Source organism: Centrocercus urophasianus, unplaced genomic scaffold (assembly GCF_019232065.1).
Source record: "Centrocercus urophasianus isolate 14NV4802_14NV808 unplaced genomic scaffold, USGS_Curo_1.0 seq_10, whole genome shotgun sequence".
NCBI lineage: Eukaryota > Metazoa > Chordata > Aves > Galliformes > Phasianidae > Centrocercus > Centrocercus urophasianus.
Window position 1 is genome coordinate 7637794 of NW_024884142.1, and position 223180 is coordinate 7860973.

At 39.7% G+C, this 223180-nt stretch overlaps 4 protein-coding genes across 6 annotated transcripts; 2 read left to right on the forward strand and 2 right to left on the reverse strand.

Annotated features, from left to right (window-relative positions):
- The first annotated feature begins 18371 nt into the window (after window positions 1-18371).
- On the forward strand, window positions 18372-28366 carry E2F6 (E2F transcription factor 6). Of its 2 annotated transcripts, none has more exons than XM_042820306.1 (7): window positions 18372-18549; window positions 22172-22220; window positions 23620-23836; window positions 24183-24341; window positions 25519-25633; window positions 26825-26972; window positions 27709-28366. In XM_042820306.1, exons 1-7 carry the CDS (start codon window positions 18484-18486, stop codon window positions 27711-27713), a joined length of 759 nt encoding a protein of 252 aa, XP_042676240.1. In that variant the 5' UTR covers window positions 18372-18483; the 3' UTR covers window positions 27714-28366. The 2 variants fall into 2 exon arrangements, with proteins under 2 accessions (XP_042676240.1, XP_042676249.1); XM_042820315.1 differs by lacking the exon at window positions 18372-18549 and adding an exon at window positions 23182-23285 and having other exon boundaries at window positions 22206-22220.
- A 15332-nt stretch (window positions 28367-43698) lies between these two features.
- ROCK2 (Rho associated coiled-coil containing protein kinase 2) lies at window positions 43699-141273 on the forward strand. Of its 2 annotated transcripts, XR_006170295.1 has the most exons (33): window positions 43703-43862; window positions 80750-80831; window positions 90930-91030; window positions 96995-97132; window positions 99904-100164; window positions 105117-105261; window positions 108395-108533; window positions 110212-110303; window positions 111088-111247; window positions 111905-111968; window positions 113701-113780; window positions 114043-114091; window positions 114640-114775; window positions 114875-114966; window positions 115216-115462; window positions 115773-115879; window positions 116462-116621; window positions 117698-117858; window positions 119531-119715; window positions 120540-120609; window positions 121954-122057; window positions 122213-122399; window positions 122729-122822; window positions 122949-123043; window positions 123619-123798; window positions 124033-124201; window positions 126925-126995; window positions 127967-128055; window positions 128623-128701; window positions 128915-129176; window positions 129570-129783; window positions 134958-139554; window positions 140751-141273. XR_006170295.1 is itself a non-coding variant. In XM_042826919.1 (32 exons), the coding sequence occupies exons 1-32, from the start codon at window positions 43707-43709 to the stop codon at window positions 134049-134051; spliced, it is 4266 nt and encodes a 1421-aa protein (XP_042682853.1). In that variant the 5' UTR covers window positions 43699-43706; the 3' UTR covers window positions 134052-134951. The 2 variants fall into 2 exon arrangements, 1 of the variants encoding a protein (XP_042682853.1); XM_042826919.1 differs by lacking the exons at window positions 134958-139554; window positions 140751-141273 and adding an exon at window positions 133955-134951 and having other exon boundaries at window positions 43699-43862.
- A 200-nt stretch (window positions 141274-141473) lies between these two features.
- SLC66A3 (solute carrier family 66 member 3) lies at window positions 141474-151063 on the reverse strand. The gene is made up of 7 exons (XM_042826932.1): window positions 150921-151063; window positions 149055-149137; window positions 148510-148579; window positions 147876-147933; window positions 146544-146664; window positions 145403-145444; window positions 141474-143431 (listed from the first exon to the last, which is right to left on the reverse strand). The coding sequence occupies exons 1-7, from the start codon at window positions 151061-151063 to the stop codon at window positions 143343-143345; spliced, it is 606 nt and encodes a 201-aa protein (XP_042682866.1). The 3' UTR covers window positions 141474-143342.
- Window positions 151064-156660: 5597 nt separating this feature from the next.
- Window positions 156661-160452, reverse strand: CUNH2orf50 (chromosome unknown C2orf50 homolog). The gene is made up of 3 exons (XM_042823909.1): window positions 160033-160452; window positions 158055-158094; window positions 156661-157402 (listed from the first exon to the last, which is right to left on the reverse strand). Exons 1-3 carry the CDS (start codon window positions 160293-160295, stop codon window positions 157211-157213), a joined length of 495 nt encoding a protein of 164 aa, XP_042679843.1. The 5' UTR covers window positions 160296-160452; the 3' UTR covers window positions 156661-157210.
- Between the last annotated feature and the right edge of the window lie 62728 nt (window positions 160453-223180).

The following is a 223180-nucleotide window of genomic DNA, read 5'->3' on the forward strand; positions in this document are numbered from 1 at the left end:
AAAAAAAAAAAAAAAAAAAAAAAAAAAAAAAAAAATTAAATGTTAAATAATAGATCTCCATCATCTCCATTCATTTTAAGAGAAATAGATTAGGAACCACGTGTATGAGCAGCTCAGCTGGCAGCCAGCTGTGATAACCCCTGACAGCAGTGCCCGAACAAGGGACTGGGAGCAGTAACCTTTTAGTCAGCACAGTTACAGCCAGAACAGGACGTGAGAACAACTCCTTGATAAAACACATTAGATGTTCATGTGCATGTATTTATATGTGGCTTTGAGTGTAGGTAAATTCTACGCCTGCAGTTATCCTGAATTCTGTTGCAGGTAGAAAACATTCTATAATCCAATTCCAGTATTTGACAGAGATCATTCTTTCTCCTTTGTGTCAACTTTGTTAGGAGTTGCCAGACCTTTATCACATAACCCAACACACACAGCCAATTTCTAACCAGACATGTTCAAAAGCATGCCTGAAGAGAAAAATTTACTTCATTTTGATGAACAGAAGCACACAGTGAAAAATAATAAAAACAAAAAATAAACCCTCAGGCTACTTCTACCTGTAGATTAAGACCTCACTCAGAAACTTTAAGACTTACTAAGTGTTGGAGTGATCCATTTTACCTGAATTCAAGGCCATTTTTCCTTAGAAAGTGAAAACATTGCTAAAGAAACCGAATGATATGCAAATCAATGTAATCTAGCTATGAAAAACTAGGCGAAGCAGGACAGCTAATTTGAAATGAGAATAGTGTGACCCATAACGCCATGCTTTCTTGCTGCCATCCTACACAGCATTACTTCACATCCAGATCAGCCTCTTTACACCCATACCAATGCAAGCACCTGGGACAGAAGAGATACCTGTCCTTAAAGTCCATGGACGCAGAACCTCTTGTGTCTACACTGCTCAGTTCTAGTCCATCCTAGACCAAAAGGACCATGTCCACATCACTTGATGCACAGCCAAAGTGTCTTAGTTAAGTATCCTTGGCCTCAGCATATTTGTATAAGCTCTTTACCCACTCCACTTAATTATTACAAAAGCTATAGTGCAGTTTTCAGCTGAGAGATTCTTCATAGAACTGGAAGATGTGATACGTGAACCAGGATGATGTATTACCCAGAGGATACCAGGTCTTCTGAAAGGTTATTAGAAAACTGTGTAGGATTACGAAAGTAAAAAGTAATTGTGTCATCCAATTGGCACATTTTGACTGTGGTCATGGTGCAAAGTAACATTGCTTTCTGTATCGAAGCCTCACAGACTGAAGGCTATAGTCATGAGTAACTGTGGCAGATCAGCCAATCAGATCTTATGACTCATGCCTAACATAAGGAGATTGATTTTACTACCTTGCAATCTGGATATTTCCATTTTACTTTTTCAATCTAGGCAGTCATACTTAAAAATTAATTTTCAACTCATTCATAAAAATAACTTTTGAAACAATGTTTTAGAGATACAACATTAGACACAACACATTCTAGTCAACTCAGATTGTGTGAGACAGTAGAAGCACAATATTACAGCGACAGCATTATGACTACAGCCAGTACTCCTTGTGGAGCCACAACCTAATTCCACATTGCAGGGGCCTACTTGCCTCTGGAGAATAGATTGCAGTACTGGTGGAAGACCAGTGGTTACCAAGCACCATCTCTCTGATTCAGCACACAGATTTGCTTCACAGAATTCAAGGGATATTTTGCTGGTCCCTGTGAGCTCTTCCCAATATAAAATGTGTACGGTATGTCAATTTTTGCTCAGCCACCCTCACAGCAGAAGAGCTGGATGCTGTGTCAAATGCCTCATTCTAAGCACTTGGTTTATCTCTTTTCTGTTTAATGTTGTTTCATGGTTGGTTTAGATGATCTTAGTGATCTTTTCCAGACCTTCTAAGCAGCACAGACATAATTATCATCAATTTGAACACCTTGCTCTTCTATGCACAAAAGCTGAAATGACAAAAAAATTTGGAAGAATAGGAGAACAAAGGGGGAATCAGTGAAGGGTATAGTGAATATCTGTTGATAGATTTGAAACTGAATGCAATGATAAAACTGAAAACTACTTATTGAAGTAGTCTGAACTGACAGGTGATGAGATGCATTTCCTCCTCAAAAGGGAGTGACAAGTGACTTTTTCACGGATGGTTGGAAGGACTGAGCCTGATTTATATACTTACATCTGTGCTTACGTCCACGTGCATACTCATGCACGTGCTCTGAATAATTAAGGCACAAATCACTTACAGTTCCATCTATGGAAGAACACTGAGATCTGGCTCGCTCACTTAAGCAGAGTCACATTGCAGTCAAGCAAGTCACAAGTGTTTTCTTTGAAAACAAACACATAATAAATTAGCCATTTCATTACCTCCGGGGTGAAAATAATGAAAACAGCTGTCAGATGAGGATGAAATAATCTTTAGAACTTTTCATTAACTTCACAAACATTCTTGTGTCCAAAAGTATTTTCACTATTATTACAAGTAAGACTTTGAATTATCACAGCAGTGATATCAAAGGTCTTATCCACTGTTCTCTCTGCCCTGTTCGATTGCTTTGGGAGGTATTGCTTTGCTAATTAATCTTTCATTCATAGAGAAATTGGCAACACACAGATTTTGAAGACATGTAAATGTGGCTCCAAATCAGATAAAGACCATACAACACTTTCAATTGATAGAAGAAAACACTTTGATTTAAACCTGTCTGTAAAACCATTTGAACCCTTTTGGAGCTGATACATTTATCCCACAGATAATTACCTGCCCAATAAGATAGCAATAACAGCTTTGATATAATTCTTGGAAACTACTGAATTCAAAGCATTATATAATGACACTAAAATGTCACACAATGGGAACAGTTCATTGCCTTGATTTTAAATAAATGTTTAATCTCATTAAAAGAACAGATAAGAAAGTGATGGAGATAAAATCCTATGCATTTTCTCCTATTCACAAACAGCAGAAGACATAGATCCACATTTTCCTACCATAAAACTCAAAATGAAGACAGCTACGTATATAAGGACACATTTGGCAGGCAGTCACACAGCAATACAGAAAGGATTAATACCAAAAAAAAAAAAAAAAAAGACAATAAGCAAAGCATCAGGGTGAATTCCCAAACCTATAAAAATGTCTTTAATGATAATTCCTTGTCAGTACTGTTTATTTTTTTTTTATGACTGCAGTGTAAATACACTTCATTTCTATTTAAGGCAAATTTACTCAAGATATGCCTCCAACATTACAGATTTTACTACATTAAGCACTGTTATGCTGTTTAGCTAGGAAAAAAAAAAATGTTTTCTTCATATGACATTCAGTATTTGTCTTACAGCATTTTTTCTAAGCTATACCATGCAGAAACAGCAATTTTCCTTTTCTGTTTCCTCAGAAATATACCACTGGCTGTATAGATCTAAAATTTCCTTTATTCCTCATGTAAATATTTAAGCATGAAAGGCAACAGATGGATAATGGCAAGTTAAAGCAAACTGAAAATCAAGTCTTTGCAATCCTTACATGTAACTATGCTACAAATCTATGCAACATAAGCATAAATGACATATTTAAACCTACTTCACAAATAAGAATATCCTCTTCCAGAGTCTAAGAGAAATTTGGATGAGTTGCAGACTTGCAACTAGACTTGCAGATGACTGAATAACTAATCACAGTCTAAATGCAAAAAGGCAAAGTTTTTTCAGTTCAGGTAAAAGATGTGGTGCTTACCCTGTGTATGTGTGTAATATACGGATGCAATCATGTCTGTGTAAGTAGGGATGTTTGCATGCACGTGGTGGTGGCTGATAGTTACACCAGCCACCTTGTTTCCCCTTTGTGGTGCCTTTTATCCGCACAAAACAAACCCAAGGTTGTGCCTGATCCCAGCTGAGAGTAAATGCCTTATTTTGTATGAGGGTGAGGAAGGAGTGACAGACACATCACTTATCATTCACCACACAGACTTGGTATTCATTAGAAAAGCCACAATCAATAAGAACCAAAGGCAATTTTTCCCTGAAGATAATGATGTCCAGCATCACTAGAGTGTTTACAAGTCTGATAGGCTTTCATTTATGAACACAAATCAACTTCGAAAGTTTACAACTTCCTAGTCAAATTTGGCCTTAACAAAGAAGTGCTGTAAAATGCTTCCATTTTTATTAGTTCTACAAAACCGCATGGGCTTTCTAGTGGTTACTTTCAATATGTGTAAGATACATTAATTTCAAAATGCAAATCAACTGCACATGTTGAACTGACTGCAATTTTTCACAAATTACGGAGCAATCTCCTCTGTTTTTTTTTTGTGGGAGTGAATAGGTGATTTTTTTTTTTATTTTATTTTTAAAAGAGAAACTTTGGAAGCCATTAGTTTCTTGTACAGAACACATGAACAGGAAAAGCAGAATTCAAACAGTTGTTTTAACTTGCTGTTTGACACTAGAAAATACCTTAACTTTGTGTATATCATTCACAGCATTATTAAGATTAAAAACTCGCCTAAGAGATTTTGAACACTCATATCCAAAAAGAATCCTTTAACAGAAGCCAAGAAATAGAAACATAAATAGACTGTAGTTGTAAAACCTAAGTTAGAAGGCTATTTCTGTAAAACCATATATTCACAACACAAAAAGCAATACAGACATTTTTAATACAAAAATCAATGTAATATTGCTTCAAAAGATTGCGTCTAACACATTCACAAAGCAAAGATGATTAGGGCATAAGTGAAATTCCATCCCTAAATCATTCTGTTCTGCTCCTGTGCTCATAGCATCCTCTGTCAGGAGTTAATCTCACGTGACAGGCCTGATCCAAAGCCATTTGAAGTCACTGGAATGTCTCCTCCTGACTTCAGGGAGCTTTGCTTCCAGCCCCTATAAACTTCAAGAACAATACAATTCATAGGAGGTTGTTTTAAGAGAACAATATCCACTATCTAAGAGGAAAAGAACATTCACTTCAAACAAAACTTACCTGCTGTGGTAGATTTGTTGGGTTCTTACTGTTAGATGTTTTGCTACTGTTGTCTGTGTGCATACCACAAATAAACCTTTCCAAAGTGAGAACATTCCATTTCCTTAGAAGAAGCCACAGAAAATCAACAGTAGTCCAACACCACATAAACCCCAAACCCTAAACTAAAAAAAAAAGAAGTATTCTTGAATGTACACACATCAGCAAAGAAAAAAGTTTCAAAGGGTTATGTCACCACATAAAGGCCAAGCGCAGACAGCTATTTATTGTTTAAAAGTAGTAATAGAAATGCAAGTCTTGAAACAGCAATTAACAGCGTTGTAAAAGGGGTGAAAGAAAAGCCCTATTGATGTGAACTATGTAGCTCTTTTTTACTAGAAAAAAATGGGATGATAATGAAGTACGGAACTCAATACTGAACCCATGTAAACATATAGCAGAAAATTTACTCTGATGAATAAGCAAATCCCAATCAGGTCCATAATCACCAAGTTCCCCAAGGCAGCAGACAATGGTGGCTCTAACTTCCTCTCTCACACAACAAATCTACTCACTACAGCTATTTTAGCTGCTCAGCATGAAGATGAACAAACAGCAACTTGCAATTAGGCACAAATATTCCAGAATGTTCACCTCTGGAGACTGATCTCAGTGTTCCAGAGTGGGGAAAAAAAGAGACTTGAAATCCTTCAGGATCTTTGTCATAAGATATAAAAGACTTAAACTTTTTTGTAGTTGTCTCAATATATTTAATGAAATTGACATTATTGACATTACTAGTTAACTAGTTAATCTTTTTCAGAAAGGTCTATAAAGCATTAGATCAAAACCAAGACAATACCTCAAAAAATAAAGTAAATGAAACAAAACACAAGAGAAAAAGCAAGCAACATTTTCTCCAATGTGGAAATTATAGCATCTCTATCTCTTTCATCTAAACTTGTAGAACCAGAAACTGAAAGACTGTTCACTTCCTAAGCCTATTCAACCTGATTTTTAGGCTGAGTGGGCAAATCAAGCAATTATAAATTTTATTTCAGGCCAGTAAAAAGAATGTTTTTGTGTATGTGGTTTTTTTTTTCCCTAGATGAAATGGAAAAGAATTTCTCAGCTCAAACTGCATATATCATAAGTATTTTGTTACGATAATTGTCAAACAGCATATTCCATTTGACTCAATTAAAAATGCTTCATTTGGTTTCTTTGTTTCACCTTTTTGCTACTGAATTCATTTCCGAAATGAAATACAGCCCTAAACTGCAACTTTCACAGAATTCAATCAATATTAGACTTCAGCTTTGCATTTCATTTACATTTTTTTGCATGCATAAATTAATGAAGTGTTTTGTTCACTCCAGAAGTACACATTCAGAAATAAATTATCCATTCGTATATTTTGTTAAGCTTTATTCAGCCCTATATTTCAGGTACTGGAGCATTCACCCACATAGCTTTTCTACCATTTTTCTCCTCTTCCCACACAGACAGTTGGGACACAAACTGCCTGCTGCTGAGTACAACTAGCTGCTATTCTGATCCCCTCAAATCCGATCTGTCCCCCCCCCCTCCCCCCCCCCTTACTCTGTTCTTGCTGCTGCTACTGCTCACACTTCCTCAGCCTGCTGAGGACCTGAGATTCCAGCTACCCTCCCACCCCTTCTCAGCATTCCCAGGTGCTGATAATCTATACTCTTTTTCTTTTCATTGTTGCCGAATCTTTTCCTCCTTTTGGCAGATGCTACAGTTTTGCAAGTTTTAAGTATCTTACCTCTGAGACCCTCTTTGTTGCTCTGTCTGTGACCACGCTGGAAGCAGAGAGTGATGGATATTAGGGAAGCATGAGCCTCCCCTGGCTGTTTAGCAGCGTGGTCTGCAAAGAAAGATAGAGATGCTGCTCTCTCCTCCTCCCCCCTCGCTGTCCCAGCTTCCTCCTCCCTCCGCCCTCCTTCCCAGCCACAAACTCTAGTTCTGTCTGTGCTTCAACACAATACACTACCTCTCAGTACCAGCCACCTAAGGTCAAGAATACGAACCCTTCACCCTCCCCCCCTGCCTTTTCCTCTCCAGCCTCATGCATCCTCACCCCTGCTTCCCACAGAATATGGTATCTTCCCAACTATTTCCCCTTATTTGGCTCCAGGGTCTAAAGCACAGACAATTTCAGCAGCCCAAGGAGAGAGAAGAAAAAATAATAATTATAAAACAGAAAATATTTGACAAACATCTTTATATCATGTGAAGGGAAACAGGAGGTTTTTGGGAAAAACTGGAAACTTCAGGGTTGTATTTGTGTGTAGCCACAGCAGCCAAAGCCTGCCAGTTGGAGATTAGTTTTAAAAATCTATACAAACTAAAGAAGGGTGCCCTAAACTGCTAATTATCTCCCAAATCTACTTTACCTGTTGCTTGCACTCTTTGTTTCACTACCTTTATTATAAATATTATTTCAAAGGAGCTTCCAATTTTTTTTTTTCCCTGTTAAAGCCAGATTTCAGTAACATCTGATGATGCAACAGCTATTAGTGAAAACATAACCAGTGGCATTTTTTTCAAGATGAGGAACAATGCAATAACTGCCTTTGAAATCTCTGAAAGCACAGTAATAAGTCCTCTGATTTCTCAGCTTGGGTGATATGCACTTGAACAAGTCTTTTTTCACTTTCAGTGACTGCTGGCTGGCAACACATTCAGGTGACCAACACAAGGCTCTCAAGCAGTACATAAAATGACCACTAGCCAACATTTTCTTCTTCAAGACCTACTTTTAGACATCTAATAGGCCTCTCCTTCCAAAAGCATTTTTGTTACAGAGACTACAAAGAGAGGTAAGGTGATGCTGAAGGCTTCTAAAAGATCTTGTCTAATAAACTTTAAAAATTAAGTGGGCAGGGTCTCGCTCTGGAGGTCTCAAGCAGTACCTAACTCTCCTTAGAGATGTATGGGGATGCCTTAGGCACATCACAAGGTTGGTTTTAATTGGGTACAGTATGGCAAAAAAAAAAAAATGATAGCAGTATCTTCAAATAGGATACAGGCATTACTGAGTAATAACAGGTAATTAAGAAGGAAAATTATTTCACCCCTTCCAAACAACTGGCCCAAGAGAACAGTCTCTATCCACAAAGACGCTACTCCCTCAGCTGCTAACCCTTATTGAAGATGAGGAGAAGAGGCTCCAGGCTCAACCCCTTCTGGTTACTCTGGTGCACTGCTTGCACCTGAGCTCCCTGGGTCAGCCACACTTTCTCACTTCATGCTCAACCATTGGTTCAGGCTGTGACCTGGCAATTCCACTGCAGATACCTTAAAAATATAAGCAAAGATCCATGTTTTTTCATTGTGGGTGGTCTCATATGGTAAATAGCAGGCACAATCCATCTGTGGTTAAGAAGAAGGTGGTCTATGAGGCAGAAAAGCCACTGCTTGTAATCCATGGATCATCTCACAGGTAGGAGAAATGCTTTCTAAGGAGATTGTGCATAACAGCAACATCTATTACATCAAAACAAACTCCTGATCAAACTTACTAGAATTTCTGATAAACGTGAAAAGAATCAGAACGTATTTTTCACCTTTATTCTATGGTAGGATAAGCAAAGTAACTAGTATAACCAATACAGATTTGATTAAGCTTAAGAATTGTAACCTGAAAGATTGAAATGTAAGTAATTACAGAGTTAGTCTAGTTTTTGCCCAGAAAAGAATATTTAAGAAAAAAATTAATCCAGACTTGCTAAACCTCATACATGCATTATGTGATACACTTAAAGCAGTTTCTTCCACCTTTTCCTATGCAATAAGGCCCGTATCGTAACATAGTTATATCCCCTCTCTTTGTTAAAGCTCTTGGCATCTGGTTTAAACTGAATGCATAATCAATGGATATTAAGATATTATAATCACAAAATAAACAAGAGAGTTAGGCGAAGAAGACTATGATAACAAAAGAGAATAAATGCAATGCTTACCCTTATGCTGGGCTCACCCACAGAACACCAACAGAGGCAACCTCCAGAAGAGATCCTTCCCCACTGGTAGCCAGCTCTTAAATAGGTCTAGGAGAGGTGCAGCCAGGCTCCACCCCTTCCGGCAGCACAGGTGAATTGCCTCCACCTGTGCTCCTCTGGCTGACTCACGGCTCGCCTCAGGTGATCCATCAGAGGTTCAGGACTCAGCAGTACCCATACTCTGAACAAAATGCATCAGATACTAATATTTAGTGCTCAAAAATGGGCTATATGTGTGAGCTGCAGCAAAAGAGTGTGCTGCTTGTATTTGTGCTCAAAAGAGACTGGCACATCCACCTGTCTTCTCTAATTTCAAAAAACAAAATCATTCTAATTTCAGAAAAATGGTGCAGACAAACATTAAGGTAAAGAAATAACATGAATTTCTGGATAACTTTTGATAATTAAATGTACATCAAGACCTTTCTATCTGAGCTGTAAGCTACAATGTATATTTTTAAAAAACTAACGCCATCTTTAAATTCATGGGGAAATATTTCATACCACACTTTCAACCAACAGGATAAATACTGTTTTCAAGCAGACTTTACCACCCCAAAGAGACAAGAGTACCACTCTTAAGTTATAGCAGAAAGCTGCTCAGACCTTCTGGTTTTCAGACCAGGAACACTCCTTGCAAGCTTTACAGAAACAATCTCTGAATAAGTATCAGTGACAGTTTCAGACCGATCTGCTCAAGTTGCAGCTGTTACAGCTTGTAGGCACCTATTGGGACACCCTACTGACACAAAATGCAACCCTTTGCCCTCACAGTGGACAGCTCTCACTTTCAGCCAAACAACAGTAGTAGCCCCAGAACAAGGCAACCCAAGGCAACCCAAAAGCTATTTCCTCCTTGCTACCTGCTTCTCTCCCAGTTCAGGGAAGTAACTCAGAATAGAGAGAATGTGAAGATGTTGCCAAAACCACACTTCTCAATACCACTTTTTGATGCTCCTTCTGCTCTGCTCTTGCTACAGCTGCTGACTGTATGTGCATAATGATGGACTGTTACCCACTTAGTGGAAAGGTTTTTGAGCACTGCAGACAGCTCCTGAAAACAGCTAAATGCTCAGCAGTTGTCAAAAAGACACACACAGGACTAAGAGAAGAATGGAGAACAGAAAAGAAAGTATCAGTTTGACAGTGCATTTAGTCCTCACTTGCAGAATTCTCATATACTGCATATTCGTCTGATCATTGGAACAAAAGATGATTTATAGAATCATATGAGTTGGAAGGAACCTTTGAAGGTCATCTGGTCTAACTTCCCTGCAATGAACAGTGACACCTATAGCTAGAGCAGGTTGCTCAGAGCTCTGTCCAGCTGACCCTGAATGTTTCCAGGGATGGGACATCCACCACCTCCCTGGATAATCTGTTCCAGTGCCTCTCCACCCTTACTGTAAAAGACATTTTCTTTACATGCAGTCTAAATCTCCCCTCTTTTAGTTTCAAATGATTTCCTTTGCCAGTTCTACTCCACCCCCTTGTCCTTGAAGGCAGCTTCTCAGGGAGTTTTGTTGACTAATTCCCTGAAGAGCTGGAAGTTGGCTTTCCTAAAATTTAGCGTCCTGATTGCACTCTTCATCTATCCCATATTCCCCAGGAATGTGAACTCCACCATTGTCAGATCACTGCAGCCCAGGCAGCCTCTAGTCCTAATATCACCAATCAGTTCACTTGTGCTGGTGAGCAACAGGTCCAGCATCCATCCTGGTGGGGCTGTCTACTACTTGGCTCGAGAAGTTATCCTTGATGCATTCAAGGAGGCTTTTGGATTGCCTACAGCTTGCCATGCTATTTTTTCAGTAGATATCAGGGTAGTTAAAGTCTCTCAGAAGGATAAGAAAATCCATATTGGAAGAGACAATAGCAAGCCTCTAGACCAGTCAAAAAAGAGTCAGCTATGAGGTGAAGTTGCTCTGGGCTTTATCCAGTTGTCTCAGAAGCCTCCAATGATGGAGACTACACAAGTCCTCTCGACATCCTGTTCCACTGCTTTACTATCTTCACGTTAGGAAAAAAAATTAAACAAACAAACAAACAAACAAAAAAACCTTTCTAATTTTTTCCTTACAAATTGCAGTTCTCTTCCTTTCAAATGTCACAGTGAACAGGCTATGGCAGAACAGAAAAGCAGCATAGTAGAATGACTACAGACTTGAAATAACTTCCACACAAAAAAAGAATACATAGGGTAGAAGCCTTCTGATTGAAAAGCAGGTAACTATGCCAATAAATTACAAAAAGGCTGGAGTTGGAAGGGACCTTACAGCTCATGTAGCCCCTGCAGTGGGCTTGTTGCCACCCACTGTGTCAGGCTGCCCAGGGCCCATCCAACCCAACCCTAAATGCTTCCAGGAATGGAGAATCCACAGCTTCTCTGGGCAGCCTGTGACAGTGCCTCACCACCCTCCAAGTAAAGAACTCCCTCCTAACATCTAACCTGTATCTCCCCTCTTTTAACTAAAATCATTCCCCTTTAGCTTATCACTATCAGACTGTGTACATAATGGTCTCCTTACTGTTTATAAGCTCCTTTTTTAGGAAGGCTGCAATGAGGTCTTCCCAGAGTCTTCTCCAGGCTGAACAAGCCCAGCTCCTTCAATCTTTCTTCATAAGAGAGGTGCTCCCAGTCCTTTGATCATCTTTGTCACCTTCCACCACCATTAGCTATGCATTCTGGCAGTGATGAACAAGAGCCTGCGTGCTGTGCACATGAAAATATGCTCGAATCTGCAGAATAAAATAGGAGGCATGACTTTTGGAGCAGCCCTCATACATAGATACTCCATAGAGGTCCTTAAATGGGCAGTGCTGATGCAGTACATTCATTTTCCAGAACATCTGTTACAAGTGGACACTCCAGAGAGAGCACCACTTTACATCTCTGCTCTTGAACTCTTCCAGCAACTGGCTGTTCCCACTGATCATTACCATGGACAGAATATAAACAACATACTTCAGTACCTCATATTCGTAGAAAGCAAAGTTTTTTGCAGGCTTTCCTGAGTCCTTTTAGTAAAACGCAATTCTACCATTTTTATTATGGGTAAGAAAAGAACCTGCATACAACATCAATGGTATAACTGAGCAAAAGCATAAGTCTTCCACAAAGATGTTTTAAGACAATGCACTGCAACACAGTTAAAGATAAAATCAAGTAGTCATTTTTTATTTATTATATGTTGAAGTAGTCGCAACAGAAAAACTTTATTAGTGGATTTCTGTCAGCAATATTTAGCACAGATCTTGTACTAAGGACACACTTAACAATCTTCATTGCTTCTTCATAGGCTATTTTTAAATCGCATACCACTGCAAAGAGGTAATAAAAGGCACTAGCATGAAGTATTCAAGTTCTCAGTGGAGTCAAATTAGCAATGAATTGGTGTTTTACCTCAAATATGAGTTCCTGCCAAATTCTCATGACAGGACACCAAAACAGCTCCTTAACTTTACCAGAAAAACTACGCTATGAATTCCAGAAGCACAAGACCATGACTGCCTTTGCAGCTTACAAAGCAGAGTCGTACCTGTGGCAGAAGCCCAGGTTTCTGAGCAGAGCCCATAGATCTGTGGAACAGCCCAGGGGTTGTCATGGCAGCCATGAAATTCTGAGCTATTCCAGAAGACTGATTCTCTGTATGAACTGCAAGTGCCTAATTTACATGCTCAGCACCAGGAACCAGCTGTATCATTCCAGTTGAGGTATCAATATGAGCATAGAATTTTGATTCAGGTATAATCACTAGGCCACAATGTTCTCCTGCTTTATGGAAAATGTAGAAAAGTGTCTTCTAAAAGGTTACAGATGCGTTGCCACTGAAATGTTCAAATAAAAGGCAAGTCTGCCTTCAAGAATCCATCTTCTGATAGAGGTCAATATTTATTTTGCATTATTGATCTTAAGCAACCATTTTAGGTGCCTATCAGCTATTTTTTTTTTCTATTTGTATCTGACTGGACCTTCGATCTTCTTGAGCCTTTTAATAAAATAGCAGGAAAATTCTCTATCATTCATGTTGTAAGCATGACCTAAGGTAATAAATAAACTCCACTGCCCAAAAGGAAAAGTACTAACACCCATAATATCCTTCACAAAGAGAGGGTAAGTGGGGACATGTTTCTGTCAATAGATATTTAGGTGGCTGCAGGAATGGGGAAATAATCACATCACACATAATCTAAATGTTTGAGGATATTAACAAAAATTGCAGTAGCAGTTTTTTCCTCTGACAGTAGCAGAGGACATATTCAGAAACTATAAATATCATTAAACATCAGATTCTTAATAATCACTAATAATCAGTACTGAATCATAACCTCCTTAATTATCACAAAACCCAGCTGACACTGAAATATTACGAATCTTTGACCCCTCAGCAGAAAACACACAAGACACTTCACAGCTATCTATTTAAAACATTCCAGTCATAAAATAAATATAAATCGAAATATAAATTAAATATAAATAAATAAACCCTTTGGATTTGTGCATCTACATTTTGCATGAAATTCTCGTTTCTTCACAAGCTCTGCTTTTAACTGCATGAATCCTAAGTACTCAATATGTAGTCTACAGAATGAATCCACCCCACAGAACCATTGATTTGGCTTGTAGCCTTTTCCTCTTTTGCTAGGATACAGTTTTTTCTTTTACTCATATGCAAAAGAACTCATTATCAAGCAGCAGTTGCATTCAAATAGTGGCTGGATACACTAGGAAAATTAGTGTATCATAATGTATGGTATGCTTACTATATGGCCAAAATACAGGCATCTCCATGTATGTGACTGAAGGTGAGCAAAACTTAAAGCACACATTTGCATTTTAGTTATTTATTTAGCATGCTAGTCTGATTATTCCTGGAAAAATGTCATTGAAATCTTGAGAAATGAGAGGAATATAATTATGGTAACCACTCCAATTCTTTTCTGTTTTGTTTTTTTTTTTTTTTTGCTTTGCTGGAGTTTAGCTAAATATAATATTCACAATCACGATTCGTTATTTATTAGAATTTGCCTTTCAACCAAAAGCAACTCAGGATCCTGAGTATTACTGGCAAAGCTGAATTTTGCCATTCCATAGGTAGAAACTATTTTGTTTTTTTAGTGGGGAAATGAAGCTGCTTTCTCCTAGTGAGGGAATAAACTGAGAATTTTTAGCACTTTTTGGTAGTAACAAATAGTTTACCTAAGTTTCACAATAATTAATCCCCGTTTCATGTCCTATCCCACAATTTTAAGGTGCTCCTTCTTCACAGAATCACCAACTTGCAGTGTTTGGAAGGGACATCAAGAGATCATTGAATCCAACCCCTTACAATAGGTCACACAGGTGGGCATCAAGATGGATCTCGAATATCTCCAAAGAAGGAGACTCCACAACCTCTCTGCGCAGCCTGCTCCAGTGCTGTCACCCACTGTAAAGAAGTTCTTCTGCATACTTGTGTGGAACTTCATATGTTCCAGTTTTTGAACACTGCCCCTTGTCCTATTACTACACATCACTGAAAAGAGTCTGAGCTCATCCATTTGCCTCCTGCACTTCTTTTTATAAACTTTGATCAGATCCCCTCTCAGTCTTCTTTTCTCCAGGCCAAACAGACCCAGGTTACTCAGCCTTTCCTCATATGGGAGGTGATCCAGGCCCTTAACCATCTTTTTTTTTTCAGTCATATTAAGCTGAGCACAAGAAAGACAGTACTATTCCTAGAAACACATTTTAATTATTACATTTTACAGCGTAGAAAATTACTTGGTAGCACTAAAATTCTCTATATCAATATGTAGTGGTGAAAACCTTAACAGGATTTGAATGAGATCAGGAAGTTTAAACAAGCAGACATAAAAATATATACAGAGAATTGCACCTATATGATACGTACATCTATCATTTGTCTTTAATGATTTCATACCTTTTCAGGTACTTTTTCAGGATGCTGTTAGCTTTGCTTCATCTTTGCAATAGTACACATGCATCTCCTGGAAAATCCAGCTGCAAGATTTAATTAAAGAGAAGACAGCATTTGAGACCAGAAGTGTATGATTTTTTAGAGAACAAGGCCTTCATTTTAACTGCTGGAGATACGATACACATAAAGAAAAGAAATACATATCATATAGGGATATAAAGGTACCTGGCAGGTGATATAGTTTCTAAAGTTAGAATTACAAATACAGGCTAATAAACAATAATTTCACTATAGTGTAACAAAATAAGAAAAGTGGAATAAATGCCATTCACAATAAACCTTAATATGTTAGAATGATAAAGTCCTTTTTTGCATGAGATCTAAACCTTGCAGCATTACAGTCCTGCATGAGGATCGCCAGTGAGATTTTTTTTAAGTCTTATTTCAGCTGCTCAGCATGGAAGTACAACATACATGCCAAATTGTTATAGAGAAATATGTTAGATTTATTCTATTAACATAATAGGCATTAAATTATACAGCTGAAGTATTTTCTAAGAAAACGGCATTTTGAAATTCAAATACAGTTCCTCAAAAATTTTAATGAAATAATTGTTCTAGGGTACATTAATTATAAAAAATCCCATTTAGCAAATGGAATTATTGCCCTCTGGTGGTGGGTCGAAAATCAATCAAATTGAAGAAAATTAGATTTCAGATAAGTGTCTTTTATTTTAAGAAACACGTCCAGTGCAGTTAATGCCTGGAGATATTAAAAAAAAAAAAACTGCACAGACATTTTTGAATAGAAGAAGACAACAGTAAATAGGTAAACAGTAATTTACATTTTCATCTGCAAGAGGAATAAAGAATTAAAGTGGGAGAATATCACATTCAATAGAATGTGGTAGCCTAAATTCCTGATAATCAAGTCAATTTCTACCAAATCTCATTTTCCTTAAAAAAAAAAAAAAAAAAAAAAAAAAGTGAAGATTTAGACTTTCAGTGCAAACACAGGAAAAGCCTTTCTAAGTCCAAAGCCATGTGGGACTTTTCTTTGCTCCATCATTTCCACCAGCCAGGAATAGACAAGCACAGGAACAACTCAATTAGATCTTATGACTTGCTACAAAAACAGCATTGTTAAATGTTGATGCAATTTCTTCCACATGGGTTAATACAGAAACTCATACAGCCACACACCCTAATCCTCAAATTATGAGCAGCTAGCATTCCTGCTATTATCTGTCTACTCAACAATTATAAAAATCCTAGTTAATGATTTTTTATTATGCATAGCACATTCTTTCTTAACCCAAACCGAAGCAACCCAGGAGATTTTGCTGTTACAGAAAAAATAAACAAACAAACCAATACAACCTATAACAGTAGTTTTACAACGGGAAGATATGTCTCTAGTTGAGAGTATAACAGCAAGAGCACAATCTTCATTTTTTATTGGACTGTACTTACTGCCATTGAATACTTAAAGAGCATTATGTTGCTCATACAAAAATGTGTGTTTTTAGATTTCAGTGATTTCAGTTGCTCCCATGACAGGAAAACCCTCTGCACCCGTTCTGAGCTCCCCCTGGAATACTGACAAGCAGAGTTTGACACAATTTCTTTAACTGCACGATTCAAGGCTTCACATCTCCTGTTACAGAGACATGCCTTTGAGGAGCTCTAAGACACTTTTTCACCTTATTTTCTCACAAATTGATCAGAACATTAGGTCAGAGACCTAAAAGAACCTGACTGAAGAATGATCTCGGGAGAGAACAAAGTATTTTGACAGTTTTAAGGGAACCAGTTTGTGGCTGTAGCTTGCAAATACCTCGTTTTGTAGAGAGAGCTGACTTTGGGATCGTTTATGCTGTTTTTGCAAAGACTTGTTTTGCAAGCAGGTGTTCCTCCTGGGCTTTGTATCACGCGTTGGCTGCACGGGTACAGTGTGCAAGTGGAGAAAACCCTGCAGATCCTGGGGAGGATAAAAGGAGAGAGGCTGTGGTGGGAAAGAGAGGAAAAGCATGCTCTGAAGCAGCGGACTCCCTGCTGGCACTACCTATCAAATCCACCACCAGCACGTTTCTTTGCTCTCCTTTTCACAATTTGCTGTCTCTCAAGGGTCAGTAAATAATAGTGCACTTGCTTAGGCAGTTCCTGCTTCCCACGTACGAGCTAAAAATGGATGCCTGTGTTTGTGTAAGCATGTGTATACTGACCAAAACCTGCAACCCTCTGTGCTGCTCTGAGTGCATAGTTTGCTTGCTTCTTCTCCTGACACATTCCATCTCTCAGATCCAAACGTACCTGGAGAAAAGCATGAAAACTGCCCGAGTTCTACACATCTCTACAAAGATTATTAATGTGCAAGTGAGCAACTGAAAAATGAGTTACCAAGATGAAAATCCATCCTCCTTAGAGTCATTTGTTTTATCAGTGGTGACTCAAGCTTCTTCAGAGGAATAACTAATCTGAAGGGATATGAAAGAGCTAGTAAGCGAAAATAAATTCACTCTATTTTCAAGATAAGAGCGTGTTTCCTGACCTGCCCTGTCTGGCCATTAGAAGACAAATGAAATATTTCATGACTTTGATTTCCACATACCAGGACATGTTGTATTTTTACACAAAGTTCAGTGAAATTTACACCTATTTAGAGAACCCACAGGGGAGTGCTCTGAAACTTCATCTCCTGTGGCAGGGCAGGAAAGCAAGCTTTGGAATTTTTTGTGCAAAAGAATTCCATGACAGATTATTTGTATACAGTACAGCTAACTGACGTGAAGAGCAATCAATCTACAGACAAGCGGCGAACAAAAAATTTTGTCTGAGGCAGTAGTTAGCTGCTACGGCATGGAGCCGTCAGGGAGGGGCAGCTGGGGCTCAGGGACAGGCTGTGCACCAGAGGGCGGTGGGCACGGAACGGGCTGCCCAGGGCTGTGGGACTGCCGGAGTTTAAGCAAGCAGTGCTTGGACACCACTCTCGAACACGGGGTTTGGGTTTTGAGCGGTCCTGGGTGAAAACGGGTTTTGGACTCAGTGATCCTGCCAACTTGGGAGACAGTCTGTGATTCTGGGCTGCGCACTGAAAGAGCAACAGACGACGGCAACGGGACAATGAAGCACGAGGCACGCGGCGCTGGCGGCACAAATGAGGAACGCGCTTCCCGCCGTTCAGCCCACAGCAGCAGTTCCGGCGCGAGAGTGCGCGAAAGCTGCGCAGGGCAGGATGGGTGCCCGGCCTGAGCACCGCAGAGGCTTCTGGGTAGAGCAGCGCCGACGCACCGCCTTTGCGTGCCCTTCGCCAGGTGCGCGCATGCGCAAGCGCTCCATCCGCCGCCAAGCCGCCCGCAGGTGGGGGAGGGTAGGAGCGGCCGCAGCGCCTCGCGGCAAGCCCGGGCAACCGGGGCAGTCCGGAGGCGGGGTGGGGATGGAGGAGCCTTCTTCTAGCACGGGCCTGCAGCCTCATCGGGTAGGCCTCTGAGCGCTCCGTCGCTCCTCCGAAGGCCGCCGCCGGCGTGAGGAAGGAGGAGTGGCTGCGCGAACATGGCCGCCGCCTCCAAGTGGGAGCGCCTGAGGCCGTTGCGGCCGGACACGCTGCGTCTGAGCGCGGTACGCGGCGGGCGGGGGCGGAAGGGGCCGCCTGGGAACGGAGAGAGGGCGGGGCTGGGGCTGGCGCTCGGCTCCTGCCGCTGGGGGGCCGGAGGGAGGAGGGGTGCGTGGGGCGGGACGGCGCTGCGCTCGGGGCTGTCCTAGCGGTACGGCGCTATGGTTGAGTTGAATGGGCTGTGAGCGCACTGGAGAAAAGCAGCCAGGCTGCAGCTGAGCGTTTTGTTCCTCTCAACGGCTCAGAGGTTCAGAGGAAAACGAGGGTAACTAGCTGAAGGAAAAAAAAAACAGCTTCAGTTTGCTAAATATAGTAATGGAATGTGAGATGTATGTGACGTAATGCGATTGTCCAGAGGAGAGCCACGAAGATGATCAGGGGGCTGGAGCACTTCCACAAAGACGGGCTGAGGAAGCTGGGCTTGTTCAGTCTGGAGAAAAGAAGGCTGTGGGGTGACCTTATTGCAGCCTTCCAGTACCTATATAGGGAGCCTACAAACAGGAGGGGAATCAACTGTTTGAAAGGGTTGATAACAACAGGACAAGGGGAAATGGTTTTAAGTTGAGGGAGGAAAGATTTTGGTTGGATGTCAGGTGGAAGTTCTTTATAGAGAGTGGTGGGGTGCTGGAACAGGCTGCCCAGAGAGGTTGTGGATGCCCCGTCCTTGGAGGTGTTCAAAGCCAGGTTGGATGGGGCCCTGGGCAGCCTGGTCTGGTATTAAATGGGGAGGTTGGTGGCCCTGCCTGTGGCAGGGGCGTTGGAGCTTCATGATCCTTGAGGTCCCTTCCAATCTAAGCCATCCTATGATGAACAGATGGCAGCAGAGAATAATCTGTTTATTATGAGCAATGCACACAATTGTAAAGGACACAGAATCTGTGGCTCTGAGTTTGTGTGAGGTACCTGTGGGGATGGGGTGGCTCTGGTGGCCTCATAGCTTTGATGATGCTACAATATGCTTTCTTACTTTTAACCTGTCCTGAAGAATTTATAGACTGAAGTTGAATTTTTACTGTGAAGATTCCAACCGGTTTTAGTAGGTATGTTTAAAAAGGGAGAAAGATGTTCTTAAAAACTTGTAGCAGGGGATTTTACTTTTGGAAGAGGTACTTTTCCAACCCTAAGTTAGAGCAGGTACCAAAGAGAAATAGAACGACCACTGATTTCTCAACACATTCTCCAAAATGAGAAGATAGGCCTTTTCAATAGAGTCTTACACTATTGCTGCTGATCAGCATGCTGAAAACAAGGCACTCGTGATCCTGGCAGGCTTGCAAACTATGGGAAGACTCAGTGAGTACATTTGAGTCAGGTTTTCCTTGCAACGTGCTGAATCACTGGGATGTTACAGAGCAGTGGGATCTGCAAAAGCAGATCTTTCTGCCAGCAGTCGTACAGCAAGCAGAGACCTTCACTGTCTGAAGAGGCCAACCTCTGCTTCACTGTGACCTCTTTTCAGGCAGTTGTAGAGAGCAGTAAGGTCTCCCTTGAGCTTCCTCTTCTCCAGACTGAACAATGCCAGTTCCCTCAGCCGCTCCCTGTAAGACTTGTTCTCCAGACCCAAATGTAAACAAACCTTTACATTCTCTCAAACTTTTACTCACTTACTTTTACTTTGGCAGTCTTCAGGGCTCAGGTTATTCAAGCAACATGTCACTGAGATACTGAGAGAGGCAGCTTGGAAAGATGAAGGGTGGAGGCCTGTAAGGACATAATCAAGGATGACTGGATCTTTTAGTACTGTGTTAACAGTCAAGGAAGGGTGATTGGAGGAAAATGTGAATTTGCTGCTAAAGGGAAGAAGTAGTTTAATGAAAGCAGACGCAGATAAGGCTGAAGTGTTCAGCCCTCTTAGCTCTTCGGATGTCCCTTAGGCTTTGTGCCTAACAGGTAGGGTTTGAGCTGGAAAGGAACAGCCAGCAAGGAAACAGAGAAACCTCAACCTGAGTCTGTAGGACCTAATGGAGGGTAGTAACATCACTAATAAAGGGTCTGAGAGACCTGGCTGATGTCATTGTTAGGTTATACTCTGATCTATGAGAGGTTGTGGAATTGGAAGACGGTGATTGGAAATAGCCAGTGTGACTGTCCTTGCAAACTGAGTACCTTCAGTGACTGTAAATCCAAACTGCGGATGTCGTCTACAGTAACGTTAGCAGGACTTTTGAAGTGGTCTCCAGCAGCATCTTCATCCTTAAATGGGTATCCTGCAGATAGCAGGTGAATTCAAAACTGACTGGATCATTAAGCTTAAAGAGGAGTGCACAAAGGTTTATACTTAACGTGAAAGTGGGTTTCTTGGGGAATTCTTCAGGAGTCTACTGTGGGACCAATAATGTTAAATATGTTTATCAATGATGTAGAGGATGTGCCCTTCTGATGCTTACAGTTGTCAGCAGATGGGGAGGGGAAGATGTTAGGAACCTCTGCATAGGCTGGAGGGATGGATCATCAAGGAGCTGATCAACTTGAACAAGAAAGTTGAAAAATTGTGAATTTTACACCTGGAACTGTAACTTAACATGGTAAAGGCTAGCAAGTGAGATGCTGTGGAATCATTCTGCTGAAGAGTCCTGTTTTGACTGAAAGTCTGTATGGACAGTGGGCTAAATATGAGCTAACAGTATGTTCTGGCATTGAGGCATATCGGATTTGTTGGCTTGGCCAAAGGAAGTAGTTCTTTACTTGTCAAGTATTACATTGCTCCTGGAGTGCTGTGTTTTATTTGGGACTGACCAGTACAGGAAGGATGGTGATAAACTTGAGGGCAGCCATCAGACGTTTGTCAAAAGTGGTACACGTGTTTTAGAGCACATAACTGAAGGAACATTTTAAGCCACAGCGACCCATGACTATTTGCAAGGCAGTTGTCAAGAAGCTTCAGCCAGATACTTAAGGGCAGTGTATGATGACAGGCTAAAAGGAAATAGCCATAAATTGAAACATCAGGAGAGGTTGCACATTGGCAGAAAGGTAAATGTTTTCATCATAAAGATAGGCAGGTGGAATGGGATGCTTAGAGAGGTACAGCCATGAGCCTTGGAAGCTTTCCAGACCCAATAGGAAGGTGATCAGATGTAACAGCTGTTTCTGTTTTGAATGGGAGGTTGGTCCAGGAACTTTGAGATCTCTTCCAGTTAGAATGAGTCTGAATTTGAAATAATGCTTTTGTTAAATTGCAGTGGGAGAATAGAATAACGTACATAGCTACACTTACCATGTGAGTTTGAGAATTGAGCAGACTGCTACTAGTTTGGAAGTCTGCTGTCAACTGTATCAACTGTATGTGAGCTATTACATGGAATGGCCAAAACTGGTATTTATAGATTTTATGGAGATACTGGTTTGTGTTGTGACCACTGCCTAAGATTTATGGAGTTTATTGATGTTTCCTGCCTTCCAAAACAGCAGGAGATGTGCTCAACTTAAGAGCTGAAAAATCTGATGGGTATTAACGTGTGTGCCTTTGTTGAATGGGGTTCCTTCACAATATGCTCTGCTGAGCTGTCAGCACCCCTGTTACTGTAGCATCTAGAGTTGGGTCGTGGGTTTCTCTGTTAAAAGCTTCCTGTGCTTCCTTGAAACAGCAGGCATCTTGCATTAATTATACTCTATTTTTTTCCTCAGACACCAATGCTCGACTTGAATTTGGATGATGACGTACCAGTTGTAAAAAGTAAGTGGCTGCATTCCATGTGTTATCCTTGAAGTATTTAATGGTTTGGTTTTTTTTACAGTGGTGACACATGCTGTAAACAAATGAGAAATTGTTACAGACCTCATATAGACAGAACAGCTGCATGCTTAATTAACTAGCAGATATGGCAATGTATTTGTCATGGTTTTCCCTCTTCTCTTTCCATCTGCCAAGTATGTATCCCTACAGCTATCAAGAAAATGAGCTTACAGAGAAGTAACCTAGGGCGTCACGCTGCCTGGCATTATTTTTCAATTGGTACTAATAACTAGCATTATTTTTCAATCAGTACTGACAAATGTAAACACAGGGTTGAGCAAATTTAGGTTTTTGTTGTTGTTCTGATTTTGTTTCTCACTGACAGAATATTCTTACAAATCTCACAGTAACACCATTCAAAATGGAGTAGAAAGCTATTGAACCTGTCACTTCTGTTAAAAAGAGCACAGTCTTGTAGCCACAGAACGAGAGTGATACATTGCAAATAGAAGAGCATGTCTCGTTCATCCTGGGAAAAAATTGAAGCAGAGTGTTTCTAGGGAAGCTTCCTTACACGTGCATCCGTGTTCTCTGGAAGCATTAGACCATATTTAGTGGCAAAGTTTGATAAGATATGAAATACTTTGCAGTACAAGGCACAAGTAGCAATGGTATTTTACCACTTTAGTCTTTTATTGACTAGCATCAGAGATTTTAGATGAGAGCATATGTACCGTAACTACCTTTGTGCTTTAAAATGAAGGAGTGGTCAGGCATATGTAAATAACAATCTAACATTAACCAAGCTGTTGATGAGTCCTTTTCTGCTCTGAGACTGTACACTGGTGTCTCTTGATTTGTAGATCTTTGTTGTATAGTAAATTAAACAGTGACTGCAGCGATTTTTAGTCCCTAAGGCTAAACAGTGCAAGTTCAGTGTGTCCATACACTACATTCTTAGACTCTGGAACCAAGTGGACTGAAATAGCTCGTCTCCAGGGACTAACTCCTGAAGCATGCCTGAAAATTATTTGGGAGACCTACTAGGTGGTGTGAGCCAAGAAGGTACGAAGAACTGGGAGTAAGTGATAAAGCTGCAGTTCTCTGTCAGTGCCCTGACACTACCTGTAATTAACCTAAGTTTTTGTTGCTGTTGATTTAATAGTGAGAGCTCATGTCCTACAAATCATGTGGTGACACGACTGTTATTACACATGCTAGTTATAAATGTTGAAAGCACAAAGATAAAACCACTGCATCTTGTTAATGGACTTTTTGATGTAAATAACTGCATTCTTTCAAACTCTTACGTTAATTGCTACTTGATCACTTGTTTTCTAAGAGACGTTTCGTATTACCATGGTAACGTACCCTAAATGTTGTATCAAAAACATTACAGAAACTCTGAAGGTCAAAAGGCCTCGATTTGATGCATCCTTGGTTTATTTGACTCGAAAATTCATGGATCTTGTCAAAAGTGCTCCAGATGGTGTCCTTGATTTGAACGACGTAGCAACAGCTCTTGGAGTGCAAAAACGAAGAGTGTACGACATCACCAGCGTGTTGGATGGGATCGACTTAATTCAGAAAAGATCAAAGAATCACATCCAGTGGGTGTAAGTTGGCTTGAAAACTTGTAATTTCTGAAACAATAAAATGCAACGATGTTGAGTAGTATAGCTTTGAAAGTATTTTAAAGCACACTGGATTATTTTAACAGATAAAAAGAAGTTAAGTTTTTCTTTGTCTGGGGTCCAGACAAAGAGGATCCAAAGAGGACTCCAGGCTGTCTGCATGACATACTATATTAACAAGTGCCAAGTGAAAAAGCACATTGTGTCATGTTTCAGCTGAGTAAAGGATACCAGAATTCCTGGTTGTTTTCTATTAGTACACTTTCTGTGTTCAATAACCAGGCTCTTCTTTTCATCAGCATATTAGACAACTTTCATATTCTTTTAGAGGTTCTAATCTTGACCAAGTTGTTGAAATGGCAACACAACGGCAAAACCTTAAAGATGAACTTTCTGACTTGTCAGCCATGGAAGAAGCTCTGGATGAATTAATCAAGGATTGTGCTCATCAGTTATTTGATCTAACAGATGACAAAGAAAATGCAAAATATCCTTTTAACTCTTGCATGACTTTAGCATGTGGTTTTGGTTGCTAGTATTCAGGTGTTCTTGCAGAAGATTTAGACTCATACCCCAGGTATGCAGTAATATTGGGTAATGAGATCATCAGTTATTCTGTATTAGTATATAATAGGCACATGCTCTGTAGGATTGTGTACAGTTTGACTGATCCTTGGGAGAGTGCTGTCTGTGGGATGTTTCCACTGGAGAATACTGACAGAAAAAGAGTGGGAAGGACTGGAGTTGGACTGTTTGCTCTTCGTTCTTAGGGCACTTTGTCGTGGAAAGGAAAGCAGAGTATCCTGGTGCCAGTGAGGGTAAGGAATAGAGTATTACTGAGATAAGCAATTATTGGCAGTAGTAACAAGGAACAGGAATATGTAAGTGGGGCAGTGGTCTTAGAATCCTGACCATCACCTTGTTCTTTCCACTGTAGAGTAAAGTTGTCTCAGGGGCAGATCTTGACCTACCAGTGAGATTGAGTTGCTTACTGAGATGAGAAAGAGGACCCAAAACAGAGTGACAGTGGCCTTTTGCCATGAAGATACAATGGTACGTTGATCATGTCCTAATCTTTCAGGTGTGGTTTTATAAGGGTGGGACCTCTTTGGTAACTTTACTAGGACGTATACGTTGTATTTTGACTTCGGGTACAGTAAATTAAGGCTGAGCTCTGGTACCTGGTAAGATGTTAAAAGGTGTATGCTCAAATGAAGAGAAATGTGGCCGTTTCCTGTGTGATATCGGATGACCAACTTTTCAGTATGGTTTATCTATTCTGGTTAAGAAAGCAATTCCCCAGTTTTCCAGTTAATTATTTCTATATATTGTTAATATCAGATGAAAAAAGTGAATTCTTCAAGACTGTTTTCCCTCTGCTGTATAGACTTACGACAGTATTCACGAAAACTGTTTTATCAAATGCAGAGTTCATAATATTGAATGCCTTGATTTCCATGAAAGATGAAAGACAAAAAAAAAAAAAAAAAAAAATTCTACCTGTCAGCTGTTAATTAATTTTACAAAGCTAATATTAAAGTAATATCAGCTGAACTGTTGACCACTTTTCTGGAGTGGGTGTTCTGGTCAGCATATCTTAACATCATGCTCTTTGCTTCTGCCCATTAGCAAATAACTGTACAGAATCCTTGACCAATGTATACACTAGCTTATGTGACGTACCAAGATATCCGTAGCATTCAGGCATTTCAAAAACAGATTGTGATTGCAATCAAAGCTCCAGAAGAAACCAGACTGGAAATACCGATTCCTAAAGAAGTAAGTTTGACAGCTTTCTCTCTTCATGGTAGAGAAGTTCTTAAATCTTATTTCTTTTGCAGTAGCAATTTTAACTGACTCTGAGTTTCTCTGTTGTGTGTAGCAGATATTGGTACTTCGTTGTTTTTGTGTTTCACTAAATAGTGCTGTAGGTATAACAGTCTTAAGGAAATTATTTTTAGGATTTTTGTTTTGCTTAAATTATTAAACAATAAACGTGTGAACTTTACTTACTACATTAGTTTTGCTGGCAATAATGGAGCAGCTGTAATACGTGTTTCCCATTTCCAGTATCAGTGTGTTTGGTCATTATTAGGATAATGAAACCAACACTTGTTGAGCAAAATCTATAAAACAAACAAACAAAATAAGCTTGATTTGATAACTCTTAACAGCAAGTAAATGCTGTCTTACTGCCTAATGAGCAGGCAGCTATTGTTACTGTAGTACTGAAGTATGAAACATGCAATATGATCAACAAAAGAAGTAGTTCTGGTAGTCCACATGTATTCTTCGTGGAGGCAGGGGATGTGGCCTGTCCTTTCTTCATGGTACAGCATACCTATTCCTGTTCAGGTCATCCTAGGAAAAGAAGGTACAGATCAATAAAAACAGAAGACTTAAATCCACTATGCATATATCTGCTGCTTTCACAGGCAAAAGAAGCTGTGTCTCATCCCATGCTGGTGAGAAGGATAAGATTCCAGAGGCAGGCAGGATTTGAAAGGCAGTTCTTTAGAGAGAATGTTGTTCTAGCAATTTCCCACTGAGTTTGACTTAGTCTGTGCCTTGCAATGTGATGTCTGCTAAAGGAAAATAGTACTAGAGTGTGTTTTACATATTATTATAAAACCCCAGTGTGCTCTGAGTTGGTTTCTGATCCATGGCATCGACTGCCAAGTTCTTACTTTTGTTCTTACTTAGCATATGATAAATCTTGGTTGTTTATCAGTAAAGAGACTGAACAGATTCATTAGGTATGCTGCCCACCACAAGTGAAACCTTGTTAGCTTAGAGTTACCTAATAATTAGTCTGAAAATCAAGTTCTAACTTACACAGGACTAGTAGCACAACTTTAAATAGTTATGTCACTCTTGTGTTTGTTCTGTTGGGATTAAAATATGTACAGAAATACGTAACTGACACGTAAGGTTTGTCTTTTGTTTAATATGCAAGTCACTATTTTACAGGATTGCATCAAAGTACATGTAAAGAGCACAAAAGGACCCATTGATGTGTATCTGTGTGACGTGGAACAAGATAAACCAGGAGACAAAACTTCTGGAGATAAGGAAGCTGTCACTTCTGAAACTGAGCCATCAGTTCCTCCTGGTGAAGGTAACATCTCCCGTTTACATTTTTATCCTCATGTAATTTTTTTTTCATTTTTAAAAGACTGTCTTACAGTTTTCAACTTCAAGGTAACACTGTAAGTTTTCACCCCAGGAGATAGTTCAAGTGTGCTGAGATGTGCGGGAGCATAGGAAGTACCTGAAAGTTGTGTTTATGCTGTTGCATTCCTTCATGGCAACAGGAGGCAAAGGGCTGGGCACGTGAGACACAGCAAGCTGCTCTTGTTCTCTGACCCTGTCTCTTCCTTCCTCTGCTCATTACTGGCTTTCTGTCAGAGCTGACCGTTGGGCGGTGTGTGTGAGTTCTCAATCTGCAGCCCAGCGGCTCGGCTGGAAAACTGGTTGCCATGGGAGTTAAGATGTGTTTCAAACAAGACACTGTGCTGCTGTTTCTCATTATGCCCTATCTACAGGAGAGTGGACAGGAGATGAAACATAGTATTTTAATCTCCTAAAACAAGATCGGCTGGGATTCAGTCTGTCAAGATCTGCAGTGCTGCAGGATGTTGTGGTTGTTGTGGTTTAAAAATAAATGTGGCGAGAATTGCAGTAGCTTAGAAGATGAAAGGTACTTTATTTTTAGCAATTTTACTTCATTGACGAGAGGAAGAGCTGACTATTTAATCTTGTTTTCTTTTTTAACTATTTTGCTTGTGAAATGACTGTATAGTTTCCTACAGTGACAGGATTCTTCAGTAACTGGATCCTTCTTTCACTTTCAGGGTGAGAGGAACTACAACTCAATCTAACGCAACATGTAAATATCTGTGTTGTAGAGCTCTTCCAAAGCTGTTTGGAACTGCAAACTTGCCAACCTGAAATGCTCCAGAGTATTTTAAATTTAAAACAGCAGCGGATTGAGTGCTTGCACAGGAATGTTTAATCTTCCCAAGTCAGAAGACAATGGCTCCTAGATTTGAGATTAGGAGCTTTGATTTTATAATTGCATATGGGAAAACAGTGTTTTTAATTCATGAAATAATTTTAAATGAATCTGAAAAATGAAGGTTTGAGAACTGTTTTTGGAACAATCTGTAAACCTTCTGGAAATGTATATAATAAAGAAAATGCACTTTTCAGTTCTGAGGCTGCACTACTATGGAAAAGGATTATTAAATACGGATGAAGAAAGAACTGATGTATCAGAAGCCTTCGTTATGAGGAACGAAATGTAAATATTAATAGAATTATGCCTTCCACTGTGTAGATGCTGTTTGCATTACTTGCATCCAGTTCTGCATTAGATATGGTATCAACACTGAAGTTAAATAATGGCTTTTTGTGTACCTGTACCATGTCTGGGTAGCTACTGATGTAGGTTTATTGAGATGGTTTACATTTCTGCCTCTGTACAGCAAAGAAATAAACTTTATAAAAGCATTGAGTGGTCAGTCTAAATAAAAAGTATAATGATTTGTCTTTAAAATGTTAAAATTCTCTGGGTAACTACAAGCCCCGCTAGAGCTGCAGCCCATGGAATGGAGCAGCAGGGCTGAGGGAGCTGCTGCCTGCGGGGCCCTGTGCCCAAGCAGTGCCTGAAGGGTGGTGGGCCTTGTGATGCAGAGCTGTGTTGGAGCAGTGCTTGTAGAGCTGCAGCCTATAGGAAACCCACACAGGATCAGAGTGGGAAGGACAGTGTCCTGTCGAAGGGACCCACGTGGAGCAGGAGCAGCGTGTGCCTATGGAAAAGCAGCAGAGATGAGGCCATATAACTGCCCACAGCCCCTGCTCTGCTGCACTGCTTGGTGGAGGAGGTTTGAAGTTGACCCTGTAAAGAAAAGGGCTGAGGGAAGGTGGTTTTAGTATGCTTTCAGCTCTCACTGCTGTAGTTGATTATTAATTGGCAATAAACTTGATCAGCCTTCCCCAACCTGAGACTGTTTTGACCATGATGGTAACTGGTTGAGATCTCTCTGGTTGAGAGATCTCCCTGGCCCTATCCGTACCCATAAGCTTTTTTTCTAACTTTCTCTCCCTGTCTTGCTGAGGAGAGGGAGTGAGAGAGAGGCTTGGTGAGCACCTGGTGACCAGCCAAGGTCAATCCACCATTCTTCAACATGAATTAACTACAAAGGCCATGCTTATGCTCATTTCACTACAGGTTTGAAAAGCACATTCCATAATTTTTTAAGTGTAATACTTAAAAAATATCAGAACTCCAATGCACGGTTTTCCTGATTACATGCTATCAACACATCGAATCCTCCAAGTTTCAACCAACATCTCTACAGCTGTTGTGACAGGTGTCTAAATGTCTCCTATTCCACTAACAAATGCAAGTAGGTAGGGCAGTTGACACTGTAAAGCTTAAATATGCCTACATACAAGCTGATAGTTAAACCCGTCTTTCTACAAAGTTAGAATCATAGAACTGCTCATGTTAGAAATGGCAACCTAACCGTACTACCCCAACTCTGACAACCGCCTGCTAAATCATGTCCCTGAGCACCACATCCGAATGGTTTTTAAACACATCCAGGGATGGTGACTCAACCACCTCCCTGGGGAGCCTATTCCAGTGCTTAACAACTCTTTCTGTAAAGAAATGTTTCCTGATATCCAACCTAAACTTACCCTGGTGAAACTTGAGGCCATTTCCCCTTCTCCTGTCACCTGTGAGAAGAGACCAGGTTCTCTAGTTCTATGAAGTATTGTATCAAGCAGGCTGGGAAATACGGCACATGGAAGTTTGTATCGGTAATCCTGGCTTTTTGTGTATGTTCAATTACCATCCAGCTCTTTAAAACAGGACTTCTGTGGTGCACAGTAATTTTCTGTATGTCTGTCTTATGCAAACTACAGGCTGAGCGATTACAATAATAAAAGCAAACTGAAAAGATATTTTGTACATTGGTCAAAGTGAGGAAGATACTCTTCCAGTGAAGCAGGGGGTGGAGTTTTGTTAGCTGACAATACAGCACTTCCAACTGTGGAGTAACAAACTCTGCTTTTACAAGGTAACCACTTTACCGATGTTCAGAACGGCTGCTTTTGAAAGAACATGCTTTAATTAATTGGAATATTATGGACTTTTTGTTTTCAGCAACTCTAGTGATTCTATTTTTCCTCCTTCTTCTGTGAAGGTTTTCCAGCTGTAGAATTCATTTTTAAGGTCAGCTAAATCTGGGAAGATCAGACTTGGACTCAGAAAAACTGAGTGATGCTAACTTTAAATACAAGTCAGAAAGCTCACTTAAAAACGACATGTGATGGAACCTTACTATGAATACATATAATGTGTGATTTTTGTCCAAAAGGTTATGAAGATGAAAGTGTTTTTGTTGAGTCCGTGTGTCTATTTTCAGCATGTTTATGTGTAAGCATTTCCATGGGCTGCTTGAGGACTCCGTAATAAATGAGAAAGCTCCAACAACGCTTTTGTCTTTCCTTCTGTAGGAATGGCTGAGCACCCAAATGCATTAATCAGCAACAACAACAGTCCAGATCTGTAATTATAAAATGTCCTGCTTTGGCTGACACTGTAATTGGAACAAACTCCACAAGCTGCCAGTTCAGACCTTATTTGGTCTGAATCACTCCTTGGAGTTTTCAGATGTCAACTGCAATTTCTAAATAATGTGACTCGTAGAGAGAGGAATACTTTAAATTATTGGTGTATTCTGGAAAGTACTTAAAAGACAGCAAATTCCTTCATTTTTAATTAGTTCTTGTTGTGTTTGAGGAGCCTCATTTATAAACATAAATAAATTACACTGATTTCAAAAGTCAGTTTAGCTCTTGGAATTTTCAGTGGTGCTCACCACAGGCTTTAAGTTATTGTGGATTTCATCACCTTGGTACATGGGCTCAGTGCAGGGCCGGAACATAAGGAAAGGCCAAAGTGTTCACCCAGAGCAGCAATTCTGCTGTTGTTGGTTCCAGTTCTGGTCTGTTAACAGGAATTTGAGAAAAGTGCATCAGGCTAAATGACATACGAACCTCGCTGTGTATGGCTGATGTAAATCCACACAAGGCTTCTCTCACCCACGTTTTCTAGAGGATTGTGACGCTCGTTTATAACGAAACAAACTAAAATGTATGGCACGCGTGGCTCCTCCCTGCAGTCTGCCATGGGCTGTCTGAGCACACGGCTGTGCGCTAACTTCTCACTGCATGCTCCGTGAGTACGGCAGTGGCTGTAATCAGCCCTGAATTAAGTGACGAGGCTGTAGGAGACACTCATTAAATGCAAGAAGCTGTAGCAGCAAATCCAACAGATGAAAGCTCAGGACACCATTAACCTTTTATTGATGTTGTAGGCCTCTCATATTTTATGGCATCCTTCTTCAAAAGGAAGACTTAGCATTAGCACTTCAAATGAAATCTGTAGGAATCTAAAAATCTGCAAGAAACTCTTCAAATTGCTGGCACAGCTTTGCTTTCAATCTTGTATACAGATTCTAATGCAAATCCCGTGCAGAACTGATTTTAGATTACGCAGTATTCTTTCCCAGACAGAGAAGCAATTTGGAAGTACTGCTGCTGTTTTCTAAGGAACTCTTTTTTCATCTACAACCATCAGAATGTCACAGGCAGGTTACAGCAATCGTTGTTGCTTTTCCAACACGCAGCCAAAGTGAATGGAAAAAATGAAATAAAAATTGATGCAATTTTTCTTGCAAAATAGAAATGTGTCGGATCAGATATAAAGTTTCAGCAAGCTGGGAAAGCAAAAACCCTTTTTTGCATGTATTTTAATTACAAAGCACGCAAATTCTGAAGAGGCATCCTGGTTCCTAAATCTCAGATAATATTTCTCTGCACAAACAAGAACCTCAATATTAAAAGAGTTCATTTCCAAAAGTGAAAAGCTATCCTTCAGAATAAAGCTTCAAAGTTCAGTAAAAAACATTTCAGAATTTATAGGGATAATAAAGTTTTAAAGGTGATTGTGAATTAGAGATGGCCCTAACCCTTTAAGAGCAAGTTAAGCAGCAAATACCTGCCAACTCAGAGCAAAACAAGGCCAGCAGACCCCATGTTTATTATGCCAGCTGTTAACAGTAAAAGCTGGATACAGACTTCCTTAAAGATCAAGACACCTGGCTGAGACATAGCATGTCCAAAACAGCAGTGAGACAGCTGAGACACAAGCAGAAACATCAGCAAAGGCAGAATTTCCCTTCAGTGTTTGGAGCAGCAGCTGCTGCTCATGGGCAGTTAACCATCCCCTTGTTTTCTTTACCAGCATTAAGAAGCTCTTGAACTTGAACCTTGATAAAATGCATCCTATTAAGTATTGCTAATAAAGGAAGTGTAGAAAAATTCCAGTCCTGTGTCTGCAACCATGGGACAACGCAATTTTGAAAAGCACAACACAGCAAATGTCTCTACTGCTGTTACCTAAGATCAGCCTTTCTGCAAATTGCAATGAGGCTGTTTTCACCCTCCACTCTGTATTGTTCCCATGGTGTTTGGAAGGGTCTGAAAAATAATGGTATGCAGAATGAATGAACGAATGAATGAACGAATGAATGAACGAATGAACTCCAATTTTCCCCCAGCAGGAACCATGAATGTTCAGACCATTTCTTCCTGGTTGTGTAGAAGATACGAAGGTACGCTGTGTTACACCAGGCACTGTTGTTATCTGGGAACTCAAGGAGCAAAGCCAATCTCCCAGCAGGTACCTGTGGTTGTAGCACTTCCTTTTCCCAGTGCCTCAGGAAAAAGGGCACAATGTCCATGTGCCAGCTATCGCATTTATACTAAAGCAAGTTGCACACAATTTATGGCCCGGGACAGAGAACTGTGATTCACTTCACGATGCTGCTGTCCACAGATCATTTCACCATGCAGTGTACTCTTCAACCTTGCTAATGCTCTGTTCCACTTAGTCTAAGAAAAAAATTCTTGTGGCAAGTCCCCCTAGAGTTAGACTGCACCTCGCTGCCCAGCAGTGCAAGTGCTGTCCTCGCCCAGCTGAAATTAAAGCAAATGTCTGTGAAATGGCACAAACAGATCCCATCTGGAGCAAGTAGTCACAGGGAAAATGCAGAGATCTGCCTCAAGACCTGCAGGATCCATCCTCTGTGGTCATACGTTTGAAGTAAAAGAAGAATACTGTGAAAGCATTCGCATTGCCTCTCTTGAGCTCAAACATGCCCTAATTGTACCTTTTTTTTTAAGAGAACCTAATAAAGGAATAAATGCAGTGTTTCAATTGCTAAATCCGGCACGTATGTCAGCAGTAGCAATGCACAGATCAGTGGATTTGATGTGTTTGGAAACTGCTATAAGCAGTGGCAACCCTGGGCCGGTGAGTAGCAGAAAAGAGAACTGGAGATTACTGTACAGTATACTGCCTTTTCTGTATAGTATACTGCCTATACAGTATACTGCCTATTCTTTGTTTCTTCCATCTAAAAAATCTCCAGACTGCTCTAAAAATCTACAGCAGATTTAAGCTCTGCAATCATACTTCTTTTTGGTTAAGCTTGTGACATTACAAAACTACTTTGCAGAGTATTAAAAGCAAGTGTCTCCCAAATGAAAATACCTTTCACTTCCAAGCTGTAAAACAGTGTTCCTTTATACCCAGAGGAAAGGCGGGCTGTTGCAGCTGGGTCAGACTGCCTCAGACAGCTGTCCAGGCAGCCTGTGCATGTGTGCGTCTTGCTGACAGTCTGTCGCCTGGAAATGAAAACAAGACAACAACTGTTTACACAGAGGTTGCTCACAAACTTCCCATGGAGTTATGCTCCCTCAGCTGGCTCCGTGCCTACTATCACTGGGCTACTGCAAAAAGTGACAAGTGGGAGTTATTTTTTTCAGTGTAAGGAGGGAAGGCTGCAAAACTGCAGTGATGTTTTGGAGAGAAAATAGTATAGAGTACATGGAAAAAAAAAACCAAAAGCAAAAAACCCTAAATCTAAATAACATCTCAAAAACTTTCCATAGAATGGCTTGGGTTGAAGGAGAACTCAAAGATCATCTAATTCCAAGTTCACTATTGAAAGCAAAACCTGATCAAGATGATATCTGTTCACTCAATTTGTGGCTTCTGTTCAGAAATACTCATTCAGCACATTGCTTCACTGACAGCAAGTGGTGATGGCTTTAACTGGATACAAGTCAACTGTATACATGACACACAGAATTGAATTGTTATACTTGTGTATTTTGTGCAGGTAATTCTCAAATAATGGATCCACAGCAGTAGTAATGGTAGAAAAGAAGAATCACTGAGATTTACAGCTGTGATCATCAAAGTCAGGCTGGATGGGGCTCTGAGCAAGCTGATCCAGCTGTAGGTGTTCACTGCAGGGGAGTTGGACCAAATGGTGTTTGAAGGGCCCTTCCAACTCCAGTGATTCTAGTTGGATGACATTTGGGCATTTTGTTTCCACACAGAGGGAATCTCGGCGTTGGGCCCTCTAGAGACATTTTCACCAGTGCATACACCCACATATCTGACCACAGCCACAAATGCCGTCGTCACCACATCACCCCACCGCCGGGCAAATCGCCTTTCTGCTCTGCGCTCATTACAAGGGTGAGCACCTTCTGATTTCTTCTGCAAGTCCTTGTCAGCTGCTTCCTCAGGCTGCTGGCCCTAGGACCAGGGCTTCAGGCTGAGCTCCCTAACCGTAGCAGGCTCCAGGGCAGTATCCTGAAAGACAGTATCCTGTGAAGCAGACAGCTCTGCAAATCCTGCTGCTCTCTTCAGGGATCCTGCCCCAGGACTTACTGATGCTGTCAGGACATCCTCTGAAAAATGAAATTGCCAAACTATTCGATGTTCCTAGCACATGATCAAAATTAGTGTTTTACTGACAATTGACAATGAGAAACCAAAATGTACAACTGCACAAATAGATGTTTCCTATTTTAATTTTACATACAGATGTGTTTTTCTTTTTTTTTTTTCTTCTTTTTTTTTTTTTTTTTATTCTATCATTCCTTTTTTATGAGACAGGAAAATATGCAAAATCTGACAGATATTCAGTAAGCTGCACATTTTTCAATAGTGACAGATTTTTTTTTCAGTCTCTAGGTTAAATAACTGGATGCTTAAATAAACTTGGAGATAACCTTAGCCCTTTCCTCCTCTCTCTTTCATCTCTCAGTGCATCTTTACAGAGGCCTAACAGGAACTGAAATACATTCTCATGTCTGGTGTTGACATAAAACCAAGCTGCTGTAGAGTTCCAAGGAAAATCATGGTGAAAAAGGAAAGGATGAATTTTCCCTAATCCTCATCTCTGTCCCGGCCATCAGCCTTGTTCCCAGGCCACCAGAGGGCTGTCCAAGCCCACTGTGGCTTCACCGCCTTGTGCAAAATCCTCTCAGCATCAAGCCCTGCAATTGGAAAAGCCATAAAAAAGCTAAAAACTTCCCCCTGAAGCCCAGCTGCATCCTTCAGCACCTCAGACATCCCAGCCATTCGCTAGCACAGGTTCCAGGGTTTCCATGTTCCCAGCCACCTGCTCTGGACAGCAGCTTGGAAAACTGGAAATAAAAAATAAAAAATAAATTCCATAGAATCACTGAATGTCTTGGATTGGAAGGGACCTCAAAGACCATCTAAATCCAAATCCCTGATGTGGACAGGGTTGCCCTGGATCACCTGAGGTTGCCCACCCAACCCCAGCCTTGAGTGCCTCCAGGGATGGGGCACCCACAGCTCTCTGGGCAGCTGTGCCAGGTTCTCATCACCCTCTCATTTTCATTGTTTTCTAAGGGAATTTCATTGAATTCAATTTCATTTCATCCAATTTCTTTTGTTTTCTAAGTGAAATCTCACTGTATTTCCATTCCGCAGGCAGCATCACACAGTTTTAAGAGCTGGAACCCTGCTCTGCACTAAATCTCCCGTGTTGCCATCAGTTGCTGCTAAATACTTCCTTATTTATTTATTTATTTTTCCTATGTTTTCATTTGTGCCTTGCTGTATGGCACAAATTATTTAAACTACCAGAAAGGTAACAGCCTGCCCAGTGACAGAAATACTTCTTTGTATTAATTCTATATTAGTTGAAAAGATGTAATTTTAATGCTGGATTTAATCCCCTCCAGACGAAAGCAGATGTGAGGACAAAAATTGAAAGCTGAAGAAATAAGCATTAACTGTAAGTGACATAATAGGCCTCGTTCCCCTAGGACAGGCTGCTTGAAGTAGGTGCCCCTGATCTTCCCTGGTACCACTTGGATGCTACAGAATGACGCAGGCCCAATGAGTGTTGCTTTCAGGGTGAGAAGCACCAAAGTCACATTCCTCCTTGCTGACCTGTGAGCTTGGTGCCTCTGTGCAGGGGAGCAGCTCCAACATGAGGAAGATCTTCCCCTTTCTCCCATGCAGGGAATCCCCAGTGCTTTGGGCAGCTTCATAGAAAGTAGGATTCTGCTTCAAATTTCCTGGAGCAGAAGTAGGATTTCTTCATCCTTGGTATTACTGTGCTGAATGATTCTAAATTTAAAGAGGGTAGATTTAGATTAGATGTTAGGAAGAAATTATTCGCTGTGAGGGTGGTGAGGCACTGGAACAGCCTGCCCAGAGCTGATGGTAAGAACTGGATGGGCTGAACTAGATGACCCCTTCCAACCCAAGCCATTCTGTGATTCTAAAATCTCATGAGATAAAAAGAGATTGCCACTCTTCTTTCAAGAATCCAGAACAAATGTTCTACAATGGTGAAGCAAAATTTTTCATAGTCTGTGCAAAGCAATACCCACAAGGGATATTACTCAGCAAGGAAAACCAGCCAGTTTGGTTCCACCCAAGCCATGCAGGGTTTGCTATATTCAGTGTGGCTTTTGATCAAAAAATGCCATCTTCACAAAGTCTTCGGTATTTGGTCTCACTTCCACTTGGGTCACACTACACTGTTCATAAACCATTACAAGTGCAGCTACAGAGGTGAAGAGCTAACAGCAACGAGGGCTCCCAACTTCTGTCCATGCAATTCCATCCACTCTATCACACAGCCCTTTAAAGATTACTGCCCCTGTTGAACACGGTTATTTTCCGTGTTCTTTGCTCAGATACAGGCTGTACGAAACCCTCTCTGCTCATAAGAAGGAACTTTTAGTTCCAACCTAGGAAATTACTGTTCAGCCTCAACTCTCTATTGATGCCATCTTCCGACTTTGTGCAAACAGCCCACAAGAGTGCTGATTACACTCCTTAATTTTGAGCTGTTACACAAAAAGGTTAACTCAGAAATGTTTAACAAGACTGACCAAGACTGGTCCTTGTAACTTCCACCATCTCCATTCCTACCGTTAATTCCTATCATCGCCAGCCTTACCACATTGAATTACTGACTGAACACACATAAATGAGATTGGCCACACTATTTTATTTTTTCCCCCTAATTTTATATTTATGTTAGCCAGGCATGGTCTACATTTAAACAATTTCCTACTTTCTTCCACACTTTTGTTATCTGCATTTATGCCTTTTTAAACATTGTATGTTACCAGGGTTACACAGAATCACAGAATCACAGAATGGCCTGGGTTGAAAAGCACCACAATGATCATCACATAACAGTCATATTTGCCTTCCTTTTAAGATACAGACCTATACCTCCTATTTTCATTTGTATTAAACCATCCTGGGAACAGTAATTAGAAAATCACTTGTTGTTGATTTAATTTTTTAACAATTTCAGAATTCCAATGCTTACCTGACATCAAATTTGTTTAAACATTCAAAGTTTTCTTTTCCAATTCAGTTGTAACACTCACTTTTATGAACACTTTCATTTTTTGTACCTTGATCCTGTTTATCCACGCAGTGTTTTGCTTTAGTATCATCACACACGCCCAAATCCTAGATGAAGCACTCATTTGGATTGCAGCAAAACTAAGAGCAATCCTTATGCCATCCTCTTCACACAGTTGTCCCATTTACTACTGGACAGGCAAGCCTAATAATGAGTTGACAAACATGACTTTCTTTCCTGTTGGGTAAAATGAGGAGAAAATACAAAAATTGTATCCTCTTTTTCTAAGGAGGAATAAAATGCTAAGGTTTCTGGTCACTCTTTTTCTTCTTTCCCAGTGCTGTTGACTTCACTGTTTGACTCTGCTACTGTTCAAAAACAAAATGATGCAATTTCTCAAAGTGGGTAAACTCTCTTATCTGCAAAGCTATGTCTTCACAGGCACACTCACAACTGCTTTCATTTCTGTTCTACAGCCCAAGTTCCCCAAGGGCAGACACTACAACCACAGTTATTTACACCCTAGCATCAGCTACTCAGCTTCTTTCCTCCACAATTAACAGTAGCTAAGTCCTGATGAAAAACAGATCATAGGAAAGACAGTGCTAATATGGAGATACATAATGTGGGATTCAGAGATGCACACAGAACTGGAGAAATAATCATATTTTTTTAGCTTGGTCTATATGAATCATCTTCCACTGGCATTTCACTCTAGTTGCAAGTGTTGGGTGTCACTCTCCAAGCCAGTTCCTGCACATTCGTGGTTAAAGCCAGAGCAGAAGGAAGATTTAGGTGCCCACAATTGTTCTTATGCCAACAATCAATACTGCAGTTATTTAAAAGTTTGATCTGAAATCCAGAGATGTGCCAGAGATGATACGTGCAGAGAACTAAGATCAGCAGAAAACCGCCTGGGCTCTAAGTTACGGTGAGGTATAAGCAGCCTGCTTACAGCACGACAGGAAGGATTTTGTCAGAGCAGTGCCTTCATGCTGTAATTCATGCCTATGGGCTGCAGAGCTCCAGGCTTTAATCTAAGCATAGAGAGCAACAAAAGAAAACTGTAGGTCACACTGTCCTTACTCTCTGAGCTAGGCTTACTGCATGTTTCCTCCTGAGATACACAGCACGGAATCTGGCACATCAACATCACTTAAGCATTTCAATTAACCTAGATTCACTGTTTCACTTCTGGCTTCCCAATGCATCCAAGAGACTACAAACCTACCTTGCTAACATTAGCTGGGGTTATGAAATGTGTGAAACCAAAGACAGCAAAAGTGACATGGGGTGTGACTGGGATACAACCAGCCCTTACGCAGCCACTCTGCTCGTTTCACACCTCCTTTACCTGATTCTTTGGTATCTGTGATTTAGGTACTAACTTCTAGACAGCAGGCATTGCCAACTAATATTTCTGCATTGCTCAGCTAGCAGGCTGTGCTACTTGAAAGAGTGGGGAGCGGTAATAAGGCACACCTATCAGAGACAAAGATGCCATCCTTTCCAGTCAGAAATAGTAGATGTAGGCCCTTAACTCGTAAATTTACAATATGAAGATATTTTCTTGAACATTTGCTTGATTACTTTGGTTTGTATTTAATTATACATATGGCTGAGTGGTTTTGTAATTTTATAGCTGGCCTGTGCCCATGATTGATGTGGTAGTGTCGTTCTGACTGAGAGATGGTTTGCAAATGCAGGGTTTTGAAAAGCTGCTTGTACGGAAAGCCACTAGTTGCAATGCAACAAATGCTACATTGTGAATTAAATGAAAGAGTATTTAAAAATATGCTTTCTTGGTGTACTTTGTATAACTGTGATATTTGCATCACGACAACGGTAGAATAAGAAAATCAACAATGATTGCAGATGAATACTTAGTCTTACAATTCCTCGAAAATACATGCTTTGACATCCCCAAGACATAGAAAGTCAAGTACCTTTCTTACTGTCTATTTTCCTTAACCTGAAGAGAAGAAAAATGCTTAGTTTTTAATCCAAAAGAAATAATTTTTTAATCCTTAGACTGATCAAACACTGGCATTTGAGAAAAAAAAATTAAAAAACAGCCCAACAAAACAATCTAAATAAATCAAAATAAATCACTAAGCTTATATTCCTTTACTTTCCCATTTCATATTTATGAATCTAAAAATAAAGCTCTTGTTACACTAGTGAAGTAAATGTAGGCTACTCTCTGGAGGCAGGATGACGATCTTTAGCCATAACCTCCAAAGCTCTCAGACCTCATTACCAAGCCACAGCCTCTCGCCCTACTTCCTTCACAACAGAATGCGATGCCCAGGCTGTCAGAGCAGCGTCTGGGCTCCTCAGCATGCAGGGCTAATGCTCACACACCTTTCCTGTAGTGGTTTGACACAACTGAAGCTCGTGTGTTTGCTTGGACTATTTGTTTCACTGTCTTTCTTACACTGTTGTCACAACCCGTTTCTCACTCATTATGAGGTGGAGGGTAGATGTAGATTGGATGCACAAAATTCTTCATGGTTAGAGGGTAAGACAGTGGCATAGGCTGCCCAAAGAAGCAGATGCTCCATCCTTGGAGCCCAAAGAAGCAGAAGAAGTGGATGCTCCATCCTTGGAGATATTCAAATCTGCATTGGAGCTTTGTCCAGTGAGAGGTGTGCTTGCCCATGGCAAGGCAGTTGCACTAGATGATCTTTACAAGTCCCTTCCAACCCAAGCAATTCTGTGATGAGAGTCAAATTTATGTCCCTCCACAGAGTTAGTCCAGGAGATCACTGGTATCTCGTATGTAAAACCCAAGCATGGACTAGTGCTGCATGAATTGCAACAGCTAATTTCTGGGTGCCCTACCAATTAGTCAAATCTATTCCCTCCTCCACAGTGCTCTTATGCTCTCTTTGCATGGATTGTAGAGAATGGGAACCTAGGAAGAGGATTCACAAAAGTAGCCAGCAGCAAGTGCTAAGAACAGAGCAAACCCTTCTCCAAAGCAGATGCACGAATGAATGACTTATCCCCTTCTCCTTCTCTTGCAAATGCCAGTAGTTAAAGCATGTCTGAAACCCAGATCAAAATTCCTTGTCTTCCTGAGAAGGCCCAATGAGGAGATCAACGACCACTTTACTACTTTTTAACAACTTGCTTAGAAAAACAGACAGTTCTGAAAATGGTCAACAGCAAACTTGTGAGTGCTACAGGACACCTAAAATACAGATGAATTTAAACAGTAAAATAATTAAATGGCATTTCAGAGAGCAGAGGAGAAAGGTGAAGAACCCAGCTGTGGATTTGCATGCTTGCAGCTGCAGTCTGCTTTCAGAACACCCTGCGAGTCTTGGGCTTTGCCTTTCAAAACATGGCAAATAACAGTTGACAATTCACTGCATCAGACTTCAAAACTATGTATGTGGACAAAGCCAAAACAGCTCTTCCACAGATGGTTAGTGTTAGGGATAGGTGTTAACCTAAAAGATGCATGTTATTATAGGTAGAAAAGGTAGAACTGAAAAAAGGTCACACAGTGTTGTTTCTTCTTCAAGACATCCGTACTAATTTGTTCAACTAATGTGTTAAAACAGTGGTATTTTCCTAAATACCAATCCTGCAAGCCAAGGGTAGGATCTGACTTTCAAAGTGCTCTTTTTACCACTAAATCATTTATAATGAGTAATAATTATTCTGCTGGTAGAACCTGGCTGATGATTCTGTTGCAGATTTGTGTCACACACAGGAATTCACCTGACATTGCCATAGTGAATATGTCTTCTAACATTAACACAGTAAAACCTGTTTTGACAATAAACAGCCATGTCCTGAAGGCTGGAGGAATAGATCTATTGGGAAACAATTTCAAGAAGGTACTGTTTCCACACATTCACTTTTGAAATCACAATCACACTTTTTTCATTTGTTTGCAAAAAAAAGCTGTTATGCTTATTTAAGAAATTGTTATTGTGTTTAAGCATTTCCCCTGACAATGTCACTGAATCATACGGGTTAGATAAAGAATCAGATTTGTTTTTTACAAACCTTAGTCTAGAGATTAAAAAAAAAAAAAAAAGAGGAAAGAGATGCAGCTTACATCTTCAAATCGTCTGGTGCTTGACTAAAAGCTCACTGAAATCACCCCAAAGATTCCTGCTGCCAGTAACAAAACCAGGCCTGGGCTCTGTGGTCATCACTGGAGACATGTTTTTCATCTTTTGTCTTTTATCCAAACCCATTTAAAGCTATTCTTTAAAAAAATCAAAAAGAAAGTCCAGTGAAATACATTTCCACTGTACTACTTAGAAGAAATTAGCCTACTCAAAAATAGGCCATAAAGGAAGAAATTATTTAAGTAATCTACAGCTTCTAAGGGTTGAAGCGGTAGCTCGTGTAACTCTGCCATCCTACTAGCACCTACATCCTAATGCTAGTAAAAATACTATCAGTTGTTGCCCCTTTGCCTTTGTCATTTCAGCATAAGACCACTCGAGCAAATTACATGATTTCTTTTGTACAAATGTTATGCTGAAGTGAATCCCAAGCTGCTTTGGGGAAGGGGAAGCCCTTCAACATGGATAAAAGTGCACCTCCCAAATTTTCACCAGTTCCTCCAGGAAACCCGCCAACTCTCAAAGGCGTTTCAGTGAAGGATTCAATGCTTGGATCGTGATTTGATGGCTACAGCGCTCACACACACGTGTTTCTGTTAGATTCAGGTATTTTGATGCCTCTTTCTGTAAAGCACAGTCCAGTGGTGGGCGGGGCTGGGGTTAACATTCAGATTTGAATCCCTGGATCGGGGTAGGGGGTTGTTCAGCCCCAGGGTCCTGACTCAGAGCATTGCACAGGATGATCTCACTCAGAGCCATGCCAGTGACTCATGTATTTACTCCTCTTTGAATCCTTTTCCTTTCAAGTCAAACTATTTGCCCATTTCCTGACATCAGCTCATTGCCATTCAGCTATCAGCTGCAAGACGTGCCAAACCGAAAACGTTCATCTTTTCTCTATCAGGTCCTTGCCATCTCCACCAGCTGCCTGCAGCCAGTGCCCGCTGTCTTCACCATCAGGGACACGAGCTCCATCTCTGCGCCCTTTTTACCAGACCCGGTCCCCCACCTCACAGCACATCCATACCCACCACCCACCCTCCTCCTCTTCCTCCCGATGAGCGCAGCCTGGCCCTGCGTGCAGCCCCTCGTTTCCCAGACGCCGCGGCTCAGCCCGACCTTCCAACGACCACATCCTTAAGGAGCTTTCCCTCTTCACGGCTGGCTCTGCACGGCCCAGCTCCTTTCCGTGCCCCTAACGTGCTGTAAAAGCGCTTTTCGCCCCTCAGGCAGGCGCCGCGGCCCCAGTCGCACCGCAGCCGGGCGCCGGGCGGGAGGTCACCCGGCTGACCCCTTCCCCTCGCGGCCCTCCCGGCGCGGTTATAGCCGGGCGCTGAGTGAGCGCCGAGCTATGCGGCCGCTGTCTCGCAGCGGGGCCTTGTGGGTAAGGGAGGCCGCCTCCCGCCGCACGGGGCCGGGCCGGGGGCGGGCGCGGCGGCGGTGGGAGCAGCGCGCTGCGGGCGCGGCATGGACTGAGCGCGCCGGGGCGGCCCAGGAGGGAGAAAGGGGAACGGCCGGGCGAGGCCCGCGGAGCCTCCGCCGACGGGGATCTCAGCTGACGGAGGAAAGGGAGCCGGAACGCGGCGGCTGCTGCTCCTCTCCCACTTTCCCTCCCCGCCCGCGGGCGCGATGGTCCGGCGGGCGGCGGCCGGCGGGCGGTGAGCCGGGTCCCGCCGAGGGGACGCCCCGAGCGGGCAGGAGAGGCGGGGGCGCGGCGGGAAGCGCTGCCTTTCCCCTTCCCCACCGCCGGGAGGAACAGCGGCCGCTTCCCAGCGCCCTTCATGCCCGGGCGGCCGCGGTGCGGCCCCACTGCGGAGCGCTGCCCTCGGCTCCCGCCCGCACGCCCAGGCCCGGCCTCGCCGCCGCGTTAGGCCCCGGCCGCGGGGCGACCCCGCTCAGTCTCCTCCTCCTCCTCCTCCTCCTCCCCGGCGGCGAGGGGAGGCGGCCCTCCCCCGGAGGATGAGCCAGCAGCTGCAGGCGGGGAAGATGTCGGCGGCTCCCCTCGCGCCGCAGGCTCCGGACTCGGCGGCGGCGGGGATGCTCGAGGGCCGCCAGAGGAAGCTGGAGTCTATGATCCGCGATCCGCGCTCCCCCGTCAACGTGGAGAGCCTGCTGGTGAGGGGCGGCGGCGGGCGGCGAGCTAACAAAGGCGGCGCGGCCCCTCGGCTCGGCCGGGAGGAAGGAAGGGAAGCGCTTCGCATCCTGCAGGGGAGGGCGAAGGCTCCTTCCCGGGCGGGGGGCGGCCGCTCTTCGCGCCTTCGGCCGGCCGAAACCCCGGGCAGGGAGCGGCCGGGCCGAGGGCACAGTCCTGCCTCCGTCGTGGGGCCCCGCGGGGGGGAGCGGGGTTTGTTTGGGACCGGGGGAGAAACGCGTCTCGACGCCCGGTGAGGCGGGGAGGGCTCCGCTCCTCCGGCATCACCTCTGCCCCGCGGCTTCGCGCCTCCCGAACGCGCTGAGCGCGGCCGGGTGATTGCCGGCTTTGTGTGTGCGGTGCCCGGAGCTGGAGCCCGCCGGGAAACGGCCTGTGGTGGGAGCGAGGGCTCTGCGTGCTGCAGGGGTAACGCAGGAAGGGGACACGCCTCAGGGAGAAATGTAGCTCGGGGATGGATCCTACGGGGTCACGTTCGTTTTCCATTGGGACAAATTGATTTCGTCTGTCTCTTATTTCACGTAGCATTTTTCTGTGTGTGTGTGTATGAAATACAATTTCCTTTACCAAGAAATCCATGCCCTCAGGAAGGAGTGGGAAGGAGTTCTGTTTCCCCGTTTTAAACATCTGAACCGTGGAAAGGTGGTGAGAGGGAATGGTTATTATTATTTAAACTGAACTTCTGGGTCACCAGACCCAATATTTCCACTCTACTGAGAGATTTCCAGTGTGTCCCAGTGAGGAGGAACAGAAAAGGGAGGGCAGATCCCAGCCCTTCCAGGCAGGATTTGCTTAAGACACACACTGAGTCCTTTTCCTTCTTTTTTTTTTTTCTTTCTTTTTTTCTTTTTTTTTCCTTGTAAATGACTCAGTTCTGTTTGGCCAAGAATACAGGAACTGTCTGAACTGTATAGATGTCTGTGCTGTGTGAAGAGTATAGGAATTTCCTATAGAATCTGAAAAATGCTCTTCTCAAGGCTTTAGTGCTGTGCTATTTCTCTCGTAGACGTTCAGAGGCATAATGAGGCCCACAAACCGTAGCACTCAATGAAGGGGAGTGGGAAGCAGTGCTACCTATCTAATTGGAGTCAGATAAGTTTCAGCTTAGGCCAAAGCAAAGAGCTGCCTCTGGGCTTTGCTCCCAGCGTTTTCACTTTGGTATTTTGCTAGGAAAACTTTGACCTGTTGCCAAAAAAGAGCAGTTAAAAATAGTACAGTCTCTCTGAAAAATGCATCAGGTTAATTACTTAACCCCAGCAGACTTCTTCACACTCTGCTTTTATATTCAACAGAGCGTTTCTTTCATTCTCTTACCTCCCCTGCTGTAGATCAGACACACGAAAAGCTGCTAATGTTTCTGAAGAGAGATTCTAATTGTGAAATTGAGACTGGGCTGCTTAGCGCTTTTTTTTTGAGGTTTTGTAGGCTTATAGTGTAGACCAGTTCATGTAATACACTGGAGAAATCAGTAATCCATAGAAGAGCACTAACTGGATTGTACATATGCAATTTTTGTTGCAGAGTTAATCACTTTTTTTCCCTGCATTTCCCTCTGCGAGTATGGCTTAAATAATTAACTGTGGGGAAGATGTAACATTAGTGAATCGAGTTTTGTTGTTTTCTGTTTTTCATGCCTGTGTATGACATAAGGAATTACTTCAGCTTTTTTTTTTTTTTTTTTTAAATGATTTATGAAATTTGTAGTGGGTTTCCTGTAAAAGCCTCTGAGGCTTTGGTATTGTTGCTTTATGCTGTGTGACGTTAATTTTGTATGGGCATTTAGTTAGGCTGACTATTGCAATCCTAGTATAAAAACATCATTTGAATTGCAACACTTACTTGTTTGGTAAGCAGCTCGCTTCTCACTTTCAGTGTAAATTATCGTAAGAGGAAATGTGTTTTCATTTAAAAGTGGAAATACAGCTACAGAAACCAAGAGCCAGGGAAAAGGTCTCAAAAAGACTGACTGGAACGCTACTGTTTCATTCTCCAAAAATAACATAGCCAAAACTAAAAATGTGGAATGGAATTCAAAATGGAATTCATTTCCTTACACTGTAGAAAGTCATCAACAGCTGCTATTCTGTGTTTTGTGTGCGTGTTTTATTTTTGGGAAGCTGTAGGAAGCAAAGAAATAGCTGTTAAATTACCACACGTGAAGCAAATTTGAGGGAAGTGACAAAGGGGGAGGGGGTAATAAGCTGTCCTTCCCTAGATGTCAGCTTTACTGCCTATCCAGAGCTGATGTGTGTGGTGGCTGTGGGTGAGGACGTGCACCTTCCTCACCACATCTGTCTGTTTCTTAACAGGAGGAACTCGGAGGCCAAATACAGCAATCATTTCCCTTCAGCCCCGTGAGGCTCAGTTAGACATTTGTGCATGCCCATTGCTATATTGTATGCCTCAGCACTTCCTATTTCTGCCTTTATGAACATAACCATTTATTTGATTAAAATATACCTTTGGAAGAGTCACGTGGCCTCAATTCAGAGGCATTAAGAGGTGGATACTCTTGGCTGGGTTTGTTCAGGTAGTGAAGTGTGAAGGTAGAATTTATCAAATATGCACATTGAAATGCACTGCTTGCCTGTCGCAGTCTTTTTTACTGTGAAATGTAAAAGTAGCCATAGAGAACTTAATACTTGTTAGCATGGCTCGTATGCAAAGTCTGAGCTGCACTTGATGGGTTTTTCCTGGTTTTGGTCTGATGAGGGGTTGCAAATGAAAACGGCAGCGTGAGAGCTGCATACACCTTTCTATGCAGACTCGAGCAAAGGCAGCCGCAGAGGACAGTGTTTTCTGCAGCCTAGTTTTGACATCTGAACATTCTTCTTCTCATTATAACTTAATGAAAGCCTGAGTTCGGTGGCCTATGCTGAGATAGATGACTTCCTATATTGCACCTGTCAGTGGTACAGTCTTGCTCTTTCTGCTCTTGTAACATTGTGTCAGTCACTACTAAAACATGTTAGAATTAGGTTGAGCAGATCAGTTTTCAGAAATACTGTATTCTAATTTACTCCTCTGTCAGTTTGTGTCATCTGTTCATGTCACAAAGTGACATTTTTTACCTGCTGCATCTACAACTTGGTGGTTGGGCTAAATGGTATGTGACTTCGTGTGATCCATAAGAAACTCTTGTATAAATACATTCCTGCTGAATAATTCAGAGTTGACAGCTATGTTTAAGAAGAGCTTAGCAGCTCTCAAGTACATGTCCTGCTTTATTCTTTTGCATATATGTGCTATCTGCACTATTAACTGAGTTGATTTATGTAGTATCAAATGCATGTTTTATAAGGGTGCGGTTGGAAGCATTAGCTCAACTTTTACAGTGCTCTAAACCACGAGTAGACAGGTCAGTATAGGCCATGCAAAACTCATCCAGATTTCCCATTCCTTGCCTTGTATAACCATGCGGGTCCTGCACACATTGAACTCAGCTCTAGAATTTTTAGGGTGGTGCCAAACTGCTCTGATGAATCTCATTGTCCTCCTCCCTGCAGCTGGCTTTGTGCAGATGGAAGGCTTTTGGTTAGAGAAGGAAACATACAAGCCCCAGTGTTTCAGCCTTAGGCTTCTGCCTTGATGTTTCGCAGCAGAGGTAAAGTGTTGAATATCTTTGCCGCAGCTGAGGAGGTGTGAGCCTCTGGGAGAAGCAATTCTTAGGCTGCAAAGCAGGCAGTGCAGCGTTGCAGTGAGCACAGTGTGGTTGTGGAATGCTGAGATGTGGGGGGACCATCAGCAATAGTGTGCTCAAGCGACATGGAGTGTATGTGCCTTGAAACTGGGAGGAAAAAATAGAGGCTGTTTGTTACTCAGCTGGTGGGTAAACTGTGTATTTAGGCTAGTTTGGACATGAATTTCTATTCATGATCAGCAAAATTTATCCTTGCCATTACGACTGTTGAATTTTGCTCCTAATGAAAAATGCATTGCGGATGCAGCTGTGACTCCTGTTCTCTCTACAGATCCTCTGTAGAATCTCATCACCTGGATAGATACCAAGTGTGAACTTAGCAGATCACTCAGCTGAGCTCCCTTTATGCAGAGTCATCTGGAGTTGGTGGCTGACGCTCATTTGCAGTGTTTGAGCCTTATGAGCCTTCAGAGTGTTTCAGAGCTAATGTGAAAGTTGTCTCACTTTCCTAAGTTTATTGCCATGTGATTTTGAATGAGCAAGAACAATCTGCTGTGTTACTTTGAACCATGGAGCACAAGAAAGAGCTGAAAACATAGCAGGGTCTGGTCTGAAATGTATTGCCTAGAAACTGATGGAGAGACCAAATGATCCTTTGTTCTTGAAGAAATCTTTGCTTTCTTGTTTAGTTCTTATCCTTTTACTTCTTTCTTAGCTTTTGACTCTTAATGGAAATGTTCTATTTCTAATCTGTAATTTCAGAACATCAACTGTAAAATTAAAAACATGAGCTTTAAAATTGCCTTTTGTTAATTGTCCCTGTGTGATAGATTTATATTTAGCAATATAGTTAACTGGAGAAAGACAGTTCTATTTTCTCACACATCTAGGTGTTCTTATATCCTGTGTTATTCACGCCAGAATTAAAGCTTTTCACTTAATTTAAGAAACAGGAAAAAAAAATGGCTTTGCTCAGCTTCAGGGCTTTTAATGCCATACATAGGGTGCATAGATCCAGTGTGCATGAACTAAGAGCATTTGTGCTCCAGATATTTTACCTGTATTGATTGGATACACAGTCATTAGTATCCTTCAGATATTCAATTAGCACAGTTCTTTTCTGCCTTACATGTGATAGAAAAAAAAAAAAAAAAAAACCAAATCACTTTTCCCAGTAATGGTAGCCTCAGTGTCCATTGGGGATTGTGTGCCAATGCTGATTAAAAACTGTTTTGTTAAGTACAATTTCAGGTTTCAGCTAATGGCAAAGCGATACCAAAGCATTTATTTGTTTGGCAGCTTTTGATATGGATTGCATTACTAGATTATTATTTTTCAGTACTGCCACAGGACACAATCTCTATGGCCATCAATTGATGACTTCTTGCCAATGTTTGATCTACCAAAATTACCTAGTATTGTGTTTCTGCCACAAAAGAACTGTCCCTGGATTGTGAAGATGAAGAGGATTGAAACGTGGTAGTAGAGTTTTCTGTAATGGAAGAATAGAGGGAAGAACTTGTATGGGTCTTTTTATACATATGCTTATATACATGCTTTTTTTTTTTTTTTTTTTAACCTTGTTGTAGGTTTTATAGGAGGGTGCTGAATTTGCTCTCAGATTGTTTGAAACTGAAAAGCACCAAATGATTCCAGTTGCAGATTAATTTAAAATATTTATCTCTTGATACATCATGTTGGCTAAGAACAAGAATACTCTGTTTATTTTGGCAGCCTTTGTTAGCAATAAACTTACTTTAATGAGCCTTTTGCTATGTAAACAGAATGCAGTGAATGTAGTGCTTAGCTCCCAAGTCCAACCTTCTGCGTGTAATGCAGTAGTGAAACTCCATTGTCTCTCACCTACGGCCAGGAGCAATCCAGCCTCATGGTGCTGTCCCCTCTTTTTAGAGCAGATGAAGTGTCACTGTGTGTCCTTACATGAGCACAGTGTATGAATTACCTGCTACCAGAATCCTAAGGCGCTGTGCTTAAGATGATCACTTGAACCTCTACACATTCACTAGCGGTTTGGCAGTGTTTACAATATTGTGGTTATGTGAATTTTGTCCAGATTCCATTAAGTTAGATAGTTCCAATCAATAACAGCTGATTACCTGGTGTGGGCTTTGCTTTTTCTTCATTTTTCTCTTCCTCTGCTATGGTTACTGCTACTGAGAGAGTGGGCTTGTTTTTCTTACATGAAATATCATGGTGTTAAACTGTTCTCTTTTGCATCGAGGGATGGATGTAGGTTTTCTCATCTCCTTGCCCTTCTGTTCAGTCTTTGCCTCAGTTATGGTGGCATCAGGAAGGTGGTAGATGTGAGAAGAAAAACAATCTGGTTACCACCTACGAGTACTTCATTATTTCTATCTTTCATTAACTTTTTGTAGAACAGCCTGCTTAAGTCAAATCCTTCACAGATGGTCACCAATTGTGTATGTTATATCTCAGTGTCCAAACTAGGATGGTTGGGTTTTGATGTTGCTGTGCAGCCTCTGCTCTTTATTGCCACAGTCATATCATTAGTAGGGCAGCGTTGGTCAGATCAGGTGGTGCAGACAGATGTAAAAACAAGGGCAGAGTGCGGGAGGCTTTGTACTCTGGTGTTGGCACTGCATATCATCAGACAAATGTTTCTCTATTTCCAATTTTACGACAAGCTTTTTTTTAAAAAATATATATATTTTTTTTCTTTTAACCTGCACTGAAGAAGAATTGAATGGTTAGAATGGACTCAAGTGATCACAGAACTGCAGGGGTTGGAAGGTGCCGCAAAAGATCACTGAGTCCAACTCCCTGATTAAGCAAGTTCCCTACAGTAGGTTTCTCAAGGCTCCTTATCATCTTTATGGCCCTTCACTGGACTCCTAGGAGATCCCTGTCTCTTTTGAACTGGGGAGGCCAGAACTAGAACTGGTATTCTAAATGTAGCCTCAGCAGGGCAGAGTAGAAGGGAGGATCACCTCTCTCGACCTGCTGGCCACGCTCTTTTTAATGCACCCCAGGATACCATTGGCCTTCTTGACACTGGGGCACACTGCTGGCTCATGGCCAACCTGTTGTCTAGCAGGACACCCAGGTCCTTCTCTGCGGAGCTCCTCTCCAGCAGGTCAGCCCCTGACCTGTACTGATGTGTGTGATTATTCCCCCCGGGTACAGGATTCTTGGACACTTGCTCTCGTTAAACCTCATCAGTTTCCTTCCTGTCCCACTCTCTAGGCTGTGATGTAAAGAGGGTGGCGATGAGGACATTTTATGTCAGGCAGTTAAATCCTGAATCTTGAGAGCTCGAATAACAAAGCAGTTGCTTTATATTTCTTGACTGTTCTAAATCATCGGTACTGACTTCTACTCTGTATATAAAGTAGAGGATAACAAGGTCCTGCATTAAACAGGATAAAATTTGAGTGATTCATTCAAATGTAGAATTTTTTTAATGCCTTTCTTCAGGAGGAAATGAAGAGGTCACGTACAGACATGAAATAAGGTTTGCAACCGCAATGAAGACAAGCTAATCTTTACCAAATATGCTTTTTATTTCCTTTAATCTCTAAGCAAGTAGTGTTGACTGTGACAATTATCAAATAAATAAGTAATTAGAAGAAGAAAATGGTCAACTTCCACACTTCTTCTGAATGGTATTTAAAGTTTAACTAAAATCGCAGTTATCATATATGATAAATCTTATTTCCTTTGTCCTCATTTATCACTAATTCTATATATAGTCGTCCAAAGTCTATACTTAGTTGTTGACTGCAAATCGACTATTGCTGTCTCAACAACAGGGGTTTAACCTTGAGTGGGACCTTTTTCTTTCTAAGAAATACCTATGCATATTTCCTGGAAATTACTTTTTACTATGAGTTGTGAACTTGGGAAACTTAGTCTGCTTGTGTTTGCTGCTGTTGTACAACTCCATTGAGCCTGTTTTTCTTTTGTCCCAAGTGAAGAATACTTTATCAGTAAGTTCACTCCAGTATGTATGTACATATCTTCAAAGAGATCATTCTCTAAAAAAATTGAGGTGGCATAGCTTTTGGTTGAGGGGTACGCCATCAGTTTGGCTTGCCTATGCTATGAAAATGTTCCATTTCATGCAGAAACTAGTTTTAAACTGGTTTTCCCTGTGGTTACTGAAACTGGTTTGTTCTGATCTCCGTTTTCAGTTTAGTGCTGATTAAGATGAGTGCAAGATGAGGGTGAGGAGCACTGTCATTTCTTGCAGGTATAGAACACAAGTTTTTATTTTTAAATCTTTTAGCACTCTGGAACGCAGGGAGCTTACGTTGTAGTAGACTTCTAACTGTGCAGCTAAAGATACATGGAACAAGCAGTAGTAAGTAGATATAAGATACTGTTGAATTGCTTAACTTTGATTCTGCCCCTTTTTACACAATTGTATGGCTATGCTTGTCTTCTGAAGGTTATGTTGTTGTTGTTGTTGTTTTGCAGTTTTTTGATCTTTGTGAAAGAATAACTATTAAGTTCTCCCTAGGAAGAGTTATTCCCTCTAATAGTGCAAGAAAATGGAGAAGAGCAATAAAAAAGTACAAAAATACCATATTGGATTCTGGATACTGTACAGACCACATGGTCTGTTCCAATTAGTGAACATTTCAGCATCTCTTCATCCAGCAGTAGAAGTTGGCCCATTCAGTCATTAAGTTATAATGTTTAATTCTTGACCTATCTGACTAAATGAACACTTTAGGATGTGTATGTCTGGACTGTAAGTTATACTTCTTCTCTGCCTTTATTGTTTCAGTTTTGTTTTTTTTTTTTTAATTCTTTCATATGAAAGTAACTGAAGACAACTACTTGAATTACTCATGTGCCAAGGAGATACTGACAGTTTATTCTTATGTTGCAGCTACTGCTGCTAATTTAAACATTATTCCATGTTTAGTGTTTTCTGTGGGGGTACAGAGCAATTTTCTGTAGAGTTGCATCCATGCTGGTCTTGTAAGCAGCTGAACTAAGCTATGGATCTGATAGGGTAAGCTAAAAAAAGACCTGTGTTTATCAAGATAAAAATGCATTCCTATTACCAAACCAAGTTTTTGTTTTGTTTTGTCTTGTTCTTTTCATTGCTTCTGTTAAGTTCAGTATTTCTATAAATAAATTACTTCTGTTATGTGAAATATAAGTCTATTTAATTTAACTACATTTTTATTTTCCTTAATCTCCATCCCTATGGATGTTCATATCCTCAGAATTGAAGGCCTTGCCTCAACTCTGCAGGCATCACCGTGTGTCAGACAGGGCAGGGAGCAGCAGAGCTCCAGCTCTCAGAGCTGTGGTGCAAAAACCAAATGTAGTAGCAGGAAAACTGTTCTGCGTGCACAGTGTTTGTTCTGGTTCAGGATCAGTTTCACCTTGAAAGAGGAAAAGATAAATATATAAGTAGTAATAAATATACTAATATAAGCTGCCTTTCTGTAGAAGGATTTGCCACCGTTGTATTCATAGGTGTAGAAATCCAGCTCATTTTCTGCTTTGAGGATAATTTCTGTTAAGATTATGAAGAAAATATCTCAACAGGTGTAGTGTGGTGGGAAGCTGTTCAACTGTGGAAGACTGAAACGGTAGCAGTTTGAGGTGTGACTCATTTTATCAATTTTCAGGATTGCCTCCAAAGAAAGGCAGTTTAGGTGTCACAATAAACTATTTCATTGCTCTTCGTTTTCAGCATTACCAGTATTTTTTCACATGGCTGCCTTGCAGTGTATCTCAAGTGCCTGAGGCATCAACTGTCCTCTCTCTCTATCTGTCAGATAGCATCTTTACCAGAACTTAGTGTTAAAACCACAGAATGGAAATTTTGAAACAAATTCTGTAAAATATGACGTTATTTAAAAAAATAAAAATAAATAAATAAAAAATAAATAAAAAAAAAAAGCTACCTCAGATTTATACTGCAGTTCGTTTCACTGAATCATAGTGCCTCAGATATATATATATATATATATAATATTTTTATATTTTTATATATAAATATATTTTACCATCATAATGACTTGGTTTATTTTTTCACATGTGAAATCTTACCAGTATTGGGAAAGTTGTCCTCTAAAATTACAAAGAAGAGGGGAAAAGAGAAACAAACATGCTCGACATTGGAATATCCTAGGGTCAGTGATGCTGAAACTGTATACGGATCAGGAGAAGATGATTGCTTCTTTTTTTTCCTTTGAGTTTTGTTGCATCCAGAATAGTCATGGAAGTAAAATACTTCTAACGTCTGTAAGTCTGCATCTCTGGGAGTAAACCAGATGATGTGAAGTCCTGCCATGCTGTAGCTGGCGTGGTCTGGCTTTGTCCATAGTGAACTCTCAACTTGCATCTGCCCAGATACTGCTCTTGTTTTTCTGCTGCAGATGGAGTCTTGAAATACGTTACTCAGCATCAGTACTGTCAGGATTTATTTTAAGCATAAACTGATTATTTTGCTGGTTTTGACTTAATTACTGTATTGGATACAGTGTGACTGAACAGGCTAATTAGTGTTCTGGTGACATTTAGTGCTACTGCTCAGCAGGTAGTGAGGCAGGAGGCCTTTATATGTAAAGTAATGGAATTCTGACTATCTTGTCTTATTCACTTTCTGAAAATACTAGCCTTGGCCTTTTTCTGTAACCAATTAAGTTATTTAATGTTTGAATTTTTTTGGATGGTGGGATGCATACTTGCAGATTTTCCATGAAGGAATGAGCAGCAGTCAGAGGACACAGTTTTTTCTGGAATGGCCTAAAACGATCAGGTCAGACTCTTCCTTAAATGATGTGTGGTAAAGCTGACAAGCTGTTTTTGTTGATGGAAGGATTTTACTTTGCCAGATTTGAACACCACTTTAGTACTTCTCTGCATGATGTAGGATGGCTCCCCACTGAATGTGTCTGTGCTGCTTCTCATTAGGTTGTGGTTCTGTGCTCTATACAAGGTGTGTACCGTATCGGATCTGTGTCATAACACTCTTTCAAGAGATATGTAAATGTTCTTCTCCTGCTCAAAGATTAGTCAGAGCATATACCTCTTCTCACCCTTGGGCCCCTGATGCACAGGAGTTTCTCCTGTAAAAGTTTAAAAAAAAAAAAAAAAAAAATTGATTCTGTGAGGAAGCAACTGATTCAGCTTGCTTTTATGGGAATGAATCTGGCCAGGTCTATGAGAAAGGAGAAATATATTTGCTTATCAAAAATTACAGGGTCGTAGACTGAGTGAGATTGGCAGGGAACTCTGGAGGCTGTGTGGTCCAACTCCCTGCAAAAGCAGGGATACCCAGAGCACATTGCCTTGGCTTTTGAAGATCTCCAGGGATAACTCCATTTTGCAGGTTGTGTCCATTACCTGTCTTGGCACTGGACAGCTCTCAATGGAGTGTGGCTCCATCATTTTGTGCCTTCCCTTCAGATATTTATGGACATTAATGGGATAGCTTTGAGCTTCCTCTTCTCCAAGCTGGGTAGTCCAAGCTCTCTTGACTTCTGTTCATTGGTTGAAATGTTTACTGCCAAGTCTTGAGGAAATTTTGGGAAACACTGGGTTATCTGTGGGGAAAAGTATTTTCCTCTTATGGACCCACAGTAAAATTGAAATGGATTTTTTTTGCTTGACTTTGTTTTTCCAAGAACTTTAGGATATTCACATAGCCCTGGATTTGGTGCCATGTTTTTGTTTCATACTTATGCTTTCTTGATTTTTTTGTGTTCAGACAAATTTGCACAGGTGGCAACTGATGTCATTGCAGTAAACACAAGCTAGGCAAACTAAAAAGTATTCTTTCGTTTTGGAATTCCTTTTAGTTACCATATTCTCTGCTGATATTCTTTAATAGCAGTAAGTAAATAAATCCTGGTAGAATTGTAATTTAACTGTCTCATTAAACCTAGACATGCATATCTTTTGTTGAATGACATGATGATTAAGACAACATTTTGTTGCCCAAATGTATGGAGATGGTACCACTTGAAACTTGAAAGCCATTGTGTTGCAGAAGAAGGAACTTGTACCTGGCTTAAGATTTATAGTACCTAGGAGTCTTTTATCTCTACAAGGCTGAGAAATACACCTACATTGTGAAGCTACAGCTCACTTCATTGTTCAACTGAGACCAAAGCTCCTGAGGATGTCAGTTCCTTTGTGGAGGTCTCGATCAGCCATGAACAAAGTCCTTCTGAATGCCTTCCTGTCTTTTCAGATATGTTCTGTAGTCAACCCTTTAAGATCCATGAGTACTTGGGAAAGTACTTAAAATGCTGTAGGATACTTTATCTGTTTTTGAATGACTTCCAGAAGCAGAAAGAGGTGACGCTTCAGACACGATCTTATTAAATAGGACAGTGCAGTCCTTGGGTCAGATGACTGGTCTGCAGTATGAAGGTAAACAAGGTAGTTATGAGTAACCAGCCTAGTTACTTTTAGGTAGTCTGTAATAAGAATCTCATACTCTGAAGAAAGATATGACAACATGACTTATTATTTTGAAAATGGTGAGCACAAGAGTCCTTGGTGTGATCTAAGGCAGAACCTGTGACTGTGCTAAATGCACTGTACATCTTTCAAAAAGCTGGCTGGCTGTGTGGCATCAAAAAATCCCTTGGGAAGTAGGTCACACATCCACAGCAGAGTGCAGACACGTGTTCTCAATGGTGTGTATATGCAGAAATTGTTAATGGAACCAGCTTGTCTTTTCTGCCTTACTAGTATTATGTTTAGAAGAGGAATAGATATTATGATCTCTATAAATTGAAATAATTAAGGTTTTCTGGGGGGCTGATTTTGTAATAATCTGGATCTTAAACATTCTTTAAAAAAGAATAATAATTTATTTAAGGGCTTCAATTGTTAGTGATAAAATCAAGATTTTATATCTTATACTTAACAAAAATATATTTGAAAATGTTTCTAAATGAATGGATGAAATTGTTGAGAAGCGAAGCAGGCTTTGGTATTAGAAAATGTTAAAGTCTGAAGAGGTAGAATGTTAAGTATGGGAATGCAGAGCTATCTCAAACTTTTTGATCTTTGTCTTTTTCCCTTTTTTGTATGGATATATTAAAAAAAGAAAAGAAAAGAAAAGAAACTTGATGCTTAATGGAGTCCCACAGACACTTTTATTATGAGTAGAAGTAGCTCCACCTGCCGCTGTGGGCACCACGTTTATAGTGATATAAATGCTCGTGTTAGTGTGTTGTGAATCAAGCTTAATAACTAATCTTGATTAAAACCAACCTGAGTCATTTTCCCATTTAGTCCTGGCAGAATTGACTGTAACTAAAACTGTAATGTCTAAAAAAACAGTCCTGATTTTTTTTTATTTTTTTATTTTTTTTTGTCAAAAGCAAACAAAAAATGTCTACTACTACCTTTCCTCAAACAGTTAAGTTACAGATACTGTTCTTTTTATTAAGCAAAGTATGCAGCCTAGTTTTTTGGGTTGTAAGCCATTATCTTGGTGTCTTTTCCCAGTATAGGTAATGAATCACAGAGTGGTTAGGGTTGATAGGGCCCTCCGGGTGCAGTGAGCCCAGCCTTGCTCCAGCAGGCACACCCAGAGCAGAGCGCCCAGCACCACGTCTGGGGGCTTCCAGACAGCTCCAAGGAGGAGACCCTACAGCTTTGGGCTGCTTGTGCTCCATCACCTCACTGCACAGAAGAGCTTCTGGTGCTCAGAGGGATCCTCCTATGCTCCAGGTTGTGCCCGGTACCTCTTGTCCTGACCCTGGGCACCAGTGGAATTCAGGATCCTTAGAGCAGCAGCCAGTGTGCAGCCAGCTCCCTGGACTTCAGAAGAGCAGACTTTGGCCTCTTCAGGGGTTTGCTTGGCAGAGTCCTGGAGGATAATGCCCTGGGGGGAAAAGGGCCCCAAAAAAGCTGGAGCAAGGAAGATGCATCTTTTGTGGAAAAAGAGCAGGTCAGGGAATATTTGAGTAACCTGGATATTTAGAAGCCTACAGGCCCTGATGGAAAGCACCTACAAATGCTGAGGAAGCATAGTGATAAGAAGAAAGCTATCTGTATTGCTGTGTAAATAGTCAAGTTTCTTTCAGAGTTACAGAAAATGTTTACAACTCGGAATCTGCTTTTTAGCTATGTGACTGTTGAGGCCCAGGAAAAAACAGCGTTTCAAAATATTTCCTTCTAAAAGAAATTTATTTAGGAGTTAACCATGATGACACAAATGTGGAACATAAGTGAGTTAGTATAAACGAGAAATGAGCTCTTGCATTTGGCGTAGAAGTACACTGCCTTACTAGTCTTCATGCAGAGAAAATAGTTGAAAATTGAAAGGTGTATATTTAAGGAACTTATAAAGCAAGTCTTGCGTGGAAGAAAAAGGCTAATTCCTATCAGTACTTGCCCGTGCTTAAGCTCAAGTAACTTTACTTTGCTTTCTGTATTATAGACCATTGCTTAATCTATTGTTTCGTCCTGTTTTGGAAAACAGGAAAATTGAGTGTGTAAGCAAGCTTGTTTTAACGATTCATGTTGGCTCTCCTTTTCTTCTGAAAATGACTGTAAATAGTAGAATCTGTCAACATACGAAATGCCAGTGTGATTAATTTGAAGTCCTATCTGCCAGTGCTTATTTGGAAGTTGTTCCTAGTGCTGTGTTACCATTGCTCCACCAGTGTAAACCTCGGCTACATGCATCATGTTCCAGTGGCACGAAGCAGTCTCTGCAGCTGTTTGGTGCCTGCGCAGATTAAATGGTACAAATACTAATTAGGCAGCATTTTCTGATCAAATAATGTTCTACCAGGGCAACAGCATGAGGTACATAATATATTTTACCACTTATTTTATAAGTAGTTGTGGTAACTGCTAACCTTAGTGTGGGGGAGGGTTTTGGCAATGAAATTCAAATATTGTTGGATGAATGCACTTAATCAAGGCTGAGCTCCTGAGAAGTGAACGGGTGCAGTTGGTTTCAGACAGGCAAGGCTGACTGCCTTCATTGCTGCTGTCAGCCCCCTTCATCTCTAGAATTTGGGGAACTCTATTCTCTTTTCTCTTGTGCTGCTATGCTTCTTCACTGTGATGCTTAAAGGCCTTGTAGAAAATAAGCAGCTGACAAGGAAATGCATCTTGCGCTTGAGAAGTTGGTGAGCTTTTCTGTCATCCTTCATTTGGGTGGAATTTCATTCCCTAGTTTTGGACAAGTTGCAGAGAGCCTCTTCGCTGAGGAGGAATGCAGTTATAAACCATGATCTTAAGGTGGAAGATTCCATTGGTTTGATATTGGAAGGTGCAGTTCCTGCACACGTTGTTTCTTAAGGAATGCTGAGGTTAGAGCCTTCGAAGTTGAAGCCAGGAGCCAAAGGCAAGCCTGAGACAGCTTGTCTAGCTGCCAAGGAGTGCTGCCCTACTTTGTACAGCAGAACTGGGCTCTGGGAAGTCTTAATGTCCACAAAATTGGATGGCAGTACTACATCCAATTACATCCAAGTACTACAGCCAAGATGTAAAATGAGTGAATAACCTGGGCTTATCTGCAGGATGGCATAGGAAGTTGAGGAAGGAAAGTGTTCAGGTTTTTGTAAGGTGTATGTACATGAAAACCTGGATAAATAGCTCAATCTACTCAATATGAATCCAGACAGCACTTTTATTTGGGAGGTCATGAGCATTGTCTTAAATAAGTTGGGAAAGAAAGTGTATTTAAAGAGGTGAAGTGATCTTACCTTTTCTAAATAGAGAATGGATCAATTTAAAATGAAGCATTTAAATCACAGCAGTTTGTGATGACACTTTTCCCAAAATATGTGTTTATTGATAGAGCTGTGTGTGGTTACAGCAGAGTGACCCTTGCACATATGATTTTCTTAAGAATTACCTTTCTCTTTTTTGTTCTCTAACCTTTCTGCCCCCTAAGCAAAAGGAAGTACTGCGTTCATGTTTAAACAGCTTTATGTTTAATTACAGAAATATTCACTTTTTTTTTTGAGTTGGGAAATAGAGTGTACGTATTGGAGAACATTTTTATTTGTTTATTTGTAGAACAGAATATGTTTTGTTCTAAATACATGTATCAGTCCACTCAGATGTGAACTGTAGCCAACAAGATGCAAAACATTTTTGTAGGTAAAATAACAGCCATTGATAGTATGCTTTCAGCATGTTTTTCTAACATAGCTACAGAAGTATTTACTTAAAACAGACTGATTAGTATAAGCAGAAACAAGCACTTCTAGAGACGTCTATTTTTTCAATAGAAATCCTATTGACAAAATAAAAGAAACAAGTTAACAAGGTTGTTTTTTTGTGTGTGTTTGCCCTCCTCCCCCTCCCCCAACCTGTTGTTGCTGTTCTTTCTGCTGTTTTTGTTTCCTACACTGAGCAGCTTTAAGGAGCTACATGGCCAAAAATGAAGACTTAAGACCTGTCCAGTTGAGCTTCCTAAACTGGCTTGCTCAGGATGAGAAAGGCATCGCTACCGAGTCAAAGGAGGGGTGGGGATTTTTGTGCTGGGGGACAGAGACTGGTTTAGACTGTCCTGGAACCTCATCCTGAAACCTGGAATAGGTTATCGCTGTATGGAAACATATGCTGCTTAACTGGTTAATCTGCAGCCCTGAAAATTACTGCCAGTTGCTGTAATTGATTTGTTCGTTGTTAGATGCGTGCAACATAACAGCTTTGGAAGGATATGATGATGTTAACCTGCCTTGGTAGTTTCTTTTGAGGAGTCGGGCGTAGTAAGTGCCGGAAACATCCATCTGGACTGCTGTGGATATCGTGTATCACTTAACCACAACACAGACTTCAGCTTCCAATGTCTGCACTTCTTACTGAAATGTTGCTTGACAGCACCGAGATTACAGTAGCTGTTCTCTGTGGGATGGGGCAAATGAGGAAATAGGCTTCAAAAGGATCTTCTGTAGTTGTCCTTGGTGCAGCATAAATATTAGAATGGCAGATACTGATGAATACTTTCTGTGAAAATTACCAGAACTGATTGGTTCTAAGGAAAAGCAGAAGTTGCTTGCTAAAATTCCATCTCAGAACAACTCCCCCAAACCATTAATTTTATCTTTTTTTTTTTTTTTTTTTTTTTCCAGTGAGCCAAAATAAAGCAATTGCCAACATATTTTATGATTTCAGCAGTTTCACATTTTGTTATTCGTGGAAGACCTTCAGGCTCTGTTAAAAGATGTAGCAAATAACTGCATGTGTTTACAAGAGCTAGGTTTATTTACTACAACTTTGGGACTTTTTTGCATTTTTGAATGCTAGCAGAATTCCATTTGAACAGTTTTAATAAGCTATCGTATGTTTGATCACGTTGCAAGTTTATTTTTTAAACCTTGTGTTTTGAAATGATTTCCGTATATTCTGTCCCATCTGCTCACATTAACTGCGTGATTTATTTGTGTAAGCCAAGTATTTTGAGGTGTGGAAGAAGGTGATGTAGGGGTAGAATGTATAGATTGATATTTATAGTTCTCTTAGGTTGTTCCTAATGGGACACTATTATGTTCAGGAAGGCATGCATAACAGTGGAGAGCTTGTATTAATGTTCTCATTTACATAATGTTTTTAATGAAATGGCTTAATTGGCCAAAGACTGTATCTGGTTAAAGAGATGGAATGACATCATGCAGATAAAACATGAAGGTTGGAAAGACTTCTGTTTCAAAACATGAGCTGCATTCCAAGAAATTATGGAACATATATACGAAGAATGTAAAGCTGCAACATTATATGGCCACCCAGGCACTCTGTCAATGTTGGTGTTCTAAAACCTGAATGGTTTATTCAGGGATGTCCTCTCTTTGGGAGTTGGTGCCAGACAGAACCTCTTTTGCTCCCTGGTCACATTTTTGAAGTGCTCTTAAATAACATTTCTATCAAACATTTGCTAATTGGCTGACAGAATTTTTCAGTGAAGTTGGGTACTTCTGGTGAATTTCACTGTGCAGTGTGTTTCATTCAGGAGTTCTTTGAGGTGCATGGAAGTGAAATGCTTGCAGTAAAGCTGCTGCTCAACAAGAACTGCGTGGTAGCTGTAATACTTTCAAAGAAAATGCTGAGACAGCAGTATCATTCAGTGTGACAGACCCTCTGGGCCTCTTTCTAAATGGGGATTAATAGTAATATTTCAGAATTTCTTTGCTTTTGCCAAGTTGTTGGAGTGCTGCTGTCTCACCACAAAATCGGTTTGACTGTTGTATTCTGCTGGGTAGATTGCAAAGAGGAAAGTTTTCAGTGAGTAATCTGGACTCTAAATAAGGTACTAACTTTAGTGGCAAACACCTGGCGTTCTCTGTGGGTCTGTATGAGCATCTATGGCGAGGAAAAAAACACCAAAGTGTTGTAATGTAAAGAGATTTCCTAAAATTGTTTCTTGAAAGCTTTACTTCCTTTCCTTGGGATAGTCTCCAGTTTAGGTTTAGGAAAAAATATGGCAATCTGGACTGTAAATAAGATGGAGTATAAAAACCTGACAATTTGCTGTCGGCGTAAATGCATGGTAACTTTGAAGAAGACATATGGCTATGGTCTGGTGTCTCATATTAAGATCACTTAATGGCAAATTATAGAAACAATGCAAAGTTAGCTTTGAGAGAATGAATTTTCTCTGGAAATCAAGCTGAGATAGAGCCACAGCAAGGGAGAATGTTGGAGATGAGGTATACAATAGCGTGTCTTTGTTAAATAATTTGCCTGTTTTCACACTTATTCCTGTAGCTTAAGCACTTGGTGCAGCTCAGTTTGCAAGGGGAAGCTGCAGAAGCACTCATCTGGCTTTGAAGCTCCTGGACAACAGAGCTTACCTCTGGGTTTGTGGGGACAGTGATCCTCCAATCTGCCCAGAGAATCTCAGCATTACAGATCGGTTGCTCTTCATGCTTGTCCTACTTGAACATTTGCATTCAATCCCTCTTTGTCCAGGGAAGGATGTAGGAACGTGGGGTGCCAGTGGGCAGTGTTCAGAAGGGGGGGATTCTTTTACTGAGTTGGTGGCTAGTTAGAACAATACACTAAATTACTGTGTGGCATAATTACATAGTCAGGAAGTGATTTTGTGTAGTGTCCTCATTTCCTTTGTCACAGTGTAACTTCATTTTTTCCATTGAAAACTCTGATCTGTCAGAGTTCAGCACATATGAAATCATGCTCTGAATATAAAGTTTATGTGTGCGAATTCACTGTAATGGTAAAAATTCCTGTTTTTCACACAATCTGTAAAACTGCTAGTAAGAAGTTACATAATTAAAATATTTCTCCATCTGAAGTGGGTGAGTCTGTATCTTTATTAACATTCCTGTTAACAGTAAATGTCAAGTTGATATATAAAGCAGCATGTCCTTGCAAACAACCCTGATTTCTGGTAAACTGCATTTTTGCGAAGAAGGTTATTTATTTATTCAACTAGGATGGAATTCTGTATGAGGAAGAAAAGTAAGGCTCATGCTCTGGAGGCAGCATTTGCTTTAAGATGTAAGCAAAAGATGGTCTCCAAATTTGGGAAACTGTTGTCTATCAGCGTGGGGATTTTTGTTTTCTTCTCCTTTGCAGTTTTCTGACAGGCATGTTGCATGTTGCTCTGACATGAAAAGGAGAAGCTGGCGAATACTGGAAGGGAAGGCTTTTTGGTATGGGCAGGGAACTGTAGATCCTAGCAGCTCAGCGCCCAGCCAATCCCAGCTCTGGCAGATTCAGCATTGAGCTTGGCTGAGGGAAGGGATGGAAAGCCGTGCTCCTGCCTGGAGCTGCAAGCCTGGAGGAGCAGGACCAGGGCAGGACAGCTGTGGCTGCTGATGGTAACACACCTTGCCTGGGACTGACACAGCTCCCTCTGCTTATGCTTCCTTGCTGGTGTCATGGAATGCACTCCTGTGTACCCTTGGCTGGTGAATGTGTGAGTGACCATTGGCTTTACCGAGAGGTTTTACCAGAAGCAATAGAGCACTTTTAAGGGTGTGTTTGGGCATTGGATGCTTGGCGTATTAGTTTTGAATCGTGTGTTTGAATGCCAGCTAAGATTATGTAGAATTTCATCAACAGATGTACTGCATAGCAAGGGGATTAGCTTTTTTACTTGTGAAATTTCTGAATGATCACAGAATGAGGTGGGCTGGAAGGAACCTTAAGAATCACCCCTGCCAGGGGCGAGGACGTCTCTCACTAGATCAGATTGGAGAGGGAACAGTTTTAAAATAAAAGAAAGAGGGGAGATTTAGGTTTAGATGTTAAGAAGAAATTCTTCACTCAGAGGGTGATAAAGCACTGCTGTGGGCTGCCTAGAGAACCCGTGAGTGCTCTATCCCCACAAGCACTCAGTGCTAGGTTGGATGGGCCCTGGGCAGCCTGAGCTGCTGGGAGCAGCCAGCCCATGGCAGGGGTTGGGTGGGTGGGCTGTGAGGTCCTTTCCAACCCAACCATGCTATGATCCTGTGATCATAAAAATGTGCTATGCTATGATGTTTTACTTAATGTACTCTTACTCTATACAGCACTTTATACTTTTAACGAATGTTTTTATAATAATACAGACATAGGACAGTTCAAATAAGGACAGTGTTTCTAAATGTTTCTAAGGGCATGGGTGTTTTCTTTTTTCTCATACCTGAATTGCAGAAACTCTTCTAAAAATGGGAATAAGGAGGTGACATAACAGAAAATGATGCTACTCAACTACTTGTGCTTTAATGGCATAGGTAGATGCTTTTCTGCTAGTGGATGACCACTGGTACGTATTTGGCTATTTTGATTTATGGTACCTGGCAAACTGTTTCTTGTTCTTGAGGTCATTTGCCCATCATGTTCACAGTGTATACTGTCCTCCTGTTTTGTTTTGTTTCGTTTTTCTGATCTTATACAGATTATGCAGATTGGGCCATTGAAGGGGAATAACTTGTGACGTGGGTGGACTGAAGATTAGTAAGGGGGAGGAGAAATAATTTGTGCTGTGAACTTTGCATGGTTGTGCACATGATCTAAGCAGGCGGAGGTCTGTCTGTGTTTTGGTTTATAATGGAAAGTGCAAATAAGAGCTGTTGAGATCATCCACATTTTCATTTGCAGTGCAGTAAGAAGGCAGGACTGGATTCTTTGGGGTGTGATTCTGTAGTTGGTATTGATCTGAAACGGAGGTGTGGGCATCAAATACAGCTGTGCACTGTGGCCAGCATTGAAGTCTCTGCTTTGGGTGTTTTCACTGGGGAAGATTCCACGGGCTTGTTTGTTGTAGATCATGCATCATTCATAAACCAGGGCTGTCCTCGCAGCAGAAGATGCCTTCAGTTTCTTCCCTAGTATGGGTCAGTGGTAAAGAGGTGAATATCCACTTAATTCATTTGCTGACATTTAAAGAAAACAGAACTAAAATCTAACTACATCTCGTCACAAACTTCAGTAGATAGCAGAATTTAAAATCAGTGCAGAAACATTAGTCTGTAATTTGAATTAAGCAGTTCAGGTTGAAGAAACCACAGTAATTTTATCTGGTCCATTCTTCTTTTTGCCCAAGTCTAAGTAATAACAGTGTTTAAAATCCCTTTGAAAATGTCTTTGAAACGATCTTCGATATTTTGCAATGTAATCCTTTTCCATTTTTTTCAACTTCTTAACAGTTGACCCCCTTTCTTGCCCATATTGCATCACCTAAAACTGACCTGTTTTGTTTTTCTCCACATTTTAGCTTAAACCTTCATTATCAGTACCATGATGCACTGTAGAAACTTGTCTTTGGATTTTTGTTCTCCCTGCTCCTTTGTCTGAAAAAATGATACACAGTTTTCAAGCCAAATTTGCATCAGTATTTGTGAATATTAATGTTTTGAGTCTGAAATATCTCCAAATCTGATGATTGCAGTATTTTTAGCTCCCTGAAATTTTCTTTGTTTATCCTTCAGGGAAAGAGTTTCACTTTGCTGATGTTATACAAATGCAGTTGGTTCATGCTCAGTTTTTGAACAGGCACTTCACGGTCAGTTTATTATTCAGGATGATTTAAAATCATGGTAGGTTCAGACAAAATGGCAGGGCATGTTTATATACAAGCAGTTTCATAAATAGCTGTTACTGTGATGAAAGCAGTATCTATAATAAGTGTTTCTGAAAGGTATAGATTAACATCAGTGTTTTGAGCTCATAATGAATTTAGCTATGTACTTTCGAAGAACTGAAGTTATATTTTTAGGTAAATGAGTCAGCATAAGGGATTAATGCTTCTAGGAGTTCTAATTTGGTATCTAACTGAGAGTAATGGCGTTCTGAATGAAGAGATGGCTTAAATATAGAACCGCATAGTACTGAGTACAAGGTGATATCAAAATCTAGAAATAAGTATTAGAAAGTAAGTTACGTGGTGGGGTATTGCACCTTTTTAAAAATAGTTGAAATCAACACAGCAAATTTCCATAATGCTGGATTTATATGTTAGCACTGAAGTGTTTTCTTGTGAGTTGCAACTAAAAAAGGCATGCTATTTATGTATCACTTCATACCCTTCCTCATTAATTCCTCATTAGTGTAGAGGAAGTCAGAGTTCAAGACTTCACTTAAAGAGGGAAAGAAGATAAGGTGAATGCTGACTTGAAAATACAGTATTACTGGGAGTGATCAAATATGAAGGCTTGTATGGCTATCTGAGAACCACACTGCAGTTCTCATGGCTAGGAGGATGAATGTGCTTATGTACAGCAAACATTTTGTTGCACTTCATCCGTAATGAATGGAAGAGAGATTGTACAATAACTCGAGCATGGCTACTGCAGAGAAACTGTATTTACTGCAGTATGGCTAATTTCTGAACAATTTCACAATACTGCTTTTGTTAGCAGAGATCACTGTATTTTGAGTTGGACTTGAAAAGAGTGATTTTCAAGGTTGCTGACATTGTGCAGCTAAACTGAAATGCAACTAGTAATTTTTTTTCTTAAAAAAGAGAAAGAGGACGTTATTGTTCTTTTGAAGTTGAATAATACATTTAACATTGTTACAACTTGCAGCTGTTCTCATTCTTAGCAGTAGAGCTGCACTATGATTTTTAATCTTTTTAGAATGCTGTTTCCTTTGCTAATTTGATACAATTCCTTTTCAGAGATGCAAACAAAAAGATCTGATGTATACATGAGCACACCCAGCTGTTCGATTTGCACCTACGGTTGGGATACTGGGGAAGAAAAATATTCTGGGAAGTTGTTATGCAAATGCCAGACTAAGCGTCCCACTTTATTTCACAATTACCATCTAGAGTATTGCCACAACAAATAGCCTTTTCTAACGAGAATGAGGTTTAACCAGCTGTAAAATTGATAATCAGTCATGCTATTTCAGAAACTGCAGTGTGAGTGGTTTTTGCATTGTAAAGAAAGTTAACTCCTGAGAGCATTGAATGTACCTGGAATGTTGTTTTTAAATAACCAAAGAGAAATTTTATACACTCAGTTCTGTTTTGTTTCCACTGAATGAGAGATGAAGTTTCTTCTAGGGAGGGAGATGCAAAGCATTACTATGTGTCTACCCCTGTCTACTGGAAGGATTGTCAGCAGTCGGAAGAAGTGAAGTAACTTCGGATGCTCAGCCTACATTGTATTATATCTTTATTTTTGAAAGCTTTTAATGTAGCTGTATATGTATATTTTGCCATTTCCCAGATGCAAGTTAGCTTAAAATAGTATCAATTTTTCTTAAAATATCGCTAAATGATGAAAAGCTGTCTAATTCTTAAGATTGCTAAGATTAGAAAAACTGTAGAAGAACTGTAAAAACTGTAGAAGAACTACATTATTCCATGCAGGGCTGATTTTAAGTCCTTTCTTTAAACTTATAACCTGTGTTATAGCAAGAGCACTTGATCTGGCTGATGTTTGAACCTCCATTTTCTCTTATTTGAGATAAACTGCAGGTAAACTGCCCTGCTGTTTGTAATCTGGTTTCTCTCAGTCCCTTGTTGAAACTCTTCTCCTTTTCCTTGGGTATTTTTGAGTTTGACACCAAATGTCCTCTTTTGTCCAGAGCGTGTAACACTGGTGCTGAAGGACAGTTTCTGTCTTATTTCCTTGTAATTACTTGTCAGAAGTGAAGCAGCTTCTGTAGGAATTATGAAACAGTTGCCCAAAGTAATAACATGACAGTGAATGACTAGGCTGGAAACCAGATTGAATCAAGAGCCTGTCTAGCTTAATACCCTGTGTCAGGCAGTAGCCAATTGCTAGAAATGCCTAGGGAAGAGTGTTACAAAAAGAAACAAACCTATTCCGTTCTCATCTCTCAGCCTCTGGAGGTAGCACACAGCTCGGAACTCCCCAGGGAGAATGGGATGTTTTTCTGTCTGGTAGTTCTTGCACCTCTATCTCCTTTGGATCAAATAGCCCTCAGACTGATATGAACTTCTTGACACATCCCATGACAGTGTTCCACCTTTACTCCATAAGATGTGAAAAAAAAAATAAAAAAAAATCTTCCTTCTGTGTTGAATCTCTTGTATGCTAGGTTAGTTTGCCTTCCATCTTCCTGTTAACTGGGATCCAAACAGCAAATGGTTTTAATATGAGTCACCACATATGTAAGAGACCAGATTTAAGGTGACTGCCTTTGATCCTGCCTGCTATTGCCAATTTGTGCTTATCCATCTCTTATCTTAGATCTGGCAGCTGTACAAAACAAAACCAAGCCAAGATTTTCCACAGACAGGCCCTCATCCCTGATCAGTAACACTGTGACAGTGCAACTCCTGATGTAGCACTGTTTCACAAAATTTCTTTTCAGCTTTTCTAACAGAAGCATCTAGCCAAATAATCTGTGGTGTTTCTGAAGACATACAGGCACCTTGCTAGTAGTTGAGCTCTGATTGAAACTTCTGTGCAAAATGGAATGGAAGTATCCAACCCAGAATAGACTAGGAAGCCAGAGGCCTGTGCAAGGCTGCTGGTCCAGGCTGCTGACTTGCTTTTAAGCAGGTTCAATTAAGTGATGATGTTTAGGAGTGAAGTTTTGAAGATCTCCAAGTACAGACTCTCCATGATCTCTGTGCAATGCATTTCAACGTTTGGCTACTCCTGGTGGTGGAAAAAGTGTTTCTGTGTAGCTGAGTGCTGTTTGCTATGTGGCAGCTTGCATCTGCTGCCTTTTGTGATAGAATGCAGTCAGATTGATGGGACACAATTTGATTGTGGTCTGTTTTTTCAGCTGTCTTTTTCTTTGTGTGTCTGGAAGTTGCTCTCAGGGAGATTACCTTCATAACTGTTCTGGGGCCTGAAGTTAGTGGAAATTCAGGCCTGTCGTTCTGCAGACTGTGTTTCATGCCCTTCTTGAAGATGGGCCTAACACTTGCTGTTTTGCTCAATGGCTGTGAGTGTTTAAAGGTGGTAGAGCAGCCTGGAAATGATTCCAATGTGCTCCTTCTACTCCCTCAGATGCATCTCTTCAGTATCCCTGGAATAAAGCTGTCTCAGGAGACTGCAGCAAAGAAGTCATCAGGTGGCCTGGGCTTTTCTATGACTTCTATTGCTATGTCATCAATTGCACTGAGAAAGCATGTCTTTATTGACTTACTTCTGCTGCTGATTTACTCACAGAAGTCTTCCATACTACCCTTCATATCCTTTCATTGCCAAGACGTAAATGTCTCTGATCATGGATATGCTTTTGTGCGTGTATATTGCGGTTTTCCAGTGGCAGCATGACTAAATACTTCCAGGTTTAAGAGAAATAGGTTTAATAGGAGACATTCCAGTATTTAGCTGCAGGCATAGGAATCTGCAAATTGATTCATAATACGGAGTATATAGCAAGATCCACTGAAAGGGGGGATTATGGCTAGATAAACTGGTCAGAAGTCAAGAGCCAGTATTTCCTCCGTTTGTGGTTGACTGGGGTAGAAACGTCAATTTTATACTGTATTCTTTTGGTAGCAGCTTCTAAAACAAGGCTCAACACTCACTCAGAAGTTACAGTCTTTTAAAACTTACCTTAAAAATCTTAGGATTTTAGTGACTAAACAAGCAATCATTCTTCCATTACTACATTAGTTCATTGATAAAGCAGTTGGAAAAATCCCTCAAATGAAATTACCTGACCTTTTCCGTGTCCCTTTGGACCTCCTCTTCCAGCTAAGGTCAAAAGCTTTACCAGATCTTACTCACAGCTTTGGGGCTTAACTGATTGCAGTGTGAAAGTCCTAAATGATCCCCTAGGTGAAATATGTGATTAATACTGATTTATATGCAGAAGAAACTTTCTGCTTCGGGACATGAAAAATGAGTAATTACAGTAGTAAATAACACTAGATTCTCACTTCATCAAGCTTTCTGAAGTTAATTCCTTGCAATCTGTAGAGAGGAAGTCACTGTCAACCACCCTTCTATGCTACTGTTATGCTTTTTTTTTTTTATTGTTATTTATTGTTATTTTCCCCAGTAAATGATTTCTTTATTTAACAACTATCATTTGCTAAATGAGAAATTTTTTTGAACCCATTGTATAACAACTGATCTTAATGGTGCCATTCTGCATGTATTCAAGTCAAACAGAACTGTAGAATCAGGGATTAATTCAGATTTGATTTCATGAGGTACTCTGGGTTTATCCTTTGCTCAAAGCCAGTTATGTGGTTTTTTTTCCCTTTTTTTCTTCTCATTTTATTTTTGTTAGTATTTCAGGAATGGGAAGATTCTTCAAATGATTTGAGATGACAAAGGAAGAGGTATTCTTCCAGTTCTAGGGAAAAAAACACAGAAGGTCAAACAATTCTGGTGGTACTTAGTGTGCAATTCCGTATGTTCCTTTCTGTTGCTAGAGGTGGGAGCTAGCAGCCTCCTAAATATCTTCTTATTATGGAAGTTGGTAAGCAACTTCTTCAAATTTCAAATCAAGATAAAACCTGGTCATCATGGATATTACAAAGGATGGAAGATGGTCTTGTCAAACCCTAAAGGTGTTTGAGTTTCAGCAGAAGCAATCTCCAAAAGTTCCTGTTCCGCTTTAAAACATACAATGTTTCATTGGTAGTTCCAACGCAGGAACTGAAATTTGAATGATTTTTTTAAAAAATGCATTTAAATGTATTTTAATACTTATGTGTAAGCTTATTTTATGGAAAAATGTGTTATCTTTTTGAGAGACAATTAATAATAAATTTTATTGCAATCTAGAGTCATCGGTGAAGTTTGCTTCTGGAGTAGGGCACATGTTGAACTGTGGAGCAGGATGCTGCAGTGTGCTTGTTTGACACTCCACAAATGAAGCTGATTGTATGTATGAAAGGGGAGTTATGCTACGTGAAGATGCAGTTTCACTAAAGAAAGCTGCAAGTCTTTTTTATAAGGATTGCATAAGAATGGTTTTTTGAGTTTGATACCTTTTCAAAAGCCTGGGGAAAAAAAACCAACAAGGTTTATATTAGCTATCATTGTGAACAGATATAAATACTTCTAAGAATGTCAGTTTGTTTTAAAAACTAGGTATTCATGTAATATTTTATTGAAATATAATTAAATGAAAGGATTTGTAAATCATTTCATCTACTTCTAGTCTATTTCTGTGAAAGACATTTTTTAGAAGTGCTTAACTTTTTTGGATTAAGATAATGATCTCCTTACCAATCTGTAATGCTTGTACATTATTGGGAAAAAAGATTGGTTTTCCATGTGTTGGTAATCTTTCATAGAATGACAGAATCATAGAATGGGCTGGGTTGAAAAGGACCACAGTGATCACCTAGTTTCAACCCCCTGCTATGTGAATGATCTCCAACACCAGACCGGGCTGCCCAGAGCCACATCCAGCCTGGCCTCGTATGCCTCCTATGCCTTTAGCTTCAGTTGTTTGAGATCTTGATGATTGGTATAATTAAATTATATGCTTATTTTGTTTAAATTCCATACATTTTCTTCCAGTGTCATTAGGTAGCTACTTACTCAAAGTCAGCCTTTAGCCAAGTGTGTTACTGTGCATTCTACTAGATGATAGAACAAGCATAATTTAAGGTTGAACAAGGTCTTTTGACTCATCAATGTTTAAAATTATTTTTCTCCCTTTTTTCCCCTGTGTCTGTTTACACAATATTACATTTTTCATGCTGTCTCTTACCTTTCTCCCAGCTGTCATTTTTACACTTATTTCCTTTCTAGTTTTCCTTTACAAAACGCATCCATGTGTTGTTGTATGAGTACCTAAATGGTAGAACTTTGTTTTGTCTCTTTCTGTTTGACTTGAATTGTTTCTTTCCTGTTTTTTTTTGCTAGCAAATGGGTCAGAGTATCCTGGTGCCTGATGGATTGGTCTTGACACCTTGAGCTTTTTGAAAATATAAGTAAATAATCTGTGGCAATAAGTTTTCTGCCTTTTTCCATACTGCTGTAGAATTCTTTACTCCAATGTTAGATGCAATTTTGATTGCTTCACTTCTCTATATCACTTTAAGTGGAATTCTGGGTTCGTGGAATTGTATTTTAAGATATAAGTAGAGCTGCTTAGAATGCACTGCTGGCATCAAATTCGAGGTTAGGCAGGAGGTAACGTGAGAGGTGCACTTATTGGGTTGGAAATGTTCTAAATACTTGCTGATATTTTTAGTACAGAGAGATTTTGTAACTGTTCTGTATCGTTGATTGGGGGAAAAAAGTCCTTTTATTTCTTCCAGTTAATTGTACTTTCAGAGGAGGAGGCTGCCAGATGCTGTCTAGATTTTTTACTTTCAGATCTCATTTTTTGTGATTCCAATCACTGTGGGACTTTAACAGTTTTCATTATGGACTCTTAAGTATACATCTTAGTTGTCAGATTGGTTCCTACATCTTCTTTATCCACAACTACTAAGCAGATTAGTGAAAAATATAATATATGGTGTAATACGTATAAAATATATTTATCCAAAAATAAGCCCACAGTGAAATTGAGGGATAGATGGCTGTGGTTGTATAAGGTGCAGTGGCTTGTTGCTGAAACTGACTTCGCAGACGGGGCTGCCTGAGGGTAAGGAAAGAGAAACATTTTCATGATGGAGAAGCAGAGCCCTTATTTAGTATGAAACAAGGATGGCCTTGTGGTCAAAACAGGTTTTTAAGAATATGCTGTACATCTGTCTCCTGCCTCCACAGCAGATGAGCTCTGACCTTTTGTCTGTATTCCTGATATTACCTCTGACTCCCGCAGCTGTAGCCTGTGAAAGTTCTGCTTCCTGGGGGGAAGAAATGAATAAGAAGCTGTGCTTTCTGTTGGAATTTCATGGGCAGTAGGTAATTCCAGTTCTTTAGGGGGGCAGAGGAGCAGTTCCAGGCACAGGTTTGTTTTCTGTGCATTGGTAGTTTACTTGCAAATCTAATATTCATGCTATTTTCCCCAATTGCTTGAAAAATCTCCTGAAGTGATGCATAAGTGGTTTGCAGCAGGAGTTAACAAGCAAAATCACCATGCTGCCTTTATTCTCTTGTTAAGAAGCTAAGCTTGCTATTAAAGGCTTTAGAGAATTCAAATTAATACGAAATTATCTCTGGTGTTATTTTAAGAGGTTTGCAGTTCTTGGCTTCAGTGCACTTTTCACTTTTTTTTTTTTTTTTTTTTTTTTTTTTTTTTGGAGGCAATAAGGATTGTAAAATCAAAGTGAACTAAAGAACCTGGAAATGTACAGTGACTTCTGATAAAGGAGATTGTGCTGAACTGTTGAATTTTCCACGGCTACAGAGCTAACTAGCAAGGCATGCAGGACCTGTTTCGTTTTGCAAAGGTTTATGGAGAAAATGGAAAATAGCTGATTTGGCAGAGAAACAAGTAATGAATTTTACAGTTGCATTTGGGAGGAAAGTAAACTGTTAATGCATTGTTTAATTAAAATGGATGATGGAAAGATTAAATTGCTGTACATTTAGTGACAGCTGTCAGTTTACTATGCTTTCTCAGTCCTCTGGCCTAAGTTCCCACTTCTGGGCATTTCTTCAGTTCTGCTCTGAAGAGTTCCCAGGCAGGCTTAGAAGGGCTGTTAGCAGTCTCCAATAGAGTTCTTATCACAGAGGCAGACTCAGTGGTGGAACTACTGCAACAAATGCTGGGCTAACCTGCTCGTCTTCCGTGAAGCAAATTTCTCAGCTTCATTGGTTCTGTATATGATGTCAGTTCGTCGCTGCGGCTGTTCAGAGGTTTTGTTGTAGTCTGTAACCTGAATTTCAAGCAAAGATTCAGCCGATTTCTTATGCTGTTTCTGGAGATGTGGGAAAACATCCATCATTATTGTTCACAACGGCTTTTAATGTTTTGAACAGAATTGTCATGTCTTTTTTAAAGCAGATCTTTTTTAAGACTAAAAACTTTGGTTTCCACAGTGTTCCCATGTGTGCATTGCCTGTCACTTTCCTGCTGTTGTTATCCTCTTCTTGGTTCTCCTCCAACTTGTCTTCTGCTGTTTTTATAGGGATTCACGGAGTTGGATGCAATACACTGGCTTAGGCTGTACTACTACATACAGAACATGAGTCCTCTGTGAGGTTTTGCACAGTGAGCCTCCTGTTTATGCAGCCTGGATTGGAATTCTGATCCCCTATAACTCCGTCTTTTCCTGTTATCTTCCTGTTTAATTATTCCTGTTTTCACATTGTATACATTCAATTCATTTCAAAAACATCTGATGGCGTAGTTTTTTGTGCTCATCCCTTGAGTTGATTCCTTTATTGTTACTTTTTTCTTCATTTTAAGATAATTTAAAATACAGTACAAAGCACATGCTTGGAATTCTGAGCTGGGTGTCATGTGTTGATTTTATTTGCTTTTAACAGATAAGTTACTCATTCTAATGCTTTATAATGATAATGAAAAGATTCCCTAGAGTTTTAACGGGGCAAACCCAGATGAATTTGACACATTTTTCCAAATCTTATACCACACTCCTAATAATTACGTTTCAGATATTTTCTCTATGATTTCCTGTACCATATAGTTTTGCTAATGAGAGTGGTGAATCTTCTCTCTTACTCCTGTGTTAAGATGCTTTGCTTTATCGTGTATTCTGCCAGAACTTGATTATATTACACTGTTTTATTTTTATGAGAAACAGGAAAAAAAGCTTGCAACCTTAATCTCGCATATTAATCTTCTGGGTTCAATGCAGGTTTGTAGTTTGGGAAGTTCCCCCATCGCCTGCCTTTTAAGGATAATTGTTTTGATTGCCTTTTTGCTTCGTGTTTTTTCTTTCATTGGTCTGTAAGGATGCAGCCATTTTTGGTCTGTTGTCATCCTGTCTTTATAATTAAACAGTTTGACATCACAGCATAAAACCATTACAGTGTGCATGTAGGAGGTAGCACATGGTGGCAACCAGTGAGAGGTTCACTGTACAATGAAGAAAGATCTACATCTATTCAATTACAGACAGTGTTTATTTTGTGCTTTAGTACTTATTCCATACTGTAAGGAAATTGCACGTTAAAACCTGCTGTTAAATATTTATGTATTTATTTGTGGGCAACTGCATTCAGGTTTCTGAAGTGCATGTACTCAGTACTGTCCAAACTGAAATCTGTTATTTAATGTAGAACTGTTGAAGAACTTGGAGAAATGCAAACTTCTGCGCATAAAACACTGGCTTTATTATCATGACATGAAGTGTTCCTTCACACACTGATTAATCTTAAATAATATAACAATGAATTACAGTGTATTCTAATGATCACTAGAGTAGAATAAGCTGGGGAAAAATAGTATGCTTGCCTTGCATATGAGCTGTCAGTTCTTTTTCCTATTGTATGCTGTTACTGAGTATCCAAAGGTGCCATCTATGATATGGAAAGAAATAATTGCTTAGGAAAGACAAGAATTATTTAAGGGTCCATTTGTCATATAGAAGAATATAGCAGGTATTTAATCCTGGTGAAGAGTCATTAGATGGTCAGTTCATGTGTGCAGAGATTAAGGAAGCAGTGCTTTAAAAAGCACATAGGTCAAATTAGAAAAATGTGGTCTGAAGTTGCATACTTTTCTGTCCTTTCTTCCTACTGCAGCATAGTTTATTAAAATTTATTTGAGGACTCGGGCAGCTGACAAAAAGGAAAGAAATAGAATTTCTTACATGTAATGGTTTAGTGAACTTTGCTGGTTTTCCAGAGTTATGAGTTGCTGCCTGTGGGTGCTAAGGAAGAGTTTTGTGCTTATTTTTTGGCCTTGAGTTGTTTCTACTTTTTTTTCCTCAGCATAAAGTTAAGGAGTAAATGGAAGTAGCTTCAGCTGTTCTGGCATCCTGTGGAATGTACATGTGTGCATCACCTTTAGACAGGCTCAAATAAGTATTTTAGTTTTGAAAATGAGAATCAGCATGAAATGGTTTAATTCTGCGAGGGCTTTGGTGGGTTTGCTGAGAATTAACATCGAGCTGGTTATTTAGAAGCCAGCATTAATTCTCCCTGCTATAACCTTGTTTGTCATAAAGAAAAAAACTTAAACATCTAATAGTTTTAATATCTCCTAAGATTTTTTGTTTTTATTATTATTATTTTTTTTTTTTAAGAAAAAAAGGTTAATTCAGGCGTTGTCACAGTAGGAGTTGCACTGTTTGGCTTCCTCAGTCACTGTTGTCCCCAGAGATTTCTGGTGCCAGAGTGGTTGGGACCCCGTCTCTCTTGATGTAGGATGGTGGTGCAAAAATATCTAATGTGGACTTTTCTCTTGGAAAACAGTCCTGAGAGAATGTCTCAGCCTGTTTGCCAAGAGCAAAAGCCTTTTAATGGAATGGTGTGGGCAGAGCTGTCTTTGCCAACAGTGTGTTTGTTTGGAAATTGCTATTTTGGGCCTGTTTAGCTTCTGAACCTTTTGTAATAACAGAAAGAGGAAGTGAACAGTGAAATCACTTTAATAACATATTTCCTGGTTCAAGTGACTTATCTGTGAGGCCTAGACAGAGGAGATGTCATTTCCTGGATTGTTTATCTTCAGTTTGAGGGGTCCATTTGACTATGTAGTCTTTGGATTCCATCTTTTTAATTTGTAGGGCAATCTTAGAGTCAAGTAATGTAAACTGGGCCTTTTAATGAAAATCTAAAGCTTTAAGGAATCACTTTCTGACAAAATGCTATTGTACAAGGCACTTTCATAAAGCATATGGTGATGAGAATTTGAGATCTACCTTAAAAACATGTTTAAGAGCTTAGAAAGCTGTCTTTGAAAGATGCTAATAATGTTTGCTCACAGGCATAAAAATAAACTGATGCTTTTTCTGATCATAATGGTGCTGATACTAATGGCCTCTCTAATGCCAGATGTAGCTGACAAGAATTAGGAGGTTTTCAAATAGTTAGCAAGCAGCTGTGCTCTTCTCAAATTCCTGTTTGTTAAGAGCTTCTTATGAAAACTGTTACCAGAAGTTCATGAAAAGGAGACAGAACTAATAAAAAAAAAAAAAATAGCTACAAATACAGTTCTCAGTTTTTATAGCCCTCAAAAAAAAACAAAAAACAACTTTGGAATTGGAGCGACTTAGGGAATAAACAGTGACATCTGAAATGATTAAGTACAGCTCAGTTTAACTTGGAAGTTATGGTTGCTTTGGACCTTGTAATCCAGTTTCACTAAAACGTCTGTTGCGGTTGATAACTTAATTCTTTTCCCTTACTTTGTGCATAAGATATAAATAGAACACACTTAGCAGTGTTTTGTTTAAGCAACCTTTAAAACAGCTTTGCACAAAAAGCATTAAAATATCAGTTGATCTCCCCTTCTCCTTCCCCCTCTTCCTCCTCCCCCACCCCCCCCAAAAAAAATATGCCTCATTAGTTTGTGATAAAATTGAGTGCTTTTACATCTTTTCCCTTAAAATGCATGCCTAATTGTGACTATTAAAATTCTGTTTCAATAGCAACGAAAAGAGAATGGCAAAAGACTGACAAATAATGTAGTTGACTGTGGAGGACAAAATAGAGTAAGAATGTGCTCGGAGCTCTAGAGAACTAGTTTTTCCTATGGAATTTGTGCAGATGAGACCTGTAATTCACCATCAAAGTATACTCTAGACCTACTGTGAAACTTTTAATTACTTTAAGGGGTTCTAGAGAGTAACAAAGGCCCTCATTTTGATACTGTAAGTTGCTACTGTAAGCTACAGTCTCATTAATGCTGTTACATTGCAAATATATTAATGGAAATATGAATTTAAGACATATGTATTTAGAGCCATGTGTTGCTGGTTAGAATCGGGACTTCGCTGTGCTAGGTAAAATTGTAAAACATGGCCTGCGTGTATTCCATTGTGTCATTCAATGCTGTCCTTTCCTACATGCTGCGAGGCGAAGAGGTGTGTTTCTGCTGACATGCTCTGCTACATCTGCTAGAATGACAAGTCCTTTTTTGGAAGCCGGTGCTTGCTAAATAGAGTTTGGAATTACGTATTCTATTATGTGATTTTTGCAGGAAGTCTTAACTCAGAGTACTTTCCGTTGGGAATGTCCAGGTCATTGGACAACCCAAGCATTGACTAATCCACAAGTACTTAACAACTTCAGTACTTTGTTTTAGATTTATTGTATCGTCCATGAAAACTTCATCAAATTTAATAGTAGGTGCTGAGTTTTCAGTCTGTCTGAAAGGAGAGTATGATATCCTAGGCCGTCACTCCTTTCTCCTTGATAGGTCTTTCAGGTTTAAAATCAAGACTCAAGTAATGGCTTTAATTAAAGTAATTCACAATTGATACTGTGTATTATTCATTGCCTTCTCTTTGGGCTTAGTAACACTATATTTCTTTTCGAAAGGAAGTTCTGAAAAGTGACGTAAAACAATACAAAACAGTTTAAAAGGTGAATCCTTTGCCTGGGGTTATTCCTCCTTGGATGCGTTTCCTCACATGTCCTCTCTGTCCAGTTCTGCAGCCTTTTGTGGCCCCTCTGAATGAGGCCAGCACAGCCCTGTGGTGTGTCAGACACTCCCCCTAATTTGGTTTGTTTGTTTGTTTTGTTTGCAGGGTGCAGCAGGTGGTTAATGAAGTTGTTAAAAGTTGCTGGCCCCAGTATCGAGCCCCAGGGTATACCGCTAGTGACTGGCCTCCAGCTGGACTTTGGCCATTGATCAGAATCTTCCAGGCCTGGTCTCTCAGCCAGTTTTCAGTCCTCTCACCACCCATTTGTGTAACCTGTGCTTCATCAGCTTGTTTATGAGAACATTGTGGAAGACAATGACAAATGTCTTATTGAAGTTGAGGTAAACAACAACTGTTCTTCTCCCATCCACCAAGCTAGTTGCCTCATTGTAGTGGGCTGTCACCTTCGCCAACATGATTGCCCCTTCATAAATCCATGCTGACTAATCCTAATCACCTTCTTGTCCTTCACGTGTTTGGAAATGGTTTTCAGGAGGACTCCCATTTCCTGGGAATTAAGGTGAGGTTATCCAGCCTTTAGATCCCAAAATCTTCCTCCTTGCCCTAATTGAAGACAAATATCTTCCATCGTTCAGTAGCCTCTCTTCATTGCCATTACCTTTTCAAAGGCCCCTGCATGGCATTGGCCAGCTCTTTCAGCACTTGCAGGTGCATCCCATCACAGATGTACCTGCGTGAGTCCAGTTTGTTCAGGCATTCCTGTCATGGAGGACTGGGTCTTGGCACTTGGTCCTCACCAAGGGAAAGTCTTCCTGACTTCAGTCTTCCCAATTCCTCTGGTACAAGGTACCTAAGATTCCTGAAGGCTGATCTTACTAGCAAAGATTGAAGCAAAGAATGCCTTGAGTGCCTTTGTCTTTTGTTTACCTTTTGTTACCAGCTTGCCCTGCTCTTTTCAGCAGCAGGCCCACGTCTTCCGAGTCTTCTGCTGCTTATGTACTTGTGGAACCCTTTCTTGTTGCCTTTTTCAAACTTTTCCAACTCATCTGCACATCAGCCTTGAGTTTCCTAATGTGGTCTTACACCTTGGGATGTCAGCTTCATCCTCCCAGTATCCTGCCCTTGTTCCTGCCTCATGCACACTTCTATTTGATGTCTGAGTGTAGTTGGGAGTTCCTTACTCATCTGTACAGGCCTCCTGCTTCCTTTGGTTGATTTCCTAATTGTTAAGATGGACCTTTTGTGAGCTTTTGCCTTCAAAGCAACTTGAAGCCTTGAAGTTTTATGTTTCATGCAATATTTTAGTACATCTGCAAGTCTGATTTTCTAGATTTATGTCAAATACAATAAATGAAATTCTCTTGGGAACCTCAAAGGTGATTCTAGTGAGATGCTAATGATATTTTCGTACCAATTTAAGCAGAGGAAAGGCAAGCTTGTTGTCTCTGACCTTTAGTCGTCTGTATAGGAAATCACACAAATATATCTGTCCTGTAATTTCTTGAGCAAGCCTTGTTTTCCATGCATGGTCTGGTGTCTGCTACTGATATTTTCCAAAATACTTCCTTTGCTGGAGGCAGAAATAACTAATTAAAAAAAAAAAAAAAAAAAGTACTGCAATTCCATCTCTCAATATTGAAAATGTGCTTAAATATGAATGTTTTTTTGTGGTGAAACTGAGAAGCGACATTTCAACAAATGAGGTCATCTTATTTGTATATGTAACATATTTTGTACTGCCCGGCATTCAGAACGTGTTTTATAATCTCAGGCCCTGTCTTTAAGTCTATCCCAGTAGATATATTATTAGAATAACTGTATTAATGAGATTTGAACCAGAAGTGATCACTTGCCAGGCATATTTAGAAAACAAAAAAGAGGATTGTTAGCTGTGGCCTTATTTACATGCGTGAGGTACTAAGAAGGCTGAAAGGCTGTTGGCTGCTTATTAATTAATAAACACGATGTCGTCTCTAACTAAAATCTCTGTGCCCTGCTGAGGTTCAAAAACCTTAAAAAACGAGCTCTTTTCTTAGAGCAGTGAACAAGTAATAATGTGGGTAATGCAAATGTCAAGTTTCCAAATGCACAGGAAAAATGTAAAGTGTAGAAAAAAAATGAGACAGTACGATTGAACAGAGAATATTAAGTCTGTGTTTAAGCAGAAAGAGTACTACTGGTTAAGATTAAAAGTGTTACTCCAGCTTAAGTCTCAGTGCCACTAAGGGATGGTGATGTATCTGTAATGTTTCTAAGCCAACTTGGTCCAATACCAAATGGTATTTTAACTGCTTTGGGGTGAATGAGGTATAAGTATACTTGAGATCTTGTTTTATCTGCCTACTAGGAATGTAATACCTGTTTGAATAATATATAACCTGTCTCAGCCTGCGACTCTTAAAAAAAGTGATGTAGTAACTACATTAGATTTTAGAACTCAACTTATTTTTATTTGTTTTCAGGATGGCTTGAATTCTTTGGTCCTTGATCTGGATTATCCGGCGCTGAGGAAGAACAAGAACATTGATAATTTCCTAAATAGATGTAAGTTGAAAGTGGCCCTTAAACAATGACAAGGTGGTGGTTGCAGTCTTAGGAGCTGAGTGGTTAGAAATGCATCACTGGTGTTCATTTTACTATTTTTCACACCTCTGACTTCGTGTATTCAGAAAGCTTTGAAGGACCACTTATTGCAGATTATTGCCTTAAGGGTCCCTTCCAACCCAAAACATTCTATGATTTGATGTATATGTACTTTGAAGTATTTGCAAAACATTTTTCAGTTACTGTGAAGTAAGAATTAATTACACAAAATGTATGAAGTCTTATTTATTCTAAGAGGCATCTTCTGTTGATTTTTAGAACTTAATTATTGTACCTTAAAATCTCTAGTTGCATTTTTGAACCTTTGTGAAAATGCTTGACTTTCTGCAAATTATTTGTAGACAGAATCCTAGTGTTCATTAACCTTGTGCAAATGTAGGACTGTTGCATCAGAGTGACTATATTTTACTCTTCTTAAAGTGTTGTCCATCTTTGTACATAAAATACTGTAGAAATAGTGGATCATTTGCTTTAAAATATAAGTTGCAGCAAGTAAGACATCTTAGGACAACTGTTGTTCAGACTTATTCAGCTGCATATATAAATTACTGTGAATGCCACTTCCCATTTCATTTTTTCCTGTTAAGAATTATAAGCCTGCTCTTCATTGCTCCAGGACTACTTTGAATATCCTCTTACATTTCTCAAATAAGTGGTCACTGGTATAAAGCCTTGTCATGGTTTTTTTCATGTGGAGTTGATTGCTTCTCTGTGAAGTTTTGGCTTGACCATTGCCCATCCATTTGTTGAAATCACTCAAGATAGAGCAAATAAGAAACAGTGGGTTGGGAAGTGGAAGCATACCTTGAAGTATTTCTTGGTCCTGAATTCATTTGACCTCAAACAGATATATTTGAATGGAAAAGTTGGGAACTGCTTTTTAAAAAATTTTGTTACTTGCATGTATTGTAAGTGTAATGCGAAGGGAGAAGACCAATTTGCAGCAAATACGAAAATGAAATAAATTACAGAAACTTTTATGGACCACTCAGATCTGCATACTATTTTTGCAGTAGGAGACAATTAGAAACAATTTCTAACTAGAAGGTCAGTACTTGTGAAGTATTCAGACAAGCAATTGTGGGAAAACAATTAAACCTTGGATTCTTTTTCCTGCAACCCCTGAGTATTCTTGCTGTCTGCCTTCCCTTTCTGATGCCTGCTGCTCCTTCTCCTACCCTAGCTTCTCTCTCATTGCTGTGTTAAATATTACTAAGCATCTGATGTGGCATGCAGGCTACCAGCTATGGCAGGAACGCAAAAATCTTCTTTGGTTCAGTTTTATTACTGCCTTTGTTTTCTAAATCAGCTGATGGTTTATAGTTGAAATAGCCAAATACTAGCTAAAGAGACTTCTGGGCTCTTTTGAAAAAGAATAAAATCTGACAATAGCAGATAGATGAATCCTTTAAAGTCTCAGTAGTTAATTATGTGTTTTAAGAGTTACCCTTTATCCTTACCTATTGTACTTGGGGGAGGGGAAAAAAAAAAAGAAAAACGTATAACAGCAAAGTACTTTGGTCCACACATTGTGAAGCTGTTCATCTCTTCAGAATTTAGCAATGTAACTTCTGTTTCAGTACTGCCTGTGAGGAAATGAAAAGTAGTACTGCATACCATCTGTGATGTACTTCTTGAAAAGTATTTCTGAAGTGAGAATTTTGTAGACTCTTGAAGCTAATAATACGTTGCCAAATTGCAACTGAGTCAGAAGAGTCAGAAACCAGCGCTTTGGTTCAGAGTTCTTTCAGGTGTTTTCTTTAGGTGTGTGTGGTTTATTTGAACCAGACTGGGGAACTGATTAGTATTAATGCAGGCTTGGTTGGTTTGTTGGTTGATTTTTGTTAAAACTAGTCTGGCAAAAGAAGAAGTGACTGGTTTCTGGTCATTCTTTCAGTGTTTGTGCCAGCACAAAGGGTTCAAACAGATTCTTACTATTGTTGTCATTTTACGCAGCTTTGAGTTGAACCCATACCTTATGTCTTTGGAGACAACTAAGAGTAGCCAGTATCAGTGGAAGAGTATACATAGTGGAAGAGAAGAGAAGAGTATACATGTGCTTTCTGAAGCTTCTTGCTATTGTGGGCCTGGTAGAGGAGCTGGAAATCACATTAATTGATGGAACAGTAAGTTGGCACTGTCTTAGGTTATGGAACAAAGAGTTCTTGTCTCTTCTAATTTTTCTAAGCATCTGAAGAGCTGTAGGAAACCCATAGATGAGCATTCGTGTCAAAAAGATTCTGACAGGTCTCTGGTGAGTGGGCTGTTCTGGGAGTTTGCATCTCTCCTCCAGGCAGAAATGTGTCCCAAGGAATGCAGAGGGGTACCATGGCCATTTTGTGAGTTTAGAATTTATAGATAAGTATTTTAATCCATGTTACATGAATCTTGAAAAGCTGTGGAAAATGCTAACTAAAATTCTTCCACAATAACTGTCTCTTTGTAAAGGGCACTTTTTAAAAAAACATTTTCCCAGGGATTAGAAAACACCCTAATTCACACCTACTGCAAGTCATTAGTGGTTGGTTTAATGTTTTATTAATTGATTATATTAATTTAGAAATTAAATAATTTATTTTTCAGCTGAGACATTAATATTCATCTCAACTCATGAAACTCAAGTGTTAACTCTCTTAACAAAGTTAACATTTATTAACTGCATGTACTGTGTGAGTTTAGTATATGCTGTTTTGTGAGCACTTCATGAAAGAAACCTCTTCACATGCCTAGTACACAAGGAACTTTTTTGTCACCTGCTTTCCCTTATTACTCTGATTTCTTGCCACGTTTTCCAAGATATGGAACCAAAGTAGGACACATACTTATCACATGAGGCACATAAGTACTACCAGTCCCTTTCAGTGTTTCAAATTACTTTAGTTTACTGTTAGGATTCTGGTTGAAGTTTTGTGGGCTTTTTTTTGTTTGTTTTTTTTTTCCCCTCAGTTTTCATGGGACAGGAAAGAACAGCGTAATATCTAATTGCCAAAACAATGAGAGGAATCTCATAGTCCTCTGAGAGCAAGAATTAACTTGCTAATTTTAGAAAGGAAAGTTGAGTTTTCCAGCACAGTCTTGGTATAGTAAATCTTTCATGATCTTTTCTTTTCCTCTTCTGTCATCTGCTCTGTGGCAAAAGATTGAATAAATTCCTCCAAGTCCCTTCTCCTGCAATCTGAGATTTGTCAAGTGTTGAATCATGTCTTAGTGGCTTATCCTTTTTTCAGATTGTTTCCCCCGCAGGTACTGTGCAGCCCATTAGCTGCTTTAACTTTTGTTATAAGGAAAATTTAAGTAATTAAGCAACCGTTTTAAGCACCAACAAAAACTATTTAGTCGTTGATAATCTACTGTCAAGAATAGAAGTGAATGAAGAACTGTTTTCAAGGAAGACCAAGCTACACAGGGAACGACTCCATCAGTAGGCCTGATACAGTCCAGAAGCCTTGGCTACATAAACTGATCACTGACTTCCTGTGCATTCTCCAGCATTGCTCAAAAATTGAAGACCTCCATCATCTCAGTGACTTGCTAATATTTGGGAGAATGGTGAACTTCCAAGCTGTAATGGCAAAAGCATCTTTACAATAGAAGGAACATCTGCTGCAGACGTGTCACTTGTCTGCTTGTTCAGCAGGAGCTGAACACCTGAAGAGACTTCCTGGAAAGTTGCTATTACCATTTTCCTTTCCAAGCAAACAGTGCTTACATAGTAGTTGTATTCATTAAGATGAACTTCTTGCGAAATTAACATTTCTAGTTCCTTCCCTTACATTCTGTAATGTCACTTGAGAGTACTACATGGTTACAAACGAAAACACATCAGGGTATTACTGCCTTTGATTGTAATTTTCTGTCTTCCATACTTCCTGCCAGTGACACAGGTGGAATGTTCCATACCAAGAGGCATCTTAGAAATTTAGATCTTACTTTGAGTTAATGAGCTAATTTGCTCTTTTATTTTCCTTTGGCTTCTTTAAGGCCAATCCTTGACAGGTCATTGCAGTCATCAGAGCAGGTTTGGCTTCAGTTTGATTTTTAATGCTGTCATTCTGTTAAGCAGGGGCAGCTTCCACTAATGTGCCATGTCTACCCTGATTTTGAACACTGCCATTGATGGGGGCACCCACAAGTTCTCTGGACCTATTTTGGTGTCACCACCCTCATCATAAGTTTCTTCCTTACGGCTAATCTAAATTTATTGTTGTTCAGTTTTAAGCCCTTACCCTTTGTCCTTTCACTACAGGCCTTGGTAAAAAGTCTTTATCCATGTTTCTTATGTTTTCCCTTTATGTATTGAAAGGCTGCTATAAGATCTCCACAGTCGTCTTTTTTCCAGGCTGTACAACCCCAGGTCTCTTAGCCTGTTTTCAAAGGAGAGGAGCTTCTTCCCTTTAATTGTTTTTGTTGCCCTCCTCTGGGCTGTGAAATATGTATGTTAGCAGTACTAAACACTTTTCCAGTTGGGTATTCAGTGTATATACAGAGCAACTCAGTTGTATTTTCAAGGTTTCATTAGGTTGGGGGTATCTCCTCAGCAAGTTGGAGGACAGCAAGTCAGACTGCTGTTTTCTCTATCTGTATGTCTTGCTCACTTTGTCTTTGGTAGACGAAATCTTGCATCTCCCTTCATTTACTCTGAAGGAGATGTTTGCCCGTCTGAAGCCATGAGTCCTAATTTATACTGCTGCCCCACACCTTGCCTTCTCCACACACATCAGTGCATAGCTATCTTAGTTTTTCTTTGTGCTTTTTTTGTGTCTTTGGGAGGATGTGAGATTGAAGCATTTCCTGGCTGTGCTTCAGTTTAACTTCCAGACAGACTTTTGCCCAGGGCAGCAACTTCTGACTTAATGTGCTCCATAGCACTCGCTGAATTATTCTTACAGATCAGACATAGTCAAATTTCACGCCATTGCATTCTTTCCTCTTTCTCCTATATACATGCTCTAGAACTCTCTGATACATATTATACCTGGATATAGTACTTTTTTTTTTTTTTTTTTTTTAAGGTAGGGAAAGCTTGCCCTGCCACCCCACTTTGTGCTTCTAGTTAGGAATTTATTCCATTTTCACTAGTAACCTTCAGCTGCATTCTTGCAGCCAGCTGTCAGTGACTGATCCAGGCGCTCTGCCCTTTCAGAAAGTTAAGCTTCATTTGTTTAAAGGTTATAGTGCCATTTTAAAGTAGTAAATCAAAAGCTGTCTTAAAACACTTCTGCTATCTAGCATTCCTTTCTTTGTTAAAAAAGAATAGGTGGTGATGTTTTCATATTTTAGGAATTTTATCTCAAATGTCACAAGAATTTATATGATTCAGTTATATTCTGAGGCTAGGCAGTCAGTCCATCTTAGTGTCTTCATTTTAACTTGGTATTTTTCTTCTGCTGGGTTTCTGTTGTTGCAAATTCATGAAAGTGTAGCATACACTCTCTGGTATCTGTGTGCGCAAACTGAGATTCATGTAACCTGAAAATTCAATCCAACAGCAAAAGTATAGTGTTGGAAAGGTCTCCCACACCTTGAGTTGGGTCATGTTATGTGATACCTGAACAAAATCATGATTCAGCGTGCTGCAAACATGACATTGCTTCAGGATTTTTTCTGAACTTGCCTTCTTGCAGCCTGTTTTTTGCTTCAAATTAGTTAGTTCCAATGCTTTATTTGTTCCCTATCTGTTAAACTTTATGAGAAAATAGAAAGTTCACCTCTGTAACTACCCTACAATATCTTTGTAGATTTTTGTTATTTTTTTTTTTTTTTTTAAGATCATTAAATCTTAGTGGACTATCTTTACAGTAGACAGCAATGATAAAAATATTAATTTCTAGTTGCCATCTCATTTGTTTACATATACATACGTTATATATACTTATAGATAGTGTATATTTAATATGCATAATACATGCTTGGCTACAGTATCTGATGTTTCAAGAATTTCTCTGGGACTGTATTAGAATTGTTCATGTTTGCATTATATTTTGAGTGCAATTTCCTGAGGTTCTGACCATTAATGGAGCTATGTAGGACTGCACCTTACCCTTATGTATTTAAATCTGTGCCATTTCACACATCTCAAAACACTTGAAACATCACAAACATCTGAAAATAAATTCATGTGGTTTCTTTCCCTTATGAGATGTGACATTCTGTGTTCAAAGATATCAGAGAACAGCACATTCACTTTGAATTGAAATAGGCAGATACTCCTCTACTGCTGCTTCCTGTAAATTTGCATTGATCCTCCTTATCATGTGCCAAAGCTTTTGATTTGTATTTAAGCAAGTTTCTAAGCACAGTCTTCATAAATTGCAAAATTTGTTCACATTATGAACAAAATAATAAACTGGGTATGAGAGAACCACTGTTGCTGTCCCATGCTTCCTGTCTAAGCTTTTGTGATCTGCTGTAGAAAACATTCTCTCAACTTCTTTTCCTGTTCACCGTCTGGATTTCTTCACAGTCTTAATGGTACACAAAATGTAGCACATTTCTCAAGTTCTACATTTTTAATTGCCTTTACCCTTACAGCTCTACAGACAGATTCTTTTCCTGATTATTCTGAAGGTTTTTTTAATATTATTTATCTTCTCTATCCCCTGGTACCTACTCTTTTTCCCAGAAGAAGAATTTTTCAGTTGCTGATGTATGTTCCACAATACTAGTGGCAATGAAAGCTGGCAGAATCCTGGGATCTTATAGCAGTTTATATTGGGAAGGACCTCTTGAGGTCGACTGGTCCAACTCTTTTCTCAAAGGCACTCCAGGTGTTAAATCAGGTTGTTCAGGGCCTTGTGCTGTTGAATAATTTTACAATTTCCAAGGATGGAGTTTCTGCAGCTCCACTGGACAGTCTGTGCCTGTGGTGACCATTCTCTTTCTGGGGATTCTTTCCCTACTCTCTCATCATCTCGGAGTACGTTGTGTGGTTCCACCTGCCAGCATCTTGGTGGCCTTCCATCAGCCAAGGAGTATTTTAGGATTTTTGTTGCATTGAGGAACCCAAAACTAGATACAACATTCCAGATGTGGTTTCATAAGTAACAAAGAGGAGAATAGTCATAGCACTTGACCTACTGGCTATGTGTTTACCAAAACAGCCTGGGATGCAGTCATTGCAGAGGTTTAATGCTTGTTTATGTGTTCATCTTGTTGTCCATTAGAGCTCTCAGGTCCTCTTTCTTAAGGTATTTTCTGGTTGGTGGCTTTGAGCACATACTACTTACTGTATGGTTCTATCCCAGATGCAAGGCCCTGAATTTGGCTTTGTTGATCTTTGTGTGGTTTCAGCCTTTCCAGTTCCCTCTTATGAACAGCTCTGCCCTCCCATATTTCAAGTGCTCCCTACCATCTTATCGATGAATGTGCAAAGAGAAAACTGATAATATCTTCTGAGCCATTAGTAAAACCATAGTCATTGATAGCAATCCTGAAATTGTGCCATTTGTAACTGGCAACCGGTTGGATTGGTGAACAACTGACCTGTGTTGTATTTCCACCCATCTTGATATTTCTCCACGCATTCTCATGTCACCCCAGTTTGGCTACAAAGGTTCACTGAGATGTTGTGTTGAAAGCCATGCCAAATCAAGAGAAGGAAATGTGTACTGCTCTTCCTCCTTATCATGGAAAGCAATAATACTGATCAAACATGGTTAATTCTTAGTAGATCCATCTTGACCATTCCTATTCTTTCTTATCCATCGTGTTCTTGGAAAGTGACTTCCAAGAACACGATGGCTAACCTAAGAGGTTAGACTGTGATTCCAGCCTGTAGTTTTCTGGATTGTCCTTATTGCTCTGATTTCAAGACAGACGTGATGCTTGACCTTTACCCAGTCATCAGGAGTCTTCCCCAGTTACAGTGACCTTTCAGAGAAGGCAAGCAGCTGGCTAACAGTGTTGATTGGCTCCTTCAGCACCCTCAAATGTATCCTCTCTTGTCCCAGCACAGAGGATGTGTCAAGTTCGCTGCTTGCTTTGCTGTCCCACATTCTGCTTCAGGGAGCTGGGTGGCCTACAAGCCTTATCAATAAAGTCAGAAGTAAAAAAGACATGGTTACCTTGATCTCTGTAATCTTTACCGTTAAATCCACTGTGCTCTTGAGAGCAGTGGGCCCATGTTTGCCTTGCTCTTTGTTTTATTACTGTATCAAAGCTTATTCCCCTTCATGACTGGTTAATTTCAACTCACCTCTTTCCTTTCTCAGTTCTGCCCTTGCATGTGTGGGACATTCTTGCTGGATACTGGGTAGCCTAGTCCTGTTTGTGCATTTCAAACCTTTGCTTTTTGTGCTTGAGTTGAGGCAGGGGTTACCCATTCAGCCTGTCTGGCTCTCTGCCATGCCTGCTTGATTTCTAGCTAACTAGAACAGACTGTTCTTATGCTCTGAACACGTCATCTTCAAAGATCAACCCACTCTTCTACCCTCCACGGCAACTTCCCACAGGATCCTGCCTGTAAACCCCCTGAACAAACTGCAGTCTGTTCTCCTGAAGTATAGGGTCTGCTCCTTGCCCTCCTCAGTTTTCTCAGGATCTTAAATTCCACCGACTTGCACTTGCTTCAGCCAAGGCTGACATTGATTTTTGTCATCCCTCACCAATTCTTCATTGTTCATGAGCAACATATTTGAGTGTCTCCCCAGCTGGATTAGTTGCTTGTTTGGATTAAAATAAATCATCTTGATGGTCGGGAGTCTCCTGGATTGCTTGTATACTTCCAGGATGCCCTTTGAGAGTATGTAGAAATGGTTAAGCTATTTACCAGATATTCATTATCATTAACTTCCCACTGACAATCTCATCTTAAAGTCATACAGAATTAATTGTTTCTCTCATGCCTTCTTCCCCCATTAAGTCTGAAGTCCCTTTTAATTCCTTTCTTAGGATCAAATTCCATAGTTATTGACCCTAAGCAGGAATCTCACAATATGTGCATCTAAACTGCTCTCTGAATGTAAGCGTCTGCAGCTCTTCATACAATGTAATGTTTTCTGCTGGTAGGGGTCTTGATCAAGCCAACCTTCTTTCTCTTATGTTCTTGCTATAAATATTTGGGGGGGGAAGCATCAAGACTTGGCACTCCAAGACAGATTGCCTCTAGTATTGTGGATTCCATTCACTGCTTCCATCATTGTTTGTTCTTGCAATAAGAATGGATTTTTTAAATGTGTTTAGCCAGGAATGCATTCACTAGCATGCTGCATTTACGAAATTAAAGTCTTGGACCTTGCACGTTCTTGGAATTTGTCAGGGGTCAGAATTTCACTGGCTTTCTTTGCAGATTCCTTTAACTGCCACCCTCCCTCAAAAAAAAAAAAAAAAAGAAAAAAAAAAAAAGGGGAGAGCTCATCTGAAGAAAATTGCACCATAGGATCCTTGAATATAATACTGTAGATCTAATTTTAAAAGTATAAAACTACTCCAGCAGTGAACACTACAGAAAGCACTTCAAGATGGCCAGAAGGTGCATCACCACACTGAAAGTGAATTTTAATGTCGTATGGAATAATACAGAGATCTGAAATCCGTGCGTGATGCAGCCTGGAGTTGAATGTGAAGGTTGAGTTGTGTTCCTCATGATTTGACTGTTGTTGAACCCTCTAGCTGTGCAGGAGCAGGTTGCACCTGCAGTGCTTATGAATGCAGCTGACACTTCACTCCCCTGTGTTGTTGATCGAGTGTCAATTGATTGTGGCAGCACAGTGAATGTCAATGAATGAATGTCTGAAAATTCACGTTATCTCTGGTTCTTGTCATTACCAGGGTCTTTCTGGAAGCTGTTCCTGATAATAGGGGGTGTAGAATGAGAACTGGCAAAATCTGAAAGAAATTTCAATTGTTACCGTTTATTGTTTGCCAAATGATATTGAAAGGGACTTTTTTTTGTGGTGACTACAGATTTCAAAGGTTGCCAGGAAGGCTATAAACATTAGATAAAAATGCCTTTTTTGACTCTGGGTGGCAGGTATTACAGACAATGAGTGTATTTTGTTAATACATGCATTATCACATCTTTTGTTTCTTTTGTTTTAGATGAGAAGATTGTGGAAAAAATACGAGCTTTACAAATGAAAGCTGAAGACTATGATGTTGTTAAGGTGATTGGAAGAGGGGCTTTTGGAGAAGTGCAGCTGGTAAGAAAGGGATGATTTGTTGATTAACAGATTTATGGCTGTAGTAAAACTCTTTTCACTCTTACATGCTTTAGATCTAAAAATGCATTCTTACAGAGAATGTTAAAGTTGAAAACATTTTTATTGTATCCTGAGTCATTTTTGTGCATAGTAAGCAATAAGCAAGTTTAAAACATAATAGATTGGATGGAAAGGATTTGGAAAATATTTTACCATGCTTTCAGCAAAATGGGACAGGTAGTTCAAAACAACTTTTCTTTTTTTTTTTTTTCGTGGGCACAAGCATTAAAATATAAGAATGTCTGAAATCATTCAATTAAAGAACAAGCTAATCGTGCAGAAAAAACTGTTGTTTTACTCTTCCTGCTAATTTGCAGGAATTGAAGCTGGTTAACTTGCTGCCACAAGGTAACTAAAATGTTCATTTGCAGAGGTTTTTTGGCATGTCTCTGACATTTTACTGCTGAGTGCTGGCTTTGTGCTAGGAAGCAGGGAAAATCATACCACCAAATCATACAATGTTTGTGGAGAGCAGTGCTTTGTTGGGGAATGTTGCAAGTTCTTGTATCTGAAGAGCTTGTACAATGTGCACCATGTATAATTGCCATAAATTTATTACTCATCTATAAAATTATTTGTATGTTCTCTACTAGCATTGGTGAGAATGGATGGAAATGGGGGGGAGAAAAAAGCAGGCTTTTAAGATTTTTTGTGTAGTTATTATTTATTTCTTGTGTACCTTGCAGCAGTGACTTGATGAAAGTTGCTGCCATAGACAGACGTAGTTTTGATTGTTCTGTACCAGTAAGGCTTTTTTGTACAAGACCTGAGCAAAGGAAACAGTAAGTAGTTTCAGTTTCAAACCAAGAGGACCAGGAAGGCTTTTTTAAGCAGTTTTGTCTCAAAATAGTTGCAAAAGTCTTGATGTATTAGATGAATTAAGTAGTGGATCCCTGGTTGCCACTTAATACAATGTAAAAAGGTAAAACTTTTCTTTGCTTACTCTTCCTGGCTGTGTTTTTCAAGGTAAAATGAAAATTGGAGTAAGGGAAGGCTGTGGTTAGCCTAACACTATTTCTGCGCCTCATGGATAAATGCAAGTTTAGATTTGATTCATATGTGACAGTTAACAAAATTCAATCAGAGGTTTTATAAATGTATTTTGGTTTTTAATCTGTCTTTATCCCAGTGTGGTAACATGGGAATGTATCTCCCTCTTCCCTATTTCTTCCTGGGTCAGCTGCTCTTTGTTTCTATCCAGAAGAATTCATGGGAGATAAAGAGGGATATTTCCAGAGATGATGTTTTCAATCAAGACTTTAAAGAATTAATGGGTGTATTGCTTTTATATCTTTGCTGGCAAGAGATTAAAAAGAAAAACAAAACTGTCAGCAGAACCCTGTGTACTGGAGAAAAAGTGGCTGCAGGGAGCTTTGTAACAAAGCAGTCTGCTCTTAGGCTTCTCTGTCTTTACAGCAATTATCAAATGTTTCATTTAAGCTATTTTATTAGACCTTTTTCATTATATTTTTCCACGTCTAGCATCTACTAGAGAGAGCATCTATTAGAGATGCTTTTGAGATGTTCCTTTACCATGTGCTTGAGCAGAAATCAGAAAAAAAAGAATCATATTGTAAGGACTGGAGTTCCTCTCCCATCTACTGGGGAGGGAGGGAAATGAGAAATGGAAAATACCAATAACAGAAGTTAGCTTTTTCTTTTTGGATTTCTTATATATATTCGTGACTTTGTGAGCACTTACGGGTTTGGGGGGATTTTTTTTGTTTTTTTTTTTTTGTTTTGTTTTGTTTTGTTTTTTCAAATTATTGATATATTTTTTTTTAATTTGCTTGATAACATTTAGTTTTAAATAGAAATTCTTAATTTGTTATGGTTTGGAATGAAAACTGTATATTTTTTTGTGTTACTGCACCGTGTCACGCATACCTTTGTCAAGTTGTAAGGCAGAGGTGATTGTTCACAGCAGTGAGTCCTGCAGCGTTACCTGGCGCAATCTGAAGACAATCTCCAGCTCTCATGTGGTTAATCATTACAATGGAATGTTGAAATGCACAGCAACTTGGTCAGAGGGATTTGCTTTTAATTCTGTTTACTTTAAGTTGGCCCCTAGAATAAAAAAGCTAAAAATGAGTAACACTGGACCAAAATTTCTGTTCATACAGAGCTCTTCTGTGCTTTATGCCAGCTTGAGAGCACGTTCTCTTTCTGGAATGTAACAAGTATAAGTAGAAACAATGGTGCTGTAATGTCTTACAGCTAAAAACCAATGGGTTAATAAATACCACTGTTGATCTGAACTAATATTAGCTGGTGATGAGAGCATACATACCTAGATTTTTTGCCTCACAAGGTATGATACAAGTTCAAGCTATTGAGTTAAGCTATATCTATTTCTACTCCATTTGTAATGTTAACACCACAGTTGCAGATGATAGATTTGCAGTAATCAAAATATTTTTCAACACGTTCTGTGATCAGAATAGAAATCTGCTTCACTGGGGGCTAAACACAGAAAGGGCCATAAATAAAATATGTTTGACTACGTGAGTAAAATTCATGAATATCATGTTATCAGCATGTGCCATTGTGAATAGATTCATGCAGCACAATCCTTTATTAAGTATTTGTAATATTTAAACACAACAAGACAAAAGAATGAGCATGCTAATATATAGTGTAGAATACTCAGTTATGACTTCCTTCTTGTTTTTTTTCCCCTAGTTTTTAGCTCCAGTATGGCATTTTGAAAACTCAGAAGCATTAAATTCTATGCTTGCCTTCTCCTTTGCTAAGAATTTCCTGTCTGCAGCCAGATCCCTTCTCTTACGTAGTGGCATGAATAAAAGGTCTTGGTGTCTAGAGCAGACTTAAAAATTGAATTATGGTGCTATATATGTTGCTTCTGGTTTATGCAGAAGCATTAATTAATGAAAGCACATCCCGAGTGCCTCTTCTGCTTTTACTTTAGGAAAAATCCTCTTGGTTTGAAACTGAAACTACTTACTGTTTCCTTTGCTCAGGTCTTGTTACACAGCCCTGTAACAGCAGTGACAGCAGACTGACATGGTTGAATGCTGGAACTGAAGGCTAGCCAGCACCTTCTATTTGGGTAGTTAAAGTTGGGCTGGGTGACAGTCTGTATACAGTGGGTTTTCTCGGCGTTGGAAACCAGTGACTGTCATAGCACACACAGCCAGGTGCTGCTTTGGTTTTTTTCCAGGAAATGCTTTGTATGTGAGGTTTTGTTCCCCAGCCGCTGCTGATGTAGTAGTGCAGTTAAGGCAGTCGTGCTCTGCTACCCGCAGGTTTTTCGTACCTTATCTGTCGCTTCCTATGGCTCTAATAAGTGATTTAGGAAATCTGTGCTTATTTCAGAGCCTGAGAGTTCATTCCACAACTCTATCCTAGGATTTTCATTTCCTTCCATGATAAAAATTTGGTACCATTGTCAGTACTGTGTATGTGATCTGATGGTTGTTTTGTGTAGGTTTTTTTTTAGCCTGCAGATTATCATCCGATGTGAATGCAGTAGAAATTATGAATGTATTTTCTGCACACTGGTTTTCTGAAAGTCTTAGATAGAAATGGTTTTGTCTGTCCGTAGTGAAACAAAGCAGAAGGAAATTCTTATTTCTTAATGCATTTTCATAAGTTAAACAAGGCCATGTTACTTTATGCTGATGGCATGAAGGGATTTTCCTACCTATTTTAAGAGTTACTCTGGTGAGCTACAGTTTAAATTTGGCAGTTCATTTAACCACTTGGAAGAAACTAAAGCATCGTGACAGTTTAATACATGAATAATCTGTTATTTGAGCCAATATGTGTATGTACAAATATAGCTTTTGGAGAAAGAACCAGTGGCCAGCATCTTCAGGGGCTATGCTGATGATACAAGAACTCCTGTCACTGGTGGGGCTGTTCACCTTCCAGGCATGCCCAGGGCACAGTCAGCCAGAACAACCCATGGTAAAATTTTCAAGAAACAATTCAGGCAAAGAATAACCTGATGGTACTTCCTTGGAGAGGTGTACACAAGGGGTACGAGGACAGAGAAGACCAGTTTCTTTTGTTCCTCCTATGCACGTGCTTTCTTGAGGCTGTGCTGAATTTTGGAGATTTTTTTCTGAGCAATTGGAGATAATTATTCTTGTAAATGAAGGCAGCTTTACTAACCACACCCAGGCAAGACTGCACAATGGTTAGGAACCATAAACTACTAAAAGGCAGTAGAGAAGTGTGTGCAGATTCACAGAAAATGCTTTTGCAATTAAAGAATATTTTCGTTGAGGTTGCTTGTCTTTGTGTTTCTTCTGTTTTTGAACAGGATTACCAAAGCCCTGTGATACGGAGCACAGTTTGTGGTGTACTACCAATTCTTTGTAAATAAATTTTCCAGGATTAGAAAATGGCAGGGAGGTCATTTTCAAAATCTTCTTTCAAGACACCTTTACTGTCAAGGTGTTAATGTGCTTGGAGCACATAGGTAGTGTGCTGCTGTTTTGAGGTTTGGTTGGAAGCTTTTTGATCTAGTTATACAGAAAAAGCTGTTGGCCAGTGTTAAACTATACAGGGTGCTAAGAGTAAAATTTTGAAGTCTTAACCTGTATCTTGAGAGGAAAAAGCTCCAAATTTGGAAGCAGTAGATTGGGAACAGCCTGATGGATAATCTTATTTCTATCCATGTCTTCACTCCTTCTGAGACTTTTTTTTTAACCTTTGTTTCTTTTGTTTGTACAAATCACCCCTGTTGACTCAAGCAGCAGCATGAATGTTTACAGCTCCCCAGGAGCAGGAGGCTATTGCTCCCATGGTGTTAAACCACATAGGTGCTTCTGTGAAGGTCTGTGCTGCAGATATAATGAATTGAAATGCTTGGATCTATGCAGGAAAAAAAGAGCCTAATAAACACTGTCACATGTAACACAGTTAAGTTGGACATTGTGCCGAAGTAACAGTTTGGAGGATACGATTTATCTCACTGAACCTTAGGTTGGAAAATGCAGCAGAAGATCTTAACCTTTTGATTTTGATGTCAAAAACATTAATTGATTTTTCAGAAGTTGAAAACATGCAAAAACTTAAGGAGGAGTTAATGTCTTTTTTTTCCTGCAAACTCAGACACCTCATAGATGAGTGGTCCTCACCTTGATTTATGCCAGGAACGCTCAACAATGTTAAAATAGTAATTGCTTTGTATGTAGTATTAATTTAGGGCTTTGTTGACATTACTGCCTGTGTTTTAAGATTCCATTTCATGTCCATATTCAGATGCAATTTTCCAAAAGAGTTATTTCTTCTTACATGATGAAACTTCTGAATGGAGCACCGAAAAACATTTTCGTTTTCTACTATAAACGTAATTATTATTATTATTATGTTGGTTTTCTAGTATTGAGTGACTTGAAGTTGGTATATTCACTCAGAAAATGCAAAGAGCAGACCTGCTCTTAATAGGAAGGTGTATGTTTCTGATTCTGAAGATTTTTTGTATCAGTTTCAATTTGAGTAAGCAGGCTACTAAAGACAGCCCTTGTTTTTATGGTTGTAGCCATAATGACAAAAAACATACAGTCATACATTGGTTCACCTTCAGTGAAACATCTGCCTACGAAAGTGTCTGTGGCTCTGTGGCGTGTCCTTCCTGTGTCCTCCATAAAGTGCTCCTCTGAGGGTAAGCAGCAGCTGCAGCAGTTGGCTGAGCTGTGGCATATCTTCACTTGGTATCCATATCCCACCACTGCTATGTGTTTTGGAGCAGCTCTCAGGTTTTTCTTCTCAGGTTTGGAAAATCTCGAGTTCTTAATATGAATGTGTGAAGATGTGAAGACCTTGCATCCCAGCAAGTAGTTCGCAGATAGGAGAAATGTGATATGTTGGTACACGTTATTACTGGTTTTTTGTAAGACATCTTAAAGTTTGTTGCTTCTTTTCAACCACTAGGTTCGCCATAAAATGACACAGAAGGTTTATGCAATGAAGCTGCTTAGTAAATTTGAAATGATCAAGAGATCAGATTCAGCCTTTTTCTGGGAAGAAAGAGATATCATGGCCTTTGCCAATAGTCCATGGGTGGTTCAGGTAAGGAAGATGCGTGACAGTAAAATAATGATAGTAATAAAGGCATAAACCTTTCCTAGACTTGAATTTACAACTAACCTCAAATAATGGGTTTAAATTCAGATCATAATTTCTTTAAGATGTATGTTTACAGAAATTTCAAAGAGTTTTCTGTGTTTGGTTATGTTAGAAGGTAGATTAACTTGCATTTTGGTCACTACAAATACATCATACCATGGAATTACAATTCTGAAGTACAGAAGTAACCATAAGGGTGCTGAAGCACAGGCACTAATTGCCCAGAGATGTGGTGGATGCTCCAACCTGGAAACATTCAAGGTCAGGCTGGAAGGGGCTCTGAGAAACATGATCCAGCGTAGATGTCCCTGCTGATTACAGGGGAGTTGGACTGGATGACCTTTAAGGGTCCCTTCCAAATCCAATGATTCGGTGATTCTGTTTGGAATAATAGGGAGGTAAGATAACTTTCCAGCTAGGAAGAATTCTGCATATGAATGTAGAAACAAATGTCAGCTTTATTTCCAGTCTTTCCTGATGATATGGTCACTTGATCACTAGAATTCAGTATTATGAATGCTTTAAGTTGTTAGTGGCTTTCTGTCTGCAGTATTGTAGATGAAGGAGTGCACAGTCCAGGTCTCCTACAAGACAAAGCACTGTTATCAGTGCTTTGCTTGAAACCATCTTCTATTCAGTGGTCTGTTACTGCATCTCAGCTCACAAGTAATATCCCTCAGCTGATGGAGAGTTGACTTTCTCAACTGTTCTTAAAAATCATTGCTTGCATCCATCTCATGGTATTTGTTATCACGTTTGTAAATTGGATTATCCCTTTGGGAAGGATTAGTGCTAAATCCTGCAATTTGTTATATTTGGTAAATTACACCAATTAATAAAGTTACACCAATTAAGTAAATAGTGAAAGCATATATTTAGTGAAAAAATGTTACCATTTTAGTTTGTTAAATAATTAAAACATTTAAACCCTCTCTGATACATTGCTGTGCTCCTGTAGTTTTGGAAAGTAAAGTTATGCTTTAGGCTTTCCATTTTTTTTCCATAATATTCCTTATATATACAAGAAGTGTTTCGTAACTTTTTTCATGTAGATGTTCTGTTCTTGTGAGCACATTCTGTGTTCTTACTTGTATTCAGTAGAAATACTTAACAAAATAGACTAATTTACTGCTGCAGTTTTTTGACAAACATCTGGAGGTATTTGTAGTTTTTACAATTCAACTAAACGTGCAACTGAAAATAGATGTATGACAGTTATCAAGGGATAGTGTAGCAGGCATGATATAAATATATATGTGTATATAGAAGGTGATAGAATCATAGAATCAGAATGGCTTGGGTTGGAAGGGACTGCACAGATCATCTAGTTTCAGTCCCCCTGCCATGGGCAGTTGCCACACACTAAACCAGGCACTAGATCAGGCTGTCCATGTTAAATGAATCAAAATGTGGTTGCAATTTGTGCCTTCTGCGGTGAAGAGTGTGGGTGTGATGTATATAAATACTTTGGTCCAGGGGGATTGGAGCTGGTTTTATGAAAACGTCAGTCCTGTTCTGAGTAGAAACTGGGACAAATGGCACAGCTTCCCTACTCCTATTTCATGTGAAAGAAGAGGTGAAAGCAGAGCCCTAGATAACGTTGATTTTATAAAATCCCTGAGGACTGATACTGAAAGTGCTGTCTAAAGGCATTATAAGGCTGTATAAAGGATTGCTATTTATCACTGTGTTAAATAAACACCTTTATGTGTGGGAATACAGAGACTATTTTGGATTTTAGTTCAGCCTTTAATGATTAAATAGATGTTTATGTTCTATGTTTTATATACTGTCCATTTGCAAAATAAATACAATGTTATATGTATGTGTATGCAGTAATGTGTGTTTGTAACACAAGTCTTCTTTCACCAATGAGCAGTAAATTTTACTCTGAAGGTCCTATCTCTGTAATAATTTTCCTGCCTTCAGTGGTCTCCCATATTTCATTGCTGAGTGAAATTCTTTGAAATTTCTCTCCTCAAAGTCTAAAGTACATTTTAAAGATGCTGAACTTACTGTCATCCCTGTAAGAAGATATCAGCTGCAATATCAATCAAACTGTAATTTCATTGTTAAGTCCTTTAGATTTTGCAACCATATTTAATTTTTTTCTCATTTCAATATGTGTGTGAGTTTAGGACAAAGTCAGCATTAACATATGTTTTTATAAATCTATATGGAGATGTTATATCTAAATTTATAGTATGTGAAACTCAAAAGCAGACTAAGATACTATTCACTATTGAATTATGTTAAGATTGTTGCAAGACAGTCCCTACACCTGCTGTAGGGAACCTGCTTTGGCAGGGGGGTTGGACTCAATGATCTCTGGAGGTCCCTTCCAACCCCTGCAGTTCTGTGATTCTGTGATTCTGTGAAGACGCCTGCTTTCTCAGATTTAATATTTTGCATTTTCAGTTGTAGAGATATCTTTTATGTCAAGAAACACAGCAATGTAGATAGTCATGCTACTGATGTAACCAGGAAATCTTTTTCATTTCCTGTAAAAGTAGGGATTTCTGAAGTTTCAAGTAAAATTCAGGTTTATGCCATAATTAGAAACGTAGATTATTTGAATATAAAAAATAAAGTTATTTTACATCAGTAAAAATTGTACACTCAGGTTTAATGAAACCTCAGGTACTTTATTATTTCTCCTAAATGTCTCTGAAAAGTAGCTGCTCTTTTTCCTAATTAATTTTTCCATTTCACAGCTTTTTTGTGCCTTTCAAGATGACAAATACTTGTACATGGTAATGGAATACATGCCAGGAGGAGATCTTGTAAACCTTATGAGCAATTATGATGTGCCTGAGAAATGGGCCAAGTTCTATACAGCCGAAGTTGTTCTTGCTCTTGATGCGATTCACTCCATGGGCTTGATACACAGAGATGTGAAGCCTGACAATATGCTATTAGATAAACATGGGCACCTGAAGCTGGCAGATTTTGGCACTTGCATGAAAATGGATGAAGTAAGTATGCAACTGAATAATTTATCATCTATGAGACTGTAATTCTAAGGATACTTTCACTTGAGTTACAATACCCAAAGGAATGCTTATCAAATGGTCCACTTGGTTGGAAAGCTGTTTCTTGTCTCCTATCTTTAAATACAGGAGTACTTTAAATAGTTGAACATTGTCTGTAATAAATTGTTCTGGCACATGGAAGGGGGAAATAAATTTATTTTTTGTCACTTTTGAAAGCATGCGTTTGTGAATTTCTGGGGTTCATTTCTTTGCCAAGTGTCTGAAAAGTTTATTAGACAACTCCTAGTTTCAATATTAGCAACCTTGGAACAGTTCATAAGCTGACAGTTTTCTATAAAAGATATTATTTTATAGCAAGATACAGGCCCTATTTTTTTTTTTCTGATTGTTCTCATAGCATCCTCTAGTGGTCATTAAACTGAGGTCACAATAAGGCAGCAGTGGTATGTGATCTAAAGATTAAAATTTGTTAGCTATTAGTCAAAATGTCATATTTTAACTGTCTAGATTTTATCATCTGCAGCCAAATGCAGTTTTCTAATGAGGTTGCATAAGTGTAACTACTGTATGTTTAACAGATGTACTACATGTATTCCTGTAGGAGACTATCTTTGTAATTTGTACTTTTAAATCTTCCATGACAAACAGTATTGTGCAATTTACACAGTATATTCTTCTTCTCATAAACTGTGTATGATTGTATGTTATCATCAGGCCTTTGGAGAGTTTCTTTGTTTATCCTTTTTAAGCTTATTTGCTTCAGTGTGTTAAATTCTTTCTGTGTTATTTAGGCTGCATTTAGTATAATCTCTGCAATCTATTAGTTTGCATTTGCATTAAGTTAATATATATATTTCTATCTAGAAATGCTTTTTCTTTCCTTTTTTTTTCTTTTCTTTCAAATGTCAATATATTACTGCTGAACAAATGCAGCTATTTATTGAGACCTCTGTTGTGCTGATATAGTTATTCTAAGGACATGCACATTTACTTCCACTTCCATTATTCAGTTGCCTGTATTTTACTGGGCAGTATTTACTTTAACTAGAGAAGTGAAAAGTTGTATTTGATCTCTTAATTTAATCTTTAAATTATTATTGTGAATAATTTCACCAATTAGACTGTTGAGTCTCAGGGGAATCTAATGTTCATCAGAAGAGGTAATAAAAAAGTTTCAAAAATTCATAATGTTGATCTACTATAAAAAGTGCTTGTGGTACTTTAGGGAGCCTAGAAGTGGTGAACTTAAGCTGCTTTGTTTGTTTGTTTAGTTCTAAAAAAATGAAATTTTAAAATGTGGTTGATCTTGTTGTAAATGTGAGATTGCTTGCATATCTCTTGCTGTAGCAAGCTCCAGTTTAGATGAGGCATCATCAACAAATGGGTGATCTCCTAATGAAGTTAAATTTTAATTGGCTAAATTTTAAGTTCTAAATGTTTCTCAGACTCTGTGGAATGGCGAAAATATTTTCTACAGGAAGCTTTAGAAGTTGAGAGGCGCTGGACTGTCTCCAAATCTCATGCTACTTCTTACAAAACATGAACACATCCCAGCTGTGTAAACATAATATTGATGTTGGCAAGATGATTTCTAGAAAATGTATGCTTACCCAACACTTATTTATTTTTTTCTGACTCGGAGTTCTTTTAGTAGTTGTGCATATCTTCCTCATGCTGTCGAGACTGAGGAGAACTCTGCTTCAGTTTGGTGAGAGACACAGTTTGGAAGACGAACTTTTTTAGTACTTGCTGGGGGATTGAAATGAGTGTTCTCTTAAGTTGTTGTCCAAGCCAGCCCAGACACTTGCAGCAGAATTCCTCCTTAGTATGTGGAAAGAATTGTTTAGTCTTTCAGTGATGTTTTCCAACATAAAAGGAATTGGCCCATTTATTTACCTTGACTGTGATGGTTTGTTGTTGTTTTTTTGTTTTTTTTTTTAATCCATTACAAGGTGAATATCTGTAATTGAGTAAAGGATGGGGCTGGCCTCAAAGGTTTAATAAAAAGAATCCCAATGCAGGTTTCACCAGACTCTATTTGTTAGGTTTTCTTTAAGTAATAAGCTAGACAGTATCATGACTGAGTACTGAGAGTGTTGTAGGGGCATCAACTGCTGGATGCAGTCAGGTCTGTATGTAACTGTGGCTTCTGCTGACTGAACTTACAGGAAAGCACAGGCTTAAAGGATATCTGTTGCAAAGAAATAGGAGCAAAAGGAAGCCATTTACCACTTGGGATCATTTCCTCAGATAGCTGAGCTGAAAGATTAAACACGTTCGTCTTCTTACTCAGTTTATTTCACAGAGTCTCAGAATGGTTGAGGTTGGAGGCCATCTGGTCTGATCCTCTGCTCAGCAGGATGCCTGTTTCTCCTTGATGCTCCTCCAGGACTGCACTGAATCCTTCTTACTTCAGTTCGTTGTTGGTAGTGTGGTAGTCAAACCTGAGAGTAGCATTAACACCTGATCTGTACTATCCTGGCATGTCTGCACCAGCACTCTCCAGTTCTTGTTTGCTGATAAGATATTAATGAGGGAATTAAAGCCTCATTTTTAGCCTTGTTCCAAGACAGTGAGTCATTCAAGTGTACCTGAGGTCTTCCAGAGAATGAAACCAGAACTGCTTTGCCTTCAGAGATGTTACAGTTCTGTAAGGTGCTGAGAAATGCAGTAGCCTCACAGCCAAATTCTCCTAAGCCATGAATGCATATTGTCTCTTTGACAACCTTTTTCTTTTGCAGTTGTTCAAATCTCCCAGGTATCTGCAGGAACTTCCATCAGATGGAGTTCCAAGATACACCTTGGTGTATCATCTGAGGTGATGAGAAAAGCCTCAGGTAAAAGAGTAGCCTGAGACTACTGAGAAAAGAACTGCTGTACTGTGTGCTGTTCAGGCATCAGAGGCTGACAGGACTGACACTTTGTCCAGAGAAAACAGCACCCTTCAGATCTCTTCAGCTGATGAAGTGCAGAATGCAAAAGTCATCTCACAGAATGTTCAGTATGCCAAGATGTCATATAGCACACAAGGGACTTCCCTGTTTACTTGGCTTTGATGCCAGATCACAGAAGCTTGTAGGATTATTGTAGTAAGAATATCCAGTACTTAAAAATGTACACAGGGCAACACCTAGGTTTTGTTTTTTGTTTTTTACAGTATGATTGCATAAATGAGAATGACAGGAATGTTGGAATGTTCAGTAAGGCAGTAATGTATTTTCAGATCTACTTCTGGGACAGAAGGTAGGGAGTTCTGTGGGGAGAACTGCGCATGCTTAAGAGAAATATTGCCCATTGAAAACTGACATTAGCACATAAAGCCCTTTTGCCTGTAAAAATATTTTTGTTTAATTGTGTTCTCCTTCGACATCTTGCCTGAAAAGTTAGGGTTATTACCTGGAATTCCTCAGCATCCATAAGATAATTGACAAGGTTTCTTGTCACTGTGTAGCAGCTGTCTGACTTGGGTAGGGCTGGCTTTTCTTTAGCACAACCTTTGCTTTGTTTGCATAAGACTTCATAAAACATTAACATGTATGAAATATTAAAAGGTGATCTTGTTTTGCTGCATTAATTACAGAGGAGTGGGAAATTGGATGTTATTAAGTGCTTGGGTGAGGAGATGAGGCTGGTCTAAGTACACAGCTCTTGTGACTAAAGCCGTGGTCTTCAGAGAAATCTTTCAGGGCTCTTCTGCTGACGTCTGTTTAATGAAAACAGAAAACAGAAGTTCAACTGCTGTAACTGAGAAGTTAAACTCCCCTTATGTTTCAGCTTCATCTTTAGCTTCTTCTTTATTTTACAAGAAAATAAGCATTTGCAATGAAGAGATTTTCAGTACTGCTTAAGTCTTTGCAGTATTTAATCATCACTTTAGTTTTAGCGTACCGGTTCATGACCTTCCAATATTCTCTTTGAATAAATAAATGTTTTTGGCAGTTCATATTCTATGTGAAAAGAATAATGTAATTGGTTGTCTAATTTTTACATGTAAATGCAGTTCCAAAAGCAAAATGATCCTTTTTATTTCCTTAAATATGAATTTCCATTTCAGTTGTTCCTACCAATATTCTGTACTAATATTCAGCCAAAGGTGATGGAAAATGCATGGAGAACTTTCAAAGGTAACTTGGACATTGCTTTAGGCTGAGTGGCAGAGTCACAGATGAGTGTATTTTTGGTACTTCTTTGGCTTTATCCGGGATTTAATTTCGTTCATCCATCTGGTCTCTCTGGAATGAATGCAGTGAGTTTCATTAAAAGCAACAAGGCTCTAAGTTTGAAGCAGCGTGCTGCCATATCTGACAATGTTTCTACATCATTTAGCTCCTGCAGAGTGTGAAGCAAAGAGGATAAATAATCACACCATTAATAAATGATTAATAAAAAAATCATTACATTAATAAAAATCAGTTATATTTTACTTTATTTTTCTTAAGCCCTGTTCTTTAAAAATAGCTTTTACTTTCAACTTAAGGTGTGACTATAAGAATTTACCTATAATTTGGTGTATTGTTTGAATTACACATATTATGTGTGTGCTACGCAGGACTTAAATAATCAAAGTTATTCAGAAGCTCTTCTATGAATTCAATGAGATAAGCAACTATCCAGTACAGCACATGTTTATTCATATTGAAACCAAGGGTAATACTACAAAACGTGCACATTTTTGAAATGCTGTTATAAAGAGAAATGGCTTAGTGTAGCCAAAGGGGAGAGTGGGTTAACAGGATTTGTCATTTCAGTTCAGACTGTTTCTGGAATAAAAGTCAGAGCTTTCAAACATGTACCTCAAACCAAATATTTTGGATTATTATTTTTCTTTCTTTTTTTTTTTTTTTTTCCTGGTCTACTAATAGGCTTTCTGAAGTTTTGTGTAAGGACTGAGCAGCAGTTTTAACGGAGCTGTTTGAATTGTTGCTGTTGCACAGACAGGTATGGTGCGCTGTGACACGGCTGTTGGAACCCCCGACTACATATCCCCTGAAGTTCTGAAATCACAAGGGGGTGATGGTTATTATGGACGGGAGTGTGACTGGTGGTCTGTAGGAGTTTTCCTTTTTGAGATGCTGGTTGGTAAGTAGAATTTCTTCTGCTAAAAAGGTTGTGGTTTTAGCCTGTGCTGAGCCTCGCTTTGCTTTGCTATTAGGGGCTGGTTGTACGTCATTATCTAACAGCTTCTGGCTCTTGGTTGATGCAGTTGTTTCATCCCTGTTCCCTTGGCTTTGTCTCTCTTATGCTGTCTGTGTGTTTGCACAGCGAGGAGTTCTCTGACTTGGTTCAGCTTAAAACTAATTTTTAGAATATTTTTTATCTCTGATTGCCTACCTCACAATCTAAGTAAATGCTTATGCCATCTTCAGGTCTGTATTGAGCTGTTAGGGACGCAGAGATGGGAAATGAGTGGGAAGGACAGAACTGCTTTTGTTTTGTTTGTTTTTGTGTTTTCTTTTTCTTCCTCTCCCAGTACTAGCAATTTGTTACTGATGGGTCAAAATGTCTCTGGAAGTATGGTTTGATTCTTTCTTTTGTGTTTGTGTCAGGATTTTCCAATAAAATACACTGGATTGCTATGGCAACTAACATAGAATATAATCAGTTAAGGACATGAGTCATATGCAACTTAAAATACTCAGAAGATCAGTATTACAGCCCAATTACAGAAAGAGGGAACTGTGCATGTAATTATTCAAAGTACAAATCAGAATCTTTTGGGGATATTGCAGATGTGATGTTTCTGGCATTGTGAGCCCTGAACGATGCTTTCATAGAATCACAGAATGGCTTGGGTTGGAAAGGGGCTCCAGAGATCATCAAGTTCCAACATCATTGCCACAGGCAGGACCACCAACCTCAAGATCTGGTACTAGAACAGGTTGCCCAGGGCTGCATCCAACTTGGTCTTGAACACCTCCAGGGATGGAGCATCCACAGCCTCTGTGGTGCTTTGATATATGCTGCTATTGAAATCTCCTGGTCTTTGGGAATTAAAGCATTTTGATGTATAAAATATATATTTTGTAATTAATAGTCTCATAAACGATTTTAGCAATAAATGAATTTCTTCAGTAATTCAAATATTAGACATTTACTCAGGGGCATGATTTAGCACAGGGTTGTTAGAGTTAGGGTAATATGGTTGGGTTGCGGTTGGCCTTGATGATCTTTAAGGTCTTTTCCAATCTGAGCAATTTTATGATTCTATGACATAGATGCCCACAAATGTTTTCTCAGGGCTTGTTGGTTTTTTTGTTTGTTTGTTTTGTTTTGTTTTTGTTTTTTTAAACCGCATCTGAGAGAATGGTCCCTTTGTTATTACTGTAACCAAAACATCTTTTGAAGTGAAAGTAGAGAGGTACAGTTTTTGCAGGAGCTGAATTATATAAAGGAGCCTCTACTTGTTTGGAACAAAAATCCTTCTGCATTTCTCTGCGTCATCTTGATGTTATTCCAGGCTTTCAGTATGAGTGGCTAAGCTGAGGGGGCTTATATTTGGTATAGTTTTTCCTAAAATTTGGAGTTGTGTGTTGAAAAATTTCTGACATTTCATAAATTTCATGCATTTTTCCTACCACAGGCTATCTATCTTGTTACAATATTTGAATCTATGCTATTTTTACAACTTTTTTTCCTGCAGTACTAATGTCATTTTTTTTCTCTACATTATAGACTGGAATCTTTGCTTTCATTAGCTCTGTGATTTTCACACTTTCAGAAGGGTGTGAAATAACAGTTTTGTTTCTGTTGCAGTTCTGGACTTGTCAGAATCCTACATGTGATTAACACTGTACTCCTCCTGCTGAATTCCATCTATTGGCTTTTTGTGAAGTCTTCATGTGTTATTACTTTTTTCTTTTTTTTTTTTTAATCCAAGCTTCTTTCTGCCTCTGAGAAGAGAATATGATTTTCTACCTGCGCCGTCTTTTTTAAATGCTTTTGAAATCTGCTTCACCTTTATACTGAAAATTACAGGGCTTACTTGTGCCCTGTAATTTTTTTGGTTATTTGTTATTCATCATCATATTCCAATCTGCATTGTATTTCCCGTCTAACAGCGCCAACGTGGTTCCCTTCAGCGACTTTGTTTGCAAACACAGTATTTGAGGCTTATGTCAGATTCATTTGACAGTGTTTGAAGAAACATGCAGCTTCTCTTAGATAACTGTATAGCTTTTCTGGTTCTTGTAACTGAACTAGAAATAATTAGGCTATTCAAGACAGATCTACTCCCACATACATTGCTATTATGAAACAGACACCAATGAGATTGCCTAGGGAGGTGGTTGAATCACTTTCCCTGGAGGTATTTGTGGAAAAATGGTGGTGGCAGGTGGGCATTTGGAGGTCTTTTCCAACCTTTTTGACTCTGTGATTCTATGAGATGGTTTGGAATATTTGAGACTGCCCAACTCTGGAGGTGAGGAGGTGCTGGAGGTGAGGCCGCATAGCACAGAGCAAAGCAGGGCAACACTTCTCCTCTCCCAGTGGTGGTGCTGGGCCCAGTGCAGCCCAGGCTATGGCTGGACCTTCTGTCTGTAAACACACTTTTGGCTCATATTCAATTTGCTGCCAAGTTTATGTCAGTAAATAAACTAAAATTAATTGAATTTTGTGCTTCAGAACTTTGGATGAAAAAGGTGGCTTTTTAAATCTCAGCCCTGGCTGTACTAATATGGACACCCAAGGTGATACAATTTGACAGTCAGCAAGATTAGTGAGTGCAGGTTTAGCTGTGCCTGACGTGCTCTGAAGGCTCCCCAGGCATCTCCAGAGGCAGAGCTGGCCTGCCTGCCTCTGAAATGCTCCTGGGAGAGCAGTGGTGGAGGCTTTCCAAGGAATGTGCATCTGCAAGTTGTTAATGAGGTTCAGTCTCTTACACCCATGACAGAGCATGAAGAGATGGTTACATGTCAGTGTCATCACTGTGTAAATTAGAGAATGGTGACACCAGTCAGGTAAAATGTACAAATCACTGGGCAAAAGTTTTGGTAGTAATGTGTAATTCAGTGTGTAATGAAGGTGTTTTGTCACAGGAACATTTTTAGTAGTATATATTATTCTGTACCCTGCATATTCTCTGTTTCCTTCATTAGAAAACAGCCTTAGGCAAAATTGCTTGTAGAGTTTGTACCTCTTCACTTTTTGTTCTTCGTCTTACACTACTTCAACATTATTCAAAATCACAATCAGTTTACCATTTTATTTCCAGGTGATACTCCTTTTTATGCAGACTCCTTAGTAGGGACATACAGTAAAATTATGGATCACAAGAACTCATTACATTTCCCGGATGATGTAGAAATCTCTAAGCATGCAAAGAACCTCATCTGTGCCTTCTTAACTGACAGGTATGTGCATGTGTTGTTTTGGTTCTATTTCTGTTTCAGATAGTACTAACACATGTTCATTGTAAAAATCAATTTCCATTACACCAACTAATTTCAATTCTCCTCTGCAAAATCATCCACACATGGGTTTTTCTTATGGGGTATTTTTCTAGGCGTTGTATTTTATTTTTTGGAGGGGTTCTGGCAGCTCTTGATACAATGTGCTCTGTATTGAAGAAATCCTCCCATCTGTGGCTCGGTGTGAAATAGAGCGGCAAACCTGTAAGGCTGGAAGTAGTTTTTGAGCTTTGAAAGGCAGGGAACAAACTGTGATGAAGTGGACGCTGCTTATAAAAAATAAAAACATACTTTCATGAAAACAAGCCTATATTTGCCTACTTTGTTTGAAATTTCATAGAATGTTCAAACTTTTCTCTTTTAGCTAGTGTTACTAACTGACAAGTATAGCTAATAGAGAAAAAAGATGTTGTCCTGGATATAATTAAATCATCGAGTTCTCCCTTCATGGAGCTGAGCGTTTTTTTATTTTTTATTGATATTAATCTGTGTAAGTTCATTCTTGACCTGAATTCTTAAATTTTTCTTTAGTGCCAGAAAGCAGAGGTTATCTTAGATTTCTCTGATTAAAGAAAATGACACTTAGGTTCAAATTTAACTCCGGATTGATGATGTGTCACCACCTCAGTTTGACTGCAGCTGAATGTTCAGCTTCTAGGGATTGAGGGATCAGTAGGAAAAAAGCCAACAACAATCATAAATGAATAAATTGCCTTATAATGGTTTTTATACTCACAGAGAGGATTGTTCTGCTCAGTTAAAATATATTTTAAGTGTTTCTAACCCTCAGTAGCTGCAGGGCAGACAGAAAACAGGAGCAGAATTGAATAACGTGAGTGCAGCGAGGTTTATTTCCCCTACGTGTGTTTGTCTTCCTGTTTATATTTAACGCAGCGCTCAAGCAATTTATTTGAAACAGATGCCTTCTTTCTGTGTGCGTGATCAGTGATGAGGCACTTAGAGGGACAAGAAGGAATAAGCATCCACCCTATGATTTATTAGTTCTGTTGCACGCATTGGTTTTATGTTCTCTTCTCACAGATAGTTTTAAGAGAGACTTCATTTGGTCGAACTAGAAGTTTCTTTTTGAACTTGAGATTTACTTCATTGTAAATATCAGCAAAAGACGTGTCAGGGTTACTTATGGGGCAGAGGATGGAATTCTTAAAATATTTATTTCAGTTCAGCCTTGAATAACTGTTCTGTGCAGTAAGTTAGACCTTCCTTCACTTGAGCCTTAAGGTTTGTCATGTGGTTTGGCAGACACCGGCCCTTGGCAGTTTCTTCTTCCCCTACGGTGCTGGCGTTTTGTTTTTCTTTTGAGTTTCTTCTGAGCTTTTGCCTTAGTGCTCTCTTTCTTGCTTTTCTCCTCACGTGGCAGACTCCAACTTCTGGACATTTAAGCAGTAACAGGGAGAGTGGATATTATATATTTTTATATAAATACATTTTCATATGAGAAACTAAGGATCATTGGTTGGTGTGCTTTTCCTTTCTTTTTTTCTTTTATTTGACCACTAATGTGTTTTACACAGAAAATCTTTACTGACAGCAAGTTATAGTAAAAACAAAACAAGTGCTGTTTTTCCTAACGTGAATTTGGCTTAATTGCTATGTTCAGGGACGTGCGACTTGGGAGGAATGGGGTAGAAGAAATAAAGCATCACCCTTTCTTTAAGAGTGACCAGTGGAACTGGGACAACATCCGAGAGAGTAAGTAGATTAGCTTGAAAGTTGTATATTTGTTCAATATTTGCATAAGGCTACTTAACAGTAATAATACAAATGAGAAACACTGTAAGGCTGTATAAACTAAGTAAATATTTTCTGGCTATCAAGAATTTTGCCTGAACTTTTTTATTTATCATTTATATTCTTAAACCTGTATCAGTAGGAGTGAGTAAGAGAAATGTCTTCTTTCCAAAAGTATTCTCATATTTACTATTTTAATTTATAGTTTTCTGTTTTGAATAGCAAAACTGAATGTTTTAGAAATCTAAGCAGAAAGGCTGCTTGTTGCGTTCTATTTCTGTCTGACTTGTTATTGTTGTTTTGATGGCTGTCTTTTTTTTCTTTGTTTCAATTTTTTTCTTAATCTGTGGCTAAGGCTACATTGAGAGTGGGCTTGTTGGTTTCATTGCCTTTTGTTTAAGAAATTGTGAGTTTGATTGCTGTAAGAAAAAAAACCAACCACTTTGATTCATGAGCTTGATCATAACTTCTAAAGATGTATTTACTGAAGTTTCTTAATATGGTGATTATATTTAGTGTTCCATTCTAAAACGTGATGACCTTTGCAAATACATTGTGTGCATAAGATATGCCATGTATTAAGCAACTCATGTAAATGTGAAAATACTTCAATTTAAGAAAAAAAAAATATTCACAGTAATATTTAGAGATCTGCTGCATGATTAATACACATTTAACTAGCAGGACAACCTACATCATAGGCTGAATCTTGGAATTAAGTTGATCTTTTCTTTCCTTTCTGTAGCTGCTGCTCCTGTTGTTCCTGAGCTTAGTAGTGATATAGACAGCAGTAATTTTGATGACATTGAGGATGACAAAGGAGATGTGGAAACCTTTCCAATCCCCAAAGCCTTTGTGGGAAACCAGCTGCCTTTTATAGGATTTACCTACTATAGAGATAATTTGTATGTGAGACTTTAATGTGTATTTTTAGAAATATACTTGCAAGTTTCTCATATAGCCTATCCTTTCTTTTTCACTCTAGATACTTAATTTATTCATTGCCTTATATTCATTTCTGTTCAATTGTAAAGATAGAAGATGCAGAGTTTAAGTAGAATATATCAGTTGTGGTTACCTTGATAATTCTTATGAAATAAATAGTATTTTTATATGCATAAAAATATATAGTGTCTTTAAAAATCTGTTGTAGGTTTAAAAAACTGCTAGGTTTGTAATTTAGCTCTAAAATTGCTTCTTGTTGGGTTGGGTGTTCAGAAAAATGTTTATGCAATGTAATAGCTTGCTAGGACATCAATTGCTATCTACTTGCCTTTGCTTTGTTTGATTAATCATATTCAGTGTGTCTGAATAGCTGTGAATGAATTGGGTATTAAGTAAAAATGATAAGCTGATATGGACTTGAAAATGTCTTAAACGTTAGTCTTAGTTTTAAAAAGGCTCAAATCATTCTGATTCACTGGAATAAAACCTGCTTCATTCTGAGAATCAGGACAAAATAAGGCTTGAGAGAAACGATTGAAATGTGTTTCTTGGCGAGGTTGCCAGAGTTGTTGAAAACTTGAATAAGGGCAGGAGGGATTTGTTTTTGTTTTTGACAGGTTGCTAAGTGACTCCTCTCAGTCTTGCAGAGAAAATGAATCGGTGCAATCTAGTAAAAATGAGGTTAGTGCCTTTTTTTTTCCTGTAAGTGTTAAGGAATGATTAACTAATTTTGTTAAATCTGTTAGGAGGAGGCAGAGTTTTAAGCAAGGAATCAGATATTCTGGGGAGCACTCTTTTAATGCTCCTCAATAAAAATGATGAATTCTATCTAGAGGACAGCAAGGAGGTGAATGTATTTGAATTATGAAAGGAATCAAATAGTTCCCACTGAATTTGTGTGAACATGATATATCATTAAATACTGTCGATGTTTATGCACCAAACCGTTAACAGTGAAGTGTCTGTAGCAGCTTGTGAATGAACTGTTGTACTCGAATGTACAGGTACCGCGCTGTGACGATGAATGAGAACACATTTCTCTCTGATTCTTCTGGCATTTACAATTTGGTTTGAAAACAAATGTGTAGGGCTCTGTTTGCCCCAGACAGCATCGCCCTTGGAAAGGCTGTAGTTCTTGGCTGCGCGCTGCGATTTGTGGCACGTTTATCCAGAGTTTGGAAAATTAAGTTGTCAACTATAGTGACAAAGGAATGTTTTTGAGCATAAATCTTTCTCTCAGTTGAAGTCAGTGTGTGAAGCTCGTTTATTGAGCTTTTCAAGATTGCCAACTAAATTTAAATATGCAGATGAGAGGAGAATGCTACTAATTTTTCATATATTTAGCTTACTTCATTACCCCACTTTACCATTTGTAATATTCAAGCGTAGATCGTTAACGTTTGTTAAAACTTAGTTGTTAAACTTTGTAAAGGAAAGGCATAGTGTAATGAACAACATAAATTTAAACGTGGATGTTTATTGGGCTCCACGTCTTTCCTTCCTGTCATTGGTGAATAGAATAAAAGTCTTGGTTTCCCTTTAAATAAAAAAAAGCAATCGTTCTTTCAAATACAGTTTCATGTTTCTCACATTTGCTTTCTATTGTGACAGTTGTTAAAATTTTGCATTTCACTTCTGACAGGTTTTTTCATTCTCATTTTCTCAAGCAGTGAGTCTCTAGGTTTTGATGTCCTTTTCAGTGTCCCTGTTTTGGGGATGTTATGATTTTGCATGTTGTATGTGCGGAGTAGAATAGGGATGAAAGAGGAAAAGAAATGCTTGAAGGCCTGAAGATGTGAAGCAATTCCAAAATTCATGTTTTATAATCTAGTTTTTTGAATTTTGGGGTATTTGATTCATATCTTTTTTATGTTAAGCACAACAAAACATTCCCAAACTTTAAAACTGTTTCTAATTTTCTGCTTGTGAAAGAATTCCTCTCTCTGTGAGATCATGGTGCACGTTTCGAAATGTTCTCTGAATATTGTCCAGTTTGGTTATATGCCATTTTAATTTTTAAATCATGTATAGAAGAGACTGTCCCAAAAATTGTGCTCCAGACTCTAGGCAGGGAAAGAATACAGCAAATGACCAGAAGCAACATTATTTGCCTAAAGAAATTTTATGACTGTCACTTTGTGGTATGTAATTGTGTGATGTTTTGCTGTAATGCAGCATGCAGCAAATGTTATATCATAAAAATCAAGATTAATAACTTGTAATGGTGAGAAATAGAGATGAAATAACCTTCTGCTTAGAAATTACCATCTGTTGATGAATTAAAAAAATCACAATTAATGGTTAAATTAATTTTCCATGCTTTTCCTTTTTTTGTTATTAAGCTGCTTTATACTTTTTTCATGTGATAACAGTCTTACTTAAAGACCATGCTTTTTTTGACTTTTTAACTCAGTTTCAGAAAAAACTAAGCAAGTTAGAAGAACAACTCAGTAATGAATTGCAAGCCAAAGATGAACTAGAACAGAAATACAGGTGAGATTGTTTCAATGTGTTTGGTATGTTTGTAAAGAAATATTATTACACAACGGTTTGGCCTCTCCCCCCACTGCCTGCTTATCTCTGTACTTCCATAAGAATGTCTCTATTGTTTGAGAGACTTTCCCAGCCCTAGACGTTTAATGTGATTGCTGAAAATAGAATATCTTGCAAAAAAATTAATTGAACACATCCAAACACCCTATTTTTGTGTGTGTGTGGTCAATAGGGTTTAAAAATATTTTTCTTATTCCTTCAGATCTGCTAATACTCGTTTAGAGAAGATAGTGAAAGAGCTAGATGAAGAGGTAAGTCAGTAGTTACTAATTACTGGAATTAAAACTTCAGCATTTGTATCTGAGTTTTTTCTTTAGGAACCAGCAGATTATTTTTGGTAGCTGTGTACTTATGGCAAGTTGGCAACACCAGCTGATTTGTTGGTATTCCAAGTGTGTTCTAACTGTGTCAGTAAAAGGACTGTATTTTGCACAGCTTTGCACCTTAATGCCTACTGCACATGTATCATATCTACAGAGGGCATGTGGAATGTGATGTGTTGTTCATACAGGTGCATGCTGAGATTTTACACTACATGGATGTTTCATGGCTGCTAGGCAGGTTACAGCATTTGTTGAATGCAACCCATCATACAGTCGTAGAGTGATAAAAGCTCCTGGCTCTAGTTGGTCTAGGATGGATGAACTTGTTCAGATGTTCTGATGCACTGTGTTTGCAGGAAGCAGATGGCACGTGTCTTTTTTCCACTTTGAAGTAAACTGTCTTTTAATTGCTTTAAGATTGCCAAGATTCTTCACGTAACAAATGCGATTTGTTTTGCTCTTTTAAATATATCCAGATAACTTCAAGGAAAAATGTAGAGTCTGCAGTCAGACAACTAGAAAGGGAGAAGGCTCTTCTTCAGCATAAGAATACAGAATACCAGAGAAAAGCAGAACATGAAGCAGATAAGAAACGCAATTTGGAAAACGAGGGTATGTTGAACCTTGCTTGAAGGGCTCTGTTTTGATGTAGGCTTTTAAAAGAGAAAAACTTTTTCACTACAGTGATTAACTGAATTGTTTTTGTTTTAGTTAACAGTTTGAAAGATCAGCTTGAAGATTTAAAAAAGAGGAATCAGAACTCTCAAATATCCAATGAGAAAATCAATCAACTACAAAGACAGGCAGGCCAACTTTATATATGTACATTTTAAAGTAATCGCTTTCTGAAGTTCAGATTTTGTTGGTAATGATGGGAGTTTGAAAGTGTAATGGAATTCTATAAGCTTTCTTTCTTGTCATGTATTCATATTCAAAAGTCATCTTGAAATACCCCCTTATTTCTTTAATCTGTTAAATCTAATATTTTATTAAGGCGGTGGTAGATGTTACATTTTAATTGTTAGTCTAAAGTATCTTTTTATCAATCCTAGTTGGATGAGGCCAATTCTTTGCTGCGGTCGGAGTCTGAAACTGCAGCCAGGCTAAGGAAGAACCAGACTGAAAGTACAAAGCAAATCCAGCAGTTGGAAGCTAATAATCGAGAACTACAGGATAAGAACTGCCTGCTAGAGAATGCTAAACTCAAACTGGAGAAGGACTTTCTCAATCTTCAGTCTGCTCTAGAATCAGAAAGGAGAGATCGAAGTCATGGATCAGAGATTATCAGTGATTTACAAGGTATTGCAACAAGTGTTCTGAAGTTAAGCTTATTTCTGGTTTCAGAAATAAAAACACATTCTGGTAATGTTATTTGAGTTTCAGACAGAAACTAAATTAGAGAGCTGTTTTATTCAATGCTGTTTAAGTTAGAACATGCATTACAGAGAAAACAAGTGGGGAGATACTTAAGATGAAAGTGTGTTACTGATTTCTAAAACCACTGTGAAGATCTTAACAATTAGAACCAGAGCTTTTTATCAGTAAGTAGATACAGTACATGTTTTTTCACAGACTACCCAGCCTCATTAATATTTCATTCATTTTTTAGGTCGAATATCGAGCCTGGAAGAAGAAGTGAAAAATGGAAAGAGTGCATTAGCCAAACTAGAAATGGAGAAAAGGCAATTGCAGGAAAAACTTACAGATTTAGAAAAGGTAACAGCAGTTCCTAGTGAACATTTGTGGTACATTCCTGTGAGATTCTTACGGTTGGGATTTTCTTAATTGAGACATGGAGACAAAGTTTGAGAAATTAAGCCTTGTTTTCAGCATCAGTTCTTTTTCTGTGGATTTTTCTCATTGTTTTGGAAGTTTGAAAAGTGGGGAAAGAAAACCTCATTTCCCTTATGATTTCAATTCACTATATTTGTAAAGTTTACAGTAATGTACACCAATGTATAGCTTAATCATGAAGCTGTAGCACTTCATTTTTGCTATGAAATCTGACCTTTTTAAACTCTCAGTATTGCCAGAAATTATTAGGAAAAAAAAAAAAAAGCTTTGCTAATATTTTTTAGAATAAATTCTATAATATTTTGCAACTGGGAATTTCACTGCATACTTCTAGAGCATTTTATCAGTGCTTTTCCATGGGTAGTAGAAGTGAATTCCAATGACCTTAGGATCTGTGCTGTGTCTTCTTCATACTTCCAAGCAGTATGTTACTGTTGTCTGGAATTTCGTATCTAACCTGATGTATTTAATATTTTATTTTAATGCCCTTTTCTTGGTTAACAGGAAAAGAGCAACATGGAAATAGATATGACATACAAATTCAAAGTTATGCAGCAGAACCTTGAGCAAGAGGAAGCTGAACATAAAGCCACAAAAGCACGACTGGCAGACAAAAATAAGATTTATGAATCTATAGAGGAGGCAAAATCTGAAGCCATGAAAGGTCTGTATTTGACATCACAGTTAGACTTAAGCATAAATTATTGAGGGTAGATAATAGAATTTTTTAATGATAGTAGAAGTTTAAACGTAGTTATGTTTTCTCCATTCCCCTGTTCTTTTTTAAAAATAATTAGCTTTGTAAATCAGTTGTAATCCTCCTGTTTATGATCTTCTAGGTTAAAGGCAGGCAGTTTTAGTCTCTTTGAGTACAACAGAATTTCTGTTGCCAACATCACTAATCCATTCTCTGTGTTACGGTATTCTGAGCTAGGGTATTATTAAATTTATATTATTAAAACTGTTGGAAAGATTTTCAGAAGATTATGTGTGTCCTTTGTCAGTGTTGTTAAATCTCTTTCTAAATAAAATATATGTCAACAGCTTAAAAATTTAAATAGATTACTAGATATTGTTAGACATAGTGAAGCCTTTGCTAGGCTTCCATAGTCACCGTGCATATTCTGGTGTATCTCCTAACAATTAAAATGTCCTAGAGAGAGGGATAATTAGTAGATGATTCCAGAAGATGGTTCTTATTTTTGAATTAAATTGCTTATGTTTACTCCAAGTGCTTAAAAAATAACCTACGGATCTTATCCTTCCAAATGCAGAACATTAACAAAAATGTTGAGCTTGCAGATGTTCCAAAAAAGCAGAAAGATTCAGATGTACCATATGAGTCACTTGGTCCATCAGTTTTCTCAACAGCTTCAACTCTCTAATTGATTTCAGATTATCACAGTCAAAGCAATACTTGATCTATAGGTAGAAAATATTTTTTAAGAGGAAAGCCACTCTTTTATCCTCTCAAATATATTGAAAATAAACTGGAATTTATATTGAAACTCAAGAGTAAGTAATAGTTCTCAGGTAGAAATGTGTGCAAAGAATCCTCTGGGATGCTTTTCCACAGTTTACCGTGAAAAATTTAATGAACCACTTTTCAGCAGTCTCTGTCATAACTGACAACCATTAGTTAGTGTGGGTAGATATTCTTCCTCACCTCCCTCACCCCTTTAAACTCCCTGTTATACAGTGATTCATTTGCAGGCTGACCTTAAATCTCTTTCTTCACAGAAATGGAGAAGAAACTTTTGGAAGAGAGAGCTTTGAAGCAAAAAGTGGAAAATCGGTTGTTAGAGGCTGAAAAGCAGCGCTCCATGTTGGATTGTGATCTCAAACAATCACAGCAGAAAATAAATGAACTCCTTAGGCAAAAGGATAAACTAAATGAAGATGTATGTAACGGGGGCAAAAGAAGTCTTAAGTGGAAGCTAGCTTTAAATGTCTTTGTATTTTCCTTTTGTTACAGCCATATTTAGGGTATTTGTGAATATAAATGGCAGTAATTCTTACTTCTTTGCATTTGGAGCTTTAAAAAGTCAACTTTACAGAGTGGTTTCATTTTCCAGCATTATTGATATCAAAGTTTTTATTCTGGAATGTAAAATGCTAAGAAATTGACACGTGGAAAGACTAGGTTTTTATTGTGAACTAATAACTTTATTCAGGAAATGGATTTATCTATTAAAAAATGTGTGCATGTTATACAATAATGTATGAAGATTGCTCCAAAAGTAATACCTCCTATTTTATTGTATTGACCCACAATGTCATAGGTGGATGTTGGTGGTATAGCAGTAGAGGTGGAACATTTCTGCCATGTGACAGGTGGCAGAACAGGTGCAGTCTGACAAAATGCCATTTGTCATGGGAGTGCTTATGAAGCAAAGGCTCATGGAATTCCTCCATGCAGAAAAAAATGCACCCATTGACATTCACTGACACTTGCTGAATGTTTCTGGAGGTCAAACAGCAGATGTGAGCTCGTAAGGTGGTGGTTGGTGTCTTTCCGCGGTGGCAACAGTGATGTTGAAGCTAAGCTACATTCAAGATGGCCATGCACTGCTGTTGTACCACAGAATGAATCTTGATCTGAGGATTACAATTAGGGAATTGTGTCTGGAGCTGGATATTGGCTTCACTGCATTTGAAACATTAGCGGCAGCATTGTAATATTGCATAGTTTACACTGGGTGAGTCCCACGAATGCTCACACAGGAGGAGAAGGAACAACTGTGTGCAACTTTGTCAAGACCTATTAAACCAATACAAGGCCAAAGGTGAGAGCTTCCTGGATCACATCATTACCAGTGATGAGATGTGGTGTCACGCTACAAGTGAGAGGCAAAACAGCAGTCCATGGTGAGGCAACATGTGAATTCCTCATAGAAAAAAAAGTTCAAGATGCAGCCCTCAGTGGGTAAACTGATGTGCCCTGTCTTTTGGGTTAGGAAAGCAGTGATACTTCTGGACTTCCTGGAACACAGACAAACCATCACCTCTGGCCTTAACATTGCAACACTGACTAAGCTGACAGCTCGAACTTACAGAGTCAGGTCAGAGAAGACAATCTTTCTCCTGCAACAAGATAACTCCAGGCTCCATACCAGTCTGAAGACTATGGAACACATTGCCAGTCTTAGCTGGACCGTCCTACCACACACACACTGTATATAGTCCAGATTTGACATGTTCTGACTTACATCTGTTTGGGCCGATGAAAGATGGACAGCGTGGGTAGCATTTTCCTAGCAACAATCCTGTCGTAGCAGCAGAGAAACAGTCACCTCCACTAGTGCAGATTTTTGTGAATGTAGTATGAACTCTTGTTCATCACTTGCAAAAATTCACAGCTAGTGGTGGTGGTGGTGATGTTGAAAAGTAGTAGATGAGAATTTCCTCTGTTGTACAGTGTGATTTTCCTCTCACTTTCTGTACTTTCCATGGAAATAAATAGGAGGCATTAGATTTGGAGCAAATTATATAGGAAGTGTCAATAAGAAACACTGTTTGCATGTTACTTCCCTGTGTAGATTATTAACCCTCAGGTTTCTGCTTATTTTGTAGGTTAAAAACCTGACTTTAAAAATAGAGCAAGAAACACAAAAGCGTTGTCTCACTCAAAATGACCTCAAGATGCAAACACAACAGGTCAACACCTTAAAAATGTCAGAGAAGCAGCTAAAACAGGAGAATAACCATCTTCAGGAAATCAAATTAAGTCTGGAGAAACAAAATAATGAACTCCGCAAGTGAGCAGAGTTGCTCTATTTTACTTTTTTTGAAATATTGTTGATTTGTAGTTTTCGTAAAAGCCATTGATCTTCAAGATTTGTGCTGAAAACCTAAAATAAGAGAAGAAAGTGTAAAAGAAAATGGGGGGTGGGGAGAACAGAATAATTGGAGGAGTTCAGAATAATTGGAGGAGTTAAGACAGGAATTGTGTTGTCCTAGCAATTCTTCAGGTTCTTACAGTGAATAATTTGACTATTTAAATAATAACTATTTAAAAAATTACACCAGCAACATTCCTGTGACAGAAAAAAAAAAAAAAAAAAAAAAAACAAATTGAGTGTGTAGATCATGTGTAACTTAGGCTTTGGTCTTCTATGACTTCTGAAAGCTTATGTTTTGATTCATCTTTTCTTCAAGCAAGATGCAGTTAATCACACAGAAAGCTGAATGTGGCAACTGCCATAACAAAATAATGGTGGAAATCTTTTCTGCTACCTTGCTGATCTTTTTTTTTATGTGACTGAGTGACTTTCTGAGTTATTTTAATAGGTGAATTCAAGAAGTGATTCCTGACAAAGAAGTTCTCAGAGACTCTTCTCTAGCAAAACCCAAAACAATCTGTCAGATCAGTGGTGTTTTACATGGAAATAACATTCTATCAGTGGCTGTTTGCTTTATCAGTGACACTGTTGTAGCTAGTATGCTAACTGTATTAAACTGACAAAGACTCAGGTTGAACTGCAGAATATAAAGAATGTGAATGCAGCCATTTCTTGCATCCAAACATTTTCTTGTTTGGAATCTTCATATCTTTTCTTTAATGTATTTTATTACTTTCTAGGGAACGTCAAGATGCAGATGGACAAATGAAAGAGCTTCAAGACCAACTTGAAGCTGAGCAGTATTTCTCAGTATGTATTACGCTTCATTACTTTTATACCAGTCTGTTCATTAGATATAACGTTACCTTTTCTCTTTCTCTCAGCCATGAAGCACTTCATCCTTCTAATTCAAAGTTAATTCTTTTTCCTGGGTCTGCCTTCATTCTTGACTGCAGCCCTGTTACCACTCCTTGCTCTTGATCTCTAAGCGGAACGAAAGAGTTCATATTAAGAAATGGACCAGCTTTGGAAGGGCATCCCAAGCACAGGTTAAGGGAAGGAAGAAGTTGAGCAGCTCATTCCATAATGCAAATAATTTTCTGGACGTTTCAAGACTTTTGCATTCAGCATCTGGTCCAGGCAGCATTGAAGCTGTATTGAAACAATCATATGGCATTACCAAACACATGCATTTAAGGCTTAGAAGAAAGTTATTGGATAATAACCAAACTTTGCAAAGATCCATTGAGAGATTTTGCTTCAGTGTAATAGGCACAACAACTAGGGATTGTTAGAAATAATCACTAACATATAAAGGTTAACTTAAATTAATAGTGCACAGCCAGTCATACTAAAAGAAAAGGCCAAGGGTCTTGCTTGAGAATTGAAGGAAACTCACGCTTTTACTGTGGTCTTTATATCAGTAAGGAGGATGAGTAGCTGGTCAAAAACTGCACATGTCAAAGGAGAGGAAAAAAAGGAAGGTTCAGGTCAGCTGACTGCTCTGGATGGACCAGAGAGAGAATCCTGAGAGACTTTGTCATGAAAGCCTTGCACTAAATCCACTGGCAGTTATCTGTCAATCAGCCATTCTTAGCATACAGAGCAGTGTAATTTTTCTTTAATTTCCTGTATAGCTCGAGGTTTGTATTCCCTGACCTATTTTTCTCTTCCTCTTTTGTCTTTTTCCTCTTGGGCTCTCATGTTGTTACAGTGCAATTGTATGGTTAAAATCCAAGCTCTACCTAATCTATTTCTGTTTCTATTTTAAAATAGAGAAAAGAAAATTCAGTTTGCCAGTTTTATACAGTATGCTTACAAATGTATAAATTAGATTTCATTCATCTACCTGATCCAAATACACAGGAATTTTTTTTGGGGGGGGGAGGAGAGTGAGTTTATTTTGTTGTTGTTTGAAAAAACAAGGGAACACCAAGAAAATAGCAACAACAAAAAAATAAAGCAAATAATATTTGGGAATCATTATTACATTCAATGACCTTCACTTAAATGTAGAGGAAGCTTTGGATAGTTATGCTTGAACTGAGCATATGGTTAAAGAACAGCATACCATGTCCTCTTGTATCAATTTTTGTGTGCCTTCGAGCTAGGTTATGTAAGTCACATCCTTTTCTTTCCTACTTCAAATTCTAGACCCTGTATAAGACACAAGTTCGAGAACTTAAAGAAGAATGTGAGGAAAAGACCAAACTTTGTAAAGAGATGCAGCAAAAGATACAAGAGTTACAGGATGAGAGGTACTGCTTGTACTGTTAACATATAGATCAGGGTAGCTTTCTCTTATTTTTGTTCAGGTGGGGTTTGGTGGTTTATTTTATTTTGCTTTGTTGTTTGTTTTGTTTTAAGTAACCTCCCATTTTTTGAGTTAACAGTACGTATCAATAATTTGCAGAGATTCCTTGGCAGCACAGCTAGAAATCACTTTGACAAAAGCAGATTCAGAACAACTTGCACGTTCCATTGCTGAAGAACAGTACTCTGATTTGGAAAAAGAGAAGATTATGAAAGAACTGGAGATTAAAGAAATGATGGCTCGGCATAAACAGGAGCTTACTGAGAAGGATGCCACCATAGCCTCTGTGAGTAATATACATCATTATTTTGGTAGGGGTGTACGTGAGCATGAGTTTCATTTGCAGTTTGAGTTATCCATTGTAGTTTAGCATACTTAAATATGTTACACACTTAACTATTTATTTTCTTTGAATTAACTAGTTAAATATAAATATATATATATATATATATATGTATCTTGTACCCTGTTTCTTCCCTGTATCTCTTCTGTGCCCCTGTGCTAGTCATCTTACACTTGTTCTGGTTTCTGTCTGAAGCATCTCCTTCTGTGCTGTAGTGTTTTCATATGTCATTGATTTTTAGATATATGGTCACATGTACTTTTTGTTTGTAGTTGGAGGAAGCAAATAGAACACTTACAAGCGACGTGGCTAATCTTGCTAATGAGAAAGAAGAACTAAACAATAAACTGAAGGAGGAACAAGAACGTATGTATTCTCAGAACCAAATACAATTCGTTATGCCTATAGTTTGGTTCTAAAAATTCTATTTTATTTTGTAATGTGCTTTCATTTATATCTTTGTGTTTGTTTGTTTAAATTACCGTGTTACAGAAATTGCGAAGTTAAAAGAAGAAGAAGCAAATATAGGAAATATTAAAGCACAGTTTGAAAAACAACTGTTGAATGAAAGAACACTGAAAACCCAGGTAAGCAAATATATCCAAAGAAATGTGTCGATGATTTAATAATGAAGTGTTCATATTTTTACTAAAAAACGTAGCACTTCATTCTTTTCCTGATAAAGTAAAATATGTCAAATTTTTCTTTTTTTGCCTCTGCTAAGTAGTGAAATTGCATCCTCTTCTATTATTGCAGAGAAAGTCCTAATCTTCATGCAGTCCAAAAACATAAGTCTTGATTTCAGTCAAATGAATTTTTCACTTGATTTAGGTTCTTCTGTAATTACCATAAAATGTTAATTCTGATTTTCATATCAGATGTTTTTAACAGTAAGTGGCATTTTCATCCACTAGCTAATTGAAACTGAAGAGCATTTAAATGAGTAGAAGTCTTCTAAAGAAACATTTGTTTAAAGTGAAAATGGCAGCATTACCTTTATTCAGTTTTGATTAATGCAAGTAACTTTCTACTACCAGATATGCAGAGATCTTAGTTCACAGATTAAAAATGCTTGATCACAGGTAGTGGAGAAGACTATTTCTCTGCAGCATAGCTCTGTATTTATTTGTTTGTTTTTTGCTTCTGTTTCCCTCATGGGAAGGCTGTGAATAAATTGGCTGAGATCATGAATCGGAAGGGTCCAGTCAAACGTGGAGCTGACACCGATGTACGGCGGAAGGAGAAGGAAAATAGGAAACTGCATATGGAACTGAAATCTGAACGAGAGAAGTTAACACAAATGATGATCAAGTATCAGAAAGAAATCAATGAAATGCAGGCAGTAAGATCCTCTTAACAAGTGTAAACATTGATACCATTTTCTGTAATGCTTAGTGAAATCGTTCGGTCTTGTAAGGTAGTGTATACAGTCTCTATTCCTGAATTTCCTCAATCGAAAGAAAGATGCAGCACATGTATTGAGACTGACTGCAAAACCTCCATAATTTTAAGTTCAAATTTTCTTTGAGAAGCAGAGTATCATGACAATAGGAAACCTTTATTTTTATCCTTACAGCAAATAGCAGAAGAGAGTCAGATACGAATTGAGCTCCAGATGACTCTGGACAGCAAAGACAGTGACATTGAACAGCTTCGGTCACAACTACAGTCATTACACATTGGTCTAGACAACAGCAGCATAGGCAGCGGGCCTGGAGATGCTGAGGCAGACGATGGATTCCCTGGTATGTTATTCATATTAATATTCCTATTTGAATTGGGTTTTTTATCTGTTTTACCATGGAAACTGAAGTATTTGATATATCTGGGCTTTTTATCTTAATGTGTTTCTATCACTGACCAATGCTTTGATAGAGTTCACTATCCATGCACTAACTACTTCTATCAGTCATCATACTTCATTCTTAAATTTATTTAAAGATGTTTCTTTAAAAAACAGTATTGTCTGACATTGAAACTAATCCTTTTTTCATCTTATTATACTGGTCTATTTGCAATTATTATGTGATTAAATGTAAAACTAACACTCTTTTTAGGGACACTGTTTTGACTTCTTTTCTACCTTTTTCCTCCTTTATTCTTTATGTTCAGTCCATATCACTCAGTCCCACACTATGGAATCCATGTCTTTTACCTACAAGCACTCTTCCACCTCTGTCAGTATTGCCACTAAGCCTTCCAGTTCTCGCATGCTTCTCGATTCTGATTCTGACTCAGAAGAAGAACCTTTGTCTTGTTCTCACAGCCCTACAGAAGTTGATAGCACAGGTGACATCCCTGAGACATGCTCGGTGTTGTCTTTATTGCTCCTTTTTTTCTATTTCAAAACTAACATTTACTAATACATGACTTTCAAAAAAATGGCAGTAAGCAAAGTAATTACATGAAAAATTTACATGAAGTAATTGGCTTGTTTTATCTAAATGTTTATAGATGCTCATTGCCATTTATAAACCCCTATTCTTATTAAAGCATTGTATAAATCCTTATTGTCTTGATCTTGAGGAAGACTATGCCCACTATCTTCAGCTATCTGCATGACCCTAGGATACCAGAAAGTCAAATCTTTGTGTTTCACTGAAGTGTTGAGATATGTCAGCCCTCACACTCTAAATGTACATTGCTTGGTCATAGAAATTCAATCTTCTGAATGTTAACTTTTTTTGTTCCTTGCATTGAATCTTACATTCAATTTTTTTTTTGTAAGGAAAATAAAATTTATTTAAATTTGTTTTTCCTGATGCATAAAGAATATAATGAAATTATACAGCTCTGGTAAAACAGAACTTTGTTTCATTAGTTCTGTGCCCTTTCCATATGACTGCACTGTCTTGAGTAACATTTCTGCCTAGTGTTAATGTCAGAGATGGGATTTTCTAATTACATTCATATTTCTGTATTTTACATGGGGCACTTCTAAGTTGTGAATGTCTTTCAATCAAAGGCAAAACTTGTTTTGGAGTACTGACATTATTTCCTCAAACTGGAGTAAAGCATAATGCCTGTCTTCTGCTTATTTCATTCTCTGCTAAAAGAATCACTAAGTATTTATATAATATTTCCTTGTTAGCTGTTGCTGTGGTATGTGCATGGTTTTATTTTGTTCTAAAGTACAATCATGTCTAAACTAGGGCTATTTTCTAACAGCAGACTGGAGATAGGATGTTGTGGGGTTTTATTTCTTCCTGATGCTTACAAACATACTGGGAAAATGTTGGAATATTCTTCAAGTCTCTGTAGGCATAACAGAAATTCTACGAATACCTTAATCTTTGTTTGTTAACCTACATTAAATGTGGGCACAAGTCTGCCAGTGCCCTCTCTTGAGAAAGAAAATAGCTTTTGCAGTTGCAGGGCATGTCCTTTAACGGTATAATGGTTGTCAATGTTAATGGCTTCAGAATTTTTAACTCAGAGAGGGAAGGGGAAAATTCCTTCCCACACTGGATAGAAACTGCTATATGTAGGGGTACTGTGAAAAATAGTGTCTAAGACTACAAGATACTGCGTGTCACTGAGCGCATGGGAAGTTTGATCCTGGCAGGCTTTGGGTTACTACTGAAATGTGTACATCAAACAACAGTTGAGGAGTTAATGCTGTAGATAGATGTCATAGAATCATATCGTATCATAGAATATAGAATCACAGAATGGCCTGGATTGAAAAGTTCCACAGTGATCATCTAGTTTCAACTAGATGCTATGTGCAGGGTCACCAGGCACCACACAAGGCTGCCCAGAGCCACATCCAGCCTGGCCTTGAATGCCTCCAGGGATGGGGCATTTGACTGGTGCAATGGTGTAGCATTAAATATCACAAGAAAGGGCAGTTGAATTTAGGCAAGGACTAGGGCTTAGCCAAAAATTACTTACTCTGGAATAGAAATTCTAGGAGATTTAGGCACAATTAGAAATATGGAGAAATTCATAGTGCAAAAAAAAAGATATGAATTAGAATATAAAACTTCTGAAATTTTACCCCGAGTAGAGAGGTTTATTTATAGGCTTATTGGTGGTGGTACTTTGCTCTGTTTTGTCTTTTATATATAATTGGATGTTGCGTGGTCTACTAATATCTTTAGAAACATTCTTCTAAGTCTTAAAGGTTGATAGACTTTTTTAAAAGTCTTTAGAAATAACAGTAATAATGATTAAGGGAATGTGTGTGGTATCACTGCAAGTTTGCTCTTCCCCTTCTTCCTCTTACCTACTAGTTTATTGTAATCACAGTGTTTGTTGTTGCTGTATGGGGGAATACACTAATTGATTTCTGAAAATTTACTGTGATAAACTCTGCCAGATGTTATATGTTCTCAGCTTTGCTCTGTTACTTTTTTATTGATCTTCAGTGCATATTTTTAAATGCACAGTAGGCTCAAAAAGAATGTTTTGCAAATACTTATGTTCTTCACTGTATGTTTTGTTTTGTTTTGTTTTGTTCTTCCAGAATCAAGATTGGAAGGCTGGTTATCGCTACCTGTTCGAAATAACACTAAAAAATTTGGTTGGGTTAAAAAGGTAAACAATAATAATACAACAATTTTCTTTTTGCAATCTCTTATTGTTTCATGTGTAGTTTGGATTTTATTTTCGCTGCAGATTTTCAGCACTTTCTTCAATACGTATTCTTGTAATTACTTAAGTGTATAGTATAAAAGTATAAAAAGTATAGTAGCTTATATGTAGCTATGTCTGAGGGTTACAGAAGTTGGACCAGATGAACTTCAGAAGTCCTTTCCAACCTAAGCCATTCTCTGAACATATAATTCTGTTAAGGCTTTTTTTTTTTGTCCTACCAGAGCTGAAAACAGCTGCTTACAGACTTCAGACATTTGTATGTTCTCAACAGCATCATGTAGCTAGAACTCATTATAGACTGGAAACATGCTTTTCACAAATTCCTTGTTTAAGAGAGAAAACTAATGGCTGTGCATCTGCTCTGTGCAACCCTCACTTGCTGATTGCTTTTCAGTAGCCTCTTTGGTGGTCTTTGCCCAAAGAGAAACTGATGCCCTTTATATCAGTTTGCTCAGTCAAACTGTTCATTCTGGATAAAGTTCTAGAAATTTGAGTTCTTAGGGGTACCTGATTTTCTGAACTTTGTGAGTGTGATGCCTATTAGTTGTGAGCTGCACATGTAAAATAGGCATCCTAAGATGATAATTGCTGCTGCTCTGAGAGAAAATTAAATCTGTAAATTAGAAACTAAAAATTTTTGAGTTAATCTCTCTCTTACTTTCATTTTGATCTCCTCACAGATGCTTACATTTGTTTAAGTACCAACTAATATGACAATGTAAACTAATGCATCAGGTAGTAAAATTTCAAAGTGCAGTTAATTTACTGACAAAGTATGGAGTCAAGATACAGTACTACTATGATGCTTTTAGCTACCATTCAATGAAACTGTAGAAAAATATTTCTGTCACATCTTTGATGTGATCAGTTGGATTATAATGTATGTTTTATTCTTTTCTGCCTCCTAACAGTATGTAATTGTAAGCAGTAAGAAGATCCTGTTCTACGACAGCGAACAAGATAAAGAGCAATCCAATCCCTATATGGTATTAGACATAGAGTGAGTATTAGCACACAAGATTGCTTCCTCTGGTTTGCAGGTGGACTTTGTCAGAAAGGCCTTTTAGAAAGATGTGGTCTGGTATCACAGTGCCAGTTGGAGTGTACTTTTGCACTTAGCTCTGTTTAGATGTTTGTTAGCCAACACAGAGCGCTCAACTGGCATAAGGGAAGTGTTTTCACTAGCTCAGCTAGACATATCTCACACACACTGTAGCAAGAAATGTTAAGAAATCTGTAGCTGAGAGGCTATAGTTTTCAGTGTTTGTACATTTTCACTACAATGCATGCTTATAGGTGGGTTATATAATTAATTTATTTCCTTAACAAATACAGATTTTGGCTATTTGAAGGCTGGAGTCTGAACAGAGGATTGTGTTAGAAAGCTCCCAGCAATCACTGAAGTCAGCTTTTCATTGCTATCATTTTTTTTTCATAAATACAGCTGTATATTTGTGACTTGTGTTTATTTAGGGCTTGGAAATCCGTGTGCAGGACTGAAAGACAGGATTATTGCTTGTATATTGATGACATTAATTTTTGTCTTTATTGAAACAATTTCTTACAGCAAACTATTCCATGTCCGACCAGTCACCCAAACTGATGTGTACAGAGCAGATGCCAAGGAAATTCCAAGGATATTCCAGGTATTCAATAATAAATTAATGTTTATAGTGTAACATACATCACATACCATATTTTGAAACATATTCCCCTAACTTTGTCTAAGTGAAGCTTTTACTTCAAAGTTGTTGAAAATATTTATTCCAGTGTTATTCTTTGGTTTTTCTAATTCAGGAATTATTCTGAATATGTTTTTGTAATAAAGGAGTTCTGAGATTATTATGCTTTAATTCTAGATTCTATATGCTAACGAAGGAGAGAGCAAAAAGGAGCAGGAATTTCCTGTGGAGCCTATGGGAGAGAAGTCAAATTATATTTGTCACAAAGGACATGAGTTTATACCTACTCTTTATCACTTTCCAACCAATTGTGAAGCTTGTATGAAGCCTCTTTGGCATATGTTTAAACCTCCTCCTGCTCTGGAATGTCGCCGTTGCCATATCAAATGTCACAAAGATCATATGGATAAAAAAGAAGAGATTATAGCACCTTGCAAAGGTAATTAGCAGATATTTGAGTATGTGTATAGTTGCTGGAGTCACAAGGCATGCTAATGAATCACAGGGTCCTATCTGTGACACCAACTAAACTTCAAGAGGTAGGTTTTTCTTCAGTGGGTATGTAAAATTTTCTGAAGGTGTCTACAAGAGGATCAGCTCACTGTTATGCGTGAATGCCATGTGGGTGGATGGCTTCATACCTGCTGTGTTGTCAGCATCACACAGGTAGAGCATAGTTGTAAGACTGCTCACACTGTTGTGCAGCATTGCTGAGTGAAGCAATAGTGAGTTTTAGGAAATGGATGATATTTAGTGAAATTTTTTATGTAGGGGACATGTTAAGAAAAATAACAATTATTATTAATTTTTATTTGAAAAACTCTTACTACAGTGTATTATGATATTTCAACGGCGAAGAATCTACTACTGTTAGCTAATTCTACAGAAGAACAGCAAAAATGGGTGAGCCGACTGGTGAAAAAAATACCCAAGAAACCTCCAGCACCAGACCCCTTTGCTAGATCTTCTCCCAGAACTTCTATGAAGGTACAGCCAAACCAGTCCATCAGACGACCAAGTCGACAGCTTCCTCCAAACAAACCAAGGTAACACGAGAGCTGCTATGTATTTTATTGTTCAAAACATTTTACTGCAATTAATGTGATATATGTTGATATCAGTAGTTGACAACAATGTTGGCAACCACTGATATGTAATCTAGTATGTCATCTTCTGTAAACCTCATGTAAGTAATAAGAACCATCATTATGTTTGTTTACTCGTTCAAAGGACATTGCACTATCTGTTATTTAACCTACCATTACTGATAACATATGTTACTACTGTTTCTGTGAACTAGAAGCTGGTAGGGAATATGAAGCTTAGATATGTCAAGAGTCATTAAGAGGGTTGTGAGGTTTTTAAGGAAACAAAACTGTACCTGATTAAAAGTTAAGCTATGACATTAAGTACTTGTCATTCTAATGAACCTTGGAGAGAACTGGGTGCCTTCAAAAGGCAATCTAGAAGAGCTTACGCATAGCAAAAGAATGCATGTCTTTTCTTTCTTGCTGGGTGGTTTGGAGGAATGTGTTTGAATTCCTGCCCCACTCTAATGTTAGAAACATCACTGAGGATTTTTGTGTTAGAGTGTGATTCATCTGACCAAATGTATCTATGTCTAACTCTGCTTACAGAGTCATATATAGGAAGAGTTGTTTGTAAGATTGAATTTGTGTTATCCCAATAAAAAGGAGAAAGTAGAAAGGGAGCATAGAGTGCTCTTCAACACATACAGCACAAGGTTATTCAGATGAATCTCTCTTTTGCATCTATGCCCATGCAGGTTTCACAGTGTGGTGCCATATTCTGCACTGGTAGACATCCATCTGAGTGTCAATCATTCTTTTTGAAAGAGAGCAAGTAGACATGAAGTGATGGTCACCATTTGGTCAAATAGCTAAAACACTTGCCAAAGGGTGGGAGAGTTGGTTTCAGCTCTTTACCCAGCCCAGAAATACTCATGCTCCCGTCTCATGTTTCCTAAAAGAGCAGTCTTACTGTCACGTTGCTCTCATGTGGGAAATAAATGTCTATAAAAAACAGAGTTCTATTATTGGATTAGTTTTAAGGAGCAAAATCCTATGCTGTAGCCATAGAAGTGATAACATTTAGCAGGTAGCATTTAAGTGATTGCACAGTATTCTGCACAGTATTCTGGATTTTTCAGTGTGCTGTTTTCATCGCCTAGAATACTGCTGGGTTTATTAAAGAGGAAAGAACAGTAAAGGTTATGAAGTTATTACTTGGTTGTATTAATCTCCAGTTTTTGACACCCTGTGTAAATTTCTATCTATCCGCCTTTCTTTTCTTTGTTGCCATATAACAGCAGCAATGGCCAGTTCAACAAAGGCTTATTTTTTATTGTTGTTATTGTTTTTCACCTTTGCACCTTTGAGAGATAACTTGGGAGTGACGTTTTGGTCTTGTTTCTGTGATCAGACTATCACCAGTATCTCAGCTGGCTGCTTGAAAACAGGGTTGGGTGAATCAACAGAATTACAATAGGGAATGCAGTGTAATCATGCTCCACTGTATTGTGATGCTACTGAAATCACAAAACAGCTCTATGTAGGAAGATTTGGATATTAAAAAAAAAGTGCAGTAAAATTTAATGTGTGGTAATGCATAGTGAAAGGACTCAAAGCAATATAACTTTCCTCCTAATTTCCATGTTATCAAATCTTTGATTGTTTACTTCACATACTTTAAAAGAAAGTCTGACCTTATAATTTGAATTTTAAATGATTACTTTTTTTTTAATTCTATCCATGAAAGTGAAGAATTTAATTGTTCCATTTTAGGGAATGATTACCGAAGGGATTCTTGGTGTAAAACTAGCCAAAATAGCAGTAATTGGATTGAAGCACAAATCAATGAAACATTATTCATGGCAAACTGGAGGACAAGTAAAACTATGCTTCTGTATTTCCATATTCTGGTTGGTTAGCATTATTTTGTTTCTTATTATTGACATATAAAAGGTATTTAATAAATTCTGATTCTTTTTCCATAGCTATCCTTAATTGCTCAGAAAGAAAATTTTCTTGTTACACCATTCTTATTTCAATCTTCATGATGTTTTTTTTACTAAATGCCTTCATAACAGTACCTACTCTTCCCATTCTTTTTATTGTGATCCTCCTCCATTCAGCTGGTGATTCTTTTTTTCCTCATTTCATTCTATCCATATATTCTCTGTCTGTATATTTCATATTTCATGATGGTGGGAGAAGGAGGAGGATGGATACATTGGTGTGTAAACGATTTTATGGATGTAGTTAAAATTTTCAAGTTGCCTTTTCAAATGTACCTGGCAGCTTAGAAGTTACAAGTGGAAAACTGTAATTCTATGAGGTCATTTAGCCTTAATGCAGGTTTGTCAAACCTGTGGAAATCTGTATGGATGTAAATACTTTTAATTAGAAACCACATACCTAAAAATCATTGTTGGTGCTATAACCAATTAGCATCTGACTGTTGCTTCCATGAGGTTTCCATTTTCCATTATGAAGATTACTGAGAATGAAAACCTAGTTGCCAGCTTAATGAGTAGCTGGGGACAAGCTGGAGGTGAGCAACAAATTGAGGGAAGAGATTTCACTCCTCTGTTCTCCACTAGTATGTGGTGAGATACTGCTGCAGATACTTCAAAGAGGACTTTTGCCAGCTGTGGAAAGTCCAGCAGAGACCACCAGGATGGTCAAGGCTGGAGTACTTGTAGTGTGAAGAGAAGGCTGGTAAGCTGGGCTCGCTCAGCCTGGATGAGGGCTGGCTCTGGGAAGCCTACTAGGCCTGTGGAGAGATTCCAGCTGAAGACAAACAAAAGCTTTTTCCCAGAGAGGACAGTCAGGGAGAGAGAGAGGGCTATTGGGGCTGGGTGGGCTCCAGCCTTATGATAGAATGGCTTGGGTTGGAAGGGACCACACTGCCTGCCCACCCAACCCCTGCCATGGGTTGGCCCCCCACCAGCTCAGGCTGCCCAGGACCCACCCGACTTGGCCTTGAGTGCCTGTGGGCACCCACAGCTCCCTGGGCAGCTGTGCCAGGGCCCCACCGCCCTCTGAGCAAAGAATTTTCTCCTGACATCTAACCTAAATCTCCCGTTCCCCCTAGTCCTACCACAGTCACACCATGTAAAAAGTCATTCTCCCTCCTGTTTATGACTTCCCTTGAAGTACTGGAAGTGAGGTGCTGGAGTTTTTCAAGACCTAACTGCAAAAAAACCCAGAGGTCCTGGGCTGATGTTTGGAAGTTTAATTTAAGTGTAATAACTTTAAAAGCTGAAAAGCCATTGAAAACTGAAATCTGCTTTGTTTAAAGGATGCAATTAACTGAACTAAACACTGTAGCATGTTATATTTAAAACATCCTAAAGCTTTTCTTTAGTGTATGGTTTCTATCTCTGCCTCATATAGGTGGCATGTAATCCTGAATTCAATCCTGAGTTCACTGGAAAAATGACCAGATTGAGTTTCATTTCCTGTACATTAAGGAGTTAGTACTTCAGATGTTCATCTGAAATCCTTCTATAGTAGCAGAAAGATGAATGCCTCTAGACAATGATTCATCCCATCCCAGCATAAGTGCCTAAAATAAGTGAAATGACTCATTTGCTGAAATAATATGCTCTCCATTCTGTAGGAGCATGGGCAGTGATGCATAGAGAACAAGTTGATACATCCTCTTTTTTGGCATAGCCTAAGTTAAAAATAATGAGGCTACAGTACATCTGTCTAGGGTGATCTCACTGTATTCAGGATAAATGGCAAAATCCCACTGTATTTGTGAGCTCAGGTGACGCTTTTATTCAGTGTTCTATTCAACAACCAGATTACTCAGTTTTATTAAAAAGACATAGATCTGAAAGGGATGGTAGGTGAGCATGAAGCTGCGTGTTGGTCAACAGAACTGCAGCAAAACAGGAAGCTAATTTTATGAAATGTGTGCGTTGGTCTTTTCTACTGAAATTTTGGGGGAGAACAAGCAATACGGTAAGTGTTCTGTAGAATTTAATTACTTGTGATGAATCTCCTTTGAATACAATATTTGTGGCTCCCCGAACAGCAATTGAATGTTCATTCTCCGTAGCAGGCAGAGGAAGGAGCCCATCTATGTTAAGACAGTTATTTTAAAAGCTATAGTGATAATAAATGGAATTTTGAAGCTTCTTGTAGGAGTGTGACACACATTAAACATCAAACCCTCCTGTTGCAGATTACTTGATCTGGCATTTAAAGACTGGGATTGGTCATTTGATGATGTTGATGATATTGATGATGATGATGATGATGACGATGTTTTTGATTTCTGAAGAAGTATAAGGGGTAAATCTAAATAGTGAGGAATGGATTTGTTTGCCTTTGAATACAGCATGCTATGTTGGATTTTGATTCTCAAAGCAGAGAAAAGTACAAGATCTCATTTTGAGATTTTACACAGTAAAAATGAGATTCTGTTTTGTGGTGTCAAATTCTTTTAGAGGAGCCATTAAAATGGTGTTTTTGCCTTTTCGGTGTTCTTATTTTTCTAATTTTAGATCTTTGTTCAAAATTCATGTCTGCCTGCCCCAAAAGAAAGCATCTCTTGTTGTCAGAGTAGTAGTTCATCTGTAGTGCTAATGCTGCTAACCTCTGCAAACAATTACTGAAGGCTAAAAAGGGAGGTTGTAACAGTTGGAATTTACCTAAAATACAATTGCTATTTACAAATAATTTTTTTCTTAAGCTTTTAACCTGAATTGATGTGTCCATGGCTAGCAGACATGAAATCACAGTTCTGCATTTTGCTTTTTCTACCTGTGTTATGAAGTGAATTTGACTTGGCTTTCCTTTGCAGTGCTGTGCTTTTTGGGTACCTAACAATGTGTTATAAAACTATGTAAACAAACAGGCTTTGCAGCTTCTGTGGTGCGGTTTCTTTGACTGCTTTAGAACAGATGCAGCTGTGTTCTTGATCTAATTTGCCCTATGGCTTACCTTAAAAACACAGTGTGAATGTACTTGGACTTTACCCTCGTATGTTACAAGGGGGATTAATTGTTTTGGGCTCATAATGCGTAAGGTTGTACTAAAGTACTATGATGCTGTTGAATGCAGAGGAATGACTTTTTCCCAAGCTTACTGATAAGGTCATCTCAAAGAAGGATTCTGAGGAAGTATGTTCTTGTCACACATTCATTCACTGCCTGTACTGACCAAACTTTCTGCTTCTTTTCCAGCTAACTGCTTTCCATGAACGCAGGCGCAACTCAAGGTGATAATTTTCTTCCTGTTACAGCAAGACTGAAACATATCCCAAAATATATTAAAAATATATATTTTCCTGAGAGATTGTGCTATATATATCAGAGGTTTACATTTTTGCTGCAATATAAATTACTAATCTCTGAGGGTTTTCCTGTATTCCCCCGAGTGACTGATCAAACGAGGAATGGCTGGTAAATAGCAAAAGGATATGTTAGGTCACCTTTCAAATTCTGTTCCACAAAAGCTTTCTCGGCAAGACACATACACTACATTTCATAAAAGGATTGAGAGGAATGAGTATTTAAACTGAAGAAAGTGACTTCTCAGCTTTCATGAAGATGCCACCAGCATGCCTGCGAGAACAGGAGGACGATCCATCGTAGTGATATAGACTGCATCTGTAAGAAGTGACCATTATACTGTGTATATATATTGTACTGTAATACTGCAAGAGGGTTTTAAAAATCTTTCCACTTTATTTTTTTATGCTTATTAATCAGATACCGTTACTTATTGCAGTTGCAACTATGCACTTGTATAAAGCCATAATGTTGAAGTTTATATCATTCATACATGTCTATCAAAAGCTGCATGTCAGTGTTCAGCAGCTAGTTCAAAGTATATGCTAGTTTCAGCTGCGTCATCATGGGCAGTCCTGTTTTACCTGTCTAATTGCCTTAATTTAATTTTTTTTTCGAGTTTTTTTTGGCCCATTCTCTGTATTTAAGGAAAAAAAGGTTTACCAGCTCTTAGGATGCAATTTTGCTTTGTGGCAGAAAAAATAGTGCACTATTTTTACACCTAGTAGGTATATCAATGTCAACTTACTTTGAATGTATATCGACTGGTTTTGAGGGTGGAGAAGTGTTGGTTACAAAAACAATGTCTGATAAGAATGGACTTACTAGACCACGTGTTTATACATGTAACTGCTCATCCAGCCCTTCTTACAAACCTCAATATAGTTATTGACTTATATTAACCCTCATTAAGTGCTATGAAAACTTCATTTTGCCTTGTTTTTGCATACTCTCCTAGATGTGTGTTTATTTCTGGAAGAAAAAAAAAAAAGAGAATCTGTGATTATTTTTTACATTTCACAACACAACACCCAAGAAGTGTCACAGACTTTAAAGAAAACTAATACATACTGTAGATGTATTTTAAAGTTTTAAATCTGGTTCTCTAGCACATAGCTGTAGGCATAGATAAATATTCCAGTAGTGTGTTTTGAGAACTGATAGCTGGGAATAAAGGGCCTCAGAGGCACTTAATTGGATTTTTTTTTTTTTTTTTTTACTTGGGAGTTGTACAAAAAATAGAGTTTATGTGGACTCATTCATGATGCGTTCATCATTATCCCAGAAAATGCATGTTTTATACAACTGCAGTATGCTATGTTCAACATATTGACAGTAAAAAATGTAGTCTCCTATTTGGTCTCTTTATATATATAAATATATATATATATTTAAAATATATATATATATATAAACTATTGTGTGGGAGTGCAGTAATTTAAAATATGATCTAACACTTCAATGAAGGAGGACATTTCACTTTAAAATTTTGTTTGTTTGTTTTTGTTTTTTTAAAGAGTGTTGAAATGTTTGGAAGGATAGGACCATGATTTATTTAACACTATCATGAATGGTGGACTTGGAAACACTGAAATACTGAAAATGAATAAATATATTTGCATTTTGTAACTGCAGTTCAGCTTAACAGAGCCAGAATGTATTCAGTCTTCTATTTATGCACTCGCAAAGTAAAACATTGTTTGTGAGTTCTTAAATCCAGACCTAAATCTTTCGTATCATTTCTCTTTAGGTATTTTAACCCAACGCACAGCTACGGTGTTTGTTCCCTGCTTGTTTGGATTTACAGAAGTACGGTATATTTTTAGGTCAAGCAGATTTGCGTAGAGTACAACATTAAAAATGTATACAGTAAAACTGTTTCCATTCACTGAATGCATAAATATTTTATATATATAAAAAAATGTTACATTGTGGGAAGTTCTATCCTTTTCTGAATTGGAGAATATTATATATATATTTTTAAATAAACTATTTGAGTAAGGTAAAATAGTTCCTGAACTTGACAAGCTGGTAATTAATTGAAGTATTGAAACATACAGGCAACTACTGCAGCAGATATGGGGAAGGCAAAGCCAAGCAGAGGCTGTGTGGAGAAGAAGGGCATGCTCTGTGGAGTTGGTTTGCAGCCCATCATGTACCAGGTTGGATCTGTTGCACTTCCTCTGCATGTCTTGCCCTCATCTATTGTGAATCCCTACAGCCCTGTCATGTCTGGTATTTTAGGAACTGTATGTCATACAGTATTTACTAGCTGCAGTTTATACAGTCTGTACTTACAGAAATAGTTACTAGCTACACATACAGCAGGCTGTATTGAGAAGGTATTGTAGAATGATAGGGGCTGAAAAGGAGCACAGTTTGCTGGTTGGACCTCTCCCATAAAGCAATTCCTCCTTAGAAGGGGGACCTCGAGACCTGGTCTCTTTGGGTTTCCAGTGCCTCTAGGGATGAAAGTACTGTAGCATTCCTCAGCTCTCCTACATGCAGTTGTGTCCCAAAAGAAACAAACATGTGGGTAATGTTGAGCTGTAACGTGGAGGTCATTTGGCCAATAGTATGATGTGAACAGCCTTTGTTTTGTACCCAGGACAGAAAAGCCAGAGCAGTTCTTCTGTCCCTCTTGCGTGTCAGAGCTTTCATGTGCTGATCTGTGGATTGAAAGGACCCCATTAATATTAGTTCCTGGGGGTTGCAGTGTCTCCCTATTGTCTGGTATTTAAAACTGAGAGAAGAATATCAGGGACTGGATGTTTCATATGCTTTATTTTTGTAACAGGGCTGTTGCAGCAAACAGAACGTTTTTATGGCCTGGCTGATTTTATCTAAAAAAATTATCTTATTGCAAGTCCTGTTGTTTCACAAGAGTATACAGACACAGCCAAGTATACAGCCAAGCTGCAGATTAACCTTCTGCAAAAATCAGGGCTCAAACTGGGAGCCAGAAGCTCAAGACATGTACAGACAAGTTGCTGTTGGTTTCCATCCAGGAGTTCATCAGCACAGAAGCTGGACGAGAAGCCCCCATCTGAGCAGCATGTCAGCTGACACAACGGCCTTCCTGAAAGTAGATTTCCATGACTGTGCTGGTTGTGTGCTGCACTTCCATAGTTCCAGTGGCTCCTGCCAAAGCTCAGCCCCTTACAGCGATGCTGGATGGAGCACCAAGCATGCGTGCAAAAGAACTCAGAACTTCCTGCACTTCTTAGCGTGGCTGATGCTGAATCTAAAACATGATACAGACCGCACTTCTTCCAAGGATTTGGAAGCGCAGAAGCTGAAGTACTTTGACAGTCAGCAAATGTAAAGAGTCACTGATGTTTCACTGCAAGTGTCTGGATCTTTTAGCACCTCTTGAAGATGCTGGATGCTTGGCAGGCACTCAGCAGCTCTCTTGGGTCACTGTGGCCAGCAAGCTTTCTGCTGGACACAGCGTGCTTTCTGTGTTCAGTTTCTCAGGAAGTTCTGGATGTTCATTAGGAGCGTGAGCATTTGTAATATAATCTTGCAGTGACACTGTAAGCTGCTTCAGGGATCATCAGTGTCCCGTGGACCATGGGGGTTTGCATACTGCTTTGAAATATCTCTCACAAGAGTGGGAAGGAGTTTTCATTTGAATCTGTTTAAAAGATGTTGACAGAGCAGTTCTGAAACTAATTCATGCTCTTAGTTACAGTTGCCTGTGAAGCAGGTGATATACTCAGACATGCTCACATGAGCCTACTGAGATGTATGTGGCAGAACACTGTCTGAACACTGCTGGTGTAGTTTGTTCCAGAACTGTTGCAATGAATGAGAGAGCTCCCTGTAGCTCCAAGATGCCTGTGAGGACTAAGCCTTACTACAAAGTTTGGGATTTAGAATCTTTACCCCTTTGTAGGCAGGAAGTAGTGTTCAATCAGGGTAAGAAAGGCATGTTACTTCCTGATACTTGCTATTGCAACCACGCTGCAAGATTTGATCAGTAGTGCTCTTGCTCCACTGATCTTACAGAAACCATGAGATTAAAGTGATCTTTCAAAATGAAAGACACGTTGAATGCACTGCTGCATGAGGGAGCAAAATTATGAAGTCTTGAGTGTATGCAATCCTGCATACCTAAAGAACACTGGAAGGATGTATCTTCACCCTGAAAAGAAAGGGCAGAGAGCAGCAATTCTGTGTCCCTGTGGCCTTTTTTAGGTTGCTGGGAGGAACGACAGAATTGCCTTCTCACACCTTGGTAGAATCTGTAGTCACTCAAAAGTGAAAGAGGGTAACAAAAAATGTTTTGCATAAGCTCAGTTTATGCTTCAATACAGTCTTGACACAGGGCACTGAGGCATAGAACGCATGCTCTTCTATTTACACCTCCAGTATGGTGTGAGACAGGTCAGCACTTTGGTACTGCTGACTGAAGCCTCCAAAAGCAGAAATAGTCAACGTCCCAAAGAGAGCACGTGCACTGAAGATTTCCAGTTACAACAAGGTGGTAAGTAAAATTGTTTTTTTAGCATGGAGCCATGTTATTATTCAATTTTAATCATTATTAGCTGGCTTTTCTTGCCACACTGAGATAGTGCAGGTTCTGCCCTTTCATTTCCAGAATGCTTGACGGATAAAACGAGATTTCAGCCCTGTTCAAGTGCTCTTCCTGTGAATAAATAATACCACATAATATAAGGAAGCACTTGTTTAGTCTACGCACAGTCTAAGCTAGCTCTGCTGAGCTGGATAAATTCCAGCCTCAACAACAGAAAAACAGGACATGAATTAAATCATGACAAATATTTAAATTGTATTTAGGATATCCCCTTAAATTTCATCGGGAGTATTACATAGGATCATTATGTCTGTATTTTACCTCCAAACCAAAGCTTGGAACATCTCCAAGAAGGATTATTGCCCCCAACCACTACCAAGGAAGGAAGGATGGACTGGTTGATGTCCTGGAGGTGTCTCTCTGTCTGCTATCAGGCAGCAAAGGCTGAGCTATATCAAGGCCTCAAGCAATAGCATCCAGCACGTGGTGAACTGGCAGGTCCTCATGGTACTGTTTGTCGTGGCTCTTGGGAGCCTATCTGACCTCACCAGCCCTTACCTCTGAGAAATAAAGCTCAAAAGAGTTGCAGCCTGTTCTCTGCAGTCACATCCTTGTTCTGCCTTTGGGCAGCGGGTCTCAAGAGAAATGCCTTCTCTGACATACTGCTAAAGAGAGCTTTGTTGCTGAACGCCTGCTGTAGCTTAACCACTTTACATAGTTAACACAGAACCATAAAGTCACAGCTGGAGAGACTTGGGGCTGCATTCAAATTTCACTGGCCTGTACTAGATTGAAATTTAGTATTGTTTGGGCAAGACAACTCATACTTCTTGTAAGCCCTGGTAGGTCCCACGCTTTCCAACCCAGGGAAAGCAATTTTACCCTGTGAACGTGTTGTCACCTGATGCAAGCAGAGGCTGTGTGGGTGATTCAGCACTTCAACACGATCTGCATGTGGAGAATTACCTTCACCTCTGTGGACAGAAGTTGCTTACTGCCTTTCAAACAATAAACAGACCTGAGCTGCTTTCCCTGTTTGCTCTGGGCCACCTGCTGCACCGTGCAGTGAACAACTTGCTTGCACCCACCCCAATAACCACTGAGTGACAGGTTTAACAAGATTTATCCTTCTCTTTTGTCTAAAGCTACTGCCTTTAATCCAGCTACTTGAGAAGATTATGGTTTACAGATAGAAGGCCGCAGGATCTATGCTTGTATGGGGCTTGCCCAAGACTTGAACACAATTCTCTACTTTACAAAAAGAAATGAAATTATTCTTTGGGAGCAAAAAAAAGAGAGAGAAAAGTACATACAACTACCACCACCACCTTCTGACTTGTTCATATCCCACACGGCTTGAGAATTCATGCTCCAGCTTTCCAAGTCCATAGAATTACTCTACTTAAGCTCATCATTTACCCAACTGTTTCTTTCCTTTGTTTCCCACAAGTTTCCAAGATTTATCCTCCATACATCAACTATCTTTTGAAGAACTTACCTTAAATGCATTTCCAAGATGTTATGATGGAAAAACAAGTGAAGTGCTGATGATCAAACCAGAAGTGGTCTCAATTTTCCTACAGAGTCACTGAGGAGGTTGAAAGACACCAATAACAGAGTTCTGAGTCCAAAAAGAGCACTGTCTATTAAAACAGATTAAAAAACAGATAAGAGGTGTGTGTTTTGTTCCTGTAAGGTGCTGGACCTCTGTGCATTGTACAGGTTGACTGATGTACAGCCTGATGCTTTGAGTGTTAAAGTGAAGGCTGCCCATTTATGGCCTGTAATGAACCTTTTTTTCTCTTTTCGTAAAAGGACACAGAATAAAAACATTGAACACAATGAAAACTCCCAAGAATGACATTAAGCAATCATGAAGAATAGCATTTATTCATAAGACCTGGAAAAAGTATTACATGCCACTTGCCAGCAAATTAGACAGTTCAGATAGCTTCAGTAAAATCAGTAGAATATTTACAATTACTCTCTCAACCAACAGAGAAACTTCTGAGCATTCTTTACTGAAGCAGTAAAAAAGCCTCATGTTTTAATTTTCTCTCAATAATGTGAGATACCCAAAAGCATAATGTCCACAGACATACCCCTTTCCACCCCTTCCCTCCCCAGAATCAGAGCTGACAAAGCAGCTTTGTTTCAGACAGTGAAGGTCTCTGCTTGCTGTACGACTGCTGGCAGAAAGATCTGCTTTTGCAGATCCCACTGCTCTGTAACATCCCAGTGATTCAGCACGTTGCAAGGAAAACCTGACTCAAATGTACTCACTGAGTCTTCCCATAGTTTGCAAGCCTGCCAGGATCACGAGCGCCTTGTTTTCAGCATGCTGATCAGCAGCAATAGTGTAAGACTCTATTGAAAAGGCCTATCTTCTCATCTTGGAGAATGTGTTGAGAAATCAGTGGTCGTTCTATTTCTCTTTGGTACCTGCTCTAACTTAGGGTTGGAAAAGTACCTCTTCCAAAAGTAAAATCCCCTGCTACAAGTTTTTAAGAACATCTTTCTCCCTTTTTAAACATACCTACTAAAACCGGTTGGAATCTTCACAGTAAAAATTCAACTTCAGTCTATAAATTCTTCAGGACAGGTTAAAAGTAAGAAAGCATACTGTAGCATCATCAAAGCCTGATAACCACTGCAGACGGGTTTGCTTCAGTGCATCACAGTGCATAGATGGGCTACAGTCAGAGCAGACTGCATACGGAGACTGGGCATCACTGCAGGAGCCTCTCTTGGAACAGAATTAACTCTCAGAGTCTCACTAATCTCCGTACCTTCCAGTTACTGCTGTTCCCAAAACAATTCAGTGATGGAGAGCGCATGCTGAGAAAGAAGAACACGGTTGTTTTTGTTCTTATCGAAATAAAAACTGCCTGTATGGAAGTGACTACAGATACCCTGTATCAGGGGTGTGAATGTACTGCTCAAGTGCTGCAATCTCAGCTGGATCCCTGACTTTGTTAAACTCATTTAGAAATATATTCTGAATTGGGCCTTTACCCAGATTTTCTCTATACTAAAATACAGGTACTTACCATCTGACTATTTGAGTTGCTTGCAAGAAAAAGAAGCACCTGGCACTGGCAGCAGATGTAGACAGAAGAGCAGATATGCTGCCACAAAGTTCTCTTGTATAATTTGTAGAGTTGAAGAAAATAATTGCTAATATGTAACCAGAAAGTACTGAAGTGACATGAGAACATATACATGTCTAAATACAAATACCTTGTTCATTTACTAAAAAAGATCCAGAGAAAAAGTGGGATCAGGGAAACTCGTCACAAATAACTAATAAAAGTGTGCTGCCTAAATTAAGTATCTTAACAGAATTATTTCTATGAGAAAATAAGCGGAACTGCACTAAATCTTTCTAGAGACAAATACGAGGCTTAAGAGAGAGTGCTTCACAGAATCAGAATCATCTGAGTTGGAAAGAAGCCTTGAAAGCCATCTGGTTCCACTCCCTGCAATGCACAGGGACACCCACAGCTCCACCAGGTGCTCAGAGCCACCCACCTTGGGTGTCTCCAGGGATGGGGCATCCACCACCTTTCTGAGCAACCTGTGCCAGTGCCTCACCACCCTGATGGTAAAACACCTTTTCCCCTACATCCAGATTTAATCTCCCCTTTCAACTTCTCCTCAGCTTTTTTCTGTTGTTTAACCATACCAGTTTCCTTTTCCCTTTTTTTCTTTTCATACTGCATGCTGATGAGCATCTTCTAATCAGTCTTTTTAGTTCTCCTGTAGCGCAGGATTGTGGCCGTGACCCAGAGATTGAGAACGAGCATGGTTATGAAACGGATGAGAACTAGAAAGGAAAAACAAACAACTCTCATTAAGCGTCATTCCAAAAAATCATCTGCAGTCATTTTCAGCAGATGTGTTTTTTGTCAACCTCTCCTGGTGTACAAATTGCTGCTTTCCTTTCAATGAGTTCCATGAGCACTTTTAGGAACCCAAATTCTCAAAGTAAATGCAGCGGAGAAGGGCACTGAAAGCACTCAGCGCTTGTGAGGGCTGTCTGAAAATAGCACACCTTTCTCCTGTGACAAGGCCAGCAGAGCCGCCCCATCCACACAAGTATTTGCACCTCACACAAACTCAGAGCCACAGATTCTGTGTCCTTTACAGTTGTGTGCATTGCTCATAATAAACAGATTATTCTCTGCTGCCATCTGTTCATTATATGATGGCTTGGGTTGGAAGGGACCTCAAGGATCATGAAGCTCCAACGCCCCTGCCACAGGCAGGGCCACCAACCTCCCCATTTAATACCAGACCAGGCTGCCCAGGGCCCCATCCAACCTGGCCTTGAACACTCCAGGCACGGGGCATCCACAACCTCTCTGGGCAGCCTGTTCCAGCACCTCACCACTCTCTGTAAAGAACTTCCACCTGACATCCAACCTAAACCTTTCCTCCCTCAACTTAAAACCATTTCCCCTTGTCCTGCAGTCATCAACCCTTTCAAAGAGTTGATTCCCCTCCTGTTTGTAGGCTCCCTTTAGGTATTGAAAGGCTGCAATGAGGTCACCCCGCAGCCTTCTTTTCTCCAGGCTGAACAAGCCCAGCTCCCTCAGCCTGTCTTCGTAGTGGAAGTGCTCCAGCCCCCTGATCATCTTTGTGGCTCTCCTCTGGACCATCTCCAGCAGCTCCCTGTCTTTCATGTACCAGGCGGTGGCTCAGACCTGGGCACAGTACCAGTACAGACAGGGCCTCACAAGGGCAGAATAGAGAGGGACGATCACCTCCCTGACCCTCTGTAAGGCTGAGACTTTGGGGATACAGGAAATACAGCTGTCATATTTAATGATGGGGAATCTGACAACTTAGGAAAAGGCTCTGTTCTTCAGAACCATGATTAGATTGCCCCATTTTTTTAAATGAAAATGATCACAGTGTCTCCACGTGTGGCACAATCACAGGCAAATGTAGCTTTGGTTCAGAAGTGTTCCTTAAAAGTTCCCTGAGCACGGATCAGGATCCCTGAGTATGGATCAGGATAAACATCCCAACCTATTTAAGAGCTAGACATGAACTCAAATCACTTTCTGTTATGGCTGCACAGTGTGTTTGCTGCCATCTCTTTCACATTCCCAAGCTCACTGTGCTGCATTTTAAAACACAGCCTTAACCAGAGGCAGTTTACATTTGAAGGATTCAGTTTTATGGCTATTTCATAAAATAGCCATTTCACCGTGCTTTTCTCCCTTCCCTCCTCCCCTCATTACACCTCTCTGGCTTCTAAGCAGCTGTGGGTGAGCTGGGCTTGATAGCTGACCTAGGTTATACTTCTACACCTGCACTTGGCCATTCTTTTGGTGATCCTGCATGGCCCCACCAACTCCTACCCAGGCAGTAAGCAAGTGGGGTGAGAAGGAATAAGGAACTGAAGAGGGCATTTCCTTTTCCAGTGGAAGAGCCACTTTAACTGCTTGTAAAACTAGGCTGTCAAGGGCTGCTTAAAAAATCCACTAAGCTCTTGTTTCTGCTGGAGCATTAGCTCTGAACTGGAACAAAGATTCACCACATAAAGTACCACGTGATTTTGTTGTTGCCACCAGCTCTTGATTTTGAACCAGATATTGATAATACGTGCTGTACCTTTTTGATCTTTCAGTTTTGTCAGCATCAATCTTTTTCAAGGACAGTAAGAAGCTGTTAAACAAATTTTCTTCATAATTAAATTTGATGCAAATTCTATTTTAAGCTTTTAGGATACAGTTAAAATCTACCAAAGCAGCTGTTCCCTGGAAAGGTAAGCCACTCCCATACTCACCTATCAGATCATTTGTAGTCATTACAGTCGTAAATATTCTTGCTGTAAATTGAAGGGATTGTTATTAGTGGATGAGACAGAACACGCTTACAACTTCCAAACACTGCTGAAGTCTGTGTTTTGCAACAGAGCATATCCTGGCATGAGAACACACATGGTATAAACACTTCCACTTTCAGTGCATCCACTCCTCACTGTTTTACCCTCAGCAATCAAGCTCTCACAGCTGAACGGCGCTGTACCAGAGGCCTTGCTTTAATTGGAAAGTCACTGATTGTGGTACAAAAATTCTGATTATCTCTACTTCCATGAACTGCAGGTTCAAAGGTCAGTGCTTCTTCCTCCTGCTGCAGTTGATAGTGGGTTACACCCACAATCTTGTTGGTATGACTAAGCCATTGTAAGTGTTCACATGCATGCTTTCAGGTCTCTGCAAACACGAGCAATTAAGCTTCCCTCCCCATTACAAATCTAAACATTAAATACTTCGCATTTGCAGGAGGCTAAAACCATTTATAAAGACTACTGCCACTGCTCAGCTGACAGACCACAACTTCTACTGACTGACTTAAAACAACATTGGTTTCACAGGTAATCAGATCCAGGAGCAGTATGTTTTATAGCTTGGATATACAAGTTTTGTGAGGGCACTTCTAACATAGAACTGTTCATGGTGGCTGCTCAGCATTCTTGATACATTTTTTGTTTTTCTTTACTGAATGAAGCATTTACATTTAGACTTGGAGTTAAAGGTGTTCAGCATTAAAGCATGTACTTGTAAATGGCTCTTCAGAATTAGCACTCTTTGTCTACGTAATAGCAAAGCGTAGCACCTTTTCATGCTGGATCACTGCTGATCAATTCCTAAGTGCCAGAACACTGAAATCTTTTCCTCATAAAGGCTCTCCCTTCAATCTCTTTATCTGCATCAGGTTCCATTAATTATTCTTGCACGTTTCCTAAATCAAAGTGGCACGGTGACCGAGCTGGTGTCAGCGACGGCACTTGACTGACGGTGTGCCTCAGCAGGCAGCACTAAGTGAAACTGCAAGGGGCAAGATTTTTATCTATGGTTGGCCAAAGACCTACTGAAGGGATTAGGAGCAGACACGGCTTCATACCATGAGCCCCCATGGCTTACTTGCACAGGTGTACGCAGACATGCTCCAGGTCAAGGCGCTCACTTGTCCAGAATCTTTGCTCTGCCACAGGCACCGCAGCTGAGCGAATTTACTCGCTGCACTGATGAGCGTGCACAGGTTCTGTAAAGCACAGAGAAAGAGAAGGAAGCTCTGCTGCTGCCATGTTGTTAGCCAAGTGTTTAGCATATGGCTGTTAGCACGTACCTTACTGGAAGCACGAGCAGATTCTTCATTTAGGAGAAAAAAGTAATTTGCAACCTAAGAGTTACATCTCCTTAGCAAGGAACCACGAAGCACAACATTAAAGTTGTCAGAAACAAGGCTCTGGTTTCTAAGGTACTGCTCAGGAAGAAGTTCAGGAAGCACAGATGCTATTGCTATTGGCAAATACTTGGCAGAGGACGATATAATAGGAGCTAAAGAAATAACAAAGCTCCTCAACCTGCTCCATAAAACTGTTTATGGATGTTAGCTAAAATGAGACTGATCCAGTCTAAACAGTAAGGTTGATTCATGCCATCTGTTACCATTCTGTCTGGCAAACAAAACCATAAAGAATGAGAAAACTGAGAAGAATGTGTGGAAACTGAGTCCAATAGCTGGGAGAAAAGTAATGAAGGGGAAGGACTATTCAACCTGATGTCCTTCTAAGAGGGACTTTGCAAAAACCCTCCCTGTGGACTCCTGGGCCTTGCTTGGATTTCCCTTGCAAGGAAGCATTGCTAATTGGGCTTAGAAGCTTTATCCCTGTCTGTAGTACTTTTTACATCAGCAATTCCAGTTCACCTGGAATCAACTCTTAACTTTTTCTGCTCCAATATAAAAAAGTCAAGGGCCATCTTTAATCTACAATGAGAACTTTTCTTTGAAAACTCTAGGACTAAATAAAAACTATATATTGTGAAATACATAGCACCACACTACAAAAGCTTTGACTGATGCTCTGTTCTTTCCTTCTCGCATTAAAGATCTACTAACAGGGATGATGCCATGTGGACTGAAGAGACCAGCTCCATTCAACCTTCCTTGCTAGTTTTAATGTGACTCAGTGACAAGGTCACACCAGCAGATCTAACACTCATCCCAACACAGTCAACATAATTCTACCTCAGAACATAATTCTTCTCCTACAGTATTTTAAGTGTTATGTTTTGAAGCCACTCATGGAAGTGAAAGAAATAACTGTACTTGAAAACTGTTTTTTCTGAAAGTGAGACTAAGTGAGGAATTCTTCCAAGAACAAATATAAGTAGAGATTTCAATGATAAAGATTTCCAGAACAAGACAATTTCCTACATGGACATAATATCAAATAATCATGCAGCTCTTACCATGGCCAGGTCTATGATCCACCTCCGCAGCGTTAGCATGTACCAGCCCCCCCAGAACCTTACAGCACGTTAAGTTTCATAGCAATGAATGTTCTAGGATACCAAAGCTCTCTCTAGGGAATTAGATTTAGCATCCAGAAATAAGTTTTACAAGACTATGCAATCTGGATAAAACATAAGAAGCACTAGTTGAAGCACTAAGTGCTCCTGTATTGCAGTCTTTGGTTGAAGAGCACCCGAGTTTCTGAAGATCTGCTCCAATGCACAAGATGAGATTTAAGCCTAAATCTTATGCATTATTTAAAACAAGCACTCCTCGGCACAAGTACAATCAACATGGGTAGGAATTGAAGAAGGTTCACCATTTGCACCCTGCATCTCTAGCTAAGATGTATATTAAGAAGAGGTCGTACTCCTTATCAGCTGTGGGCCATAGCTATATGCATGGCTGCCTTCACACACAGATGTTACTGCACCCCAAGAAATAACATGTGAATGTGGAATGCGTGCTGAGAGGCAGCTGGCTTAATATGAGTTGCAAAACAAATATGAGCACAAAACAAAGGATGACATAACTGTGCAAACAACTACCAAACAAGCAACGTAAACCAAACTGCTGGATTGCAAAGGATACGTGACTGCATAAAGCAAAGCTTGTTTCATGTTTCCACTGAAATGCAGAATAAGCAAAAGGAGAATGACATCTGAAATAAATAAAAGATTGCTTGTCAGCCAAAGGAAGGAAAGGGCCCAAATGCAATTCTAGAAAAAGAGCTCCACTGGGCACCATGTCTACGGCCTCATTTCTTACAGGTTTGTCTCTCAAATTCAATCAATGTCCAAAACGCTGCAAGCTCCAAAAGGATGCTTTTCTCAGAGTCTGGAGCATTTATAAGGTTCCTCTCCAATATGGAGTAACCGTAATAAAGGATAAGCTTACACTGTAACTCCACTGCGTGTCTATTAATCAGATCACTCTGCTCTACCTGATCATCTACTTTCATCAAACATACAAGAATTCAACTACATTTGAGCAATTCATTCCCGTTTCTTCCCAACTCCAGCTAGAACTGGTCAATGGATTCATGTTACTGCAGTGGAGTATTCTACCTCCAGCAGAGCTCTGGCCTGCTGGGAGAGCCCCATCTCATTTCCAAACCCCTGCTCCAAACAGATTACCTTGAGCGATGATGATGGGATATTCCAGGTATGACTGCAGAGGGTAATCATAATAAATCTGGTACCTCAGAAACACAACGAAGCTGGACAGAAAGACATAAAACAACATGACTGCATAAGGGGACACCACAGCTCCTTCACAACTTATTTTTTGTACTGTTTTTAATTGTCTTTTGGTTGTGCCAAAAGGATCTGGATAGGCATAATGCTTTCAAACTGGTCTAACAGACATGCACACCAAGTGCAAGCCTGATTATTCCATAGCCTATTGTTGTTATCCACAAGTAGAGTAAGAGACAGAGAGCTTCTTGACGTACTTTTGTGTCACGGTGTGAAAGGCATAATTGCAGCTAGTGAGAAAAAACTATGGGCTTGAAGACCTTGAAGCTATCTTCTCTTTTCAGTTACCTTGGCACCTTGTGATAACTCTGATTTATTTATGTCCGTAGATCCATCTGTAAATCAAACATGTCTTACAGGAGTAAAAAATGCCTTCGAAGCCATCCAGACTACACCAGTATAAGATTGCCCCATGTAGCTGAATAGTCAGCTGAGAGCCTGCCCTCAAGTGCACCAAGCAATGGCAAATGTTCCTGCTGCTCCACAACAAAATATCTAAAAGGATGCTGTAATCACACATTCCTTGCTTTCTTCAATCATCATGCAAGTCCACAGAGTCCAACAGACATTTCCAAGCTGTAGAGTCTGCAGAAAAAGACTAGTGGAGAAAAAATGGTGGTTTGCAGCACACAAACATGGTTCAAGGAACTTCCTGCCTGGTGGAATCAGAATCCGTAGAGTTGGAAAAGACCTCTGAGGGCCACCTAATCCAACTCCCTTGCGATGAACAGAGGCACCACAGCTAAATCCAGTTGTCCAAGGCCTGATTCAACCTCACCTTGAAAGTCTCCATGGACAGGGCATCAACCACATCTCTGGACAAACTGTTTCAGTGCTTCACCACCCTCACTGCAGAAGACGCTTTTCTTACATGTAACCTAACCTATTCTCTCTGAGGTTGAAGCCATTTCCTTACATACAACCTAAATCTATGCTCTCTGAGCATGAAGCCATTTCCCCTTGCTCTATCACCACAGATCCTGCTGAAGAGTCTGCCCCATTCTTTCCTGTAGTTCCTGTTTAGATGAAAGTAGGTAACAGTCTTTTGCAATATTCAGGATTAAAACAGCTAAATTCTGTTAAGAACTTCCTCTAAGCCATATTTGTTCTAAACTCAGATACACCCCTTTCCACCACCATCATTCTTCACATTGCTCCTCAGTCCACTCTGAGTGCATTCTGGCTCTGCAGAACCATCCCAGAACCTGAGGACAGAAAGCACTCTGTGGCTGGAGCCACTATGGGTTGCAGAATGAAGAGTGCTACTAAATAAACAATCCCAATAAATCTTTCAAAACAGCATCACTGAAACCCCTTCAATATACTTTTGTCCTCAACACGGTTCGAAAAAGCCTGTAATCTTCTGAAGGACTGATTACATTCTGTCTGTATGGGTGAGAGAATCCTGTCTGACTGGCACAGGCACCTGCACAACCAGCACACGCACCACAGAGAACCCAAGTACCACAGGACGGTTGGATTGGAAGGGACCTCACAGCCCACCTGCCCAACCCCTGCCGTGGGCTGGCTGCCTCGCACCAGCTCAGGCTGCCCAGCGCCCACCCAACCCGGCATGGAGCAGCTGCAGGGATGGAGCACCCACAGCTCTCCGGGCAGCTGGGCCAGGAGCTCACCGCCCTATGAGCAAAGCATTTCTCCTCATCGGCCAACCCAAATCTGCCCTCTGTTAGCTTAAAGCACTTCCCCCTCGTGCTGTCACTCCCAGATCCCGGCACACCGCCTTACCCCACCAGCTCCAGCACGAGGCTGCCCAGGCTGAGCCCCCGCGCCGACCCTGCCGCCAGCACGGCCGCCAGCTGCGGCAGCTTGATGACGGCGCACACCGCCCAGGTGCTCCAGTGCGCCACATCCAGCAGGGCCGCCGCCATGATGCCCCGACCCGCAGCGCGGAAGGCGGCGTGGCGGGAGGGGCGGGAGTCTGCCAGGCCCGGCCCCGGCCCGGCCTCTGTGGAGCGCTCGCGGCCGCCCTGTCACGGCGGAATGCGGAAGGGCTTTACATCGCAGTTCAGCTGTAATTCATCGCGTTTGAGTCTCTGTTCATCTCATAGCGAATTGGTATTCTAATCTCCAGGTTAACATAAAAGAAGTCCCGTGACTGGAAGGAGGGTGTGGATGCCCCGTCCCTGGAGGCATTCAAGATAGGGATGTGGCTTTGGGCAGCTTGGTCTGCTGGTTGGTGACCCTGCACACAGCAGGGGGTTGGAACTCGATGGTCGTTGTGGTCCTTTTCAACCCAGGCCGTTCTGTGATTCTATGATTCTATGAAAAAGCCAAGCCTGCTACCTATGACTGTCTAACTCCATGCATCTGTGCAGGCTGGGGCCAACAGTCCAATAGATTCCTGTATTCTTGACATCTGAGGTTGTGTTGTACAAGCGTGCAGATCATGAATATAAAAGAAACGCTGGATGCTGCATGTAGGTCATAAGTTAGATGTGCAGTACATTATATACATTTGTGGCAAACTGAAAACATGGCAGTGTTTATGTAAGGTTTACTTGATGTTAGGAAGAACACGCATTGCAAGATGAATGAGAGCACTGTAAGCCAAAAAAAAAAAAGAAAATACCACCCTGTTAACTCAGTGTGCACTCTGTGAAATGGCTCATTGAGCTAATTGAAGGTCTGAAGGCTGCTCTGGGTAATGGCATGTTATGTAAAATAATACGGTTAGCCAAAAAGAAGTACCAGAAGAGCCTAACATACCAGAACTGCCCCCCTTACACACCCACCTAGAAGCTTAATGCAAAAGCTGTCTTTTCAGTTCCTTTGGCTTTTAAGAGAGAAAATCATGCAGCTATTACAAAGCATTGGGATAGTTACCATTGGTTCTACCCTGCACTGTTTAGTTCGTTTCTCATTTGCAGCAATACCTGTAGCTAAGAGTTGCTGCATATGTGCATTTGTTAATTCACACACAGTATATCCAGTAAAGATGGGTAATCATTACTAACTGGGGAAAGCAGGCAGTTTGAAGTGATCTATCAAAATCATAGAGTGAAACCAAATCTCATAACGTTTACAGCTTCTGTATTTGGAGATTATTTTTTATTGCAATTTATTGATGCCAAATGAGAGGTTCTTGCCGGCATTCCCTGGGAAGCCAATGAAAAGACATTTGCAGCAGTTTTGCTCCACCAACCTGGCATAAAGGTGATAGGCTGAGGTGAGGCTTTAATCCCAGATTCTTGGAAATTCCATTTCTAAGTAATGGTGGTTTTGTGGGTACATGCAACTTCTGAAAGAGGCTTTGAAAAGGTTACAGGATGACATCAGTCTGTGGCATCTGTCCTTCCTGAGACAGAGGAGGGCTGTGGGCAGGGCTGTAATGTACAGAACCAAGTGCCTCTTCAGTGCTTGGCAGCGGTTCTGAGTTTCTTGGAAAAGCATCTGGTTTCAAAGAATTAATCCAACCAAATGTGGAGGTTTCTGAACAGGACAAAGCAAGAGCTCACTTGGAATCAGAGTAGCAAGTATAGCTTTTAAGACAGATACTCTACTTCAGGAAGGTCGTCAAGGTTTTGCTGGTTTCTATCTGAGCAGGGCTTAGAAAAAGCAGTTTGAGGCCCTAACAAATTATTATTCGTTTCAAAACCCAGCAGTCAAAGAAAATAAGCAAATAAACGAAAGACAAACAAACAAATACAAATCCATATAAAACAAAACAAAACAAAACCTACCCCACTTCTTGTGAAGAAGAAAATTACCTGCATTAAGATGAACATATACTCTGGAAATGTTGTTCTACAGGGTGTTCTTGAAGGCAAAAGGCAAAAAAAAAAAAAAAAGGGAAAAATGTGAATGTGCATGTATGTATGCAATATGTCGTTTATGTATTGTATGTATTATATGTATGTATTATACATTGTATTAGAAATCTATCGGTGCCTGGACCTGGACTCTTGTCCATCTGTCTGTACATAATTGCTTTTTTCTTTTTGTGTTGTAGAAATCTTACTGTTCTTGTAATTTGCACCATGTTGCCATTTTTTTTGTAGGAAAACCCACTTAACTGCTGGTGTAGAATAATGCAAAGGTCAGGAAGCATTTTTAAATACAGTTTCAAAAAAAACGTGGTTGGAATCACCAGTCTTCTAGAATAAAAAGCTTTATAGTTAAGATGCCATATGGGAGCTGTGTACAAAGACTACTCTAAGAGTGTAAGAAAGACAGGTTCATATGAACTTACATATGTTTTGTTATAAAATATAATCCATTTCACACATTTTTATTATGAGAAGAGCTTGAAATGAGAACATGCAAGACTTGGAGGCACTGGGAACAATCCTTAAAAGAGAAAGCCATCTATCTAACTACAGAATTAAATTCAAATTCCTACCCACTTGTGCTCTTTAGCTGAAAGAAATACAGAGAATGAATTCTCTAAACACAGATAATCTCTTCTTTGAGATCTGGCAGCAAAAGGAAAAAAAAAAACTCTTGTAAAACCATGAAGCACGAGTGATACATCATAAAAACTCTTCACAAGAAGCTTACAGCACAGTTTAGTATCTGTACAATCTCTTTAATAAATGGAGTTTCCACTGGTCATTTACAGATTTAAGTGCTGCTGTCATCCATTCTTTCTGAGACTTTGCTTATGTAAATAAAGATTTGTTGGTGAAATTAATTCCGGTAAGAGAAGAATGATGGCTAAACTTGGGAAGAAAATTAATTCTGGAGAATACCTGTTTATTGCTTTCTGCTTACAGGTTCTGTGGCAGTTTTGGTTGGCTCTTCAGCTGCTTCCAGCTGTGTTTTCTGAAGGTTGCTGTACGCAGTAGGGAGAGGCAGAGTAACTTCAGAATGATCCAGCTGGTGCCAGAGGAGAGCTAACAGCAGCAGCATAAAGGAATTTTAATTTCAAAGGAACAGGTAGTAATTGAACAAAATACGTGTTCATGTTGGGAAACTTTTGTTCTATGAACAGTTGTTTTCTTGTTGGAGATATTACAGTGTCAACTGCTTAGATTTCAGCAGGAAATGCGAGTGAGTTCTGAGGGTGGGAGGAGCTGCCGCTATGCAGGTTGTTGCCCGCCAGTATTCCAGCAGCATTTCAATTAGCTTTATCACCAAGTCAAGGTGTGAACTTACTTTCACTACAGACTAGGCAGTAAGGATGGATTTTAGAAGAGCTCTGATTAAAAAAGGCACCTCTGGATGCAGTGAAAAGCGTTACCTGTGGCAGCCAGTAGAAGATGTGTACTCATCAAAACGTGAGGTGCTTCATCTGGATTTTTGAGATGTGGTCCATTCCAATCTGACCCAACTGATGTGAATTTTAATTCTTTTTGAATATGTTTTAAAAAGATGTTTTTTGTGATTCCAGCAACTCCAGTGTCGATCAGATAACAGATGAAAAATGCTTCAGTTACACAGTTTATACACTAACAGGCAAGCCATGTTAAATATGTCATTCCTGTTGGCTGTTTGTGTTTAACATTCAAAGGTACAGCATTAATTCTGTAGTTAGATAGATGGCTTTCTCTTTTAAGGATTGTTCCCAGCCTCTCTCAGTGCAGCATTAGCCTTACCACTACCTTCTGTTATAGCAAACACGGTTCTTCCTTCCGCAAGTTTAGACTGTTATTTTGAATATTGTCTGCCATGCACATGAAATACAAACGGCTGCTTTTCTCACTCCCTGAGTTATGTGTGTATCTGAAGACTGCTATCCTGTTCCCGTTCTCTTTTTATTTTTTCAGGTTAAGCTGTTTAAATTAGTTTCCTCATGGCCGAACTTCCGAGTACTCCATTTACAGTCTTTGCTTCTCAAGGCTCCTTAGTGGCCCACGTCTTCAGAGCAGGGCCTTCCATGTTTTGCCCAAAACTGGAAGAAACACTTCAGCTGAAGCAGTGCCAGTGCTGAGAGGAAGGGTGAAGTTGTGCAGTGCTGTGACCATCCTCCGTCCTGTGCAATCCATTGTGCAGGGCCTCTCTGGGAGAAGGATTCTCCGGATTCATACAGAGCAAAGAGTTGAGAACCTGGAACTATTTAATGCCCTTTGAAATTAGAAATGAATTGTGCACTACTGTTGCTGCAACGGTGTCCTTTGCAGCGGATTACTTGGTGGGAAGTGAGTGCCATCTGCAGGTTAGAAAACGTGGAGCTTACTATGTTCCCACTAGATGTATCTGAAATCAAAACAGTTCCTGCTACAGCTTTCTTCTCTTAGAAGAAATCAGAAGGCATTTTAGCTCAGCAAGATTTTTTTTTTTTTTTTTAAAGTGTAGGTTTCCTTTTTCTGTGTCTGCACATAAAATGGCATCAGTCCTTGCGTGGATTGCTTTTGTGATGCCATTTTATTTCTTCTCTAGATACCTCAGTTGTTATCCTGAAAGCCGTAATCCTCTGGTTCTCAGCTACTCAGGAAGCCATGAGGTGAACTTCTCACTGCTATGGTTTCAGTGAGCAGGATATTCTTTAATTGTTTGGTTGGGTTTTTTTTTTTGTTGTTTTTTTTTCTAGAGATCACTTGGATGTTGACAGTGATCACACTGTTCCAGTCCACCTCTTCTGCTTTTGAACTGCCTTTAGCTGCTGGTTCAACCTCAAAAATAGACTCAGTTGTGAAGCATGAGGAAACACCACTCCATGTTACTCAGCACTGGTGAGGCCATACTTTGAGTAGTGAGGTGTGGGTCATTGGCCTCTTCTCCCAGGTAACCATTGATAGGACAAGAGGTAATGGCTTTAAGTTCCACCAGGAGAAGTTCAGGTTGGATATCAGGAAAAATTTATTCTCAGAAAGAGTGTGAGGCAGGGGCACAGGCTGCCCAGGGAGGTGGTGGAATCACCAACCCTGAAGTGTTCAAGGAATGTGGAGATGTGGCACTGAGGGACGCGGTCAGTGGGCACGGTGGGGATGGGTTGGTGGCTGCATGAGATGATCTTAGTGGTCTTTTCCAGCCTTAATGATGCCATGAATCTATGATTTCTCCTCAGTCCACTGAGTTCCTGTTGTACCAAGGTTAATGGCTTCTGTGCTGGTCTTCAGCAAGGGCTGAGCATGATTCTACAGATACTACCTACAGCCTATGGAGGCAGGTATTGTGTGTACATTTCCCATGCTCTGCTGATTAATGTTGTTTTCCTACAAAACAACAGATCACAAACAAGCTTTGCATTGAGATGCATTAGTAACAGGCTGTAAGTACTGTGTCCATTTAGCCTTATGATGGTTTCCCTGGGCAACCACAGATTCTAGGAGCTACAGGCCTGTTAAATTCAAGAATGGTGATAATTAGAATATAACCAAGCTGAGCGTGGCTCAGGTTTCTGAGCTGGCATGCATTCAGAGCAAAATGTAAAAAGCCTGCTTTCTGATCATGGTTTTCCATCAGCTAAAAAAAAAAAAAAAAAAAAAGAAAAAGAAAAAAAGGGAATTTGAAAGCAAAGGGAGAAACAGCAAGTCCAAAGAAATAAAAATGAAAACCAGTCTGAAAAAAAATTGGCTTCTTTCCCTCAGCAGGGAGGCTTGAAAATGCGCATAACACATCTTGCTTGCCTTCAATTTCACTCTTGGAACAAGCTTAAACATGCAAGTGACAAGCTGGTGAATCCTTGGCTAAATAGATGAAATGCAACAACCTACTGCATTTTATTGCATTGACTTTCAGTCAGTGTAATTTGTGGTGCAGCTCATCTGAGCTGATCTCCAGTAATTGTTTCTTTTCAGGAGGTAAAAATTCAGGAAGAAATTGCCCTTTGGCTCTAAACTTACTCTTTCTGATGTTAGTAGCAATGTTACAGTGGCCTTGCATAGGAAAATGGATGGGATCTGTGGTCCTGACTCACTGTATATGACCCAGTTACCTCAAATCTGAAGAGGATTGTCTCCTTAGGCATTGCTTGGTGGCATACGTCTTTGCTCTTGAAAAAGTTCCATGCTGGACAGCATTATTGATCTCTGATGGAAGATGAGGAATTTGTTACCTGCTATTTTCAATCTGAAAGAAGTCTGTTGGCTAGATCTCTTTCACTTGCTTTGTTACTGGTATTTTTACTTGAAGCATTAGGAAAGCTGGAGGTCATCTTCAAGTTTCCTCTTTTGTGCTCCCCTGCTGAAGAGATAATCCATGTTTATCAGCATCTTGCCAAGTTCAGTATTCATCCTGCTGCCAATGTTCTGGTTGGTGGAATTGGGAACTGTGTTTGAAAACACAGAGATGTAGTCTGGTAGAGGCTTCTGTTCCTTTTTGTTACCCTGGATGAAACAAAGACCATTAATGCTGAAGTTTTTGGGGTTGCATCCTTTGCTTCTGAAAATTCAGGTTACTGAGATTATTAGTGACATCAGCTCTTTTGCTTTTTGAAAATTAAGTTGTAAGCATGTCATACTGAATGCACATGAAAGTGTTGCAGAAGTACAGTTTTCCTATTAAGAAGAAAAGTTTTCCTACTATTTTTCATGGGAATAAGATAGCACAGGGAAATGAATAATTTTTAAATATGTTGCTTAAAATGTCAGGAGAGAAAGAATTTAGCCTGCTCTGGAGTGCTTGTGATGTGGGAGGTTTTTCATTTTGTTTTCAGTAGTGACTTGGATTTTAGTATGACATTATCTTACACTTTTTTTTTTCTTTTTCTTTTTTTTTTTTTTCCCCTAAGCTGGTTCTTCTAGCACTTTTCTCTGCATGAAGTTATTAACACTGAAGTAGATTGAAGGTATGCACAACCTCTATTTCTTTATGGAAGATGAATGGCACCTCAGCTCCCTTTTGTTTTCCTAAAGATTTAAGTCTTAAAACATTTGCCAGTTATGCCTAAATATGCTCCATTTAAAATATTAGTGTCTTTCAAAGTGATGCAAGCTAAAAAGAACCTGGATTAGAGTTAAGTATTTGTTTGAAACTTACCATTTGGTCGTAGTCCTTTAGGAAACTCCAGTTCTGGTACCTTGGAATAGAAGTAAAAATTGCAGTTTAAAATCTTTTGTCTTTGTTGCTCCCTATTTTATTCATCTTGCTATGTTGAGCACTGTATGAGTATGCCAGGTTTGGATGTCCCTATAACTTCTGGTTACTGAGAAATGTTTGGGTCTCTGCCATTTGCCTGTACCCACTTTAGGTCAGACAACAAATTCATAGCAAGCTTTCCCCATCATTGTTTTTGTGATGGGGATGAGGAGCTAAAGGACTGCAGCCCTGCAGGCTGTAGCCTGTGTAGCCTGCCGTAGGCAGCTGTGCTGGCTTTAGACATCTGAGTTCGTCTATGTAGCCAAGGATGGAGAGCAGGGCATGCATTAGCTGTGTAATGTATTACCCTCAGTACACATGACACTTTGCACTGACATCCATGACTGTGAACCCTAATAGACACGTGCAGATGTAGCATCCCTCCTGTTGCCTTTGCTGCAGAATGGGCATGGAAGATCTGGGCCCACTGGAAAAGGGCCTGAGTATACAACTGAGGGAGAGCAGCATTGCAACCATAGCTCAGGCTTTGTGTGAGCCAGAGTCCAGGCTTCAGCGCTGCCCTTGGGCAGTAAGAGCCAGACAACAAAGCAGGCATTGGAGAAACCCAAACTATTATCTCTATTTCCTCCAGAGGACTGGGGAGGACAGGAGTTTTCAGATGGTTTCTTTTCCCTTCTTAAAATCATCCTAAAAGTGGTGTGCTTCATTCTCTGCCTTCTCCTTTTGTCTGCTTGGCTAGTGCATAGCCAGTGCATAGGCAGAACTGGAGCTGTTTTTACTTTTACCAAAAATATCCTTCTAAGAAGCATGTCTGTGTTGTGTACTGAAGTACGAACAGAAGCACTTCACAAGTTATGTGGCAGAGACAGAGAGGATCCTAATTTCTGGCTCTTTCAGGTAACTGGTGAATACATATATCCATACTGTTCTTTCTGCTGAAGCACTGAAATAATGGGATTTTCCTGTCTTCATGTGGCTTGTGGGGTATGTTCAGGAGATTTACAGATTGGGACTCCAGAATCATGTTTTGGCAGAACACTCTGTTCAACTTCCATTTCCAAGAATATGAGAAGTGGCGATAATATCAGTGTGTCTGCAATAAATTATAAAGGTTGGCACATTCATATCGTCGTTGTGGAGATCCCTATAAAGCTAAAACACATGAAGTATGCATTTCTTTGCATCTCTTTTTCAGCTTCCTCAGTGTGTCAGGAGTTATTGGCATATATTTTGCCCAGTAAAGAAGAACAGAGTTAATATAGCATTAGAATCTTTCTGATGCTAAGGTGGTAGGTTCTGATCCAAGGACCCTGCAGAAGAAAACTTTGCTTGATAGTATAGACTTCAGATGAAGCCCTAGGATATCAGGGAACATCAGTTATACTGCCAGGATGAGCAGAGGACAGGTGAATTATCACAGAATGACAGAATGGCCTGAGTTGGAAGGGATCTCAAGGATCTCCAACGCCCCTGCCACAGGCAGGGCCACCAACCTCCCCATTTAATACCAGACCAGGCTGCCCAGGGCCCATCCAACCTGGCCTTGAACACCTCCAGGGATGGGGCATCCACAACCTATCTGCACAGCCTGTTCCAGCACCTCACCACTCTTACAGTCACAAATTTTCCCCTGATATCCAACCTAAATCTTTCCTCCCTCAACTTCAAACCATTTCCCATTTCCCGGCTGTTGTCAACCCTTTCAAAGAGTTGATTCCCCTCCTGTTTGTAGGCTCCCTTTAGGTACTGAAAGGCTGCAATGAGGTCACCCCGCAGCCTTCTTTTCTCCAGGCTGAACAAGCCCAGCTCCCTCAGCCTGTCTTCATAGTGGAAGTGCTCCAGCCCCCCGATAATCTTTGTGGCCCTCCTCTGGGCCATCTCCAACAGCTATTTGACAGAATTGGAACAAATAACTTACCAGATTTTTCTTCCTCTTCGTTCAGCCTCCACAGACTCCCTCCAGACCTTATCCTGCTGTACTTGGTCCTGCTGCAGAGCTGCCTGCTCCTCTGTTCTGGACCTAGCAGCCAGATGTGCTCTTCCAAGCCGAATGCTGCCACGAGACAGAGGTGGAGCTGAGGCTGATTGCCCCAGAGCTGTGTTTGCTGGATGCCAAGAACCAGTCAAGGTGTTCCTGCCGAATCCAGTACCTTTTTCCAGCATGTCCATTTTGACACTCATAACAGATCTACTGAAACTTTAGGAAGGTTAAACCTGCTCTTGTTTCTGCTTTCAGAGCTCCTCCTCTCCCAACATTTCTTTCAGCTGCAGATTTGGACTGCTTTAAGAAAATGAGTGTGCACACCAGCACTGACAGGCAGTGCTCAGCGCTGTTTTGCTTCCATGTTATTTAATGATCATTTCCTACTGCTTCGTGTTGCTTCAGTGCACAAAGGCTGAACAAGTTTCTGTGGTAACAACAATTTTGTAAGAAACACTTGTTACATCAGCCTCCAGCTGTAAGCAGCAAGCACAGGAAGATGATGTGTGCTGCTTGCAGCTGAGACCACCGTATGTTCAAAATCGGCAAACAGCAAAGCCTGGTTTAATGCAAAGCATGCACTGGGACTGCTGCTGACTTTGTCAGGAGTTTTGTTGGAGCTGTGTGGCAGAAGCAAAACCTCCAGAAAGCTTCTGCTTTCCCTGATGTGTTTACTGTCTCCATTGGAAACCAGGCTGGCTTGTGAATATTCACCAGAAAGGGAGCAGAAACCCACTGCAGGCAGCTGCTGAGGCCTTGGACTCTGTTTGGGGCAGAGCTCTTTTGTTTGAAAGAAGATATTTCAATGCAACTGCGCTCTTAAAGCTCCTTATTCTCAGATTTAAAAAATTGCATCCAAAGATCGTAAGAAGTCCTTTTAAAGTACTCAGAGATTTCTCCAGAAGGTATTAAGCAACTATGGGAAGTACTTTTTAATTAACTTTCAGGAACTATTAGCATAAAATAGTTAAATAAAAGTGAGAATTTTCTAAGCAGTGTTCGAAATATCAGTTTGTCAGCCTTACAGTCAGCCTGCTGCCGTTTGTGGTATTAAGTCACTTCCTCAAGTATTGGTGACTTGCAGGAAAATGAGGCATTTTAAGTATAAATTTCCTCTTCAATTCTTGACTGACTTGTTTCTAAGTCATGGGAAGCAGCTCCAGATGAATTCTAGCCTTGTGCTCCATCTTTCTAGTAAATGCTAATCTGTTTTTTTAGGGATTTAGTTGTCTTTTTTATTTTTCTTTTTTGGAAATGTGCTTACTTGGGGCTATTGGGAAATACATGCTGAATTTGGCAAAGAAGTAATATATTTTTAAATAGTTGTAACTGTGTAACAATCCAAACATTTCATGTAGACATTTTTGAGCAAAAGCTATTTCTGTATTTGGAAGAATTACCACGACTTCGAAAATTGCAATAACATAAATTAAGAAGAATTTAAAAATCGATGTCAAAACAAAATGTTTGCTTTGGATTTGAATGAAATTTTAGTAGGCTTTTTGTCTGCGTTGTTGTCTTTTCTGAGAGAATTGAAGCCTAAACTTTTTTCTGTCTCCTTCAGCCAAGAAGAACAAAAAATGTCACATATCCACACAGCCCTATAACTGAAGAAATGAGCTGTTTGCAGCCAGGCCTTATAGTTGACTCTGTTCCTCTTCTAGAATCCAAGATCCTCTCCTGGATTGTATGCAGATAGATAGTTTTAGTGCAGTCTATGCAGATAGAGTGGGGTTTTAGTGGCATCTAACTGCTGTGAAAGGAACATGGGGCATGCTTGGAAGACCCAATTAATTTATCAATGCATGTGGGAATTCAGCCTCTGATCAGGTCTGGAAAAGATCCTGATGGAAAGGCTATACCTGTGAATGGAATACTTTTTTTCATGAATGTTTACGAAGTTCTTCTGTTATTTTTATTGTAATCTTTCATAGAATCATAGAATCATTTGAGTTGGAAGGGACCCTTAAAGGCCATCCAGTCCAACTCCCCTGCAATGCGCCAACACAGCCACAGCTCCATCGGGTGCTCAGAGCCTCATCCAGTCTGACCTTGGGTGTCTCCATGGACAGGGCATCCACCACTTCTCTAGGCAACCTGTGCCAGTGCCTCACCATCCTTTTTGTAAAAAATATGTCTTCCCTATTTCCAGTCTAAATCTCCCCTCCTTTAGTTTGAGACCATTCTCCTTGTCCTGTCACAACAGACCCTGCTAAAGAGTCTGTCCCCTTCTATCTTATACCCCCTCCCCCCTCTCCCCCCTTCCAAGTCACTTTCTGCAAATTTCATATGAAAATAAGCTAAAAATGATTATCAGCTGAGTACATAGTTTCCAAATGACTTGTAACTGAATAAATTGCATGGAAACATTGCTGGGCAGTGCATGGAGTCTATTCTATTGAATGTTGTCTGCAAAGATGCAGGAGATGTAGCTGACTTGGTTTTGATGCAGTTGGAGACCAGGAATGCCTTCCTGAAAGTGAGCTAGTAAGTTAAAGTCAGATATTTATGTCCATGACTGCAACCTCAGAAAAGAAGGGAGTCTTTACCAGTTAGCATTTCTGCCATTACATGAATATAGTCTATAAGTCTACATATACAGTGGTTGGACATTTTATCCTGTGCCAGTTGTTCCTCTGGAAATTGCAGATGGGAGTGGGATAATGGCTGTTTAAATAAGTTTTGTGGTTGTTGTGACTTTTATATGAATTAAAAAAAAATAGCTGCTGTTCCCAAAACAGATGACTAAGAGCAAATACTTTTAAACTATCCTGTGTTCTCATGACTGCTCTCCACTAAGGGTGTGGTTGTGCACCATTAAAGCACATCAAGGTTAGTGTAAGGGTGATGTTTCTGGGGACTGCTCTAGATTCCTAAGTGGACAAACCTGTAGCCCATTCAGGCCACTGGGTATACTACCAGCTCAATAGTTCTGCAGGTATTGAGCTGTTTCCCCCACTATTATCATCTGCTTTCAGATTAAAAAAAGCTAATCATTTAGCTTTTGTTTTGTTTTAAAATCATTTAGCTTTTGTTTTGTTTTGGTTTTTCCCCTAACAACGTTGGGATTTTAAGAGTGGAAGAGTGGAACTCGTTTGGGTTAACACAACGGATTCACTGCATACTTCTCTCCATCTTGCAGTAGATTAATGTTAATTGTGGCTTCATGTTGTATTTGTCCGTGAAAATTAATATAGTGTCTTTATTTCCTCTGCTTGGGGACATAAGAATTGGAAATGTTGTTATGGGTATCGCTGTAGGAGATGATGCCTTTGCTTAAGGGTTAATTTTGGTATTAGTTTCTCTGATAAGCAGTGTCAGGGCCCATTGTGCAGAAGAAGAACATAACTGGGGTTCTTCCTTTGTTGCTACCAGACAAGTGATGCTGATACAGATTTGTCTGTAACAAATATGTGAGCTAGTTCTTTCCAAAAGGGAAAAAAATAGGGTTTTTTTTGTTTGTTTGTTTGTTTTTTTGTTTTTTTGGGTTTTTTTTTATGGGAGAAGAAAGCTTCAGGTATTTAGATAAACTATTTGTGTATGGCCACAAGAGGGTATTGCAGTATAAGTTATACAAGATTTGTCTGACTTTGCCACGCAGCACCTTATTTTTAAAACCTACATTTTTCACAGTTGAGCATTTAAATTAAACAGTAAAGAAAATCAAATTATATATGCCAGTATTTGATTTCCTGACCCAGATGCAATTTCTGAGGTGGGTTTTGCAAAAAGTGGTTTTGTTTTTTATAGTGAAGCTGTGTCTCTAAATTTGAAGGACAATGTTGCCAACTGCTCTCCATGTTTTGAATAGTTCAGGCCATGTAAAAGGAAGCTGGAAGGATTTCTAGATTTTCCTATCCCTGAGTCTTACTGAATTTAAGAGAAATAACTTGGAATGCTTGCCTGTCTTTCGGCAATCTTGCCTGAAAGAGAAGAAACATCACAGCCATGTTGCATTATCTGTGAAGATTGGATCACGATTTAATGGACAGAAAAGTGTTTTTCATTTAATACAGTTTGTGTTTGGTGGGAGCTATCTGCAGAATTCTAAGAAACATAAATGTAGAAGCAGAGGAACAGCATGAATGTCACATCTGAATAAGAGGCAGAAGCAAGCTCATCAGCTAGAGGAGAGTGCTTCACCATTTGCAAAGACTGAAAGACTGACAGGATGGAAGCCCCCATGGCCATCTTTCTACATGGGCAGTGCTGCCAGCATCTGAATAGTGCCATCTTCACTGTAGTCAGACAAAACTGTCATGTGGAAATTGGGTGATGGTGAATTTGGCAGAGTAGGATGCTAGTTGTTCAGTGTCAGGATGCCGGGCACCTGACAGAGAAGGAATGGGCATTAACCAGCAAGGGCTCTGGGAAGCCTGGAGGTGGGAGACCCTACCAGCCGTGTACGGCTTGGTCTCTCAACAACAAATGACTGCATTGCTCTGTGCAGACAAAATGAAAAGTTTTTCAAACAACAGGCTTGGAGTAAAACCCTTTTTAAGTGCAGGCTACGTAGCCACTCGGTTAAAGGCCTCATTTGTTGTTAAATTTTACCGTAGCTTTGATACGAAAGTATAAACTTCTTTCTTGTCTTAATGGGATTTCAGCTGAGCGAGCCTGGAAAGTTGAGTGTCTGTTTTGCTGCAGCTTACAAGTGCTGCAGAGGGAATGTCTGCTTCCAGTGACACAGAGTCTGACACTTCAAAATGAAATCGAAGCTGTAAGAAGTCTGTTGGGGACTTTTTTTTCTCTTGCTTTGAGTGTTACAAAATATGCTAGCTACTGATAGGCAGTTACTTGAAACAAAAGTTATCTATTTGAAAATATTGTTCAATTGAGAAAACACTCAACTGTGTCTATTCCATGCAATATGCACACATTTTCCTTTCAGTTTTAGTTACATCAAAAGCAAATTGTAGTTAAAATTGCAACTGGAAGCAGTATAATTTGACAATATGGGCAATCCATATTTTGGTACATTCTCACCAGTACTCTGCAAAGTAGGCTGGTAGTCTTATAAAACTGGAAGGCACTGTTAGAGTGTTCTTCTTAAACCTGCCTCATGGGCACAGTAGTGGGATTTTGGGCAGGGATGCTGAAGGGTTGTGTGGGACTAGGAACATTTAGAAATATTGGTTTCAGGAGAAAGAAACAAAAAAGGAAGGAATGTTCTTCACTGGCTGAGTCTTACGGATATTCTCAGTTAGTATTTCACATGCTTGGATAGAGGCTAGATCTTGTGAAGAAATGCAAAATTGCCCAAACAGCCAAAATTATCTTTAGAATTCAATTAGAGATGTTCATGTCATGTCCTTTCCAGGGCAGGGAGCTCTTGTAATTGTGTTGCAGAGCTTGGCTTTATTCTGTTTATCCTCTCTTTTCTGGCACAGTTCACTAATAGTTCTAATATGTATGTAAATCAAATATACATACACTCATATATATATATACATATATATACATAGTATATATGCTATAAAAAGTGGTTAAGAAAAAACTATTCTTCATATTGCTTTAGTACCTAAGGCGGCAGTCTTGACCTCAGAAATCTCACATAGCCTTACTCTTTTCTGATTCTGTGTTCTGAATATTAACTGTTCTGCTTCTATGAACAGTTAACACTGGCTGCAGGTCAGCTTATAACAATGCTGCTTCACATATGCTATAGAGACTGAATGTTCTCTGTTGCCTGGCACACCGTTGTTCTCACACAGATATTTTATTGTGAGCTGCAGTATTTCTGATGTGTATCACATTATTTTAGTGTTCAAGATGCTTTTCAGATCTTTTTTTTTGGATTGTTCTCTGGTCCTTATCTATATCCTTCAGTAGCTAAGGGTGTTTTTACTGGTCTGTACTTTAAGACACTACATAATTCATTCATACCTGCTCACCATATTAGGGTACATGAGGTACATTAACTTTCTGTTTTGATGTGACATACCAAAATTTCTCTACAAAATAGAGAAATTCTCTTCGAGTTAGATGGGTTTTGAATCTGGTGCCTAAAACTTGTTCAGTTTTTTTTTTCTCTAGATATTAAATGAAGGGGTAATGTTCTTAACATTTGCAAGTTTAAATGTGGAGGTTGGTGGCCCTGCCTGTGGCAGGAGGTTGGAGATTTATGATCCTTGAGGTCCCTTCCAACCCGGGCCATTCTGTGATTCTGTGAAGTTCTGCTGACTGACAAATGAGCCCCTTCCCTTTAGTATTTTAAAGGTAAGTGTGAAAGTCTAAAATTGGGAAGCCTTGTCTGAATACATCAATCATACTCTTTATCTGTTTTTTGATAAAGCTTTTACCATCTTCTCTGCAGGTCTCTATTAATGTAGGTTTCCTTTGTACAAATAGGAGCTAGTGTTAAACCACACTTCAGGCTTATGTTTGGCCAACACTGCCTGTTAGGCTTTAGAAGGAGGTTCTTCCTAGAGGCAGGATATTTTCATAACTGGGTGTAGGTTTTTCTGTCTATAGCTTTTTCTTCTCCGGGACCCGGTGGTGCATTCCTTGAGACCACAGGAGGATTCAGGTGACCTAGGGATGTGTCTAGCCCAACATACTGCTCAGAACAGAGTCAGCTATAAGATGAAACCAGTCCAGGGCTTTTTGCAGTTGGTCTTGAAAACATCCAAGGATGGAGACTGCACAGCCACACTGGGTAACGTGCTTCACTGCTTAACTGTTCTCATGAAGATGAAATTTTGCCTTATACGTAGTCAGAAACATTTTGTTTTCATCTTGTGCCTGTTGTCTGTCATCCTCCCACTGTGCACTGCAGTAAGCAGCCTGGCTCTGTCCTTTCAGTAACCTACTTGCAGGTACTGGAAGACTGCTCTTGGGTCTCCCTGGAGCATTCTCTGCACCAGACTGAACAAGATCTGATGACCGGTTTCATTGCCTGTGTTGCGTGGGTCTGTCTGAGCTTTACCTAACTCATGCAATTTTCTGTCCCTGTCCATGTGATCTGACCCCATCTTGTTGCTCAATCACAGTGAGATAGAAGGTTCAGAAGACCTGGGATGACAAGTAGCAGAGCAAATGGGCGAAGTGTAGTCAACTGAACCGTGTTTGTCTTGGATCACCTGTGCTGTTTTATTGTTTTGTTCTTCAGTTCAGACTCACTCCTTCTAGGGTTTCAGTGAGCTTTTTTTTTTTCTTTTCCTATGGAGCTGGAAACTTTTGTTCCCTAAAGAAATGGACAGCCAAAACAATGTGAAATCTTCCTGGATGTTTGAAGCTTTGTATTTTTAGCTCAGTTGTGCAACAGTTTGTGTGCCAATACCCAAACAGTAAGGAAAAAAACAAAAGAACACAGCTGTGTTCTGCAGCCAGAGCAGCCAAACAGAAATGGAACAGCTTTCAGATGGGACTTTTATTGCAACAGATGCTTCACAGAAGACCATCTTATGGTTTTATTGAAAAGAATGCAAGCCTGGCTGTAAATATGGTTTTCAAGGCAGGTCTCTGTTTTTAGGAAACCTTATCCTTGTATTACTGAAATGGTACGAATGAACTGGTCTTTTGAACACTGAAAATTTGAATACTTCCAAAGCAGAAGCAGACAGCTAGGCAACTGAAAACGAAGTTGCAGAATTAGAATAAAATCCTCCTTTCTTAAACTGATTAGTTAATGGGAAAAGGGCAAGGCCTTATCAGACTTTTTGTGTGAGTTTTCAACGTAATCTACACGTGTGCAGTATGAGGATTATGTGCCTCTCTAAAAATCCAGCTTTGATCACAGCACTGATCTAAGTGCATCTCACAACCTTTTCCAAGCAGACATTCTAAGGAACTTTTCAGCAAAACAGTGATTTTTCGAAGACTGCTGACCTGCTCAACGGGAAATATTTCATCTGAGATATAATGAGATCAGTGAATCTTGGATGAATGAGAAGCAGGGTTTCCAAAATGCTTCTTGGATCTGGAGAGCTAAGACAGAGAGCAAAGTAAAACCAGCTCAAATTATATTGTACTGCATGTTTTTTTTCTGTCATTGATTTGTCTAGTAAGGAGGAAATTACTCACGAATAAAGGGAGTAACTGGATGGCACTTTGTAGAAGGAATAATTTAAACTTCCAGTCCTATGTTGGAGGAAATTGTGTCGGGTTTTTTTTGTTTTTTTTTTTTTCTCTCCTCTTTGTTATGGTTTATATTCCTGATCTCAGCCATTCTTCTTTCGTAAGAGTTTTGTTTATATTCTTGAATCTGTTCAATTGGAGGATAGATGTTTTTGGGCTGCCTTCTTGTAAGTCTATTCATAAAAATATCTCTGCCATTAGCATCAAATGAGAAGCAGAAGTGTTTATTACACTTACAGCAGGAGAGCAGCTCATGTGAGCTGAGTTTTGCTAGTTAATGAGAATCAGTTCTAGAAATAATCTGCTCTAGCTCTGTGGTTAAAATGGCACCGTGCTCTTGCCAAAGGCCAATTCAGGGACATCCCTGCAAGCATTTCTGCCAGTTGTTCAATTCTGGGGCCTTCCTGGGACCACTTGGGCTGTAGCTCTCCTGTGCTGTGATCGCACATTCAGGCTCAGGAGAGCTGAGCTGCTGATCATGAGCTCGGTGCAGCCATGCATCCTGATCCAGGTTATAGACTGGGGATGGTGCACATTACCAAAGCTGTGCTCTATCTCTTTGTCTTTTGCTCTTCACCAGTTGCTGTTCCTCCGGGGCCTCCTTAATGTGACAAAGTGTGGATGTTCACCTAGGCTGCATATCCTAACTTGCGCAGACTTAATTTTGCAAGAATACTAGAAAACAACAATCACATTTTCCAAAGTCTTTCTTCTTTCTAAAGCATTTCTTACAGAAGACATATTCAAATGCCATTTTATCTTAAAAAAATAAATAAGAGATCAACTCACTTTTCTACATACCTTTGTTTATGGTAAGTATTCATTTCCTTTGAATAAGGACTTCTCAACACCATGGTGAATAGCAGCAGCTTGGTTTTATACTTTATTTTATGGACTCTACTATTGGTATTGTTGTTAGCTCACAGAAGTAAACAGACTTTGAGCAAAAGATCACACCATGGCAACCCCCTCAGCTTCTGTTTACAATTCAAATAAATGTCTGTGCCATAGAAATGTATGTTCTGAGGAATTTTCTAAGTGGTTACACTAACTGGTTTAATAACAAAATGATTAATGCAGTAAATAGAAGACAAAGTTACCCTCAGTATTTAAATGGTGAAGCGTTTTATTTTTGAAAGCTGTTAGTAAATCACAGCCACTCACAGTAAGAAAAGGGTATTTTTTGACTTACTGATCACAGTAGATAGTGCATAACATTCTAAGGGAGATTCATGTAAGCACTCAGTAGAATATGAGTTCTTCATTAAAAATGATATAAAACCCCATTTGCTTAATGCATGTGTGTTTTGAAAACTAGCTTGTCAGTTATAATATTTTTCTCATCTTTTGGTTGAAAAAAATAGCTCTTATCTAAGTTAAACTTCCATTGACAAATACTGGAGAAAAGCTGTTGGAATAAGTGATGCACTACTCTGAAAGTCCCATCTGCAGGGGATATCAGCCTTCAATGGGAGTGGACATTTTTTCTGTTCTGCAACCAATACTAAGACACTGTTGCAAGCAGTGCTTTGTTTTTAATTTTTTGATATGCAAATAGCCAGGCTTTATCATCCTAAATGTAATAATTCCTTACAGATTACACCCATGCACTTTGGTCTTTCAGCTCGTTTCTCATTGCACTTGGCCAATGGAGCGTGGTCAGGGTCAGTATGGGACAGAGTCATTGTTTTGGAAGATGCTTGTATCTGGTGAGGCCCTCACTGGTTTTGGCATGGAGAAGATGAACAGAAGGCAGGAGAATGTTAGGTGTGCGATGATGTCCCCATGATTTGGGTGTGTAGCAACATGGCATTACGTGGTTGGAATTTTAAAATATCATTGAAGAAGCAAATCTGAAATCAATGATCCTGAAATGAATCAGATGAAATGTACCTTGTAGAACATTACTTGTGCAGATTTGCAGATCGGTGATCACCCATGAACTCATTTTAGAGAGCATGTACAGCAGAGGTCTGTGTCTGTAGTAATCAGGGGCTATCAGATACAGAATAATACTGCTCACTCTGATGAGCTCAGCAGTGGGGGATCACTCTTCAGGCAGTTTTGCTGGACATGGTCCATTTCTCCACAGGCTGGGACTGTTTGATAACTGGTGCTGGGGAGATGGGAAGCCAGTGAGGCAGAATATGTGGCACTGGAAGAGGGCTACAGAGCCTATGGGAGCTGTGCAGTGTGGTGTAATGCAAGTAGAGGTGTTAGGGTAGCACTGCAGCTGTGGGCATTGTGGGCAGCGCTGATTAATGTGGGGGATATTGTTTGAGGCACCATGGAAAAGCTGTTCTTGTGAGTGTGAGCAACAGTAATGATCCCTATGAGCACAGGAAGCTGAGGAGCAAGGATGATTTGAATACAGAGCTTCTGGATATCTCTACCCAGCCTTCAAGGAGGAAATCCCTTGTGGCCAGGATGGCCTGAGGTGCATTAAAAAGAGTGTAATAAGCACATTGAGGGAGATGATTCTCCCCCTCTGCTCTGCTCTGGTGAGGCCAAATTTAGAATATTGTGTCCATGTCTGGGCTCCCCAGTGCAAAAAGGACAGGAATCTCCTAGAATGAGTCCAGTGGAGGACCACAAAGATGATGAAGGGCTTGGAGCATCTCCTATATGAGGAAAGGCTGAGTAACCTGGGTCTGTTCAACCTGAGGAAAAGAAGACCAACAGGGGATCTGATCAGTTTTTCTAAATACCTAAAGGAAAGTGGGAGTCAAATGAATGGGGCCAGGCTCTTCTCAGTGGTGAACAAGGAGAAATGGCCTAAAACTAGTGCGTAAGAAGTTCCATACAAACCTGCAGAAGAACTTTATGGTAAAGGTGATGGAGCACTGGGGCAGGCTGCCCAGAGAGGTTGTGGAGCCTCCTTCTATGGAGATGTTCAAGACCGGTCTGGATGCCTACCTGTGTGATCTATTGTAGCACAGCAGGGGAGTTGTACTTAATCTCTTGTGGTCCCTTCCAACCCCTGTGATTCTGTATTCCTTCCCTTATTAAAAATAATAATATATATATATATATATACATAAATTTAAAGAATTAGCTACAATCACTGGAAAATGAGTCTTGAAATCCAGGGATAGCAGATCCTCACAGATTTCAGTGCGATACTTGCATAGTGCACATCTGCAAAATGTACAGATCCAAGTTTGTGCCTCTTCTCCCCCCTAACTTCCTTAGATCATGTAAATATTACCTGGATGAGGAAAAAGTCAGGTTTTTAAATAGCACTTGCTGCTACAGAAACCACTGGCTGAGTGACAGTGTGCCCTGTGGTGGAGGCATTGCCAACAGCAGCTCCAGACTCGAGCTACCATAACCAGAGCTGTCAGTCTTCAGCATGTTAGATCACAAAAGATTCAGAAAACCTCAGGCTTAGTGAGGAGTTGTTTACAGTGCAAAGAAATCCATAGCTTAGTAGTATAAAAAATTATTTGCTGTTTTAAGCCTGTCACAACTTGCAGACCATGTTAAGCCTCTGCTAGTTTGAATTATGGCTGTAACTTTCCCCAGAAGGTCACTCTCAGCTTCTCTGTTTCTCTTCAACTGGAAACAAAAGCCAGCAGTAGAGGAGATATATGAAAAGTATTATGTTTACTAAGCCAATCATGATAATGTTAGAATAAGAAGCTATAAAATGACTGTAACTCTGATTAATATTTCTGAAGTCATAGGAGAATGGAGCTGTCTGCTATGAGTAGAGAAAAGCAATCTAGTATTGATCCTAAGAATCAATGGAGCAATCCTGTTAATGCTCATAATTCCAATTTGTGTCACAAGAAAACAAACAGAACAAGAGAGAAGAAACAAATATAGAACATCCCAAAGACATCAGAAGTGCTCTCTGATTAAAGTAAAAAGGAGATTGGATTCATGGTATGGATTAAACCAATAAATGTGATTGCTTTTTTGGAGGCTACACAATCTCTAGATGAAGAAAAAAGCTGCTTTATTAAATTCCAAGTTCTGGACATTGCACTTGAGACAATTATCTCATAAAGATTTATCCGAGGAACTGGTTTGTAAATAAGTACTCTGATGAGATCAGAAAATGGTGTGAAAGAGTAAGTACAAAATAAAGCACTCTTGTCAGTGGCTTGGGTCAATGAACACAAACATGAAGTGTGCATCAAGTGTTCCCTTACTGACAGCAGATGCGCAGGAAATTTGGACAGGACCTTTGAAAAGGAGGAGATGAGGCTGGGCACCAAGGACAGGAAATAAAAACGGCTGTTCCATCACTAACACTGCCTCCAATCCTGCAGAGCATGTAAGGCAAGGTGGAGGCCAACTATTTTTTTTTTCTTTAGGTAATTTTTCCTTGGACTGCCATGTATTTAACTCATGCAAGACATCATCTCAGGAATGGGCAGAAACATCATAGGCATGCAGAACCAGCTAGACATCTTACAGACTAGCAGAGCAGGTCCCACCTTAGCAGAGCCCCTCCTGTGCTTTAGCCAATGCACTAACCCAACCATGTCCCATCTCTGCTGGCCTGGAGATGTCTTGCAGAGACAGCCCTGTGCTCACCTCACACCAGGACCGTACACAGAAACACACACGGATGCTTGTGCAGTTTTAGGCTCTCAGTGTTAAGTAATTAACTGACCACACTTTGGCACTGAGGGAAAAATATCCTTGTCTCTACAAGAATTTTGTGGTAACCAAAGCTGTTAATTGCCCTTCCTCTCAATGTTCCACAGAGGCATGCACACTTCTAGAGTGCCCTTATTTTATTTTCAACGCTATTCCACTTAGGATGAGTTTATCTTTATTTTACTGTTACTTACCCTTTGCTTCAACAGATATCCTAAACACAGAGCTACATACCTGGAGTTCAGCTCTTGAGGCCGTGCCATAAGAAATGAGGGTTTGCAGTTGACTTCTGTAGCATCAAAGTTTCGTTAGTTTGACTTGTTTGATGTTTGATGTGTAAAAAGTTGACAAAATTTGGCTATGAGTTAGACAGTGACTTTTTGTAGGTTTAGGAGCCAGGATGATTTTGGGTTCCAAATCTGATGTCCTCAAGGAACCCCTTATCCCATGGCCAGATCCTACATGAGGCTGAAGTGAAGCAGGGCTGTGGTGGGCAACAGCCACGGGAGAGCAGGCGGAACTCAGGGCCTCCACCTCCCCTTTGGCAGCTATGAAGCTACTTCTGCCCATTTTCCATTCCTTTCTTCCAGAATACCAAGGGGTGACAGCATTACATATGAAAGTCACCTTTGGGGTGGGAACAGAGTGTTTATTTTGTCCTTTCTGAGCTGGGTCACCAGATGCTTTCTGAGGCGAGTGCTTGTGGCCCAGACCTGGTGCTACCCAGTGGGAAGTGCAGAAGCACTGCATCCTGGTAGGATTTGGGTTCTGGCAAACCATGAGATGAAATCTCTCATATTTCTCGCACTCCAGAAAGTCAACATGGTGCACACACCCACTTTTGCTTAGTCTTAAATAATCTAGGATTATTGCTGCCAGACAAGCTAAATTAGTCTTCTCATGTACTCACAAAGCCAGGCAGTAGCAAAGCCAATTCAAGGGGGTTTGTTTTCTTCAAATTTTTAGGGCTTTGCAAGCTGCAGAACTGATAGAACACCTGAAACAGTGTGAGATAAAGGATTGTATAGGATTATACTAAGTAAGCTTTCGGTTGGGAAGCCTGCAATTATATATTATGTACTGTCAGCACATGGAGCATGATGGGACTATAATTTTACCTATGTTATTTGTTCTTGTTGCCAGAGAAACCATACAAAAAAAGTCAAAGTGCTTCTGCCCTTGTCGATCTCCTTAACCAACTCTTGCAAACAGCATCAGATGTTGCAGTTATTTTCTCACTGAATTGATGTCTCATGTCACATATGCTCTGTCGGAATCAACCTGCTTACCAGTGCAAAAATCTTGGTGTAATATGTAAAAAAAAAAAGGTTTATAATAAATCTATACTGAAGGAGATGGAGCAAACACATTAAATAGAAATAGTCATGCATACAAATGCTTTACTTCATCTTTTCTTTAAAAACCTTACTTACACAGATAGAAATGAGAAAAGTGGGTTGCAAAGTTCAGAAAATTATCAAAGTTAAGGTGAATGAGATGGTGATAATGGTCTTGTTGATGGCCAGCAGTGTGTGCACTTCAGGGAGCTGTGTGCAGGGAAAAACAGCTGCTCTTTGGATACCTTTGTCTCCAACCACGAGCCAGAGTGGGTTTGCTGGCAGCCTTTGGAAATAACTTATTTGAGTCCTCCTTCTCCTCCTCTTCCTCTTCTTCCATCTCCTTCTCTCATCCCTCTCACAGTCCCACATGGCTCTGCAGAGGAACAAGGAAATGAGACCACACCAGGGGAATGGGTGAGTATTGCCCACCTGGCAGAGCCTGGAGTTAACATCTTGATGTGACTTCTTTTTTTTCTTTTTTCTGTGCTTTGAGAAAGGGGGCTCAGACTGCGGCATCCATGTCTTCATGATCAAAGCAATTGTTCTTCTCATCCAGAAAACTGAGGGTTGGCATGAAACAAGAAGTGATGACTAAAATGAGCCTAAGCTGCTATAGCTGCAATTTGTCCCATGCAATCTCTGCTGTCTCTTGTGCCAGTGACCTGAGCCCTGCACCTGAGAACCTCTGCAGAGCTGTAGATCTGGAGAAGAAAAAGCTTTATGGGTCATATGATGATTGTATGAATAAATGCACTGGAAGGCCAGAGATAAAGCAGTTATTTTGCAGGTGAAACAGCAAAAAAAAAAACAACCCTTTCTTAACTCTAGTGAAAAAATCATGCTTTTTTTAATCAGTTTTGGAAGAATTTCCTCAGGTGGATTTAGTAGGATGTGAAGAAGAAAGGATAACACCTCTATGCCTGATTGGCAGCCCATAGCTAAATTGTAATGAGTTTTTCCTAATAACATTTAAATTATTCTTCTTCCTACCAAGGATGTGTGCAAGATATAGCTTCAGTAAAACTATTCCAGCTCTATTTTAAAATGTCCCTGTGCAGATCAACAGCTGGATGTCGAGTGATTTGGGTACTGGCAAATTCAGGCTGGTGGCCTCTGGCAAGCAGAGAGAGATGTCATCTCATAGCCATGTGAATTTTTGGATTTTTTGGATTTCAAGTTATTTCAGCATCTCCCTTCCCCATGTTGTTTTAGGTGTCTCCTTAAGGCAGCCCCATTTGGAGAGCTGGTGTGGGGAGAAGCATGACCTGCTTATTGCAAATGGGCTTTAGCATAATGTAACACATTAAGTAAATCACCAGCCCTGAGACTGCAGTCACTGCTGGTGAAATTGGATCCTAAATTATTGCGAGACCTGTCGTTACAAGAAGCCATTAAGGGACATACAATATTCTCTGTGTATACCATTTTTCCATTTTCTGTTTGGTATGCAAAGTGTCTCAGTGTCGAAACATAACATATGATTGACCAACAGAGCTGTTTGCTATGGCTGTGCATTTTGCCTGTAATTGGTAACAGTATTGTAATTCTGTGAGTGACATGGAGAGCAAAATGGCTGGCTTCTTATCATCGCATTTCGCTGCGCTTTTGTGTCAGTGCTTGGTTTCTACCTTAGTTATGCATTCATATAAACATGATCATTTCAATGAAAATTTTATTCAAACAACCTCACAGTGTTTTGTATTGCTTTTATTTCCTTTCATTTTTTCCTTGTATATTACAATAGTCTAATTTTGTGTGAGAACAAAATTAAAGCTCTTTCCAATTCTGACATATTAAATCCCCTTGGCTTTTCAGAACCTTAAGGTTTTTTTCAATATCGTGTTTACCCAATATGTGTTATTGAACATACACATGTTCTGGACACCTCTGGGCACAGGCATTATTCACAAATGCTCCCAAACTGCACAAAAAATGTTGAAACCACCCAAATCTAAGGAGACTTCAGCATCATTTTTGGGACCCCACTAAGTAATGTAGAAAATAAGTGAGATGTAAAAACAAAACAGCTAAAGATCAGTGCTCCAGTGAAGGCCAGTGATGAGCAGTGATGCGCATGGAAGTTTGAGGAACACAGGGATGTGGTAGCACCTCTTCTAGTCAGGGGCACACAGTGCCCCAGGCCTATGATGGGCTTTGCAGATTCTGCCCAAAGTCTTTGGGGAGAGTGAGTGCATGTGCCCAGATCTGCCATGGGAGCCAGAAGGGATCTAGGGCTTTCTGCTTCCATCCAGCCATTGCGGAAGGGGCACCTCTCATGGAAAGGGACTGACACTGTCATAGAGTGGCTTGGGTTGGAAGGGACCTTAAAGATCACCTAATTTCAACCCCCTGCTGTGGGTGGGGTCATCTGTAGGCTGTGCACAGAGAAGAAATGGTAGAAGAACAATGAGGGAGGACGCTTTGAAGGAAGGCTGTATGCTTCCCTGTGAATACAAGAAGCTCAGGACCAGCTGAAAAGCATTTCAGTTGGAATGTCAAATTGATGTATGCAGGAAAGCTTAGGACCAGATGCAGTGTCATTATGTGTGAGTTAACAAGAGATCTATCTCAAAGCCCTTACATGAGTATTCAGCTCATGTAGAAGAGCAGGTTAATGAACCAACAGTGCAGACAAGATTTTGAGAGACCATGTCTGATAATCACATTCCAGCTGATTTTATTTTTCTGGAATATTCCAGGCTTCTCTTTTTGTTGTCAGCCCCAAATGACTTGGTGTAAATGGAATGGAAAACATTGTTTAGTGGGCTGTTTCTGTCCCTTGCTTTCGTGATGGCTTTTGCTGTTTCTTCTGCTGGATGTCAGAGTTTCTGGATTGTGTCAGCAGAAGATTTAGCTGGCATGGAGGCTGAAATCACCTGCTAGGTTTGAGGACAGCAGAACATCCCTGCTCCGCTCACAAACTCCTTTTTCCAGCTTGAGTGGAGGACAACAGAAGGAAAATCTCCATCAGTATGGGTAGGATTGGTGGAGAGGTGGAAGGAGTCAGTCAGCTACATTACAAATAATGATGATGAAAATGTTATCCAGAGGCCTTAGGTAGATACAGAAGGTCTTAGCACATTTGCAAGGCAAAACGAAAAACAAAAACAAAGAGGAAGTGCAACATTTCTTCTAACAGTAATGTATTCACATTCGTATTTGTTTTGCCTAAATTCCTGCTGCACCAGCAAACTTGTGTTGCCTACTTGAAGTGACTTGTTTGTTATTCTGTACAAGCTTCATCACAGGTGTGATGGAAATGAGAGGTTAAACGCTATGCATAAATCTTGTGGCATGTAAGAGCTTTGCATGCAGAGCCTCCAATCAGACCCAGGTAAATGCAATTCCAGGATCCTAACACTTGCTTTATGAGACCAACTTCATTGAATTACCCGTTGGCATCAGGAAGGCTGCGTTCCTTTCGTAATATTATTCTCACTATTATCATTATCATGATCATTTTCAGACTAGCGTTTGCTGGGAGTTGATAAAATGTGACTACTAAGCACCACAATTGTTGCTTTGAAAATGTATTGTCCCACTGTATTCAGCAGGACAGATGGGCTTTGAAAGCAAACAAATGTGTCTAGAAGGCATAGGGTTGTTTTTAAAACATCAGTGCCATCGATGTGAAAGAAAGATGAAGTACTGATTCTACACCTGGCCGAGGAGCAGGGTGACCACCACCATCCCCACTGAGGCTTCCTCTTGCTCCTCCTGCAGGGCCAGGTGTAAGAAAGGAGGCTCAAGATGGCCCGGGTTGGGCTGCTCAAGAGTGCTTTGCTGTCACATGTGACCAGATGAATGCTGAATTTCAGCTGCCAAATATCAGCTGTTGTTACCCACACTTTCAGAGTTTTATCCAGGATCTGCACCATGAGAGCAAGAAGTGTGTGAAGAGCCCACAGCCCATGGCACAGTCATGCATGCATACAGATATAGCAATATTGCCTGTGCTCATAACTGTAATTCTTCTGGGAAGGGGTTTAAACTCCTTTCTCCTTCTACTGTAGATGATTTTTGAAGGACAATATCCTTGGCTTAAGGCAGGTTAAAAAGCTTTTGTCCGAGGGTTGATTAAGCCTTTCAGTTGCCTTTGGTGGGCCACAATTAAATTAAGGCACAGGAGCATAATCATCTGGCTGTGTAGAGAGCATGAAATTATAGGCTGTTAGGAGCCATTGGTTTTGCCAATGCCTTCCTGTATTTGATTCAAAAACCTTAGTGGAATAGAAACATTGCACTTGAAGGCTTTGCTGCTGTAAGTGGTGAAACCTAGATGCAATAAGCATCCCATTTTTCACAGCAGAAATATACTTTTCATTCTACCTCCTTTTCCTGTGTTTTTGCTAAGTGACACAAAGTCAGCATCAATTCAAACATGAACTTCTGAACCCTTGTCTCTGAGGATTACTGAAATTTGGCAGGAGGTTCATTTACCCTGAGCTTTTTTGTTTGTTTGTTTGTTTTGGGGGTCAAATAAACTGGGAAACACTTAGAATTAAGGGAAGAAAAGGCTTTATGCCTGATTTTACAGACCTGAATGGCTGGGAGCCTCTGGGCACACTTCTAAGTCTTCTTTGGGCTGTGCTTCACTGCTCAGAGATACTTCTGTGAGATGTTTCATTACTTGCAGGGCAGGTGGGAGGCTGAGAAAGGGCTGAGAGCCGTGCCATTCTGACACATGGAAGGACAGCAAACTGGGTTTTCTGTAAAGCAAAATCCTCTCAACAGTAGAAGGAGACCATTCTCATGAGCACTACCTGACAAGCTTGAGCACCTACAGACCTCGTGTGAGGGCTGGGTTCAGTTGGATGCAGTATGCCACTGCAAAGCTGTAACATCACTCATTGCAGAATCCAGGTCAAAATCAAGCAAGTGAATGGGGATTTTTTGTTCTGCCAGATGCATAGCCACACAAACATTCCCCAGTATTCCATCTCCACCCTTCAAATTTCAAGACATATTTAGCACAGGCAGCAAGATAGAGCCTGCCTTTGCTGAGGAGGAATACTGCTCTTCCACCTCTTAGTGGAATAGAAACATTGCATTTGAAGGCTTTGCTGCTGTACCTTCTGTCTTGACCTTGAATCTGTGCAATAAACCCGTTGATCCGCAAAGGTGTTCTGAGATTTCTCTCAGATTCTCCTTCCCAGTTAATCTGGTTCTGCTCTGATAGCTCTACAAAACTGCATCTCTGGAGCTAAGACTTTTATGATCCAAGCTTATTTCTCAATGCTGTGCACGTCTTCACATGTGGCTTTTTTGCATTGTAGTTGTAGGAAACTCTCCAAGGAATATTTGGCCACATCTCTGCTGCTGGGCTTCCAGCACTAATCTGGGATTTTATTCTAGCATCTGGGCTACCTCATTAGAGCAGGAATATTTGAAATTCTTCCAATTCCATCACTCTGGAACAGCTATATGAGAAAGTTTCCTCCCCCAGAATACAAATATCAGGTTTAAAGACAGCTTTTTATTAATTCAATGGCTTGATGTGATGCTCAGAGTTCAAATATTTACAGACTTCTACATTGTAAGACTCTTTTCATTATGGAAAGTAAGTCATGCAATTTAAAGTAAGTGCAAATTAATGAGATGAAGAGCTCAGAGTATTTCTCCAAATTAAAGAAGCACTAAAATTTTATTAGGCATGTAGATGCAGTTAAAGTTAACAAACCAACTCAATTTGGATTCAGCTTGGTGCATTCTTATGCAGCCTCAGAGTGCTGTGCACACCATCCTGCAGTGGGTTCCAGTTTATGTGAGTCACATTTTCTCTTGCTTATATTTTGGGAGTCATTTCTCCAAAAGTTGCTGAGGATTACACAGATTTAATTTTGCTTGATTGAAAACCCAAAGGTCTCAGCATACACTTCTGTTTTGTAGCTAAGACATGAACCAGAGATAAAATTAATGTGAATTCTTCAGGTGATTGTTGATTTGGTTAGCTATACCACATCATATCCAGGTGTACAAGTAGACCACACTACTTGGGTGTGCTCAACCTGCTTGGTCCCAGAGAGCAGCAGTCTGGCTCTAGCCAGCACATAGATGAACCCCTCTGCTTATACATCTATTTATGGATGAGATGCCTGTGCCCCCACGTGAGCACAGCATTTCTGGGCAGTGCTGGACCTGACACATGAATGTCCTTCCAGCTCCACCTCCGGCCTTTGTCTTCTCTCTGATCTTGCCCTGAGTCACTAACGAGACCTTTAATATCTCCAACTTTTTGCTCATGGAAGCCCCTAACTGCTACTATCAATCTAATAGTATGAGTGAAGGATGGGGCTGAGTATAAATGTTTCTTCCATTGTTTTTGCAATTCCTCCTTCATTACATTGCCCAGAAAAGGGAACTGAGATATAGACAGTACACAGCTGGCCAGGAATACCACAAAACAGTTATTGGCCACTCAGAAACTTCCAGGCAAGCTTCCATTTTCTGTGTTTTGTGACCCACAGAAGAACAAGATTAAAAGTGAAATATTAAAATATGGTAGAAATCTTTTAAAAAGTTTCTCTGTGTCCTTAACTAGGAAAAAAAACAAGAATGAATGATTCTGTAAAGCATTTCAGTATGGTTCCTAACACATCTCCTTAGTGCTACTGTGACTCATACTAATATCAAAGTCCTCAGCATCAGACCAATCTCATCTCACAAACAATCTAATCTTTCTTTTCCTAAATATCAAAACACCTCTCTGACCTTCCAGATACATTTCAACGTGGCAAATTAACATCTCTCAGTACTTTCCCTTTTGCTGAGTTAACAAGCACAGAGGTTTGTTTTTGTGGCAAAGGCAAATCGTTCCTCTTTCCACTGTGATAATTAGTGGAGTCCTCCACCAGTACAGGCTCACAGGAATCCTGTCACTTGTACAGCTTGTGCAATTATGAGCAACATTGTAGAATACACTCAAGTCTAATTTTCTTAATAATGATCACCAGTTCTTCTACTGAGGCTTCTGAGGCTGAATGGCTGTTTTTTAAAGCAGAATTCATGTATACTGTGTTATTCATCAGCATCTTTTAAAAGCTTATGCTTGAGCATCAGGCAGCTGGTAATATTTAAATTCCTCCTTGGGCTCTTAAAGCAAATGATACTGTCTTTGTGACAGCCTGAAAAGGCAAATTATACACAGGCTGCAGAGAGTCAATCTGTGGGTGGACTAGTTAACTCGTGAGTTGGGGCTTTGCTGGTGTATCTCATTGCAGCCCTGTGGAAATGGGCTTGCTTTGCAATGTCCATTGTAATTTAGTGAACAGTCATAGCACTTGAAATATGATTTTGTGTTTCAAACAATTTATAAAAACCTGAAGCTATTGCTTTAAATCTGCCATATATTCTGGAAGACCTCAAAACCTGGAGACCTTCAGCTCCAGTGGCTGTTTCCTGCTCTAGCAGCTTTGAAGTTAAGCTTTCTGAGGTTCTATGCCTTCCTTCAGAAGGTCTCAGAGAACTTCCCATTATTACTGGATGCAGTTAACAGCTACGGCAGAACAGGACATCTGGGTCTCTGGATGACAGTGGAGTGAGAAATGTGGGGTGGGAGTCAAGGTCTTCTCCAAATGCAGTCATTGCCGGGAGGCAGAGGCACACCTGTGGTGATAGCAATTGGAGAAGGAAAAGGCTCAGGAGAGAGTGTGGAGAAAAATAGCACAGGCATTGCAGGTCGGTTTGTAAATCTGGCAAAGCATTTACCAGGGCTTATCATTTCTGCACAGGACAGCATTAGAAAAGGCTTATTTTCTGAAGCTGATTAGAGGGAGAACCCTCAGTATCATGTATATTGTCTCTGGGGTCTGGCATGGTTGCTAGGCTTTGAAGAAGCTCAAGGGAGATTACTAAGAGAGGAAAATGGAAAGTGACAAATGACCAGCATACGGTTCCTGCCCCCTGAAAAGAGTGAGGACACAAAAAAAAAAAGACTGGCTGAGAAAAAGGGTGCAAGAGGAAAACAGAAGGAGAAGCCTCCACAGTTTGCTGCAGTCAAGATGTTGAATAAGTGGACATCTGAACAGCTGACATGCTACAACATCAAATCAGCACTGAACTGGAGGTAGGGAAGCAGCATTTGAAACCCAGACCTCTTCTATTTTTGTTGGAGGAAATGGAAATGCTTCCACAGGAGAATGATCTAAGGTGTAATTTAACATCAAGATGAATTGAAACAAGTGACCAAGTAGAGGGACTGATAAAATATGTCTGAAAATGTGTACAGAAATTGTGTGGAGGTGCCAATCCTGAGAAGACCCTCTTGAGATGTTGGCATTTCTATGGTATTTCTAGGCTGTGGTACGTTACCCGTCTGTCTATGGAATTAATTCCAAATGACTTCTTTTCTGCCTTTATATCTGAAAAAATAACTTGATGTGCCCCAACCAACTGCTCTCAGTTCCCAAATGGCAACACTGCATGGTCTGTGAGTGTAGCAAATGCAAGACCTGGCCTCTCTACATTTGTGGCCAACTAACCACATTTCTGTGGGTGAATCTCTTCATCCTGCTGTGCCTCTGACTCTCATCCTGTATTTTGAAGCTTTTTTTCATTTAACCATAAGCTCTTTATGGATTGCAGCTCTGGGCTTGCAAGGTTTGAGTCCATGCAGCTCAAGAACTTTTCCAAGTTGGATTGTCAAGTCCAGGAGCAGAACCAATACTGAATGACCTAGGTGCCTGCTCACTGAATTTGCAACCAGTGTTTACTGTGAGCAGCTGCTTATTCATCCACACAGTGAAATATAATAAGTTAAAATTGCTAAAACAACTGCTGAGTGCAAACAGCAAAAAATATAGCTAGGTGGTTCACAGACGGAAATAAATAAATATGCAACATAAATTAGGCCTTGCAGACATTTGTTTCAGCTACAGTAATAACATTCATGTAGGCCGGGTTAGTTGATCTTATAGCCATTAAAAAGAAAAAAAATGTATTCTATTCTAAGAAAAACAATTCCCAGGAAATTAATATTTATTCAGATCTATAGCATTACTAATCCTTTTATGTATCTTTGCAAAACTTTTGTTTTTCAGTGTATTCAGTAATGTTTCTATGGCTAACTAATGCAGTGGTTTTATTGCATGCAGAAAGTACATGGAATCTTTAAAAGCAACCCCATCGCTGCCCTCCTCCTGGCACAAAATGGGGTCTCTTTCAAAGGGGCAAAACACTGAAATGCTTCATTTCACTTGTAATTGTGACTAGCTCTAAGTCTCTGAGATGACCAGCAGCATTTCTTCATCTCAAACCCAGCTATCTCCTCAAATGCTGTGCTGGGAGGAGAGGATGACAAGAGATGCAAAGCATCCATGCAGTCTCACTGAACCACGCTCCCTTGCTGTTGTAGCAGAAAGAACAGGTTTATTAACATTTCTGTTTCTCCTATTCAGGGAAAAAAAAAAAAAAAGGATAATAGTAAGATGTCAAAGAAAATACTTGTTGATAACAGGAAAATATTTACTTCTGTTTCCATTCTTTCTGTAGGCAAAACCCAGTAATTTTGCTTGTATGTTGTCTATAACGTGCATTTTGAAAAAGAAAGAAAAAGGTAGAAAGAAGTCTCCTAGTGCTTAAAGCAGAGCTTTGGGGGTGGCTGTGGGTACTTCCATCAGCACAGCACAGCACAGCGTGGGACATGGAGTTGTGGGTTTGGGGTGCTTGTAGCACTTTTGAGCAGAAAGAAAGTTTGTTGATATTTCTGTGCATTGGGAGAGCAGTAGAAAGTAGAAAATTGTGTTTACAGAAGGGTTCTTTGCTGCCTGTGATAAGCTATGCTACAAAACACTGAACTGCCACATAAAAATGAGACTTTATTTTCAGTCATTTCATATAGCTTTTACCCCAGCAAAAAGAGTCTCTAAAACAGCCTTTTTTTCCCCTTGCATTTCTTGTCATTAAAATAAAACCCCATATGAGATATCCATTATACGTTGGAGACGGCTTCCCTCAAACAAACAGACCAACCACATGGAAAAAAACAATAACAACCCACAATATCTTCATGCAAACTGTTTCATATACACAAATTATGTCCTACTTTGGACACTTGTCATTCCCCAAGGTTTATATGGTTTTCCTCATAAGCTCAACTTCTTAACAGAAATGAGAACTGCTCACCAGCCCTCCTTGAGACCTGGAAAGTATAATTAAGTATCTTTCATTTTTCCCAGCAGCTGGGAACTGTCACAGTTGTTCATGACACAGCTCATGATACAGTTATGTTCCAAAAGATTGGCTGATTTATTCTTTAATTAGAAAAGCTAAATCTTCGTTCATAGGTTGCTGTGAAAGTAATGACTTCTGCTTATTTCCATGGGAACTACAATCAATACAAAGAGCACAATAACACTTCTTGATAGAGCATATTTCAGATACAAAACACTATTATTCAACACAGTTGCCACCATTAGCTGTGCTTTTTTGCCAGTGATGAACAAGAGCCTGCATGCTGCACTTGTAAAAGTTTGCACCAGTGGAGATGACCTGTTGTCACTGTTGTCATTCTTGACATTCTTCTACTAACTGCTCTGGAACATCTGGAGTCCACTGCATGCTCCCTCATCCAGCCTCCAATATTTCCTTTCTTTGACCTCAGCTGTGCTGTGGGGCAGGGAGAAGTTCTTCCTTTCTTTGTGTGCTCAGAGAGTCAGGTGGTTGCTTTTGTTCATAAACAGCAATTGCCTCAAGAGGAGCCGCCTAAAGGGATATATGAGCTGAATAAGATTTTGGAGAATTGACCTCTTTATTTGATGCTTTGTACTAATGCATTTTCTGGTCTTGTGGTATTTATTTATTTGTTTATTTATTTTGCCATTTTGACTATTAATTTCTCTAAATTTAAAATAAATTGAAGTATGTCAGGACTGCATTTTTTTGTGATGAGAACATGTTAAATAATAAGCAGAGAAAGAAAATGGGAGAAATGATGAATATGGAGCGTTAGAAGCAACTCTGCTTTTGAAAAATAGGTATTTAGAAATGAAATAAATGGGGATAAAAGAAAAACAGGTTATTTTTCTGTGTGTAGGTAATAACCCTGTATGAGTGTCTTGCTCCAGTGCTGTTTGCTAACTAATAAGGAGAATTTCAAAGATCTTGTAAGCACCCAGTGGTTTTTCATAGAAATGCCACAAAAAAACCATGAATAGTACTGTATTTTAAAAGATTTCTTAGATTGGTAGATGAAAATTCTCACTTATTTGTGAAGAAACAATGAAAGATGTGGGAGGGTAAGGAGCCAACTGCTGAATTACCAATTCCACCCATTGAGGTGGATGAACCGTACTATCTTGAGGGAAACATAAAATATGCTTTATTGTCTCTGCTCTGATTTCTTTGCTTCTACCAAGTACTTTTTTTCCCAAATCTTAAATTTTATCATTGCATATAGGAAAATGGCTCTGCATTTGGTCGTATGAATTACCATGAATAGATTTCCATCGTGCCGAGGACCAAATCACTGCAGAGAACAGAAACAGAAACACAGCTACATGTAGCTGTTTAAATTTAAGCATCCTTTGTTTGGTATTTGGCTTTCATTCGACCAGAATTATTTTACAGGATGTGCTCTGTTTCTCTACTCAGGCACATGCCAGCGTCCATTTTGCTTCCATTAATATGTAACTCTTAATCAAAGTCAGCATTCTGACTGCTCTGCACCCTATCTTGCCAGTCATTAAAGCTCTCAAAAGGACCATACTTTGCCCTCTTTGTATGTCAGATAATGTAGTCTGGGTCCTTTGAAACCCTAGTAGGACACATTTCTCTTTTCTATCTGCTTGCTTGTATCTCTGAGGACTGCCATCCATCTGTGCAAACAAGCACCTGTGGGAATTGTATCTGTAAGAAAAAACACAGGCTTTTCATGGCATTCATAATCAGGCTGAGAAATTAAGCATCTATGTAGGAAAGGTCAAGCTTGATAATGCCCTTAAACCAATGGAAACTATTCCTAAAATTTTGTTATTATTTTTGGCCAAAGTGATTAAACAGAGCTTGACATCTTCTGTTAGGACAAAAATAAACAAATAAAGACAAAGCTGAAAGATCTTGGATTTACAGTCAGTTAAGGCCCATAATCAATTAAGACCTATAAACCCAATTATCTTTGGATCAGAATTCCCCATTTTCAAAAGACCTGTGTGGTTGTTTAAATTTGTTATCACTTCATAGCAGTGAACGACATGAAGATTTTAATTAGAGCCAGAAGCTTATACAAGATGAGATTAAAATAGAGAAGAAAAAACTTAATATAATTTATCAGTTTGGGGATTATCTTACAGCATGATCCAATTAATTTTTTAGGGATACTGTTCTGAATTATATTTGTCAGTGCAGAAAGACACAGACCCATTGCTGACAACATTTTCCCAAGTTGAAAGTATATTTTAATAAGTGAACTCTGCTTACCCAATGGCAAGGAAGTTTGTGCAAATTAAATTTTACTGATCAAGCAGAACAAGATTACAGCTATATGGAAATCACTTTAATGGACACAGATTTGCAGGTTTTAGACTGAAAACTAACCTGGAGGAAATCTTTGTGGTGTTCTGTGCTGATTAAAAATAAATAAAATATTGTGAAGCACTACAGCAGTTTGCACTTTCCCTTATGAGTAGCTCTTCAATTTTTTGAAATTTATTCCAGGAGAGATGGTAGGATTAAGTCTTTTTAAATTATTGATTCAGCAAGGGGTTCCATTCATTTTGCTGTCCCACACAGTTCTCTGTTCCTACTTTGCATAGCTAACCCATGCTAGAGGTATCACAGATAGGAAAGTGAATCGGTGCCTCTCCTTGGGCTAGCATTAAGCTGCTTTGAACTATCAGGACTTCGGTCCTGGACTTCATTCAGAGGGATGATCACATCCTAATGATCAGGTTCATTTTTCATGCCAATTAATGGACATTGCATGGGCAAGTCTCTGTGGCAGAGATGTGAGATGAGGAAAAGAGGGTGGGCAAGAGGATGAAAGTGGAGTAAACAGCTTGGAAAAACTGCATGGAGTAAGACCAGGGAAGAAGATGGTGGGAAACAGGAGGGAATTTGGTATGAACAGGAAGAAGCAGTGGGAAGAGCAGAAACTCCTGTAAAAGCAGTTAGAAGTAGATGTGATTTCCTATTCATGAAGGGAAATGTGTACTCACTTAAGACAGATTTGCAGGTAAAAGTGACTCAGATCTGCAATCAAGTGAGTTATTTTTCCCCAAGCTGAAGTTCTGCCAGCTGTGGCATCTAATCATCTCTGGCTGTGCCTGTAAAGTATTTAAAGGCAATTCTGATACCAGCTGCGTCTGCCCAGCAACTTGCACTGCCTGAACTGTGATTTCTGCATGGGCGCAGCTTGCCCTTGCAAGAAAGTTGGGTGGATCAGGACCTTGGGTGCCCACAGATTTGTGAGTACTTTGTTCTGCAGCAGGGACTAGAAAATGAGACAGATGAGGAGTGACTGATGGACCTGGGGTTGTTTAGTTTGGAGGAAAGAAGACTGAGGGGAGACCTTGTTGCTATCTACAACTATATGAGTGGATGTTGTGATGAGGTCTTGTTTTTTCTCAGGTGACAAGTGATGGGACATGAAGTAACAGCATCAAATTGCACCATGAGGAGTTTAGACTGGATATTGGGAAGAAGTTCTTCAAGGAAAGGATGGTTAAGCTGGAATGGTCTACCGAGTGAAGTGATGGAGACCCTTTCCCGGAAGGTATTTAGGAGATGTATGGATATGGCACTTAAGGACATGATTACAATCGGACAGGATGACCTTAGTGGTCTTTTCCAACCATAGTGACTCTCTGATTTTATGTTTTAGTGGTGGACTTGGTAGTGTTCTGTTGGCAGTAGGACTTAATGATCTTTTCTAACTTAAATGATTTTGTGGTTCCATGATTCAATTTGATATCGCTAGAACAATGCCCCAATGATGGACTTTGGGGATGATCAGCATCTGCTGAGATTATATAGAAAGAGGTGAGAAAGACAGACTTCAGAGTGCCTGCCTCAGTGCCTAACTGTATGGTTAAAATTTGATGAGATGAAGTTTGGTGTGTGATATGCCCATACACACACACATGCACACACATATGCATACATTTAATGAATTAGAGTGTTTCCTTTTGCATGTGGTAGCAACCGTACTAGGAAAAAGTATAGTTTTGTTCCCTACTGTGGCATCATATACAGATAGTCTAATGGTTTAGTAAAAATTGGTATTGCATTCAAATTTGTGGAAGATTAGACTGGATCTGTTCTAGAAGTACAGTTGTTTTAAACCTGCTTAGTATTTCTGAGGTATCACTGCTGAAGAATGAACACTTAATTTCCCCTGTCGCAGCTTTTTTTCTTCTTGAATATATAAGACATAATAGATTACAACATTTTGGGCAACGTGTTTGTATTACTCATATCAGATTATTTGTAAACGGGGAAATAATTTTTTCTACACAAAAAAGAAAGTAATTTTTCTACGCTTACAGATCAGACTTGTGTATTATCTTGGATTTCTTTATTCTTATTAGGAGTTGTGCCAATATGAAATAATGCTTTGTACTATTCTCTGCTGTAACAAATGCAGGCCACTTCATCCAGCTAAGTATTCATTCAACAGACATTCCTGTCTTCTGTTTTCTTCACCTTTTGTAAGATTTCAGCACGGAGATGAACTAGTTCCTCTAGGCTTGCTTAATGGTCAATGGAGAAAAATAAGTACTTGTATGATGCTATTCAGTTGCTCTGTTTTGGACATTTACTTGAGAATGAGATCAATCATGGCCAAAAAGTAACTGTTTCTCTCCAGGGATTATATAGGGAGTATGTGCTACTGGATCATAGAGATTTGATTGAGTTCACCCTTGTATTATGCATACCCACGTTTACGTACATATATACACATCTAATTGCTTATAATAATTTCTTGGTCATTCCCCAGACTTTTGCTCTCTTTCTTTGTGCAACTATATTGCTAGGCTGAAATTCATTCTTGTTTTGGTGAATGAAAAGCAATTGGAAATATATTAATTTATATTTGAGCTGATATGTTCCACCAAGACCGCGTGCTTTGAACTGAGCTTTGAAATCAATGAATGGTTTTATCTTCTATCCTCAGCTTCTTACGCAACCTTGCGATCTGGTGTAGCTTCTTCCGAATTGCTTTTGGATTTTGTTAGTACTACTGCATTTGGGATGTTAGCTATTTACAAGTCAACACTTATTTGGGGCATCTATTGTTCACGTTTTTCCTGGTATATGTGTTGTATGTGCAGGAAAAGTGCAGGTGCACAAGGACTCAGGCTAGTCTGATCAAGATGTATATAGAAAGGAAGAAAGACTACTTAGTTATTTTCCCTACTGAGAGCTCTATTACACAAGCAGTTAACTTAACTGTCCTGGCATGTTTTTGAGTCTTTTTTTCTCTCTCATTCTGTCTTTTTAAGATGTTCCCATTCCTCTTCGTTCTCAGATTTCCAAATGTGTGAACAATTAGTGTCCTCTGATGTTCGTTAAACATTGCTGGGCTGTAAATTGAGATTCAACACCATATTTCCCGAAGTCAGAGCAGTCTGGGTCATTAAAAAAGACTGGGTACACAGTGTGGAGGGTCGTAACTTGCTGATCGTGTCACAGATAAAAGCTCCTTTCCAGTGTTCTTCTAATGACTCCTGCAGTATCTTTGATATCTGGAGAGTTTGTGGCCATTTTCTTTAATGCCCTGAATATTATGAGTTGTAAGTGCTTAGTTTCTTTATGTTTATCGTCTTGACTGAAATATCTTTTTTTCTAGAGAGGAGAAAACCTGGATGCTTGGAGTCTCAGTGATGCAAAAAACTTGGATGGAATCTCGCTGGAAGAGCATCCTGAAGTTATGAAAAAGCAAATCTAAACCTTTAAGAACATTTCTACAAATCAGGTTCTTCAGAAAAGAAATTGTTATTGCAGAAATTTTCATTGGCTTTTATAATTTTCATTTAGTATTAGCCACTATATTCTTTTCATCTATTTTTCCTTACCATCTGAAGTGCCAAGTCCTATTTCACTTTCCCTTTGCCTATAAGCAAGCAGTTAATCAAAAAGAAGCACTAAAACCACAGAGAAATGGGAACAGTGTAGAAGAGAAAAATTGGGCTTGCTAAGGGAGCTGAAGAGACCAGAGAAGAGGAAAATTGGAGACAATCTTCTGTATCCACCTACCACATCCTTTAGTGCTTATTCCATCATCTGTTCAGAGAAAGATATAAGGTAAGGAGTCTTCATCCAGTATGACCTCTGCTCCCAAGAATTAACAGGGGTGAGCAGGCTCTGTGCCTCTGTAAACACTGAAGCTTGGGTGGAAAAAAAAAAACCATACATTTCTAAAAAGCCCAATAACTATTGAGCCTCTCTGCTAAAAGACACAGAAGAGACCCACAAGTGGGTTGACTTGTATGTGGACTTGCATGTGGTTTCTACTATGTAAATGGAAATAACCAGTAATCACTCAGATGAAATTATTCCTTCTGACGGAACCATGGCCATCCCAGCTACAACCCTGTTAATGCTGAATATTTTCTGCCCTTTCCAGACCTCTTTTTCTTACGGCCTGTAGAGTAAAACCGTATGAAAGTCTGAAGGCAGAAAGCCTCCACATAGCAGCTTGAGGATCTTGATGTTTGAGCCAAAGAGCTGATGTTACATCTGAAGAAAAATTTGGAGGAGTAACAGCAAACAGACTTTGGGAAAATTTCTTTCTCCTAATCATAGAATGGTGTGGGTTGAAAAGGACCTCAAAGATCATTTTAATTTCAACCCCTTGCCGTAGGCAGGGTTGTCAAACACTAGACTAGGCTGCCCAGAGCCACATCCAGCCTGGCCTTGGGTGTCTTCTGGACTAGGGCACTCACAAGCTCTCTGGGCAACCTAGTCCAGTGAACAGGTTTCTCCTTGAAAGTATTTGGTGAGTTCTGGGATAAACGAGGGAACATCCATCAAACACACAGTACTCATGCCTTACCCATCCTCCTCTTGTCCACAGCTCTGCAAAGAGTGAGGGATGCAAGCTCAGGTTACCCCTGCACTCAGGCATCCTTTGAAGGAGTGGGAGGGAAAAATCGGTCAGCCTGCCCTGCAGAACAAAATTCACAACAAAAGGATCTGTTTAAAACCGTTTTCTGATGTCACTCAATTCCTTTCATGAAATCATCATCATTGATGCCTGTTGCTATAACAACATGTTAATCTTTCTTCACTATTACTCATGCAACACAAATGCCTACAGACACGTCACTATTGTGAAGTACACCTGTAAAATGTTCATTTAAAAATCTCTTATGTGCAGTGTCTCAATGGGATGAAGCACATTTATTTACAGAAACATCATTTCTTGAAGAAAAGCCAGCTCCAATTCATCCTAAGCAGCAGCCTGAGTGGAAAAAAATAAGGAAACTGGAGAAAAGAGCATTCTTTGAGTGAATCAGCATTTTCAGTGAACACTTTTCTCTCTTTTTTTTTTTTTTTTTTTTTTTTTTTTTTTTTTTCTCTCCAGTATTTCCAAAATTCTTTTCAAGAGCTCACAGTAACCAGCTGTTTTCTGCCTTTTAAGTTTCATTCTGTATAAGGGCTTGCAAACTGAAGCTGAAGCAGCTTCAGCTATTGTGGTCAGTTCTGTGGCTTTCTGTGTTTGTACGTATTTAGGAATGCTGATTAAAAAGAGCAAGTGCCTTAAAGATCAGAGTTTATCATTTTTTTTTTCTGGACATTATTAAGTTCATGTCGAACATCTGCCTCTTTGGTAACATCAAAAGCAGAAAGACATCAATACAACAGGCCGTGTCATGGATGGGAAATCTGCTTCAGCAGTGCTTAATATGCCATTAATGAGTGAGGACCACAAGGCTCTGGTTTGGGGGCCAGAACATGGGGGGTTGTGCTGGACTTGGTAGCTTTTAGATATAGTGCAGAAGGAGGTATAGCTGTGCCACCAGTTGAGGTACACCTTTAGTTAATTCAATAAATATTGTCTGAGTGTCAGAAGTCAGAAGGATATACACTACATTCATGAAACAGGCACAAGCTTTCAGATAGCTCATTTAATTTTACTTTTCTGTAAAGAAAAGATATATATATATATTTCTTTTTAATAAACAGATGTTTCAAGGAAAAAAAAAAATGGACTAAATCCAGAGAAACACATTGAATAGATGAAAATACTGTTTCATAAAATAGTTTTATGCTTTAATAAAAGCAAAGAGTTCAGCTTAAGTCCCCATGCAGTCATATTCACAAAACACAAGTGAAGGTACAGGATCTGTGAGTCACTGTTTCTCCTGGCAGGTTTCTGAAATGTGGGCTGACAGCACTTGGCACGGCCAGTATGATATCACAACAACCAGAGTAAATAGTTGCAGAAATCTTTTTCAGCCCTAGTTGAAGATCAGTAAAAGCAGCTATGGGAGAACTGCTATTGCCTGACTGCTGCATCTGAAATAAAGCCTTTAATTCTTGTTTCTGTGTCACTATTGCTTGAGCGAGCTGTTTTCTGTTTCTTTTCAGTTATGTGGCCTGACCTCAGTATTTTGTGAATAATATTGCCAGCACTGTTAACTTCCTTAGAAACCAAGGAGGGTGGTGAGATTTCACTGGGGGAATAGAAGCAAAAGATTTGTACTCAAGAGCCCAAAGCAACACATCAGTGACCTGAGTACAAAATAAGTTTGATTGAGCTGGGCACACCTGGGTGTACATTTGAGTCAGATCCTTCTCCTTCAGGCTCTACACCCACCACAGCACCTCTGCCTCTGGCTTACAGGGTAGCCAAGGATTTGCAGCAGTTCTGTGCTGCTACTTTAGGAGGCAGCAGGAGGATGCAAAATACTCCAGTGGCCCCTGCAACTTTGAAACACTTTAAGTTGCTCTGAGCTTGATGATAGATGGAGACTTCATTCATTGGGTGACTTTGTCAGCAGGAATTTTAGTAAGTTAAGGGGGATAGAAGTGGAGAATGGTTCCTTCTGATGGAAACCTGCCAGAAGAGCATTTACTTTCAGGTCAGTCTGCATATTTGCATAGATGGGGCACATGGGAGATGCAGAATTTGTGGTGATGGGCGCCTCATCAGCTCTCTTGGAATTACCAGGCTGCTTTCTGCCACAGACATCAAATGGTGACTGAATCAGCTATGCCTTATCCGAAACTCGACTAAAGGTATCTGTGTGAAAGTATTCAGTTATTATTTCCTTGATATTTGGTTATCAGTACCTCACTAACAGTGAACAAACCCCACCAACACTCCTTCCAGGTCTGGTCCGCACCAATACATATCCTTCTGTTTTTGGTGAAAAACACTGAATGGAGAACGATGCATAATTTCTATGCTGTGCCTGTCAGACTCCACACACTAATGCTCTCTGTCACTTCCCTTCCATGTACTTATGAATATTGCTCTTTGTTTGATGATTTTTTTCCATTTCCTTTTGTCAGGTTGTCACAATAAATTGTAACTCTCAGAAATGTATTGCAAGTAATTGCCAGATATTTTTATGTGCCATGCTTGAGCTGCAGCTTAATCACTGAAGATCACTGTGAAATTTTGATAAAACTTTATTTAATCACTTCAAAATCTGCTTGGAACTAGAAACAGAAATTAAGTGATGTGTTGCAGGTGCCCATTTGTATTAACATGTACACTCAACGCTCTGTAATAATAAGACCTAAGATTTTGGTGATAGTTTTTGCTTCCTTGCTGTAATGTGCTTGACTTAACAAACTTTTAACAGGCCTCCAACATATATTATTCTCCTGAAAAGTTGTGAATATTCATTCAATTTTAAAAAAGTACAGGAGTTAAACACATGAGCATGCATCTGCTGGAATGTTTGTGGATTTTTCTGTACAGTAAAACTATGATCAATAGTAAAGGTTTTTTATTGTTCACTATGGAAGATTTAATAATGGCTTACAAAGGTTGGCTCTTTCTCATACTTGGAGATACTATGTACCCAGGAAGAAATACGTGATTGGATGAAAATTTGTAAACTGAGATCATAGACCTTTTTTCAAGGAATAGCATTCAATTCCCAAGGCTGTTGCAACAACTTTCTGCAGTCTGTATGATAATCTCTTTCAGTTTTCTAGAGGGAAGATATTCCTGCTTTCTTCTGAATTGAAAGGTTAATGTTTCCACAATATGGGATTACCTTGTCCTGTGGATTGTCTCTAATGCCTTTGATATATGAACCCACAGATAGACTTCTCTCTGTGCTGGTAGTGAAAGGCTAGCCTGTAAAACAATCCTTGTTCACTGATAAAAAGCACACTCCAATTTCTGAATTCTAGGGGGGATTACAGATACACAAAGAATCTGTCTGCCCAAAACATATCATCCTGTTGGTCTGATTTCTCGGATTATCAAATTGCACTAATATTGATCAGTTGGCCTTAATGGAACCAAGAAATTTAATTGTACTATTGCAAAGGGTTATTCCCAAAGAACACAGCTCTATGCAAAATCCCTGGAGAAAAATACAAAGCATAGTATGCTCTTGCTTTGCTTTTTGAGTGTTTCTGACAATTGGGAATGGCTAACAACCTTCACAGTCAGATGTTCCTGATGAGCTTTCAATGTTACACAGTCGTGCTCTTGTTCTGCTGGGATTGCCTGCCTTGCCATGTTCTTCTCACGATTCTCCTCCAGTAGCAGTCTTTCCTATGAAGGGAGAGCTCTTTTCCACCACAAAGTATTCTTGTCTTTTCCAGAGGTGAGGATATCAAAATGGTTTGAGACTTCTTGCAAACTGTTTGAACTCTGCACAGAAAGCAATATGCACTGTATGAAACATTCATTATACATCTATTTTGCCCTGCTTGTATTACCTAGCTGATTACACCCTTTACATAAGGATGGCATATAATGTAGTAAAAATGTAAATTTGACACTTAGATTGCTGAGTCTCTGTTTCTCTCTTTTATATCCAAGAAACCTCAAAACAAGTAGCCTAGGATAACCATTATCTAGAGAAAGCTCCAGTAGACTCAATCCTGAAGCACTTTTGCAGGACCAAAGAAATGTAGAAAAGAAATGTAAAACCAGACCAGGACCCACAACTCAAAAATCTCATAGATCCTTTCTTTCTAAGAATCCATAAGATACACCTCTCAAGCGATATGAACATGTTGGACCTAAAATAGCATTTATGTTAAAAGCATGAAGATGCTAAAAAAGCTCTCAGATGCCATAAATACATCATTTGAGCAGTATGTAGCCTTCAGATGTTATGAAGTAGGGTAATAAAATATTATTTAGCTTCTGTTAAAAATTATGATGATTTTAAACCCTGAAGGTGGCCACTGTAAGCTATCAGTAGAGAAAGTGAATTTCTCCTCACTCTTGTCCTCAGTATAGAACATCCTTCTCATATATACACTCTACAGCAGCCACAATTTTTAATTAGAGAATGATTTATTAGGTAAGGTTCTGTTGTTGTCTAGGGCCTTTCTAGCCCACTAATAATGACAGAGGGCTGTGATATTAACTTTCCTATCGGGCTTAAAATCCAGGCAAAACTGATGCAGACCTCAGGGCTCATGTTGAAGAATGCTGGTATCCACTTCCTGCACTATCAGATGGACCTTGTTTCAGAGGCAGTAGGGGCTGGATGTCCTATGGGGATGGACGAGTGGAGAGCCCATTGTGACCCACTGCAAACCTTGCCCTCACCCACAGCCACTGTTCCACCGGTTCTGATAATGGGGTTTTACAAGTCCCAACATAGAAGCAATGCACTGGGGGCCAAGATCTATCCAAGGACTTCAGTCTGAAGCAAGGTGGAGGGACAGAGACAAAAGCAAGGACAAGGACAAGGAATAATCTGTAATGTGGTCCCAAGTCCATCATCCTGGTGCACCTGCATTACTCAGGCATGAACAGCTGGAACAGGGCTAATCAGGTGAGAGTGCAATAGGGTCTTTTTCAGTCAAGCAAAAGAAGACAAACGCATTTCTGTTTTTGGGTCAGACATTTTATGTCACAAACTAAGTGTTCATTTTTGTCAGGTGCTCTTCCAATATCAAAGAGCCCTCATAAATAATCCACTAATGTTGCACTTTTATCATAAGGTCACTCGCTTAATCCCTTGTGGGCAGCGACAAATGGCAAGCTGCGTCTGACTCAACCATTTTTCTGGCACCCTCTCATTATATGCATTTGGAATAAAACTGCTCTAAGCCCTGCTGAGTAACCTTTACAAAGCGTGCTGCTTACTGGATAGGGTTTGAGGAAAGACAGAGCAATTCAGACTTTTCATAAACACAACCCAGTTTTTAACTAGACTGAATTTTCACAGTAAGGATAATAATTTTCGTACTAAAACTCAAATAAGTGCTATTATAATTGTTTTCCAGTATCCATAGGTATGCTGGATGCTACTCAACCTAAATGAAAGGACCAAGACTCCTGGTTTAAAAACTCACAAAGTTCCTGCTTCTGCAAAGGTCACTGAAAGTCATTTTCATAAGTGCATAAGCTCTTGTGAAAGGATACAAGTTTTACATTCACTCAGATGTCTGGCAAAGTTTAACTTATCAGGCAAAGAACATGCTTGGTTTCTGTGAATGGGCTGAAATTCCATCAGCCCTCCTGGGAATCAAGAATGTGGTCACACTAGTTCAGAACAAATATCCCCCTCTACCCAAACTGCCTGTGAGCAGACACCTATGGAAGACATAAAACAAGGATGCTTCCTCCTTACCCCATCGCCACTAATTTCACCTTGAAGAATTTCCAATTCCTGCCCTGATTTATCTATTCAGTAAGCTCCAAGCAGCACCTCTTTTGTGGACTTGTCTATTCTCTCCTTGACTCCATTGCATACCTGATCTTTATGTTTTCTTTGCTTTTTGACTTCAACCAAACACAGAGCTGATGGTTTTAAGAAAACAGCTGTCGTTTCCCAAGGCCTCGTTCTTCAGTGGTTATGCTCAGCTGAGAAGCAGATGTCCTTACTTTTTTGTGTTTACCTATAAACATGACCTTCATTTTGCTCAGGAGGCAAATCATGTTACCTTCACATACCTGATGTTTTTTTGTATCATAAGCATCTGCAGTTTTCAGTGTGTTCTTTGATTATATGTGTGTGGAAATATTGGCATAAATATTTAAAGTGAGTATATTTTGACTTCAGTCTCAGAAGGCAGCAGTCTTGAATAATTGCAATACTCTCAAATATGGCTAGTATAAAAAATGTAAGGGAGGAACTAAACTGCCAATTCGGTGTTTTGTCCTTCCCATGGTGGTTTGCTTATTTTCATAGATGAAGGGCTACAGAGACTAAACTTGCTGAAGACACAGGTCTTCCCATATGAAGCTTCAGCGTAATGAGCAAGTAATGCATTAAATTGCTTCCTCTGAATTATCTATGCTTTTAATTTTAGAAAATCAATCAATTTGAGGGTCAAATTAGCTTATAATTTATCAGTGTGTGATTTGCTTCAAAACAAGTGTCCATCCTGCTTCAAAGTGCAACAATCCATGTATTTCACTTTGTAACCACTAATCAGCTGAATGCAGAAAGTTTTTTCCCCAAGCAGATAAAAATTATCTTTCTTTAAAGCTCAGTAAGTCCTAAAGCCTGGCAAGCATTACTGATCTCCTCCCTCTCAGCAGAGCTGCTTGAGGAGGGAGACATCATTGTATTGTCCCTGCAGTGGAAGTCTTTGAAGTTAGTTCAACAAAGATAAAACAAGCTTGGAGTATTAATAAGCTGCAGTCACACCAGGATATACTGAGTTACACTAATATATACTAAGTCTGTTGTCCTGAGCCATTATAAATTATGTCTTATTATGTAGTTCATAACCACAGGAATTTCATACGAAGACTATAAACTATTTATTATATAAATAAATTAATTTTTACTCATTAGCACACTCTCACAGAGTTGAAAATATTTCTTCTTAGACTTCCTGCATTAAGATTTAAACTACATCAGCAACCACCATATCTAGGCTTGCAAATTCTCTCCTAAAGTCCCTGACTTCTGAAATCAGAGACTTCCAGTAAGTTCTAGTTAATTCTAACTTAACAGTTTTAAAACACATGGAATTGAAAACCTAAGAAACCATTACACTGACATCTTGCTGCACCAGACAAAAGGAAAAAGCTGTCTCAAAAAGAATAGGGCAGTAGTCCAGTATAAAGGTTGGAAAGACATAAGCTGAAGATCAAGATTTAAGTGTAGTTTAATGTCCATATGTCCTATGATGTGTCCTATGATTCTACAATAATTGCTAATGCCACTGTTGCAGTAGTGTCAGAAGAATGGTTTCTTGCAGTGTTTGCTGATGTTTTGTTACATGGCTTTCTCAGGCGTGCGTGCCTGCTCACAAATCAGCCCGTCTCAACCAGCGTGCTTCCACCATTACACAACCAAGAACATCTGTCTGTGGTGAGGACACCCCACCACAACCAAATGGCCGTGCAGCAGCAATGCATCCCTGCACATCTGCTGCATCATCTGAGGCAGACGGTGCTGCATCATGCAACACAAAGCAATGAACTAATGCGAAGTTTCTTTCACCCAAATTGTGTTAGGTTTGGAAATGACACGACCCATAAACATTCATGCACAAAGCTGTATGAAGATCAAAGAGAATTCTGCACAGTAGATCTCACAGTCAGAGAGTTAAAGTGAAATATATGGATGAGAAGTTGTAGATAAGAAAAAATAAACTTAGATGATACGCTATAACCAGGTAGGTATGATTAAGGTCTTTCCTTGATTCATATCTGTAAATAATACATAATTGGATTATTACAGAATTATCATATTGGTGTCTGTCTTATATAACACTTAATCATAGAATGGCTAGGAATGGAAGGAACCTTAAAAATCATCTAGTTCCCACTTTCTTGCTATGGGCAAGGTTATATACATAGTTACACTCTGGCATAGCCAAGCATGAAGAAAAATTAAAGAACATCAAATAACAGTGGAATTAATATGAAATTAGTATCTACCAACTGAAGACATCCATCCAGTTATGGAAGTGCTCTGCACCAGATGCTAGAGTAGGTCTTAGCTTTAGTGAGCAGCAGGAGTGAGGTCCAAAACGGAGACATTCTATCTCTTTGAAGCCTGCATGGTCCCAGCGTCCATCCTCAGGGACCATGGGTTGTGCTGTGGTTAGCCTGGCCATGAGCACAGTGCTGCAGCCTCTAGAGGGTGACAGTAGGTGACCGGGTGATGACAGCTGTGGGCACCACAGGCTTGCAGAAGTCACCTCCACTCCAGCAGGGGGGGAAAGCTATGCTGACAGCTCTCTCTGCACCAGGATTGTTTGTAGGCTCTAAGCCAGACCCAACAATAGGTACCAGTAGTCAAAACATCAGCTCATCACCAGGTCATGCTGGCACAGGAGTATTTACAGAGATTTTTATAGCACGCATTCATCTCTTGTTCGTCATTTATATGCACGCTGATGTGAATCATTAACAGTGCTCTTTATCCAAGCTTCTTTAAGAAAGGCTGGATGTAACAAACCACATTTCTGTCACCGTTTATTGGTAACATGGCATAGTCAAAACCCTAGGTAGCAGTGCTCAGCGTGGGAGCATCTGGCTTCTTCAGAACGCTTGAACAGCTGCTAAAGAAAAAGGTTGTTTTCAGTTGCATCAGGTGTCTAAGCAGGAGTTTAATTTGGGGGGGAAATGTCAATCTACCAATTCTCAATACTGGGAAAGCAAAGCTCCACCGCAAACATCACTAATGGCTTGCTCCCAATAGCATTTGGGGGCTGTTGTCACTATCTGACCACACCTTGCTGGTAGCTGGCTTGGAAACTGAAAGCCAAAGACAGAAAACTGCTAGGAAGTATGCACAGGGAACTGGAGACTGAGGAGAGGAGATGCTGGAGAGCTGGTAGGGTGGTCTTTGAGGAGCTGTAGATGAATGAGTCTCTTTGATGGGAAACTTTGGGTCACCCTCTATTACTTTCTACCAGCCTTTCTCCTCTTTTGGGCAATTCCCCAACTTCTGGATGCAAGGTGAAACTCCTGGCATGGACAAGATGTAGAACTTTCTCTCAGGAGAAGAGGAAGGGACAGGCAGCAGCTGCTGAGGAAGGTGGCAGGATGAAAGCATGAGCTTTGTGTTTCTTAGCAAAAGGGGAGGTGTCTGGAGCAGGCAGGAAGGAGAGCAAAGAAGGAAAGGAACAGGCAAAAGGAGAAGCAATCATAAATTCAGCCTGTGGGACTGAGCAGCCTCCAGATACTCTTAACTCATCTCAATGTGGAAATGCCACTGACTCCTCATTTCTGTGCTGAGCATCCAGAGCCAGATATCTGTCCTGAGAAGTGTCTGAAACCAGGGCTGTGGCTTAAAATGGCTTTGTGAGGCTGAGTAGGGACTGCAGAAAACCTAATAACTCCTCAGTCACGGCAGTTTAAGCTTTGCCTGCAAAAATGAGAGACTGAAAGTGGCCCAGGAGCTGGTTGGAAGGTCTGTCACATACAATTTACATTTTCTTTCCAAAAGGTTGCTCTCTGTGGGATAAGTTGAGGGGTGTTTTACGAGCTGATGGCTTGGCTGCTCAGGGAAAGTCTGCATTCCCTTGCCCCTTCTCTGAGTGATGTAGGCTGCAGGTGGAGGGTGAGCGTCCTGCATAGAGCTGATGTGTGGTTGAGGCAGATGGAACAGGCTGTGGGTGCAGCCCTGGCTCTGGGGGGAACACAGTGCTGCATAGATTGTAGCTTGCTGGGGCCAGCTGTTATCCCAGGGCTGCAACCCATTTCTGAGGATGGGCCTGCTGGCCTCTGGGCTTTACAGAGAATCTGGATGGATATGATGGCTTTTCCTTATTGAGGTGAGTTCAGAGTACCTGGAGATTGTTCAGACTACCATTTGAAACACTGCTGTTTGTTCTAATTCACTTGCCTCTTCAGCTGAAGTTAATTGTTTCCTGATGTCCCCCGTATGGTGCCAGTGTCTAATATAATCCAGAAAGCAATTACATGCATCAGAAGTCCTTCAGTTCCTTTCCTGTGTTAGCTTATCCTCTGGGAAGCCAGATGTCTGAAGTCTCCCATTTTTGCCTATCATTAGTAAACAAGAGAGTAAAAACTTGTTCTGGCCCATCCCAGCCCTTCCTGGCTGGAGGAAACAATAGTCTGCAAGGAGACAGGGAGGGAGGCTGGAAAGCACCTAAAGATAATCACCCATGAACACTGCAAAGTGATTAATCCTGTGTAAAATACATTACTCTCACTTGCTATAACTAACACTTTTGTCTACTATACAAGAAAAAAGGCAAGGACTAAACATTTTTTGGATCTCTAATGTCAAAACTTAGTGCACGATCACTGCAATGCTGTGGTATGTTTATCCCATTATTTCACTTACTTTAAGATATTTTTTCGTATGATTCAGAGAAATACAAGCATCTGGGGAGCTGTTTATTGTCATCTAGTATTTGCAGTGTGGCTCAGGGATCCTTCCTGGTGCTTCAGGCTCCAGCAATGCTAATTGTCATAAGTGCACGCAAAGAATGACAAATTGGGTGATGCACTGAGGAGCTCAAAACTTGCTAAAACTAAAAAAGGAGATCCTATCTCCTCATTGTGCATTTATGCATTACTGATCTATCACATCCCTCATGCATCTCTGTAGAACAACCTGCCCCAGCCTGCAGCTGCCTGTGCTGCTGTGACATGATGGGATGCAGAGGAATACGTGCATGGGAAAAGGAAAAAAGCCAGAGCTCTCTGCAAAACATTTGTATAAGGAGAGGTCTTAAAAGTTTCTGTGCTCTTTGAAGACAAATATTGTAAGTGAAAGCATGTTTATTTCTGTTTAAAAACAGTTAAATTGATCTTGGCTGTTCAAATCAGATGGTACATCACAAGTGGTTTATTACTGCTTATCATCACTTCCTTGGTTAATGCTTTAAAACTCCTTTGACATCCCCAGATGACTCCTGAGCAATAACAAGCAGACATTGTTCTGCATTGCAAAAATCAAGTTGTTCTCTGCTAACCTCTGGCTGGACCTGAGATGAAGCCTCCTTCTTGCTTTTAGCCTGGCAGACCATCGCTTTGGGATAATCTGACACATTTCCTTTCTTTGCAAATTTCCATTTTAATTGGCTCAGCCCTATGTCTGGGCTTGCAAAGGGCAGCAATAGGGCCACCTGTACTCATCTCAGCTATTTTTGAAGGAAAATCTCCCCAGTTTTAATGGAGAAAGAATAGAAGGAGCTAACTTGAGGCCATGGACTGATGAATTTCAGATGCACATCTAGGGGGGGTGGGAGAAAATGAGGACCAGCGCTCAGCAAATAGTCATACTGAACTGATTTCTGGAGTTTAAATTCTTCTCTTAGCAGTTTCTGGTTATCAAGGAGCAGCTGCTCTGCAGGGAAGGGGAGCTGTCAGCCCAGGGCAAGGCTAGGCCACTGGTTAGTGGCTGCGCAACTGTGATCCCCACGTGAGGTGAGCAGACGAGCCAGCAAGTCTGGGGAGATTGGTTCCTAATAAAGACCAAATCATAAGGACTCTTTTGGGGCCAAGGTCTGGCAAACAGCCAGCAGAAATGGCTGAGGATGCTCAATCTTACTGCCAAAGTGTGGTGGTAAACTCAGGTGCTATGCATCAGGTATAGGCGAGATGAGAGGCAGGTGATTGAATGATGAATTGATGATTGGCTCAGGGAGGTGCTGGAGTCACTGTCCCCGGAGATGTTTTAGAAACATGGAGATGTGATACTTAATTACATCATTTTAGTGGGCATGATGGTGATGGGTTGGTGGTTAGACTAAATGACCTTGCTTTAATGATTTGATGGTTCTGTGATAATAGTACTCTCTTACATTCTTACAGTCCATTATTGCTTCTGTCACACAAATGCAAATACACAGCTGTGCAAAACACACACAGTTTCAGTTTATTGGCCAGATTTTTTTGTGGGTGAGCAATATCGCTTCTCTCTGCATTCAGTGGAGTCATAGGGTATGGTGACCTGGTTTATATCCTGCTCGCAGGCTCTTTGAAGGGATAAACAAACTTCACAGTACAAAGACTGATCTTTAAAAAATGAGATGTATCCTCTTGGGGAAAAACAGCATTTCCAGAAAATACATGAAAGCAAAATTTTCCTCATCTGTACATATCCAAGGAATAAATTTCTAAATAAAGTTAGATGTCAAGAAAGTCAAGAAAAGGTTTTACCCCAAATGATTTGATAGCATTTCATATTGACTGAATGGTGCCCTCTGGGACTCTCACTCTGAAATATATAGATGTTATTTGAAGTATGAAGTTTGGAAATCCAGATGGAGAGAAAACGTGGAGCTTTATGGATTGCAGTACAGCATCTCCCCAGATCAGCCCATTGTTGCTGATCTTGACATTTACCCTATTGTTCTTATCTGAAAGGAACAGCATCTTGTAGCAACTGCAAATAAGTTTAGCAAAATGCAGAAGATAACACTTCTGAAGTTCAGAACTAATGCTTTGATATGCGCTTTCTAAACCACTATTTTAGACAGACCTCTCTTCAAACTGAGCATCTGGATGTCCCTTTTGATTACAGTAGTCCTATATCCTATCTAAATATTCTCTAGGCAGATCTAACTCAATATTTAAGGGGTGCTTAAATCCATCAGAACTTATTCAATAGCAAAAAAACCAACTACATGAGATGAAAATATGACTTTTTTTTTTTCATTTGATGTTTATTTAGACCGACACCAAAAGCAACAAAGCTCAGCTGCTTAAAATTCTCCTGAAGAGCTGTTTCCTCCCAGCCTACCATTGCTTTGGAAGAGAAATAGTCTCCTCTTGAATGGATGTGTGCCATGTGTGGGAGTTTCATGCGGTGAAAGCAACTCCTGGCAGTCTTTAGTAGGAAGAGGAAAAAAGGAGGGGAAGGCAGCCTCTGTTTCAAGCTGCCCAACTAGTTTCCTCCTAAAGTCATCTGCCTGGTGTTTCTCTTCGTGGAGAGGGTCCCAAAGATTTTCTTTTGGGTTTGTCATTAACAATAGCAAGCTGTTGTAGAGGAAATAGAAATTTCACCTTTAATCAACTGCTAGTTTATCCAACTCCTTGAATTCTTGCTTTCAGAAGATGTACTGTCAAGGGCAGAAATGAAAACTGACTTTTACTGAAGGCACTTCAAACTAAAAATGAGGGAGATATGCAGTTGCTCTGCCTCAGGATTGCAGGCACAAAGCACTAGGCTGGGCTGAGACAGCTTGGGGAAAGAGACCACAGCTTTTCCCTTGGCTCTTCTGCTTTCACCATCATACTCAGGACAACTGAGAATTTGCTGATGATACAAAGCTGGGAGGAGTAACTGACACACCAGAAGGCTATGCTACCATTCAACAAGAACCAGACAGACTGGAGAGCTGGGCAGAAAGGAACCTGATGTTCTTTAACAAGAACAGGTGCAGAGTCCTACACCTGAGGAGGAATAACCATATGCATGAGTACAGGTTAGGGGAAGACCTGCTGGAAAGCAGCTCTGCAGAGAAGAACCTAGGTGTCTTGGTGGACCACAGGTTGACCATAAGCCAGCAGTGTGTCCTTGCAGCCAAGAAGGCTCTTCAGATGATCCTTGATGTTTTCTCTTCCTTTCTCATCTATTTAAGTTATCCTCCTTGATTTAAGTGAGAAGAGAGATCATCAGACCAGTGTTGTATAAATACTCCTTCAACATTTACTAACATGGAGGCCCAGGTATTGATAAGTAGCTGATGGGTTTCTTGCACCACCAGCACAGCATGAGTGGTGGAGCACCTGCAGGCATTCTAGGACAACATGTGCAGTACAGTAATGGAAGCTGAGCCACCATTGTTCCTGCCAATAGCCAGGGCACCAAAGAAGATGGATGCTCTTGTCCAACTCTTCCCAAGAAGGTGGCTGAGATCTTGGTTAAGCATCTGGTGTGCAATCAATGGCTCTATGCTAGTGAAAGCTCTCAGAGACGTGGATCAATCTCTTCTCCATAGTGCCCAGCAACAGGACACGAGGGAATGGCAAGGAGATGTGTAAGGGAGGGTAGGTGGGGGTTAGGGAAAGGCTATCTAGCAGAGGGCAGTGGGCACAGAACAGACTGCCCAGGGCAGTGGGCACAGTCTCAAGCACAGAGTTCAAGGATCATTTGGACACTGCTCCCAGTTTGATTTTGGGTGGACCTGTGTAGAGCCAGGGCTTGGACTCGATGATCCTGTGGGCCCCGTCCAACTCAGAAATATTCTGTAATTCTGTGGTTCTATGAACTGAAAACACTGGTACTTCTTGCTGCATCTCCTGAGTAAGATTTCTCTTAGTACAACAATTTATTTCTAGTCTCTATGCGACACCTAGAAGTGTCTCCATGGAACTCAACCCCACCTTCTCTACATGCCAAATCACATCCGCTTTAATTTTGTCTTTAGTGGGACAAGAAACTTGAGCTATGCCTTATCTGACACCATATTCCACTTTCTGAAGAGCTTATGAACTGCATAGATTTACGCTGCTGCTATACAGGGCATACAACTCTCACTGTTAGTATTACTAAGACATAGGATTTCTACATTCTCTTTTTCCTTTCTACTCCTTTCTGTCTGCATTTCCATTTCCTTTGTGAGTGAGCAGTTTCCCTTTTGTGGTCTACAAATGTACAAATGGAATGATTCATTGGTGAAGAGGTGCTAAAAACTTTAAACATCATTATTGTCTTTAATGAAAGCACACAGATAAAATTATACGATTCTTATTATCTGGTATTATATGCACAGAAAATGCAGGCGTAATTTCAGTGGACTATGGTTACTTCATGGAAAGATTTCAGTGGAAACATTAGTGGATTGAACAGTATAATCAAAAAGAAAGATGGAAATGTCTTAACATTAAAAATGAATGGTTATTTTTCTTCAAAGAGAAAGTCATCTCTCTGTGCATGATTCTGGAAACGTTTTAATTAAGCCTAGCAAATTTTAATACCTGCCCTTTATCTCACTCCTTTCAGACAACACAAGGAGAATTATAATTACTGGCAACTTCTATGTCTAGAAGATCAAAAATGAGACATTTGTTAAGGTAAAGAACACAGAGGAAGATTTGTTAGAGGAAAGTGTGTAAATGTCTACACATACATACATTTGTCTCTGACGCACGACTACAGGAATCCTGTTGTTTTCATTTAGGTAAATTTCCTTTTGGGTTTGGATGGAGTGACTGTTATGGAATGTGTTACAAACCCAAAATCTGTGACTTTACTTTGTCTCTGAGTGGTGCTTATTTCGATCAGTCAGCCAGTGAGGGACCTTGAAGTGCTCCAGTGAATGGTTAGGTGCAAAACATTTTCAGTTTTCCTTTTTTCTTGTCCTCTGCCTTTTCTGGTGGCCTGGGAAGACATACAGCTAGTCAAGCCATGATCCTTTGGGTCATATAGAACATTGGAGGTCTTCAGCAGAGGAAATTTGGGTCTCTTTATTTGTCCTATTGGAATATGCATGACCTTTATGAGCAGAACTGTGTGTGACCTCATCCCAGCTCTGGCTATGTCCCAGGTGAATCCCCAGGAAAACTGCAGAAAATTATAAAGCCTAAATTCAAGCGTGTGGTGTGTTACTGCTGCCAACGCTGTAGTGATACATGTGGGAACTCTTAACAGAACCTCACTTCCAATTACAGTGTGCACATTTCTGTCTCGTATGTACAAGTCTCCAAAATGCTTAAATAATTGTGTCACATCTATAGATTTTGGATTACGTCTGCTGAGCAGTAAGCACATGTAGAAGTCTACTTCCATTTCAGTGCATTGTCTCTAATTTTTCAATTGCAATACTCTTCCTGTGGTGCAACTACTATTGAACTGACATTGTGTCATTTTTTGAATGCATATCTTAAAATCTGCTATTGCATCTGTGCCATCATTGGCAGTAATGCATTCAAAGCCATAGAATTAAGCAATGACTCAGAGCACATTGGTGATCTTAGATATACCATATAATGATTTGATCAGTTACAAAAGTTTATTCTCTTTGTCTGAGAGACTTTCATGTTCCCTGGAAGAAAATGAAATTATAAATGCTGCTTTTAAATTATAAAACAATACAAATCTGTTATGAAAACTATAGTAGAGGTTCAGCAAATGTTACCCACAGCCTGCAGATAATTTTGACTTTGCAGAATGGATTCGTGGCAGATTGTCTCCCTTGTTCTCACATGCTGTCTTGAATAGCCTTGACAATCATCCATTATAGTGATAGAAGAGGAACTCCTGTAATATAGGGAATTAAAAATTTGGGTATTAAACTCAAAATGACAGTCATCAACAGGGGGTTAATAAGCAAGGTCAAGGAAAAAAATAGCACCAGTTCTGAGAGGGATATAGACAGAAATGGAAGTGGCATCTTCTGTGCTCTGCTAAGTAGAAATTGGGGATAATAACTGGATTTTATGTTGTAGTGAATATCTACTGTGATTTTCTCTGTAAGGTTTGATTATAAGCATGGATGAGAAGATTTATTTCAAGGGCTTTTGACTGACTGGGCTTGGGGGTGGGAGGAGGTGCAACCTATTTTACAGAGTGAGTTGCAAAACTGATACAGTTATTAATTACCATTTGTGGTTGCATAAGTGTGGAGCTGTAGCTGCTGACATGAAGACCTCTTTGTGCAAAGGGCTGTGTGGATGTACCTACAGTGACTGATAGCCCATGCTTTGAAGAAGGGACTCCAGAAACAAGGTGTCCACTTCTTCTGTTCTTCTACCTTGAGTATCAGCCTCCTTGTTTGGCAATTAGATGTCTTCTGTATCATCACCAGGTACATAACCCTGCTCTGCCCCATCCACTGGCTTATAGGACCCCATGTTTAAGGATTTGTATCACTGTGGGTATCTCTTAATGTTACACACATTAGAAGAACATGCTTGTAGCTGCTGTAGTGGAGGATGTTTGGGGATTGGAACTTGATCCTCAGGCTCCCTTCCACCCCAAGCCATTCTATGATTCTCTGATTGTATGTGCTTGTTTTGCTGACTGCCCCAGGTTAGTCTCAGGCCAGCCAGATGGCCTTGGCTCGGGGCTTTGGCCAGTAAAGTTGATTTGTGTAAGCTGACGGAAAGATTTCTCAATTCCTCTGTGTGAGGAGAGCCAGCACTCCTCAATAGACCCTGCACACTATGTTTTGCAGAGGACAGTGTGTTCCAGTCCTTTTGGATGTGTTGTGGGAGCAGAAATCCCTACCCTGAGCACTACAGCTCCTCGCAGCCTGACCAGGTCTGAGGCAAATCTGCTGCTGAGAATGATTTTTAAGGTTGTGCTCCTGCGAGTCTACTGGGAAAAAGAGACTCTAAAATGCGCTGCTTTACCTTTTCACACACTCCTCTGTAGCAGTGCATCTGTAAAAATAAGTCCTAGAAACACAACTACATTGTGATACACAAACTCACCTCCTTGCTCTGATATTTTTGCACTGCAGCAGAATAAACTCCTTACCCACACAGCCATGCTCTTCCATGCTGAAGTACTTTCCACTTCCCAGCACTCTCTTCCCTTGTTTTTGTTTCTAATTGATTGCTTTTTGACAGCCAGAAACAAATAAACACTGCTTAAGTGAAAAACAAATAAACAGAACCAACCTCTCACTGATCCGTAGCTGGTTCAGGTGAGATACCTGCCACCTACAAAGAGCGCTTTTTATTTTCCCTAAGACTCTGTGATGAAACACTCTCTGAAGTTCAGCTCTAGATTTTTTTTTCCATTTTTTTTCTTTCTTTTCTTTTCTTTTTTTTTTTTTTTTTTTTAATCTTAACATGTCTGGAGAAGATTAAACAGAAGAGAATTCAACAGAAGAAAACAGAAGAAAAATTCAACTTCAGTCACAGATAGAAGAACATGATTTCTCTCCAATTAAGCCCTTTAATCCTAGTTAGCTTTACTCCTGCAGGTAACTTTTTCTCATTTAATTTAGGTGCTGATGCAGAAGTTGATGCTATCTGAGTACATAGAACTCCAGGCCTATGTGTTTCTTTGTCTCAGGCTGTGTGTGCTGGGGAGGCAGTGCTGTGAGACCCAGGTTGGAGACCCTTGGGAGGGCTGAGGCCCCACTGCTTCCCCAGGGCTGACATCAGGCACCTCTGCTGAGCTCAGAGTGGGAGGGTTTGGAAAGGAATTGTCCTTCACTTCTTTCTGTGGGTGTTTTGGTCTCTGACTTCTTACCAAGGGCTAGAAATACTGCTCCTTGCATGGATGGTCTTTATGATAGCTCTGGGATTTTGAAGCCTTCAGTGGATTTCCCAGTGAACTGTATATGCCATTGATGGTAAATGCAGATAGAAAATGTTATCTATGACAGAAATCACAATACAGCTCAGTCCAGGCATTCTGTCTGCCTGAATGTTTCCACAGCAGCTCACTGAGTGGTCAGGTGGTGATCAACACTCTCAGCCATTTCCCAGGCGAGGAGAGAGACTTGAGTCTCACCCAGGATGCTTTTATTATCAGACAGTTAATGTAAGCCTCTCAGTGCTAAATACAGAAGGTACATTATTGCTACCTCTAGTCCAGAATGTTGATATTACTTGGCTTGCTGTTGCTAGAATTGGATAACCTTTTAACAACACAATTGTGAACGATTTGCCAATCTCCACCTTTTGAAATCACAGCAAGACAGCGTGCCAGGATGCAGGAATGAGGCACTCAGCCTCTAATGCCTTTCATTTCCTCTCTGGCATCAGCTCAGATTCAGTCTTTGCCCGCATTTTACCCATGGTAGCAAAAAAGCATTGGAGTACAAATTCTAAGTGGTGCATTCTAAAATCTTTGTGTTTTCTTCATCAAACTTTTTACTTGCTATGAAAAAATAGTCATTTGCTCATTCCAGGGCTATTCATGAATCTAGTCAATTGTGTTTGTTGGAAATACACTTTTTAGCAATTAGATTCTCAATACTGGAGCCTCAGTGCTTCTGACACTGGTTCTTACCCTGCAGTCACCAGAATGACTACAGCCACCCAAAATGTGCCAGGTCATAGAATCACAGAACAGTTTGAGTTGGAAGCGATCCTTAAAGGCCATTTAGTGCAACTCCCCTGCAACAAACAGGGACACCTACAGCTCCACCAATTTGCTCAGAGGTGAGATCTTTTTTTCCCTTTCGTTGGAAGGTGAAGCTAAACAATCTGTTTAATTAATATGTTAATCTGTTTCAAAGCTCATTCAGCTCCATCATCTCATCTCAACTGCTGTTTGCCTATCTCTGAATGTATGTGGCTGGAATACTACATATTCTTCAAGGTAAAGTATAGCACCATTGTAGGAATCATTTTGTGCTGTTTGATCCTAAATGAAAACTTGTAGCTTTACCTTCACTTAGAAAAAAATTTTGCTGTTGTTCTTCTAATTGGGCAGACCTGTCTAGATATTGCTTTTAGGTGTTGTGTTTTGGCACCTGAATTGATAATGCAATCATTAACCTGTACTGTCCTTTCAGATGTTGTTTGCTCAGTCAGTGCATTTAGAAGTGGTTTAAAACCCGTGGAATGCTCCTGCTCTCTACTGAACCTGCCTTGCCAATGTCGTAAACTGTCAGTAAGGCCAGAATCCATCTCCCATCAACCTAAATGGGAGAGACAGTAAATACTCATGAAGGTCTCTGCCTTGATATAATGCCACTTTTATAAACTGCTCAGAGAGTGTCTCAATGCAATCTGCCATGCAAAGTCTGAGCTAGCAAGAATCAACAGAAGTCCACTCCAAAAGCAGTTTAGGTGCAGTTTTGAAAAGGCAGAAATGTGTGGAAGATGAGCTCTGTCCCACTGCACACTGGATTTAAAAGCTCTTTGGCTTTTGTGCATTAGCAGCTGTTGCAGCTGTGGAAACAGCTGCTCAGAGAGCTATCCACACACCTATAGAAATAACTGGGAATAATGCAGCTGAGCAGGAAACACCATAAGGTAAAGAGATCTTCACTTGTATTTTTTTTTTAAATCTAGAATACATTAAGCCATAGGTCGCAGTATTTCTGACATTTCTGGTGCTTGCAATTTATAGACAGGAATTCTTCTTTCACTCTCTTCTCCCCTTCTGTGAGTGCCCATAAAAGGAATGCAGTCATTTTCATGGACATGAAGACAAGCCATTATGGAATAAAAGCCCTTCTGTTTCCACTGGCAGTGGATAAAGCAACGGGAACCCTAATTATGCTCAAATCCACAGATCACATAAAATTTGGGAAGTGAGAAAATAATCTGAGCATGAGAAAAAATATTATTTTGCTTTTTTATGTTATTATGAAATTGTTCTGGGCATGGGCCAAATCTATTCCTCAGTGATGCTGATGTTAATTAATAGAGGAAATGTTTACTTACAGTGAAACCTTAACTTGTGTATGTACATCAGGAAGTACAGTTTGCCATACACTCCCATGGGAAGATAATTTTCACCAGCTGTCTAATTGCATGTAAAGCAACTAAGCAATTGTCCTCTGTATCCTTGCAGCATAAAATTGGTGCTAAATCTAAAGTGTTGTCCTAACTTTCCTCCAAGAAAGGCTATACAGTGCCATAGAGAGTCTCTGAAAACCTGAATCCTAGACGTTGAAGTCCACAACCAAACATCATGACTTGAGCTCTCTAAGTAGGGATGAGAGGGAACCCAGTAATCCTTGTAAGGGAACCTTGGTGAGGCACTGGCAAAGGCTGCCCAGGGAGGTGGTGGAGTCACCATCCCTGGAGGCATTTAAGAAACCTGGAGATGTGGCACCAAGTGACATGATCAGTGGGGATGGTGGGGTTGGGTTGGTGGTTGGACTAGTGATCAGAGTGGTTTTTTCCAAGCTTAGGGATTGTGTAATTCTACAAATCCAACTGGAAAAAACAGGATGAAACTCAAATACATTCAAGCAGCCAATAACTACCAAAGTAAGTTAAAGGGATGCTGATCACAGAGCTGTCAGAAAACATTTCAAACAGTTCTTTGTTTTACTGATCTAAATATCTTCAGTCACTTTCTAAATCATATTAATCTATAAAATATTTGACAATTCTGTTTGAAGTGCGAGTTGAAGCTTATAGAACATTTTCAGCAATGAGTTTCTGAGCTTGGTCTGTGAAGTTTGAAATTGTACCTGTCACCATGTTTTTTACTGACTGTTTTTTAAAAGTGCTTGTAATTGATCTCTGAATTGAAAAGGAAAAAAAGATGAAAGGATAAAATGGAAAATGGGGTGGAATGGTTGGGGCTGAGGTCCATTTGTGGGTGACGTGAGAAAGCCACTTCGCTGTGGTGCGATAGCTGGAGTTTATGAGGATGTTAAGTACAGAAGATTAATAATTTAAAAAAAAAAAGATGTATTTTTATGCAGTATGGTTATAAATGTTTTTATTAAGTGAAATGATCTCAGGGAAGGCTGCAAAAAGCGCTGGTTACATTATTGCCTAGTTAGAACCATACATCACACTCCTAAACTTGCCAGGTGAAACAGTTAGCAGTTATTAAAAGGTCAGATGTTCCATGATTGGAAAAAAAATGTAGATTTCAATTGTATCTACCTCTATTTTTAATTGGCATAATTTTAATCAGAACTACTCCTTATTTCCCTGGTCACAAACCAGGATCTTGAAGCCAACTGGAGAAATATAAACTATTTTTGTATGAGAAAGAGCAGACCTTAAAAGATAAACTGTGGAAATATTTCTCATGATTTTAACACGTTTTTCTCATTCATTTTAAGTCCTTTTGCACTCCTTGGATTATAACTGGGTTGAAAATGAAACTAATTGAAATTGTTTGTGCAAGGTGTGGGATGCCTAGCTGACTGATCCGCCCACTACTTATAAGTGAAAATGAAGGGAACATGAGATATGTTTGAGTTAAGAACGTTAACAGTCTTTAAATACTAAATGATTTCTACATACAATCCTACTGTCTCTTTTTTCAAATATTTTTCTGAAAAAGTCCTTTCAGTTGCTCTGTATTCTATGGGAATAGGTTTATACAAGCCCATAATAACAATATTGTTTATTCTGACTGAACAAACTAATGATTTAAAGAAGTTTGTAGCAATGACCTTTGAAGTAGAGGTAAAGATAAAACGCGTGGTGTAAGAAGCCTAAAAGAGGAATTAAAAGTGACAAAGTTAAAAATGTTTTTTTCTAACTTGTTTTAAATTTGCTGAAGTGCTGAAAATATCACTTAGTAATGCAGTTAATTTTTTAAAAAAATCTTTCAAGATTCACATTCGAGTTAAATAACAGATGTTTGAATAGTATAGAAATACTATAGAAATACAGAGCCTGTGTTTGGGGACCAGACAAGATTTGAGGAGCTCACTCCATGCTTTCCAAAAGCCTTTTCTTTTATACATTATTTATTATGTAGAATAATGTCCTAAAACCTAAAATGAGGCAGTATTTTGTCTGTCAAAAGGTCAGTCTCCTTAAATGTCAGCCAGCTCTTCCTGTATTTATAGTGAATTCAGTGGTGTGCTTCCCAGCAGACCTCTCATTAGACAACAGGGCTTAAGAGAAGTTGGTGAGCTGAAGAGAAGCTTAGTAAATGGTCAGTGGGAGCAGAAAAGGATCTGGGGAAAGAGTAGAATTTTCTGGGCTCTAGCAGACTTGCATTCTGCAAGTGTCCTTTATGTCCACTGAATACAGAGGCATTCTAAGTTTACAAGCTGAAGCGTAGATACATGTAATTTTAACGGATGAATCCTATGCTAAGTCACTGATTCAGAAGCAAAATAATATTATAAAACCTAAACCTGTCTCTCTAATCCTTAGTACTCTAGAAGTTGGTCAGTCTTGAATTTTTCTCTTCAAGAAAAATTTGTATTTAGAAATCAACAAAATATGAGTGCAATTTAAATAATCCCGTCACTTTCTGGAGTCACTTTGCCCTACTTAGCAATAAGAAAATAGTTACAAACATGTTCCCATACTCCCACTTATTCCTTTTATATGCAATTGATGTTTATTATTCTATTTTTTTATTCCTTTCATCTTTCACCACGTATTTTCTTTATAAGTATTAGAAATTCTAGGGTAGTGGGAGGGAATGACTTTCAGTGGCTGATTGGGAAGTTTTACCTGGTTTCTCTTTGCCATTCCAAATGCTTTCTTTGTTTGATTTTAATAATTTGTATTAAAGAATCTTAAATCTCTTTTGATTTTCATTTATGAGAATTGTCTTATTGAATATTTATCATTCCCAGTCAAATAGATTCTCATAGAGAAGCTTTGTTTGCAATCTTAAACAAGATGTCATACAGGCTTTGAAGACAAAGTACAAAGGATGGTGAAATTACATTTAAACTAAAAAACAAAGATTATTTTCCAAGTAAACTTAACATTACAGCCACAGACTTGGCCAGGCTCAGTCTTTAGTGCACACAGAGTCAGTAATTTAGCAGTTTTCATGCATTCTGAAGTTTTCTTTAAAGGGATAATATTACAGAAAAATGAACTGTTCCCACAAGCTGTCTGTTCTTCTCCTACGCTATTAAAAAAAAAGAAAGAAAGAGAGAGATTCCTTTATTTTCATTAAAGATTTATTTGCAAATTATTGTTTCTGAAGTTCAAATAACAGAAGAGACCTTAATGAAACCCCGCGTTGGAAAAGAAATGTAATTCCTCTCAGAATATTATTAATAAATGGATGTTAGTAATCTATGGGTTGTTAACAGCATCAGAAACCAATCCTTTGTATTTTTGCCAAAAAACAGCAAAGCTATTGTTAATACCTATCCTGACAGAAAGCTCAAGAGAAAGGGAATAAGAAAATTCCAGGGTACAAGATCTGCCATTCATGTGAAGACTCAGCACAACTTAGAGGAAAAAAAAAAAAAATAAATCTTCTTTGATTTAGGAAAGAAGCACAATTTTTAAAAAGCATATTTTTGTGCCAGGCTTCATAAGCTGACTCAAAAAGCCTGTCAAACTTCCTCATCTGGGAAGTGTTCTCTTCAAGCCTCCAAGTACCCACGATGCAGGGCCTCATCTCTCCTTGGTCTTTCGCCTCATCCTTCTCTCTGCTCTCCCACCTCAGTCAAAATGATCTATCACCAAGATATCCCAACTGTCATCAAATATGTACCAGCCTTAGTGATTAAAACATAAGAAAGGCACCTACAGCAAAAGCCTCTCTGATACTAGTCATTGCTAAAATGATACAGATGGAATTTGTCATAAGATGGTCCCTACATGGCTCTTTTCAATGCCAAGGCCTGATATTTAAGACTGCAACGGAATTTCCAGGTCACAGCCTGAATCAATTTAGCATCAGATGAGAAGGCACAGCTAACCCAGAGAGCTCAGGTGCAAGCAATACATCTGAATAACTGAAAGGGGTGGACTCTGAATCTGTTCTTACTCACACTTGTTTAAGCATTAGCAGCTAAGGGAGTAGTATCTTTCTGGATAGAGGTCATACTTCTCTTGAGTTGCCACTGGTCATTAGAAGGAGATGAGCTAATTTTATTTATTTATTTATTTATTTATTTATTTATTTATTGAGGGGGGCAGGGGTCGTTACCTTCTATTGCTCTATAGCATGTATATCCTAGTAGAAGGCACTTTCTCTGTTGTACAAAGACCCAACTTGAGCCAGGCAGTGAATGAGGGAACCATGTTTCCTTAGTATCCATCTTCCATAGCTGTACCTTTTGATATTGGTTAGAATCACAGTCTAAGAGCTATTAAGACCACTAAATCACTCAATCCAACCCATGTCCACAAATCATGTCCCACATCTCTGTGTTTCTTGAACACCTCTAGGGATAGTGACTCCACCACCTCTCTGGGCAGCCTGGTCTAATGCCTTACGTTTTTTTCTGAGAAGCTTTTCTTAATATCCAACCTGATTCTCCACTACATTAAAATACTGTGATACGTTGTACTGATGTGAATTAGGATAGATGGTCTTAGAATCATCAAAACAAAAAAAAGTCCCTTGTAAGTGGTGAGGAGCTGATAATTTCTAATTCTCCACCATTTCTTGCTCGATGTGTTCCTTCAGAGCAGTAGATTCTATGATAAGAATATTTGCCAGGTTCCAGATCTCAGGAATTAGCAGGGGTTCTCAGTGGCCCAAACCACAAGGGAGGACATCCCTACTGAGAGCAAGGAACAACTGCAGTTGTGTAGTGTAAGAGAGTTTCCACATGCTTATCACACGCTGGGTGTATGATAAGGTCAGGAAAACAGGTTCAAAGACTTTCTATCTGACTGTACTGTCAGCATTCTCAGGATTACAGGATGTTGAGCCCTGATGAGTTATCAGTGCCAAAAGCATGACAGAATCTCCTTCAATGCCCTGTTTACTTTCACTCTTTCTTCTCTAGTTAATATGTTTTTCAGGAAAGGTGAATTGCAATGTGCCTTTGTAGTACTAGCAAGTACTCCCTTCCTAATCCCCGTGGCTGGAAGATCTGGCCTCCTTCATCCTATCAGCTTCAGTTTGAGACTGCTTCATGCGTTTATCTTGAAATGTCTGTTAATCTGGAAGTATTTCTAATCAGATGAAATTCATTGCTAGTAGAGACTTCTTACCATTTTTATTTTTTCTTCATCACTAAGCAGATGCCCAAAATATCACCTCAGCACGTGCCCATCTTGGGTGCAGTAACCTCATAGTTCCTTCCCAGGTTGGCCTTCAAAGTCAAAAGAAGAAAATCTGCAAATTTTCCAAGAAGAATAATGAACACCTCTGCTCAGGATAACATCTGAACACATTTGTGTTTACCAATACTGTGGGGCTCAGGATTGCTTTCCAGGCATAAAAAAGATGTCTACACTGCAGGAGCCCACAGTCCCTGTGACATTTCAGATTGTTCTCCCTCCTGCATTTAGCTGAAGCAAGAGTTATGTTGGGCAAGAAACCATATTGTAGGTCCTCCAAGATGATCAGATTCTAAAAACACATTAAGCAATGAGAGAGGGGAAAATATCTGCCTTTCTTGTAAAGATAATGACATTCTTTCCAGCTTCCCAAATATACTACTAATAATGTTCTTTGCTGTTAATAGCTTATTTCTGTAGTTCTTTTTCTCCGTGCTAGACCATAAAGCTGTTCCTTCTTAGCTCTTTCTACATTATCCAATTGACATGAAGAAGACAACATACTGGATTTTGCCCTTAACAAATCTGTTTTCTGAGTCTTACTGAATGTAAATCAGGATAATCTTCACTGAAGCCAGCAGTGATATATCAGCAAAACCAGAGCTATAAATATAGGTTCAGAGGAGAGACAAACAATAGAAGCTGAATCAAAACAGACTCAAAACATTGCAGAGGGCTTAATATCAACATTTCATAAACATTTACTTTTTGAAAAGGCTGGATTCCAAATGTAACCTCGTAAAACCTCATAAAGTCAATCCCTTGTCCAAGGGCAGGATTAGCTCTACTACTGATGGTATTCCTGAAAAACAGCTGTTCAAACTTTTCTTTAAAAAACATCATAGTGGACACTACAACAGTGGCAACCAATTCCAATGCTACTTACACACACTGAATAGATTTAGTTTTTTTGTATGGTCTCACCTAAGTCTCCCACTCTCGGTTTGTCTGTTGTTACTCATCCTGTCTACTGGATTTGCTGATCTAAGTATTGAGAGTTTGCAACACATGCATGCCACAATTCTGGCCCACAACTTGCTTACAGTGAAGTGTGGAAATATGATGAAGTAATTCAAATGCCATTGTGAATACATGTACTTCTACATGCCAAGGGAAAGCAGTAAGCGCTATTTAAGTATTAAGTACCACTTAATAAAGTCCATTTCAAAATATGATAATTTAAACAGTTCATCATAAGATAAATAAGCTGTGAATGAAAACTCTACATGGTTACACTTCAAAAAAAGATTGAGCACTAGGGTGCAGGAATGGTCTTTACTACTGCAAAGCTCAAATGAAACTAGGAATATTTCTTTTTGTGACTTTGCTCATTTATAACGTGCCTGTTGCTATAGCAGTTGAATGCTAGTAACAAACACAGATAAACAGAAAATTTTGTTATCAGAATTTTGTTCTAATAGTTAATGGCTGTTTTTATTCCCATCTCCCATCTAAATACATGGTGTGACCTGATATTGTGAAAGCATTTTCCATTGAAATTGCAAAGAGTATATGTAAGGATATTTTCTTTTTATCCTTGTCATTCCCCTGAAATAATACATATAATCCTGTGGAAGTTTCCACTGCCATTTATCAATTTTATAGAATAAATATCTTTAAGAATGTTTTGGAAATTTGTTATCTGGACATACAAAGCACTCAGCTCCTGTGTTGAAGGACTATGTATGCTACCAGTAAAGAATGCAGTCATGACCTAATTTGGAAATGGCACGTTAAGGGATGCAAAAGGTGTTCCAGTGTTCTAGAAGGTCTTCAGACCCACACAAGCTCAGGCAAGAAAACATCCCAGAAATATGTTCCCTGTTGGAAGCCCTGGTGATGTCAGGACTCTGAAGCTGCAAACCAGAGAGACACTGTTGTGTACCAAGCCACCCTCTAAGCATGCGCCCAGGGTGCTCACTTTGTGCCATAACTGAACCTGCCCTGCTACAGGCAGCATAGACTATTCTGGAAAGAAAAGCAAACAGCATTTGGCCATAAGAAAAGATAATGAGCATGTCGTTAAGGGATTCATGCTGTTGTACACCTGACTGATCTTTTTGTTTCACCATTTCTTTCACGAAAATGCCATTTGGGAGACATCAGCTTAACAGGTGAAGCAAAGTGGTGCAAACTTTGCAAGCAAAGCAAAACAAGGAATCTGTTCATTACTTCCCATTGTCAAGCAGACTTTCAGCCACTTCTAGTCTCCATCACACTGTTGCCAGCTGTGTCCCTTCCCATCTTCTTGTGCAAACCCAACCTTCTGATTGGCATGGGAAAAAGAAAATAAGAAAACAAAACTCTCACCATAGCGAAAACACTGTTCACACTTGCATGTTTTCAACACTGTTGAAATCCAGAACACAGCACTACTTGGGCTGCTGTGCAGAACATCATCTGCATCCCAGCCAGACCCAGCACGTGTCCTCATACATATTTCTAGCACAGGTCCCTTTCCTTAGTCTCCCTCCCTGTTCCTTAGGGATTTTATTTTATGTTTTGGCACATTGGTTGAATTATTAATGTTGTTAGTTGCATCTTGTTCATTCAGCATGTAGTACAGAATAGCTAATGTTTTTTCATCAAAAATTCAGAGCTTTTATTTTTTCTTACAAAAATACTAACCAGCAAGGGTCTGTCATTGCATGTATTATTCCAACTGACAGAATGGTGCAACTTCAACTGAAAGGTATTTTCCCCTTTGTAGCTAGAACTACATCCATTTCAGTATTTCAGCTATGAAGGGCAATGTCTTCATTAGCATAATGTATCAACAGGGACAATTGGAATACAGTACACGTTATGATAGAGACTCATCACCTAATTCAACCAGGTGTCCATTGTTTATTTCAAGTGGAAGTTAATTAGATTTGACTCCAATTACTCTGACAGAAGTTTGACAGAGGAATGTTTGCTGATTAATGGAACAACAATGATGTTCCTCAGTCTAAATGGGTCCTTTATATACATGAGTAACATATTCCAAGAATAGCCAGTTTAAAATAACGAAATGAAGCCAGTCTTAGAATCTGGCAGTGATGGATAGGGCTGGTAGGTTTTTAATCCTTACATACACAAAAGGGAGAATTTTATTTACTATTTTTGCCTTCCCTGTAGCTTGCCCAAATTCTTTTAGTAAGACTTTGTTATATACAGCTATGGTTCAAAAAGTGCAATGCCAGTTGTAGGGATGCACCTGTCAGTGCAGTGCTGGAGGAAGAGAGTGGAGATGCTGTGCCAAACACCTCTGCCTCAGGACGGACACAGACAGTGGAAGGAATAAATGCATTTGAAGACCACAAAACATAGGAGACAAATTAATTTCCAGTTTTGCAGGTCAAAGAAAACTTTCTATTATGGAAACATATCCAAGAATTCTGTTTTACTCAGGAAGATGTTATCAGAGGTATACTTGATGGTATAATCTACTCTGAAATGCCTTTCATTGAGATAAATTCAGTAAATGAAGCAAGGCTACTGAGTCCCCAGCACTGCTTGGACTGACCACAGGAATCCGTCCCAAGGAGCAATTTGGATGGTTGCTCTGATGAGAAGACATTTGCCAGCTGCTCTCTGCCAGCTATCTCAAGGACCAAAGCATTCTGTCTTGTAATAGGACTGCAGATAGAGAAGCACCCATTCCCCTTTCCATAGATGCTTTTTTTCTGCCACTGCTGTCCTGAGAGTGAACCGAAGGCTCCATCCCATCCTGGCTGATGTACACAGAGTACTATCATGCTGCCCAGCCTTGCTGCTCTATGCCTGGTGTTCTCCAATGTAAATCCAGAAAATCCACAGCACTAAGGCAAAGCAAATGCTGCTGAGAGCTGCCAAGCGCTGGTTCAACCCCGGTGAAACCATGGGTATCTCAAAGGCTCCCAGCACCACTCTTCGTGTCCAAGCAGAGTGATGTCCCAGTATTTCAATCAGTTAGCCAATCAGTTTGCCCAAATACTGCCTCCAGCTCTGGAGCCTGTTGGTCTTTCTAGCTCTGGTGTTGACATAGCCAGAATAACTTCATGACATGAGGTAAAGGGCTTTTGGAATGGAAGAAGCTCCCTACATAAGGCAGCTAGGCATGTGTACACCTACCGTATGGTTTGAGAAAGTGTCTGCGTGCTCTGAAAAGTGTTTGTTCTGAACAAAGGTGCTGCTGTGAGAAGTATTGACTGCTCCCTGGAGTGACACCACCCCATCCCCCACCTCCATGCAAGGTTGCAGAGTGCAAACACACTGCAGATTCAGGCAAGACAAAGGAAGGCACTTATCTTTTCTTTGAGATTTGCAGTAAAATCATAGAATCATAGAATCATAGAATCACCAAGGTTGGAAAAGACCTAAAAGATCACCCAGTCCAACCGTTCACCTATTCACCTATTCACCTATTCACCAAATCACTTCAGGAAATAAAAAAATCCCCTTTATTCTTTCTACAGCAACCAGAGAGAAAGCTGACAGAAGTTTTGATCACTTATGGATAATTGCAGACAACAGGTTTCCTAACACACCTCACTGGTAATTGCCAATACTAAGGCTGCTGAAGCAAGGAAAAAAAAATACTAATTGCCACCATAGGACTTTTCCAGTTCATTTCTTGTCCAGCTATACACTAGCTAGTGGGTCATCACACTAGTAGGTCATCTTGGACAGGATTTACTATGCTCACACTGAGGATATTGTGACTGGCTACCATGTCACACAGCTCTGTAATGCTGTGTCCTCCTGGATTCAGCTGTGGCTGATGGTTATTGCATTTCTCACTGCTCTGGTTATCTGTTTCAATTCCATGTCCCTTTCTCTTCCAGGTGGATGAGAGACTGCAGCCTACCCTGCTTAGAGTGCTTAGAATCATAGAATGGCTTAAGTTGGAAGGGACCATAAAGATTATCTAGTTCCAAACTCCCAAAGATCCCTTACTTCATGTCCTGGCCACTTAGCTGCAAGGCATCAAAACTCCAACCAGGCATGGAGCATGCAGCACTTCACCACCTCTTAGTAAGTAGCAGAACATGTTTCCCCACCTGTGGAGTTAGCAGGAGACCACCTGGCCTTTTTGCACTCTTTCAGCCCTTACTGTTGCAGCGCTTTATAGCTCAAGGCTGAGGATATGCAGGAGACTGCTTACAGGCTCCTGCAGCCATGCAGATTGTTGTTGCCAACTTTCCCCTTGGTGTACCTTTGTGATAAGGAGAGGAATTGTCTGAACAGAATTCACAAAAAAATCATTCTGAGGCTGTTGAAGCTCCCCAAAGGGCCAGGGAATATTACAGACCTTGTTGCCATTGTAAAATTACCTATTAAATACAAACAAACAAACTCGTCAACACATAAGGCTCACAAAACACTGTTTCAAATAAGTCAGTCCACCTGATTGATTTACTTTCCTCCTCAAGGAAAATGCAGGAACAATAAACCTCATATGAAGAAAGGGTCATGTCATATGTCAGAAAGGGTCGTATTACCTCAAGGGAAAGCCATGGAGGTTACACAGCAGTGAGCATCACAGGAGCTTTGATATAGAGCAAAACATAAACCTCTCATATAAAACACTTCATGTGTATTAAAAATATTGTACATAATGTTTTGTATACTTAGGTAATTTCATTCAAAAAAAGGCTTTGAGAAACAAATTTTGCTTTTACAAAATTTCCTCACTTTGTTATCCACATGTACAACAACATATTTGTATGTTTTATGTAAATATTTTTTACATCCAAAATGGCTCATGAAACAGATATTTTGCAAGTACATAAAAAATTTTTAATGAAAATTTTGGAGCCTTCCTTGTCAAGAAGCTCACCTTCCTTCTGACGGCTTGTAGAGGGGAAAGGCAACCCACATCTTCCTCCCACTGCTTTGCTCTCTTCCATAAAATCTAGGAAATCAAATGGCTCCACACAAAAGATCAGTAGTATTTTTAACCTCCACAAGGGTATCTTAGCGTGCAGAGATATGTAACTTTTATGAATTTGACTAATGAAGTAACTCACAGCAAAACCTACTTGTCAGTGACCTTGCTACTGGGTTTGCACAGCGGTGTGTTGTGATGGGGGTGGTGGAGGGGAGACAGAAGCTCTGAGTAATGCAGGTAAAACCACTGGTGAGTCTTTCCTGAAAAAATCATACTCTTAGAGATGAGGTTAGGTTCTTTCCCAACTCAACCATCCTGTGCTTCTGTGAGAGCAGCCCTATTGCCATAAGTTGGTGGCTTACCCAGTGTCAGGAAAGTTCCTCCACCTCCTGTCAGAATGTTTCCAGTGGAAACCTCAAGGAAATTGCTACTCAGGAATCAATGAATATGTATTAGCTCTGCAGAGTAAATCAATGAAGTTCACAGTAGCTCTGGATAAAAAAACCTTGCACTAAATGTTTTATTTGTTTGTTTGTTTGTACTAAACTTAAATACAGTGGTATGTAACCAACCACATTACACAAACATTTCTTGGTTGATTTACTAGTGAGAGTGTTCTTA

Bases quoted from the DNA above. Each gene is read 5' to 3' on its own strand.
- ROCK2 (XM_042826919.1), top strand. From the start codon at position 43,707: ATGAGCCAGCAGCTGCAGGCGGGGAAGATGTCGGCGGCTCCCCTCGCG. The intron at 122,058-122,212 runs GTACTGCTTGTA...AATAATTTGCAG, and splicing joins CAAGAGTTACAGGATGAGAG to AGATTCCTTGGCAGCACAGC. The intron at 122,400-122,728 runs GTGAGTAATATA...TTTTGTTTGTAG, and splicing joins AGGATGCCACCATAGCCTCT to TTGGAGGAAGCAAATAGAAC.
- CUNH2orf50 (XM_042823909.1), bottom strand. From the start codon at position 160,295: ATGAGTGTCAAAATGGACATGCTGGAAAAAGGTACTGGATTCGGCAGG. The intron at 158,095-160,032 runs GTAAGTTATTTG...TTCTATTCCAAG, and splicing joins CGAAGAGGAAGAAAAATCTG to GTACCAGAACTGGAGTTTCC. The intron at 157,403-158,054 runs GTAAGTTTCAAA...TGTTTCATCCAG, and splicing joins TAAAGGACTACGACCAAATG to GGTAACAAAAAGGAACAGAA.
- E2F6 (XM_042820306.1), top strand. From the start codon at position 18,484: ATGGCCGCCGCCTCCAAGTGGGAGCGCCTGAGGCCGTTGCGGCCGGAC. The intron at 23,837-24,182 runs GTAAGTTGGCTT...ATATTCTTTTAG, and splicing joins AAGAATCACATCCAGTGGGT to AGGTTCTAATCTTGACCAAG. The intron at 24,342-25,518 runs ATATCCTTTTAA...ACCAATGTATAC, and splicing joins GATGACAAAGAAAATGCAAA to ACTAGCTTATGTGACGTACC.
- SLC66A3 (XM_042826932.1), bottom strand. From the start codon at position 151,063: ATGGCGGCGGCCCTGCTGGATGTGGCGCACTGGAGCACCTGGGCGGTG. The intron at 149,138-150,920 runs GTAAGGCGGTGT...CTTTCTGTCCAG, and splicing joins CTCGTGCTGGAGCTGGTGGG to CTTCGTTGTGTTTCTGAGGT. The intron at 146,665-147,875 runs GTAAGAGCTGCA...TGTGCTTTACAG, and splicing joins GGATCATAGACCTGGCCATG to AACCTGTGCACGCTCATCAG.